This window comes from Leguminivora glycinivorella, chromosome 10 (genome assembly GCF_023078275.1).
Source record: "Leguminivora glycinivorella isolate SPB_JAAS2020 chromosome 10, LegGlyc_1.1, whole genome shotgun sequence".
In the NCBI taxonomy this organism is placed as follows: domain Eukaryota; kingdom Metazoa; phylum Arthropoda; class Insecta; order Lepidoptera; family Tortricidae; genus Leguminivora; species Leguminivora glycinivorella.
Window position 1 is genome coordinate 4,774,976 of NC_062980.1, and position 279,281 is coordinate 5,054,256.

The 279,281-nt window shown below is 38.2% G+C and overlaps 4 protein-coding genes across 4 annotated transcripts; 3 read left to right on the forward strand and 1 right to left on the reverse strand.

The window, feature by feature from the left end:
- The first annotated feature begins 1,906 nt into the window (after positions 1-1,906).
- Positions 1,907-64,854, forward strand: LOC125230337. The gene is made up of 21 exons (XM_048135468.1): positions 1,907-1,926; positions 2,359-2,507; positions 2,651-2,811; positions 2,891-3,076; positions 3,167-3,340; positions 3,431-3,604; positions 3,684-3,869; positions 21,238-21,335; positions 23,874-24,008; positions 33,051-33,179; positions 34,179-34,292; positions 37,101-37,226; positions 39,626-39,754; positions 43,663-43,792; positions 45,013-45,135; positions 45,645-45,734; positions 48,336-48,459; positions 58,572-58,660; positions 61,619-61,748; positions 62,697-62,788; positions 64,705-64,854. Exons 1-21 carry the CDS (start codon positions 1,907-1,909, stop codon positions 64,852-64,854), a joined length of 2,709 nt encoding a protein of 902 aa, XP_047991425.1.
- Positions 64,855-70,243: 5,389 nt separating this feature from the next.
- Positions 70,244-212,481, reverse strand: LOC125230338. The gene is made up of 12 exons (XM_048135470.1): positions 211,977-212,481; positions 199,138-199,324; positions 186,154-186,267; positions 185,598-185,651; positions 162,435-162,671; positions 142,531-142,671; positions 141,426-141,555; positions 77,196-77,437; positions 75,219-75,313; positions 73,712-73,930; positions 71,458-71,549; positions 70,244-70,856 (listed from the first exon to the last, which is right to left on the reverse strand). Exons 1-12 carry the CDS (start codon positions 212,479-212,481, stop codon positions 70,734-70,736), a joined length of 2,139 nt encoding a protein of 712 aa, XP_047991427.1. The 3' UTR covers positions 70,244-70,733.
- On the forward strand, positions 104,077-112,021 carry LOC125230153. Its single transcript, XM_048135196.1, has 2 exons — positions 104,077-104,555; positions 110,902-112,021. Exons 1-2 carry the CDS (start codon positions 104,194-104,196, stop codon positions 110,915-110,917), a joined length of 378 nt encoding a protein of 125 aa, XP_047991153.1. The 5' UTR covers positions 104,077-104,193; the 3' UTR covers positions 110,918-112,021.
- Positions 114,898-119,590, forward strand: LOC125230152. The gene is made up of 2 exons (XM_048135195.1): positions 114,898-115,374; positions 119,093-119,590. Exons 1-2 carry the CDS (start codon positions 114,920-114,922, stop codon positions 119,121-119,123), a joined length of 486 nt encoding a protein of 161 aa, XP_047991152.1. The 5' UTR covers positions 114,898-114,919; the 3' UTR covers positions 119,124-119,590.
- Positions 212,482-279,281: the final 66,800 nt, after the last annotated feature.

Genomic DNA, 279,281 nt, shown 5'->3' on the forward strand with positions numbered 1-279,281 from the left:
AAACTTTCATTTTTTTATTATATATATATAAATATAGATACAAAAACTATAAAATGATTTGTTTTGTATATTTTGTAGCTGCGCTCTCTCGGAAGGGTCTCCACGGAAGACCAGCGTCAGGGTCCTCCACGGTCCCTTGGCATGAAGCTGAGTGGAGACCTTTTCAGTTACGCTTTAATACAATAATATTTATTATGTTAGTGTTATTAGTTAAGTTTAAATTAAGCGTTTTTGAATAAAGTTTCTTCTATTCTATTCTATTTCCTTAGAAGTAAAATTTTTGAAAGTCGCTTATTACGTCAAGTATACAATATACACGTAGCTTAATGTAGAAAATTCAAGTTTTTAGCTTTTATAGACCCGGAATATTTCAATTCTACTAATGCTCATATCGAAACTTTAAGTCGGTCTGGCGGATGGTTGGGTCCATCCGATTGGTCTGGCTGCTTATAAACGGTCTAGTTATAGGTCCCTGCGTATCATATATCAAAATCAGGCTTGAGAAAATGAGGTAAGTTAGAGTCGTTTTTTGCCAACTTTGTCGCGTCTGGTAAAAGTTATGGCCGGCGGAAACGGTCTGGCATTGATGATAACCAATTTCTAACAACGTGCTCTAACACATATATAAAAATCAGCCTTGAGAATTTAAGGAAAGTAAGCACTTTTTTTTTCACCTTCATCACTTGATAGCAAAAAATTGGCCGATGGGCCGAACTAGAAAATATGCACACATTAAACGCCGATGTGAACTCTACATTGTCCCAAAGTTTCATCCTTGAGAATTTGAGGAAGGTCTGCTGGCGGGCCTGGGCTCTTGATCTATAAGAGAATATCATGAGAATATAATCGAAAAATAACCATGTTAGGCCGACCGAACACATCCGACGCATGTCTCTGAATTCTGAATTAATTATCAGAATGTTTTTCAATGTCCCAAGCACATCCTGATTATTATTTTTTTAATTCTGATTTCTGAGTTCAAGAAACAACAGTATATAATGTAATGAAAGGGAACTTGTTCCTGCCAACAAACTGTTCTACAGTTTGGCGGAAAGTGTACTAATATCAACTGATTCATTTCCTGAATAATGTTTTTCAATGTTTCCGTGAGGACCTGACTCTGGATACTTACTTACGTGTAAAACAAGTGTGACAGCAAAGCACAATGGGCACATTCAGTAGTGCTAGGCGCCTTCTACACAGAGTTTTTTTAACCTATTAACATTTTTGAAGAATTAAATAATAGGCACTGGTATTGATGTGAAAACAAAATGTAATTAAGTCAATCAATAAAAATAGACAAAAGGAATACAAAAAATCATAGACAAAAAAACTATAAAAAGGTAAAATAATATAAAAAGTTTGTGCAGTCTTGCACAAACATTATGAATTCTGACGAACCTCTTAATAATTTATACATAAATTCCAGTGACAGGTTGCCAGCCTGTCGCTTACGTCACAATTTAACCGATATCCCACAGTCGACTTCTACGACACCCACGGGAAGAAAGGGGGTGGTGAAATCGAAAGCACACGGGGTTTATAATTTATGTACGAATGAGTACACACACACCGGAACCGGATTATTAATTTCAATGGCAAATCCATGCGTGGGAGAATTGAGACAACTAATCAATACGCATTTTCAGAGGTGCGTACTTTCTGAATCAAAAATCTGATTTCTAAATTATAAATTCAGACAAGCACCCGAAAGTGTGTAGCCGACCTAACGTTGTCACCACAATTGTCGATATTTGTCAGAAAGCGGTCAGGGACTCATTTCGCTTCCTCGCGCCTCGTGTTCAAATTATATTTCATGATAAGTTTTCCGATATTTACCGTTTATAAATTGGACATTGAGGACATTTCGTCGAGTACTATTAACACACGCATTTCACGGTCAAAAATGTTCCAAGTTCACTTAGAGTAAGTGTATTTTAAAGCAGGCAATGTTTTGCATTATAAGATTTATAAGTATCAATTGAAAAGCTCATAATAAATAATAAGCGATCCCAGGAAGTCTCTGCAAATGTTATGAGTAACGCCCGTGTGGGTTTAGTAGATAGTGAGAAGAGCAATTTTCTTATATACCCCCAAATGGGTCCACTCTAGGTAAATTAAAAATTCCAAAGTCCTCGATTTAGTTGTGTGACTGGCAGTATTTTCTTAACGCTATTTTTTTCATCTCCCGTACGTGAGTTGTTTTTATGGTTCATAAAAGCCATTTTCTTGCTACTTTTACAATTTTTTCTTGTTTTTTAATCTATTCCCTAAGCCATGAGATAGTAGCACTGTTAGATAAATAATCTGTGTCTGTGTTCTAAAAGCAAGCGTTACAAATATTTCAACCTTCCACAGCTTCTCCCAGGTCGGGCAAGCCAGACCGCCGGTGCCGTCTCCGTCGCTGGTGCCGCAGCCGACGCTGCCAGCTGTGGCGTCTGCTGCTGCTGCCCTTCATCCCTATCCTCGCGCTAATCGTGCAGACTACGCTATCACTGAGGAACAGCGTCACTAATGGGAGGGAAGTTGCTGATGTTGAGGAGCAAGTAAGTTCTAACTAGCCAGGGTTCACCGCGAGCGAAGTGGACTCTTTAATGACTTCCTTTTCGAATGACAAAGAGCTAGTTTCTGCATAGTGTAAGGTTGCCAGGGTCACCAGCGGTGGAAGTGAAATGCCACAGCCGCCGCTGCCAGCTGTGGCGTCTGCTGCTGCTGCCCTTCATCCCGATCCTCGCGCTGATCGTGCAGACTACGCTATCACTGAGGAACAGCGTGACCAATGGGAGGGAAGTTGCTGATGTTGAGGAGCAAGTAAGTTCTAACTAGCCAGGGTTCACCGCGAGCGAAGTGAACTGTTTAATTACTTCCTTTTCGAATGACAAAGAGCTAGTTTCTGCATAGTGTAAGGTTGCCAGGGTTACCAGCGGTGGAAGTGAAATGCCACAGCCGCCGCTGCCAGCTGTGGCGTCTGCTGCTGCTGCCCTTCATCCCAATCCTCGCGCTGATCGTGCAGACTACGCTATCACTGAGGAACAGCGTCACTAATGGGAGGGAAGTTGCTGATGTTGAGGAGCAAGTAAGTTCTAACTAGCCAGGGTTCACCGCGAGCGAAGTGGACTCTTTAAGGACTTCCTTTTCGAATGACAAAGAGCTAGTTTCTGCATAGTGTAAGGTTTCCAGGGTCACCAGCCGTGAAGTGAAATGCCACAGCCGCCGCTGCCAGCTGTGGCGTCTGTTGCTGCTGCCCTTCATCCCGATCCTCGCGCTGATCGTGCAGACTACGCTATCACTGAGGAACAGCGTCACTAATGGGAGGGAAGTTTCTGATGTTGAGGAACAAGTAAGTTCTAACTAGCCAGGGTTCACCGCGAGCGAAGTGGACTCTTTAAGGACTTCCTTTTCGAATGACAAAGAGCTAGTTTCTGCATAGTGTAAGGTTTCCAGGGTCACCAGCCGTGAAGTAAAATGCCACAGCCGCCGCTGCCAGCTGTGGCGTCTGTTGCTGCTGCCCTTCATCCCGATCCTCGCGCTGATCGTGCAGACTACGCTATCACTGAGGAACAGCGTCACTAATGGGAGGGAAGTTTCTGATGTTGAGGAACAAGTAAGTTCTAACTAGCCAGGGTTCACCGCGAGCGAAGTGGACTCTTTAATGACTTCCTTTTCGAATGACAAAGAGCTAGTTTCTGCATAGTATAAGGTCGCCAGGGTCACCAGCGGTGGAAGTGAAATGCCACAGCCGCCGCTGCCAGCTGTGGCGTCTGCTGCTGCTGCCCTTCATCCCAATCCTCGCGCTGATCGTGCAGACTACGCTATCACTGAGGAACAGCGTTACTAATGGGAGGGAAGTTGCTAAAGTTGAGGAGCAAGTAAGTTCTTACTAGCCAGGTTTCCACCGCGAGTGAATGACGAAGTGCTAGTAAGCAATATTAGGTGTGACCCTGGCAACCTAATACTAATACTAAGCGGTGGAAGTTAAAGGCGGCCGCTTCGCTTCGCGGTGGAAACCATAGGTAACTAGACTGGTCGCCGGCAGGGTAACGGAGGTATGCACTACGCGTATAGTCACCGGCATAAATATGTAATGATTTTTGTACCTTGTCATATCAACGTCTTGTTTGAAATGTCATATGAAATTGTCAAACAATTAAAAGCGACAAGGTATAATAATCTTCACTTCTTTAAGCCGGTCAAGCCGGTGACTGTACTATGCAGCTACGTTTCCAAAATCCAGGCCAAATGCGTGCCCCCGGGTACCCAAGAGATATAGTGCGTGGATAAATTAGGTTTGCGTTTCCAGAAAAAGAAGTTTAGTTGCTTGCTATCCACCGCTAAAGAAATGTGAATGTAGAGGAACTAGCTTTTACCCGCCGCTTCGCTCGCGTTGAATTCGAAAATTGCGGAATGCTACATATAAACTCTCACCCCCCATGTTACAAAAGTGGGGGGTTATAAAGAGACAAAATATAGTCTATGTTATTTTCCATCCCTTCAACTATATCCATTTCAAAAATCATGGCAATTCGTCGCTCCGTTTTGCCGATAATATTAATATGGATGAGCAAAGAGTTCTGAACGGAGTGTTTTTCAAAAATCAGGGCAGATCTTGGCGTAGCGGACCTGACTAGTATTGACCTAGTTTTATTTGCTAAACCGCTTACTTCTTTTTTTATGTCAACTTTATCATTGCTAGTTAAAAGGACTCTGTTATGACACACCCATGGATATTTTTTCCAGCTTAGCCATTTTCGCTAGACTCGCTAATGTTGATGGTAATATTTAAGTGTGTATCCTCTTGCGAGTTAAACTAAGTCCTTAACGTGTCCTCTCCACTCGCGTTGGAATTCACAACCATGGCTCATTCTAATGTTAAGGATGTAATGCCAATACGGATAACTGTGGCATAATGAGAAGTGTGTCTGACCTTCACATTTGGCATTTTTAGGGTTCCGTCCGTAGTCAACTAGGAACCCTTATAGTTTCGCCATGTCTGTCTGTCCGTCCGTCCGCGGATAATCTCAGTAACCGTTAGCACTAGAAAGCTGCAATTTGGTACCAATATGTATATCAATCACGCCAACAAAGTGCAAAAATAAAAAAATGGAAAAAAATGTTTTATTAGGGTACCCCCCCTACATGTAAAGTGGGGGCTGATATTTTTTTTCATTCCAACCCCAACGTGTGATATATTGTTGGATAGGTATTTAAAAATGAATAAGGGTTTACTTAGATAGTTTTTTGATAATATTAATATTTTCGGAAATAATCGCTCCTAAAGGAAAAAAAAGTGCGTCCCCCATCCTCTAACTTTTGAACCATAAGTTTAAAAATATGAAAAAAATCACAAAAGTAGAACTTTATAAAGACTTTCTAGGAAAATTGTTTTGAACTTGATAGGTTCAGTAGTTTTTGAGAAAAATACGGAAAACTACGGAACCCTACACTGAGCGTGGCCCGACACGCTCTTGGCCGGTTTTTACTCTTTGTCCCAGGTGGTTTTGCGAGTTCACAATTTTGCTTCTTGCAACTCACGATTGAACTCTCAATAAACACTGATCATTGTTTGAACAGGCCAAATGTAAAGTACAGACACACCTTAAGATCCCCCCCCCCTCTTCCCTCTTTTCCCTTATGAAACACCTAATTCGTATTGACCTTATCTAAAATATTCAACTAAGTGACTCATTATCAAGTTACAACTTATTCTATTTTTGTTTAATACATTCTTACGTAACAAGCGATGACATTTAGAGACAAGATGCAGTCAAAATCGGTTTACTTAGAATCCGTAACATCGACGTGACCGCAATTTTAAAGCGATGATGTCATTTACTCCCTGCAACTCCCACGGTCTCACAGTTCACCGAGTATTGACACCTATTAAGTATTAACGTTCAGTTATGATATTTATTGACGCATAGTTATATTGGCACAATTGGGCCTGAATAATAATCGTGTTATATCACCATAAATACCGACTTGACTTGACTTGACGACCGGTCTGGCGCAGTCGGTAGTGTAAGAGAGTCGGCCTATCAGTGGAGAGCATCCAAACATTTAAACAACGCTTTGAATCAATATTTTTTTATATTTTAGGAGCTAAGTACAACCGTTCACTCTCAATCGCTGCTTCTATATGAATGCCCCATTGAAGTGTCTGTTTTCCTTGACGTTCTTATACTGTTCCAATTTTAAATCAGGGACTGCCAGTCAGCGACCATGACTGCTGTAAAAGGTTTCATTCTGAATGCGAAACCTCTTACATATCCCTCCCCCTTATGTTAGAAGCAGCCATTGTTCACAATACTACACCCTATCCTATCCTATTCTACCCTAACTACCGGTTGGCCCTACCTAAGCCAGGCCCCCCTACAAAAAAAAAATCTCCTAACACCCAATAGTGACAGCCTCATTCAAGGTAGCCAACATCTAACGCTCTTTGCGTGGTTGCCTAGTCCACGGTTGAGACCGCCATAATTTGGATAGTTGGACTATAGCCAAGGTCCTCGCAAATTAGTCAGATATGGACTATGGTTAGGAAAACCAATGGCAAAAACCTAACCCCTGCCCATCGACTAATCCCTTTTATTTTGAACTTTCTGACAGCTAATTGTCTGTGGCCATGACTAGATGACATTGACATGACAGCTGTTAGCAAATTCACCTAACTTCAAGTAAAAAAACAAGGCAAAACGTTTATTTCACATGAAAAAACATAATAAATTTTGAAGATGCCGATTCTTGTTGGCGGTGGCGTTGAAGTGGGGGCTTCTCATGGCCGCCAATCTTCCCGCCGCGCCGGTTGCGAAGTGAAGTGGAGCCCGAACGGCTCATGAAGATTGCTGCAGCTGCAGTGCGCTGCACGTTGGTGATGACGACGAAGTGGGGGTTGCATATGACCGCCAGCCATCTCGCCACACCGTGAACAGCTGGATCAACTGGTCATCTAGTCGGCCTTGTCTTGATACATGTAAAAGAAATGTGTATGAACATTGTTCTTTGTAGTCAGGAAATTATAAGGGTGTTGTGACGTATTACTCTATAACTTCAAACAATTATATCTATTTATTAAATATTTACAGTTTGGGGTGTGTTTTATTCCACAGTTTACATATTTTCATATAACTTAACCTTATTGGTAGCTATAGGAAAACATTATGGAATAAATAAGCCTATCAAATAGTTTTTATTCTAATATAAACATTGCATAAATAATATGTATAGTACTCTACATGTTATATATTGCGCCAAAATAATTAGTTCTATGTGGATATTTACAAATAATTATCCTTTTTAACATTAGGGATAGGCAAATGACATTTTCTGTCACAAGTCGTTTTTCCTTTGAAATAATGTACATTTTAGTTCACAAATCACAATTATTCCGTAAGTTCTACAATATAATGTATAATTAAAAGATTGAAACTAAATTTACATTGCCTATCTAATGTAACCTACATATCTAGGAAGATTTACTGCATATGTGTATGATTAAGTATATAGGTATGATGGAGCTGATGTTCACGCAATTTGCGTCGACGCCCATGGTCACCGAAGAGGAGTCGTAGAGTTTCTTGAACAACACAATCTTGAGCGCCCGTTGCTCTGTTGAATGTCTCGCATTCCATTTTTACGTCAATTCTGCACAGCTATATTTTAACTACGGAATGGGTGATAATGAGTATTAGATAATAAGAAATATATCACCCGGAATAGCTCTTCGTATTGGCGACGATGGTCACTTTGTTTTCCTTCTTCTTAAAGCGCGTTTGGCTTATCGCTTGGCATGCGCTTCCTCGCGCTGTGAGGTCGGGGTTCGTTGTCTGAAAACTCTGAAACCGAAACTAGGGAAACTTTCAGACGTTAGTGCCTCCACCATGTAAGAGAGTCGGCCTATCAGTGGAGAGCATCCAAACATTTAAACAACGCTTTGAATCAATATTTTTTTATATTTTTGGAGCTAAGTACAACCGTTCACTCTCAATCGCTGCTTCTATATGAATGCCCCATTGAAGTGTCTGTTTTCCTTGACGTTCTTATACTGTTCCAATTTTAAATCAGGGACTGCCAGTCAGCGACCATGACTGCTGTAAAAGGTTTCATTCTGAATGCGAAACCTCTTACAGTAGTGACCCTGCCACGCCGCGGTCCCGGGTTCGAATCCCGGTAAGATCATTTATTTGTGTGATGAGCTCAGATATTTGTTCCTGAGTCATGGATGTTTTCTATGTACATATATAAGTATTTATATATTATATATATCGTTGTCTGAGTACCCACAACACAAGCCTTCTTGAGCTTACCGTGGGCCTCAGTCAATCTGTGTAAGAATGTCCTATAATATTTATTTATTTATTTATTTATTTTATTTATCAGAATAACACCGCCCTCCTGACAATCCATACTTCCATACTAATGTTATAAATGGGAAAGTGTGTGTCTGTTTGTTTGTCCGTCTTTCACGCCAAAACGGAGCGGCGAATTGACTTGATTTTTTAAGTGGAGATAGTTGAAGGGATGGAGAGTGACATAGGCTACTTCTCGTCTCTTTCTAACCCCCCACTTCCCTAAAATGGTGAGTGGAAGTTTGTATGGAGCACTCCGCAATTTTTGAATTGAACGCGAGCAAAGCCGCGGGCAAAAGCTAGTAATCATATATTTCTGGTCAGGATTTAACAAAGTCCCTCGTCGCGTCAGTATCTTTGTATGTTTGTGATAAATCCTCGACTGATCTGCCCAAGGCACAATACCGCAGCATTTCGTGGCAGCTTTCGTTACGCTGCCACGAAATGCTGGAACAATCTTCCACCACCAATTTGGGAGAGCACTACAGTTAGTGGATTTAAGGCAGGCTTTTTTTTCATCTATTTGTATTGTTTTCTTCTTCTAGATTTTATAATTTTCTTTGTACTTTATTTGTTATTATGTAATACAATAATGTGTGTTGCCTGAATAAACATTTTTCTATTCTATTCTATTCTATAAACTCAGAAACTATTTTTTACATTTATCAATTCAATCTTAAGGATAGCTATGTGGAATCCATGCAAAATATTTATCATTCAGAATATATTAAACTTCAAATATTATGTTTGGTAATTATTTGTATGATTAATTTTTTTGTTTTTTGTTCTTTAAAATACAACAAATACCTATAACATACTATTGTTATTTTAAATGCAAATGTTTCAAAAATGGAGTCTAAAGTCTAATAATGCATATCCTAAAGGCCAATCATCTTGAGTACTGTTGTTACAGTAAGAGAACTTCTGCTTTTGGTACGTGTATACTCTATTTTAAATACGAAGGCCCGTGTTATGGCGAACTAGCCACTTTCCGTGTTTAGCAGTAACACAATGGTTTACTGCGACATAAGGACAACGAATTTTTTTTATACTACGTCGGTGGCAAACAAGCATACGGTCCGCCTGATGGAAAGATATTACTTGATATTGCTTGGTCAGCGACAAAAACACATGTATAAATAGCTATAGATAGGTACTTTAAATAAAGGTTGGTTACTTTCACACAATTTACTCCACCGTTGACCCTGTTTTATTATACTACCAGTTCCCGTGACTCTGCCCATCCTTATCTGTGATAACATAACTTGTTATCACATGGCGACCCTGCCATGATAACTTGTCAGGCCCTTTTTTGATGTGGCATGCTTTTTTTTACACACTTTCGCTCCAAATTAGATAACAAAAAGCAAACAAAAACATTAAAGGCCCTTTTGTTAAAGTTCAAGTACTACGAGTATAGGGCCTGTTTATTTGAAGTGAAGTAGGTATAAGTACTGTTTGGTATTTCCCAATTCAAAGATATGCCAATAAAACTTATTTATTGTAGACTCTACCCAATTACGCCACATCCGCACAAACAGTGTCTCTGATCTCATACAGGCAAGTTATTTGCAATCTATTGTCGAAATTCCTGTAATTGAGGCATATTGCTTCCTGTACCCATTAATTTAGATTCGTTCATGTTTAGTCACTAGCACGTGTTGAGACCACAATAGAAAATCGATCAGTATGTTGACTATGCTAAAAACGTAACCATTTCAAAATACATTTTCTAACTACTATATGTGGCAAATATAAGAGGTGTTCAGTGTGCGAATGCACAAACGCTCATGATAATATTTCTTTCGTAGCTATCTATCTCTATCGCTCTTTCGTATTGACGCGACAGAGCCAGACTACATTTCTGCGGCGTTTCGGTGGCGTTTCGCGTCGCAGAAATGCCATTCGGCTAACGGGGCCAGGCGGGCAAGCATGGCGCGAAAAGGGCACCGACGCGTTAAGCTACATATATCAGTTTAATAACTGTATAAAAATATAATAGCTAAGTATATCAGCTTATCGCGTTGGTGCGTCTTTTCGCAGGTTCTGTAAGTGCGATAGGGACGTTTCGACGTGATAGGCTATATCACACTAGTGTGCTAAGCCCGCAAGTCCAACGTTGTCGCCTACTATAAGCGTAGCGTCGGGCCAACTGTATGGCAAAGCCTGACGCCTCGCCGGCGCGACATTAACGCGGCAGGGTCTTTTTGCAGTTGGCCCGACGCTACGCTCGCGAGACGCTAAATGTGGGGGAGGGGGCTAAGGGAGAAAAATTACTTGTAATCAAAGCGTCCTTAAGGCAAGTGATAACGTCAGATTATTTCCTTTAAATGAAAATGAAAATGAAAATGAAAATTTATTGGTAACATTAGGTTACATGTCAATCGTTAAGTAAAATTTAACTTATTTAAAACATCAATAGTATTAGGCATATAAAATAACACGCTATATACCCCGTAAATAACACGATTTTAACGACATAAATAAAACGACATACTTATATTGTGTCTAATTATGCCGTCCCGTTCCCGTATACTTGAGTTTGAATGATCTGCCAGCCTAGCTGAATTGATAATCGTTGACGCTAGACGCTAATCAAAATGCAGTCTGGCTCTGCACACAGCTACGATAACGATATTATCGTAAACGCTTGTGTAATTGGCTACGTGTACGTACCTACCCTATTTTAAAAGTGCGGTCTCTATAGTTAGTTTACCAGGCCCCGTAGCCGAATGGCATTTCTCCGACGCCAAACGAAAGCGATACGCCGCTGGCTCTGTCGCGCCAATACGCAAGCGCGATAGAGATAGATATCTACTAGCGCTTCGTTTCGTGAGCGTTTCGTGAGCGATTGTGCCATTCGGCTAGCCACCCAGCTCTTGAAGATAGGTAAGCAAAATAAACATTGGAAACACTTCGAGACAAACTGTCCATCGTTTCAAAGATCCCTGTTCAATAACCTACCTAGTATTTAGCAAATCAAATATAAACCATGTCCATGAGTTGACCTCATTTTTTAGCGGTGTCACAAAGGTGCCGACTAGTAATAGAAATTCCGTTATTTTATTGAGGAGGATCAATTACTGACCATTTCAGTAGCTTATGTGATATGCATTGTTTTGGTTGCTTTCTTTAAGGGCCAAGTAAAAATCCTACTTATCGCAATAGGTAAATAAATAAAGAAATAATATAGGACATTCTTACACAGATTGACTGAGCCCCACGGTAAGCCCAAGAAGGCTTGTATTGTGGGTACACAGACTACTCTGCCAACGATATAAATAATATACAAATACTTATATACATATAAAACGTCCATGACAGGAAAAAATATCTGTGCTCGTCACACAAATAAATGCACTTACCGGGATTCGAACCCAGGACCGCGGCTCAGCAGGCAGGCTCACTACCGACTGCCAGACCGGTCGCCGGTACCTACATAATATTTATGTTTTGCGACTTATTAGTTCAGTGTGAAGAACAAAAATTAATAATAATAATTGAAACAATTTTACCATAACTAAAAATAAATATTACACGTGTATCGAAATCAAAGAGGATTAATTTTTTTTAACCTTTCCCCAAAGTATCATAAACGGTTTGGTTTCAAGTTCTCTTCAATCTATTGATTAAAAAAATATCCTTAAAAAATACCATTATCAATGTAAATTTTCTATAGGTAAAGGATTAATCGTAAACACAGGGATAAAGCGTTTATCCACGCCTTTAATGAGCTTATTGAGCTAAGGTATTATTTAAATATCCGGGAAGCTTTCAGTCCAGTAGAGTGGAACGAGATAAGGGTTGAGGGGAGTAAATACTAAAAGGTGCATACTGAAACCTCTTATGTTTCATCCCTTGTAGTGCGAAGTATACTAATAGTGACTATATCTGGCTTTCCAATGATTCATTTTCAAATAGAAAGTGTAGTCGAGTTTTATGGAAATTTTAGTTGAAAATGATCTAAGGTACAGCGGAGCAAATCTCGACTGGGGGCCAAATGTAACTGGTCCATTTTTTCCATGTTTTACAGTGTGTGCATTATTAAATAGTGTGTTCACCGGTTATAATATATTGTAGGCGTGTTCAGTAGATACATGTATTTATACATGTGTAATAATGGAAAAAATGGATCGTCGTTCCCAGTCGAGTTTTGCCCCGCTGCGCTGGACCTTAATTATTTTGGTATTGCGTAGCATTTTGTCACGGCTTGGCTTGTGAGAGCCTTGATTCGCTTTTGTTTCTTATTTTAGTATTAGGCATAGATCTACTAGTGCATGCCTACGTGATCTTCCTATCCAAAGGGTAGGTAGGTAAATTAGACCCTGTTGGGATTAATCCGGTTTCCTTGTAATGTTTTCCTACACTTAAAAGCGACTGGCCAATATCAAACGACATTTTTTTAAGTAAGTTCCAAAAACTCACGAGCCGGGATTCAACTCAAGACCGCCTACTAGGCTACTTGACCCTTTTTTAAAGTCTGTCTTATATGATTAAGTACTGTCCAATTAACCGAAATAAATTCTTACCATATTTTATTATGACTTAAAAACAGCAAAAAATATTTTTAAAGTATACTTTTACATAATCAGGCGAAAATAACACAGTCAACTTAATCTATAGATGATCTGTGCATCAGGTCATTCTACTCGAAAACAACATTTTCTGACTTTTTAAGTATGAAGGCATAAAGTTAAATATGTCAATGATTGTTTTGACATGCAGTAAGGTTTGAATTCGATGACGTCACTACATCGCTGACAGCGTTTTCGGTGGCCAAAATAAATAAATAAATACTCACATTTTTAATCGAAAATACGTAGTCATCATACACTTTTAATACCCAAAATCTATAAATATTGTTTTTTTATGTCAAATACTAAAGAAGACAATCATTTATTGTGCCGAATTCGATATGAGTCTAGTAGCCTATTAAAAAATTGCATGCCCTTACCACTAGGCCAACAGAGGCCCCTTTCTCGAAACGTACAAGCCTTGTATTACAAGTGTGTTTCCATGACAACCCATACGGTTTGACAGTTCGCGCACTTGTAATACAATACAAGGCTTGTACCTTTCGAGAAACGGGCCCCTGCACTTTCCTAACTATAGCAGCAAATCATTAACCTCACAACTTGATAAAAGGCCAATTTCGGATAAAGAACTCCGTAAGAAGACCTATGTAAAGCCTGACCAGAAATATATGACTACCCGCCATGTTGCGGAATTTCATTAGAAGTATTTTCTTCATACTAAACTGAACTGTACCCTATACATCAGAATTATGGAAATTGTAGGTAAGGAGCGAAAGCTTTAAGTATCAAAAGTGCACATATTATAGAAAAGATAGGTCGCGCTGCAATCGCAGGTACATAAGGGTTTGACAATCTCTTAGCCTTCTCGGTAGTAACTCCGCCTACGGAGCAAGAGGTCCAAGGCGCGAGAGGCAAGGGTTCAAATCCGGATGAGAGCTTTTTATTTTTTTCTACAGATATTTTTTCCTAAGTTATTATTTTTTTTAATATCCAAAAATATTTTGTTATAATATTGTTATATTATAGGTAGGTACGACTTTTCGAAATTTCATTCGAAAGACTTACAACATTACCTGAGATGGGACAAACAATGTAAAAGGGCTTAAGTTACGATGCAAATACATTTGTATAAATAAAACAATAACTAAACACAATTAATATATACAAAAAGAAAATTAAATTATTAAAAAAAAATCCAAAAGGATCACTGTCAGGATCGAACCTGAGAACATCTGCATACGAAGCCAGCGTATTGCCACGGGACTACGTCTTGACGTGCTCAATTTGACGAAACCTACACGTGCTCAATTTGACAGCCTACAGAAAACAACGTCTAATATCATGTCACGTCGCTGAGCATTGAGCAAGACATGCGCTCCTAGCGGAGAGATTTGTAACTTCAGCTTAACACTGACAGCCGGTCATTATTGCGACAGTTCTACTTCGACAGTTTGGTTTCCTTAAATTTCTACATTCCATAATCAGAATAATAGCGCCCTCCATGTACATAGTGAATCGTGTGTTTGGCATTTGAGGCTAGTCTGATAATTCATCAACTTTTATTTATATACAGAGTGTAACAAAAATGGTGGTGATCCGTTTAAGGGCGTACTCAGTATCGTATTCTTATCAGGAAAAAGTAGAAGAAAATTTTTTTTTCGCTAAAAAAATTTTCACTTTTGTATGAGCCGGGCCGCGCGAATCGGTCGAATCTCCATACAAAGATAAAAAAAAATTTTGCGAAAAAAAATTTTTATCCTACTTTTTCCTGATGAGAATACGATACTGAATACGCCCTTAAACGGATCACCACCATTTTTGTTACACCCTGTATGTGTGTGGCGGTCGAGAAGCTACTTATAATTGCTCGTTTTTTGTACGCTGACGCTGAATTAGTCTAGAGCCAATTTGGCCACAAGTCGTCTCCTTCACGATTTTCGTCGACATCTCTTCTAAATACCTAAAACAGGTATGGATATGTTCCTCGTTCTCTCCAGATTACGAATTGACCTGTTTTAGTTTAAGGAGGGGGGGACGGGTCGAGAAAAAGGGGGAAAGATGGCGACCGACCATCATAGATATTTATTCACATCTCGAGTCATATGGCACCAATCTGTTCGTGCGAAGTGTCATTTGAAAGCTTATTAAACCTACTTTAATTGTTTTCAAATAACTATGCTCATAAAAGTAACCGTTTAGGAAATATTTGAAAATATGTGTTTTTTTATCGCGCATGAATTGCACAAGTACTAGTAAAAAATGCGTCTAACTCAATAAACAATAACTTTACCGCAATTGATGTTATTATAAAATTTTTGCGTCTATTCATGCTCTTTCTAAAAATATAAGTTTCATTGGTATATGATAATATATAACCATGTAATTAAGAATTTTGTTTGGCAGGGGTTATCCTCCAGGTCGCATAAACGGGCGCTGACCGTAGTAAAGTATTCAATATTTTTGAGGTCTTATTTTACGGATCCATATGTGAGAGGTATCGTTTGAAAGATAATTAAACCTACTATAATTGTTTACACATAACTATAGTATTAAAGGTAGCTGTTTACATAATATTTGAAAATATTATGTAAACAGCTACCTTGTAAAAATTGTTTTTTATCGAGCATGAATCGCACAAGTACTGGTAAAAAATGCTTCTAAGTGAATAAACAATAACGTTACCGCAATTGATGTTATTATAAAATTTACGCGACTATTCATGAGCTTTCTAAAAATATAAGTTTTATTGGTAAGTGATAATATAACCATTAAATTACGAATTTTGTTTCGTAGTGGTCACTCCGCCGGTCGCATAAAAATGAGCGCTGACCGTAGTACCTAAAGTATTCAATATTTTTAAGTTCTTATTTTACGGATCCATATGTAAGAGGTATCATTTGAAAGCAAATTAAACCTACTATAATTATTTTTGAATAACTATAGTTATAAAGGTAGCTGTTTGCAAAATATTTGAAAACATGAGTTTTTTTTTCGAGCACGAGTTGCACATATACAGATAAAAAATGCTTCTAACTTAATAAACCATAACTTTACCGCAATTAATGTTATTATAAAATTTACGCGAAATTTCATGCGCTTTCTAAAAATATAAGTTTTATTGGTGTATGATAATATATGACCAAGTAATTACGAATTTGGTTTAGCAGAGGTCACTGCGCCCTGTCACGATATTGGGTGCTGACTGACCGTCGCCAAATTTTCTACGTTACTCAGATCCTATTTTACTGATAAATTTGTGAGAGGTATCATTTAAAGGATTTTATGCGTACTATCTTTATTTCTAATATCTCAAGTCAAAACTGTAGAAGTTTACAAAATATTTGATTAGTAATATGTGTATTTTACTGTGCATGAATAGCATTGGCATTGATAAGACACGCTTCTAGCTCAATAAATTATAGTTTTCCGCAATTGAAATAATAACAAAATAAACGGAAAATGTATGACTTACACAAAAAATAAGTTTGGTTTGTATTGCATAAACAATTAATTTGAATTTGTTCAGCTCACCTACTGCGCACCATCATATAAATGGATGTCCACCGTCGTTGCCTTTTTTCATGATTTTTCAGATTTTATTTCACTAATCGTATATTCATAATAAATATAATCTATCACGTATCGAATTTACTTATATACTTAATTGATCAGTAAAATAAAATCTGTAAAATGATGAAAAAATTAAGGCAACGGCGGTGGACATCCGTTTTTATGACGATTGACCGTGCGCAGTGGGTATAGTGGACAAATTAACATTAATTGTTTAAGCAAAACTAACAAAACTCATTTTTTGTAAAGGCCATACATTTTGCGGTTCATTTAGTTATTATATCAATTGCGGAAAAATATAATTTATTGAGCTAGAAGCATGTTTCACTCGTATCAGTGCGAATGCTATTCATATACAGTAAAAATACACATATTGTCAAATATTTTGTAAACTTCTACAATTACGACTAAAATTGTTAAAAAGTAACGATAGTACGCATAATATGCTTTCAAATGATACCTCTCACAAATTGATCGCTAAAATAGGATCTGAGAAATACATAAAATTAGGCGACGGTTAGCACCTATTTACGTCACGGGGGTGCAGTGACACCTGCTAACCCAAATTCGCAATTACTTGGTTATATAATATCATACATCAATAAAACTTATATTTTTAGAAAGCATATGAAATGTTCTGTAAATCTTATCATAACATTATTTGCGGTAAAGTTATTGTTTATTGGTCATGCACCAAGATACAATCTTAAAAATTATGAAAACGGCAACGAAAATGGTCATCCATGTATATGACGGTGCGCAGTGAGTATGATGGATAAATTAACATTAATTGTTTATGCAACACTGACAAAACTTATTACTTGAAAAGGTCATACATTTCGCCGTTTATTTTGTTATTATATCAATTGCGGAAAAAATATAATTCAATGAGCTAGAAGCATGTTTTACTCACATCGGTTCCAATGCATATTTTCAAATATTTTGTTAGCTACTACAGTTACAACTAAAATTATTGAGAACTAATGATAGTACGCATAATATGCTTTCAAAAGATTCCTGTTAAATAAAATAGGATCTGAAAAATATAGAAAATTTGGTGACGGTCAGCATCCATACGTGGCCGGGCGCTGTGGCCCCTACTTAACCATATTTGTAATTACTTGGTTATATAATATCATACACCAATAAAACTTATGTTATTAGAAAGCGCACGAAATTACGCGTAAATCTTATACTAACATCAATTCCGGAAAAGTTGTTGTTTATTGATTAAGAAGCATTTTTACCAGTAGGTACTTGTGCGACTCATGGTCTATAAAACACATATTTTCAAATATTTTCTAAACAGCTACCTTTAGGTATGATTATAGTTATTTATAAAAAAATATAGTAGGTTTAATTAGCTTTGAAACGATACCTCTCGCATATGGATCCGTAAAATAGGACCTCAAAAATATTGAATACTTTACTACGGTCAGGCGCCCATTTCTGCGACCGGGCAGAGTGACTCCTGCTAAACCAAATTCGTAATTACGTGGTTATATATTATTATATACCAATGAAACTTATATTTTTAGAAAGAGCATGAATAGACGCGAAAATTTTATAATAACATCAATTGCGGTAAAGTTATTGTTTATTGAGTTAGACGCATTTTTTCTAGTACTTGTGCAATTCATGCGCGATAAAAAAACATATATTTTCAAATATTTCGTAAACGGTTACTTTTATGAGTATAGTTATTTAAAAACAATTAAAGTAGGTTTAATAAGCTTTCAAACGACACCTTGCACGAACAGATTGGTGCCATAGGACTCGAGATGTGAATAAATATCTATGATGGTCGGCCGCCATCTTTCTCCCCCCTTTTTCTCAACCCGTCCCCCCCTCCTTAAACTAAAACAGGTCAATTCGTAATCTGGAGATAACGAGGAACACATCCATACCTGTTTTAGGTATTTAGAAGAGATGTCGACGACTTTTTGTAAAAGAGGTCGTTTGGTCCCTGACTAAATGTATTAATTACTGTTTTCATTGTAAGCCAAATTTTAAATAAAATAGAAATTACTACAATGGTAGGGACTTAGCTGGAACGAGGCCAAGGCGGTGGCCCAAGATAGAAAGGCGTGGAAGGATCTTGTGGAGGCCCTATGCACCTATGGGATGTCCTAGAACAATCAGCAACAACAACGGTAATGGTACATTTCTTGTTTTTCAGTAGTTTTTCAAGTATTATAAACATTGCCTTTTCCCACGAGTTACACTAATAATTTCATTTGATTCTTTGCGGCATTACTTGCCCTAAATTTAATGTGTCCTTTTTAGGGTTCCGTAGTCAACTAGGAACCCTTATAGTTTCGCCATGTCTGTCTGTCCGTCCGTCCGTCCCTCCGTCCCTCCGTCCCTCCGTCCGTCCGTCCGTCCGTCCGTCCGTCCGTCCGTCCGTCCGCGGATGTAACCGTTAGCACTAGAAAGCTGAAATTTGGTACCAATATGTATTTCAATCACGCCGACAAAGTGCAAAAATAAAAAATGGAAAAAATGTTTTATTAGGGTACCCCCCTACATGTAAAGTGGGGGCTGATATTTTTTTTCATTCCAACCCCAATGTGTGATATATTGTTGGATAGGTATTTAAAAATGAATAAGGGTTTACTATGATGGTTTTTTGATAATATTAGTATTTTCGGAAATAATCGCTCCTAAAGGAAAAAAAAGTGCGTCCCCCCCCTCTAACTTTTGAACCGTATGTTTAAAAAATATGAAAAAAATCACAAAAGTATAACTTTATAAAGACTTTCTAGGAAAATTGTTTTGAACTTGATAGGTTCAGTAGTTTTTGAGAAAAATACGGAAAACTACGGAACCCTACACTGAGCGTGGCCCGACACGCTCTTGGCCGGTTTTTTCTACGATGTCGCAGATGATTCCTCTGGTTCGTTGCATTATTTATCATAAACGTCTGGTTTAACTAGCACGTCAGGCCAGCGCGGCTTGACACAGAACAAATTGCTGCTGGGAAATGTTTTACATGAAATACTGAGGTCAGATCGCCTGTTGGCTTGTTGCTACTGTTGCTAGGCAGGTTTTTACTTTTATGTAATTTAAATCATCAGGTAAAGAGTTTTTTTTTGTGTTTCTCATACTCATTTTTTTAATGTGGTCCAAAATGCATGCCTTCATACTCAAGATTCTTGAAAATATGTTGACACAAAGTTCAACTATAGTAAGTTTATGTTAGTCGTCTATTTATTTTCTCTTCTTACATAATTATGTGTATCCATATTATAATGTATTCTTGTATAATAATTATGTGTATGTGTATCCAATTTGTGTGTTGAAAATGAGAAGGGTTACGATTTGCTTATTTTGTTAAGTATTTTTCTTATGTTTTTTATTTTCGCTAACCAGAGGTGGTGTGACACTCTTTAGCGATAAGGCCGTCTGTTGTCTGCCTATATTTATAACCATTTGTTTTGTCTCCACGGTATATTTATTATGTATCTTTTGCTGAGGTGTGCCAATAAATAGTATTATGTCTATCTATCTACCTATAATAATGTAAGCCAGTATGATGTGCGTGATAAATGCTACTAGTTGAGCACGTGTATGCCTTGAGTGCTTGAAGTATTATGATGGATGATAGACTAATGACTAACATAACGTATTCTTGTAAGTATTTGTTAAAATTTTGCTTTTCGGTGTACTGGTGAGAACTTAAATGTCGTTTTAACAAATGTGTCAATGAGTAAATAAAATATCTCCGCGAGGAAAAAACTCAAAAATGCGCGATTTTCTACAAATAAGACATTGCGTGACATAGCTACAGGTTACATCGATTTTTGCCTACAAAATCCTAATACCTATAGGATATTTTATAAAAGTTGATAGAGCCTTTTTCGAGATCCCCGATATACATAGTTAAATATTGTATCTTCACTAGATTTTGGGAAAACGGAAAATTAAGCACCAAAGTTTGGCCTATACTAACGCGAGATGACCTTCAAACGTTCAAGAAAAGAGCGTACATCCCATACTAAAATCTGGCAACACACCTCCAACCCTTCTGGGGGTTCGTATGTCTATGGGAGGCAGCAGTGATCGCTTACCATCAGGCAAACTTTCTGCTCGTTTGCCTCCGTCATCGTCATCATTCCCTTGCCCTTTTCCCATTATTTGTGGTCGGCGCAGCAGATCATCTTCCTCCATTTCTCTCTATCAGCCGTCATTTCCATACTACCTTTCACTCTCATATCGTTGTTCACACATTCCATCCATCTTTTCTTAGGCCTTCCACTACCATTGTATCCATCCACTTTCATATTTACCACTCGTTTTATAACATTGCTTTCATCCCTCCGCATTACATGCCCATACCATGCTAATCTACTTCCTCTCAATTTCTCTGTCACTGGCGCTACTTTCAGGCTTCCTCTTGTTTGCCTCCGTATCGTAATAAAAAACAAACGCGCATAATACAGAGCTTTTTCTACACATAGACAACTGAATGGACCATGTAGCGTCATTAAATAAAACCCTGGCAAACAGTAACAAAATCGTTTGCATATTTAATACTAGCTTTTTCCCGCGACTTCGCCCGCGTACTAAAAGTAATTTTAATCAAACGTTGAACTTTGGACCCCCATTTCAACCCCTTAGGATGTGAATTTTGAAAAATCCTTTCTTAGTGCTCCTCTACACCTTATATAAGGAACCTACGTGCCAAATTTGGAATCTCTAGGACCAGCGGTTTCGGCTGTGCGTTGATATGTCAGTCAGTCAGTTTCTTCTTTTTTATTTTAATATATTTCTTTGTGTTTGTGCAGGTAAGCAGAGCCACAGAACTGGGCAAGCTTGTGACGAGGCTGCAGCAGGAGCGGTCAGAAGTAGCCTTCTTTATTTTCACCAATGGCAGTACGTTAAGGTAACTTTGGTAATCGGACGTATTTTTCCAAAAGGAAACTAACTCTCCGATCACAAATATTGAAAATCGAACTTTTCTTCATGTAGTAATAATTCAATGAAGATCACATGTCAGTGGTTTGCTGTTTTATTAAATTAGGGCAATTTTTTTCAAAGTTTTTTATTTGGAAAATTTTATGTGGTTTCCACTTAGAATCGCGAGCTCTTTCAATCATAATAGGAGAAAAAAAGTGTCTCGAGGTTTTTTTCCATTCCGTTATCATTTTTTCATTCAAATTTGTATGGCGGTAACGGAATGGAAGGTTTGAAAAATGTATGGAAGTCTTGGGACATTTTTTTCCTACTATCAGGATCAAAACACTTCGCGATTCTGAGTATGAATCGCGTAAAAATACCCATGTTACAAAAAAAGTGAGGTGGACAACTTTGAAAAAAAATGGCCTATTTCCTAGTACCTAAGTTACATTTTGGGGGCGCTGTTCACTCTCTCAAGACAAAGAAATGTCATTTTGCGTGACATTCTCGATACCGAGTAACGTAATAAAAACTCGTAGTGCAAGGCACAAAATGCATCTCTTGTTCAAATGTGCTATCTTTAATTTAAAAATATGTATGTCTAACCCTCGGCATACGAGGTGGGGTATTCCAGACCCCAGGCTACATTTTGATTACTTGCAGAAAAATTATTGTTTTCTTCATACAAGGATTATTAAGAAAAAAAAAACGCCTTCCTTTGGGGTTCTGGTGATAAATACTTTCAAATGTTGGATTATGTTATCAATTCGTCTGTATATTTTTTAATGTTTGTTATTATCGATATCTCCGTCATTTCTGAACCAATTTTGAAATTTGGAAGATTCTGAAGTACTTACAGATGAGAATGATTATCAGAACGGAACTCTAACCAGGGGCGGCTCACTCTTCATCAGCAGTTCCACTGCACCAAATGTCACTGTTCTGGACGTAAGTGCATGCTGTTCTTATAAAAATACCAAAGTCACTATAAGTGTGCCGTTCAGATTTGAGGAGTTCCGTTCTGACCATCATTAGCAGTTCCACTGCACCAAATGTCACTGTTCTGGACATAAGTGCATGCTGTTCTTATAAAAATACCAAAGTCACTATAAGTGTGCCGTTCAGATTTGAGGAGTTCCATTCTGACCATCATAAGGAGTTCCACTGCACCAAATGTCACTGTTCCGTACGTAAATGCATGATGTTCCTTTAAAAACACAAAAATCACCATATGTATGCCTTTCAGATTTGAGAAGTTCCCTCGATTTCTCCAGGATCCCACCACCAGAACTGGGACCAATTTGTATGCATATACATTCAATCAAAAAAAATTTTTTTCAAAATCGGTCCAGTAACGACGGAGACATCGAGGAACAAACATTAAAAAAAAAATACAGACGAATTGAGAACCCCTTCCTTTGAGATTTGGAAGGCGGTTAAAAATAGAAATAAGTACATGATTAATTAATTATATAAAATTACGAAATGTGTCGTACAGTAAACGGCGATAAAGAATGTTAAGGTAGATTAACGTTACATACCTTAGCAAGAAAGAGACAACGCACGACGAAGACTAAAAACCGATGTGCAATCGCTATGGCCGAATACAATAAAAATATATTAAATATATTATTATAAGAGTATATTTCTCTACAATAATAAATTCATTCACAATACTGTTTTCAACCTGGGGCCCGTTTCTCGAAAGGTACAAGCCTTGTATTACAAGTGCGCGAACTGTCAAATCATATGGATGTCATGGAAACACACTTGTAATACAAGGCTTGTACCTTTCGGGAAACGGGCCACTGGTATGCCGAGGGATAAACATGTCTGGCCCCGTAGCCGAATGGCATTTCTACGACGCTAAACGCTACCGAAACGCCGCAGAAATGTAGTCTGGCACTGTCGCGTCAATACGCAAGAGATATTATCGTGAGCGTTTCGTGAGCGTTTGTGCATTCGGCTACGGACACTGGAGAGAACATATGTCCTTGGTAACTCAGATGGGCCTTCAAGTAGCTTGCTAATGCAACCCACTCTCTGTAATTGCTTGCAACATGCATTTCCCCATTAGGCTGATTGTGTGCTGTCCTCACCTTTACTTAGTCTGCAATTGAACTAACCAGTTGTTTCCCACTGGACTTGGACGCGCATTTCAAACTTAATAAATTCATTATCAAGGTTTTCACACTTTGTTTAACAAATTAGAGAAAAGTAATTACGAAAATAGAACCTACCGAGAACAGACAATAATATCACTATATAATTTACCACTCCACTCCGCCACAAAGATAATTTTATATAGGAATGTCACAACTTGTGCCAGAGATGCCAATATTTATAGACGGTACAAAGTTGGTTTTAGAATCAAGAAATTACAACAATTGGAACACTCGCAATATTGTTGAAAAATCTACATTATGTATACGTTCCCAAAGAGTAGAAGAATTTTTTTTGAAGTAAGTTTTGATCAATCATTAATATTTTTAGACATAAATCTAATTATATTTTGTTTTCACAGATCAAACTTATCAATGCGTTTCACTATGACTGATAACGCGCTGCTCCAGATGGGGGATCTCCCGCTGCTAGCTTTCAAAAACAGACGCAAACCAGTCGACGAGGAGACGTTTAGAACAGAACTGGGAGAGCTCAGGTAAGGTCCCTCTACTCGTGTTCCTGTTGGTGAGTAAGGTTGCCAGAACGCAATGAGGTGTGGTGTGTTATCCGTTGGTGACGTCCATGTCTCCTCTGTCATATTTGCAGATGTCCATAGTCTACGATGACTGCTTATCAATGTATTTAACTATGATGTCATCACTATGAGACCGTACCAGGCCTACGTCACTCTCTCGCGGTCGCGCGTTAAGTACCTACACACCAGTGTTGTCACATCTACCTATTTATAGGTAGATCTACCTATTTTGCCTCCCGTCTACCTGTCTACCTATTTCGGTCCTAAATCTACCTATTTTCTAAAATATTACTATTGTAGAAAATTCTCCATGCGTGTTACGAAATTAAGTTTTACCTGTCTTATAATTACAGCATTTTACTTAAATCGGAACGTGTTTAGTGAATAATCTGTGGATGTCAGCTTGAAAATCTTGATGTTTGACAGTTTTGACACTGACAGCCTGGTAGTGACAGTGACAGTGTCATTTGACAATGACATGACACTGACACTTCTGACAGCCTGACAGTGGCAGCTCTCGGAGACGCTAGCTTGTGTTTAAAATATTTTAACAAAAACATGTATAAACACCATAAAGAACTCACCAAGTAAACCAATAAATATATTTTTAATAGTTTAGAAGCATTTTTAATCATTAAAACTGGACTTACCTTAGATGGTATTAAAACAGGTAGATCTACCTATTTTTCGTTTCTAAGTCTACCAGTTTCTACCTATTTTTTCACCCTGGTCTACCATTTTGTTCAAATTGTATGTGACAACACTGCTACACACTAGCCGTTCATTCGAATGAACAAGTGGCCGAGGGGCGCCACGTGCCCGCCTGTGTAGTCGCGTGGCACGTACCTACTATTCTTCTAAGTTTTACGTAGTAACTTGTATTAGCAAAGAGGATCGAGTTCCTAGAGAGTTACTGCCAAAGAAAAATATGTAGTCGCAGTACATAGACTGCCATCTCTCGACACAGGCTTAAAACTTTTGAACCTCAGTTTTGACAATTTGGCCCATATTCTTAGCTTGATATGTGTTAAAATGTCAAATATTAATATTAGCGCCATCTAGTCGAGAGTGCCCTAAAGGTGTATCGCCATCTAGCCCGCCGTACCTTTTTCTCTATGGTTCCGAGGTACGTTTTTTCTTAGACTTTATCTATCTATACGGAGTTACATATGTCTTTGGTATTAGTTAAATAAAGTGTAGGTATTTGTCGTTTTGCGGGCAAGTGAAGGATCTGTTACGTTAGTAACTTATTAATAATCTGTGACCGTACCCAATAGACGCCTCCAACTACAGAGGTGTCCTACATTAAGACTTGAAGCAAACTGTTGAGCACTCGCCACCTAAGGGTTGATACAGACCAGACGGCCTGCCACCCAAGTGAAACTTGTATTAAAACTGCACGCTGAAGTAATTTTTGTTTAAAGTGAAGAAATTTTTGCGCTTTTAGGCACTGGTCCCACTGCGAGCTAGTAAGCTATGAGCTATCGGCTATAAAAAGGAACAAAAGATAATCACTCCCGTGTAAATAAATTAGACACGGCGATGTTTATAGTTACTCACCCGGCGGTGAGCTATTAAAATCGCCGTGTCTCTTTTATTTGCACGGGAGTGCTTATCTTTTGTTCTTTTTTTATAGCCGATAGCTCATAGCTTACTAGCTCACGGTGGGACCAGTGCCTTACTACTGACAACATAAGTGTTATTTTTGAAGTGAAACTTCTAATGCGACTTACAACTGACAGCGCGTAACACTCAGTCATTGTTACTTCACTCAGCGCGTAACATTCTGTCTCAACTTGACTCACTCATTCCACATTCCATTCATTTACTTATTCACTCAGTCAGTGACAGGCCCCGTAGCCGAATGGCATTTCTCCGACGCCAAACGAAAGCGATACGCCGCTGGCTCTGTCGCGCCAATACGCAAGCGCGATAGAGATAGATATCTACTAGCGCTTCGTTTCGTGAGCGTTTCGTGAGCGATTGTGCCATTCGGCTAGCCACCCAGGACAGAATGCCCAGAATGGTTTTGAATGGTGGAGTGGAATGTGTGCGTTTTATTAGATCAAGTGCAAAATTTAAGTCTAAAATACTATATTTGATCTCTCCATCTTTAAACCTTAAGTAACTATTTAATTAAAATTCACCTTCAAAAACTTGTTTCTGAGAGATTAAAGTAAAATTAAAGTAAGATTCAAGTTTATATTAGGTATTATAATTGGTGGTCCGTAGCTGTCTAAATCTTCATTAAAATGTTACCCTCGGGAAATATACAGACTACTAGGCATTTGGAAAGTATAAAAACTCTAATAATTTCTTATTCCCACATAGTTGATAGATGGTAAAAGCAGTTTTTTATACGGGTATACTTTTTTCCGATATTTCTCGACCTAATATTAATCGACCAGAATCAGCATTCGAAAGTGCTTCATATCAAAATCAGAGCTATCCATCTATCTCCAATATTGCATCACAGACAGAAAAAAAACAGTAACTAAGAAATAGGACTGAAATCCACAAACAATTTAATTGTAAAAACAAAGGACACTTAGGTTCAACGGCGGAATCAATTAAGCGAATAGCAATCAATCGTCATTTGTTTTTCATTAAATAGTAAATCTGTATCAGTGTTCAGGTGGGGAAAATACTGAGACAGTTGTTGAATTAATTGTTAGGTAGACTTTATTGCGTTTCGCTAAGATTTTAGAAGAGAAAGCGGATGATTGTGTGAGAAAACATTTTCGAGCACTCATGCATCATTTGTATGTCAATCAATAAACATAATTAAATATTTTAACCGACTTTTAAATATGAAAACTTCAAATTAACCGGATTGAATTTCAACAACCAAGGCGTCATCAACACTCACCAAGTGACTTCTAAGAACAACTAAGAATAGTATGTGTAATAGCACTAATAGCATAATTAAGAGATTCGTATTCGCAAATTGTTCTTAGGGCATCGCAAAGTGGCGCCGTTCGCACGAAGGAAAAATAGTATGAACACAGATATAGGAAGTAAAGTCCGATCTGGGGCCTATTGCATAACAATTTTATTTACAACTCATGTTACAAGCGGTGACCCCATCCAGTTACTTTTATAAAAAAGAGAATTCCACCTGGAATACAATATGTCAATTGTCATATATTTAATAGGCCCCTGGACATGATCAATGCAAGCCAGTCGCAAGTTCTTCAAACACACTTGTAGATGGATTAGGGTTACAAATAGAAAAAAAAGCAAATTTTTTTTTTAGAATTATGAAAAAACAGAACATGAAAAAAACCGAGCACCATTGTTTTTTTTTTCTAAATATGGTTTTTTTTTTTTTTTTTTTTTATTATAAACTGGCCAGTGATTGACCTTAGTCGCACCTGATGGAAAGTGACGACAAGGCCGAGGTTGTAGCTCACTGGTTCAGTAACAGCCTATTCACTCTTGACTTGAATTCACCCAGATTGTATTCGCCCGGGAATACAGATGAGGGGAGCATGTTCCATTCCTTAGCAGTTCGCATTAGGAAAGAAGAGGCAAACCTCTTCACCTTTCACTAACAAAAACGTACATTTATAACATTCAGTATACAAACGTTTATTGGGGAATCCCCGATACGGCGTGCAGCGTGGAGAGGCGTTGGTGTTGCTAACAGTAAATACTTAGTGATAACTACCAACTACAGATTTCGTAAATGTACTTTTATAGGACCAGAAATCAAAGTTGTTTGATTAAATTCGTTTAATAGTTAACATTAAGTCTAAAAAACCGAATAAAAGTTTTAACTACTTTGCAAATTTTGAGATTGAGTACTTTAGAAAAAAAAACATACTCCAGGAAAAAAACTGTTTTATTTTCATGTTTTTTTTTTTTTCAAGCCAGAAAAAAAACCGTTTATTTGCAACCCTAAGATGGATGCTCCTGGGCTATTGCGCAATACACGCGCCGACTGTACTTATACAATTACTTGAAAAGACAAGTTTTAAGGTTGGAATCTTGAGAAATTACTTAACTAATGAATGTTCAGTTTGCATCCATCATGTCCGTCTAAACTTTTCTGTCGTGGCATCTTCAATCAAAGTTAGAGAAGTACTTCAACTATAATCTACTTGAGTTTTCTAATTTTATTATTCTCCATAAGTGACGTGATTTTCCAGGGCTATTGAACTGTTTTTTTTTATTATGTTAGCAAATTAGAAACGAGTGGGTAAAATCAATGGTGCATTACAGTCAATAGTTTTAAAACCAATAGTCATTTGTTTTCTTCTTCTTTGTTGTATCCTCATGGCTGAGGGACGTGAAGAATATGGACACTCTTCACCAGTTGTATCCACGCCACTCGATCCTGGGCCCGGTGCATGCTAGCCTGCAAAGTGGTCTTTGTCACTAGGCTTGTGTCGTTCACGAACTATGAACTGTTAGGAATAAAATCCCATCAATGACCGAAATGAACTGAATCTTTCCAGGCTCTGAGATTCGGTCTTTGCTCATTTAGTTCAGTATAGGATCGGCGAGCGCGAGCGATTTGGATCGAGAACGAGCGTGTGACTGCGCCGACCGAGAGCGAGAGCTACTTAGCAGAGCAACAAAAAAAGTCAAGTTTTCATATTAGACTTCGGTTACTTGTGTTGTACCGACCCCACATAACGTGGGATAAGGGTAGGAGGAAGAAGAAGAAGACTTCGGTTACTTACAACCTTTCGGCCCGGAATGTTACTATCTGTGGACTATACGTATAATTTTGACACTATTCAGTCCCATTCGTTCTGATCTTTCCGACCGCAGTGGTCGCTGGTCTGGCTGAACTAAATGAGCAAAAGACCTGAAAGAGCGAACTAGTTCATGGGAGCGATTGAACGAGATCGGAGCGCTCCGATCAACGAACTAAACGGCACAAGCCTATTTGTCACAGACGTTATTCTGTCTACCCAAATACCTCTAGTGCCCATGCTTCCACTTCTGCGCTTCCTTGCCATGCGTACCGTGATTGTATTTGTTTTACAAGGGGGCAAACTTGTTTAACCGCTCGTGCCAATATTGGTACCCGAGCAATCGAAAGATTCCAATATTGAACTTTGAGCATAGCGAGGGTATCAAGTCACGTAGGTTAAATAAAATTTGCCACCGAGTGAAACACAATTTTTTTAAACACACCAGCACGAACAAAATACTGACTATAACAGATCAAACTAAATCAACTCCAACAACAATCTATTCAAAATAAATTATTTTTCGGTAAAGTCTACCAGCCAGCTCAAGGCATCAAGTTAAAATTTGTATGAAATTACTTTGCACTCTTGTGGATAAATTGCAATTTTGCTATCTGTTTTCGAGTAGCAAAGTCTTAAGCCTTTACCAGAATGGTGTGGTGAAAATATAATTTTGGTTTCATTTGAGGAGGAAGTTTGATTGGTAACCAGTTAATTTTGAAAGAATAGAACAATCCCAAAAAAAGGGCATTACATGTGCAATTCCCGAAAAGTTTGTACATTTGGATCACGTCTCCGATTTGGATAAAAATTGGTAGGATGATAGAGTCCATGATGCTGAGCAAGATCCACTAGGTTTCCCAAAATGTCCTAGGTTGATTGTATAAAACTTTCCTTTTTTGTTACCGAAAATGTATAGAAATCTGGTAACTAAAAAGGAAAGTTTCAAACAATCAACCTATGGACATTTTGGGAAACCTAGTTGATCTTGCTCAGCATCATGGACTCTATCATCCTACCAATTTTTATCCAAATCGGAGACGTGATCCAAATGTACCAGTTTTTCGGGAATGCGTCATCCTTACTTTTAAATTCTACTGTGTCCCGTCGACTGCACTTATGATAATACATACATAGTTATAATATGTACCATAATAAAATATACATTGTACCTACAACTACCATTCATCGTTTTCTTTCCACTATCATTTATGGTAACCACTCCCTCAAAGTGCAAGGTAAAGACCCAACCAAGGTTACCTGACGGGTTTTTAATACCCCTAATGGATATAATCTGTCACGCCCTGTCATATAATGGCATTTGTTATAGTTTTTATCACTTTTATAATCCCTTAAGAGTATCATCGCGGGAATGTGTATTTATAAACACCTACACATAACACAGTATAATAAAGAGTACTAACGTACAGTATGGCCACTCCCGCTCCCCGCTGAAAGTGTCGTCCACCCCCTCTTGGTTACCTCACAATTACCGCATGTCAAAAACGCGAACAAGTCGACCTGTCATATTTCACTCATACAAGCATAGTACGCGTTCACCTACACGAGCTTAGACTGTGTGCTAGGAACGCGCCTATTTCATGTATTTGATCGCCAGTGTCCGAGGTGTGACATAGTGTGGCCTGGTTGGAGCGGAGCGTTTAGTGGGGCATGTAACGGGGCCGGCGAGCGTACACCCAAGCGTCAACTCAGGACTCTTGTATTCTAAACAGATTGTTTTCATATTCAAAAGCATAACACGCTATTTTAAGTATTACAAAAAAAATATAGGGCATTCTTACACATATTGACTGAGTCCCACGGTAAGCTCAAGGTGGCTTGCGTTGCAGGTATTCAGACAACGATATAATATATAACAAATATCTGTGCTCATCACACAAATAAATGCCCTTACCGGAATTCGAACCCATTGACCGCGGCGTAGCAGGCACGGTCACTACGCGCTAGGCCATAGCCATATCGGTCGTCAAAAATGATTGTTGATGAGAACGTTTCATTAAGTATATAAAAAAAAGGATAAACAGACACACACACTTTCCCATTGATAATATTACTTAGTATGGATTATTTTTTTTATTATTAACTAGCTTTTTAACGCGGCTTCGCCCGCGTACTAATCTAATTTTATTTTCCCATACAAACTTCGACCCCCATTTCACCCTCTCATGGGGTGAATTTTGAAAAATCCTTTCTTAGTGCTCCTCTATACCTTATAAGGAACCTACGTGCCAAATTTGGAATCTCTAGGACCAGCGGTTTCGACTGTGCGTTGATATGTCAATCAGTCAGTCAGTTTCTTCTTTTATATATTTAGAAGATTGCTTCAAAATAAACCTAAAATAACAAACGTTCGTTTTTCTATTTCTGTCTACCTAAGTACAGTCATTTCAATCAAGTCTTAACACATTTGGAAAAAGAAAAGGCCTATTAAATATAAACGAGTCTTGCCTCTCATTCATGTTCGACAATACCTACTCCATAAAAGATACATAATAGATTTTATTGAGAATTTATTACTGCAACCGTAAAAACGAAACAGGTATATAATCTCCGGGCGTGTTATGAGGTCGGTAATTTTATGGAAATGTTGCTTTGTTTCTATCAGCGAGATTGAATCGTGAAAGGCGTCTATTTGTGCCTATATTTAGCAAAAGGTAAGTACCTGCCTAGTAATAGTCTCATATTTGTTGGGGTCTGTTGTTTAACCGCACGTGCCAATATTGTTACTTGAGCAAGCGAAAGATTCCAATATTGAACCGCGAGCATAGCGAGTTTATATTACAGTTGTTTAAAAACTGCCAAAGTAACCTCAGATTTTCCTGAAACAATCCCGTTTTATTACTGTTTCTTTATATGTAATAAACCCAACTCAAAGCATTAACACCTAACAGTCGAAAATGCGAAGGTCTAAGCTAGTTAAATAAATGTAATACAAACTTACCAAGTTACGACTCGTCTTTGCCGCGGATAAGACATATAATGTAGGAACCTAACGCTACAACATCTATTAATTAAATCTGTGAAAGTTCAGGACATAACATACATATGGCGATACTTTATCGTACTAGTGAGAGAACTGGTACTTTATGTGTCTATGTCGAAAACCGTGTGACGAAAACCGTCGCTTCGGTCTTCTTTGGTCGTGTTTTAATTTATGAGTGGCGACCAACGACGTTTATATTTCTAACTTCCTCTTTTCCGTATTTCTATCGTAATATTCTAGTATTCTGTGACAGTACCTAGGTACCTATAAATATAAAATTTGACACTGACGGATTCGCTAGGTAATTACTACGAAAACTACCTTACCTTACAATTTTATCTTCCTTCTACTGATATTAGTAAAAACATTGTATGTGCTGTATGTCGAGTACGAGAAAGATTGAAAACAAAAATACACATAAATACGGGGTGTCCGAAAATTACGTTGACAAAGAATAGGGAAATATTGAAGTAAACCAAAATATCGAAGTTACCGAAAATATTTTTTGAGCCTATATATATATATATATATATTGTACATTTCTACCTTCACCATGGATATTTCAACAGCATTCATGTCCATTTCGCAAGGTTTGCAATTTGGTCTACATTGTGTAAAGACATTTTTTTTCAGATTCATAAGCTCAATACGTTTCACCCTACTTACGTAAATTCACCTAACGGAAAACTATAAATTAAATAGATTTTAATCAATCTTAAAACCCTAGCCCGTTTATTGATTACAAAAATTAGGATATTTTACAAGCTATACGTGCAATAAGTTACACGAAAGTCATACTAGAGGTCATGCGCGGATCCAGGGGGGGGTCATGGGGGTCATGACCCCCCCCTGGAGCTTATTAAGTTGGCCATACAAATAGACCACGTGACCCCCCCTTGGGGCCCCGGGCCTTTACCACGTGACCCCCCCCCTGGGCACGAAGCTGGATCCGCGCCTGCTAGAGGTGCAGCGGCATATCGTTGATTTTTTGTTCTAATATTTGCGTTTGTACTTCAAAGCCAAATGAGGATATTTTGAAGACGATTCGACTTATTTGGTCAAAAATTATTAAGGTTTCCGATTTTAATTTGTAGGACAATCATTTGTGTAAGACAGAAAAATTATACAAACATTTGTTAACGTATTTTTGGGCCTCCCTGTATGTCTTAAAACAGTTAGGGATGTTGGGACCCTTATCATATAAATAGGTATTACCACACTCGTAACTCTATGTTTAGACTTTCGTTAGTATGTAGGTATAAGTATTTACTTTACGGTGTTATATTTACTCCACAGGGACAGCATATACACAGAGAAGTCCATGAATATGACGGACGTAGTGGAGTGGTACACAAACGCTAACGCAGCGCTGCTCAACCATCTCACTAAAGAAATTAAGGACACAGATAGCAGTACTATTTGGAGGTAAGGCATCTAACTGATGTGGCTCTATGGCCCAAAAATGTTCTTTGCCTTCGAAATAACACGCCACTTTTCCCAATCCTGCACCGATTCCCGCCAAGTGTTGACTAAAGTTGCGGTAGATAAATAAATAAATAAATATTGGGGACACCTTAGATCAACTTAGCCCAAACTAAGCAAAGCTTGTACTATGGGTGCTAAGCGACGATATACATACCTAAATAGATAAATATTATACATACTTACTTATATACATAGAAAACAAAAACATCCATGACTATCTGTCCTCATCACATGCACAAATAAATGCCCTTACCTACCGGGATTCAAACCCAGGACCGCGGCTTAGCAAGCAGGGTCACTACCGACTGAGCCAGACCAGTCGTCAAAGTCGTCAAATCCGACGCAATACTACTGTCTCCGCAACGGTATCTAGAGTGTCCATAGTTTTTTGGTGCGTATTGAACAAATGCGGCAATGGAATGTGGATTGCTGGCAATTGTGTTGCCTGTGTAACAGCACCGTAGGTCAGCACATCGGCATAGTATAATAAAGAGTACTATCGTACAGTATGGCCACTCCCGCTCCCCGCTGAAAGTGCCGCCCACCCCCTCTCGGTTACCTCACAGTTACCGCCTGTCAAAAACGCGAACAGTCGACCTGTCATATCTCACTCATACAAGCATAGTACGCGTTCACCTACACGAGCTTAGAATGTGTGCTAGGAACGCGCCTCTTTCATATATTTGATGGCCAGTGTCCGAGATGTGACATCGGACTGTCTTCGGTCTTCAGCGTCAACCCTCTTCAGTTCTTCAGCGTCATGCTCTTCTATTGTTACGTGGCAAAACCAACAAAAGTGAAATTTTGTTTTACCAATTTTGTTAGGCACCTAATAGATTCGATAATTATAAACCATACCTACTTAGTAAGATTTTTATGAAAATAAATGTTCCAGTATGTCAACTAAGATTATCTATTGACACAGTAATTTTGTTCTAGGTATCTTGTAGGCTTCAAGAACATCCTTCGGAGCATAGAATGCAAAGGCATCGCGTCCGTCCTTGGTATCAATTACTTTGGCCGCGGTACATTGCAACCGAGAGCACACGAAAGGTAAATAAATATTTAAGTAAAAATTTAAGCATAAAATTCAATTTTGGAAAAAAAAAACCCCGTCATAGTGGACGGATTTCCATCAAACGTGGCTAATAATACTCCCGACTAAAGCCGTTTTCACATTATCCGATCCGATATCGTATGTAGGAAGGATGTAAAATGTAAGATTTATGCGCTTTCAGGTCTTCATTTATGTATTTAATAGATCATTGTTACTAAAAATCGATATAAAACGCAAAAATTGCGGATTTAATGCCGATGGCACTCTCCTACAACAGTTTTTGTCCGAGGCACCATGGAACTGCCGATATCGACAGGACGCTTCCGACATTTTTTGGCATGCCGGACCCCCCGCCAGTTGTCGGCCGATAATATTTGTTTGTATGCGTATATAATGTATATATACGTTTGTAGTAGTGTGCGTGACAAAAATGGCGTCTATTTTTAAACAGCTGCTAATGATCGAAATTCAAATTAGTTGAAAATTCCCATTGAAAAAGAAAAGGTTGTAATGCATCGGTCCGAATTGCGGATACTAGTTTTTTCATCTTTTAGTAGATATAGTTGAATGTAAAATTATTTATTTTGCCTGACACTCTGAGTATTTTTTATGCTCGTTATCTTAATTATACAATATAATATTTAGGATATAGTGCTTATAATTATTAAATATAAACCATTTTTTAAATATTTTTTGATACAAAATCATACTTCATTGATTTGGAACAATGCGTTTTATCGGACCGACATCCGACACTATCGGAAGCGTTTATCGGATGTAGGATGTCGGTCCGACATCCGATATCGGATCGGATAATGTGAATAAACTTTTTAACAAAAAATAAAACCGCCTTCAAAAATAAGCGCGTTACAAAACACGGAGAAACTAAAAAGCCAAAAATAATAAACCTTTCAATTCAGATTTCTTATCGTATTGCAATAAGCTAAACATCCAAATTATAAACAAATCAATTATTTTTGTAGTCGGTACCAGACCTATTCGTCGCCTTGCTATTGCCTGTTTGCCCCACCCAACCATACACAGGCTGGTACCGACTCCAAAAATAATTGATTTGTTTATAATTTGGATGTTTAGCTTATTGCAATACGATAAGAAATCTGAATTGAAAGGTTTATTATTTTTGGCTTTTTAGTTTCTCCGTGTTTTGTAACGCGCTTATTTTTGAAGGCGGTTTTTTTTTTTTGTTAAAAAGTTTATTTATTTGTTGATTTTTAGTGGTTCCTAGTGATATTATATGTATCAGTCCAAATACATGTACAGTAGTGAAAGAATTATCCTTTAACTCCTAACTATTGAGGAGTTGACCTTCCATCATCAGCTCAGCCACATAAAATTATTACCATCAGACGTAAATACTGGTGTACCTTTGAAAAATAGACTAAAAACATTACATGTGCCTATAACATTTGAAGAGTTCCCTCGATTTCTCCAGGATCCCATCATCAGACCCTGACTTGGTGCCAATGGGACCATCTCGGGGTTATACCGGTTCGATCAAAAAAAAAAATTTTGAAAATCGCTCCACGATTCTCGGAGATATCGAGTAACATACATACAAAAAAAAAAATAAAAAAAAAATAAAAAAATAAAAAAACATTCAGTCGAATTGAGAACCTCCTCCTTTTTAGAAGTCGGTTAAAAACGGCCTAATTCAGCTTTCAAACAAAAAAAAAAAACCTAAATCGGTTCATCCGTTCGGGAGCTACGATGCCACACACAGACATACAAACAGACAGACAGAGACGTCAAACTAAACTTATAACACTTCGTCGTTTTTGCGTCGGGGGTTAAAAATGGAGAATAATAGACTCTTATTGTCAAAGTAAATTTTGCAGTATTATACTTGGGTACAGTTTTGCCTTACTTGAAATGAACTGCAACAGTGGTTAGAGGTTTAATTACATAAGCCACCAGCCAATGAAGTGAATTTAATTAATCTTAATAACCGTAGGCATAATATAAAACTACTAAATAAAACATGATATAAAAATATAAGTAATTATTTTATTCATGAAACAATATTATTCTCGTTAGGCATGCGTGTATAATAAATAGTCCTAATTTATGTAATATTATTTTTGTGAAACATGTATACTTGTATTTACAGTCCAAGCGTGCTGTTATAAATATGTTATTTTTATAAATATATATCTACCCCCCCCCCCGTGTGGTGACGGGTTCAGAACCCCCCCCCCTCTCCCCGTGTAGTGACGGGTTAAGAAACCACCCCCTCTCTTCCCGTGGGTGTCGTAGAAGTCGACTGTGGGAAATGGGTTAAATTGTGGCTGGCAACCTGTCACTGCAATGACACAATTTGGATTTCTTTCAACCCCTTTTTGCCAAGAGTGGCACTGAAACTTAGTATTTCATGTGCTCTGCCTACCCCGATATGGGATACAGGCGTGTAGGTATATTTGTAAATTAACAACTATATTTTGCACAGTTTTTTTTCTCAGAGTAAACAAAATTCGGATTAAAACCTATACCACTTTTTGGATTTCAGTTGTAGGTACTTAATTAAATTATCTTTAGAATAAGAATAAGAATAAGAATAAGAAAACATTTATTGACACACAAATAAAAATTGAACATTTACACAAAAATATTAAAAAATAAAATAGACAACTAGCATGCATGTCAAAAGGAAGGGGTTCAGCATGTTATGCTGCGCAGCCATTTTGATACAAATTGACGGCGCAACGCTGATTTTCAGTCCGTCCCCTTTTCTGAACCTCATTAACAACTATGCGGTGTAGGTATGTATTTATCGTCTTTTGGTGCAGATTCATAGCACACCTGGTCCTCGGAAGAGATTTGCTAGACAATACTTTGAACTACGTGCCTTCGCTCATTCCACTGCATGTGGACATCAAAGAAGATAGTCCGGAGTACAAGGAACTGGAAAAGAAGTAAGTATTGCAATACTTGTGTGATAAAGTACACCATAATTAAATATTACAGGACTGAAGACCATGCGCGGATCCAGGGGGGAGGTCATGGGGGTCATGACCCCCCCTGGAGCCTAAGTTGGCCATACAAATAGACCACGTGACCCCCTCCTGGGGCCCCGGGCCTTTACCACGTGACCCCCCCCTGGGCACGAAGCTGGATCCGCGCTTGCTGAAGACAATAAAATTCAATATTCAATATGATTGGGAAGTGCTGGTAGCCTAGCGGTAAGTGCGTGCGACTTTCGTTCCGAAGGTTGCGGGTTCGAACCTCGGCTCGCACCGGTTTCCTCACGATGTTTTCCTTCACCGAAAAGCGACTGGCAAATATCAAATGATATTTCGCACATAAGTTCCTAGAAACTCAAGAACTCATGTGCGAAATGTCATTTGATATTTGCCAGTCGCTTTTCGGTGAAGGAAAACATCGTGAGGAAACCGGACTAATTCCAATAAGGTCTAGTTACCCTTCGGGTTGGAAGGTCAGATGGCAGTCGCTTTCGTAAAAACTAGGTAGTGCTTACGCCAAATCTTGGGATTAGTTTTCAAAGCGGACCCCAGGCTCCCATGCCGGGATAACGCAAGGAGGATGATGATTAAATGTGATTGGAAAGACCTTTTTTTTTATTATAAAATAAAAATGGGCTTACTCTTGGCCACAGACTAGCCATGTTACTGTTATTTACTAGATTTTTACTATTTACGATATTTTTAGTTTTTGCTATTAGTTTTAGCACCAGCTGATGATTGTGTCGAACGACTGACGTCTTAAAAATATGTCAACAAAGGTAACATGGGTACAATAGTCGAAATGTGTTAAACCCATTTCAATCTCTACATAAATATTGGTAAAAAAGCGAGAATTGTAATTGTAATGTAAGTGTACCGTTCTATCAAAGTTATGGTTTGTGGAAGTATCTAAAATTTAGAAAGAAAGAAAGACAGAAAGAAAGAAAAATATTTTATTTGCAAACACACATCAAACAATTCGAAACAAATTTTAGAAGATTTGTGATACATGAATCTAAATCACCTTAGGTGGAATCCACAAGCTGCCGGCGGATGTGACGCAGGTTTTAGCTCATTGAGCATACAGTAGTTGGTGTGTGCGTGCGTGATGACACGACTCGCTGCGCTGGTCGATCGCATGTTCACAGATATCGAAGTGATGCGCGTGTATTGCGCAATAGCCACATATGTCATATATATTAGGGTGGAGCGAAAAAACACTGCTAAAGTTCGCCTAGTTTCACTACATTGGCCAAAATAGCCGCTAAAATACTGAAAATTGGCGATTTTTAACGCTATTTTCGCAACTTTTGGTAGTTTCTTGTAGTAATATGTATCAATAATGTATACTCATCAATAATGTATACCTAATGCGGAGGCTGAAGATGTTGATATAAAAAGCTGAAAATTTGCACAAAGGTTTCATAGACTAAGGGTCATTGATTGATAACTATTAGGTTTGCTAATTCTAGAAAAGTGTTTTTTCGCTCCACCCTAATATAATATACTGAGCATTTCTTTTTTTTTTGCCACTAATTTTTTTTTTATTGTTTTAGGGAATTTTAGGTCAATTGTACTCAGAATCACGAGTACTTTCGATCTCACTGGGAGACAAAAAGTGTCCCAGAATTTCCATACATTTTTGTTACTTTCCTCTTTTGTTACCCCATACAACATGTACGGAAAATGATAACAAAATAAGAAAAAATCGTATGGGACAATTTTTTTAACTACTAGGATTGAAAAAGCTATTAATTCTGAGTAGAAATAGCATTTTTTTTTTCAAAAATATCACAGTTCATAAATGTGGCAAAAAAAAAATGCTCTACTACGATCAACCAAACGAATCTACTTAGCGTGCCAAATGAACTCAGTAAAATCCACTGAGTTGTCCGTCTTTAATCGCAGCTTGCAGCTTTCAGGAGTCAATTTTTGTAAGTTAAAGTCAACAAAAACATTAAAAATGCCTTGTTACGTAATATTTAATTGCAACAACAAAAAATTATGAACACTCAAGGGCCTGAGACATATCTAAAATCAGGCAAAGAACAACTTCAGTACAAAATCTGGCACGCTCGGCCGCCATACAAATAGATAAACTTGTTTCTTCTATCTAAATCTAATTCTATGGCAATACGAGCGTCCATCTATAAGTGTGTGGGTTCAATAACTTGTAACAGGTGTATTCAATACGAATTACCCAACATGTCCGATCTTCTTTTATATATCTGTGGTGGAATCCGTTCCCAACAGTGCTGTGCTATTTGTACTTACCAATGCTGAATATTACACACATCCACGTAGTCTATCTCTGGTGAAAAACACCCTTAAATTGTTTTTTTTTTGCACAGAAACCAGAGGATAGTCGACAATAGTCATCAGACTGGGAACCTGACTGAAGCCATCTCTTACTTCGACCAAACGACTACACTGCTGGACAAACTCCGAGCTGTACAGAAACAACTACGAGGTTATATCAGGTACACAGACCAACCCCTATAGATATCCATTACAAGACGACTCGCGGTCGCCAGCCTTCCTAGTATTTGCACTGATATAAGCGCGGGCGCTCGCCGTGCCCGATCAGTAGCGACCAAGTAGACTCGAAAGCAGCGCGTGTTTTTCGCAGTAAAAAAATTGAAAAAGGGTATTTTGATGTCTTAAAGATGTCCACCTGTTGTGTGAAATGGTGTGGAAAGGTAACAAGAAGCTCAAATTTAAAAACAGACGTCATTACATTCCACATAAAAGTCATATTTATAATTTATTCAGAGCCGGCATAGGTCAACTTACATTGGCCACTTACGCGTCAGTAAAGGGACAGTCCCTTTCATCTGGCGCGACTGCCCGCCGTCCTTGAAACGGCCAATCACAGCGCGCTTAACACATTCCCCGCCCGCTCCTCGCACTCCTGGCACTGGTGACTCGTATCGCGAACAAAATATACAAGACTGCTACTCTATAGGAGGTTCTCTGTGATCAGGTAAGTTCATAAACTTTTGTACATGAACCAGCGAATTATAAATAAGTCATCAGTCTGTCAACTTTGAGTTGCGGCCTTATGGAGGAAATCAGCCCGCAAGCGCCCCGTACAGTCAACCAATTGGAACCCTAGACCACTCTACAACCATGTCAAAATGACAAGCAGTAAGAGATTTCTTTCAATCTGATTTATAACGTCGCTAATGTCACTATGACATAGTTCTACAGTGGCCTAAGGTTCCAATTGGTTGACTGTACATACCTGGAGGCGGAGCATAGAGAATGAGCTGCGGGAATATGGACTGAGCTGGAAGGAGGCTAAGGCGGTGGCTCAAGATAGAAAGGCGTGGAAGGATCTTGTGGAGGCCCTATGCACCTATAGGGTGCCTTAGGACATTCAACAACAACAGACTTCTTACTTTGATCAAACAATGACTAATAAAAAAATAGGATCAATAAATTTTGAAAACGAAATGCGAGAAAGATGTAGATATATATATAGATGATTTAGTTTTTTTTTTATTAAAGATCACTTATTGATAAGACAATAAGTCGCTAGTCAACAGAACATCGACATCAAGGGTACAGTCAAGTGTAAAAGCATGGGTGTATACTGTATACATCTTACTAAATTAAAAATATGTCCCATAGCATCTTAGTCCGGTGTAATAAGAGCGTAGTATCATATTTATGAGACGAATTTTTCTATACATATTTTGCACTTGACTGTACTATACCATACCAAATAATTTTACAAATAGTGCCTACCGTAAATGTAGTAGACTCTTTTAATCATGTCGCGTTAACCTTTATTTTTAACACGTGGATAAAGCCATATTATTACTCAGCAGGTGAAGGAAACCCAAGACCCCTATAAAACTTCATTAGAAGTTTATAGCCAAAGATAGCTGAACAGTCCACTGGTTCGAATAATACACCTCACCTCTCGGATAGATATGTAGCTAGATAGTCTAGATACACTACACGTGTACAGATTATAATGAAAAATGTTTTGTTCCATATAGAAAACGCTGGTAGCCTAGCGGTAAGTACGTGCGACTTTCGTTCCGGAAGTCGTGGGTTCGAACCCCGGCTCGCACCAATGAGTTTTTCGGAATTTATGTGCGAAATGACATTTGATATTTGCCAGTCGCTTTTCGGTGAAGGAAAACATCGTGAGGATACCGGACTAATTCCAATAAGGTCTAGTTTACCCTTCGGGTGGGAAGGTCAGTCGCTTGCGTAAAAACTAATGCCTACGCCAAATCTTGGGATTAGTTATCAAAGCGGACCCCAGGCTCCCATGATCCGTGGCAAATGCCGGGATAACCCAAGGAGGATGATGATGTTTTGTTTCGTGACCAAGATGGATTTAAACAAAATCGATATTTCTCAAGTCTAAGGCAGACAAATGTTTGTTTTACAGGATATTACGCAAAATTTTAGGCACAGGGCGCTGCTAACTCATTGATCCAATGTTCGGCATGTTGTCCCTTGGTGGCACTTATAAATTCGCACGTAATAGGCTACTAGACTCGTATCGAATTTAGCACATCAAGTTATTGTTTTCTGTAGTATTTGACTTAAGAAATCAATATTTATAGCTCGCGAGGATTAAAAGTGCGTGATGACTGCGTATTTTTAATTAAAGATGTGTGTATGTTTTTTTTTTTATTATGGACTATAAAAATGGTGTTGGCCAATGGAGTGACGTCACATAATTCAAATCAACTATGGAAATTAGAGGTACTAATCTAATCTCCATAGAAGGAACCTTTATTGTATTAAAATTCATTGTCGTTGCTCGGCTGTGACCACGGCTGTGACATTGTCAAATATTTTTTCTAAATCGACTTACGTCATGTCACATATATTCTATAGATTAATATGGCTGATGTTGTTTTTGCCTGATCACGTAAAAGTAAACTTTAATTTTTTTTTTTGCGGGTTTTGAGTGGTAAAAAATATGGTACTATTTTTTTTCGTTTAATTAGACAGTAATTAATAATATAACACATACTTTGAAAAAGGGTCAAGTAGCCTATTGTAACAAGAAAGCAACATGTCGAACGTGGCTCGCGATAGGCCTTCTACAGATGAAGCACTGCACTTTGATGCATAAAGTTTCAAGTATGCTTAAAATTTCTCTATGATTTAGTTACATGTGATAGTGCTAAATTTACATAGCATAATTGCCTTAATATTTCCTATTCTCGATGTTTTATTTTTAATTCAAAGTGCAACAATTTCCAATACCTAATATCAATCTAAGCGCTCCACGTTGCAATCGCATATAATTGAATACGTGACCCGACCACTCGTCCTAGCCGAAGTGACAATCGTTGAGGCTACGTGCCGATCGAAACGCTGTCTGTCTCTGTCACGCCAGTAAAGAAGAGCGATAGGGAGAGCTACCAACGAAGCGTAAGCGATTATAAAGTTGGCTAGCTACCCAGCCGAGCAATGCCATTTGAATCTCAGGCTTAGGTATATTAAAATAGAATAGATCTCAATTGAAATTGCCAGTCGTTGGGGTCGCCGATATTTGTTCAAAGGGTATAAACTTTTATTAGTCTAAGGCCAGGATTTGTTCTGTGGCTGTGACTTTGTGTTTATAACTTGTGGTCGCTTTCACTGTGAGTTTTTCAAGGAAGGTGTAATTGCGTGCTAAGGCATAATTCACTTAAAAATTGATGTTAATACATATATACCCACAATACAAATTTATGCAAAGACCTCCGACATAGTGGACCGTTTCATCAAACAGGGCTAAATGCTGAGACTAATTCAGCTTTAAAAAAAATACGAAATCTAAATTGGTTCATCCGTTCAAAAGCTACGAAGTCACAGACAGATACGTCAAACTTATAACTCCCCGTCGTTTTTGGGTCGGGGATTAAAAAACAATTCCTAAATGAGTCACACAGGTATACCTACACCTACAGTTATTAAGAAAATTATAATTGCAAAGTGACTGTAAAGTAGGTAAACTCCCCTTTTGGGAGCTGTTGGGGAATAGCTACCCCATATACCCGAGTGCTCCTGGGCAGTTATGATACCGGAAAATTGGTGGGTGGGACAGGACTCCCTATTTTCACTGCATTTAGGTTATACTCACTATCAAACCTTCAGACAGGGCATGATGCCGCATTATGCCGCGACACGCATTCTAGTGTTTCGGGTATCCACAGGCGACGGTGATCACTTATACAGCAACTTGTCTGCTCGTTGGTCTCCTGTCCTATAAAAAAAAATATTTGAAAATGTTAACTGAAGGTTTTTTTATGCGATCACTGCCGCCATGGACACCGAAAACATCAGAAATGTTGGAGGTACGTCGCCCTTAAGATGAATGTACGCTCATTTCTTGAAGGTTATATCTTAAAATCTTGATTTTCTCATGCAGGGACGGAGTAACAGAGAGTCTTCGGGAAGCCCGGCGCAGCGAAGCAGTGTGTGCTGGCATTCTGGTGCTGGTGTGTGTGGTGTCACCCATCATCATTGCTCTCGTCCGGACTGCAGTCAATACTATTCAGGTTTGAACAATCGGACTCTTAGACGCACAGCCGGTTTCCGTCCTTACTTGGTAGGTAGATATTCCGCGAATTCGCATGAAGCGATTTGCTTCTTCTTTTGCTTATACTCACTGCCAAGGAGTGGAATTCTGGAATTCCTTACCGGCGGTTATATTTCATCATCATCATACAATCATCATACAATCACGCCTGTTTCCCATAAAGGGGTAGGCAGAGCACATGAAACTACTAAAGTTACAGTGCCACTCTTGGCAAACAAGGGGTTGAATGAAAAACGAAACTGTGACATTGCAGTGACAGGTTGCCAGCCTCTCGCCTACGCCACAATTTACCCCATATCCCACAGTCGCCTTCTACGACACCCACGGGAAAAAAGGGGGTGGTGAAATTCTTAACCCGTCACCACACGGGGAATATATATTTCCAAGCTCATATAACCGAGCAACCTTCAAATCAAGAGTGAATAGGCATCTTCTGAGCGAGGTCACTCCATCGTAGGCCACGTCTTTGCCTTTGGCTAGTCTGTGGCCAAGAGTAAGCCCATTTTATAATATAAAAAAAAAGTTTTGGTGTCTCACTTTCTCTCATTATTAAACAGACATGGACTAACAGGTACTTTACTCTTAGTTCAATGGAAGACCGGCGCAGCAAAGCTGTAGTACACATAAAGCGTCCTACCATTACCTGTCACACATCATCATGTGTATGTAATTATCATGTGGTTGGGAATACCTCGTATTTGATATTATTTAGGAATTTAGGATCTACTTGATTGTTACGAGTGGATGAGCCTTTTTTTTTTTCAAAGTTGTCCACCCCACTTTTTATTGTAACATAGGTATTTTTTACGCAACTCATACTGAAAATCTCCTATCAGAATCGAAAGACCTTGTTTCGATTCTGATAGGAGAAAAAAAAATCTCCCAAGACTTTCATATATTTTTCAAACCTTACCGCCGCTCCGCCTTCCGTTACCGCCATACAAAATGTATGAAAAAAGGTATTTTTTTTTCTCCTATTAGGATTGAAAGAACTCGCGATTCTCAGTGGAAACCACATAAAAAATTCCAAGTCCTAAAAAAGTGGGGTGGACAACTTTGAGAAAAATGACTCAGATCAGTTTACCTTTAAATTACACTCTCACAGTAACATTGACAGCAAGCAAATTCTTCCTCCTCTTTTGCTTCATAAAATACTCATTTAACGGTTCATTCTTCCAGGTCTACGCCACAAACTTGGCTGAGAAGGCACGAGAACTTGAATATGAGAAGGAGCTCAGCGATTCCCTCCTCTATGAGATGCTGCCCGCCACTGTCGCCAAACAGCTGAAGCAAACCCAGCAGGTAATTAAAAATACACTAGATTCTGTAATCACTGAATCAACATCATCATTATAGCCTTCAAATATTGGGCACTGTTGTGCACACATAGGTTGACATAACCTGTGAGGTAGGCTATACTGAGGAGTAACGTCACGGTCAATTCATTTACTTTATATATTTCTCCTTGACTTATTAAATAGACATTATGTTTAAAAGTAACTGTCCATATTTTTCTTCTAATTATGTGGTGCCTTATTTCGTTCACTGAATAAAATATTTTATTTTAAGTATAGGAAACTAGCCTAATGCGTGCGATCAAAACCTCTCGTACTAAAACGTTTCTGAACTATTTGGACTAGTTACCTTCTTACCTTCTACAGACGTAGTGGACTATAACGTGGAAATGTCATAAAAACTTCACAAAGAATATTGCCCCAAAGCGTACTATTTGGCATTCTATACCGTCACAGGAAAACGGTTCCCTCCGTGACGAACCATAAAGTTTAAAATTTCCGTCACTTTGCTTTCAGGTCCCCGCGGAGTACTTCGCGTCGGTGACTGTCTACTTCAGCGATATAGTCGGGTTCACTGCCATTGCTGCCGTGTCTACTCCTTACCAAGTGAGTTTGCTAATAAGGAATTCCTGTATATAGGCAAAGACATATGTAACTCCGTATAAACAGATAAAGTCTAAGAAAAAAACGTACCTCAGAACTATAGAGAAAAAGATACGGTGGCCTAGATGGCGTTACACCTTTGGGGGACGCTCGGTTAGGTGGCGCTAATATTTATTGAATTGAATTGAATTTAATTTAATCATTTATTTCAGGTATTGTACCCATATTTGTATTAGTATTTTTTTTTTCTTAAAGACTAATGTTAGTGTAGGAACATATTAAATTAATTTAAAATTAAATAATAACAAATAAATTAAAAATGAATAATATTAATATTTGACATTTTAATACATATCGAGCTAAAAACAGACACAGTAACTATAATACTCGATCCTTTTGATATAGGTAACCTACGGTTTTCCTACGATTTTATGTTATATCTACCGACTTTTTGTATTACGCCGTGGCTTGCGTGGGCGACGGTCGCGCGATGGTCGCGCGACGGCGATGCGACGCATACGAAATCAAACCTTATCGATATGGAAGTATGAGACGCGACGGCGACGGTCGCGCGACGGTCGCGCGACCGTCGCCCACGCAAGACACGGCGTTAGATTTCCCTGATCATTGAGTGATTTTACATCGCCCGTAGAAACTTAAAAAATATGAGGATAATCCCGTTTTCTTTCAATTTTCCCCCGGAAAAGCGGCTTGGACCACAGATATTATTCATTTGAAACTACCGAATTTGAAACATACATTTTGACGTGTAATTTAATTAGCATAACATAATTATTTGTTTATTTATATGAGTCAGAAATAGTAAATCCAAAACTTATTCAACTAAACCATTGAACCGCAAACCGCAATATAAATGCAAATACTATTATCAATTTCAAACAAAGACCACAAACGTTTTAGTTTTCGCAAACTAATATTTAATAAATACATAGGTACAGTCAACCAATTGGAACCCTAGGCCACTGTAGAACTATGTCTTATTGACGTTATAAATGAGATTGTAAGAAATCTCTTACTGCTTGTCATTTTGACATGGTTGTAGAGTGGCCTAGGGTTCCAATTGGTTGACTGTACTTATATGTATTAGGCGCTGTTCAGTGAGTAACAAAGAGGATCGAGTATTATAGAGAGTTACTGTTGAAGTAAAACGTTTAATCACAGTGCCTAGACTGCCATCTCTTGACACAGGCTTAGAACTTTTAAACTTCAGTTTTGACAATCTGGCTCATATTCTTAGCTTGATATGTGTTAAAATGTCAAATATTAATATTAGCGCCATCTAGCTGAGCGTACCCCAAAGGTGTAATGCCATCTAGTCCAGCGTACCTTATTCTGTATGGTACTGAGGTACGTTTTTGTCTTACGCAGTGTCTTGCGTGGGCGACGGTCGCGCGACCGTCGCCGTCGCGTCTCATCGCGTCGTCTACTTCCATATCGATAAGGTTTGTTTTCGTATGCGTCGCATCGCCGTCGCGCGACCATCGCGCGACCGTTGCCCACGCAAGCCACGGCGTTAGACTTTATCTGTCTATACGGAGTTATATATGTCTTTGGTGAGTAAGTATGCCCGTTTTTTCTGTAGACCAACGTTATAGGCACTGATCACACCAAAAGCGAGTAAGCGATGAGCTATGGGCGATAGAAATGAATAAAAGAAAGACTCTCTCGTGTAAGGGTCAAACAGATTTTAATGTATGGGTAATTTTTTTTTTTTTTTTTATGGGATAGGAGGCAAACGAGCAGACAGGTCGCCTGATGGTAAGCGATCACCGCCGCCCATGGACACCCGAAACACCAGAGGTGTTGGAGGTGCGTTGCCGGCCTTTAAGATGGGTGTACGCTCTTTTCTTGAAGATTTGAAGGTCGTATCGGTCCGGAAATACCGCAGGCGACAATTCAATTGGTTATATCTCTCCTGTGGACATTACAAAAGTTAAGAAAATCTAGTGCTAATTTTTAGACGAAATTCTAATGACGGGAAACATTTTTTTAGTTCTTGACACTCAAATACGAAAAACGGTATACGAATGTACCAGTCGTTAACATTTATAATATTGTCCACAGAAGTGACGTTTTTACTAAATCTTTTTGACCCGTAAATAAAAGTGACGCGATATAGCGTGAGTGAGTTATAGTTTGTCGCCGAGCGAATGAACTATAAATCGCTCGCACTCTCTTTTATTTACATGGGACGATTATATTTTGTTCCGTTTCTATTGCCGATAGCTCATAGATTTGAATAGGATCAGTGCCTTACATAGACCAGTCGTCAAATATCCCGCATTATTCATACAATTTCGCGACCGGTCTGGCGTAGTTGGTAGTGACCCTGCTTGCTAAGCCGCGGTCCCGGGTTCGAATCCCGGTAAGGGCATTTATTTGTGTGATGAACACAGATATTTGTTTTTGTTCCTGAATCAATGGATGTTTTCTATGTATATAAGTATGTATATCGTCGCCTAGCACCCATAGTACAAACTTTGCTTAGTTTGGGGCTAGGTTGATCTGTGTAAGGTGTTCCCCAATATTAAATTATTAATTATATTACATTAATTTGTTCATATTTTCGCAATTTTATTACAGGTTATCAGTTTCCTGAACTCCGTTTACAAACTGTTCGACGATCGTATCGAGTGCTACGATGTTTACAAAATCGAAACCATCGGTGATTCGTACATGGTGGCCTCTGGATTGCCCGTAAGAAATGGTACTTAAGATTTGTATGGATGTCTAAATCACTAATAAAAAGATTACTTTACTATGTAAATATGCCGTAACGTAAGTATACTCTGTCGCACCCGCCTCAATAAATTCTACTTTTCGATGGGAGGTCGGAATCAAAAGCGCTTACATTTTGAGGCTTGTCGTCCTTGGGCTACATGTAAATTTTAAAACGTAGGAGGTAACTATTTGACTTTAAGGGCCGGTTGCATCAAACTGTCTAATGCTCTTCCGGTGCGAACGCCATCTTAGAGGTTTCGTGTCGTGAATCATTTATTTTTCTTTTACTCATTAATATTATTTAAAGTGTAATACCGATAGCTTATTATGCAGTAAACTAATGTTGTGGTGAGAAGCTGATGAAGAATTAATCTCGAAACGCATTTAGCCTCTTTTTGTCGTCAACGGCCGGTAGTCCACGTGCTCTTGTAGCTAGCTATCAATTTACAAGTGCTAACTCACCGTACATTGTCGTACTTACCGTACTAAAATTATTAATAATTAGCTCATATGACCTTGACACTGGCGAAATAGTCCCAATGGACTGAAGCCGTTTAATTTTAAAAACTGAACTGAAACCGTCTATCACCGTTAAGAGGGGGTCGTACAAAATCCTCGAAAAGTGCATTCGGCGTTTAACAAATGCTGCTCACATTTCTAAATTAAATGAAATAAAATAAATGTAGTTATTATCTTAAAGAGTGTGTCTACAACTTTTGACTATTCACAATCTCCAATTATTAACGGTGTAATAACTAAACCCACACAAAGTTGACCTAAAATGAGAAAAACGTATGTCGCCGTTTAGTAAACTTTGTTAAAAAAATTCAATACTTTAGTTATAACATTAAGTGATTCTAAAAGCCAGATAAATGGACTACAGGTTTTGAGGTTTTTTATATTTTTCCTCTCAAAGGCAACAAAGAAATTTTACCTTAAATTTAAACTATCGTAAGATTTCCATACATTCGCCATTGCTGTCAGAATTCTCCTTTCGATTAGACGCCCTGAGCGGCTCATCGGAGGCAGACGTGTCGCCGGTCGCTCCGCGTTGACGTTTAAATTTGACAAATATTTTGACAGAAAATAGTGTACGTACACGAAAAACCATACCAGTGTAAAACTGTGCTCAAAATAAATAGGGTAAATCAATAATGTCAGGTGGAGATCCAATCTCATTTAAAGTTTAAAGGTGCATGGCTTGTGCATAAAAAATAAATAAAAATATATCACATTATTAAAGAAAATAACGAACACAACCGAATGAGTATAAATGATTTCATTCTAGTTCGGTTAAATTGAAAAAAGTTTCATGTTTTCTTTTACTCATCGGAATACATTTTCATTACGCTGGTATTAACAGTACGTCATTTTAAAAATATATATGACAGCACCTACGTCAAATTTTGTCAACCAAACTTCACAGGTTGTATGTAAACAATTACAATTTAATTTATTCATACATATATTCAGATACTTATTAATTGATTCTTACTTAGAAAAGAAAAAAGGGGAATGCGAGCGGGTATAGGTTTAGTGCTTCTAGTTCAAATTTAATTGTATATATAAAAAAATGTCTCAATTTCATTAAAAATTTACTCTGTGCATACCACGAACACGTAACCGTAAGTTGAAAACAATAATAATTATAAAGTACCAGCGGACCGCAAGGCGGTATGGGAGAGCAAGCAGCTACACGGGCGGTTCTACAAGGCCCTCACGGGACCCGATGTAGACCTGCTCGCATCGGTGAACTGGTTACGATTCGGGGACCTCTTCGGAGAAACCGAGGGTTTTGCCTGTGCAATTGCCGACAAAGTTATGATGACGAACAACTACCGGAAATATATCCTGAAGGACGGTACGGTCGACATTTGTCGGGCATGCCGCCGTCCCGGAGAGTCACTCAGGCATATCATCTCCGGTTGTTCTCATCTAGCTAACGGTGAGTACTTGCACAGGCATAATCTCGTAGCCAGGATCATTCACCAGCAGCTTGCTCTTCAATACGGCCTTGTGGACCGCGAAGTACCGTACTACAAGTACATACCTGCGCCAGTTCTCGAAAATGGTCGTGCCACGCTCTATTGGGATCGATCTATTATCACTGACAGGACTATTGTAGCCAATAAGCCTGTCATTGTCATAATAGATCGATCGCAACGCCGGGCCGTGCTCGTCGACATCACCATCCCCCATGATGAGAATCTCGTGAAAGCCGAGAAGGACAAGTCCAGTAAGTACCTAGACTTGGCTTACGAGATAACCGCCATGTGGGATGTTGATTCGACGATCATTGTCCCGATAGTCGTTTCAGCGAACGGTCTCATAGCGAAGAGTCTCGACCAACATCTAGAGAGACTCTCGCTAGGTGGTTGGATCAAGGGTCAGATGCAGAAGGCCAGAGGCCAGGCCAAGGTCAGATGATCTTGGACACGGCGCGGATAGTCCGACGGTTCCTCTCTCTGCAGCCCTAACCACCGGGTGCTGGCGGCACCCTAGGTTAGGTTTTTTATAATGTATTTATATATTTTGTATTGTTTTGTAAGTGGTTTTGTATTTTACTTTTATAATCATATTATAAAATAGCCTAGCCTGAGATTTAAAATGAATAAAGAGAATTATAAAGTACCTAAATATATATTTAGAAAGTTAACGCTCGTTTTGAATGAATGGCACTTCTCCACTCAACTAGACTAGACCAAATATTCATGGAACAGTCACCAGCATATATGACTATGAACGGCCGTGCAAAAATATCTAATTTTCTATAGGGGACCATAAGTATATGACGACATATTCCCGGCGTAAATTTGTGATGCTCCGTGACCGGCAAAAACATCGTCTCTCTTTCTAGCGTCTCGCGAGCGTAGCGTCGGGCCAACTGTATGGAAAAAGACGCCGCGTAGGCGCGGCTTAGCCATACAGTTGGCCCGACGCTACGATTGCTAGACGGCAGATGTGGGGAGTGTCCTTATCCGCAGAAATATCTGATCGGGTAGCTTAAAAATATTTGATTCCTTATAAATAAAAATCTAAATTACCCTCTCACTCGCATAAATATCTATCCATTGTTAAAGCAAATATATATCTTACGGGCTAGAAATCATTAATATGTAATTAAAGTGCAATAACAAACCCTACCTTAGTTGCCTTAGAGCGGTAAATTGTATGAGGTGATTTGACATCAGACTCACGAAACACGTGCAGTATTGTCAGTGCATATGTCTGTCTCATCTGTTGTTAAACTATGACAAGTAAACTTATTACAAATCTGATATCAGAAGCCTTTTTACAAGCTTTTATTCAACTTGCCTTGTTAGTATATCTTAGTTTGGGCCAAAACGTAGAAGCTAAATTTGACCCGCTTTCCGATTTGCGATTGAGCTGAAATTTTGCACACTTATGTAAATCACGTGACAATGCAATATTCTGGTATCATGGAGGTGATCTGATGATGGAGCAGAAAGGTGGTCAGAGGAACTCTGTTATGAAACGTCGTATCCCCATTGAGTAAGGGGTATTTAGAAACATCTCGGAGAGCAATAGATGATTTTTGAAAGAAAGGTACAGTCGGCTAAGGTAAAGCCTGTGCCAAAAATGATTTTTTTGCAAAAAAACTTATTATAAATTGGGAGGTGAATTTTTATATTATCTCTTCATATCATTAAGAAGAAAAACCGGCCAAGAGCGCATCGGACCACGGTCAGTGTAGGGTTCCGTTCCGTAGTTTCCGACATTTTACATATTGACAATTTAATAAATACCGTAATTTGGGGTGAATAGGGTTCCCGGGGTATATAATGCTATTATATTTAAATAATATCTTTTATGATTTATGTAAATAATATATTTACAGACATGAAAATGTCTGTCAAAGTAGGCATTCAAATTTATTGGATTTTTTACTCATTTTAACTTCATTTTTGTGTGAAATTTTGCTAAGAATTTGTTCATTATCCTTTTGAATGTAGTGTATACCTACACTTCTAAAGTTTATGTTTAACAGAAAATCATAAGACATATTTTCATTTTTATAAAGGTTTTCATGAAGAAAGCGATGCAACTGTGTTGGGGAACTTTTACGGGATGAACAAATATCCGCGGCCTGAGGGGTGAATAGGATCAATAATGGGGGAAACGGGTCGCAAAGGGGGTGAATAGGTTTACGAAGGGGTGATTAGGGTCGGAAGAGGGGTGAATTGGGATGTGTAGTCAATGGTTGTCAAATTGTATAAAAGATATATAACTTACCTAAAGTGATGTTTTTATGAATGACCTCTCTGTATATGGACGCAATTTATACGTCAATGTATTGCTTCGTAGTTAGACTAGATACAATAAATTAACATTTAGAAATGTTAATCACACTTCTGTCAACCACAAGTCAACGTTTCTACTTAAGTCCACAAAAATCACCCATGGTTGCTATAATACAAACGGATTACTTTAAAATAAAAATCATAAGTATGAAACTATACATCTAGGGAAGAAATAAAATTATTTTATTGAATAATTTTTGATTTGTTATTTTCAAGTTTATATAAATTCTCAATTCGCTCAAAGGTTGGAAGAGATCCCTTATAGGTATAAGTTCGCCTTTGTACACCATAACTACATATACTGTATTTTTATGTCCTAACTTGTCTTATGTACAATAAAGTGTTCACATACATACAAACATAAATTGAAATAGATATCATACACGAAAGAAAAAACGACAAGGCCCACTGGTGGCCGAGCCGGGAATCGAACCCGGGTCTTCAGCTTACGCAGCTAACGTCATTACCACTAGGCCACCCGCCCGCCGTGTGGTACCCGACGAAATTTCTCTAGTGTATGTTATCTCTGATAGGCACATTTTGACCACCTCGTATATGAATCTTTAAGGCCCTTTTGCACCAACCACTTAACTCAGGGTTAGTGGGCTGTCAACTATCAAATTCCATGTAAAATGGTGGGTTAACCCTCAGGTTAACCCTCCATATTCGTTGGTGCAAGTGGCACTTAGAGGATTAGGGTATAGCGAGAGAGATGGCGGGTTCGATTCCCGGCTCAGCCACCAGGAGGCCTTGTCGTTCTTACTTTCGTGCGTGATATCTATTTCAATGCATAAGTATGAAAACGGTTATGACTTTATTTTCAAGTAAGTAATTTTTGCTGATAAACTTTTTTTTCGGCATTCAATTTTGTAAGGTATGCTCCCAGCCGAAGATCAGCGCTGATGAAGAGGCACCAAAGAAAACACGTCCGTTCCATACAAAATTTATTAGCAGAGAGCGAAAATATAACCTACCCACAATCAATCGGCGCCTAATTACTAAACTACCCACATTTGTCACAAAATTATTTCAAAAATACTTAAGTCATTATCAGTTTGCCGTTAATATTTGTGGGATATTAAATTGGACCAGGAGTGATATTTAAAAAAAACTATACATTTATAACCTTTTGAATTTTGGAATTCGGTTAAAAAATCCGGCCAAATGAGAATCTATTTTCGCACAATTGTAAAACTAAATTATCTTTACTAGTTACCTCCAAAATACTAAATGAAATGACATCTATTGCGACTTAAGTAGTTTGCATAAATTAGTAACCCAATTCACCTAGAGATGGCGCTGTACTTTGGGCTACTTAGTACATCGTTTTCTGAAGATTTTGGATTCATGGGGTCGGAACGGGTATGAACTAACTTAATTTGTGGTGAATAGGGCCAAAACCGACTTTTGAACGTCGATAGCAGTTTTTTTATATGTGCCATGCTAATTTTTGACACAAAAAATCTTCCAGCGGTGTGAACTTCGGGTTGTCTTTGAAAATATGTCGTTTTATTTAGTAATTTTCGCTCACCCTAACGTTGGGGTGAATAGGGTCGGGAAGGGGGTGAATAGAGAAAAGTGCTAGGGTTGATTTTTTTGGATTACGAACAAAACCTGACCTGTCACGAGCATATTATATTTATTTTATCAAAAAATAAGGAACTAATATGTTATGAGTAGTCGGTAATGTATTAATAAAATAAATTTATCGAAATCTAGACATATGATAACCCTAAACCAACCTTTATAGTTATATGGTGCTCTGACGCAGTGAACAAGTAAGTATGGTCGTGGGCAGTGCGGATAACGTGTCAAAATATAAGCATAGTTTGTTGCTATTTTTCATGTTTAAATAACTTCTTAACTAACGTAGTGGGTACGAGTATTAAAGTAAAAGGTTCTCAGTGAATATTAGCTTGCCAGACATGTGTTTAGCTATACCATTGTATTGAGTGTTGTATCATAAAGTCAAACTAGGCATTTATTACTAATCACTACATAGTATAAAACAAAGTCGCTTTCTCTGTCCCTATGTCCTTATGTCCCTATGTCCCTTTGTATGCTTAAATCTTTGAAACTACGCAAGGGATTTTGATGCGGTTTTTTTTAATAGATAGAGTGATTCAAGAGGAAGGTTTATATGTATAATAACATCCATTAAATAGTGGAGAAGTACTGTTATTTTTGAGGTTTCTAATGTGATGTCGTAAATAATTACATGCGGGTAGATTATATTTATTTGTCTACCCCGAACATTTATATAAATTAATATCGGGTAGTTTTGTGTTGTTTACATCTCCGGTGACATTTTGCTGGGACGTCAGTCTTCCGCGACCACGGCCAGTGCAACCTGGCCGAAACGTTGGGAAAAAAGGTAAAAGTGTTGTTTACATCTCCGGTGACATTTTGCTGGGACGTCAGTCTTCCGCGACCACGGCCAGTGCAACCTGGCCGAAACGTTGGGAAAAAAGGTAAAAATAATGTTAATTAATCGCATTCGACCTGTATGTGACTTTAAATATGTGTACAAAGCGCGAGAACTTAGTGTTATCTTGATAAGGGATAGGGATAGCGATAGGGAAAAAAGGTAAAAATAATGTTAATTAATCGCATTCGACCTGTATGTGACTTTAAATATGTGTACAAAGCGCGAGAACTTAGTGTTATCTTGATATAAGGGATAGGGATAGCGATAGGGATAGCGATAGGGATAGCGATAGGGATAGCGATAGGGATAGCGATAGGGATAGAGATAGGGATACGGATACGGATACGGATACGGATACGGATACGGATAAGGATACGGATAATATGGGTATCGTTAAGAGGGATACGAATAATCGGTCGGCGGTCTCTTACAATCAAAGTGCTCTAAGACGATCGTTGTTTGCTTGCTTGAAGATTACGTTTGCGATAAGTATAAGCAAAATGTAAAAAAATGTAAGGGATAATAGAAAAAAAGTACTTTTTACCCACCGATCATATAGTGTCGAAATACGGGCTATGTGGATGTTTATAAAGGTTTCCCCAGCGTATATAGAATTACCTACGCTGTGGTCGATGTGTAATATTTCTACAATCATTGCAAGCAAAAGTATTATGTGCAATCGTTCTAAATATCATACCAGAGAAACCTAAGGATCCAAATGAAAATCTTAATGAATACTTTTATTACGCGGGTGAAGCCGCGGGTAAAAGCTAGTTATTTACTATGTGGGGTGTCTTTGATCACTTGCATGGGGTAACATTGACCATAATGACACATAGTTGATTATTGTCTGATTATGTCACGGTACTTGTTGAGACTGATAATTTGATCTCTTCTTGTGATAAATATTGAAACAATTGCAAATAAAGGTGGTTTTTCGAAGATGGTAATTTTTATTTTTCATCAAAGTAACCCCAAAATAGCGTTAAAGAGTTGTAATATTTGACTCTGCGAACCGTTTTTTATCTTTTCTTGAGATAAAATACTTTTGTAAGGGATTACATTCGATTACCATTAAAAAAATACATAGGGTATCAAAGTAACCCCAATGTCAGTTTAAGTTTGATAACATCGTTTTTTTTTGCGTACATTATTTTGTTACCTTTCTAGATTTTTAGCAGGAAAAGACTAAAAAAGTTGATGGTCCCATTTTTTCTTTCTTTGTTACGTTACATTGACCAATTATGGAATTTATACTTCTCTAACTTCTACATTTAATGGGTAAAAATACCCATTAAATGTAGAAGCTAGAGAAGTTTAAATTCCCAAATTGGTCAATGTAACCCCAGTTTACGGCAGACACCGTGAACCTTTTCTAATAATTCTCTTTTTATTTGAAAGAAAAATCGTTACGATACTAAAATATGCAATCTGAGATAAAAATGCTTTTCATATAGTTACAAACTTAGTTCAGAATTTTTTTCTGTAAAACTTTTATAAATTGTTCTACCTATCAAGTTCAAAATAATTTTCCTAGAAAGTCTTAATAAAGTTCTGCTTTTGAGATTTTTTCATATTTGAGAAAACAGCCCTTATTGCCTGAAATACGGCGACATTGATATTTGCTTTTTCGTATTTTGATGGTATTTTGACTGCACTGTTGTATTTTTTGCCATGCTAATTTGAACCTTATCTCTGAGCGATGTTTTTTAATTTTCAGTCACGTCACAGATGTTTATGACATAACATCTAGGTATTTAGCCATTTAAAAGAAACTACAAGTGGCTTTACAGACGTGGCGACTGCAACTGGTACAGGGCCTAAGCCATAATTTAAAATTATATTGTGATTTTTATATGTATTTGTGTTTTATTTAATGCTAAGTATGAGTTTCAACATTTTCAACTCAAGAAACTGAAATTAAGAGAAGAGACTAGGAAATTGGGTAAGATCAAGAGTCTGATGCAGATAGCGATGGCGGTATTGGATATGATAAGATATGCGTCGATATTCCCTGTCTTCCTTTGGGTCTCTGACTTGACTGCTGCTAGCTGTACTCTTTTCATTAGGTTTTTATTTTATACACATGCTTTATTTTTGTATAAACTAAATGATAAAAAAACCTAACGACCAAAAAGAATAAAGAAAATATCTGATAGTCTTTAATACAACCCGCATATACGTAATGCACAGCTCAGGCCTCTGAAGACCTGCAGGGCAATCATGGTCGCGCGATAAATGATAAAACATCGGGCCGTCCCTATCGCACTTACAAATAAAGCGATAGGGCTGATGTTTTATCATTTAGCACGCGACCATAATTGTTTGCCTGGAGGTATCGACCTTCACACACGTCTTTGAAAAATGTTTGCGGGGATAGGCGGGCTGACGATTTTTAATCTAAGTATAGAAAAGTAACGCAAAATGAAGTGCAAAGTAATTTGAAATACACCTAGGTAAACAATCAACTGAGTAAGGAACGTTATCTACATATTTAGGTAAATTAAAGTCACATGAGACATGTACAGAGAAGGAAAGCTAGATGACGCGTATTTTTTCTCTGTCTTCTTGTATGCTACCTTTTTTACAGTTTTAATTTCTCAAAGGAGGTCAGTAGTTGACTACAAACTCAAAATAACACTCTTGAAAAAAATTAAGGGTCACTGACCTTTCACAGTAAATTGAGGTAGTGTGAGTGAAGGGTGTTTGTGTGTGTAATGGGGTAATTTGACAGATTCTGAAAATTCTCCCTGCTCTACCCCCTCTTAAAGCGTTCGTTAAATTTTATTGTATAGGAAGTTCCATAGACGTCTGCTGCGTAACGATGATGTGTCTGTCAAATGTGGTTGATGCAACTGGCCCTAAAACTATGTCATTTCTTAAAACATCAACTTGCCAACAATGGACCTCCTCACTCCTGAGCATTTCTTATTTTTTTTGCTATTTTTTTATTTTGATTTTGGTCAATTGTACTCAGAATCACGAGTACTTTCAATCTCACTGGGAGACAAAAAGTGTCCCAGAATTTCCGTACATTTTTGTTACTTTCCTCTTTTGTTACCCCACACAACATGTACTGGAAATGGTAACAAAATAAGAAAAAATCGTATAGGACATTTTTTTTACTACTAGGATTGAAAAAGCTAGTGATTCTGAGTAGAAATTACCATATTTTTTTTTTCAAAAATATCACATTTCATAAAAGTGGCGAAAAAAAAATGCTTCCTCAGGCCTCGGTCCGTCTGACCCGTAACGGGCGGCGTCCGACGGCCCAACTCTCGCAACGGGCTAAAACCAACGAGGCCTTATTGTTTTCATCGGGTACTTATTGACTTTTTGATATTACAGGCAACAAACATGCCACAGAAATAGCAAGTATGGCGCTTGAACTCTTAGCTGCAACGGCACACTGCAGGTTGCCGCACCGTCCCGATCAGGTACTTAGGTAATTGTCTCCGTGTACTTGTTTGCCTTTTGCTTGCATGCAGCTTTTACGCCGTGGCTTGCGTGGGCGACGCGATGGTCGCGCGACGGCGATGCGACGCATCATACGAAATCAAACCTTATCGATATGGAAGTAGACGATGCGATGAGAGCAAGTATGGCGCTTGAACTCTTAGCTGCAACGGCACACTGCAAGTTGCCGCACCGTCCCGATCAGGTACTTAGGTAATTGTCTCCGTGTACTTGTTTGCCTTTTGCTTGCATGCAGCTTTTACGCCGTGGCTTGCGTGGGCGACGGTCGCGCGACGGCGATGCGACGCATACGAAATCAAACCTTATCGATATGGAAGTAGACGATGCGATGAGACGCGACGACGACGGTCGCGCGACGGTCCTGCGACCGTCGCGTCGCCCACGCAAGACACGGCGTTATAGTTTTTTTGTGCTTACCTATTATTTACTCGCTTTTGCCCGCGGCTTTTCTCGCTGTAAATTCAAAAATTTCGTAATGCTCCATACAAACTTCCGCCGCTCATTTTAGGGAAGTTGGGGTTTAGAAAGAGAATAAAACTAGCCTATGTCACTTTCCATCCCTTCAACTATCTCCACTTAAAAAATCACGTCAATTCGTCGCTCCGTTTTGCCGTGAAAGACGGACAAACAAACAGACGCACACACTTTCCCATTTATAATATTAGTATGGACAAAGACATATATAACTCCGTATAGACAGATAAAATCTAAGAAAAAAACGTACCTCAGTACCATACAGAAAAAGGTACGGTGGCCTAGATGGCATTACACCTTTGGGGTACGCTCAGCTAGATGGCGCTAATATTAATTTTGACATTTTAACACATATCAAGCTAAAAATATGGGCCACATTTCCAAAACTGAAGTTCAAAAGTTTTAAGCCTGTGTCAAGAGATGGCAGTCAATGCACTGTGATTACACAGTTTACTTTGACAGTAACTCTCTATAATACGCTCGATCCTCTTTGGTATGGATAATAGCATGGTGGCCAATAAGTGAGTGGACTGATGTTAGCCAGCCTCCGCAGCCGATGGTGCATATAAATACTATACAAAGTCAGTCGCAACAAAATTGACTTGGAAATCGTATGGTAATCGTTTGACGGGTCTGCCCTAGTAGTGACCCCGCCTGTTACGCCGCGGTCCCAGGTTCGAATCCCGGTAAGGGCATTTATTTGTGCGATGAGCACAGATATTTGTTCCTGAGTCATGGATGTTTTATATGTAAGTATTTATATATTACTAGCTTTTGCCCGCGGCTTCGCTTGCGTTAGAAAGAGAAAATAAGTAGTCTATGTCACTCTCCATCCCTTCAACTATCTCCACTTAAAAAATCACGTCGATTCGTCGCTCCGTTTTGCCGTGAAAGCGGACAAGCAAACAGACACACACACTTTCCCATTTATAATATTAGTATGGATATATATCGTTGTCTGAGTACCCGCAACACAAGCCTTCTTGAGCTTACCGTGGGACTCAGTAAATCTGTGTAAGAATGTCCTATACTATTTATTATTTATTTCAATATGATACTAGAGTTGTTAGTGGGTACGGTACAGTTACACCGCCCTGAATAGTCTGCCGTGAAAGAAAAGAATCAAGGAAATACGGAACCATTAAATTTTCTATGCCTGCCAGTGAACTGGTTTGTTTTCTTGCCATGCATGAATTTAAGAAATAATTTACTTTTCAGTACAGATGGTGTTTTTTATACGCACTAGTGCGAGAAGTGGTTCATTATATGACAGGTCGAAACTTCGGAGGGTCATCTGTACTGAAAAACTTTGTACGATACACGTGCGAAAAAGAAATTCGAAACGAGTGGCGATAAATTAAAACACGACCGAAGGGAGTGTTTTAAATCGACACGAGTTTCGAGACTTCCTTTTTTACGCACTTGTATCGTAATGTACTATTTCATTCAAAGACGCTCAAATTATTGCCTTTGTGATGCTCTACCATAGGTATAACTAGGTATACTTATACAATTATGTTTTGAAATGTTTATTTCTTTGAGCCATAGATGTAGTAAAGCTTACATGCAACTTATGTTAAATTGCATTGGCAATACAGCCCCGAAGCATCTTGTACAGTCAACAACACAGCTGTGACTACAAAGTGTCAGAAATATGTATACACACAGGCAATAAAGTTCTGTATACACATATGTACATAGACATAGACATTTTTTTAATAATATTATAAATATTATACGTTCATCAATAAAATTATTTAACAGCAACTAAATTAAGATTAATACAATTTCAGTCTAGTTATAATTTCGAATATTTAATTGAAAGATGCATTCATTGATTATATTACATATGATATGTCATTTAGATTTGTTAATTTGATTTTATACATAATTATTATTTTATTCTAATATATCATATTATTGGCACTTTGTATTCACAGCTGTGTTGTTGACTGTACAAGGTAATCAAGGTCTATATCCCGGATCCCGGTCAATATAAGTCTAATGAAGCTAACCGTGAATCATTCAAAACACGCTTTTTGGTTTGGTCTTATAGATTTAGCTCCAGAGGTAGTCCCAAATATTAAAATTTTTACCTTCAAAACAAGGACCATATAATGCCGGGACAGACAAAGCCTTTTAGGTTTAAAACTAGATGGCGCTGTTTCGCAGCCTGGAAGTGGCCAAAATCATATTTTCCCCAAACATTTTTGCTTGTTTTTATTTTTAATTAGAACAAAATGACATGCTTCTTTATTTTAATATCATCATATCACGTCAATACACATTTTGAAAAAAAAAAATTGTATGCATCATCAGTATAGTTATGATAGTATTTAATAGATGGCGCTAAAAAATGGAGGTACGATTCTTAGTGTGAAGATTGTAAATCCTATATAAATAATACTTGCTTCAAAATGAACAATCCTTTAATTAATGTACAGACGTTATGCATGAGAAGCGGCATCCACACTGGGCCTTGCGTAGCCGGCATCGTTGGGAGCAAGATGCCGAGGTACTGCCTCTTTGGAGACACCATCAACACGGCTAGTCGCATGGAAAGTACTAGCGAGCGTAAGTAGCAGAGCTAGAATACCTATAATACTAATTACTTAAGTAAGTATGTAAGTAAACACTTTATTGTACAGGAAAAGAATACAGCACATAATATTTAAAATAAAAAGTTTCAGTACAAAGGCGAACTTATCCCTTTAAGATCCCTTAAAGGAATAAGTTCTCTTCCAGTTAACCTTTGAGCATTTGAGGGAGAGTTTGAGACGGTAGACATCCACATAATACAAACACTACAAAATAACAACAATACATTTTTCATTCCTTATTCTAACACGCAGTATATATTAATACATAAATATATAAATAATCAATAAATATTTAATACTAATTGTCTGGTAGCTACTAACCTTAACCTTTTAACGGGCAAACTCGAAGAAATCGAGAAAAACCTCATTGCCCTCCTCGAGTCCTAAAAATTCTGTGCAAATAAATACAAAAATATAATCATTTTTTAGACACATACGGGTCGAACGCGATAATAGTTATTTATTATACAAGGGGGCAAAGTTGTATTTTAACGCAGAGTGTGGAATTGAAAACGAGCAAGTGAAAGGATTCTATAGTTGAACTACGAGCGAAGCGAGTGGTTCGAGAATAGAATCCTGAACTTGCGGGTTTTTTAACACACGAGAAGTAAAATACATTTGCACCCGAGTGTAACACAAAACGTTTCCCCTCACTATAGCGAGGAAACTACAACGCAAAAAATGCGTTTATTACTGCTTCCAGTAGTTCCACAGGTAGTAAATCATCTTTATTGCTAGATTCACCTACTTTTATCAATTTTAAAGCAGTTAATTTGACTTTATTCAAGGTCAAATTACTTTACCCACTAGTGGATAAAATGCGTTTTTACCCGCTGGTATTAAAGGACAAAACACGTGTTTCCGAGCTAGTGAGGGGAAAAAGTTTTTTTCAAAGTAGTGACGATACGTGTTTTGCTTTCAGCAATGAAGATTCAAATATCTGACGACGTCAAGAGAGCTCTGGATCGGAACGGCAGGTTCATCACTTCCCCTCGAGGAGTAGTTGATGTCAAGGTACTTAAATGATTTCAAAATAGTATTTTAAACAATCGTGATATAATACAAAGCTTTTCAGTCTAGTACCATGTTTAGGCCACGAAGCTTGCTGAGTGGCCTAATAGTACGGTACTATAATAATAATAATATCACTGATCTTAGACACGGCGCGTATAGTCCGACGGTTCCTCTCTCTGCAGCCCTAACCACCGGGCCGGGAGCTTTGGGTCCTGCCCCGCTGCTGGCGGTACCCTAGGTTAGGTTTTTTATAATAATTATGTTTTATATATTTTTATTGTTTTGTAAGTGGTTTTGTATTTTACTTTTATATCCGTATTATAAATAGCCTAGCCTAAGATTTAAAAGAAATAAAGAGAATAATAATATCACTATATTGTATACAATACTTTTTCTATGAGTCATCATCTTCATCATCAATGGAGGAAAAATATCATCATTCAAGTTAAATTAATGTTAATAGCGACGTTCACAGTTGTATCAACATCGAATTACCCGGCAACCAATTTTTTGTAATAACCGTCTCTGATTGGTCGATAACGCGATAGATAAAAAAAATGTGTTTCAGATGCAAACTTTGCCAAATATAATATCGCAAATTAGTATGGAACTTGTATGAAGTACTTTTTTTTTCAGTTAACTAAAGTGAAGTGTAATGAAATATTATAGTTGACTAAGGGCCACTTGCACCAACGAAAATGGAGGGTTAACTCGAAGGTTAGCCCACCATTTTGTATGGAATTTGACAGTTGACAGCCCACTAACCCTGAGTTAAGTGGTTGGTGCAAGTGGGCCTAAGTGTCAAAGACTATCCAACACTGAAAAGTCAGCACGTATATTTTAGTCTGTGGTGTCCTAATTGACAGATTAAAATGGACGAGTAGAAAAACAAACTTTTTCCCTTACTAGCTCGGAAACACGTGTTTTGTCCTTTAATACCAGCGGGTAAAAACGCATTTTATCCACTAGTGGATAAAGTAATTTGACCTTGAATAAAGTCAAATTAACTGCATTAAAATTCATAATAGTATGTGAGTCTAGTAATAAAGATGATTTACCACCTGTGGAACTACTGGAAGCAGTGATAAACGCATTTTTTGCGTTGTAGTTTCCTCGCTGTAGTGAGGAGAAAAGTTTTGTGTTACACTCGGGTGCAAATGTATTTTACTTCTCGTGTGTTAAAAAACTCGCAAGTTCAGGATTCTATTCTCGAACCACTCGCTTCGCTCGTGGTTCAACTATGGAACCCTTTCACTTGCTCGTTTTTCAATTCCACACTCGGCATTAAAATACAACTTTGCCCCCTTGTATAACAAATAACTATTTCACAGTCATATCTGCCATTTCTTGAGCCATTCGTCCTTAAGTAGCTTCTACTCCTGGTTGAAAAGCCAAGTCGAGTATAAGTACTCGTAAATTGCATCGTTTATTTCCATTTAATATAAGATGCTCAATAATTTCAAATTATAATTTCCTATGGAACGGTCCATCACGGATGATTCCCAGACATATATTTTTATCATAAAAAAGTCTAAATATTAAGATAGCGTTCACCGGTTGTCTGGTAGAATGCAAAGCAAGGCTGCCGTTTGACGGATAAGATTGAGCGTAGAAAAATCAGTATAACCAGGTTAACCTAGTAAATCCATACTAATATTATAAATGGCAAAGTGTGTGTGTCTGTTTGTTTGTCCGTCTTTCACGGCAAAACGGAGCGACGAATTGACGTGATTTTTTAAGTGGAGATAGTTGAAGGGATGGAGAGTGACATAGGCTACTTTTGGTCTCTTTTTAACCCCCCGCATCCCTAAAATGGGGGGTGGAAGTTTGTATGGAGCATTCCGCAATCTTCGAACTTAACGTGAGGGAAGCCGCGGGCGAAAGAGTCAGCTATAATTGTGTCCCTTTGTTTTCAGGGTAAGGGTGAGATGGTGACGCATTGGCTGGAGGGTCGTTCGGGCCCGTCGCCCGTCCGTCTTTCCTCTAGCATCGACTGCAGCGGCACCGCTCCTAGTTTTCTCGCGCGTATCCATTCGCAGCGCGGGCGGGAGAATAGACCACATTAATACCCCCTTAATAAACGTTCACTAAAGTTATCAAGCCGATAAAAATCGTTTGTCCCTTTCCGGCGTATTGATGTGATAGAACAGGACAAACGATTTTTATCGGCTTGTTAACTTTAATGAACGTTTATGAATAAGCGGGTTAGTATTTCTTCTTCTTCAGTCGTTCCCTCAATGATGAGGATCTTGACATTCGTGACACCATGACATTCTGTTGAAGAACCTAGTTTTCAATTAGATGCTTTTGGTCCCTCCCTTCATAGGCATCTAATTGAAGGGATTTTATGTTCAAATATTTAATAAACGGTTGTACTCACGTTATTATATAGCAACAGTCGCGATAGAATAACGTAAGTGACTGTTCATTAAATATTTGATGATGTCTCACGAAAGTTCAACATGTAGCTAGAGATTTTATGTTTACACCAATGATATTGTATATGTTAGAAGTATCAATTGTAAGGCAGCTGATGTGTATACATCGCACTGCTTCTATACAAATCATTATATGATACACGGAGTAATTCAAAGCTGTACTATGGTATGACTTCGTGCATCATACGACAGTAGTTACGTGGTGTTTTAAAAAACATTGATTTTAGGCCACGATTTTTTTATTAATATTTTATGACTAATCACAGACAAATTAATGATTACAATTGAGACTAATTCAGGATCGGGACAAGTGGCGTACTAGAAGAGAGGCCTATGCTCAGCAATGGGCGATAGAAGGTTGATATGATGATGATTATTTTAATTTTCAGCTCGATATTATGTGTCGTGTTCAGAAAGCTTTTGGTAAAATATATTATTTCTTTAAATCTTTAAGTTTTCGCTTATTGTCAAAACTAGGATATTTTTATTGTCATTTAAGAATACCATAGAGAGCGTGATGCTATTTCTTATTGTATATACTTTTATGTGTTAAAAATATGTTAGAGATATTAGGTAGCCTAAGACATACCTAGTCAATCGCGTTATTCAAAAATGTCAAGATTTTTGTAGCTATGTAACGTACTAACCAATTGTACCAAATAAATGTTTATATAATAAGTAAAGGCGGAAAACGGAAAACGATGTAAAATCAAGAAAGGAGAATGCATTAAAATAAGGAATTAAGGATACATTTTATACGCGAACGAGAGCAAAGTTATAATGAAATATAAGTATGTATTTATAGTTGCGGTTTTATTTATTAAATACCTATACTTAGTATATGTACCCGTTTAGTTAGAAACACATAACATTTTATTGTGAGTGTGGCCACGTGTTGGTTATAATTAATATTGTCCATTCCTTTTTTGTAAAGTTCTTAAATTCGACGTAGGTATTTTGTTTTCGTCTTAGTGCTATGCTACAGATGTAGTGCTAAAAGGTTTTCCTTCGAATTTTTCCAGAACGTTCGAATTTGTCATGTTAGTTCAGACAGTGCCTGTACGTTTTCTACTGACACTTGACTGTAATAGCATGACACGTTCGTTCGTTTCCGTAAGAATATGAAGGAAAATCTTTTCAAACTACATCTGTAATTCTGTATATTGCTATGCTAGTTTGTTTTTTTCTCATTTTGGCTATTTTTTATTCGGTTTATTTGTCAAATATATAACTTCCTATAATAGGTTACTTGACCCTTTTTTAAAGTCTGTCTTATATGAGTACTGCTCAATTAACCGAAATAAAATATTACCATATTTTATTATAACTTAAAAAAAGCAAAAATTATTTTTAAAATATACTTTTAAGTAATCAGGCGAAAACAACACAGTCATGTTAATCTATAGATTATCTGGGCATCAGGTCATTCTATTAGAAAACAACATTTTCTGACTTTTTAAGTATGAAGGCATAAAGTTCAATATGTCGGTGATTGTTTTGTCATGCAGTAAGGTTTGAATTGGATGACGTCACTACATCGCTGACAGCGTTTTCGGTGGCCAAAATAAATAAAAGATTACACTCATTTTTAATCGAAAATACGTCATACTTTTAAAACCCAAAATCTATAAATATTGTTGTTTTATGTCAAATGCTGCAGAAGACAATCAATTATTGTGCCCAATTCGATATGAGTCTAGTAGCCTATTCTTACTCGTAATCTAAAAAATATCACTAAAATCTTATGACGATAGTATAAGCAGGACGCACTGAAATCAAAATGAAACAATTCTACATAATGAGGAGTTACAAATCAAAACAATTCATAAACATTTATAATAACATTTAATTGACACTTCGTTAATACAGAAAGATTGGCCTTGAAGTCTCTTATGTGTAAATAATTTATATCTTACAACGACATGATCGTTAATAATGATCATTACCCAAATGTCCGAAAAACTTAACGATATTTACAATAGGCAAATAAGGCAGACAGAATATATTTCTTCCCCTTCTTGAAAAATATTTCATTGTAGTATGGTCCAGTTTAACTTTATGTGTATGCACTGGAGTCCATGTTTCTGTGTGGTCTGTGCTGAATTAATGCGTCTTAGTCCGTTTTCACATTATTTCGGACCGATATCCCATACATTACAGGCGCCATCTTGGTTTTTTCCATTGCAATCCATCCGATATCGGATCGGATAATGTGAAAGCGCACTTAGGTGTTGGACCTGCATCTGCAGTGTATAGTATACGTCCTTAGCGTGAAACAAAACCGGCCAAGAGCGTGTCGGGCCACGCTCAGTGTAGGGTTCCGTAGTTTTCCGTATTTTTCTCGAAAACTACTAAACCTATCAAGTTCAAATCAATTTTCCTAGAAAGTCTTAATAAAGTTCTAGTTTTGTGATTTTTTCATATTTTTTAAACGTCTGGTTAGAGGGGGGGACACACTTTTTTTTCCTTCAGCAGCGATTATTTCCGAAAATATATTGATATTATCAAAAAACGATTTTAGTAAACCCGTATTCATTTTTAAATACCTATCCAACAATATATCACACGTTGGGGTTGGAATGAAAAAAAAAATCAGTCCCCACTTTAAATGTACCCTAACAAAGCATTTTTTTCCACTTTTTATTTTGTCGGCGTGATTGATATACATATTGGTACCAAATTTCAGTTTTCTAGTGCTAACGGTCACTGAGATTATCCGCGGACGGACGGACGGACGGACAGACAGACATGGCGAAACTACAAGGGTTCCTAGTTGACTACGGAACCCTAAAAATGCGAAATATAGGATTTATAAAGTTATTATTTATTTTCCAGATTCTAATAGAGATTATTTACAATCATTTTACTACTTACTGACAAAACTAAGACTATGTTATAGGTATGTACAGCTGCTACAGCTATATAAATAAGTATATGCAAATACATAGTAGGTACATTAGACATTTCCTTTCGATACCTGTCTACCACCAATAATCTACAATTACCTACTTGGTCCAATACCTTGAGGGGCTAGTTGGAACATATTCAAAAATACTTTTGATCTTTTCAACGTTATATTAAGATAGGGTACAGCGGGACAAAACTCGACTGGGGGGCAAATGTAACTGGTCCATTTTTCTATATGTTTTACAATGTTTGCATTATTAAGGCGTGTGTGCCCACCGGTTATATATGGTAGGCGTGTTCAGTAGAGACCTACATGCAGAACTCAATATCATAGTGTAATAATAGAAAAAATGGATCAGTTACAATTGCCCCCCCGTCGAGATTTGTCCCGCTGTACCTTACATTTTTGAAATTTATTACTGACTCAGTGGAATAGTTTTATGATATAATATAAGTAGTGGTAGTTTTGAGGTACACCTACTAATATAATAACTAATATAATTTAGGCCGCGTACTCGTGACTTGCTAGCAGTTCCCAAAGCGCGCACTGTAGCGTACAGGAACTCACCCTTAGTTCGCGTTTTGAAGTACCTTAATGCGCTTCTCAAATCAGCACCTGACTGTGACGTTTTTGCCAGTAGATGGAAGGTCTTATGTGATGAATGTCTGAGTCTGAGGTTATGCGAAGCGATGGATGATCGGGTGTCTTCAGTTAGTTATTAAGTTTATTATGTTAACGTTATTACACTAAGTATTAACAATATAGTATGATGTTTTATGGATTGCACAGTGCCTTAGTGTCTCACTGTAATACTGTGTAATTTGTTTTGAAATAAAAATAAAAATAAATAAAATAAAAATAGGGATTAGCTACCATGAGGATAGTTTCCTCCTCATAATTAATTCAAATACCAACCGTTCAAGTCTGTGATCACGTTCAGGTACCAAATAGCTTATATTTTTATATTCTGTTGTTTTAGCAAAGACGTATATACTCGATCCTCTTTGGTTTATAATGAGAATATTCTCATGACATTTCTACAACTAGAATATGTCTGTGGTTGCATTTTTTTTTATACTACGTCGGTGGCAAACAAGTATACGGCCCGCCTGATGTAAAGCGGTCACCGTAACCTATGGACGCCTGCAACTCAAACAGTGTCACATGCGCGTTGCCACCCCATTAGAAACTTGTACATTCCCTTTTGCTGTGTTAAGTACACAGCGAAAAGGAGTGTACAAGTTCCATGGAGGGTTCGAGTTGCCGACGACTCAAAGGACAATAAACGGAACAAGTTAGTTCCGTAAGTCCTCCCGTCATCAGCACACCGCACCCTCGTTGAGCTCTGGCAACCTTACTCACCGACAGGAACACAACACTATGAGTAGGGTCTAGTGCTATTTGGCTGCGGTCTTCTGTAAGGCGGAGGTACTACCCCAGTTGGGCTCTGCTCTAGATTCGAACGAGACGATATCCGCTGTGCTGTGCCCTACCACACAAAGCGGAATATCATTAAAACACTTATTAAAAACGAAAAAACTTAATTATGTATAAATAAAATAAAGAACAATTCATATGTAACTAGACTCCTTAACTCAAATAATCTTTTCAATTTAAGATTAGCAGTTAAGTATATTATAAATGCATGCACGTTTCTTAGAAATAAACAGATTAATTTTTTTTTTTTTTTTTTAATTCGCTATGCCCTACCTACCTCCTACTAACTTGCATTTAATTGTCACGACTCATTTCATAAATTTTGCGGTCATTATACCGCAGACATATTAAAAAAAAAATACCACGATCAATGCCGAATAAAAAGTAGGTATTTGTTACATAATTCACTTTCATTGTATCTATTTCGACTAGCCCCTTTACTGAAATTACATTCCATACATTCGTATACCACTTGAAGCTTGCTGAAATATTACTATTATATTATAATACATACATACAATTACATTTAGGTATTATTACAATTTGGATAGCTTTTAAACACATAAAATTTCATGAGCTGAAAACTCTTGATAACGATGTTAACTTTTAAGAATTATACGAACACAAAATGTTAGTTCTTTTCGTAAAGCCTCTTCGAAACAGTGCACATTTTGAATCTAGGAATCTATATGTATAAATAATATAATCATTTTCATGTACTATGTACAATATGTACATGGTTACCACATTTCTCCTCTAGTTAACGATACCATCTGCTTCAAACATGCACATTTTTACCATGACACTTATGATTACGGCTCTTAACAACGGCACTTTGTTCTGGGGTTACTTTTAATCTCGGGGCAAGAATGATCATTGACAAAGTAACCCCATGTTACTTTTAATCACCAGTAGGTGTGATGTAAATGACACCTCAACAAGACATAGTCACTAATTGCACAAACAATTTCCATCGGTTTCGTAGAAGTCAATTATAGGATATGGCTTCAATTGTAGTATGGGCGATGGGCTGGCAACCCCTTAATTGATAAAAGTGGCACTGACACTTGGGCAGTTCCATCTGCCCAGGAATACGGGACTTGATTTTTTGTAAAGTACAGAGGGGCACTTGCGACTGCAACTACAATTTCTATGTAAATATCTACGATATGAGCATTTCTATGAATTCCTGGTCGTAATCCTTTAGCCGAGGACCACTGGGGCTCTCAAGTTGGAGCCCCGCCAACTTACCGACGAGCCAGAATGTTTCCATCTGGCCTTTACCCTGTAAATATAATAAATAGGTTACTACTTAGGCTACAAGCAAAACAAGTTAATAACCTCAACAATACAACGCTGAACAAACTCATATCAAAACATTTCTCATTAGATTAATTAGTAATTTGACTACAGTATTCTTTAACACTTTGCCGCGGTCAACACCGAGTACACCGACCACATATTTTTTGTTATGCCAGGAGCCCGTTTCTCGAAGCTATTACCAAGTTACAATTTACAAGTGGTTGTCAATGTCTAATATGACAAGTTGGAAAGATACATACTTACGCTTGTAACTTGTAACTTTCGGTTGAGAAATGGGCCGCTGGTGTAGTGTCCACCATAAGTGGCTACACCTACTACTTATTATGAAAATTTTAAGATGTTATTAGCTGTAATTATCTAGCTTATTTTAATTTATTTGAACATTTTAAATATATTTTTCCATAAATCCATAGTGTTTAGAGTAGGTTCCAATTCGATTGAAACGATACGCTCTAGATAGCATATTTTTTCAAGTAACGCATTTTTGACACCTTCAATTACACCCATAATCCACAAAGTTTAAATTGAACAGTAAGAATGTATTATACTTATTTCACACTTACAGGAATTTCTGTAATCCCCCTAGACTCCACCTCGTACCCGCCGATGTCGTCTAGCGCCCTCTTCGTCGTGTCTGATATGTGGATTTTCATAGCTGCAACAATTTTTATCGTCTTTAAGAAAATTTAAATTTCGCGCTCTTTAAAAAGTATTTAGTGTTGTGTGCAATCCTGCTTTTTAACCCCCGACGCAAAAACGACGGGGTGTTATAAGTTTCACCACCCCTTTCTTCCCGTGGGTGTCGTAGAAGTCGACTGTGGGATATGGGTTAAATTGTGGCGTAGGCGAGAGGCTGGCAACCTGTCACTGCAATGTCACAATTTGGATTTCTTTCAACCCCTTTTTGCCAAGAGTGGCACTGAAACTTAGTAGTTCATATGCTCTGCCTACCCCTTTAAGGGATACAGGCGTGATTATATGTATGTATGTATGTATGTATGTTATAAGTTTGACGTGTCTGTCTGTCTGTGTGTGTGTCTGTCTGTGACATCGTAGCTCCCGAACGGATGAACTGATTTGGATTTAGTTTTTTTTTTTGTCTGAAAGCTGAGTAAGTCGGCAGTGTTCTTAGCCATGTTTCATGAAAATCGGTCTACTATGTCGCGGTCGGGGGTTTTTTCAAAATTTTAATTTTGTGGTTAGGTTATGACAAAAGTAACATAGTGGGTAACTCCGATCCCGCCACGGTGACGTCGCCCGCACCGCCAACCCCCCCTCCGCCCACCAGCAGCCGCACAGAGCTTATTATAGCGCCCGCAGTATGCGCCGCGCTCTCAACGTGTAGAGGCGGGGTCGTTATTCTTGATAAAGCTCCTCGGAAATGGAGCGAAACATGTCGAGCGTTATATCCACTTAATACGTGAATAATCCACTTAAAATATTTTTTAAAATAATATGTTTAGTCTCACACAGGGAGTTTTATAGTAAAAATTCACGCTCTCTTTTAGTGACAAAATTTGCTTGGCGGGCAGTGTCCCTATAGTGACATCTCTGTCTTAGTATCTCACCATCTCCCGTTTTTCCATACGACTCGCCGTGGCCATGTTAATATTACCAAACAGGCATGAGCGTGGCATACAGGTCCCGACAACCCCCGCGACGCAAGGCCCCGTGTTCACCCCAGCGCGTATTTTCAGCGCCGAACAGGGACAATGGGGACTCTGGCCGCGTACATTAGTGCTACGAGACCAGTGTCCTACAGCGATATCTGTCTTAGGGCCAGTTGCATCATTTAGTCATTTATTTAATATTGCATTGTCATGTACATAATAAGGTGTTAGTTTACATTTGATTCCAGTTCATGACACCCTGTAAGGGCACACAATATATAACTTAATTTAGGTTATACATTACATAAGTCAATATCATTTCATTTCATTTCATTTCATTTCATTTATTTGCCATAAATGATTAATTATCAATGATTAATTTAGGAATTTAGGCATTGTCATGTACATAATAAGGTGTTAGTTTACATTTGATTCCAGTTCATGACACCCTGTAAGGGCACACAATATATAACTTAATTTAGGTTATACATTACATAAGTCAATATCATTTCATTTCATTTCATTTCATTTCATTTATTTGCCATAAATGATTAATTATCAATGATTAATTTAGGAATTTTAACAGTATGTTGTTTTAGAAAATCGCTGTATTAATTAATTGGTCAAGTTATTAATATAGATATTAATTTAATTTAATAAATGTCATTTTATAATAGTATGATTGTAGAAATATAAAAGATTATAGTTAAAAGTCCTAAACCAATTCGATGTCACATTAAACTAGTGTATTATCTTTAAGGAATGATTCGACTGTGTAATAGCATTTTTCTAATAGTAGGCATTTCAGTTTAGAGTTGAACAATTTATCAGTGGGTTCGAATTTAATAGCATCAACCACATTTGACAGACATTCATCGTCACGCGGCAGACGTCTGTGGAAATTCCCATATAATAAAATTTAACGAACGCTTTAACTATGACAGATGGTTTGGTGCAACCGACCCTTATAGACGCATGAATACCTTCGCCTGTACTCTCCATACGACTAGCAGTATTAATAGTATCATCAAACAGGCAATAACGCGGCATACAGGTCCCGACAACCCCCACGATGCATGGCCCCGTGTTCACTCCAGCGCGTATTTTTAGAGCTGAATCGGGGCAGTGGTGACTCTGGCCCCGTGCATTAGTGCTACAAGACTAGTGTCCTACAGTGATATCTGTCATATAGACGCGAATAGCTTACCTTCGCCTGTACTCTCCATACGACTCGCCGTGTTAATAGTATCACCAAACAGGCAGTAACGCGGCATACAGGTCCCGACAACCCCCGCGACGCAGGGCCCCGTGTTCACCCCAGCGCGTATTTTCAGCGCCGAGTCGGGGCAATGGGGGACTGTGGCTCCATCCAGGCTCCGCATTAGGGAGAGGGACATGTCCGCTATTTCTGATGCGTGCTTGTTCCCTGAAAATATTACATAATGTTAGAAGAGAGCAAAATTGCATATCATTGAATCCTAAACGAAGCAATTAGTATAATCCTGAGCGTAGCGAGATATTTTAAAACGGAGCGTAGTGGGGGAGGAAAGTGTTAACGCCCAAGGTGATAATTATTTTGCTACCAACACGGGAAGCATGGTCGCGCGATAGACGATAAAATATCAGGCCGTCCCTATCGCACTTACAAATAGTGCGATAGGGACGGCCTGCTATTTTATCGTCTATCTCGCGACCATGCTTCCCGTGCAAGAACGATATAGAGGTAATACGGGACTGACAAAGCCCATACATAAAGCGTACCCCTGAAATGAATGGGCTTTTAGGATTAAAACTAGATGGCGCTGTTTCGCAGCCTGGAAGTGTCCGAAATTATATTTTCCCCAAATATGTTTGCGTGTTTTTATTTTTTATAAGCACAAATGACATATTTATTTATTTTAATATCATGATATCACGTCAAGACACAAATTGAAAAAAAAATTTTTTTTTTTTTTTTTTATACTACGTCGGTGGCAAACAAGTATACAGCCCGCCTGATGTAAAGCGGTCACCGTAACCTATGGACGCCTGCAACTCAAACAGTGTCACATGCGCGTTGCCACCCCATTAGAAACTTGTACATTCCCTTGTAAATTGTAGGTACCATCAGTGTACTTATGATATTTTGCCACGGCTCATGGGAGCCTGGTTGACATATTACTGTAATGTCATGTAAACATGTTTTTACTAATAAATAAATACATATTGTCCATAAAAGAAAATTGACACGTTGATCTTTCATAAGAGAGGAAAAGGACCACTTTGTTCCTTCGTAGCGGGGAAGACAAAGTGTCTTTCCGAATTAGTGTTGCGTTAAAACAGTGGATTTAGGCAACTACGGACTCTACTAAATAACAATATTAAATTGATATACAAAATTCGATGACATATAAAATAAGTTGACGACTGGTGCACGGTGGTGGATTATGAGTTGTGACTGATGTGGTTTCCTGTGAAAAGTTTGTTGCGGATGATATTTTGTACCTACGCGTTTGACGTGGCATGCGCTGTGGATTTGAATGATGGTTTGTATCTTTTAAATATGAATCATTGATATAAGTTACTTACTTTATCAAGTTATCATTTGATATAAGGTACAGTACAATACTGAGCAAGACACAAGTATTTATTATGTTATGTTATGTAGGTGTAACTAAATGTCTTAGAATCAGACTCGTGATAAGGTTACAGATATTCGAATTAGGTATACAAACCATTTCTTTGAGGCAAGCCAGAAACAGCCATATATGCATCGCCTATAGTTTCTACTTTGTAGACATTATACTGCGTTATTTTTTCATCAAATAACCTGAAAAAAGAGTAAAAACATTAAATGAATAGATGATGGTATAATTTGTATGAATAAAGTAGAGAGCACTTATGTAGATAACTCTTCATAATCCTCATTGCGTTATATCCAGGCATTTGCCACGCTTTGACAACTAGTCCCAAGATTTGGCGTATTAGGTAGGTTAGTTTTACCACAGTATAATAAAGAGTACTATCGTACAGTATGGCCACTCCCGCTCCCCGCTGAAAGTGCCACCCATCCCCTCTCGGTTACCTCACAGTTACCGCCTGTCAAAAATGCGAACAATCGACCTGTCATATTTCACTCATACAAGCTTAGTACGCGTTCACCTACACGAGCTTAGACTGTGTGCTAGGAACGCACCTCTTTCATATATTTGATGGCCAGTGTCCGAGGTGTGGTTTTACGAAAGCGAATGCCGTCTGACCTTCCAATCCGAAGGTAACTATACCTATTTATGAATAATATTTTGGTTTTAAAGTATTTAGTCAAAGCGAAGATTTAAAACAATCACTAGACGGAATGTTCTGACCGCAGTGTTTTGCCATTGTAATATCGGAAACTACTATTAAAAATTTCAGCAGAAATCATGTTCAGTAACATGGAAAACTATTATAACGCCTGACTAATGTGTGGTTGCTGGTTGTGGTTTAATCACAGATACCGCATTCTGAACCGCTTACAAATATGGGTCACCACAAATATTATATAGGCCCCAATTAAATTTTGACTCTGTCAAAACAGAGAACCAGCACGGTTAGCACATAATTGCCGCGAGATAGATCACACGCCTTCTTACAATTGTATTAATGACATAAGGACGGGTAGTCTATTTCGCGGCGACATACATACTAACCGTGCAGGACGGTTACCTATTTAGTCGCGAAAAAAAAAAGAGTCGTAGGTATCATAGAGGAATAAGTACCTAAGGAAAGAGTTGTAGCTCCATACATCAGTAAATACGAGTTATTACATACATACATACATACAATCACGCCTGTATCCCATAAAGGAGTAGGCAGAGCACATGAACTACTCAATTTTCAGTGCCACTCTTGGCAAAAAGGGGTTGAAAGAAAACGAAATTGTGACATTGCAGTGACAGGTTGCCAGCCTCTCGCCTACGCCACAATTTAACCCATATCCCACAGTCGACTTCTACGACACCCACGGGAAAAAAGGGTGTGGTGAAATTCTTAACCCGTCACCACACGGGCAACGACGAGTTATTGTAGTGACATCTAGCATCAAATAGCGTAAATTATTGGTACTGCTACTTGTCAATAGATGTCGCGACGAACGAAAAGTCTAATGTTCAACAATTTTTAGCTAATATTACAATAATATTGATCTGTATTCTGTTTTCAATTCCTTCTGCTTGTAATAGGTAAAGTTGTAAACTGTTTTAATATTACATTTTTGGCAGACACGACACTGTTTACACCTAGTGTCAAGTAGAGGTACTGATAATTAACGCTATTTGACGCGTGATTGACGGTAGATGTCACTGAAAATAATTCGCATTTACTGATGTATGGAGTGATAACTATTTCCTTACTTATTCCTGTATGGTAGGTACTAAATTAAAACATACATACATACATACACACAATCACGCCTGTATCCCATGAAGGGGTAGGCAGAGCACATGAAACTACTCAAGTTTCAGTGCCACTTTTGGCAAATAAGGGGTTGAAAGAAAACGAAATTGTGACATTGCAGTGACAGGTTGCCAGCCTCTCGCCTACGCTACAATTTAACCCATATCCCACAGTCGCTTTCTACGACACCCACGGGAAGAAAGGGGGTGGTGAAATTCTTAACCCGTCACCACACGGGTAAATTAAAAACTAAGTAAAATTAGTCATTTGAACCTTACCGATATAGCATGTTAAGCATATTGATAATCTCCATAGGCGTGCTATTAGCCGATATGGCCGTAAACCCCACAATATCACTGAAGAATATCGTGACTGCGTCAAAGGCCTCTGCTGGGACGGTCTTTTGTGCTCGTAGCCGTTGCAGCACTGGCATTGGGAGCATCTTTGAGAGAAGCAGATCGCTTTTCTGTTTTTCGGCCATCAGCCGCTGGGTTGTGGTTACTATGGAGGTGGAGAAACCCTGGAAAAGAAATATTTTAGTCAATAGATGTAGAAGTATTATCATAGAGTAATTGGGCCATTTCTTTTCAAAGTCCACCCGACTGTTTTTTGGATTTGAAAATTTTTATGTGATTTTCACTCGGAATCGCGAGCTCTTTTAATCCTAATAGGAGAAAAAAAGTGTCCCAAGGTTTTTTTTCCCATTTCGTTACCATTTTTTCATACATTTTGTATGTCGGTAACGGAATGGAAGACCTAAATAATTTTTTCTCATATCAGGATCGAAAGACCTCGTGATTCTTAGTATGAATCGCGTAAAAAATACCCATGTAACTAAAAAGTGGGCTAGACAACTTTGAAAATAAAAGGCCCAATTACACCTAGATCGCCAATCTCTGTGACCAGCGCGTAACTCGGTCCGAAGCTTAACTTATAGTCGCCATCTAACGGTAAGTAGCAAAATTGTCATTAGAGATTGGCGGTAAGAAATCGACTGTGTGACCGGACGCACAAGATTAATAATGAAATCAATGTCAAGTGAATCAGATGATACGCCACTAACCGGAACGTCGTAACGAGACTTGAATGTAAAAAATGAGGTAAAAAGGAAAATGCTACACCTCTCGCGTCAATTCCTATCCTATACTTATAATTTGTATGTAACCTTTATAAACGTATCCCATAATCGTGCAATATATGTACTATCAGCTGCAAAAGTGCATAGAGAAATTATGAATGAATTCATTGATAAATTCGCCATCCACTTTTGCAGCTGATAGTACATATTATCGACGGTGGAAATGGGAAACCTTTTAAGCGACAATTTGGCAACAAATGAAATGAGTTACAATATTTCGGCTGGATTAAAAAGTCGTATTTTTATTATGTATTATATTTTCCTGTATATTCTCATATTTGTTCCGAGCAAAGTCCGGTCACCCAAATCGTTCCTATCAAAGCAACCTTGGGGTTGCTTTAGGGTGGTGTTTCAACAAAATCATCAATACTTATTATTTTTTGTACCTACACTACCTTTGGCACAGTGACCCTGCCCTAACCTTGTAATGTATTGATTTCAGTGTCAATGATTATGATACTAATCTCAACCCATCAGTTTGAAAAGTTATATTTCTTTAAAACGTTTCGTTGACCGAGTGTCTGTCTATCAGTACGAATGTGTATCATATCAGAAAGAGATCAAATAACTCAAACCGGACTACAAATTAGTTTTTTTGCAAAAATTTCATTTTTGGCACAAGCTTTTATCGCCAACTGTACCTTTCTTTCAACAGTTATCTACTGCTCTCCTAGACGTTTCTAAAAACCCCTTATACTCGATGGGGATACGACGTTTCATAACAGAGTTCCTATGACCACCTTTCTGCTCCATCATCAGATCATCTCCATGATACCATAATATTGCATTGTCACGTGATTTACATATGTGTGCAAAATTTCAGTTCAATCGGAAACCGGGAAGTGGGTCAAATTTAGCTTCTAACTACGTTTTGACGCACACTAACATACTATAACAAGGCAAGTTGAATAAAAGCTTGTAACAAAATAGACCTAAGTAATATATATTTTCCACTGCAGCTGTGGTGTTAAAATATGGTGTTCAAATTTTTGGAATTCCCCTCAAACCAGATCTTGTCAAGGATAAGAAATACCCAATCAAACACTAGGTAATCACCCATCATACTACCTATTGAAGTTTTGGGATGTCCCGCCAATATTGTATTTACTTCCTGAATATACTTAAGATCCAATTTAAAGAATCGACGAGATTCTTTAAATTGGATCGAGATTTTTTTTTCACCAGGGGATCAATTTTTGTATTTTATTCTGTGCAATAAAGTGTTTACTACTACTACTACTACTAATATCTTATAATTAATTATGCAGACAATAAACGTCGATACTAACTCTGCATTATGCCGTTTGTTTTTGTCCTTGAGAAATTTAGAAAGATCTGGCAGGCATCGCACTTACAAATAGTGCGAAAGGGACGGCTTGATGTTATATTATTTATCGCGCGACCATGCTATCGGTGCTGGCGGCTTTGAGCTCTTAGTCCATTTTTGATACGAGGGATATCTGGTGCTGACCAAAGGAACGCCTACGAATTCATGTAAATCATGTAGATGGCTCCACGCCCAAGAGATATGAGTACCTGAGAAGGTCCAAGGTGCGATAAGTCACTCATCTCACCGCCTAAAAGTTTTCATCCGATGCGACGTCACTGCCTAAGCAAGTCATCAATCAGTCTCAACGCCCGACCAGTATTGTCTTAGCTGCGCTCCAAGCAAGACGTTACTTGTGCTACAAAATGAAGCTATCCCACGTGTTTCTTCTAATACTCGCTTTAGGATTATGTATCAATGCATATCCACATAGAAACTATAGATCGTCATTAACAAAATGCCCAACAGAACATTATAAAATAAATAAAAATGGAATCGATATGTGCGTTAAGTGTTCAAAAATTAGGAATCATCCGTGTGGTAAGTGGTGTTTTCTATTATTAATTTCATCGAATGTTTTTCCTATGAGCATGTAACTAAAGGAGGAAATTCTTATCCAGTAAAATTATTCTTTGATACACTAATAACATAGGTTTTAAAAATGATATGAAAGCTGCAAAAAATATTATTTGATTCTGTAGGTAAATACTTTCGGAGACAATCACTCTTAGTGTCGAAAAACTTGTATCCCTTCTAACTTTTAGACCACGCAATGAAAGATATGAAATAATAATTTAGAACATAAATATTGTTAAATATTTCTTACGAAAATTGTTTTGAAGTCTATCAGCAAATAAGTAAAAAGAAATAACTTCGTATAAAGTAGGTCTAACTGTGCTAGACTCATCATCATCCTCCTTGCGATATCCCGGCATTTGATCTAACTGTGCTAGACTGCTAATACATAAATACTTATTTATGTCAACAGCTACTAAATAAAATGTATACATATACCATAAATTGTGGCTGATCCGACGCGCACTTGGCCGATATTTTTATTTTATTTAAAACGCTACACGAGCGAACATGCTTAAATGGAAAGGAACCCCCCTTTCAATTAGGGAATTTTAGTTATTAGTTATTTTAGATGAAAAACTGGTATACCTTCGGAGGTGTAAGAAGTGATAGATATACAGAGTGGGGCCTGTAACAAAGGCGAAGAATTGAACTGTAGGCTATTCTCCTTATACTGATCAACATTTGTTCAGTGAATTTTAAAAATTATGAAGTCTTTAATTTTTTTAATTTTTCATGCAAAATAAATATTAGCTTCAATGTACGCCATTATTGTTGTCATTGACGTTGTCTGTCACACGTTAGACTTAACAGAATTCGCAATACATTACCTCTTAGAAAAAACTTTCAAGGGTAATAAAAATCAAAATACAAGTTATTTTTAAAAGTCGCCGAACAAATGTTGATCAGTATAAGGAGAATAGCCTAGAGTTCAATTCTTCGCCTTTGTTACAGGCCCCACTCTGTATAAATACAAAAGTTATATTCAGTAGATGGTCTTTCCGGGTAGATGGTCTTGCCCACAATGACCTTAACTAGATTTATCGAAAAAAAAATATCCATTCAGAACAACTCAGTTAATGATATTGCGTTCCGCTCTCGACTGTTTCCTCCTTCAAAAGTCAATCAATCGCAAAGAAATTTGAGAATCTGAATTACAATAAAATAATCTATGTTGGACTGTTTAGTTTTTTTGGCTATTTGTTACCAATTTTGAATGCCACAATAAGAATATCAGAAAAATCAAAACGGTCCGACATAGATAAAAATAATAACAATATGTGTTGAAAAAAAACTCTATCTTCAAAAACCAGAGAGGAAATAGTCGAGAGCGTTTGTATGAAGAATTGACCCCCCCCTGTATCGTCTTAATCAATGTAGAATTGAAACAAAAGTTTTCAAGTCGGAATATAATTCCAGATTGAATATGATCTCAGGCACATTGTTGCAATGGTGACTAATTGGCTTGTGTCTAAACTTAATTCTACTGTAACTCTTTTTCTAGGAAAATACAATGGATAAAATGTATGTTCATCTGATACGTTTTTCCTCAAATCTAAAATTGATCAAGATCATTTAGCTGCTGAGACCCTAGTAGTGTCAAACATTATGTTACGTTCTTGAATTAATTAGTTTAGATAATCTGTGTTTGTTCGAAATCTTATACAATAGTTATTTGTTATACAAGGGGGCAAAGCTGTATTTTAACGCCGAGTGTGGAATTGAAAAACGAGCAAGTGTAAGGATTCTATAGTTGAACCACGAGCGAAGCGAGTGGTTCGAGAATAGAATCCTGAACTTGCGAGCTTTTTAACACACGAGAAGTAAAATACATTTGCGCCCGAGTGTAACACAAAACTTTTCCCCTCACTATAGCGAGGAAAGTAAAACGCAAAAAAACGCGTTTATCACGGCTTCCAGTAGTTCTATAGGTGGTAAATCATCTTAATCACTAGATTCACCCAGTTTTATCAATTTTAAAGCAGAAAATTTGACTATATTCAAGGTCAAATTTTTACCCGCTGGTATTAAAGGACAAAACACGTGTTTCCGAGCTAGTGAGGGGAAAAACTATTTTTTTCCTGCGGCTTCTCCCGCGTACTAAAAATAATCTTATTAGAACGTTGAACTTTTTGCCCCCATTTCACCCCCGGATGTGAATTTTGAAAACTCTTTTCTTAGAGCTTTCCAACACCTTATAAGGAAACTAGGTGCCCAATTTGGAGTCTCTAGGACTGGCGGTTTCGGCTGTGCGTTGATATGTCAATCAGTCAGTCAGTTTTTTTTTATAAATTTAGATTAGGAACCAAAGTTAGTCTAGATAGTTAGTCTTATTAGCACGGTTAAAATACAAGTATATCATAATTTATTTAATACTTGAATCAAAGATAACTCAAAAACTGCTGTTTTCTCTCCGTGGCTTCACATTAAAATTAGTCTTAACTTTGACTCCATTAAGTTAATTTACTGTGTCACAACTTACAGATATTTTGCGAAAAGATTTCTGACACTGTCTGTACTAACATGACAAACACGAACGTTTCCGTAAAAATACGAAGAAAAAGCTTTTCTCATTACGTCTGTACCTAAGTGATGTGCCAAAAGCTTTTCAAAGTGGCGTAATTTTCTACAATGTGTTCCCATTTCAAAAACTGAAACTTGTACGATTTTTTTTCAGGTCATTTCAAGAATCGCATGTATCCTCGTCGCAACTCTAATGACATTAGAAAAAAATAAGTATTAGATAATGTGGTAAGGAAGAAGTTTATTAAAGGTAGACAATAGACATTTCAGAACTAAGTTCATAATTAAATCTAACGAGAATAAAATCCAAAATAACTACTTATTATACAGTAGCCAATTTTGATTTGGGGTCTGATTTTTTCTGACCTTCAAACGTGGAACGCGTCATAATTATAATTGTGTCGCTTAACATCAAACCCGGGTAAAACCATTCTGCTATAAGGTTGATTATTCAAATGAATATTATATTTTTTATATATTCAACCTTATAGCAGAATGGATTTACCCAAGTTTGAAGTTAAGCGACACAATTTTACTCGTATTACTCTCATTAATGACTCTTCATTCTACAAATGTTCTGTTCTATTCAGCAATCATGAAATGTTTGATTACTTAGTTTTGACGCAAATACGCTTTTTCGATTATTGGCACTAGTGGCGCAGAAGATATAAAAATAAGTACTTATTTTAATGCCTAATATCCAAGTAACTACAGTTATTTATTTCTTTTCAGGTTCAACTTATTCAATTCATATATCGCAGCCAGTTCAACACCATTCAGTTTTGACCGCAAGATGTGGTATTTCAAACGTGACGGTCGCGTGGCGCGGTCGTTCGGCGTTTTCCCGCGCTACTTAAAATATGTGGCCAATGGATGTGTTTTATTAATTATTATGCCTGTGCAAGTATGAAGAGGTTTAACGCGTCACCGTCGCTGAACACATATTCATTTCAAAAGCGTAGGGTACCTAGCAAATGTCACTATCGCTTACGATTCCTAAGCGTATCGTAACAAGCTCTAATAATAATTGTCGTTTATCTGTAGTGGCGCGACAGAGCAAGCCTGCGTTTCAGTCGCAACAGCCGCTACGCCGGATCTGACGACGCAACGGAAACGCTGTTGCAGTCATAGAAGTAGGATGACAAAGAACAACTGTCGAATATCAAAAGTGAGACCAAAACTGGACCAATGTCAAGTGTCATTGGGAGTATTAAATTCAGAAATTATGTATGATATCGTGAATAATTTGCTCTTCTAACTGTTTTATCGAAACGGAAATTACCCACTGTAAATACTCTAAATCATGGGGTCTCATCCGGAACATCGTATAATTAATATCAAACCAAAATCATAGATGGCGCTACGTGCCACGATTAGCCATTATGACTTATTTATTCAATAAATTTAAAGGTCTCAAAGGTATTATTTTAGTCCCTTGCATTAAGAATATCATTAATTTAATACACAAATCCACAAAAACACGAATTCAATGCAAAATTTTCAAAATTCGAATCTAAAATTTATTACACGACTGAATACAACATCAGCAAAGCGGCATTGAACGTTATTGAGTCGTCTAAGTATTATTACCTCTCGTCACTAGATGGAGTGACTGTGCATAACGTACGTGATATAATTAGAATAGCCACTTGAGTGCGGGCTAGTCATACGCTCAAAAAACCAGTGTAAGGGCGCTCTCCGGAACCATGATCTTCTTACGCGTCTGGACGGCACATTTTAGACTGGTTACGTAGCCGTATTCAACTCGTGTGCACTCCGTAACCACATGGTATCGTTAATGAAACTTATGAATGAATGGCGTTGTTGGTAAAACGAAAAGCAATATGTGAATATGTGTGTGTATTATGCAATAAAAACAAGGTGAGACAAAATTGGGGTTTTTAACACACTGTGCCGCACGGGTGCCGGCCGGCGCTGCGGCGGTGCGGACACGAGTACACCGGACGCGTCTGTGTGCGTTAGCAGGCGCACAAATAAAGTGGCTTTCTGCGGGCAGCCGAGCGGCACCGCCCCCGACTGCGCGATGGCAATAAACACAAAAATCACAAATTTGAATTCGTGCTTGCCTACCTTATCGTGTTAGTTCTTCATTATTAATAAATAATTTTAATTATTGAATGTTGATTAGAACTGTTATCTGGGACATTTTTATTTTTGTCAAAGTTGTACGTCCACCCGACTTTTTTTTAATTTGGAAATTTTTATGTGGTTTCCACTCCACGTGAGCTCTTTCACTCCTAATAGGAGAAAAAAGTCTCCCAAGTTTTTTCCCATTCCGTTACCATTTTTTCATACATTTTGTATGGCAGTAACGGAATGGAAGGTTTGAAAAATGTATGGATATCTTAAGACATTTTTTTTACTTCCTATCAGGCAGGATCGAAAGACCTTGAGATTCTGAGTATAAATCGCGTAAAAAACACCCATGTTACAAAAAAAGAGGGGTGAACAACTTTGAAAAAAAAATGGCTCATCTGGCCGGCAGCCATAAGGCCATAACAGATAATAGTAATTATGTGTTGAAATGAAATGAAAATGAAATATTTATTTTTCAAGTAGGCATATTACAAATTACAATGAACATATGAACGTCAAGTTTTAGTAAATAACTAATTTCGGTGTTTTTCTCAATTTCATGAGTAAAAATTACTCTAGAAAATGAAATAAAACTATGGAAACGGATTAAATCGCGTATAATGAATTTAAAATACTATATTTACTACTATTTGTTTTTATTTCTATACTGTATTTTAAATTCATTATACGCGATTTAATCCGTTTCCATAATTTTATTTCATGAGTAGAGTAACTATCGCGGTAACCGAAGACAATATTACTCTAGAAAATGTTTTGTCAAATACCTAGCTACATTACCTTTTATTTTTTATATTAAGTACATGTATTTGTTTACTTAATAATATACATTTCCATATTTATAAATTGAAATAGATATCATACACGAAATGAAAAACGACACCGACGACGCGACGGTTTTTTTCCCACATTTCTAATTAACTACGCGCCTGCTTTCGAGTGCTTTAAATTTTAATAAACCAACGCATTCTTTGATTGGGGGCTCGGGCCTCTCAAGGTCAGTGCAAATGTGATGCGTAGAATAGGACTAGTATAGGTAGGTAGGGGCGCGGGGCGCGGGGCCGCGACTAAATCTTGTTCATTCACATCCGCTGCATGTGTCGCGGATAGAGCGAGTACGTAAGGGCCCGCGCACACGGGCAACTGTTGCTGGCGACTTTTTTGTCACGGCCATGGCTTAGTATGAAAGTGCGCACACGAGGCGACGCAACTTTTCATACAAATACGAAAGTCGCCGAGCAACTGTTGCCTCCGTGTGCGCGGGGCCTAAGCGGCGAGCACACATACAAGCCGCGCGGAGGCCACCCTGTAGGCCTAGCACATGATGGCCGCGGGAGTATGTCGCCGCGAGATAGACTACCCGTCCTTATGTCATTAATACAGTTAGAAGAAGACGTGGCATCTATCTCGCGGCGACATACTCCCGCGGCCATCATGTGCTAGGCCTACTGATGTATACCTCTTTTAATTAAATCCGCAAAAAATATTTTTCATCATTTTCATACATAACAAATGAATTTATTAGTGTGAGAGACCCTTACGAATAACATTCAAGTTAGTGTCAAGTGATTGACTGCACATGTCAAAACAAAAAAACATTAGGAATTGGTCACACACGTGTTCAGTAATTATCTTTGGTAAAGGCAGTCATATACATGTTCAGTAGTTATCTTTATTTTTTTAATAACTCGATAACCGTAAGAGACTTAACTCTTCTTAGAGACATTAAATTCATTTGACCTTCCCTTAAAGTTAACGGAATTCAATAAAAACAGTGTGTATAACAAATAACAATTTTATTTACATGATTTATTTTAACTTGCATTAATATGCTGTTCTCGAACTTATTGTATCGATAAACTACCTCTCTCTAGTCGATCTGTGTCGATACTAACCCAACGAAGTAACTTTTCTAAGACGTCACCAGGTCACCACGCGTCCTTTTCTTTAGGGTGCTATAGAAAAGGATACCTATAGTTTTCTTTGTTCTTATTTACTGACAGACTTGTTTGACAGATTATATCAATTTATAGAGCAATCAATTTGATTAGTGAAACTAAATAATTTGTTATTCATGTTACCTACTTAAAACTGGAGTTTTAACATTTGGTTTAACAAGACGTCCTTACGAGGTTATATAAACAACAATGTGCCACAGGACTCATAATAAAACGGCTCAACAAAATAATACCAATAATAATAGGTGCGTGTTATATTTTACTCAGCAGCCGGCGTAGCCGAATGGCAATTGTCGACACCATATGCCGACAGAAATGTAGTCTAGCTCTGTCGCGCAAGTATGCAAGAGCTATAATTAGAGGTAGATAGATACAACGAAACAAATATTATCGTGAGCACGTGTGCATTCGACTACGCACACTGATGAGGGGACCCAGCGCGTACGTACATTGCGCACCACCTGCACGCACACATACAAACCGCGCGGCATACAATCCACTGGTAGGCTATGTCTACAACGCCATCTAGTAATGGCTGACTTTAAACGTGCACATGACGTTGTATGTTTAGTGCGTGAAAGCTAAAACAGATGTCGCAAGATGTTGCAGTTTGATGACTATTTCGACGTAGGATACTGATAAGAGTTTTGTTGGCCACGCGTGGCTACTGGCGCCATCTAGCTCTTTGAGTGTGGATTAAATTTAGTACACAGGTCTAGAATACTTAGGACGGCGCCCATTTTTAGTATGGGGTTAGGTATCTGTACTAGTATTATTTGATCTGTGCTCTAAATACAACTTTTTGTACTGAAAAGTCCGATTAATCCGTTAACTTAAATTGAGTAGGCCGCTAGCGGCCGCTGCCTGTCATCAAAAATGGTCACGTTTTTTCATTTGTAGTCAGCCTCTTTTGCACTCATAGGATGATCATTATACGTGACAGCTTCTCTTTTGCACACTTCAGCAGTCTTTAAGCGTAAGCGAAATGATAGGTCTGTGGTTGCAGTTACATCATCGCTCAAATCAAGTGTTATGTAAGGCCTCAGAGCACGCTTATATTAGGCGTGCAGCGGGGCGGGGCGCGCGGCGTGCATATCAAACAATGAAAGTTCATACAAGTGTCCTGAGTCGACGCTGAATTTTTTTTTTTTTAATTTATTAAAGTACTAAATCTTAAGTTATGCGCAGAGTTTCGTGTTACTTAACTGCTAAGCCAGAAATGGCTTGTTTACAGCTAGAGTTCGGACTTATCTATTTAATTTAAGTATAATTAGTCTTACAGTATTTATTTTACACATTTCACATTTTACAAAATATATTCATACTTTAAACATTAAATAAATGTCATATACAAAGAAAAAGTGACCAAGGCCTCCAAGTGTTCGCTAGCTCGTAATCACATGTGTTGATTCAGTTAGGAGGTCGAACTAGTTTCGGTTCTACCTCAGAGATGGCGGGGGGCGCCAAGCCTTCGGTAATTGTGTCATATACTTGGAAATTTCGACCCTTGCTTTCGTGATCCGATGGCCGAGTGGTTTTACAGGCATCCGTCCGGTTAACGGAGTACGCTGGTTCGATTCCAGCTCGGAACACTTGGAGGCCTTGGTCACTTTTTCTTTGTATATGACATTTATTTAATGTTTATAGTATAATAGTAGTGTTACTACTTAAAAATACAAATTAAAATATTTTCAAATGAGAATAATTTAATTTGTTCTAAGATATTCATACTTATTCGAAGATAAGAGGTATTTTTTTATATCGTTAATAGATGTAGGATTGGTTAGGTATTTATCTTGTATATGTTTCGGAAGACTGTTTAATAGATAAATGCACACTCGCCCGCCACGTCGAACGCTCCGCACCGAACGTGCACTGAGCCCTGTGGGCCGATTTTTGAGTCTCACGCGTTCGAATTCAGAAAATTGTCACTGAAAATAATAAGCAAGTCACCGTTTTCAACCGGTATTTTAGTGACAAAATCCCGTATACGAGATTCAAAAATCGCCCTCACGGGTGTACGTAGCCGAATGGCATAAACGCTCACGAAACGAAACGCTCGTAGATATCTACCTCTATCGCTCTTTCGTATTGGCGCAACAGAGCCAGACTACCTTTCGCGGCGTTTCGTTTCGCGTCGCAGAAATGCCATTCGGCTACGGCACCTGACACCAAAGTTTTAAATTTGTATGTGAATATTGTGAATCTATTTGTACGTTTATTTGTTCTTTTATTGTTTGTAATTTTTCTCAAACATGGTATGAAATATTGATGTTATGTGCCTTATAATTGGCAGCGAAGTATGACGTTGCAGGTGCGGCTAGGACGATTGATAGATAATGGAATTTCATACAAACCTTGCAGGCCAAGGCCGGCAGTCTTCTTTTTTAATTTCCAAACACAGATAATTGTGACATAAGATCCAGGTATTTAGCCAATTAAAAAAAACTATAAGGGGCTTTATAGACGTGCCGACTGCAACTGGTACGGGCCCTAGACAACATTTGATTTTGGGGTGCGTTTTCATACAAAAAAAAAATTTTCGTTTTTTTTTAATTTTTTTTTAATTTTTCGTTTTTTTATAGGTGTATACGGGGTACTAAAGGGGAACGAAAATTCGATCGCTATATGTCTTCGGCCGGCAACCCCATTTGTCCCGGTCTCTGTAGTAATTGTACTATTATTTTAATTTATTTTGTAGTTTCTCAGTGCCTTCGGCCCGCCAGCATCAATTTCCCTTACAAAAGGAGCTTTCCTCTTATTTCAAACCTACGTGTTGATTAGGCGAGACGAATAAAAAACTAATTAGTCTGTCAGTTAGATTATCAAAGAATTATAGACACGTATTTTTTCTTTTTTTCTCGTAAACGAAAAATGACGACGGTACAGTGCGTTGAAGTTTCGCGTGACGTCACGCCTAGGTACAATTTTTACTTAGAAGTGACGCACAAGCCCTCCCTCCGGAACTTTGATGCTCTATATCTTTGTATTTTTTCATTAATTAGAAAAAGAGAAAAATATGTGTTCAGTATTTTTGGACGATCTAACGGACGGACTGAACATAATGCCATTTTTTTATGTAGTTGTCATCCCTTTTGCAATGAAACTTTGCACATACTCTTTGAAATATAAAATAAACAAAATACTGAAAAAACATGCATACATGCAACTTTAATTCGATGTACATTTGGACTATTAATTAAAATAAAGAGCGTAACGATCTTTAAAAAAGTGTTGAAAACTTGTATTGAATGAATAAACTTGCATTTTGTACATCAGAAATATTGTTACCTATCAATAACTAAGATTAAGAAAAAACCTAGTAGCCTAGAGAATGAAAATAAATACTGAGAATAGTAATAAATAACTTACACATAGATAAATATAAAAAATAACAATTGATTGATTCTTAAATTACTTAAGTATAACAAGTTGCATGAGAACGAGCTGCATATAGGTACCTATTAATATATATATAATGAGCAAGGTAATATTGCGGTTTATCATTTATGTAGTATTTATTGTTAAAGTTAATCACGTGGTATGTTTAGCCAGAGCCTATTGAAGATTAACGAAATTGTATAAGTCTAGTTTGAGCAACAAAATATGTTAGTCTTTATAAGTGGTAACTGTTTGGCTTATGTTTAGTCTATTTTTGTTTATACATTTGTATAGTTTTTCGCTGTTTGTTTCTCAACAATAAATAAATTAATAAATTTATAGAAATAGAAATAAAATATTTTGTGTTTTAACCTAATATAAAATATTACATCATAATCACTCTCCTAGTGTTATCCCGGCAATTGCCACGGCTTATGAGAGCTTGGGGTTCGCTTTTGACTACGAATCCCAAGATTTGGCATAGACACTAGTTTTACGAGAGCACCTGCCATGTGATGTGAACTTCCGAACCAGAAGGGTAACTAAGTAGGCCTTGGGATTAGTCCGGGTTCCTCACGATGTTTTCCTTGGTGGAAAACTTAATCTATTACATCTTAGAAAAAATGTATTGTGTCCGTATATGCGCCTTGTAATATTCACGCAATGATTCCCACTAAAGTTCTAAAGAGCATACACAATTCTACAGGCGTTTAATGATTCAAGGAGTAACCGCAATATAACTACATATAACGTGGTGTTCCAATAGAGAAGGGTCTTTATGTCCTGATCCTGGAATTTCAGAGAAAAGCCATACTAGCTTTTGTCCGCGACTTTGCAAGCGTGTAATTCGAATGAATGCTCCAACCAAACTTCCACCCCCAATTTTAGGGAGGGGGGTGTTCAAAAGAGACCAAAAGTAGCCTATATCACTCTCCATCCCTTACACTATCTCCACTTAAAAAAGTTTTACCGTGAAAGACAGACATACAAACAGACACACACACTCCCATTTATAATCGAGTTAACCCTCCATCTTATATGGAATTTGACAGATGTCAGCCCACTAACTCCGAGTTAAGTGGTTGTTGCAAGTGGGCCTTATAGTCATAAAGTTTATTGATGTTCAAGAATTTTGCTCCTATTATATTCATGGGGACTGAAAACATACCGAAGATGAGTCACTCACTCATGAGATGACTCATACCACTGAATGAAATATAATTTTGTGAATGAATTATATCAGCGTCATAGATTAGGTGTACGTTGGAATTGGCCTTCTAATGTTACTCCTACAGAACTAAATTGTAACAGATCTGCATACCTAGCGTTCATTTATGACTGTTACGCTGGTTTTAGTGATCCGCGCGACCAATTTGTATGAAGTTGTCGTCCGCGCGGACCCGTCCGCGCCACTCTAAAACGCTCCCTGAAGTAAAAGGATACGGTAGCGAAAATTCTAAAATGGAATGGAGCCCCCCTTCCAACTTGGGAATTTTAGTTAAATATACAAGTGTTATTAACTAGATTTATCGAAAAAAAATTGTCAATTAAGAACAACTCAGTCAAAAGATATTTCAAAAAAATCTTTAAAATCGAGGTTCCGCTCTCGACTCTTTCATCCTTCAAAACTTAATTAATCGGAACGAAATTTGTTTAGCTTTTTTGGTTAATTGTTACCAATCTTGAGTATCACACCTTTTTTTGCGCCACAATGAAAAAGGCCGTTTTTGGAAATTTTTGATTGGCTCTAGTCTTTAAAAAGAAGAATATCAAAAAAATCAACACGGTCCGACACAGATAACTACGAATAAATTTATTACGAATAAATATTTTGATTGATTGATTGATTGATTGAGATAAAAATAATAACAATCTGTGTTGAAAAAATCATTGCTCTATCTTCAAAAACCAGGGAGGAAATAGTCGAGAGCGTTTGTATGGAGAATTGACCCCTACCGTATCGTCTTAATCGGGTGCGGATCGCTTCGCGCGGTCGGTCCGCGTGACACTAAAACCAGCCTAACGGCTCAGCCACGACATTGGTCTAAGCGCGACAGCGGTGAGCGGCGGCCATACATTGGAGCGAGACACAGCGATGGGACTTTTCATTCGCACGTATGGCTGCCGCTCACCGCTGTCCGCTTAGACCAATGTCGTGGCTGAGCCGTTAGTTACGCAATCTCGTCTCACAGAAGAGGGCTTCCCCGTATTGCCCTATAATTATTCTATGTATTTCTACGGAGATGTAACTGCATGTTTTGCATACTAATGTGATGCTATGCAATATTATTTATAGAATATCTTATACTATTAAACGAGCAATTCTTGTATATTTATTTATTTATTTATTTATTTATTTATTTATATATACCGACGATCTCGGAAACCGCTCTAACGATTTCGCTGAAATTTGTTTTGTGAGGGTTTTCGGGGGTGAAAAATCGATCTAGCGTAGCCTTAGATCCCGGAAAACGCGAATTTTCGAGTTTTCATGAGTTTTTCTTTCGCATTTGTAAACGTAAAATATGGTCCTTAATTTCGCCGCGCGCGCATCGATTCCGCTTAGCTCAGTCGTACGAGGTCGGTCTAATGTACGCAGATAGATCGTAGGTGTCAGGGTTTCGAATCCCGGCCAGAAATAAAGTTTTTGTTTTTTGTCTTTTTTTTGTTTTTGTATTTATAAGAGTTTTTTTTTATCTAAAGACGTGATATATTAAAATAGAACCGAGCGAAGCTCGGTCGCCCAGATATTGTATAATAAACGAAGAATTATTGTATATTTATTTATATATACCGACGATATAGAAAACACAATTTCGCTGAAATTTGTTACGTGGTTTTCAGGGGTGAAAAATCGATATAACTAAGTGCTGCACCAAATTATGATAATTATATGTGCAATCACCAAGTAGGTACCTACAAAAAGTGTAACAAAAAAAACCTTGATCTCTCTTTACCCCTACGAGGAACATGTGTGACATTTATTTACTTACTTTAATACTGCTTTAATAATATTTTGATGAGATCATAATTATTCAATATTGCGTTATTACATTTTACTGAATGAATATAAGCCGCAATGTTACTCAATGAAATGCCTAGACTGCTACGCATTAGCGCATTACCAGTGTGCGTAGCCAAATGCACAAACACTCACGACACGCTCACGATAATATCTCTTACGTAGCTATCTCTATCGCTCCTGCGTATTGGCGCGACAGAGCCAGTTTGCGTAGCCGAATGCACAAACGCTCACGATAATATCTTTTTCGTAGCTATCTATCTCTATCGCTCTTGCGTATTGGCGCGACAGAGCTAGACTGCATTTCTGTCGGCGTCTGGCGTCGCAGCCGAATGGCATTTCTGCGACGCGAAACGAAAACGAAACGCCGCGAAAGGTAGCCTGGCTTTGTCGTGCCAAAACGTAAGAGCGATAGAGATAGATATCTACGAGCGTTTCATTTAGTGAGCGTTTCGTGAGCGTCTGTGCCATTCGGCTACGTACCCAGACTACAATTCTGCGGCATTTCGGTGGCGTTTTGCGTCGCAGAAATGCCATTCGGCTACGGGGCCGGGTTCATCGAACTCGTCACACACCACCTTGACCTGAAGACATAATATTATATATACCTGTATATTTATAAGTGTGGCCAAATATTTGTGTAACACGTCATCGTGCTGTAATAAACCCACAAAGCTTACAAAAGATACAATGTATGCAAATATAGTGTCAATCATAGAACTCAAGATGGCGTTTCACTTTTGAGGAAAAAACTGTGGAAAAACGTGCAACTTAAATAAGCACGCCGCGCCGCTCTTGTTTAAACTTGTTTTGAGAGATCAGCTTACTTTATATTTCATCATTTTGACCTAACGTTGCCGCACAGTGTTTTTCCGCTCAAATTATGAGCAAAATAGTGATAAAAAAAACCGAATAATTCTAGGTTGATGCAAGCTCTTAACGATCATATGCTCACGGTTTTAGAGAAACACACAGTTGAGGACTCCACCCTTCGAGGTGATCCAGATGGAAATGTTGTTACGTTGGGCGATGGTGGAAAGAAGCGGCACGGATTAATCTCAACAATTGACAACGTTTCAAAATTTTCAATGTCCCTAAATCGGAAACCATTTCGAGATATAGGTACGCCTGTAGATCACAAAAATATATTTTATGATATTTTTTCCATATTTTTCATTAAGTTGAGTCTTGACGTTTGTAACTTACGCTCTTTCTGCTCGAAGTAATAATAAAAAAACCGGCCAAGAGCGTGTCGGGCCACGCTCAGTGTAGGGTTCCGTAGTTTTCCGTATTTTTCTCAAAAACTACTGAACCTATCAAGTTCAAAACAATTTTCCTAGAAAGTCTTTATAAAGTTCTACTTTTGCGATTTTTTTCATATTTTTTAAACATATGGTTCAAAAGTTAGAGAGGGGACGCACTTTTTTTCCTTTAGGAACGATTATTTCCGAAAATATTTATATTATCAAAAAACGATCTTAGTAAACCCTTATTCATTTTTAAATACCTATCCAACAATATATCACATGTTGGGGTTGAAATGAAAAAAAATATCAGCCCCCACTTTACATGTAGGGGGGGTACCCTAATAAAACATCTTTTTCCATTTTTTATTTTTGCACTTTGTTGGCGTGATTGATATACATATTGGTACCAAATTTCAGCTTTCTAGTGCTTACAGTTACTGAGATTATCCGCGGACGGACGGACGGACGGACGGACAGACAGACATGGCGAAACTATAAGGGTTCCTAGTTGACTACGGAACCCTAAAAAGGGATTTTAGCATTGAAATAGCAGATATGAAATTTTTTCAATTCCTGCCCGGTTATTATGCTTCCAATTTTATCACTTATCGTGGATAAAGCATCCGTCACGTTTTGGCAAGTACCTATGTCAGGGTGAGAGTGTCTTATGAACATTGATAAGTGATAAAATTACAAGCATGATAGCCCCGGTGGGAGCATTATACATTATGTCATGACCATAGGAGGTGGTTTGGCCTGTAGTTCGTTACACTATCATCAAGGTCTTTGCAACATACAAAATGTTGCACGACATAAGGATGCCTTCGAGTCATTTCACCCGGGTTTCCCAAAGTTACGCCATTACCAACCTCAATGTCATCGGCCGCACTGACGTAGCTGACCCTTTTGTTAAGGCTGGTTCTGTCAGTTAAAACCGCAAGAAACGTCTACTGATGTCACTAGAACTGGCGCAACATCGCTGATGCATCGGACAAAGGTTATTTGAATAGGGTATTTCTATAAGGTCGTTACGTATAACGTAATTTTAATATTTTCTCTCAATTTCAAATTTCGATACCTGGTATTGTCAAGATTATATGAGCAATTCCCGTTAAGTTTGTACATTTGGATCACGTCTCCGATTTGGATAAAAGTTGGTAGGCTGATAGAGTCCATGATGCTAAGCAAGATCCACTAGGTTTCCCAAAATGTCCTAGGTTGATTGTAGGACACTTTCCTTTTTTGTTACCGGAAAGGTATAGAAATCTGGTAACAAAAAAGGAACACAATTCAACAACAGATGCCCCATACAGAGCGTGCATAGAAGTAGAGTAAACAACAAATATTTTATCCCAGACTGCAAATAGACATAAGTACACAAAGTCTTAAGAACTCCGTGCAAACTAAAAGTGGCAGTTAGCATAGAAGTATACAAACATTACAAACTCCTAGGGATTCCCGCGCTCATCGCGTGTAATGCAAATGTGCAACTTAAGACATTATTAGTCGAATCGGTTTTATACAAATTCGTTAAATCACATAGCTGAATAATGTAGTACGTAGACTAAACGATTACACTGCTCAAAGGTTGCAGACCTGTATTATAAATTATATGGACGCCGTTCTGCTGGTCACCCAAAATATCGTTGGGCGGATAGAGTGGAGGTAGACCTCCGTGAGCTCGGCGTCGGCGAAAGCTGGCGCAATACCGCTCAAGACCGAGCATAACACCCCATCGTTTTTGCGTCGGGGGTCAAAAATGGCCTGGGGGCGATTTTTGAATCTCGCATACGGGATTTTGTCACTAAAATACCGGTTGAAAACGGTGACTTGCTTATTATTTTCAGTGACAATTTTCTGAATTCGAACGCGTGAGACTCAAAAATCGGCCCGCTGCTCTTGTGTTGGATGCCAAAACTCATTTTGGGTTATCGCGTCAGCCAAGTAAGTAAGTATTATAAATTATAAGATTTATTAGCGATTGGGAAGAAGAGTGATGCGGCTCTTCGTGAAGAGTACGGTACAAGTAGGTACGAACTACATATAGCGACATTGCTAGATTTCGTGGAGGCGCTGAGTTTGACCAGCTCAAACTGCGTCTTTTCGAAAAATAGTTCGATGTGCGAGAAATGCCCAACTAATCAACTGACGAGTGATAGACCAATATATTTAAAACAAATAATCACTTTCGAGTCTATGATATCTCTCTTTGAGCGGTTTGGAAATTTTATGCAAAATAAAAAAATATTTATTCAGAAAATAGGCCACGGGGGCACTTTTACATGTCAACATTACAAAGTATTCATTAAAATTAAACAAATTAAATCAATAGAAATATTAACAATTAAAAATATTAACACTTTCGAAACCGGGCTCTACGCGGCGCTACGACATTTTCGCTACATACGGGGAAACCCATGTAATCGGCTACGCTTCTACGAGCGGTGTGCCCGACAGTCGGGTTCTTGGTAGCGAAAGTGTTAATAAGCAAAGTAGCTACACACTGATATAGAGTTAGAGATGTATGAAGTCTCTAAATGTCATATAATTACTAACTATAATTAATACATAAAGAAAGCACAAACAGATACAAAGAAAAAAGAAATCTATAATAATTTCAGAGTTGTAAAATACTCTGAATGTTAGAAGTAAAGATATTATACTTAATCTAATAATCCATGGAGATGTATAGGGTATCCAAGAGTCAAATTTTATAAAATTAAAATATTTAAAAAGTAAAAAAAATATACTTAATCAAATATGCTCAAGCGAATGGTATAAAAGATTATGTGACCTGAAATTGCAGGGACTTTTTAAACCTGGTAGATACCTATAGGTACTAGGAACTACATTTAACTTAAAATAGCAGGGATGCCCCTTACAACCTTTTATATGTTTAGGGATGTCCCATAGGACCTAGAGGTTATATTTAGTATTGTATGAGTCATACAAGTCTGATACGATTATTTTGTGTGATTCACACGTATAATTGTAGTTATAGACACCGTTTAATTAGGCTTTGTTTAGACTCGTAAGCTCATAACCATATATGGCAACCAAACTAACACATTTTTTAAATACTACGTTGGTGGCAAACAAGCATACATCCCACCGTTTCCGTAACCTGTATAGGTAGTAACCAGCAACTCCAGAAATGTTACAATAGGTACCTTGCTGACCCTAATACATCCTACACCCTCGTTGAGCTCTGGCTGCCTTAGTCGCCGACAGAAATAAAATACCTATTAGTAGTCTAGTCTTTTTTAACCTCGGAGCTTTGAAATCTTCTTAAGTTTTAGTAAATTCAATAAAGGAATACACCCGTTTCTCATTATTTTGGATACCCAATCTAACTTAACCCGGCAACCTTCAAATCAAGAGTGAACAGGCATCTTCTGGGCGAGCTCACTCCATCGTAGGCCACGTCTTTGCCTTTGGCTAGTCTGTGGTCAAGAGTAAGCCCATTTATAATAAAAAAAAAAAAAAAAAAAAAAAAAAACTGAGTGACAAAATATAAAGTTTTTTTTTTCAACTTAGTCGACATCCCTAATGCCTAGGGACTCTTTGACTGTGTCGTTAGCCTGTGAGTAAGTGTTGCCTGTTACGTCATGCGCACACGCCGTTGAGTCAGCCAGGTCAGCCTAATGATCCTGCGGTCAACAGACTGATTCCTAGAGATCCCTATCATCTAACACAGATTGAAATACATAAGATATTTTAAGGTTGAGAGCCCGTTGAGGTGTCAAAATGGAAAAACAGAATCCTTACAGGATCATTCGTGAGTCTGTCTGTCCCTCTGTCACAGCCTATTTCTTTAAAGAATAATATAATTGTTTATGGACCGTGTTGTAATTGGTTAAGAATTTCACCACCTCCTTTCGTCCCGCGGGGGTCGTAGAAGTCGACTGTGGGATATAGGGTAAATTGTGGCGAGAGGCTGGCCACCTGTCACTGCAATGTCACAATTTCGATTTCTTTCAACCCCTTTTTAGGGTTCCGTAGTCAACTAGGAACCCTTATAGTTTCGCCATGTCTGTCTGTCCGTCCGTCCGTCCGTCCGTCCGTCCGTCCGTCCGTCCGTCCGCGGATAATCTCAATAACCGTAAGCACTAGAAAGCTGAAATTTGGTACCAATATGTATATCAATCACGCCAACAAAGTGCAAAAATAAAAAATTGAAAAAAATGGTACCGTACCGGTACCATCATCTACCCTTGACTACTCAGCGACAAAAGCTCCCAGTGTTTCAGTATAGAAACCATATATTGTATTTGCTGGAGAAATATCAGACTTTGATACTTATCGGAGAGACTGGGTGTGGGAAGTCGACACAAGTGCCGCAGGTATGCTTATTTATTTATTTCTTCTTTATTCTGATTTTTGTTTAGTTGGTTGTGGACATTGGAGAATAGAATCTATAAGTTGGTAAGATCAGTTTAAGAAGTTAATGTTAAGCCTGACCAGAAATATAATGACTATTGTCAGGAATAGAGTTGTGCCATTCCCGAGAATGTTCTCCCGTTTGTATGGGAAATGTTCTCTCAGGAGAATATTCTCCATAGTAAAGTGGGGGCTGATATTTTTTTTCATTCCAACCCCAACGTGTGATATACTGTTGGATAGGTATTTAAAAATGAATAAGGGTTTACTAAGATCGGTTTTTGATAATATTAATATTTTCGGAAATAATCGCTCGTAAAGGAAAAAAAAGTGCGTCCCCCCCCCTCTAACTTTTGAACCATATGTTTAAAAAATATGAAAAAAATCACAAAAGTAGAACATTATAAAGACTTTCTAGGAAAATTGTTTTGAACTTGATAGGTTCAGTAGTTTTTGAGAAAAATACGGAAAACTACGGAACCCTACACTGAGCGTGGCCCGACACGCTCTTGGCCGGTTTTTACAAAGAGTGGCACTGAAACTTGAGTAGTTCATGTGCTCTGCCTACTCATTTAGGGGATATATACAGGATAGATATAGGCGTGATTATATGTAGGGTCAATCCGTGGCAAGAGTAACATGAGTAACGATTTCATGGCATGTCGGCCTTGTCGTCACTTTCCATCAGGTGGGACTAAGGTCATTCACTGGCCAGTTTATAATTAAAAAAAAATGTTCAAATTTTAATCACCACGCAAGTTCAAGTGATAATCTATCTCTAAATAAGTGTTACTTTGCCGATACATGAATACATACATACAAACATACAATCACGCCTGTTTCCCAGAGGGGTAGGCAGAGATCACGGATTTCCATTTACTACGATCCTGACAAACCACTTTTGCTTCACACTCTTTCATAACGTTTCTCATACACGCTCGCCGGTTTCGATTACTTTTGACCTGGCCTTTTTGCAATATTTCCCCGATTTGAACAAGAAAAGTTCGCCTAGGTCTTCCACTTCCAACTGACCCTTCCACTCTTTTTTCATATACTTTCTTCGTTACTCTCCTCTCATCCATTCTCTACATTTCTACACTACACTTTCATTTGCAGCTTTAGTTCAAATAAACACTCAATGAAGTCGTGACACGTTACTTTTACGTGGATTCACCCTGTATGTAAGTATGTATGTATGTATTTAATAATATGTTACTTTGTATCGTAAATCGTAACCGTCACAGAAAATCTACTTAATTTTTGATTCTAGTAACTGTATGACGACACTGTTCACTATCTCCATACACACACTATTTTCCGTGACATTTATAAGTATAATAAAGTCATCATCCTCTTCGCGTTATCCCAGCATTTGCCACGGCTTAGGAACAACATATGCTAAAACGTCGAAATACAGAAAAGTAAAAGTACTCGTAAAAGCACAGACATCTTAGTATTTCGTTTAATCGCTAATATCTGGGCAACCGAGCTTCGCTCGGTTCTGTTTCGTATCCTTGACATGTGTCGCCATCTAGTTCAAAAATGAATAGTACCTACATCGAGCGAAAGAATTCTCAGCCGTAACAACACAACTACTCCACACGAGATGGCGCGCATTTCGCCACAAAAACTCAAATAGTGTATTTTCTATTCGTTTTAGCCTTGACCTGTGTCGCCATCTAGTGTTTGCAATAAATAGTACTTACATCGACCGAAAGAATTCTGTCTTAACAGTACAACTACTGCACACGAGATGGCGCGCGAAGGAAAACGCATGAAAACTCGAAAATTCGCGTTTTCCGGGACCTAAGGCTAAGTTAGACCGATTTTTCACCCCCAAAAACCCCCACATAACAAATTTCTGCGAAATCGTTAGAGCGGTTTCCGAGATCGTCAGTGTAAATAAATATATATATAAATAAATAAATAAATAAATATACAAGAATTGCTCGTTTAAAAGTATAAGATTTCAAAATCTCATGCAATATAAGGCTTACGGAATATTTTACATTTTAAAATGAAATTTACTGTACACGTAATAAAATTACAAATGTTTTGAGTAAACTTAAATGGCGCTTTCCATGACGTGAAATGGTGAGGCATTCGAGAGATAAGGTTTTTTTTTAATTTTAAGTCAGGGCCTAGGTTTTCCCCACAGCAATGCTGCTGTATTTAGATCAATTTAACTACATAATTAGCAACCTAACTATAAAGTAAATTTTTATGAGTAGCCCTTTCTTTTCTATATGGAAAGAGAAGTAAAAAAGCAAAAGTGGGCGAAAAGGTTGAAACCGAACTTGTGAAAGTTTTTGTATTTACTAAATTCAAAGCTCTTACTTGTAAATATTACATAGGTATTTAAGTTATATAATATAATGTATCTCATTAGTCCACCTACTAAACCTGTTATGAGTTACCTGTAAAACTGGATGATTGATAATATATGCCAAGGACGATTATAAAGGACCAGCAGAGTCCATACTAAATACCGTACCCCGTTGGCAGCCGTAAATCTATGTCGCTAGATGTCACTAAGAGTGTCATTTGAATACAAATGTTGTTTTTTTTTTAAAATACGCACGCGGTAGTTCAACGGCATTACAAGTGATGCAGTGAAAAGTATATAGATGACGCTAGGGGCCCGTGTCATGTTTCAGTCCCTGTTTACAACGCAAGCCATCGTTCTTATTTTGAATTATGACAATCATGCAAAAGAGTACCATACTGTCAAATTTTCTATCTCTTTCATTTTGAGCGTGACGTCAATGATTAGTAATATTACTTTCAATATATTTAAAATTTAGATTTTAATGAGGCCATTTCGAACGGTGTTTATGATAGATATCATGTTGACAATCAATCTCCTGACCGTCTCGCTCACACCAATATATATTCCCCTATATGTGAACGAGTGCGACCGAAACAGTTGAGTATTATTGAAGATTTTTGAATGTCTAAAATCTTATTGATAGTTGTCGAAAACCCGCTTTTTCCATAAAGTGTTGGCGCGACGTCAAGTGGGTGATAGGCGTACGAGCAAGTACGCGTTGGATGGTCGACTACTATGCGCGGCGGTTTTTACGCGTACTTACGGTGACACACAATCGAAAAAGGTCGTCGAGCTTTAAGTACGCATACTTGCTCGTATCGTACGTCTATCACCCACTTCAGACTGCGTTTCGATCGGCGTTTAGCGTCAATAATTATCAGCTTGGCTTCATGGCTTTACGAACCTTAGCTCGGACCATCGAATATGAAACTTATAAACTTGTTTATACACAAGGGTATAAAGAAGTTTATAACCAGGTGCTCCATGACACCATTGCACCAATCTGTCGCCAGCACCACTACACTTCAACGGCCAAGTCACACAACATCCATACTAATATCATAAATGGGAAAATGTGTGTGTCTGTTTGTTTGTCCATCTTTCACGGCAAAACGGAGCGACGTATTGACGTAATTTTTTAAGTGGAGATAGTTGAAGGGATGGAAAGTGACATAGGCTACTTTTTGTCTCTTTTTATATCCCCCACTTCCTTAGAATGGAGGATGGAAGTTTGTGGAAAGATTTTCGAATTTAACGCGAGCGAAGCCGCAGCAAAGGCTAGTTAACTATAATAACAAAGAAATCGCAGTAAGGAACTTTATGTAGATTTCATTACTTTTTAGAGATAAACAAGCAGTTCCATCGAGACGGCTATTTTTTACAGAATGTTTTTGGTGGGATATACATAGGCATATATAACACTAACAAGGTATCTATTGTGTTAGTCCGTTTTCACATTATCCGATCCGATATCGGATGTCGGAAGGATTTAAATGGAAAAAATCCAAGATAGCGCCTGTAATGTATGGGGTATTAGTCCTACATCCGATATCGGATCGGATAATGTGAAAACGCATTTAGTCTCATTAATTATTACTTATGTCAGAGTTTCACTAATTATTTCTTTTTATTCATTTATTATCTCAGTTTAGGTTTATACGAGTATAATACTTATAAAAATATATTACCAAAACAATACAAACTATCATTAATTTATTATAAAAACGTAATTCAAAGTGCCACACCTAGTCGGCCAGAGCATGGCCTACGCTGCCGATGGTTAGGGTGCTCGGAGTGACATACAAGAAACGCTGAACTATCCACGTTGTGTCCAAGACGAAGCCTGACCGACGAAGCTAGCAAGTCTCTCTACATGTTAGCTGAAATACTGTCAAACCGTTCACTGTGATTACTCAGATTATTATAAGCAAAATGATCTTCGAATGAACTTTCTGGACAATTGAGATGCATGGGCGCAGTCGAAACCAGCTCGCCCCTTCAGCCGTGTCCCGTTGAAAATCGGAAAGATTCTTTTCCTTAGCACATTTAATGTTTACAAATTGGATTCGCCTTCTGTCACCTAAACTGGTAAATTTATGTATGTTCATACAATTATTAATTTATACAGTTATTAATTCTGTATCTCTACTCGCATTGCTGCTGCGATTCTAAAATATTTAATATCCATATTATGAATATTCAATAATTTCAGTAAATCATACAATGACATTTGTGATGTGACATGGATGTTACATCTGTTGGCACAATGATTGCGTTTTGTTGAACGTATTTGAGCTCAACATATAGGTTTATTATCACTAAGTATATTATATTAATGAACAACGAAACGGATGTGACATTTTCCTAGTCCACCAACGTCATCTAGTCATTTTATTTGGCAATAATTACACAACATGCGAACAAACTTAGCCAGCGAAGCGATCATAACTACGTCGAGGCCGACCAAAAAATATAATTTGTAAAAATTGTGTTTTGAGCCAATATTTTGATATTAAAATAAAGTTTTTTGATAGTTATTCATAGTATAATATAAAAACAAGTAAAAATATGGGTGAAAATATGTTTTTTTCCACTCCCGGGTTACGAAACAACGCCATCTAGTTTTAAAGCAAAAACTAAGTTTTTTTCAGGGGTACGCTTTTTTGTATGGGTTATATCAGTCTAGTATTAAATGGTCCTTGATATATGCTATGTATCTCTGATTCTCTTATTTTATTTATTTAGTAAGAGATACTTGTTCTTTGAATTACCTAATTAAATGTTGATTTCTAAAGTGATCTTTGTTAATTTTATAGTTAATAGTAATAGTAATTAAGCAATATCAATTATAAACTCATAAAATATACCACTCATATCATTATGCTCGATCACTAAAATATAAATTTAGCTTGCTCACCATTTCGTTCGACCTTTTTACCTTTATTTCAAAATCATTATGCAATTTGTTCATCTATGTTATCCATTAACGCCATTATCATCTTAAAATGCAAACGATCCAACGATACAAATAATTTCCCAAAGGGCTCGGGAAATCCGTTTCTCACTGAATTCGTCACATCACAAGGAAGGCCGGCGCCCGCGCACGCGTCTCTTTTGCATAAAAGTAGTAGGAAGGCTCTGCGTTGACACATTCTCGTCTCAGCACGCGACCAGCGCAGACGTTCTCTAAAGTTGACCTTGCAAAACTTGGTCCAAATCCGATTTTGAATTTGGAACTTCTTTTATTTAAAACTCGAATATAATTGGTACAAGTACAACCATGTGGCCTTCAAGTGTTTTTCTGTGCCTATGCGCGGCTGCACTCATTGTAGCCAAACCAATATTAGATAAATCGATCGTGAGTGAAACTGGTGTATCTCCTCACCCTAAATTTGAAATTCAAATGTCCGAAGAAAAAGAAACTCTTCAGCCTATAGAGTTGATCGCGAGTGAAACTGGTGCATCTCCCGATAGGGATAAATTTGAATTACGAATACCCGAAGATGAAAAAGGAATGCTTTCTATGGAGTTGATGGCAGTGCCTAGTGGGTTGAGGGTGAAACGCAGCGTGATGCCGCGAATGTGTCCGAAAGGGAAGATCAGAATTGGTGGCATTTGCATGCAACGGGAGACCTGTGAAGAGTAAGTTTCTTTTAAACTTTTTACCATTTTGAATAAGTCATAGTATTTTATTGTTTACATATTTATATCGTTTACTTGCTCACGAGGTGGCCCGAAGGTGGCAAACAAACACTTGCTTACTTTATAGTGCGTAGTACTCATAGAATTGACTATTTTAATTTTATTCAACCTTATAATATTATTATTGTCACATTAACTACTCTTTAATTTTCTTTTTATAACAATAGGTATATTTTATATTATCATTTCCACTGAATAAAAATATGAGTGGGTATTTTATAAATTTTATTCAAATTTGTAGTCTCCATTAAAAAATGTAGAAGTTGATATACTTAGTTATTTATAAGGTCAATCAGTTGGAACTACAAAATTAAATTAATACTACTATAAAATTAACTTACACATGTAATTCAAGAATTTCATGATGCAGAGTCCATTCTCAAATATTATGAATGTACGTAACTTCATTCATGTCATATTTTATAATTATATAATTAAACAGAATTACAAACGGTTTCCATATTTAGTTAGGTACTATAACTGAACATTAAATAACTGTGGTTAGTAAATTAATTGCTTAATTTGATGTATAGATGCCTTAAGGAAAACCATTATTCTGTTTAAACATAGGTAATATTTCTCTAAACTTGTATGTATATTTTTCCTTTTAATCAATTTAATCGAGTTAACTCAAAAGCCGTTAACTTAAAAGCCGTTAAAAGATACTTTAAAAGTTATACAGGGTGGGGCCTGTAACAAAAGCAAAAAATTAAACTGTAGGCTGTATCCTTAAACTTTTAAAAATTATGAAGTCTTTAATTTTCTTATTTTTCATACAAAATAAATATTAGCTTCAATGGACGCCATTATTGTTGTCATTGACGTTGTCAGTCACACTTTAGACTTAACAGAATTCGCAATACATTACCTCTTAGGAAAAACTTTCAAGGGTGATAAATAACAAAATACAAGTCTGTTACGTATATTACTGTTTAAAGTGTGTAAACTTGTAATAATACGTAATAATCTGTGCATAAATTCCTGTGTGATTGCTATCATTTAAAATTTCCTGAAATTTATTTTATTTGATAAAACAATTCAATCAATTTTATTTAAAACATTCGAATGAAAAGGTGGCAACATTCTTACCTTGCACAACATGAAGTCATCAACCTTAGTGCGCTGTTTCCGTCAGTCAGCTGGTTGGGATAGGTCGGGACGGACGGGACACACCCGTATGATAGTGTTGCCAGGTGTTCAAAAAAGCCACATTTTCCCTGACTTTTGACCCTATACTGTATAACTTTAGATTTATTCGATTGCACTGGTTTTATTTCATTTTAATACTTATATACAGTCTTTCAATCCGGAGGTCGCGGGTTCGAACCCCGGCTCGTAGGTACCAATGAGTTCTTCGGAACTTATGTGCGAAATGTCATTTGATATTTGCCAGTCGCTTTTCGGTGAAGGAAAACATCGTGAGGAAACCGGACTAATTCCAATAAGCCTTGTTACCCCTTGGGTTGAAAGGTCAGATAGCAGTCGCTTTCGTAAAACTAGTGCCTACGCCAAATCTTGGGATTCGTTGTCACAGCGGACCCCAGGCTTCCATGAGCCGCGGCCAAATGCCGGGATAACGCAAGGCGGATGATGACTTATATACAGTCTGACCAAAAAGAGTAGAAATTGATAAGTGGCAACATCGTAGCGTCGTCCCGTTTTCTCACACACATTTATTTGAAAGGGATGACACTAGAATGTTGCCACTTTTTAATTTGTACTTTTTTTTGGTAAGACTGTAATCTAGCAAAATTAATATGGCCTTTGAAGTAACGCTGTGACTTATCACACTTGCAAAGTAGACGTTGTTTCGAGTCAAAATACAATCGGCGATCGAAACATATGAAAACGAAAATATTTACCAAAAACGTACATACATACATATAATCACGCCTGTATCCCATAAAAGGGTAGGCAGAGCACATGAACTACTAAGTTTCAGTGCCATACTTGGCAAAAAGGGGTTGAAAGAAATCCAAATTGTGACATTGCAGTGACAGGTTGCCAGCCTCTCGCCTACGCCCATTAACCCATATCCCACAGTCGACTTCTACGACACCCACGGGGAGAAAGGAGGTGGTGAAATTCTTAAACCGTCACCACACGGGGCAAAAACGTTTTGATGATGAACATATTTACATAATTATAAGAAACCACAAATTGTAAAGCGTCGCGGTAGACCTCGCCAGAGATGGGGTGACCAACTTGACGAAGACTGGTGGGAGACTTCAGGGGATAGGGATGCGTGGAAGAATTTGAGTAAGGCCGTTGCCCAACAGTGGGACAATATGGGCTCTTAATAAATAAATATAATATAAAGTATAAGAAACTAAGACTAAACAGGACAGCGAATAAGTTTGGCCATTCAAAAAGACAACGCTGCCAGCCTACTGGGCACCATCACCTCCGAGGATGATCTGGGGAGCATTTGTAAATATATATTAATTTGTGTAGACTAAACTTTAAAGCTAGCTAATGTCTAAAATAGGCCCTTGAGGCATTGACGATAAATATTTAGTCTTTTTATGTGCTTAATCGTTATAAATATAATATTTCTCAAGGAAAAACATACAACGTAGACATTAGATGAAGTTGATTTTTCCTCATGTGTTAGTAATTGAAATCGACACGCTCGCGTCGCGTGGCCGCAGCAAAATGTTGTACTTATGCTATAACAACAACATTTAGAAGCTATTCAGTGTTAAAGTTAATAGGTAGGTACCTAAGGCACTGGTTCCACCGCGAGCTAATAGTAAACTATGCGAGCTAGTAAGCTAAATATAAGCACTCCCGTTCAAATAAAAGAGACACGGCGATATTAATAGCTCACCGCTGGGCGAGTAGCTATACACATCGCCGTGTCTCTTTTGTTTACACGGGAGTGCTTATCTTTTGTTCGTTTTTATAGCCTCACAGTTTACTAGCTCGGGGTGGGACCAGTGCCTAAGATATACACGGTTTCATGGCTAAGGCGCTGGTCGCACCAAAAGCTATCGGCAATATGTAATTAAAACAGCGAACTAGCGATTTAAAGTTCATCGCTCGGCTACGAACTCGCCCGCGCTATTATCGCGTCTCTTTTATTTACACAGGAAGCGCTTATCTTATGTTCGTTTCTATCGCCGATAGCTCATCGTTTTCTCGCTTTTGGTGGGACTAGTGCCGCGAGCTAGTAAATATAGGCTATATATAGGCTATAAAAACGAGCAAAAGATGAGCACCCCCGTGCAAATAAAAGAGACACGCCGATTTTGATAGCTCACCGCTGGGCCAGTAACTATGAACATCGCCGTGTCTCTTTTATTTACACGGGAGTGATTATCTTGTGTTCGTTTTTATAGCCGATAGCTCATAGCTTACTGGCTCGCGGTAGGACCAGTGTCTAAAGGGTTCTAATTTTTGGTGAAATTCGGCTTAGCAAACAGGGTCACCACCGACTAGGACAGACCGGTTATAAATTACTACGGGAGGACACATGTCATGTGCGTGACTTAGAGTTGGCTTGAATGCTTCGTCTAGTTCGTTTTATTTAAAGGAATAAACGTGCCGTACATAAACAAATATGTTTATTTCTTTATCGTCCATCTTTTTCCTTCCTTATTTCATGAACTATTGATCCCAGATAAAAAGTGTAATAACCTTTTTTGTAGAGAATTTTATGAAGATTACTTGCATCTCAGAACATTTTTTTTTTATGTGCCACAGTTTAAGAGCTATTCGCAAAAAACTAAAAAAAGGGACTTTAACGGCCCCTTCAACCCGTTAGCTTCACCCTCACCCCCCAGTACTTTAAGTATGTGGATTGAAACATCATTCCCTACAACTATGCCAAAATTCGCTTCTACACGAGTTATTTCCCCTGATAGGCAGTTAAAAGTGTTCGTTAGGCCATAAATTAAATATAACAAGATCATACCATCCCATACATTAAAATGCGACCGCCTACGAACGCGCTTACACTCCACCACACATAGATGGCGCCACAAAGAAAATGTCTTGTAGCTTTCGATTATACTTGTAGATGGCGTTAAGTGTCACTTTTGACATATATTTACGGCTCGGAATTGACACTTAATGCCAATCTACAAATAATCGGTGGCAACAAGGCATTTTTTTGTGGCGCCATCTATGTGTGGTGGAGTGTAAGCGCGTTCGTAGCAGTCGAGGTGGTCTGTGGGAGAGCCACATATAAATAACAATAAGATGACGGCGCCGCACTTCTAGACGTTAATCATTGTTGATTGGTGTAATTAGTGATCGTAAATAATGTATTTACAATGTTACGCTTTTCCTTATAGACTGCAAATAGCAATATTTGATAGGTAGCAATTTTTAATACAGCAGGTATGGCAATTACACAAGTACAGTCAGCATCAATAGTAGCGGATGAATTAACAAAACTTTTCTAAATACAAGTAGTAATCGTATCAAAAGCATGAAACATTTTAAAATTCTAATCGCCTTCCTGTGCTCAAATAGTTTAATGTAAATTTACAGTAGGTATCATAAATAAATATAATCTTGACGAAAGCAATCTAGATTTGATTTAAACGGGCCTATGAGCCGCTGCTATCGTTTTTTTTTTGACATTGAGTGAGATGACGTTAATTATATTATATTATATCAAACTAAACAAATATATTCATCGAGATAAAATGCAATGCAGTACATACGTATTGCATGCCTACATATAAAATAAAATAAAAGTACCTAACTGTATTTTGGACATTTTTCCAATGTGGGTAGTTTCAAGGCTTTTATACGCAGCATAATATATCCTGCATAACACTGTTCACAGATCATTCAAAGAAACCGGTATGACTACTGCATGGCAACTGATTTTTAAAGATTTTCTTTCGCAAACGTGAAGAGATTAAAATCAAATATTGCAAGCATGTGACACTTCCGAAACTTAATTGTATTTTATACAATCGTGATATAATACAAAGCTTTTCAGTCGAGTACCATGTTTAGGCCACGAAGCTTGCTGAGTGGCCTAATAGTACGGTACGAGAGTGAAAAGCTTAATTATATCACTATTGTATACAATACTTTTTCTACGAGTCATCATCTTCATCAAGAATGGACGGAAATATCATCATTCATGCAAGTTAAAATTAATGTTAATAGAGTCGTTCACCGTTGTATCAACATCGAATTACCTAGCAACCAGATGTTTGTAATAACCGTCTCTGATTGGCCGATAACGCGACAGATAAAAAAAATGTGTTTCAGATGCAGGAAAATTTGCCAGGTATCGCAAATTAGTATAGAAATTGTATGAAGTTCTATTTTTGAAATTATTACAGTTAACTAAAGTCAACTATAATGAGCTTATTATAATTGAGTCGAAACTGCCATAGAGTATCCAACACTGAAAAGTTAGCACTTATAGTTTAGTCTGTGGTGTCCTAATTGACAGATTACAGTCGACAAGTAGAAAAAAATATTTATAAGTTATGAATGAATGAATGAAAGAATGTTGATTGGAATTTTATCTTTCTATACTGTAAGCGTGTGTCACCGAACCGATCAAAATCATGAATCAGGTCATCGGTGACAAATATTTCAAAGAAACATTACCTCAGTAATTTTGCTAATAGTTATTACATACATGAGACATTTATGCCATTGACTTCTGCAACTTAAACCGCTATTAATATTTCTATTTCTGGTATCTCTTCATGCTTAATCAGTTTGATCACGGATTAAAATGGTATAAAATTATGAGATGTACATACATACCACGGAAGTCTTGGGTGTCTGAAGATTTTATCCCGCAATAATATTAAAGTTTCCTTAATAATAGCACAAGCGCCAATTGACACAAAGTTCCTTTTACTCAACGTCACACAGTTCAGATTAATCATCATCAAGGACGACCGGTCTGGCTCAGTCGGTAGTGACCCTGCCTGCTAAGCCGCGGTCCTGGGTTCGAATCCCGGTAAGGGCATTTATTTGTGTGATGAGCACAGATAAATATCTGTGTTCCTGAGTCATGGATGTATTCTATGTATATAAGTATGTATTTATCTATTTAAGTATGTATATCATCGCTTAGCACCCATAGTACAAGCTTTGCTTAGTTTGGGGCTAAGTTGATTTGTGTAAGGTGTCCCCCCAAAAAAAAAATTAGGTACTAAGACGATCAGAAATTTTGGAGCGTCTTAAATATTTTACAGAGGCGATCTCCTTTAAATAAACGATACATGTCAGCATTTACTTCTATTCTGTACCTATTTAGTTAAAATAATCATATATTGAACTTATTTTTTGTTTGTTTCAGAACGGGAGAGTGTTAACAATGAAACAAAAGTGACTCATCATACCAGTATTTTACTGCCTACTGCTGCTGAGCTTAGACCTTTCGAGTACGCTACTCATCCCGGTCCTAAGCCAGCCTCATCCTGAAGACCTGCAAATCCTGCAATCATCTGAATGTCGTCCACCCAACGAGCCAGGCCCCCTACACCCAACGAGCCAGGCCGCCTGCACCCAACGAGCCAGGCCGCCTGCACCCAACGAGCCAGGCCGCCTGCACCCAACGAGTCAGGCCGCCTGCCAGGGCGACTGGCCTTTTTTACCATTCCGTCCGTTCCGTCTTGGTGCGGCGTCGGATCTCGACATTCATATGACGTCACTTTTCACAATGATAGATCAGTTACATCTTAGTAGCACCACGATAGTACTGTTTATTATACAGTGGTAGCACCCTAGAAACATTGTGCAAATACGGCCTTATACATATAAGTAGGTAATTTTATTAGCTTGGATTGAAAACACTTAACATTAGATATAAATAAATAGCTCTCTACAATTTACTTATTGACCTAGTCAAGCAGCCAGTGATGTATTTAATACCAAAACTAAGTATAAAGTGTATGCTGATTGTGTGAATGCTTAGTACAAAAACTATGTATGTTTTGTGTATGTATATAAATGTTACATAGGCTAGTAAATATAGCTCATAAGTGATCTCGTGTGCCATATTTATTATGATTGTTGGTTTGCTAGATTATGCATCAATCAATAGATTATGCATTAGTCCATTTGTGTAATAATGTACTATTAGTCTCGAGTAGTAATATTTATGTCCATTCCTTATTTATTTATAAGACATAATAGGTCTACAGTTTAACTAAGGGAGTTGATAATAAGTTATTATAATTATTAGTGAATGGTTGAAAACTTGAATAGATAAATTATCTCGTTAAGTAAATGGAAAGGTAATATGTATGTAATTGTAGACCTATTGCTATTTAATTAGTATTAAGAGAAATGGTATTTCTTAGTGTTTCGCCGTGTCTCTCAATTTTCCCACTGATTAATGCCTTGAGACAGCTGAATAAATGCTCGTAGGTAATAATTATTTTTTATTTAATACAATTTGTACAGGGCATTCTTGCGTAGGAAGTAAATACCTCTGTATTAATGTGACGGGGTGGCCTAGGGGTTCATGGCGTTAACCCGGATTGCTAAAGACGGTTCGAATCCGGCCTTCGCCACTGGTGGTGTCCGTCATTTTTTTCTTTAATATATGGCATATTATTTCTATTTTTACCTATGTATTAAATTTGTAAATATTCATTTATAGATGCGTTAGGAACGCAAGCATTTTGTCTTTTCAACTATAGTCATTATTAGCCCTTTCGTTACGATTAGCTTAAGTATTTATTCTCCTTTTACTGTGTTATTATTTATTATAATTAGTTTTTATAACGGCAGCACACGTTGTATAAAATTTGTATAATGTTTAGTATTATCAACTTAATTTTCTTGTTACCTGTGAGATTAATTCACCTATAAAATTAGTCTAATTAATTTAGTATTAATAGCCTATAGAATTACTTAAATAAAAATATAGTTAATGGGTACTTTAAACATCGGTTAACTTTATTTTTATACCGATATGCTTTTAAACATTTGTGATATTCTTGGGTGATTACTTAATCGCTGGCATTGACATAGTATGAACGTAATTTAGAAATTATTTGTTCTCTGTAAATTATGACAAATAGTATGTTAAACAAATGTTTCCTATTCTATTCAAAAACGTTACGTTTGCGAACAATATTAACAGTTTACAATTCCTAATTTATAAAGGTATAAATGTTGAATTGTTGTTGTACTAGTACACAATACATAACAATGTAATATAAGTTATTACTTATAGATAGTTGTGTTCTGTAGCCATAATATACAGTGGCTATTTAATATTATGTCTGTTTAGTTACGTCCAGATGAAATGTAAAACAACTTTATTTTGTTGTAAAAAATACACATTTTGTTAACGGTGAAATTGTTTTTCTGCATTTATTTCGTCCACCCAAAAATAATATATGGAAACGATTTTTTTTATTTACAAGAGATATTACCAGTTAGCTTCTGTTAATCAGTGTAATGTCCTATCGAATTTAACAAAAAAAAAACTGTGAATTTATTATACTTTGCATAGGTGGAGTTATCAAAATCGTCGTCAACTTAGCCAGACCTTGCTCTATTCTAATAATTATTTAACTTTCTACAAGCGATTTCGAAAATACTCGTTTTCTTTGAAAGTTTTAACTTTCGAAGGAAGAACTTTCAAGTTCATTGTGGCTATCAATTCTCTTATTAGCCGGGTCCACACAGAGCGAGGCAATGTGCTTGCGCGGCAAACGTCCAATATAGTCGTCCCTGCCTCGGCCGAGGCATGTTTACGGCTTTAGGCAACTAGACTATAGATAGATAGATAGATAGAAAGCCACTTTATTTCCTTAACAACTACTTTCACTATGATACAAGTAACATTTATTTCATATTTTTTACTTCAGTTTTAAAGGTAACTATTGTTTTATACATAATAATAATATATTTGTTTGTTAGTTTAAACTTAATTTTTATGTTTATATATATATATATATGTTGTTGTTAGGAACCCCATTTTATTGGGTAAAGGCCTCCTCCAATTTGTTCCATTCGTCCCTGTCTTTTGCCTTGTTCATCCATGTTGGATGAACATGGATGAACTAGACTATATTAAAATAAAATATTTTATACCATGCACGAAATGAAGCACCAGATAGTTATAAGAAAAACAGAGACAGAAGTTATTTTTAACTCCAATTTATATTTTATAAATCAAATAGAAATATATAAAGTAAATCAGTTGACCGTGACGTCACTCAATTCGATTTCATATTAATTCCATATTAGCAAGTCGTTCAAAATCGTTTTGACAGTTTTTAAAAAGAAGCTGATTTGACTAGGAGGAAAGTAGCCTATTAACATGCCCACTCGAGCATATTACAGAATATGCTCTTGAACTAAGAGGTTATGTTTTAGGATCATCATTGCCAGTTTCCGCTTCTACTTACACCGGATACAGATGTGCCGTCAATAAATTTCAAAACTTATTCAATTTAAGACGAAGTTATTAATTTAGTATACGTGGACACGCCATAAATGTAACTACACCGAGTTGGTTACTAAGTTCTCTAACTAACTCTCTAAAAGGTACCAGTAAGATTATTTCATTGTACACATGTATCCTGAAAATTTGTTATTTTTTAACCAACTTGCATAACAATCATTTAGAAATGTTTGTAATAGTTAAAATTCTCACCATCATCTGTAGTTCCACCTTCATTAATGCCACTGATTTTAATGTAAATCCTTGATTATTTAATGGAAATGCACTACAAGTATGCCGTTAAGATTTGAGGAGTTCCCTCGTTCCTTCATGGATCCCATCATCAGAGCTCAAGCTTGACAAAAATGTGGCACTCCTACCTTAAAGGACTCTCCAACCCTTCTAGTGTATCGAATGTCTAAGGGGCGGTGATCGCTAACCATCAGGTGACCTGCCTGCTCGTTTGCCTTGTATCTCATTAAAAATTTGTCCAAATTTGTAAGAAGAATTGACTGTCCAGTATAATTAAAACTCATATAGATTTTTCTTATTGTGGCTATAGTACATGCAGAATCGTTCGACCAAATGATATTTTTTACCTACTTTAAAACTAAGAGTCCAAGGGAAAACGGTGATAGACCATTTTACCGTACTGATACCATATTTTACTTCATATTTAATCAAAAAATATTCGGGAAATTTGTCATAAATTATCATATTTTCTAAACGGCAAGGATAATAAATAGTTATATGATAAACTCTATATTCAATTATACATATAGGCAAAGGCAGCAGACAAATTAAAAAATGACACTATGACACGTTGTTTTTACCGGTGAGTTTTCATATAAAGCCGTGATCGCTCGAAGCAGGACCAGTTACATTATAGCCGTACAGCTGATCACATACAATCATGACGTCGACACTTGTTTGTGCCTTCTGCGTTGCTGCCTTTGCGCACCTCATCACAAGCCAGCCAGTAAACAAAATTCATAAAAGTAAACTCGCGAGTGAAGAAATAAATGAAGAGTTTAAATCCACTGTGACAAGTGGCGAGTATAATCGTATCGATGAAGAGTTTGATAAAAATGTAATAAACTCGAATGAACCAGACAAAATGGTGTTTAAAACTGATGTGACTAATCAGAACGAAGAGTTTGATAAATATGCAATATTATTAAAAGCGATTGAACCAGACAAAATAAACAGTGATTTTGAAACAGTTTTGACAAGTGGAAACATAGTGCCTAAACAAATAACTGTTAATAAACCATACTTAAACAGGCAAAGAGTTCGAAGACATATTTTTACATCAAAATGCCCTTCAAATAAGATAGCGATTGGATCGGAGTGTTTTACGTGTAAAGAGTACGTATGTTTACTTTCTATTTTAGGAATTATTATTTAGATACTAAGGCGATTGCTTCAAAAGCTATCAATATTTTAATTTTACTATTATTTTTCGTACCGCATTACGTATGCAATACACATAACCTTCATTTAATGAACTGGTGTTACAACATTAGGAAGGTACCTACCTATAATATTTTTGCCATTTAAGTGTTGCTGTATCATTATACATATATCCCTAAGTATAATTAAGTAGTACCTATACTCGTATTTTAGTCTTCTTATTGAATCCAAGCTCATTTATTTATAACATAGGAATTTTAATTTGAAATTCAGATTCAGAGAAATTCAGAGTCCATGATATATTACAAAATACAGTAGTTTTACCAACCAAATACCATTGTATTCATTTTCGTATATTCAATAAATTGTTTTATTTATTTCATATTTTTTAGTTGTTCTCTTTCTACAAACAATAACACTTATTAATTTAAACTTTGTTTTCCAAAAGCTTGACATATCATTTGCAAACATATGCGATAAGGCATTCTCCACCAGTCAATTTAAGGCAAGACAGAAACTATAGTCACCTACTGTGTCTGTCATCAAAGCAGCCCGATGATACTATAGTACTGCACTATTACATCTCGGGCCCATTTTTACGAAGCTACAAATTACAATTTACAAGTGGTATTCAATGTCTCATATGACAACTTGGAAAGAGACAACCGCTTTTAACTTGTAACTTTCAGTTTTGAGAAATGGGCCACTGACTGTACATATTACAAACATAAAATGATACATAGAAGCTAGTAGTAAAAGTTTGTACAGTAGACTATTACAAAGAGATATACACTGTACCCAATTTTTAGGGTTCCGTAGTCAGTTGACTACGGAACCCTAAAAAGGTTCCTAGTTAGAACCCTTATAGTTTCGCCATGTCTGTCTGTCCGTCCGTCCGTCCGCGGATAATCTCAGTAACCGTCAGCACTAGAAAGCTGAAATTTGGTACCAATATGTATATCAATCACGCCAACAAAGTGCAAAAATAAAAAATGGAAAAAAATGTTTTATTAGGGTACCCCCCCTACATGTAAAGTGGGGGCTGTTGTTTTTTTTTCATTCCAACCCCAACGTGTGATATATTGTTGGATAGGTATTTAAAAATGAATAAGGGTTAATTAAGATCGTTTTTTGATAATATTAATATTTTCGGAAATAATCGCTCCTAAAGGAAAAAAAAGTGCGTCCCCCCCCCTCTATCTTTTGAACCATATGTTTAAAAAATATGAAAAAAAATCACAAAGGTAGAAATTTATAAATACTTTCTAGGAAAATTGTTCTGAACTTGATAGGTTCAGGAGTTTTTGAGAAAAATACGGAAAACTACGGAACCCTACACTGAGCGTGGCCCGACACGCTCTTGGCCGGTTTTCACCTTATTGCAATACGGTAAAATTAATACAAATACCTTTGTCTACTCGTCGACTTTAATCTGTCAATTAGGACACCACAGACTAAACTACAAGTGCTGACTTTTCAGTGTTGGATAGTCTTTGACGCTTGTCAACTATAATATTTCATTACAGTTCACGTTAGTTAACTGTCACCATTTCAATAATAGAACTTCATACAAGTTCTATATATACTGATTTGCGATACTCTGCAAATTTTTCTGCATCTGTAATACATTTTTTTATCGCTATTAACATTAATTTTAACTTGAATGATGATATTCTTCGTCCATTGATGATGAAGATGATGACTCATAGAACAAGTATTGTATACAATAGTGATATAATTAAGCTTTTCATTCTCGTACCGTACTATTAGGCCACTCAGCAAGCTCCGTGGCCTAAACATGGTACTCGACTGAAAAGCTCTGTATTATATCACGATTGTATAAAATACTATTGCAGTCGACTGTACTCATAACAAGCTCAAAAGTTTCGAGTGGCATATTATGCGCACGTCCATCTCTTGGTGTAATTTTGGGCAGCGCATTAAATTTATGACCGCTTGTATCCGGTGCATTATCAATCTATCCTTTTGATAGAGAGTGTAGAGACCAACAACTTTTATCTCACACTTTTCAAGATCCTTTAAAAATAAAGAAAGCAATACTGAACTAAGAGCTGAAGCAATTATTCTTGGTCTTAACATGATAACGCTATGAATATTTTACGGTAATCCCAAAAGTGCAATTTTGAAGTAGATCGAAACGTAAAAGCTTTTCCCACTGATTGACTCAGTTATTATGAAACCGTTCTGATATAAATAAGAGTTTTACGATATTGCATGTTTCCTACTGAATATTACATATTTACGTCAAAAATTAACCCATTCATAAGGCTCAGCGTCAGCCAAAGCCACAACCATTGACGATATCCTTTTACGTACATAAATTTCGCCATAAGTCGGTGCTACGCCTGCAGTCTTGTGGCAACAGTAGCTGTGACCACACGTAACAATGGATTCGATCCTTCTGCTGTGCGTCATAGCGATCTCATCCGTCGCGTGTGATCCGTTATATCGAAATGTCAAACATACAAGTACAGCGCCCACAAGGATGAGTGATTCAAAAAACCCTATACCTGCAATCACGATAAATGAAAGTGAACCAAAAGTTAATTACAAAAAAGTTAGAAGGCTAAAGAGAAGCATAACAGCGATAATAATAAATGGAAAGAAAGTGTGTGCTCATGGCCGGTTATTACTTCAAAACGAGTGTTTCACGTGCGAAGAGTGAGTTCATCATTTGACATTTACAAATACCTAATGCAAAATAAAAACGACATGACGAAAAACAAGTTTTGACCCAAATATTCTTAAATCGATATAAGTAAACAAAATTATTTTTGGTCCATTAACATTGATGTTTTTGTCATAAAATAACTAATGATGCTCAACAATTTTTTTTATCTGTAATTCCTAACTAAAGATAGAGTTTTCTCAATATTTGTATATCCTGAGACTAGTTGCCATGGCAGGTGTCCGATAGTCTCCCCCCATAGACCATTATCCAGTCCATCCAACTTGCACAACAATAGCGTATGACATTATTATTAGCATAATATTGAGAAAAACTCCTCTAAACTCTAAAACAGGTTCATATTTAAGGAACCTCTTACAAAAAAATACATACCTAATTACAATAAACATACGTTTGTTGACCTGATGTCAACGAAATATTAAATACATATATTTTACATAGCCTCTGAAACATTTGTTCAAGATTTGCTCGTCTAAGTGTAAAATATAGCTGAACTGTTAGACAAAATTTTAATGAAAAAAGAAATTAACTAAATTATATCTGACGTCTAAGATTGAACCATTATCTGAAATAGTTAAAAGAGACACAAACCCGTCCGGTTTACAAATAGGTAATTAATTTTATTGCTACTTGCAAGTAATCAGCGTACTTACTGTGAAGATGTAAAGATCCGCTGACCATTTTAACAAAAAGTAGTATATTTATAGGTGTATGTTAATAAGCTGCTATTTCTGATGTGAACTAAGTACACAAACATACTTGTCTATATTAGGAATATTATCTACTGTAGCAGATGGTACTTTTGGCGTATAATTTCAACCGATATTTTTTGTAATATTTCTCATTCTTGTGTTATAAAATTTAGAAAATATTTTGTACAATATCCGAATTAGGCATTTATATGTACCTATTTTACTGGAAACGTGTCAATCATATCTAACAAGCTTATTTTCTTCTTTACAGAATAAACTACGAAGATGATCGATGTACTTGAACCCCACGGGATCCAACGACGGGTTCTCGATATTGTATACTCAGAAGGGTCAACGATGACTATCGGAGGAAGCCAAATGTATTTATTTACTGAATAAGATTGCTCAATAGTTCTGAATAGTTCATAAGCAGCTCCAGTTTCAATGGGCTTACTGACCGAGTCAAGGCGAAACTGTTTATGTATGACTGTAGGTATGTTTACGAGTAGATAGAATCTATTAGATTCGTATGCCCTATTGAGGTACAGGTCGATTCATGAGAGCTAGCATGAATGGGTTGAACACAACTTTTGATTGTATGAGTGGCACCTATATTGATATACAGTCGTAACCATCAAGAGCTACCATTTTATTTTCCCCTCACTAGCTCGGAAACACGTGTTTTGTCCTTTAATACCAGCGGGTAAAAACGCATTTTATCCACTAGTGGGTAAAGTTATTTGACCTTGAATAAAGTCAAATTAACTGTTTTAAAATTGCTAAACGTAGGTGAATCTAGTAATAAATATGATTTACCACCTGTGGAACTACTGGAAGCAGTGATAAACGCATTTTTTGCGTTGTAGTTTCCTCGCTATAGTGAGGGGAAAAGTTTTGTGTTACACTCGGGTGCAAATGTATTTTACTTCTCGTGTGTTAAAAAACTCGCAAGTTCAGAACGAATTAATTAATGAAAATTATGCATGTGTGGGACAGATTAACAATAGTTATTTGTTATACAAGGGGGCAAAGTTGTATTTTACTTCTCGTGTGTTAAAAAACTCGCACGTTCAGGATTCTATTCTCGAACCTATATAATCCTATATAATCCTTGCACTTGCTCGTTTTTCAATTCCACACTCGGCGTTAAAATACAACTGTGCCCCCTTGTATAACAAATAACTATTGTTAATCTGTCCCACACATGCATAATTTTCATTAATTCGTTCTATTCGTGCCAGCTCTTGTAAATGGAGCTGTAGCAAGCGGGCGGGTATAGAAGACTACGGTGTTTTCTCGATTGTTCTGAAAGACCGAAGACTAAGTCTGGTTTACACTCTAAAGGCCGATTTAGACGGCGTGCGAACTCGCATGCGATTTTACTTACATTGTGGGCTGTTGTGGGTACATACAATTTTGCACAGCCATCAAATGCCGCAATGTAATAAAACTCGTATGCGAGTTCTCGAACCGTCTAAATGGGCCCTAATTGTTATATAATTAAAATATGGTCTAGGTGAAGTTGTATAAGTGTCATATTTTTTATAATGCTTTAATAGTAAATGATTGTTTCCTATTGAATTAATGTACAGTGATTTAGACTGAAATATAAATATATTTATTGATAAGGTTGTGTATAAAAATAAATAGAAGATTTTTTTTGACATTATTTTAACTTATTTTTCAGTACAGATGGTCGTTTTTTTACGCACTAGTGCGAGAAATGCATTATATAACAGGTCGAAACTTCGGAAGCTCATCTGTACTGAAAAACGTCGTACGATACACGTGCGAAAAGGAAATTCGCAACTCGTGTCGATTTAAAACACTCCCTTGGGTCGTGTTTTAATTTATCGCTACTCGTTTCGAACTTCCTTTTTTACGCACTTGTATCGTAATGTACTATTACAAGTCTATCATAATAATATGCCTAATTATGTGGTCAAACTGCTACCGTGCCATTACCATGCCATTATTGTGTAATTTCTTGTATTATCCAATTATTCTTTTCGTTTTAATTTTTTCTTAAAGTCATCTCTTAATGTCCTATTTAAGCATTAGAATATGATTTGTCCATGACATTATTTATAGTTTTACTAAATTTGATTTACTACGGCTGTTTAAATAATAACTATAATAAGAATAAGTACCTATTTATCTTGTTGACTTTTTTTGTAAAGAATGCCCCCACTGGCCATATTTATTCCAATGTAATAGAACTTAATTACCCTGTAGAGTACTTTTTAAGATTTTTAATACAGAACGGAAAATTAAATATGCAAGAGTATGATTTTTTTTTAATTTGAAAATTCTTTAATTTTCGCACTTTATTTTTTTTTAGTAATAATTTAATAAATTCGTAGAACATTACTTACAAGCAAGTATACGCTAAATCTGTACTGTTGTAAATTTAGTCTGGTTTTTATTTTAGTATGGTAACTTTTTCTACCTCTATTTTTATTTAATAATATGAACAAATGAGATAATAAATGTTTTTGAACTGTTTATTTGTATATTATTGAATACCCACCTACAAAGTATAATATTTTGTAAAGTATTTGTAAAAAAATGCATTCCATAATAATTCCTGCTTCTCTGTTTTACGTCGTTGTAAATATCTACTCGTAGTAGGTACAGTCAACCAATTGGAACCCTAGGCCACTTTACAACCATGTCGAAATAACAAGCAGTAAGAGATTTCTTACAATCTGATTTATAACGTCACTATGACATAGTTCTACAGTGAAAATGAAATGAAAATGAAAATGAAAATGATTTATTTTATAAAAAATCAACATTGCTAAATACATAGTTGTCGAGTCCTCCTAGTGGGTACGAAGTACCTGTATCAGGAGACCTCGCTCTTCCAGAATTACAGTTTATGATCTTTTACTATATGGTACATTTTTTATTTCTAATATACTATTGAGATGAACAGGTAAGTGGTAAGTGCTTTATTTGTTTATACAATACAATTTTCTTATAATAAGTAGCATGCAGTTGTGTGTTCGCGCGTATGCAAGTGTGTGTGTGTGTGTGTGTGTGTGTGTGTGTGTGTGTGTGTGTGTGTGTGTGTGTGTGTGTGTGTGTGTGTGTGTGTGTGTGTGTGTGTGTGTGTGTGTGTGTGTGTGTGTGTGTGTGTGTGTGTGTGTGTGTGTGTGTGTGTGTGTGTGTGTGTGTGTGTGTGTGTGTGTGTGTGTGTGTGTGTGTGTGTGTGTGTGTGTGTGTGTGTGTGTGTGTGTGTGTGTGTGTGTGTGTGTGTGTGTGTGTGTGTGTGTGTGTGTGTGTGTGTGTGTGTGTGTGTGTGTGTGTGTGTGTGTGTGTGTGTGTGTGTGTGTGTGTGTGTGTGTGTGTGTGTGTGTGTGTGTGTGTGTGTGTGTGTGTGTGTGTGTGTGTGTGTGTGTGTGTGTGTGTGTGTGTGTGTGTGTGTGTGTGTGTGTGTGTGTGTGTGTGTGTGTGTGTGTGTGTGTGTGTGTGTGTGTGTGTGTGTGTGTGTGTGTGTGTGTGTGTGTGTGTGTGTGTGTGTGTGTGTGTGTGTGTGTGTGTGTGTGTGTGTGTGTGTGTGTGTGTGTGTGTGTGTGTGTGTGTGTGTGTGTGTGTGTGTGTGTGTGTGTGTGTGTGTGTGTGTGTGTGTGTGTGTGTGTGTGTGTGTGTGTGTGTGTGTGTGTGTGTGTGTGTGTGTGTGTGTGTGTGTGTGTGTGTGTGTGTGTGTGTGTGTGTGTGTGTGTGTGTGTGTGTGTGTGTGTGTGTGTGTGTGTGTGTGTGTGTGTGTGTGTGTGTGTGTGTGTGTGTGTGTGTGTGTGTGTGTGTGTGTGTGTGTGTGTGTGTGTGTGTGTGTGTGTGTGTGTGTGTGTGTGTGTGTGTGTGTGTGTGTGTGTGTGTGTGTGTGTGTGTGTGTGTGTGTGTGTGTGTGTGTGTGTGTGTGTGTGTGTGTGTGTGTGTGTGTGTGTGTGTGTGTGTGTGTGTGTGTGTGTGTGTGTGTGTGTGTGTGTGTGTGTGTGTGTGTGTGTGTGTGTGTGTGTGTGTGTGTGTGTGTGTGTGTGTGTGTGTGTGTGTGTGTGTGTGTGTGTGTGTGTGTGTGTGTGTGTGTGTGTGTGTGTGTGTGTGTGTGTGTGTGTGTGTGTGTGTGCGTGTGCGTGCGTGCGTGCGTGCGTGCGTGCGTGCGTGCGTGCGTGCGTGCGTGCGTGCGTGCGTGCGTGCGTGCGTGCGTGCGTGCGTGCGTGCGTGCGTGCGTGCGTGCGTGCGTGCGTGCGTGCGTGCGTGCGTGCGTGCGTGCGTGCGTGCGTGCGTGCGTGCGTGCGTGCGTGCGTGCGTGCGTGCGTGCGTGCGTGCGTGCGTGCGTGCGTGCGTGCGTGCGTGCGTGCGTGCGTGCGTGCGTGCGTGCGTGCGTGCGTGCGTGCGTGCGTGCGTGCGTGCGTGCGTGCGTGCGTGCGTGCGTGCGTGCGTGCGTGCGTGCGTGCGTGCGTGCGTGCGTGCGTGCGTGCGTGCGTGCGTGCGTGCGTGCGTGCGTGCGTGCGTGCGTGCGTGCGTGCGTGCGTGCGTGCGTGCGTGCGTGCGTGCGTGCGTGCGTGCGTGCGTGCGTGCGTGCGTGCGTGCGTGCGTGCGTGCGTGCGTGCGTGCGTGCGTGCGTGCGTGTGTGTGTGTGTGTGTGTGTGTGTGTGTGTGTGTGTGTGTGTGTGTGTGTGTGTTTAATTTTATTGGTTATTTACTAATCAAATCCTCAGTAGCTTTGTAGTCAAGCTCACCTAGCCAATTAGTTATTGTTTTTTTGCAATCGTATCTATTTAGGGGGTATATATTAATTTCCTTATTTATCTTATTGTATATAATTGCAGACTGTACCTCAAATTGCCTTCTCTGAAATGCTGAATTGCATCTAGGTAGGGATATAACTCTGTGATTCCTTCTTTGTGTTAGCAAATTAGGATTAAATGGTGTAGACCTATGGAGTTTTAATATTGCAGAGGTAATGTACAATTTGCGCATACTTAAAGCTTTACTATGAGCATACAGTTCTTTAGTGGGGTACCTTTGTGGTTTAAAATACATTGTTTTTAGTAAGTACCTCTGCCCTCTCTCTACAGTGGCCTAGGGTTCCAATTGGTTGACTGTACAGTCACCGGTATAAATAAGTGATGATTTCTGGACCTTGTCACTTTGACGTCGTGTTTGAAATATCATACGAAATTTTCAAACGATTAAAAGCGACAAGGTACATAAATCATCACTTATTTATGACGGTGACTGTACAAATATACACTGATGCCATGTTTAAAAATATTTAATATTGTTTTCACCACACCATTCTGGTAAAGGCTCTCTTTCCTATTCGAAAACAGATAACAAAATTGCATTTTATCCACAAGAGTGCAAAGTAATTTCATACAAATTTTATCTTGATGTCTTAAGCTGGCTGATAAATTTTATATATAAATGGTGATTTTGAATCATAAATATTGAATAAATTGAATAATTTGATTTTTAGTTTGATTTGTTAAAGTCAGTATTTTGTTCGTGTTGGTGTGGTGAAAAATTTTGTGTTTCACTCGGTGGCAAATCTTGAAACCCTCGCAACGCTCAAGATTTCACTTTTTGAATATTGGAATTTTTCGCTTGCTCGGGTATCCCTTGTAAAACAAATAAGTATTACTATGCTAGCAACCTACCACTACAATATAAGGTTTAAGAACTTTATTCTCAAAATCAATATCACAATGTTGATTTCTTTCAACCACTTAATTTCTAAGAGTGGTACTAAAAATTGAGGGGTTCCAAGCTCTGCCTACCCTGTTTTGGAATGCAGATTTAGTTTATGTATGTATGTATATTAACAGAGAAAATGGAATGGGGGTCGATTGAGATTTGAGATATCGTTTCACCGAGGTAGATCGTGATGCCAATGAATGAGTGAATCATTAACGAGTTTTTCCCTTCCAAGAAAAGTGGATACGTCAACATTTTCCTAGGATGCGTAACTACTTAGTTATTCAGTTTAGCCCATTATAGCCCATAGCGGTGCCATATGGTACCCAAGTTTGTATAGACAAGTAAAAATATGACGAAGCTTCAAATGAACTAAAATTCCTTCAAGAACAATATGCTTGATTCTTTTCCAAATCCGAGACCTAAAAAAAGAGTTACTATCGGTTAGAATAAATAAATCCGTGAGTGAGAGAGAATTATCAAAAAGGCACAGGGGAGCCATTTCAACTAGCGGGTAATTTTTACTAATTTATTTTTTTCCATGTTCAACAGTATTAATTTGAATGTCATATGTGTCAACTGAACTAACGTGCGATGTATGACACACTGTTAAATATTGAAAAATATGTGAAACGTGGAAAAAAAATTGTTGAAATGACCTGCCAGTCGAAATTGGCTCTATTTTATACTGCAATTCGACAATGTATATAATAATATTATACATTGTCGAATTGCAGTATAAATTACAAAAGTATAAAATAGAGCCAATATATAATAATATTATACATTGTCGAATTGCAGTATAAATTACTATACTTTTGTAATTTATACTGCAATTCGACAATGTATAATAATATTATAATTATAATAATATTATAATATTATAATTGCAGTATAAATTACAAAAGTATAAAATAGAGCCAATTTCGACTGGCAGGTCATAACATATTATGTATATTTTAGCAACAAGTGTCACATGTATTGGTACGATAGCACTAATTGGTACAATAGAAGTCATGTAGATGTCAAAGTCAAATGCATGGAATGACTAAAAAGTCAAGAAACGAACCAACGTATTCAATTCTGTGGGCCTAGTGAAAAAGGGTATAACTCAAATTGACTCGGTGAAAAAGGTCACAAGTCCGAGGTGGGACTTGTGCCCTTTTTCACCGAGTCAATTTGAGTTATACCCTTTTTTCACTAGGCCCACAGAATTATTCATGTAACGTGTATGAAAGTCTCTTACGTAGTTTTCACATAATAGTGACTCACTCACGACTCACTCAAGGATTGACCGATAATCACATCCAGTCAAGAATGACTGATTGGGATGGCTATTCATGCATTCACCTAAGATTAGGTTTAATGGCGAATCACACTTAAGGCTCATTTAGTCGGCAAGCTAAATAACTCGCATGTGATTTTAGTTACAGTTTAGACTCTTGGGAGCCAATGCCTCTTTTCTCTCTTTAAGGAAACGTAAGGGGTATACAATATACATATGTAGAATAGGGATCATCCACATATTACGTCACAACAAATTTCAGGTTTTTGGACCCCTCCTCCCCCCTATGTCACGCTTTTTTGAATCCCTTTAACAGGGATTGTCACATTTAGTATGACCCCCCCCCCCCCTTACACTGTGACGTAATATATGGATGACGCCATATAACAGAATCACATAACACACAGCACAGTGAACACAAGCGACAAACTATAAATTATAACAGTATATTACTTGTATGCTGCCCTCGCCTGTGTCATAGGACACACACCGAGGCAGTACCCGCCTTATTATTGAATTTTATTAGTCATACAGTTGCTCATCGGGAAAATGAAAAAAAGAGTCATTGACCTTATTGTTTTGTTATTATTAGCTAGTACATAGCCTGTCAGCGTTTCATTTGTTAATACCTACAGTATCTACGCTGGGTTCTGTCGTCAGTACCTATCAGTAAACTAAACTTTGGTCACCATTTAAAATATATTTTCCACCTACTTGTATCTACATTCTCAGCTGCGTCTCAGCTCGATAAAAATGGGTGCGTCCCACGAGATATAACGTTAATATATATAATTTCATGTTACTAACGTTCAGCAGCAATAATGAACGTTAGATATAACACCAACATCAATACTTTTGTAAGAAATAACGCTGAATTGCCATAATATTAGTTTTACATAACGTTTTTTAATATAACGTTTACGTTACTTAATTTCAGTTTATATACCATACACTACGTATACCGTTCACCATGCATAACATTTCTTCATATAATGTTTAAATTAGCTAATTTCAGTTTATATACCATACACTAAGTATACCGTCCACCATAAATAACATTACTTAATATAACGATTATATTAGCTTAATATCAGTTTATATATACCATACCGTTCTCCATATATAATATTTAACTGTTGCTAAGAAAGTAGGTTTAGGTTAGGTTAAAACTGCAACCCCCACACAAAACTGTTGCTCAGAAAGTAGGTTTAGGTTAGGTTAGAACTGCGACCCCCATACAAAACTGTTGCTAAGAGAGTAGGTTTAGGTTAGGTTAGAACTGCAACCCCCACACAAAACTGTTGCTAAGAAAGTAGGTTTAGGTTAGGTTAGAACTGCGACCCCCACACAAAACTGTTGCTAAGAAAGTAGGTTTAGGTTAGGTTAGAACTGCGACCCCCACACAAAACTGTTGCTAAGAAAGTAGGTTTAGGTTAGGTTAGGTTAGGTTAGGCTCCTCGTGGTGCACCCTGGGAGGGGGAGGATAGCCGCTCAGTTGCGCGTTCGCTATTCTCCCTCTGCGAACTACCAATCACAGGACGTTGTAGCAGTTGAGTTTACTCCTGCGTGGGCTTTACGCCATGTGTGTGGGTTGGTTGTGGGGCAGGGGTATTTGCCCTCCTACAACCCGTGGAGTAAATTGAAGGGCGGTCTGTTTTCAGACGGTGTGGTTACTTTTATTCTTTTTATCTTTGTCTTTTATTTTTGTTGTGTTTTATATATTTTTACTTATTTATTATATTTAAAAAATTAAAAAATTAAAAAAATATAAAAAACTATAAAATACTCGGTTCTGACCGGGGCCGTACCTAACTGGTCTGCACCGCCTCACGGGTCCTCCTTCTGGAGTCGGCCGGTTTTATCAGTCCCTTTAGTGGGCATAAACCAACTCCAGCATGGGGATAACCACCCCCCCATGGCAACAAAGAGTTGACTTGTGATGTGGTGTGGGCTAGATCTACGGTGTATAAAAATGTTAACTGTGTGTGTCGTCTTTAGGTTAAGGCAAGGCATCAGTGCATCCTCGATGTGTATGAGTAACCACGGAAGTGCTAAGAGGTTCGGCAGCAAAGACCATGTGCCCCGTCTAACGTCACCCATACGTCTCTGACCTATGGTGCGTGTCGATTCGGGGATCTTGGTGTAATTCGTCGCTGACCTCGACCCCAAGTACGTGGCGAAAATCACCGCTCAGGTGTTACTGGATGTGTCGCCGGTTTGGTTTCCCGCGTTATTTTAACGACGGGAAATTGAACAGGCATAAACGGCGTTTGCCTATGTGCAAATCCCCGAACGCGTGACGGAGCCACGGGTATCGGGAATATTCCAGCGAACGAAGTCCAGTAGTCGCAATGGAATGCGCCGTCTCTGCTGTCCCCTACAGTTCTGGGCCCGCGTAGGAAGAGGCGAACCCTGTTCCTTTTTTCTTGTCTTTTATGTGGTACAATTCAGCTGATTCTCCTTGGCTCAGATATGGCAGACGAAACAACTCCCATCATGAGTGAAGAGAAGACCGCATCTGTATCCAATGAAAATCGAAGGGTCACCCGATCAGGGGCTGGCCTCAATAATGTTGCAGGAGTGGGTGGTGAAGACCACGAGAAGGAAAGCGAAGGTAAGGGTGGCTTTACCCTAAAGGTGCCGATTTATGCGGGAACATCTGGCATGAGAAAGGCCACAGAGTCGGATGCAGCCCCTAACAAAAAGAATAGGAGGGGAGGGAAAAAAAAGAGGGTGGCTAAAACGAAGAGTCCTGCTGATGACGGAGCCAAGTTTGGGTTCAACAATTTGTCCTCCTCTGAGAATGAGGAGGACAACATTGGAGGCCCTGCTGAGGATGTGGAGGGGGTGGAGGTAGCAGACAGAGCCCCCAGCGGCAAGTTCTGGACCTCTGACTCTGAGGACGAGAGTGTTGTCGAGGTGCGGACGGAGGCAGACGTTGAGCCGATGGAGATCACTGCAGCCTCCCTCAAAAGGGCCCACGAAAAACAGGCTAGTGATGAGGATCGCGACTTTGTCCCTAGCCGCAAAGCCACAAAAACCACACACCCTCTAGGCGCATTTGTTGGACTGAGTGCGGCCAAGGCCCGGCTCCAGGGTATGGCTGAGGCTGAGTGGTCCGATTTCGAAAGAGAAGCGGACTTGGCATCAAATTACACGACGGCCAGGAGGAGTACTCGTCAATCTGACGTACAGCCGCAGCTGGAGAAAGATATGGAATCTGCTCCCCCAAAGGCGTTTGAGACTCCTTGCGACCGCATCAAGCATTATGCTCGGTCGATTAAGAATGATGCGGCCAAAAGTAAGAACCTTAAGGGCGACATATGGGGGAATATAAACAACGCGTGCAAAGAGCTGATTGAGCTTGCTGACATGCTCGGGGAGTCAGACGTTGTCCGCTCACTCAAAGCGGACAACCTAAGGATGCGGCAAGAACTCGACCTTCTCCGCAAGGAGACTAAAGCGCTGCGTACGGCTTTCTCGGAACGCAACCAAGTGGCGGCGCCAACGAAGGAGCAGAGTGACAACACGTCTCTCCTTCAGGAAATGAAGAGACTAATGGACGTTCGCCTAGGGAAATTCAGCCGCGAAATCTTTGTTTCCATAGGCAATATGGTAAATACTCGCTTGGAGAATGTGGAGGGTCGTTTACCGCCTGAACCCGTACTCCGGCCACCTTTAGCTGCTGATAGAAGGGTGCCCGCAGCTCGGGAAGTGATGGATCACACTGGTGAGGAGCCTAGCGCCCCCAGGATGAAAAATAAAAATGTGAGGCCATCCCAGTCGGTTTCCCAAATGGAGTCTAGCCAAACAGCTGCATCTCGGGTGGTTAAACCGGCGATCCCTGCGTCCAGTGCAAGGCGAGTGGCTCGTCCAAATGTGCCGCCGCCTGCGCCTCCACAGGAAAAGTGGACAACGGTGGTCAATAAGAAGAAGGCTAAGGGTACGGGCCCTAATGCTTCCCAGCCCCAACAGAAGCAGGATCCAAATAGGGGAACATCCCCAAAAAGACGTCGGCCCCGAAACTTGTGGTCCCAACCATGGCGGCGGTCGTGGTGGCTCTTAAGCCTGACGCCCAAACGGACTATAGATCGGTGATGGAAAAGGCCACCACGCTAAAGTTGGCAGAACTGGGCGTTGACCACCTCAAGGTGCGTAAATCGGTCGCAGGGGCACGTATAATTGAGGTTCCAGGAGAACAGAGTAGCCAGGCGGCTGACAACCTAGCAGATAGACTCCGTGTGCTCATAGGTGATGTGGCTGAAGTTTATAGGCCAGTGAAAAAGGCCGAAATTAGGATTTCTGGTTTTGATGAATCTGTCACACCAGAAATCCTAAAAGCGGAAGTGGCCATACGAGGAAAATGCCAAGAGGATCAAGTTTCCGTCGGGGCCATAAGAATGGCAGCTAATGGGTCCGGGTCGGTCATTATACGCTGCCCACTCACAGCGGCCAAAGTTGTCGTCACGGCAGGACGTATCATGCTGGGTTGGTCAGCGGCACGGGTGGAGGCCATGGAACAGCTGCCCTTACGGTGCTACCGCTGCATGGGGACGGGACACACGAGACCTTTGTGCCCGTCCCTGGTGGACAGAGGTGACTGGTGCTATAGATGCAGCAAGCCGGGTCACATGAGCAGGGAATGCACAGCCTTGGCGCCCTGGTGTGCTGTATGCCATCATGCTGGTCTCAAGGCAGGACATGTTATGGGCGGACAGGCTTGCTCCCCACCACCAGTAAGAGGGAAAGAGGCCTATAGAGTAGGCCCTGCAACCATTCAGAACGCAGAAAGTAGGGCGGAGCAACAACCCATGGCACTTTAATGCCTCTAATGAAAAATTTAGAGTTGTTGCAATGCAACATAAACCACTCCCCTCGAGCACAAGATCTTATGATCCAGTGTATGGCGGAGTGGGAGATTGCTGCGTGTGTTGTTGCAGAGCCGTACTTTGTCCCTCCACAGTCGAACTGGGTAGGTGACAAAAGCGGACGAGATGGCTCGGTAGCCATTGTGGTACCGGCAATAGGTGGACTGCCACTCTCTAAAATCTCTTGCGGCGCGGGATATGTAGTGGCCAAAATGGGGGAGATTATAATAATCGGCGTTTACTTCTCCCCTAATAGGCCACTACGTGAGTTTGAGGCTTACCTGGAGAGACTCGGGCGGGCTGTAGCTGGGGTGACTCCTTCCCCCATTATAGTCATGGGGGACTTAAACGCCAAATGCACTGCGTGGGGTTCCCCTAGGACTGATCTTAGAGGAGAGGCTCTCCTGGACTGGCTTGTAGGGATTGGTCTTGAGGTGGTCAACCGTGGAGCAGCTGACACTTGTGTGCGTGCACAAGGGGGGTCAATTGTTGATATCACATTGGCCTCCCCAACAGTGTCAGCATGCATTACAAATTGGCGTGTCTTAGAAGACACGGAGACCCTCTCCGATCATCTATACATCAGAATGAGGGTCTCCAGAGCTCGGTCCCAACTAGAGTTTGCATTATCCGACGGATTTTTAGTATTCGAATAATTCGGATAATACAATTTTTATTATTCGAATATTCGAATAATTCGGATAATTTCGGATAATTTATTAAATGGAACAAAATTAATGTTACAGGTGCGTATAAGCGTGGAATTGATAAGGGCTGAGATAGATGAGCGCTATAATGCGAAATTTACCTACATTTTTATTTATTTTTTGCGTAAATCAGCAAACTGTAGAAATTAAAACACACCTAGCTCTCTATCTTTAGTTCTATGACTAGAATCTTGCAATCAGATAGTGAGCTGTCGATATAACACAGTTAGTAGTAGTGATTAGTTAGGTGTTAGGTATAACGAGAAGTTTTTCTGACAACACCTTTACCTTGGAAATGGATGGTAGAGAGGATGGCTTGTGTAGAGTGGAACGTGAGACAACATCATTGGATATGATGATGGTTATAGGCGATACAGCGTTGTCATATTATCCGTTCCGATATCGGATATAGGAAGGATGTCAAAGGCAAAAATCAAAGATGGCGCCTTGAATGATTTCGAGAATGTATAGGAGTCGGTCCTTCGCTCGATCGGATCGGATACTCATCTTATCTTAAATCTGCGGGGCCCTTCCGGATACACTTCGACCCATCGGGATCTTTTGTGCAATTACCCCCTTAGATCTTAAGATCCTTCAGCTATTCAGGAGCTTCTCGACCATCTCCAGTATCTCCACGTATCGGATGATGAGGCTCATGGGTAGCTCTCTGATGTCCTTTGGTACTAGGTAGCCTGCTCCAAAGTTCTTCATTCTTTGTCTGGCGAGGGCCTTGACATTCACACATTAGATGTCTGGCGGTCTCTTCCTCTTCGCCGCACATGCGACAATCTGTGTAGTCAGCGTGTCCCATCTCTTTTTGGCGATTAGCCTTTGTATGGTCCTTCATAGCCGTTTTAATGGTTCCTTGTGACGTTGTCTTCAGACCTGGCCTTGGCAAGTTCATCAGCATTTTCATTGCCAATGAAGCCTTCGTGCCCCGGTATCCATACCAGTTGCATCTTGTTTGCCTTCCAAGCTTGTTAAGAGCTTGGATGCCGTTTAATACCAGTCAAGAGTCACCTCTGGGCGATGTGAAGGCTTTGAGTGCCGCCTGACTGTCGCTGAGTATATAGATATTCTTTCCTTGGGTTTGTCTAACTATATTCTTATGTACACAGGTAATTATTGCGTATGTCTCGGCTTAAAAGACAGTGGCATAATTGCCCATGCTGATACTACCACTGTAGTCACTAGTCATTTGCATAAATGCCTACGCCCGTACCAGATGCCATCTTGGACCGGATCGGATACTTAATATAAAAAGTTGAAAACTCTTTTCGTAGGCTCTAAACAAAAGCGTCCTGGTTAGGGTCTTAGAACAGGAATGAGCAACTGAGCATAGGTACTCGTTCAGATTCAGATTTATTTATTTCTCAAAATCCATACATATTTTTAATTAAAAACTAACAAAAACATGCACACATAAAGAGATCGTCAAGGCAGGTACACTAGGTACGCATTAAAAGCTAACAATCTTACAAGTAGGTATATAACTTTTTTTTTTTAGTTAGGTTCACATTTACTAAGAATTATAACTTACTAATATAGACATTTAATATACATATATAATTTACTAATAATTAATTGGAAGTCACGAACATGGCTAGGCACATTAATAGGTATTATTTAGGTATTCTTTTATGCTATAAAGTGTCTTGTCAAGTAGTAGCTGTTTTACTTTGCGACGGAAAGTGTTGAAGTTGGTCTCAGTTTTTATTACTTTTGGCAGTTTGTTGTAAAGTTCAAAACAGAATAACCAAAAAAAGAGAAGACCAATTAGTCAAAGACACTTCCTATCCAGGTGTGGATCATTTTAGACCTTAGTTGCACAGTGGCTGGTACCAAAGTACCAATGGAAGGGGAGAGGCGATAAATAAGTATTGTACCACCAACATAAAATATACAAGACATAAAATTTAAAAAAATGAAGAAGGAGGAGGTACAAAGGCGAACTTATTTAAATATTCAAATCCAAAACGCCTCAAATTGCTCGGCAGCAATTTGATGGGTTTTAGTTTCCAAGCTGATCAGTAGATCGACTAAGATTTCAAAGTATAAGTAATAATTAGACCGATTTTTGTGTATGAATGTAACTAAGGACTTAAAAGGAAAATGCCTTATATTTCTAAGTGAAGTGGAGGGAATTCTGGCGTACTAAATTGCCATGGAACTGATAACAGCTAAATTCGGAGTGAGGCGCTAAATTTCAATTTCAAAAAAACAAGGGACCAGGAAATCTAGGTATAAATCTCCCTTATTAAGTACGGTTTTACAGATAACTTCACGTTAGCTATTAGCAGTAATGAAAGTAGGTTGGGGTAACGTTTCATATTAAAAAATAATACTTGAACGTTTTTCTGTTTTTTTAAATCATCAAATTAATCGAATATTTGATAAGAACTGAGTGCGTGGGGTGAGGCATTCTGCTTACTTCTTGTCCACGAATGCTTTCTTTGTTTTGTAAATATTAGTTTGATTTTGAAGATAAATAGGTGTTAACTTGTTAGCAATAACATTGTCCGTATTAAGAATTGATCGAAATTGGTTTCAGTGACGTCTATCTATTAAATATATTACTTATAAATAAAAAATAATGTTTATAGAAATTATCCGTTTATCCGGATAATTTCACTTGGATTATTCGAATATTTTCGGATAAAAATATTGGCGGATATTCGAATAATTCGGATATTCGAATATCCGGATTGCAAACCCTAGTCCCAACAGCCCATACCAGCAAGGAGAACTGGGAGACTACCGAGATGGAGCCTGGCCTCATTGGACCGTGATGCGGCCAGAGAGGCAGCCATGGTGGAGGCCAGATGGGGTCGGCAAACACCCGAGGTCGACAGCGCAGACAACATGGCCCTCGGCTTCCGAGCTTCTCTCACGAGGACCTGTGATGCCTCAATGAGAAGAGTGGGGCCTCCCAAAAGGAAAAAGGCCGCGTATTGGTGGTGTCCAGAAGTAGCTGCTCTCTGGGTTACAAGCAATGCGGCGCGACGGCAATTTTCGCGCTGCCGGAGGAGGAGGCACACGCAGGAGGAACTGGATACCCATTACGTAGCGCTAGGCGAGGCCAAGAAGGCCTTGAATCTTGCCATTGCCAAAGCAAAAGATTCGGCGTACACGGCCTTTTTGGCCTCACTAGATGAGAACCCATGGGGGCGGCCCTACAAACTTGTAAGGAAAAAGCTACGCCGGGCTGCTCCCATGGATACGATGGAAATGGGGACACTCCAAAATATCCTAGAAGGATTGTTTCCTGCAGCCCCAGCTTTTAACCCGCCTGCAATGGTGGTTCCCCGAGAGGAGCTTCCAATTGATCCTGACACGGTACCCCTCGTAACAGAAGGCGAGATGGCCTACGTGGCCCATAAAATAAAGGCCTGTAGAAAAGCCCCTGGTCCGGATGGGATCCACGGCAAAATAATCCCAATTGCGATGGAGTTCCTCGGAGATCGCCTCAAGTCCATCTTTGACCAGTGCCTCAAGGAGGGACAGTTTCCAAGGTGCTGGAAGGAGGGAACAGTGTGCCTCCTTCGGAAGGAGACAAGGCCGGCGGATTCCCCATCCGGATGGAGGCCCCTGGTGCTGCTGGATGAGTCCGGGAAGATGCTGGAGCGCATCATAGCTTCCCGGATTAATCGGCACATGAATGAGACGGGACCAAATCTGTCGGACCGCCAGTATGGCTTTCGCAATGGCAGATCAACAATGGATGCATTGGGGGCACTGAGGGCCTTCTGTGAGGATGCTCAGAAGAGAGGGGAGGGAGCCATTGCGGTGTCCTTGGACATTGCCAATGCGTTTGGTACCCTCCCGTACTCGGTGATTCGTGAGGCTCTCAAGTACCATGAGATGCCCCCATACCTGAGGCGGGTCATAGACCATTACCTGACAGACAGGGTTGTGGTCTGCGACACCCCTAATGGACGGCTAGAGAGGCGGATGGCCTGCGGTGTTCCCCAGGGGTCGGTGCTTGGACCCCTGTTGTGGAACATCGGTTTTGACTGGGCCATTCGAGCAGAGTTGCTCCCCCGGATGGCCCTTATGTGTTATGCAGATGACACAATGGTGGCCATTCGGGGCAAAGAATTAAGAGAGGCACTGCGGAGGGCTGAAGTGGCGGCGGACCTGATAGTCCTCAGAATCCGCCTCCTGGGACTGAAGGTCGCGCTTTCGAAAACTGAGGGAATAGTCTTCGGGAAGAGAGGATGGAGGGTGCCTGCGGGTACCTCCCTCAAAGTGTGCAATGAGAGGATACAGGTGGCGCCCTATATAAAATACCTTGGCCTCGTACTGGACGGGAAATGGAAGTTTGGGGAGCACTTCCGTCAAATTGCTCCCCGAATAGTGGCTGCAGCTTCGGAGATGGGTCGATTGTTGCCGAATGTGGGAGGTCCCTCCCACGCATGTCGACGCCTATACGCTGGAGTGGCTCGATCCATGGCGCTCCATGGGGCCCCGATTTGGGCCGATAAGCTGAATGGTGAAAATAAGGCCCTATTACGGAGGCCCCAAAGAGTCATAGCCATACGCGTATGCAGAGCGTACGTGACAGTGGGATGGGCGGCGGCATGTGTATTGGCGGGCACCTCCCCCTGGGAACTAGATGCTGGGGTACTAGCAGAAATGCATATGAGAAGGATCAGGAGCAGGGAGACAGGAGTTTTCCTGCTCCTGAGGAAGTCAGAAACGAGCGCAGACTCGCGCTGGAAAGGCTTAGGGAGCGGTGGAAAGTAGACCTGGAGAGCTGCCTCTATGGGACCTGGACAATAGGGGCGGTTCTCCCGTCATTTGACGGATGGTTGGACCGCACTCATGGCAGAGTGGGGTTCAGACTAGTGCAGGTGTTGACCGGACACGGGTGTTTCGGTCATTACCTACACATGATTGGTCGGGAGCCCACCCCGGTCTGTCATCAGTGCGGTGAGGCGGACGACACGGCCCAGCATACATTGATGAACTGTAACCGCTGGGTCGTGGAGAGGAATGCGTTGGTGGCTATTATTGGGACGAATGATCTCTCGCTGCACAGTGTCGTGGCGGCCATGCTGAGCAGCGAGAGATCCTGGGATGCAGTGGACCTCTTCTGCAATACAGTTATGTTGCAGAAAGAGGCTGATGAGCGAGAGCGTGAGGAAGACCCCAATGCGCTTCCAAACCGCCGCAGAAGAATAGGCAGAAGGCGCAGGCGGTTTGCTAACGTAAACCGTGTCATGCCCCAGTAGAGCCGCGGGTAGAGGACCCGCATAACAAGGCCTACTTGGGAAGGGGGAGAGTCCAGTTATGCGTTTGCTGACTCTCCCTACACAAATGGTGTGAAGTCCCGGTTCCCTAACCGGGCCAGGACTGCCGGGGGGTGCCGTGATGACGTGCTAGCGAGCTCATTGCACCCCCAATAACGGCTTGGACGGAAACGCCGCAGGGGTTTAGTGGGTATTCTCCTCCCCCTCCCTCTGACTAGCAGAGGGGGGACATGGGAGGAGGGAGTCCCACATACCACCCCCTAATGGGCCTCCTCAGCCCGGGGTGAGATGCGTAAATGCATTCCCCTGCGTCAAAAAAAAAAAAAAAAAAAAAAAAAAAAAAAAAAAAAGGTTAGAACTGCGACCCCCATACAAAACTGTTGCTAAGAGAGTAGGTTTAGGTTAGGTTAGAACTGCGACCCCCACACAAAACTGTTGCTAAGAAAGTAGGTTTAGGTTAGGTTAGAACTGCGACCCCCATACAAAACTGTTGCTAAGAGAGTAGGTTTAGGTTAGGTTAGAACTGGGACCCCCACATAAAACTGTTGCTAAGAAAGTAGGTTTAGTTTAGGTTAGGTTAGAACTGCGACCCCCATACAAAACTGTTGCTAAGAGAGTAGGTTTAGGTTAGGTTAGAACTGCGACCCCCACACAAAACTGTTGCTAAGAAAGTAGGTTTAAGTTAGGTTAGATCTGCGACCCCCATACAAAACTGTTGCTAAGAAAGTGGGTTAGGTTAGGTTATTATGCATTTAAAATCTTACACACAGAATGAACATTACGCCTTTTGATGTTAGATTAATTGAAAAATATATGTTATTAATAATAGGTATCCCAAACGTTATAAACATAGATCTTAGATATTATGAACATTACTCCTTTTGATGTTAGAATAATTGATTAATATATGTTATAAATATTAGGTATCCTTAACGTTATATACATTAATCTTTATATACACTGATATTATAGAGAATAAGCATTATCCACTTCGAAATTAGATGATTTGCTATTATCGATTTTGAGCATTATAACCAGTGAACGTTATGCTGAACAAGCTTATACAAAGTGAGCGTATATTTTATAAGTAATATACGATACGTTCTTATATCTCGTATTACTTACCCGATAAAAATAGTCGTAAAAATATAAATCCTAGAAATTTGCCATGGAGTGACTTAATAAGCAATAACCATAAAAGTAATTGAAAAATTGTAATTTCGTATAAAAGTAAAATTAATTATTGCCCTTTTATTAACGTCACTACAAACGTCATAAAGATTTGACATGAAAACTAATTATAGACTACTTGCCTCCTAGTCAAATCAGCTTCTTTTTAAGAACTGTCAAAACGAATTTCAACGTCTTGCTAAATATGAAATTAATATGAAATCGAATTGAGTGACGTCACGGTCAACTCAGTTACTTTTTATACATAATACAAGCGACAAATATATTATATTTCTACCTGACTTATAAAATAGAAATTGGATTTAAAAAAAACTTCTATCCACGTTTTTCTTATATTTATCTGATGCTTATTTAACGGCCTGATGGGATGACGCTGGTGCCTTGGAGTATGGGTCAGAAGCTCGTCTGGGATGCTACATGTGTAGATACCCTAGCTCCGTCCCATATTCCATCCACGTTTTTCTTATATTTATCTGATGCTTATTTAGCGGCCTGATGGAATGACGCTGGTGCCTTGGAGTATGGGTCGGCCGCTCGTCTGGGATGTTACATGTGTAGACACCCTAGCTCCGTCCCATATTCCAAGCACTGAAGTTGGTGCTGGTGCGGCTGCATCCTCGGCTGAAGACCTCAAACGTCGCAAGTATGCCAACCTCGGCAGTAGCTACATATTTGCGGCGTTTGGGGTTGAAACCTTGGGGCCTTGGGGGCCTAGTGCGCGTCGCCTCTATGAGGAGCTGTCCAAGCGCCTCATAGACGCATCTGGTGACCAGAGGGCTGGCCAGTATTTCGCTCAGCGGATAAGTATAGCTATCCAGCGGGGCAATGCGGCCAGCCTTCTGGCACCTTACCCACTGGCGACGATTTGAGCCAATTTTTTTATTTGTAGATAAGTAGTAGGTATAAGTTTTTATTTGTAAGATTTTTAGTATCAGTGTTTAGTTGTAAGTTTTTATTATGTTGTAATTAATTAATTAGTTTTGAATAAATTACTTATACTCTGATGCTTTATTTCGTGCATGGTATAAAATATTTTTCCCCTCACTAGCTCGGAAACGTAACGTAACGTAAAAACGCATTTTATCCACTAGTGTGTAAAGTAATTTGACCTTGAATAAAGTCAAATTAACTGCTTTAAAATAGATAAAAGTAGGTGAATCTAGTAATAAAGATGATTTACCACCTGTGGAACTACTGGAAGCAGTGATAAACGCATGTTTTGCTTTGTAGTTTCCTCGCTATAGTGAGGGGAAAAGAAAAGTTTTGTGTTACACTCGGGTGCAAATGTATTTTACTTCTCGTGTGTTAAAAAAACTCGCAAGTTCAGGATTCTATTCTCGAACCACTCGCTTCGCTTGTGGTTCCACTATAGAATCCTTTCGCTTGCTCATTTTTCAATTTCACACTCGGCGTTAAAATACAACTTTGCCCCCTTGTATAACAAATAACTATTATTTTAAGTACAGTCAAGTTCCCTATTAATCTATAGTTATAAGTTATAAGTTTATGATATACCAGCATATAATTATTTGTATCAAAACCCGCTTTTATTCATTCTATCATTTTACTACGTTTAATGCCAAATAAGGAAAACCAACGAATCAGTTTTTACATTATGATAATTTCCATAAAACTGTTACAAGGAATACTAGTGTGTAAATGCGTATTACAGCCAAGTAATAAAAATAGGTACTTGCGTCATTACAACTACGAAGATTTTATTTAAGTATTTCGAAATTGTACATAGGTACTGAATATTACGAAATTATGAACTAAAGGGCACACATATAAGTGTCAATGCTAAATCAAATAAGGAATAATCGTTTTCTCTACGTCAAACGACCTCAAAGAAAATGAATGATGTAACAGATTTTAACTGATTTTCAAGCCCGTAAATTGATAAAATAAAAAATATCGCTGGTTTAATAGTACATTACGATACAAGTGCGTAAAAAAGGAAGTTCGAAACGAGCGGTGATAGATTAAAACACGACTGAAGGGAGTGTTTTAAATCGACACGAGTTACGAATATCCTTTTCGCACGTGTATCGTACGACGTTTTTCAGTACAGATGAGCCTCCGAAGTATCGACCTGGCATATAATGAACCACTTCTCGCACTAGTGCGTAAAAAAAACACCATCTCTACTGAAAAAAATATTTTTTGTACTCAAAAGCATGCTTTGATCACGTCTCTGACTAGGTATAGTCGCCATCAGATATATCGGAAATACCAAAGCTCTCACAAACATCGGAACACACACTAACATCTTGACAATGTGCGTGCTCCGATATTTATGAGCGCTTTGGCAGCTAGGAAAGGCCAACATCACTCGCTCGCGGTCGCTCGTTAAGTACCTACCCGCTAGCAGTTGCCTCGAGGTAACAGTGGCCGAAGGGCGCCACGCGCCCGCCTAGATAGTCGCGTGGCACGTACCTACTATTCTTCTGAATTTTATTATTATTCTCAGTATTTATTTTCTCTCTTAGGTTAGGTGTTTTACAATATGTATATAAAAATTAAATATAAAAACATTTACAAAACAATATAAAAACATATAAACATATTATAAAAAACCTAACCTAGGGTGCCGCCAGCAGCGGGGCAGGGCCCAAGCTGCCGGTGGTTAGGGCCGCAGAGAGAGGAACCGTCGGACTATCCGCGCCGTGTCCAAGGTCACCGCCTTCTGCATCTGGCCCTTGATCCAGCCACCTAGCGAGAGTCTCTTAACTTCTTAAGATGTTGGTCGAGACTCTTATTATTATTTATTTAATACACTAGCAGCTCTTCGAGCTGATACGTGTAAGTATATCACTGCACTTGTGTTTATTTTGCACTTTTCAAAGTTCTGATATAATTGTCCAGTCTATTTTTGAAACAGTATTTTTTGATGTAGTAACTTATTAGTTATCGTCGTTTTACGGGCAAGTGAAGGATCTGTGTGCGTAGCCGAATGCACAAACGCTCACGAAACGCTCACGATAGTATATCTTTCGTAGCTATCTATCTCTATCGCTCTTGCATATTGGCGTGACAGAGCCAAACTACCTTTCTGCGGCATTTCGATTTCGTTTCGCGTCGCAGAAATGCGATTCGACTACGAGGCCTGTTAACTTATTATTTATTAATAATCTGTGGCTAGGCAGGCTCCTTGGTTTAAAATAGTTATTTGTTTTACAAGGGGGCAAAGTTGTTGTTTAACCGCACGTGCCAATATTGAAGCCCGAGCAAGCGAAAGATTCCAATATTGAACCGCGAGCATAGCGAGGGGTTCAAAAAGTGGAATCTTGAGCGTTGCGAGGGTTTCAAGGCACGAAGGTTAAACAAACTTTGCCGCCGAGTGAAACACAACATTTTTCACCACACCAACACGAACAAAATACTGACTATAAAACATCAAAACTAAATCAAATCTATCAATTTGTTCAATATTTATAATTCAAAATCTTCCTTTATAGGTAATTTCTACCAGCCAGCTCAAGAGATCAAGTTAAAATTTGTATGAAATTACTTTGCACTCTTGTGGATAAAATACAATTTTGCTATTTGTTTTCAGTAAGCCTTTATCAGTTGGTGTGGTGAAAAACAATTGACATACCTGCATGGTGGTGATAGTGTTCCGTAGCAGCAGTATAAGCACAGGCGTCGCGATCAGCAGCGCCACGAATATCCCGACGCCGACGCCGAGGGTGCGACGGGCTGTCCACACTTCGTGCTGCACTGATGTCCTTAAAAAAAAAAAGAATTAACCGTTTTTTTTTAACCACTTGATCTGAAACTTTGCACATATGTGTAAATCACGTGACAATGCAATATTATGGTATCATGGAGCTTATATGATGATCGAGCAGAAAGTTGGCCATAGGAACTCGTAATGAAATGTCGTATCCCCATCGAGTAAGGGGTTTTTAGAAATGTCTCGGAGAACAGTAGATGACTGTTGAAAGAAAAATACAGTCGGTGATAAAAGCTTGTGCCAATAAAGACATCTTTGCTAAAAAAACTTTTTTAGTTTATTAGATTCGGATGTTTAATAATTTTGGATTGGTTTTAGAATGACATTGGTGTGGACCTCACGCGCTACTTTTACTTTCGCGAGTACAATTCAATGTCAGAGATGTTTAAGGTCGTATCAAAACCATTAAGAGTCATATTTTTAAATTAAAGAAAAAATGGAAAAATTCACTCCTCCGGCAGGACTCGAACCTGCGACCTCTGGCCTTGCCAGTCCATCCCGCTTCCAACTGCGCCACGGAGGCCTGCTGGATGTGTGCGAATTTATCCATGCCTTTCCTCAATTCTTAACCGCCTTAGGGTGGCGTTATAGCAAACATCTACCCGTAAGAATAGATCTTAACAGAAGATTAACCATCATTAAGAGTCGTTAAATCTGAACAGCATTGGTGACTAAATGCACAAACGATCATTATCGCTTTCGTAGCTAGCTACCTCTATCGCTCTTGCGTATTGGCACAACAGATGCCGTAGCCGAATGGCATTTCTGCGACGCGAAACGAAAACGCTGCCGCGGAAGGTAGTCTGGCTACGGCACCAGGCCCCGTAGCCGAATGGCATTTCTACGACGCAAAACGAAAACGAAACGCCGCGAAAGGCAGTCTGGCTCTGTCACGCCAATATGCAAGAGCGATAGATATAGATATCTACTAGCGTTTCGTTTCGTGAGCAAAGGTGCCAGTACTTACCTTATTACACTCCTGAAGCCATACTGAAATCGCCTCAGCTTGTCCAAACAGGTTTTCCAATCCTTTGCATAGTTTGGTCCATCGTTGCTCTTGATGTCCGGAATTTTCACTGTTCCGTTTATAAAGAACGTTGTCTTATAACTGAAACAAGGTAACCATTTTCATTTAAATATTATAAAAAACAAGGGCAAGTGGGTTAGCTGTATCTCATAACACTAGTTGGGATTTTTGTTCTATACTGGGTAATAAATTTAAATATTTTATTATCATCCTCCATGTGAGCCTGGGGTCCGCTTTGACAACTAATCCCAAAATTTAAATATTTTACATTATGGACCAAATCTGTGACCTGCCACCGTCAAGTAAGTATAGCCAAGTCCAACTTTCAGAGCATACGAAACCCTTCTTTGCAATTCACAGTAAATTTAAATTCTGGGCACAATCTACAGACAATAACAATAGTCAAATCAATATATCTTAAAACTACCAGTAGTCATATTAATTCCGGTTACAAACTGGCTGTTAAAGTAACTGTTTATCGGTTATTTTTGCATGATAAGTAACAAATATCGAAATGCAAACTTTTACACATTTATGTTCTTATTTTAAACGCCTACACATAGAATCCGGCGCACGATTCTTTTAAGACATAGGTATTTATATTTAGGCAATGACATTAAAGCAAGTTTCCTACGCAAAATCTTGAGGTCACGTTTTGTCCGGTAATAACATTTAGAATACCTATTAGACATATTGATTGGGATATGCACACCGTTTTTTTTTTTTTTTTTTTAGTATGAATAGGTAGACGTTTGACCACGATCGCACCTGATGGTAAGTGATGATGCGGTCTACGGTGGAGCACGCTTACCTATGATTATTATTTACCTATGATTATGCTTATTATTTGTTTTTTGTTGAGCTCTCATTCCATTACGACCACGGGCAACTGACCATACTATGATTAAATCATAGTACTGTAATGCCATCGATCAGCTTTTCACCCTGCCAGTACTTTTAAGTTTGAATCTAAAAAGTACTGGCAGGTACAGAATACCTATTAGACATATTGATTGGGATATATACCTACACCATGTTTTTATTACTTTATTTGTTTTTTGTCGAGCTCTCATTCCATTACGACCACGGGAAACTGACCATACTATGATTAAATAATAGTACTGTAATGCCATCGATCAGCTTTTGGCCCTGCCAGTACTTTTTAGTTGGAACCTAAAAAGTACTGGCAGGTACTGTATCAGCATTAGGAAATACCGGGAGTATTCGTTGAACTTAACTTACTTTACTTACTTAATAGTAACGAAACCTAACTCTCCCAGGTGCAAGAATAAGGAAGAGAGATAAATAAATACAAAACGGTATCAACATTTTTTGTGTGCATTGTATTAAATCTCTATAGGCAAAACTGGTTTAATAAATTTACATTGAAACCGGGTAATTTTAATTTTGGGAATCCCGCGAAGTATTTTGGACGCTGCAGGGCTTTGAATAAAATTACATATCATTATTTTTAAAATCGGGACTTAATCGCGTATAACTACATATTAAACTGACCTCCAACGTTTCAAGGACGGCGTTGTCCCCGTGGTCTCGGAGAAGACTGGCTTGAAATGACATCAACACCTTCTGACAGCCGCGCGAGTTTTTCGAACTACCCGCACTTGGTTTTGATTATCAACTTGAACTGTTTGCGCACTAGGGATGTTACTCTGTCGACATACAACACTGACGATATTTGATTTAACGACTGTCGATATTATTTTCGGCTTACACTTATTAATGACAGGATTCCATGTGGATGAGATCCTAAAACCTTCGTCCCGATTGAAATTGCGATGTTTTTTGATTTCAATGGCTTCACGCACTTTTCTACTGTAGAAATGGCGTTCCGTGGAAAGGACTTTAGGGTCATGTAGTTCGATCCAGTGGTTTGGCCCTGACTCTAACAAATGTTCAGCCACGGCAGACTTGTTGACCTGACGATTTTTCACAGCCGCGATGTGCTCCTAATAATGATGTGTAATAATCGTGAAAGTTTAAATCAGTGTTTTAAAATTACATATTTGCTGTAACACTATACTGGTAATTACTAAAATTACATGTCATTTTACAACTCCAATCAGAGGGAAGTCGGGTTTTCTTTACTAACAATCATAAAGCTCATTGCAAGGTTCAATATCTCCGTTTCTGCCTACAAATTTAAACTGCACAACCCATTATAAATAATTTTTATATTTTGTGTTGATAAAATATATGGAATTTTAAAGAGGATTTTCAAACCTTTCTTTTCCAAAAATAGCTCTGTAAATATAACTAAAACGAATGAATGTAAGATAAGAAACTATCATTTAGGTAATTTATTACAGACTCGTAACACTAATGTTACACACACTGTGGGTATGCACATTCCACGTTCTTAAAACATATACATTATGTACCTCCAGTCTAAATACCCCAACAAAAAGTTGAAATAGTTTATACCTCTAAACAGTTTTTATTTAGCAAAGTACAACTAATTGGTTAATTTATTTTCCCCTCACTAGCTCAGAAACACGTGTTTTGTCCTTTAATACCAGCGGGTAAAAACGCATTTTATCCACTAGTGGGTAAAGTAATTTGACCTTGAATAAAGTCAAATTAACTGTTTTAAAATTGATAAAAGTAGGTTAATCTAGTAATAAAGATGATTTACCACCTGTGGAGCTACTGGAAGCAGTGATAAACGCATTTTTTGCGTTGTAGTTTCCTCGCTATAGTGAGGGAAAAGTTTTGTGTTACACTCGGGTGCAAATGTATTTTACTCCTCGTGTGTTAAAAAACTCGCAAGTTCAGGATTCTATTCTTGAACCACTCGCTTCGCTCGTGGTTCAACTATAGAATCCTTTCACTTGCTCGTTTTTCAATTCCACACTCGGCGTTAAAATACAACTTTGCCCCCTTGTATAACAAATAACTATTATACTACACCTTCCATAAACAATCTTATAAATCAAGATCTATTTATAGGTGACTAAACATACGCTAGACGGGCAAATTGTATACATTTGCATATCGTCGGCACCATGATACAGATTGCCTTGTGTTTCCCACGCCGGAATGAAGACATACATTTCTTCCGCTACATTTTCAACAACGTCAGTGACAAACTAGTTATTCCCAGATTTATAGTAAGTAGCCTCCGTAGCCGAATTTGCATTCTCCAATACATCAGTAAATTCAAGGTCTTTGTGGTGACATCTAGCGTGATCCATGCATCAATAACGCGTCAACTAGGGTAAGTTATCAGTACCACTACTCGACACTAGGTATCAACAGTGTCGCGTCTGACAAAAATGAAATATTAAAACAGTTTACAACTTATATTACAAGCACTGTCGGCACGGCTGGTCGACACCACAGGGGACCCCAGGGTCCATGCCGCAGGCCGACTTATTGGAAGGGGTTTTCTCGTTATAATTGGGACCTTTTTGTAGGTAAGTTTTAGTTTGTTATTTAGTTTTATTTATAAGTTTAATTTTATTTATAGGTTTAATTTTAGTTTTCATGTTATTGTTTTAGTTCTTACTAGTTTAAATGATATTACAAGCAGCTACTACGGACGCACTACGGATTACGGAGCAGTAAAACCGGTCTATTAACACAAGAATACCGAACATATTTAAGAAAAACCCTTCACACTTCCTCCACATACCTGCAGCACTTACAAGTTTACTCACGAGAAGCAATAATATCTTAAGTGCGGGATTCCCGTATTAAATTGAGCACGCGTGCCGACAGAAGTGGTTTTGGCATGCGACCGGTGATTACGATCTGTGCTGTGAGTAAATCCTACGAGACTGTGATTCATTATTACCTACATATATCGCTGCAAGTCATCCAGTATAACTGCTGTGCAACCCCTGGGTACTTCGATTACTGGCACGACTAATTAGTCAGAAAAACCGGCCAAGAGCGTGTCGGGTTACGCTCAGTGTAGGGTTCCGTAGTTTCCCGTATTTTTCTCAAAAACTACTGAACCTATCAAGTTCAAAATAATTTTCCTAGAAAGTTTTTATATATTTCTACTTTTATGATTTTTTTCATATTTTTTAAACATATGGTTCAAAAGTTAGAGGGGGGGGGGACACTCTTTTTTTCCTTCAGGAGGGATTATTTCCGAAAATATTAATATAATCAAAAAACGATTTTAGTAAACCCCTATTCAAATACCTATCAAACAATATCACACGTATGGGTTCTAATAAAAAAAAAATCGTCCCCACTTTACATGTAGGTACCCTAACAAAACATTTTTTTCCACTTTTTATTTTACCACTTTGTCGGCGTGATTGATATTCATATTGGTACCAAATTTCAGCTTTCTAGTGCATGGTCGCTGAGATTATCCACGGACGGACGGATGGACGGACGGACGGACAGACAGACATGGTGAAACTATAAGGGTTCCTAGTTGACTACGGAACCCTAAAAAGATGAGCAAAATTCAAAATGTTCTCATCACCGTCATCAATTTACCCCTTTATTCATAAACGTTCTCTAAAGTTATCAAGCCAATAAAGCTCGTTTGTCCTTTTCTATCACACAAATACCCACGTCGGAAAGAGACAAACGAACTTTATCGGCTTGATAACTTTAGAGTACGTTTATAAATAAGGGGGTCAGTCTTTAATTGCCCACTGATGAGTATATTCCCTTTATTCGTATTATCCCAGTCCTAAGGTTAGTCTCATCCAGAAGTACTATTTCGAATATTCTGTGAAAAGACAACCCTTCGCATTTCCCGCCTTTCTCAACGGACACACTGTTTATGCCAGAGATCATCATCAAAAATTAGAATATAACCCTCATAATCCCCCTAACTCTAATAAAAAAAATTTTTAGCGCGATGTAAAAATCAGCGCTCTCATTACAACGCCATCTTTTGTCAAATTTGATAAACTTTTCTTTATGCTAGTACTCTTCAAAGGGCACCTTATACTGGCAAGCTAGAGGCGAATAGCTTCGGATAAGAACTGGTTCATCAAGTTTATTAATGATTCCATCTTAAGTAAGGTTGATGAAATTCTCACGGGTCTAGCCAACGCAAACTTAATAAGTAGATTATGAATCAATCATTTCACACCTCGTCATGAGGTATTCCCCGAGTATTTATTTACGGAATCTCCTTTGCGTTTGCAGAGAGTTGAAGACATTTTACATATAGATACACGTAGGTAAGTTTACTAACTTATGTATTAGTATGAAATAAAACTATGGAAACGGATTAAATTGCGTATAATGAAACGTGCGGATGAATTGTAAATGCATTATATGCGATTTAATCCGTTTCCATAGTTTTATTTCATGATTCAATATTAATATGTATAAGTCTTCTTACCGCTACCTATAGAATAAAAGGTACCTGACTGTTTAACTGGGGATTGAAAAATCGGCCCTTAAGCATGCACGACTAAGGGCCAGTTGCATCAACCACATTTGACAGACACATCATCGTCACGCAGCAGACGTCTATGGAACTTCCCATACTATAAAATTTTACGAACGCTTTAACGGTCACAGACGGTTTGATGCAACCGACCCTAAGCATGTCGTCGTAATATACACTACTAGCATTAGCCCGCGGCTTCGCTCGCGTTTAATTCGAAAATGGCGGAATTCTCCATACAAACTTCGTTCTCCTATTTTAGGAAAATAACGGGTTAGACACATAAAAAGTAGCCTATGTTACTCTACATTCCTTCAACTATCACCACTTCAAAATCACATAAATTCGTCGCTCCGTTTTGCCGTGAAAGACGGACAAACAAACAGACACACACACTTTCCCATTTATAATATTAAGTATGGATATATTTCCTAGAAGAAAAATGTTATGCTGATACATGATTGAGTAAGGAAGCTTATACAGAAAGCAGATATACACCATTACTATAAAACTATAAAATAAGTAATGAAGGCATACCATGCAGACATAGGTACGTCAATTTGAAGCTAAAAGGCACACAGAACTCGACGCTAAGCGCGACGAGCTAAAAGCCAGACCACCTGTGGCCATTACCTACAATTATGTCGAAGGGGTCTTGACCTGCCGCGAGTGTGGTCGCACATTCGTACCAAAAATTGGCTACGTCAGTCACCTGAGAGTACACCAGCGACGCTCTCATCCCTAAAACGCAGTCGCCGTAGCCGAAAACGGCTAGGAGGAGATGATGATAAAATAAAGCATAGACAAGTAACGTCATGAAATCTAGTGGGTAAGCCTGAAAAAACCTGACCTCGTAGCGGATCTCCTAACTAATGAATCACATTATTAATCGTAGCATACTTATTGCAAGCCATTCACACCATATTAAATCTTATTTATTTGCAATAAATATTCTATGACTGATTTAAGTTTGACAAATAAGCTCATACAAATAATACAAACAGTAGGATAAAGGAATACACTAGGCGGATGCGTCCACGGACGCGGCTGGTGACCTCGACCGATAACTGTGCAGTCATAAAACTTCCAAGTTCCAGCTCGCCAGATGACGTCGGGACACTGCGCTCAAGGCCACGTCCACGACCTGCGTCCGGTAGTTTACACAGTTCTGTGTATTTGCATTGTCTAGATCGCGGCAGTGGAGGCGCGTCCACGAACGCGACCCATAATTTATTCCTAGCTTAATTCGGAGTAGCACCCACTCAAACACATATCCGCTAGGCCTACGTACATTACGATCAATTGAATCATTTTACTGGACACTTATTGACACATAACATACTGAATTCTGACGGGGTATGTCCGAGAAGACATGAGATAGCCTATGTCACGAAGAGTAAGCTCAAATCTCCAGCAATGTCAATAATTTTGGAGTTTAGACGGCCCATTTAGACGGCGGCGCGTGAACTCATAACATACAATTTTAGTTACATTGCGGACTGTTGAAGTTACATAATAAATATATCTACTGTTTTACTCACGTAACTGTCCGAGCAAGCAAAGGATTCCAAATTTTAATCTCCAGAACAGTAATAGGTACATGGCCTACATGGGGGCGAGAAGCGGAGCTAAGTTAGATTTAGTTTCATGATTTGAACTAGGTGACATTATTAGTTTCCAAAATTTACTTTTTAAAGCATTGTGAAAGTGAAATTTTGTGTCAATCACCCTTATTAATTATGCATGTAAATTACAGCTTGGACCTCTCGCTGCACAGCGTCATAGCGGCGATGCTGAGCAGCGAGAGAAGATGGGATGCGGTGGCCTCCTTCTGTGAAGACGTCATGTCACAGAAGGAGGCGGCGGAGAGAGAGCGCGAAGCTGCGGCTGACGCGCTGCCTCTCCGACGAAGACGGCAGGGTCGAAGGCGACGAGCGTTCTTGCGCCACGACCCTTAGTGGGGCCAGCGGGTACGGGACCCGCATTGCACCGGCCCCACTAACCCCGTCGAGGGAGGGATCAAGCGTTTCTGATCCCTCCCTCCCTTGTGCGGATGCCCTGAAACAATTTGGGGCTGCCGGAGGGCGCCATGGTGGACAGAGGAGAGCCGATGATCCCATGACGCCCTATCGAACGGCACAGAGGGCGAAACGCCGGAGTGGGGTTTAGTGGGTAAACCTCTTTCCCTCCCTCTCGACAAGAGAGGGGGGCCGAAGGAGGGAGTCCCACCCCATCAAGGCCTTCCCGCGGCTGGGGGGACGGTGCGTAACGCATTCCCCACTCCGACAAAAAAAAAGCTAGGATTACTCAAATTACATAAAAATTTAGTCATAAGTGTTATAATAACGGTAGTAATCAAATACAACGAGCACATATCCTTATAAACAAATATTTATGATCACATATTGACCAGACGAACCGGTAGTGAATGAGTCAGGTCCAGACACAAAATACTACTTGAGCTCTGGTGATAGTAAAAGAATTTACTAAAAACTTGTTTCAAAATCTATATTTTTGATTGAAATTTGGTTTATTTGAGGCCAAACAAGGTTCACTATGATAACCATCAAATTTTCGTCTATTTTTCAACCCGTAGAACATTTTTATATTTCGCAAATATAAGAGTATTGACAGACAGCACTGCAGGTCTATCTAAAATGGCTAGTTGGGAGAAACGTGATGACTCAAGGCCGCGGAATTAAAACGAAAGAGGAGGATCCGTGTGGAAAATTGCTTTTTCATACAAAACGTACTTATTACCAGTTTCTCCCTGGGTAGTAATCAATCAATCAATCAATCATTTTATTTGTTGAACATAGGTACAGTAGAATAGAATCGTTTATTGCATGTCACAAACCAGATATAAAGGTGTTACATATAATGTGTGGTTAGTTTTGTGTGACGTCCTGTAAGGACATAGCAAATCTAATACTTACATCTAACTTAAATATAATGTTTAACAATATATTTATATCTTAACAATAGTAGGAACTCTGATACATTACTTAATCATATGTCTCGTTAAAGTAATCTTTAATACTGTAGTAACATTTATTAATTAGGAATATTTTTAACTTATTTTTAAAGGACTTGAGGTTTTTTAAGCTTTTTATAGAATTCGGAAGGTGATTATAAATTTTTATGCACATAAAATGAGGACTAGATGTAACAAGCTTTAATGATGAGAAAGGCAATTCTAGTTTGTTTAGGTTGCGATTGTTTCTTCTATTATTAATGAGTGGTGAATAAAGATCGAAATGTTTTCTGACAAATTTGCTGGTTTCAAAGATGTACATCGAGGCAAGAGTGAGTATCTGGTGTTTAATGAAATATGGTTTGCAGGAGTCGAGTTGGTCTATATTTACTAGTATTCTGATGCATTTCTTTTGTAGAAGGAAAATATTTTCAATTTCACAACTATTTCCCCACAATACGAGACCGTAGGATAACCTAGAGTATGCATATGCGTAGTATGCAGTAAGGGCAGTTTCGAAGTCCGTGGCTCGTTTCAGATGGTGAAGTGCATAAATAAAAGAAGACAACTTTTTCGATAGTTTCTGAATGTGAGATTTCCAGGTCATATTACTGTCTAAGTCTAATCCTAATAAAGTAGCTGTATTTACATGTTCTATCTGTATGTTCTGATAATTTATATTTAATGGCAAAGCAGTTTTTTGACTAGGTTTGAATTGAATTGCTTTTGTTTTGTTTAAATTAAGTTGAAGATTATGTACATGTAACCAATTTGTAATTGAATTTAATACTGACTCTAATTTAGTTGTGCAATCATGACTATCACTACACGGTATTATAACTGAGACGTCGTCGGCAAACAGCGTACAATGATCGTCTATTATGTCAGGAAGGTCATTTATATATATAAGAAATAACAAACACCCTAAGACACTTCCCTGGGGTATAGAGCCTGTTACAGGTACTCTATCAGATCTGACATATTCGATTTTCCCTGTCTCGAAGTTTACATTTTGTACGTCTACATATTGAAAGCGATTTGAAAAATATGTCTTAAACCATTGCAGGGCTATTCCTCTGACTCCTGTATTGTAAAGTTTGTCTAACAAAATTTGGTGGCAGACACGATTGTATGCTTTACTCATATCTAGTAAGAGGCCGACTGCATAGTTTTTACTATTTATGATATTTATAACTTGTTTAATGTACTTGTAGACTGCGAAAGTAGTAGAGCGGTTTTTTCTAAAACCGTTTTGATTTTCGTTTAAAATGTTAAATTTTTCATAGAAGGAATAAAGACGTGATATCATGGCAGTTTCATATATTTTTGCTGATGTAGGTAACAGAGCTATTGGTCGGTAGTTATTCAAGTCTGTACTGTCACCTTTTTTATGAACAGGTTTTATTCCTTTTTATCCCTTCCGCAAACGCCCTCTTATACTTATTGTAGTTATTCACGTAGATTTGACTGTTGTTTGTATGTAATATTCTTCGTTTTAAGGTTCGGAAAACGTGAACTGCGGCCATGTCTTGTTATTAATTACTGCTCCATCAGCTAAAAGCGTCAAATGTTATTCCCGCTATATTGTATAGATGGCGCTAATCGCTGACGTCAGATTTGGTTGCGTTCACGACTAAAAATTTTGTCAACGTTCCGTTTTTCCGATTTTATTATAGATTTTAATGTTTTAAAAATGTTTATTTATTTATACTGTTGCATTTTGTTAACGTATTCTAAATTTTATTTTCCTTTGTAATGTGTATACTTTCCGTGGTATCATTCGTTATGGCCCTGACGGAAGATCAGCGTTGGCCACCCAGGCTAACACCATGCTGAGTCGGGACCATATTCATGGCAACTATGTGTACTTACTTACCTTTTGTGATGTTATGTGTGTAAATAATTCTCTGTTGTTGATCTGTATTTGTGTGTGTCTTTTATGTATTATTTTGCCATGAATAAAAATATTTCTATTTCTATTTCTATTATTGAGATTTTTAGAGCGTCTGGAAAGGTGCCTTCAGAAAATGATTGATTTATTAATATAGTAAACGGTATAGTCAGGATCTCTGCACAATATTTTATCAATGTGGGAGGAATCTCGTCTATACCACACGATGATTTGTTTTTAAGATTTTTTAATATTTTATACATTTCTGGTGGCTCTACTTGGCTAAGGAAAAATGAGTTTATATTAGCATTTTTCAGTGGAAGTTTTGTTGCCGATGTCTGATTTGAATTTCCGATAGAGGAAAAGTACTTGTTAAATATATTCGCCACCTCTTTAGGGTTAATGAGCAGATCGTTGTGTTTGGTTTTTATATGAACATTATTTTTATTTCTTGGTTTGTATTTATTTGTCTCTGTATTTATTATTTGCCACATGGATTTAGTTTTATTGTCGGAGCTTAGGAATTTTTGTTTATTATTTAATTTTTTTGACGTGTGTACTGCCTTTTTTAGAACTTTACTGTATTGTTTATAATAATTTTGTACATTTTTATTTTGTGATTGTGATGCGAGTAGTTTTAATGCCCTTTTATTACGGCAAGATATTTTTAATCCAGGTGTTAAACGAGATTTTTGAGGTTGTAGTTTAATCGTTACTTTTGGAATACATTTATTCAGAGTTTGTTTTAATATTTCATCAAATGAGTTATAATTTTCGTTTGCACATTTATTTGTTGAGAGTATATTATACCAGTTTATTAATGCGAGTTCGGTTTTAAAGTACTGCATATTTTTCATACTATAAATTCTTTTATGGGTTGTCCAGTTTTTTACTATTGGTGTAATTATAGGGGTTTTAAACAATATACCTCTATGGTCTGAAAATCCTAGATCTTCAATATTAAGTTCAGAGTCATTTATTTTAAAATTAGTAAACATTAAATCGATACATGAGGACCTATCGCGTGTGACGCGTGTAGGCCCATTTACTCTTTGATGGAAATTATGTGCGAGCATGACGTTGGATAGTCTAAACTTGTTGTTATTATTGAGAAGAAAGTCTATGTTAAAATCACCTCCGATTACAATGTTTTTGTTCTTATCTTTTACTGAGATTAATTTAAGGAGTTCATTTACACATGAATAGAAAACTTCAATTTCTCTTTTACTATTTGGGTAGTAAACATTTATAATCAACAAGTCTGATTTCGGTATTTCTACTGCGCAAACTTCAAAAATGAGTTCTCTTGATATAGAAGAGATATCAAGGCGTTCACGAGATTCTAACGAGTTATGCGTTAGGATCAAAACGCCTCCTCCTTCGTGCTGTTCACGACAGAAAGACGAACTTACATTAAAATTTGGTATATTTATTAATTGTTTCTTTTCTTTATTAAGCCAGGACTCTGTAATACATATTACTTGTAAATTTGTGTCTTTTTCTGTATGCGCTTGTAGGAGGTGGGTTTTGTTCCAAAGGCTTTGCATGTTTTGGAAAAAAATATGAGATTTATTAGGCTCGAAAGGAAGAATTAGTCGTGCAGGTGTTATTCAAGTCGTCGCTGCTATGATGGTCGTTCGTATCTCGGGAGTGATACGCGGTGGCCGCGGCGGGGGTATTACATGACGTGCGGTTCTGTATGTCTTGGCCGGTGTGGTGAGGGTTGCTTTGATAATGTTTCTTCTCCACGTCCTTGAAGGTCTCAACATTAGTAGGCTGCCGGTTATCAGGGCTTCCGTGTTCTGGGTTCATCTGGGTATGTTCAGGTTGTTTAGTCGGAGATGGTAAATATTCGCAGCCACTTATAAATATTTTATCCTGTCTTACTATGGGGCGCAGACCACGTTTGCGCGCTTCCCTGATGGTATTCCTGATTTCTTGTCTTTTTTTCAGTTCTGCGGTGTCCAGAAAATCGGAGATAGCCAGACCTGTGTTCTTAAAAATGTGTTTGTTGTGTAAAATGTAGTTCTTCATACGTTTACTTATCAGTTCTATCTCGATAGGCCTTCGGTACCCTCGCTTTCCTATTCTTTTTATGTCCTCAATAAAGGCATTTATATCTGTGCCCAGGAATTCACGAAACACATTGGTTACACGTTGTATAAGTACTTGCCAATTTTCTTCAGGGTATTCATCCAAACCGTATAGTACTATTGTTTTGTTCACGTAACTTGCATTAGTAGTTTTCTGTCCTGTCTCTTCAATCTTGCTTTTAAGTGCATTTAACTCGTTTCGTAATTTAAAATGCTTGTTTTCTAATTCTTTTATAAGTTCACTATTTGCATTTAAGCTTTCTTGCAGTCGTCCTTGTTCCTGGGTTAACGTAGTCGAGTTATGAGATATGTCATGTTTAAGATCATTTATTTTCAAGTTAAACTCGGCAATGAGGGTCTCCTTAATGTTATTCGTTATAGATTCTATTAGAGTTTCTTTCATTACTTCAAATTCTTTTTTAATCAGGTGGCTAAATCTGTCAAAAGTTATGTTATCTGCGCTGGTCGCCTCTGCTTCCCGAGAAGTTTTAGCATGGCGAGGTGCTGAGGGCGTGGAAAAAGGGGTGGTAATGTCTATGTGTGTGTCTTCCAGCATATTCAAAATTTCCGTATCATCACTGGTTTTATTTGCGTCTTTTATACCTCTGTCCATTAGTCTCAGACCCGCCGGGGATGCGGGGGTCTCGTCGTCCCGCCGACGCGAGCGTCGTGTGACCTGTGTACAGGAAGGGCATATCCACTGTGCTCTTAACCTGGACTGTTTTTCTCTAAATATAGCTGACGTTATATTAACGCATGAATAGTGATAGCACGATTTGCATGTTGTGCAAAACAGACGATCTATTCTTTCTACATATAAATCACATCCTGGACAACTATACATTTTGACTGTTTTATTACGTATTCTGTTTGTCAACAAAATATTATTAAAATTGTGAGACGAAAAGTTCAACTAAACTTGGCGCGGCAATTCTTGAAATCACTCACTGTCACTAAGCAGCTCGCAACAGTCGCTTCTGCGTATACTGAAGGGCGTAAGTGCGGCCGGTTTTGAATACACTTACGCGTTTCACTGAATTGGTCCGGGTTTTTTGATGTTTTGTTTATATATTCTTTAATACACTTGTTTTAATTGAACCACTAAGTTGTTAGAGATGTTTTAGTATAAACTTCAAGTCACTTTTCACATTTTAAACCACTAAAATTAATTAATATTTGCGGAGCGTTTCGAAAACGCTCATAGTACATAGGTGTTACAAAATAATTTCTTAGTATCATCACTATGTTTTACCAACATTAGGTATACAAATTCATTGGTGGTTGTGAAGTACATTAAATACTTAATAAATATAAGTAACATGCAAACATTTTCTATTATTCTAGTTCAACATTATATAATTTTAAGAATTGTAATTAATAATAATACTCAAATACTCGTGTTGTCTCTTTTATATTCATCGATTAAATAGTATGCTAGCGTAGTAAGAAATCATCATCCTCCTTGCGTTATCCCGGCATTTGCCACGGCTCATGGGAGCCTGGGATCCGCTTTGACAACTGATCCCAAGATTTGGCGTAGGCACTAGTTTTACGAAAGCGACTGCCATCTGACCTTCCAACCCGAAGCGTAACTAGGCCTTATTGGAATTAGTCCGGTTTCCTCACGATGTTTTCCTTCACCGAAAAACGACTGGCAAAATATCAAATGACATTTTGCACGTATGTTCCGAAAGACTCATTGGTACGAGCCGGGGTTCGAACCCGCGACCTCCGGATCGAAAGTCGCACGCTCTTACCACTAGGCGACCAGCGCTTAGCAAGATAATTGAAAATATTATTATATTTCCCTCCTAATTTTAAACTAAGTAGGTAAGTAAATATTTATTGCGAACCATGGTACCTATGTACCTACCTACATGTACCATGGTGTTACATGGATAACACGTTTCACATGTCACGGTGGGGTGTAGCAATGTCTTTGTAACTAGGGCATATACTCTAGAACTTAACTAAGCAACACGTACGCACGTGACTTCGGTATTTTATCCAGACACGTGCTTCCAGTAGCTAGAACTACAAGCTTTCGTACCTTTAAGTTGCTTGCATTAGCTGAGGTTACGTAGAGAAGTTGTATTTAATTGTAATGTTTGATTAATTCTATGTTGTAGAAACTTGGTGCTCTTTTATGAAAATCCAAATCACAGTCTATGATTTCAAATGATGTAAAAATACTTGAAATGATGTAAAATGTTCACAGGGAGGAAAATGGCGACTACGATGCTATGGAGATTCGATTGTCCGAACAGTTTTTTATATAGATTATCAGTTTCGTTACAAAATTCATCAGTTTCGTTACTTCTCAGTTTCGTTACGAAATCCAAAGGGTACAAATTTTCTGCGATTGACCCATCTTCATAAGATGATTGGCTTCTGCGGTAACCAAACTGAGGGTCTACCGCGGACACCGAAGTGAGCAAATAACGGGCTCGTTTTCTGTCACTCTGATTCGCGAGCTTCGCAGTAGGCCCTCTTACCAAAATGTTGGATGCCATTATGGTACTTGTTACATAATACTTTATGATCTAAAATAGTATGCGTAGGCTGCGGAGAAAATTACTGTTATCTTTGTAATGTTTGTTGTTACATGCCCGATAAACAAGTGAATACAAATACACTTGTTTATCGGGCATGTTTATTCTTGTTTGTCAACTTTGACGCTGATGTATACGATACAATAGCATAAGTATTTACATTATTAATTCTAATCATGGTGATCATACAACTTATTTTTGTCTCTAAAACTTTGGAAAAAACATCCAAGCATCGGAAAAGTTCTAAATTCCTTAACTATCAATTACAGGCCCCATAGCCGAATGGCATTTGTACGACGGGAAACGAAAACGAAACGCCGCGAAAGGTAGTCAGGCTCTGTCGCGGCAATACGCAAGAGCGATAGAGATAGATATCTACGAGCGTTTTGTTTCGTGAGCGTTTGTGACTGATACAAAATCACGTGTCGATTGAAAATAAGTTCCGATTATCATTTTCCACAAATGATTGGCATCTTGGCCCATTGACTCACCATCTAAGATCGCGGGATGGCTAAAGGCTAAAAAGAAGATAGGATATTCTTAAGATGAGTCGCATCGCGTTGCAACTTTTAATGAAGCTAATTGATCAAATGTGACAATGACTCACAGTTTTTATCACTTTGGAAGAAAAGTGATAAATTTTACTTTTTGATGTGGGCTTGGTAGGTCTAGGCTGCGAGAAAGACAACTCTTACAGTTTTACCAAATCGAAGTAAATAACGGTGAAAAGGACATTTTTGTATTTATTGTGTAGGTAAGCTACATCTGTTTAGTTAATTATATGATAGTTAATTATATATATATTGCTTCCTCAATCACAACAGAGCTACAGAGCGAGGTATTGAAATAAATAAATATAAATAAATACATATTAGAGGACACCTTACACAGATCAACCTAGCCCCAAACTAAGCAAATCTTGTACTATGGGTGCTAGGACTGCTAGGCGGCGATATACTTACTTATATACATAGACAAATATATTATACTTCATCCATCAAAACATCCAAATGTTATAAATAAATATTTACTTCAATTCAGGTAAGCACTCCATCATAGTTAAGAATTCCTTGCAGACTAAATAGCCGGCCCAGAAAAAGAAAATACAAGAAAGAAAGAAAGTGCAAGAAAGAAAATAAATTTAAACCACGAACCGTGTTTTACTAAGAGAGCTCAAACAACTTGCTCCAGAAAATTTACTTGAGTTTAGGATAAAAAATTGCTACAAAACATGAAATTGTAGAAAGTTTTGAACTGGCATTTTTAAAAGTAGCTGTCATACAACGCTTCAGAAGTAACTACTATTCTGTAATCGCTAAACAAAAAGAGTTGTATGTCTCTGTCTAGTATATTATAATAGTTTATAATATATACATATTATGTATAATCGAGGACGTAAACGTCAAAAAATTAAAGAAGGTATACATCAGAAGGTGCAGGTAGAACTAAAAACTGCGCACATTTTTTTTGTGTCGTTTTTGCTATCCTGTAATCATTCCAGTAGCATTTTTTTTAAACACACGCGATTTTTTGCCTGAGGCATACTATGTGATAATCACTCAACAACATCGTGTTTATAATTTTAGAACAAAACGGGACTTAATCGCGTAAACACTTCCATTTATATTAGGCCCGACGTTTCGAACATCACATTATGTTCGTGGTCACGGGTAGACTGGCGAGGAATTGCATCAACATCTTCTAGCCGCGCGATTAAGTCCCGTTTTGTTCTAAAATTATGAGTGCAAATCGTGTTAGTCTAAATCAATATAACATCGTGTTTTCCTCTGGGATTTTTGTGACTTTGAATATAACGTAGTCTACTAGTATGTAGACTGTGTCATAGTCACATTCATTATCCATACTAATATTATAAATGGGAAAGTGTGTGTGTCTGTTTGTTTGTCCGTCTTTCACGGCAAAACGGAGCGAAGAATAGACGTGTTGAAGGGATGGAGAGTGACATAGGCTACTTTTTAGGGTTCCGTAGTCAACTAGGAACCCTTATAGTTTCGCCATGTCTGTCTGTCTGTCTGTCCGTCCGTCCGTCCGTCCGTCCGTCCGTCCGTCCGTCCGTCCGCGGATAATCTCAGTAACCGTAAGCACTAGAAAGCTGAAATTTGGTACTAATATGTATATCAATCACGCCAACAAAGTGCAAAAATAAAAAATGGAAAAAAAATGTTTTATTAGGGTACCCCCCCTACATGTAAAGTGGGGGTTGATATTTTTTTTCATTCCAACCCCAACGTGTGATATATTGTTGGATAGGTATTTAAAAATAAATAAGGGTTTACTGAGATCGTTTTTTAGGGTTCCGTAGTCAACTAGGAACCCTTATAGTTTCGCCATGTCTGTCTGTCCGTCCGTCCGTCCGTCCGTCCGTCCCTCCGTCCGTCCGCGGATAATCTCAGTAACCGTTAGCACTAGAAAGCTGAAATTTGGTACCAATATGTATATTAATCACGCCAACAAAGTGCAAAAATAAAAAATGGAAAAAAATGTTTTATTAGGGTACCCCCCCTACATGTAAAGTGGGGGCTGATATTTTTTTTCATTCTAACCCCAACATGTGATATATTTTTGGATAGATATTTAAAAATGAATAAGGGTTTACTAAGATCGTTTTTGATAATATTAATATTTTCGGAAATAATCGCTCCTAAAGGAAAAAAAAGTGCGTCCCCCCCCTCTAACTTTTGAACCATATGTTTAAAAAATGTGAAAAAAATCAGAAAAGTAGAACTTTATAAAGACTTTCTAGGAAAATTATTTTGAACTTGATATGTTCAGTAGTTTTTGAGAAAAATACGGAAAACTACGGAACCCTACACTGAGCGTGGCCCGACACGCTCTTGGCCGGTTTTTTGATAATATTAATATTTTCGGAAATAATCGCTCCTAAAGGAAAAAAAGTGCGTCCCCCCCCCCTCTAACTTTTGAACCATATGTTTAAAAAATATGAAAAAAATCACAAAAGTAGAACTTTATAAAGACTTTCTAGGAAAATTGTTTTGAACTTGATAGGTTCAGTAGTTTTTGAGAAAAATACGAAAAACTACGGAACCCTACACTGAGCGTGGCCCTACACGCTCTTGGGCGGTTTTTTGTCTCTTTTTAACGCGAGCGAAGCCGCAGGCAAAAACTAGTATTATATATATTATACATAAATAGAAAAGTGTGTGTTTCTGTTTGTTTGTCCGTCTTTCACAGCAAAACGGAGAGACGAATTGACGTGTTTTTTTAAGTGGAGATAGTTCAAGGTATGAAGAGTGACATAGGCTACTTTTTATCAATTTCTAACCCCCCACTTCGCTAAAGGGGCGGGGGGGGGGAGGCTGAAATTTAAAGCGAGTGAAGCCGCGGGCAAAGCTAGTTAACTATAAATACCTATTTATTGTTAGTACTCGGTATTCTATAATTAGTCATATTTTAAAATGCACTCTTATGCATCTTAGTAAAGTAGCAGGAAACGCATATCGACTATGTAAATATTAGTTACAAGTAAACGTAGTACCTAGTAGTAACTACGTCAAATAAGAGTTTATGATATATTTTCTATGTATATATGTATTTATCTATTTAAGTATGTATATCGTCGCTTAGCACTCATAGTACAAGCTTTGCTTAGTTTGGGGCTAATGTGTAAGGTGTCCCCAACATTTTTTTATGATTGTGTAATATGAATAAGTTAGATAGAATAAGTAATGATTAGTAGTGATTGTAATGAGTATAATCCATACTAATATTATAAATGGTGTGTGTTTGTTTGTTTGTCCGTCTTTCAAAGCAAAACGGATCGACAAATTGACGTGATTTTTTAAGTGGAGATAGTTGAAGGGATGGAGATGTCACATAGGCTACTTTTTGTCTCTTTCTAACGCGAGCATAGCCGCGGGCAACAGCTAGTAATAGAAAATAGTGATGATTTTTAATATCTGTGAAACGCTGCTCTGGTAGCCTAGCGGTAAGTACGAGCGACTTTCGTCCGGAGGTCACGGGTTTGAACCCCGGCTCGCACCAATGAGTTTTTCAGAGTTCATGTGCGAAATGTCATTTGATATTTGCCAGTCGCTTTCCGGTGAAGGAAAACATCGTGAGGAAACCGGACTAGTTCCAATAAGGTCTAGTTTACCCTTCGGGTTGGAAGGTCAGATGGCAGTCGATTTCGTATAAACTAGTGTCTACACCAAATCTTGGGATTAGTTGTCAAAGCGGACCCATGCTCCCATGACGAGCTGTGGCAAATGCTGGGATAACGCAAGGAGGATGATGATGATGATTTTTAATATTTTCCCAATGTTATAATCTTTGACACTATTTCATTAAAATCTTGCTCGCGTGTCGTCAATAGATTAATTTGTATCATATTTTGCATATATTTCTACTTCATCATACAAAATTCCTTTAAAAGTTTGATATCTTGCAGGATTTAATCCTAGCTGTTTTCCTTACCTTGTTTCTTGTTTGTTTTTGTTAGTAATAGTTATTTGTTATACAAGGGGGCAAAGTTGTATTTTAACGCCGAGTGTGAAATTGAAAAACGAGCAAGTGAAAGGATTCTATAGTTGAACCACGAGCGAAGCGAGTGGTTCGAGAATAGAATCCTGAACTTGCGAGTATTTTAACACACGAGAAGTAAAATACATTTGCACCCGAGTGTAACACAAAACTTTTCCCCTCACTATAGCGAGGAAACTACAACGCAAAAAATGCGTTTATCACTGCTTCCAGTAGTTCCACAGGTGGTAAATCATCTTTATTACTAGATTCACCTACTTTTATCAATTTTAAAACAGTTAATTTGACTTTATTCAAGGTCAAATTACTTTACCCACTAGTGGATAAAATGCGTTTTTACCCGCTGGTATTAAAGGACAAAACACGTGTTTCCGAGCTAGTAAGGGGAAAAATATATTATTAGCTCTCCTTCATCTTGTATACTTACTAATCAATAACAGCTTGCACTTCCTCAATCTCCAGACGATCTGCCTTCAGATACTGCACAAGCGCGTTCAAATGCTCAACGCCCGTCGCCAGATTACTGGCAACACGCACTGATGCGTCCTCCACCAGGTCTGAGTGACTCAGGTGTTGGTCTGAGTGACTCAGGTGCTGTAGATCTGAGTGGGCGCGGGAGAGCTTCTCGCGGGCCCTGACGAGCTCGTACGAAACTGACAGCTGCCTGGAATTGACATATGGTGAGGTTAATAGTGTACGATATGTCAAACATACAGACAGGGGTCACATCTTTTGAGAGCTATTATACCATTGTAAAATTGCCTGCGTTCCTTCTTATTTTGAATTATTATTCGTTATATATTAAGAATTTCAACGGAATTTAACGGAACGGACGGGAATTTTACGGGTTAAGAATTTCACCATCCCCTTTCTTCCCGTGGGTGTCGTAGAAGGCGACTATAGGATATGGGTTCAATTGTGGCGTAGGCGAGAGGCTGGCAACCTGTCACTGCAATGCCACAGTTTCGTTTTCTTTTAACCCCTTATTTGCCAAGAGTGGCCCTGAAGCTTTAGTAGTTTCATGTGCTCTGCCTACCCCTTTATGGGATACAGGCGTGATTGTATGTATGTATGTATGTATATATTAAAATTTTGAAAAAAACCCCGACCGCGACCTAGTGGACCGATTTTCATGAAACATGGCTAAGAACACTCCCGACTAACTTAGCTTTCAGATAAAAAAAACTAAATCAAAATCGGTTCATCCGTTCGAGAGCTACGATGCCACAGACAGACACACAAACAGACAGACAAACAGACAAATAGACAGACAGACAGACATACACACACACAGACAGACACGTCAAACTTATAACACCCCTTCGTTTTTGCGTCGGGGGTTAAAAACTATCAGAAGCATATGTAATTGTATCGCTGTCAACATTACTGATAAAGTATTTTATGCAACAGGCGTTTAAAGGAGGTCAAAAAAGACGAGTGGCGTAGGTAACAATTTGAGGCGAAGCCGAAAATTGTTATTAAGGCGCCACGAGTATTTTTTGACTCAGTTAAACACCGTTGCATACAATACTTTTTCTACGACCATGCACTTACTTTTGAATAGTTTTCTAGAATAACTTTCGTGAAATTCGCACTGTTTCCTATAAGTATTTTCACTTGTCCTCTGCAATATTTCTGCACTCACCCTGTCGCTCGCACTCCCCCGCGCCGCCGCCCGCCCCCGGCCGGCGCCCCGCGGCCCGCTATATCCCTTAAAACAATGCTTTAAGAGCTATATCGTATGCGTGGGTGCGCGGGGCGCCGGGCGGGGGCGGGCATCTTTTATGTAGGGTTTTAACGATCTATGCACGACACGGTAAATGACGAATAACAACACGGGAGTAGAAAAAAATAATGACAAGATTAAACGAACTTACCTGAAGTGAAGTTCAATCTTGATTATATGAAGTATTTTGTCCTGGATATAATAACATTGTAGTTATCCCGCGCCAGCGCTACAAACCTCGCGAATCGTTTATAGATGCCAAAAAGAAAAGAATTGACACGAACTGTCACCCTGACGTTTCATATAGTTTAGAGTAATCACGCACTAAATGGGAAGTGACCATGGACTCATGGTTACTCGAGGAGGGTGGGACTATCCCTATCCAGGACAAAATACTTCATATAATCAAGATTGAACTTCACTTCAGGTAAGTTCGTTTAATCTTGTCATTATATTTGTATTTTGTCCTGGATATAATAACATTGTAGATGTTTAGAGGTAATGAAATAATTTACAAAACAATTTATCTCAGACATCCACTCAAAAAGCCCTACAATCTTGTATTCCTGACAGGCATTATGGTTGTATATAATATATATACATATATCATGGATCAAATTGTATCGAAAGTAAACTAAAAAGCAATAGCATTACTTGCTATGTGAAATATTTCAGGTAGAATTGACTCGAGGAAAACAGTCTGCAGGGTCTATCCTGCTATTGTAATAGGTCCTTACTAGGAGCAACCTGTGTGTGCAACCCATCTACTGAGTTAAATATCTTAACCTGTATAACAAATATTGATATCTAATATAATATATTGGTAAATTCCAGTTATCTGAAGCATCCCATGCGTTACCAAACCTTTTATTCACTGTTAAGCAGTGTCTTCATGACTTTTACCTTAGGTGTTTAATGTGAGACATGATAATTATAATTTGTAAAATGAAAAGACATAATAGAGATAAATTAATACCTAATCATTTAGTATTAAATAGTCTATAAAACATACATAAAAAGAAAACACGGGCATTGTGTGCTTGTTACCCTTGTCAATTATTTAATATGTTCGACATAAATGATATTATGAAGTCATAGTTATACCTTGTGTATTTATATTCCATACAAACATAGCCTCTGGGTATCACCCATTGACCTAAGAATATGAAAGGTTTTATTATTACTCTTTACATATAAACTTCAGAGGATATCACTGTCCTCGATAAACTTATTTTACCCTACCTACCTACCTATACCTACTAGCCATATATATGAATAAATAAATAAATATTATAGGACATATAATAATAATTCGAGACTATAAGTTTCAAAGTCTTGATTTAATTGTCAATAAGTAGACTGACCTTGTATCTGCTGTATGCAGGTACTAATCGTTGATTGTATATAATATTAATATTCTAAGATGGGAGCAAAAATATTTTCCCAGTCCTGGTGCATCCTGAGGCATGTTTGGAACTGAAAGTCCATTACCTAAACCTCTGTTTAAAACCTTTGTCGCTATACGGTGACTTGAGTATTTAGACCAGATAGCCTCTGTTTGGTTTTAAAAAGCATTATTTAAAAGTCGTTAATTAATCACTTAACCAAGCAAAATAGTCCCTTACTTACAAACTATACCAAGTAGTTAGTCCGTTACTTCCCAATTAATCAATTAACTTGCTAGCTTGCTACCCTAGCTAAACCTAATTCCATTGTGTTGTATTTTAATAATTTATGTAATGTTTATATATATAGGTATATTTAAAAATATGACGTTTTAGGTATTAATCACTATTTTACTTATTTGTTCTAGTATTTCTCACAAAAAAGAAATTTATAACACAATACTAAACGAGGTGGTAATCACTAGCAGGACAGCATTATATATAGAACATATAATGTAATTATTTAGGGGCTGTGATAACTTTAACCACACTCTTATGTTGATGTTTTATGCTTATGTCTGCAGTAAGATTAATAAAGATCATAATTAGACAACAAAATGTGCATAAGCTCCTTGAGATTAGCAAATCCTATACAGATATTGTGGAAAACAGCAAATGACAATTCTCATTAAAATTAATAATTACAACTGTATACAATCCCTTCTGTTTCCAATATATTGTCATGTCTGTAAATATGTTCTACTTGAACAGACTAATAAGCTTAGGTTGGACCTTTAATCGATGACTAATAGAAAAGTATCTTAATTAGATAAACAAAATGATCCCTTATGGATCTTATTAGGTCTAAAATTCAATTATTATTGAGATATAATAATAAGATAATTAAATTGATTGAAGTAATCAATAAATGAAAGTAGTATATAACAATATATTGCTCATTATGACAAAAACATTTATAGGTATTAACAAAATCAAATCCTCTTTCCTGGTCTACTATAGATAATTGGGTGGTCACTGGTCACCTCACCCAAGAACTGATCTCGCCCGACAATGCTATTTTGTGATAATCCACGTGCAGTGGGTGTTATCTTATCATCATATCAACTTTATCCCCCAACCGTTTAAAGTCGGTATGGTATGGAGTAGTTTCTAAAATAAATTTTGAAGTACATACCAGTTACAGTGCTATTTAATCAAAGACCTCAGGATAGTTAAGACTCTAATAATTAAAATCTAATGATTTCTGCTATATTTGGAAAACAAGTCTGTGTTTGAACCAAGATCTCCATATATATACCTATTTCATACCAACTCAATAGAGATGACTTAGCTAAATCTTTCTAATTATCAACCTACATACTTTACTTGATCCATTGACCCATTTCTAACTTTATATGACAGCTGAATACAAAATGGTCACTATTGGCATGAGCTTGTGCTGAATCGCACCCTATGATAGCTAAAAACCATTGTGATAGGGCTCTAAACCATTGCAGGGTAGATTGTACCCTTGCCATATGAAGACATACAAGTCTAACATTTAAATGAGAGTTTGAAGCCTTGGGATTGCTAGGTATTTATAATAATTAAATATAATTTTGTATTAATATGAACATCTCACTTAACCAATTTTTGTATGCTTATTCCAATGACTGATTCTGGTTGATCCCAATTCCAGTGTACCTTCTTTACCTATCCTTTTATATTTAAAACAACATATTGAATAATAATTCAAAATTTGAAAACAATAATAAAGTTTTAATCACATTTTATTGACACTTTTTTTTTTTTTTTTTTTTTTTTTTTTTTTTTCTTTTGAAGTAAAAATAAATAAATTAGTAACATTTCATTAACTTCACCAAAGCCAGTTGAGCTATAAGATCATAAAATTCCAATGGTCAACTGAGTCATCCATTCTAACAATTTTTATCAAAAATTGACATTTAAATATGAATCATGATACATATACTTATGTTAAAGTTAAAATATATGGAGCGAGCAGCTCCTAAGCATATTATGGGGTTAAGTTATGATTGTGACATTTATACTCTTTATGAGGGTGCCAAAATGATTTTGCAGCACTTAGAGAATTTATTTTACCTTATGACATAACACTAACAGTGTATGTCCTCATATAAATATATATCAATTTGTCAAATTGTACAAAGGGATAAATATGAATAATCATCATTGTAATATGTTATGAACTAGCACAGAATTTTCCAGAAATTACCTTTTTACGGTAGTATTTTATTCATTTTATTGTATTACGAAACGAAATTTTGGTTGTAGAGGAGTTATAAAAATTACCTATACTTATACTATAATTTTCTGACTTAACTGAGCCCAATCTATACATAGATTATAGATGTTCAACATAGACCTTACTGCAGAGACCATTTTAATTGCAACTAGAATACTGTTTTATATGTAAACAGTAAGTATATGAGTATGTACTTAATTAGAATACAATAATGTTTAATGTAGCATGCTTGCCTGAGGACAAAATCTTGATCAGATTGTGCTCTAGTCTAGACATCTATAGATCTAGTACATGTTCTACCTGTACATGTAAAAAAATTCTGCAACTAAACATCACTGGCTATAAGAAATTCGTTAGGTATAACTATACCATAACTGTCAGTCATCCCACGGATGAGGACCATTTCTTGTTCCTTATTATTAGATTTCATTATTGAAAAGTTGGCCACTTGGTTGCCGAACGGGAAAGGCTACACTTGCTAAAACATTTATCCCGTGAATGAGAGTTTACATTTGCTAGCCCCACGGGCTAACAGGAACATTCTTAACTACTCATCGGTAGACTTTATGCCCTTGTAATAAGGATTACAAATGATCAGTTAACAGTCGCCAATAGTACTCTTGCAGCATTGTTGAATATTTGGTAGGCACAGCAGTAGCATGCCTAATACATTCAGTAGCCTCACAGGCATTAGCCTCACAGGCATTAGCATGTCTTAACACATTCATCCCACGGATGAGAATTTATTATTGAATATTTAGCATATCTGTTTGCCCCACGGGCTAAAGTTACAATAAGAATTTTATTGGGATCCAAATATCTTCATTCCACGAATGAAGCACAATCCGCACGCGAATTGTGATGTCAGATGCGTATACAGAACTCCTTTATTATATTTGTCCAACGACAATTGACGATGAATGTATAAAAAACCACCTTACCAAATCTCCGTAGAGGTTAGAATGTGAGGTTAAATATAGGTACTAATTAATATATTATACCTCTATGTTTCCCCACGGGAACACTTTTAGTGAATTTGATAAGTTCATAATTCATAACTAAGGAATGTTCTAGTTAAAAATCCAATTGACAAATGTTGTAACTTACGTTCATCACTCTCATTCCAATATTTATTACATTTCGGTTGCCAGGTAAACACCGTACACCACACACATGCTGCACCGTATTTTGCACTGAATAATACCGTTTTAAACATAATTGTATTTATTAAAACTACGAAAAACTTAATAAAAACTAGAAAGCTATTAGTTTGCATCCATCCGCGTGGAGCGCGCGCGAAAATATGAAACGTCAGGGTGACAGTTCGTGTCAATTCTTTTCTTTTTGGCATCTATAAACGATTCGCGAGGTTTGTAGCGCTGGCGCGGGATAACTACAATGTTATTATATCCAGGACAAAATACAAATATAATTAAGATTTAAGGTCCCAAATTCGAGTTCACTTAAGAAGTAATTCAAATACAACATTTGACTTGGTTATTTAGTGCGGCGCGGGCACGTGCTTCGTATTTTTAACCCCCGACCCGACGCAAAAACGACGGGGTGTTATAAGTTTGACGTGTCTGTCTGTGTGTGTGTCTGTGGCAACGTAGCTCCCGAACGGATGAACCGATTTCGATTTAGTTTTTTTGTTTGAAAGCTGAGTTAGTCGGGAGTGTTCTTAGCCATGTTTTATGAAAATCGGTCCACTATGTCGCGGTCGGGGGTTTTTTCAAAATTTTAATTTTGTGGTTTTTAACCCCCGACGCAAAAACGAAGGGGTGTTATAAGTTTGACGTGTCTGTCTGTGTGTATGTCTGTCTGTCTGTCTGTCTATCTGTCTGTTTGTCTGTCTGTCTGTCTGTCTGTGTGTGTGTCTGTCTGTGGCAACATAGCTCCCGAACGGATGATCCGATTTCGATTTAGTTTTTTTGTTTGAAAGCTGAGTTAGTCGGGAGTGTTCTTAGCCATGTTTTATGAAAATCGGTCCACTATGTCGCGGTCGGGGGTTTTTTCAAAATTTTAATTTTGTGGTTTTATACCCACTATTGTCACCCGCGTGCGTGCTACATGCTCGCCTTATATTTGCTAGCTTAAGTCAGAGACATTTTCTGGTGTTAAAGAAGCGATGGCGATGGCGTTAAAGAGGTTATTGTTTTCGTGTGAATGACAAAAAGTATTAAAGTGTTATTACAGCATTTGAAAACATATATAAAACAGTGACCACAAGTTATAATCAGACAGGAAAAAACACTTATAAGGAAATCTAACCACAGGTAAAGGTCACCTAATCATTCAATTAGCACCTCCTATAAGATATTGATAACAGGACACTGAGTCACGCATGATTCACACGGCACGAGTCACAGAAGATTCGTACAACGGTAGCTAAGGATGTAAGGATGCTGTGCGCTTACTCATTGTCAGCAATTGAGATGTACCTCAATGGGAATTAGAGTTGTGATTGAGCTGTCTGTGTTTGTTTAGTTGTTATTGTAGAGTGTAAGTTTCTTATTAAAAAGAATTTGAGGGAAATTTCACGCAGATTTAGATATCCAAACTATTATACCTAGAAAACAACCAAGACTCTTATAAAAATAAATATCTGCGTAGGAGTTCAACGCAAAAATAAATGTCCTCAGCGGGACTCGAACCTAGCATCATTGGATGAGCACACTGGCGACACTGGCGATCAAATATATGAAAGAGGCGCGTTCCTAGCAGACAGTCTAAGCTCGTGTAGGTAAACGCGTACCATGATTGTATGAGTTAAATATGACAGGTCGACTGTTCACGTATTTGACAGGTGGTAACTGTGAGGTAACCGAGAGGGGGTGGGCGGCACTTTCAGCAGGGAGCGGGAGTGGCCATACTGTACGATAGTACTCTTTATTATACTGTTTTGAAGGGTCACTACCGACTAGGCATACCGGTCGTCAAATTAAAAACATAAAGTGATTTAAGAAATGTCAGGAAATTTTGAAAATAGCTTGTCAGAAAAATATTTGAGACTCCAGGTAAATATCATCACGGCGGCGGCGATATCTTTAGAGCTCTCGCTGCGCGACATATCTTAATTTCCTTCTAATTTCCTGATGCCAGTCATAATAAAATCAAAAATGCTTTAAACCTTTAGGTACAGTGTACTTATATACCAATGTAAGCGAAGCTCTTTATATCCATACTTAATTACTATAGGTATGAGTATGAGTACTATAATCCATACTAATATTATCTCGTCTTATAGCCCTCACGCCGTGTCTTGCGTGGGCGACGGTCGCGCGACCGTCGCCGTCGCGTCTCATCGCATCGTCTACTTCCATATCGATAAGGTTTGATTTCGTATGCGTCGCATCGCCGTCGCGCGACCATCGCGCGACCGTCGCCCACGCAAGCCACGGCGTAAGACGGCAGTCGAGGAGTTTTAGTGGGTAAACCATCGGTCACACGTAATGCACGTAAGTGCATGCTGTTCTTATAAAAATACTAAAGTCACTATAACTGTGCCGTTCAGATTTGAGGAGTTCCATTCTGACCATCATAAGAAGTTCCACTGCACCAAATGTCACTGTTCTGAAAGTAAACGCAAGCTGTTCTTATAAAAATACCAAAGTCATTATAAGCGTGCCACCCAGATTTGAGGAGTTCCATTCTGATCTTTATTCGTAGACCACGTCTTTGCCTTAGACTAGTCTGTGGCCAAGAGTAAGCCCATTTATAATAAATAAAAAAAAACAGCAGTTCCACTGCACCAAATGTCACTGTTCTGGACGTAAGTGCATGCTGTTCTTATAAAAAATACCAAAGTCACTATAAGAATGCTGTTTAGATTTAAGGAGTTCCGTTCTGACCATCATCAGCAGTTCCACTGCACCAAATGTCACTGTAACGTACGTTAATGCATGCTTTTCTTATAAAAACACAAAAATCACCATATGTATGCCTTTCAGATTTTTTTTTATTGCACAGGGAATCAAACAGCATATAATTACACATACAACTTGTAGTTAACACAACGGCCAGAACAGTTTCCACTTGTAGTTAACACAATAAACTTATGCTCTGAGAGAAACATTCAGCATGCACAAATAGGAAAAAAAAAGATATTTATTTACCAACACAGCACGAGATGGAAATATAAGAATTGAAAGATAGAGATTATACAGTCAGTCTTTTATACAAATTGGAATTGTATAATATGGCTATAAATGATAATTGTACTCCGATTGCGACCCATCCATTGCGAAGTGAAAATTGACACTAATCGGATTATATGAAGGCCTTTTGTTCGAACCTTTTATTTGTATCTTATTTGCTCAAATTGGCGGTATTCAGGGCGTGTTGACAATATATTTGGCTTTATTTTGATTATTATCGATACTTCAGGAGTAATCTTTTTTTTTTATCATTCTAATATAACTCATAGTGACCACGCTTGCCAGATGTATGTGTTTGACTATTTTATTAATTTTATAGACACCTATCTAATGTGCGTTCCCATTGAGGGTCCACGTTAGAATTTCGAGCTTTTGAATGTGTCAGTCTTTAGTAAAAGTTCTCAAACGATTGTAAATTCAACCAATAATTTGTAAAAGTAGGCACTCAAAAGTTACATTCGGTTAAAGGTGGACCCTCAGTCGTGCATGTCAGGTATCCATATTTCCTGACATGCACGACTGAGGGTCCACCTTTAACCGAATGTAACTTTTGAGTGCCTACTTTTACAAATTACACACATACATACATACATACATACAATCACGCCTGTGTCCCATGAAGGGGTAGGCAGAGCACATGAAACTAACTCACTACTACTACTCTTTTTTACAAATTATTGGTTGAATTTACAATCGTTTGAGAACTTTTACTAAAGACTGACACATTCAAAAGCTCGAAATTCTAACGTGGACCCTCAATGGGAACGCACATACCTATCTACATAGACACAGACACAGATCGTAAGTTATTAATGCTTAAATTATATCATTATTGATTTGCCACTCCCAGATATAAAATAATATAGAATTTAGTAATAAGTTTATTTAACTAGGTAATTTAGATAGTAAGCTAGCTTTAAGAATATAAACATGCAGTGCCCTTACAGGGTTCATAGCTGTTCACAGACAAAATGTAATAACTTTATCTACCTATGAATAATGCAATAAATTACTGATTACTGAGAATATCTGCAAAAGACACGTTTCGTACTCATATTTGACAAACTAAACGTGCTGTTTTTTTTTAATACCCTCTGTCGTAACCTTTTTACCTTATTTGCTGAAATATAATATTATTTCAAACATTTTTCCCTAAGCCGCCAAAAGCCGGAACACACGTATCTGACACAGTGCGATCTAAAAGGCAAACAGAGCAAATAAAATCAAAGCAGCTTTATTTTGTGTTCCCGGATACAATAAAGGAAACACAATTAGTCTAATTTTATACAGTGAAAAAGAATTAAAAAAGAATATGTTGTCTACAAATATTTTAATTCATATGTACTCGTTATGTCATAGGGCCCAACATTCGACGCGTGAATCGAACATTTAAGGACACATTTAAGTGATCGATGATGACATTTATTAAAAAACTACGATCTACATTACAGGGTGTTCCAATGAACGTAATACAAAATAAGTAGGGATGTACCGACTAGTCGCCGACTAGTCGGGAAAGCCGACTATCCGGCCACATTTGTAGTCCGCGATTAGTCGGCGACTAGTCGGCAAAAAGGGCCGATTAGTCGGCACTTCATTAGTGATAGAAAAACAGTACAAAATTAAATTACCATCTGAAAATTATGGTTGTATTATGTAACTATTCGTAATTCCTATTTTTTTTGTCTAAATAACAAATATCTGTATTTATCACAGAAATAAATATCCCACCTAGGATTATCGACTTCATAGGCAGGATCACTACCCACTAAGCCAAGCCGGTTGTCAAAAATGGAAAATGTATATAAACATTGTCATGAACCTTTGAACTTGCAAAAAATCATGAAAAGTGCGTTCGAAGGACCAAAAATGACATTCAAAATGTGAATTTAGTCGAAAATTTAGTTTTGGCCGACTAGCCGACTAGTCGGTAGTCGGCCTAGTCGGCCATAGTCGGTACATCCCTAAAAATAAGTGATTCCGGCTCTATTAACGACGAAGAATATATTGCACCTACTCAGATCTTAAAATTCTACGTAATTAAATTTTGCTAATTTTCTAACAAAATAAATAAATCCAATTCTGGAAATTTGGTCACTCATTGTGACGTCATGGCATCTCTTGCTATACGTCAGTTGTAGGTGTCTCAGTTATCAAGGTGTTGATTATTGTGACAGGTAACATGTCAGAATGCATTTTATTCATAAGATGTCAATTTAGATAACCAAAAAGGTGAGTTTATACTTCAAAATTAGGTTCTAACTATTTTCTCTTAACAACCTAGGTAGGGTAGCCATGTTGTGACCAAAATAACAGGATTTAGAAAACAATTAAACTAATGATTATTAATTCGTTTAACAACACGCGACCTAACATAGCAACCTGCCAAATCCCACACCGGGGCAAACGACGCAACGGAGCCACGCTGTGACGTCATCGCCCAAATCAATTGTTTAATTTTATTTTCATTATTGTTCTCTTTATTTTCTCTCTTTTTAGGGTTCCGTACCTCAAAGAGGAAAAACGGAACCCTTATAGGATCACTCGCGTGTCTGTCTGTCCCTCTGTCACAGCCGATTTCTCCGAAACTACTAGACCGATTTACTTGAAATTTGGCACACGTATGTAAACAAGTGGCCCAAAGACGGACATGTAATATAATTAAATGAAATTAAACGAAATTTAAACATAGGGGCCACTTTTGGGGGGTAAAATTGAAAATTAAAAATCAAAGTTATTATAACTATATTGTGCTACATATCAAATGAAAGAGCATTTTATAAGCATCTCAAATATATTTTTTTTATAGTTTTTATTTTGGTAATTTAGAAGTAATTTAAGAAAATAAGCAAAAAATGACCATTCCCCCCCCTTATCTCCGAAACTACTTAGCGTAAAATTTTGAAAAAAATACACGAGATAGCCCTCTACCTGTAGATTACAGGAAAACCTATTAGAAATCTACAGTCAAGCGTAGGTCGGACTTAAGAGAAAAAAACTCAAATTGAGATTTTTCACTCACTGCCGCTGCAAGTACTTACTAAATGTTTTGAAATTTTGTGAGCGCCATGGACAGGTAGAAAGAAATTCATTTTTGTTTAGAAATTGTTAAAAATTTTAAGCATTTGCCAAAATGACTTAAGTTCCTACTAAAAAAGAGGCGCTTACGACTGTTTAGAACTGCACTGACCATAATATTGCCCTAATAGGTCCAAAAAATGGTGTATATATACGAAAACAAAAAAATTGTGCCACCGACAACCAAAATCGGAAGTCTATTTGCTCTATCTCTTATAGTTTCCAAAATATACGCAAAATCTTTAAAGTACAAATCTAGTGTATGTCGTCAGGCGCTCATGACCTTTTTGTATGGAAATGTCGAAATCCGACTCGCACTTTACCGATTTTCATAGAAAGTTGTGTTTTATTATAGTTTTGAAGGAGGTTTCTTGTTTTTAACCACCAACGCAAACATATTATAATAATAATAGGTTTGACGCTTGACATGTCTGTCTGGCATCATAGCTCCCGAACGAATCAATCGATTTTGATTTAGTTTTTAATGTTTAAGGTGAATTCGTCGAGAGTTTTTTTTTGTACCACGTAGGTGGCAAACATGCATACGGTCCGCCTGATGGAAAGCGGTGACTGTTACATATGGACGCCTGCCACTCAAGGAGTGGCACATGTGCGTTGCCGACTCGACTCATTAGAAACTTGTACAAACCTGTACTTAGAAGGGGCCTGGGTGCCGACGACTCAAAGGACCGAAGGAAGGAGGGGGAAGGAAGGAAGGAGTACCGCACCCTCGTTGAGCTCTGGCTGCCTTACTCACCGGCAGGAACACAACAATGAGTAAAGTCTAGTGCTACTTGATTGCGGTCTTTTGTAAAGCGGAGGTATTAGACTCTGCTCTACCTTAGAGTATATTCAATTTAGTATTAGAGTTATCAGTCAAGAAATTTAAATGCAGCGCTATCTATTATTAGTTTCGACAACTTTTCATGTGACTTTCCATGCCTAAAGGTTCGCACAAGTCTCAAGTCGCGTAAATTACTTAGTAAATTTTGCCGAGAGACGGCGCTAAATACAATAATACTCATTAGAGTACCTATACTTCTAGTCAAAGACATATATAACTCCGTATAGACAGATAAAGTCTAAGAATAAAACGTACTTACCTCAGTACCACACAGAAGAAGGGCTCAGCTAGATGGCGCTAATATTAATATTAACACGCTTTTATTAGGTCGTCGTGTATGTAACTAACTATGTAATGGAATCTACGGAGGCTAATTTAACCATCTTCCAAGGATCGTAGCGTAATGATAATTGGCAGCTGTATGTAGTTCTGATGACAGTACAATAATATGGTACTGTTGAACTGATCGGATGATGGAGCCGGAAGATATGAACTGGAACTACATGATGGAACATCGTATCATAGCTGTTTTTGGGTTTCTTAGAAAAGTCTTGTAATGAACTTTGACTACGATTAGGTTTCAAGGTCTGATGATGGAGCCGGAAGATATGAACTGGAACTACATGATGGAACATCGTATCATAGCTGTTTTTGGGTTTCTTAGAAAAGTCTTGTAATGAACTTTGACTACGATTAGGTTTCAAGGTCTGATGATGGAGCCGGAAGATATGAACTGGAACTACATGATGGAACATCGTATCATAGCAGTTTTTGGGTTTCTTAGAAAAGTCTTGAAATGAACTTTGTCTACGATAAGGTTTCAAGGTCTGATGATGAAGCCGGAAGATATGAACTGGAACTACATGATGTAACATCGTATCATAGCTGTTTTTGCGTTTCTTAGAAAAGTCTTGTAATGAACTTTGACTACGATTAGGTTTCAAGGTCTGATGATGGAGCCGGAAGATATGAACTGGAACTACATGATAGAACATCGTATCATAGTAGTTTTTGGGTTTCTTAGAAAAGTCTTGTAATGAACTTTGACTACGATTAGGTTTCAAGGTCTGATGATGGAGCCGGAAGATATGAACTGGAACTACATGATAGAACATCGTATCATAGTAGTTTTTGGGTTTCTTAGAAAAGTCTTGTAATGAACTTTGACTACGATTAGGTTTCAAGGTCTGATGATGGAGCCGGAAGATATGAACTGGAACTACTAAAAAGATCAACGTAGTATTTAAAATAAGTTGGGATAGGGTTTTCTTGAGACCCTTAAGAGCAAGTAAAGGGGGCTCAGGGGCGATCGAAGCCCCCCACAAAAAAGACAGATCAACGTAGTATTTAAAATAAGTTGGGTTAAGATTTTCTTGTGACCGTTCAGAGCAAATAAAGGGGGGGGGGCTTGGGGGGCGAAGCCCCCGCAAAAAAGAAAGATCAACGTAGTATTTAAAATAAGTTGGGATAGGGTTTTCTTGTGACCCTTCAGAGCAAGTAAAGAGGGGCTCGGGGGCGAAGCTCCCCACAAAAAAAAGATCAACATAGTATTTAAAATAAGTTGGGATAGGGTTTTCTTGAGACCCTTAAGAGGAAATAAAGGGGGCTCGGGGGCGAAGCCCTCCGCATAAAATAAACATCAACGTAGTATTTAAAGTAAGTTGGGATAGGGTTTTCTTGTGGCCCTGAAGAGCATGAATAAGGGGCTCGGGGCGAAGCCCCCGCATAAAAGAAAGATCAACGTAGTATTTAAAATAAGTTGGGATAGGGTTTTCTTGAGACCCTTAAGAGCATATAAAGGAGGGCTCGGGGGGCGAAGCCCCCCGCATAAAAGAAAGATCAACATAGTAGAGAATGCCTTAAAGCATGAGTCCGCCTTTTGTACTGCAAGATTTTCTTTTATCACTACTTCCAGTAGTTCCACAGGTGGTAAATGATCTTTATTACTAGATTCACCTACTTTTATCAATTTTAAAGCACTAGTGGATAAAATGCATTTTTACCCGCTGGTATTAAAGGACAAAACACGTGTTTCCGAGCTAGTGAGGGGAAAAATTCAATGTCGGCTGCTCGCGTGCGGTCCGTTTGTTAATGTAGGTAAGAATTTAGAATAGCGTCATTTTGTGAACATCAAAGGAGTGAGCCTTCTGTACTTGTACTTAGTACTATTATACATATATTCTGTGACAAAACTAACAACATGTGTTCCAAGTACAACATTCGAAATGCCGGAAAGTTAGTAGGTATCGACCGTAAATTGGCGAAATCCAATTTACGGTCAAATTAACACATGTGATGGACCCTGTCGTCTATAATAAATTGCCGCAATATGTGGTTGAAGCGCCTAGTGTGTCGAACTTTAAGTACCTATCGCTTAAAAAATTGGCTGGTCGAGCACCCGTTCTACACTTATGACAATTTTTTTATTACCTAATTAGAAAAATATTTTTGTGCATTTTTTATGTGAATATTGCCTAACTTTTTGTAATTTCAATCTTCTGTCTATTTATTCTCTAAGTATTATTGTTGTATGAATATTATTTTTTTAAATCAAATCTTGACGTGTAAAATGGCGTTGAATGAATAAATGAATATGAGTATGAGTAGTATGGTTATTGTTATCTAAGTTTCGTGACGCATTAGTTTTACTGTAATGTCATGTAAACATGTTTTTACAAATAAATAAATAGTGCTTTAGCAACAGGTAGACGAGTTTGAATAACATGTTTTGTATTACGTTAATTGAAGCACCCTGTATATGGCTCACTGATACAGTTAAGTAGTAGGAGTCCTCCGTGGAGTTTACAAAATACATAGGACTTATTTATTTAAACAGGAACAGGAGCAGGTAAACACCTTTGTTAACTAAACACAAACAGTCTCATAGTATATTTCTGTTGTCTCATATAACACCAACACGAATACAAAAGGCTATTTACGGACCTTCACGTATACTTACATCATTATGCCTATACAAATATTAAGGAAAAGCTTCTCCCGCGGCTTCGCTCGCGCGTTAAGAGGATACCACAGAACTAAATCAAGATAGAAGGAAAAAGTGTATCTACTTCGCGTGCGGAAAAGTTAAATAGCGAGCAACATTGTTCGCCGCGCAAGTCAGTCTGCTCCCGACCGCTGCCCGCGAGTGACATACAGTGAAAAATACAAAATGGGTCGGTATTCGATAATTAACTGTTCAAACACCACCAATAAAAGCAAGAGTGTTAAACAAAGTGTTTCCTATCATCGGTAAGTACCATTTGTCCTAAAATATTTTTTATTAAATAAAAAACACGATTTTCCTATTTTTATCATCAAAACATTAGCTGACGTACGGCCGTCAAACTAGTTTTCCATTGCGGCTTTAATTTGACGAGTCCGACTTGGCGTGCGTTTAAAACAAGCGATATAAAAATAGGCTATTCAAACTGTCGAGACAAAGTGAAGGTAGATTTGTTATTTTGTCCGTCGAACTCACGTTGAACTTAAGAATAGTGGTGCACCACGGAACTATATCGTCATGTATGCTGCGATTTCCTTATTCGATTTAAATCGATTTTGCGAAGCAGTGGAAATTATAATTATGTTTTTATATTGTTATGAAACTATACATATAAAGTACGAGTGAAAAGTAAATTTAACTTTAAAATAGGTTACAGTTACGGTATTAACGTAGAATTTGTGGTCGGCAGAAAAACAAATACAAACATAATACGCTCTATATTTATTATGAATAAAAATAACTCTAAAAATGTGTTAATGGTTAATTATATTTATATACATATTACTAAAAGTTGTAACAAATAACATGAGGATAATGAAGTGAGTACATGGTCGATTTTCTTAAAAATATTACGAAATATTAACTAGTATTAATATCTACCTACTAAAATCTTTGTTCCTGGCCTTAGGCAAATTATATACCTACTAGTGAATTGTTTGTCATCACACGAATATAGGTATATACTTACTTCATTTCACAACGAAGATGAACATCCGATATTTTTAACTTCGGCGGGCATCCCGCAAGCAACCTCCACAATCGATCGAATAGGTTACGCGGCGACAACGTTCCCATCACTAAAGTACACTCGTGACGTCATAGGCTCGACACAAAACGTTACACGCTCGGTTTCGCTGTTAATCGCCGAGCATTTTCCTTCTATCTTGATTTAGTTCTGTGGAGGATACGGTAGCGAAAATGCTAAAATGGAAAGGAGCCCCCCTTTCAACTTGGGAATTTTAGTTAAATATACAAGTGTTATTAACTAGATTTATCGAAAAAATATTGTCCATTAAGAACAACTCAGTCAAAAGATATTTCAAAAAAAAATCTTTAAAATCGAGGTTCCGCTCTCGACTCTTTCCTCCTTCAAAACTTAATCAATCGGAACGAAATTTGAGAATCTGAATAACAATGAAATAATCTATGTCGGACCGTTTAGCTTTTTTGGTTAATTGTTACCAATCTGGAGTATCACACCTTTTTTGCGCCACAATGAAAAAAACCGGAAATGGAAATTTTTGATTGGCTCTAGAGTCTTTGAAAAGCAGAATATCAAAAAAATCAAAACGGTTCGACACAGATAAAAATAATAACAATCTGTGTTGAAAAAATCATTGCTCTATCTTCAAAAACCAGGGAGGAAATAGTCGAGAGCGTTTGTATGGAGAATTGACCCCTACCGTATCGTCTTAAAATTAAACTTCCTTTTCCCGCTTTAGGGAAGTGGGGGGCTGGAAAGAGACAAAAAGTAGGCTATGTCACTCTCCATCCTTTTAACTAAAGGCTGACCAGAATTATATGACTACGCGTCATGTTGCGGAATTTTATTAACTTTTTTTTTAACTATTTTCTCCATACTAAACTAAACTGTCACCCCATATATCAGAATATCAGCGCCCTCCTGACAATCCAGACTAATATTATAAATGGAAAAGTGTGTGTGTCTGTTTGTTTGTCCGTCTTTCACGGCAAAACGGAGCGACGAATTGACGTGATTTTTTAAGTGCACATAGTTGAAGGGATGAAGAGTGACATAGGCTACTTTTTGCCTCTTTCTAACGCGAGCGAAGCCGCGGGCAAAATCATATTTTTCTGGTCAGGCTTTAAGTATTTCCGTTTTGCCGTGAAAGGCGTACAAACAAACAGACACAAACACTTTCCTATTTATAATATTAAGTATCAATAATACTTTCTACAATAGAAATAACCTAATTTAACCTTTCACTCATTTACTCATAAATCATCGTGTTTCAAAAATAAGTGAAATTTAATAAAAGACATCAAAGGGCCTTAATTTCTTGTTACAAGAATACACCTTTGTATTAGATTCATATTTGGACTGCGCAAATTTGACCACATTTCCAACTTTCGCGCCCAGCTCAAGTGGCTCCCTATTCGTCTCCGCCGTAATTCTCATATTTTAGCTCTTCTCTATAATATTCTTTTCAACCCCTCTACTCCTTCCTATCTTAAAGAGCGTTTTAATTATCTGTCCTCCGTCAGACCTTCACGGAAATATCAACTTGCTCCTCCTCCTTCCTCTACAAAGTTTTACAATGACTCCTTCACGTTTCGAGCGGTTCGGCTGTGGAACGGCCTGCCGTTAGAGATTAGATGTGCTAAATCACTTGAAAGCTTCAAAACTTTACTAAAGAATCATTACCTATCTCTGCCTTAATTTGCTGCTGTGTATGTTATGTTATGTATGTATGTATGTGTGTATGCATTTGTGTATGTATTAATACTTATATGTGTATGTTTGTGTACATGATATTTTATTTTTATTTATTTATTTTTATATTTATTTTTAATATTGGTGTATATAATTATTTAACTTAGTGTATGTGTAATTTTCCTATTCCTTTAATTATTTCTTGCACTACCATTTTCAAAATGTCTATTCTTTTTCCTGCTACCCTAAGGTTGTCTGGTAGAGATCGCTTACAGCGATAAGACCGCCTGTTGCTACCTATGTTTAATGTCTGCTATTTGTAATCTGTTATCCTTGTGGTGCAATAAAGAATATTTACTTACTTACTTACTTACTTACCGTATTTTTTTTTTGTTTTCCGTTAAATTCGACACGTAGGTTCATTATCAGGAACCACCCTGTATATCACTTTTAGTTAAATTCTCAAATAAAATTTTTTCTTCATTTTCATACACAATAAATGAATTTATTTGTGTGAAAGACCCTTAAGAATAACATACAAGTTAGTGTCAAGTGATTGAGGGCACATGTCAAAACAAATAACATTAGGAATTGGTAAAGGCTGTCACACACGTGTTCAGTAATTATCTTTTCATCACATTTGCTGTTTAAAGGTATCATTGCGTCTACGTGTACTGAAGCATAATGTATTATTTTATTCCCAAGGGAATACTGGATTTAGTTTTAAAAATTAATACAATCCGTACAATACTTCAGGCCAATGATGTTTCAATCTGCCAAGGATTTTTATTGCACAACCAAAATTTTACTATTAAGGTATGTATAATAAGTACATTACGATACAAGTGCGTAAAAACACGACCGAAGGGAGTGTTTTAAATCGACACGAGTTACGAATTTCCTTTTCGCACGTGTATCGTACGACGTTTTTCAGTAGGTACAGATGAGCCTCCGAAGTTTCGACCTGGCATATAATGAACCACTTCTCGCACTAGTGCGTAAAAAAAACAACATCTGTACTGAAAAATATATTATACGGTATGAAAAATGCATTTTATTTATGTTTTACAATTATTTCAGTGTGTTTTGCATTTATTTCGTAAATTTAACTCAGATAAATTGTTATAATTTACAATCTGACAATATGCTCTCTACTCGCGCTTGACCGCGTGCATACACGAGGCACCCACCGTTGCCTAGCAACGGAGAGTACAACAGATCAAAATATTTAAATAAATGAAAAATAAGTAAAATTTTAGTTCAATTATATGATTTATATGCCTTTTTGAACGTTGCATTTAATTTATATGCAGTATTTTCGTGTTTGTTTTCGTTCAAAAAGTGTTTGTTATCAAAAACAATGGATTTAATATGAATAATCTGATGTAGATCAAGATACACTACTGGTAGCAACGCCGCCGGTTGAAGGTTTTGCCTTATATGACTGTTTCCTCTGTATTTTTCTCTCGAATGTGATGAAAAACATTGTGTGTAACTCAGGAGGTAAGGACATTAAAGACTTGTGCCTATTATTCACTCCTGCCTGCGGCAGTCGTGAATAATAACACGCATCTATAATGTCCCCCTTACCTCCCTTGTTGCACAATGTACTACTATTTAATAATAAATAAATAAATATTGGGGACACCTTACACGGATCAACTTAGCCCCAAACTAAGGAAAGCTTGTACTATGGGTGCTAAGCGACGATATACATACTTAAATACATAGAAAACATCCATGACTCAGGAACAAATATCTGTGTTCATCGCACAAATAAATGCCCTTACCGGGATTCGAACCCAGGACCGCGGCTTAGCAGGCAGGGTAACTACCGACTGAGCCAGACCGGTCGTCAAAATTTTTTTAATAACTCCATAACCGTAAGAGTTAAGACGCCAGTTTCTTAGAGAAATTAACCTTCCCTTAAAGTTAACGGAATTCAATAAAAACAGGGTATGGAATATCTTTTCATTTTGGCCCATGTCTGAAGGATGATTCATGATAAAACGAAACGGGATGTACTGATGTGTTAATTTTTATTGAAGCAGTCATATGATAGTCTGAGCGCTGGTACCCTAGCGGTAAACGCGTGCGACTTTCGATCCGGAGGTCGCGGGTTCGGCTCACCGTACCAATGAGTTCTTCGGAACTTGTGTGAAATGTCATTTGATATTTGCCAGTCTCTTTTCGGTGAAGGAAAACACCGTGAGGAAACCGGACTAATTCCAATAAGGCTTAGTTACCCTTCGGGTTGGAAGGGCAGTCGCTTTCGTAAACCTAGTGCCTACGCCAAACCTTGGAGTTGTCAAAGCGGACCCCAGGCTCCCATGAGCCGTGGCAAATGCCGGGATAACGCAAGGAGGAGGATGATGAGTCATATGATTGAAGATCTCTTCTTTCTATACGTATCTATTGACACATAGTTCCTTCTAAATGAAAAATAAGTAAAATTTTAGTTCAATTATATGATTTATATGCCTTTTTGAACGTTGCATTTAATTTATATGCAGTATTTTCGTGTTTGTTTTCGTTCAAAAAGTGTTTGTTATCAAAAACAATGGATTTAATATGAATAATCTGATGTAGATCAAGATACACTACTGGTAGCAACGCCGCCGGTTGAAGGTTTTGCCTTATATGACTGTTTCCTCTGTATTTTTCTCTCGAATGTGATGAAAAACATTGTGTGTAACTCAGGAGGTAAGGACATTAAAGACTTGTGCCTATTATTCACTCCTGCCTGCGGCAGTCGTGTCCCTACCTATCCCGTCATATCATTCGTTCTAGCGTGTCATCCTTTAGGCAACATAATTTCTAAGAAGGAGCATCATCAGATACTAGATTTTATTAAAACGGTTACTAGTCAACCTTCATATTCACACTCATCTAACTATTCCTTGACGGTCAACATCAATACGTGCTTTTTATTTCCTTACATTTTTACCTGTGTGTTTGAGTCATTATCCATACTAATATAATAAATGGGAAAGTGTGTGTGTCTGTTTGTCTGTCTTTCACGGCAAAACGGTGCGACGAATTGACGTGATTTTTTAAGTGGAGATAGTTGAAGGGATGGAGAGTGACATAGGCTACTTTTTGTCTCTTTCTAACGCGAGGGAAGTCGCGGGCAAAAGCTAGTATTATTATATTTTCCTAGCTTTAAATCCCACATTAATAGATGACGACCGGTCTGGCCTAACCCGTAGTGACCTTGCCTGCTAAGCCGCGGTCCCGGGTTCGAATCCCGGTAAGGGCATTCATTTGTGTGATGAACACAGATATTTGTTCCTGAGCCATGGATGTTTTTTATTTATAAGTATGTATTTATCTATATAAGTAATGATAGCGTCGCCTAGCACCTAATAGTATGTACAAGCTTTGCTTAGTTTGGGGCTAGGCTGATCTGTGTAAGGTATCCCCCAATATTTATTTATATTTATTTTATTAAATTAAAACGGGACTTAATCGCGTAAAGCTTACGTTTTATATTTAACCCGACGTTTCGGACATGACATTACGTCCGTGGTCACGGGTAGACTGGCTGGGAGTTGTATCAACATCTTCTAGCTGTACGAGTTTTTCGAACTACCCGCACTTGATTGTCATCAGTCACTTTTACACTAGGGTTGCCACTCTGCCTACATACAACACTCACGACATCCGATGGTATGGGACGGGAAGTTTTTTCACGTTTACACTTGCTAATCACTGGATTCCACGAAGATTTAATAATATTAATAAGATATTTAATAAGATTTAATAATATGAGTGAAGATCGTGTTAGTTTAAATCAATATATATTTATTTTATTTATTTAATGTCGTGTTTGTCTTTACTCCAAAGACAGCAAGAATTTAGACAGTCCTCCCGTAGTTGAAATTCATAGACTTCCATCTATTTGTACATAATTATAACCCTAGTCCCCTTTATTTAAGAGTCTGAAATCTTTAGTGCGAGGCCAGAGTGGACGATAGAAGCGGAGCGTTACGGTTACGGCCCAGCCACGACATTGGTCTAAGCGCGTCAGTGGTGAGCGGCATCCATACGTGCGAATGAAAAGTCCCATCGCTGTGTCTCGCCCCAATATATGGCCGCCGCTCACCGCTGTCGCGCTTAGCCCAATGTCGTGGCTGAGCCGTTAGGCGGTCCGTGCAGCGGGGCGGGCTCACCTGCGTGCACGCTATGCAGCCTCGACTCAGGGCACTTGTATGATGTTGTATGAGCTTCAATTGTTTGACATGCACGCCGCACGCCGCGCCCCCACAGGCGTTACACTTATTCGGGACAGATGGCTGAGTCTCACCTCCATATGGAAGAGTCCAGCCCCCTCCCCCCCCCCCCCTTCCAGCAGTAAGCTGTAAACGATGTCGTTATACACCATCTGCTCTTCCACTGGACCAAGACTCTCAATAAGTGACCTTTGGTTTTGACTTACCTCCACATGGAAGACCTGGTGGTTTTGACCTGCGACTCCAAATACAGCAGCAAGCTGGAACCGATGTCTTCATAAACTTGCATCTGTTTTTATAAGTCCAGCCCCCCCTTCCCCTTCCAGCAGTAAGCTGTAAACGATGTCGTTATACACCATCTGCTCTTCCACTGGACCAAGACTCTCAATAAGTGACCTTTGGTTTTGACTTACCTCCACATGGAAGACCTGGGGGGTTACCATAACGTACTAAAGACGTTCAGTTTAGGTTGAGAGAAAGGGACACAGCTATAGCAGTTACATAGCTCCGTCCCCCTCTCTCAACCTAAACTGAACGGCTTTAGCACGTCATGGTAAGCCCCCAGGTGGTTTTGACTTGCGACTCTAAGTACAGCAATAAACTGGAACCGATGTCGTCATATACTTGCATCTGTTTTTATAAGTCCAGCCCCCCCCCCTCCCCCTCCTTCCAGCAGTAAGCTGTAATCGATGACGTTATACACCATCTGCTCTTTCTCTGGACCTAAAGACTCTCAATAAGTGACCTTTGGGTTTGACTTACCTCCATATGGAAGAGCTAGTGGTTTTGACCTGCGACTCCAAGTACATCAGCAAGCTGGAGCCGATGTCGTCATAGATTTCCATCCGCTTGTACGAGTCGCGTCCCCTCGCGTACCTGGAATGGTAATACGTACTTATGTCTTCTTAATCAATGGTGACCTCTAGTGTACAGTCCGATAGTAAATAAAATTGTAAATTGGAAACATTGTAGTGTCGTAACTTTTAAGTTAATATAGAATAGGATAGAGCAGAATAGAATAGAACAGAACAGAATACATAGAATAGAACAGAACAGAACATTACAAGCATAGATGACGACCGGTCTGGCTCAGTCGGTAGTGACCCTGCCTGCTGATACGCGGTCCTGGGTTCGAATCCCGGTAAGGGCAATTAAGGTGAAATACCCCATAATGGACAATTGGACAGTGATGGCATTATGGACAAAAAAACACAAATCCTTAAAAATAAGTATCTAAAATTAGTTTCTAAAAACTGACGGCTATGTACCATAAACTAGAGTTGTAGAGCTGTTTCATTTTGAAGTTTCAATTAATTCGGTTATTTATGAAGGATTTGATTCATCAGTTTACTGAAAAAAATATCAAGACGAATTCTTAGTAATGTTGCTAAGAGAGTTGAGTTCATGTATAAAATAATAAAAAAATAATACTCGCTGTAAACTTGAATGCGTTTTACTTACTGCATTAAGCATGAGATGAGGTATAAAACATATTAGTTTGTTGCTCCAAAGATATAAAGAAATGGCGTTATTTTGCGAGTGTCCATTACTGGAACCGAAAAACTGCCTACCTCCTATGATGGACAAGGAACAATTAACAAAACCAAAATTTACAAGAAACAATCCTATGTTAAAATAACTCAAACTAATTGTATTTATTGTATATAAAATTGACTCATTGAGTATCAGTTGGCTTTAAAAGTAAAATTTTAAACTTATTTCACTGTCCCTAACCACTCAATTGCTCTAAAATTTTCAATGGCCTCTATTGTCAAGTAAAATAAAGGTGACAGCTGGTAACTAGAGCTACCAAAAGCAACTGAGTGGATAATGGGGGATCCATTACTGGAGAACTGCCGTCCATAATTGGAGAAAAAACACCTAGTTTTAATTTGTTAAGTTTGAAGAAACTAATAGGAGTATCCATTCTGCAATACGCTTGAAATGTAAAAGAAGGATAGGACGTTCAAGATTTAACACGTTTAGCTGTAGAATTTTTACATTTATGAGTGAAATATCAAAAACAGGCAAAAATTTTTCTTTAACTGTCCATGATTGGGTTCGTTACCTTATTTGTGTAATGAGCAGTTGAGCACAGATATTTTTTCCTGTCATGGATGTTTTCTATGTATATAAGTATGTATTTATCTATTTAAGTATGTATATCGTCGCTTAGCACCCATAGTACAAGCTTTGCTTAGTTTGGGGCTAAGTTGATCTGTGTAAGGTGTCCCCAATAATTATTTGTTTATTATTTTATTTATTTATAGACTGCGCTCTAAGACTCAGATAATGGACGTAGCTCGGAAAGCTGCTAAGTTGAAATGGGACTGGGCTGGTCATGTCTGTCGAATGCCGGACGACTTGTGGGCTAAGATAACCACGAAGTGGGAGCCCCACGAGTCAAACCGGGGATCCGGCAGACCACATCGGCGATGGCGGGATAACCTCGACTCATATGGCCAGACATAGCACTTAACAGAGACGAATGGAAAAAGAGGGGGGAGGCCTTTGCCCAACAGTGGGACACAACAGGCTCCTAATAATATAGACGGAATAGAACGTAAAGGTATACATGTGTATATGTGAAATCCTGTAAGACATATGTAAGACGCCGGGACGATACTAGAGCGGACAACACTACCTAAGTATTTATTTTAAGTGGCCTCATTATTTGTTATTCAAGTATGTGGTGTTTTATAGCATTGTAGGTATAATCAATAGAATTAGAATACAAGAAGAACCTCAACAAATAGGTACATACGTCAATTTCTTCAAAGCTAAGGCCCACTTGCACCAACCACTTAACTCAGGGCACGGGTTAGTGGGCTGTCATCTGTCAAATTCCATATAAAATGGTGGGTTAACCCTAACTGGGTTAACACTAACATTTATGACGTTTTACAGAACATAATAATATGGTCATTTAAATAAATAAATAAAAATACGTTTATTACCATAACACAAAAAGAGTAAAGCAATGGAAAAAATAAAAATAAAAAAGTAATATTCAAATTCACTTGAGCTAAGCATAGAATACAAAGTATATTTTTACTAAGTAATTTTTTTTGAAGATTCATTGTTCAGTGATTGACTACTTTTTGAACTGATAATGATGTGATTCTATAACTGGAGTATTTTTGTAGGTAAGTTTTAGTTTGTTAGTTAGTTTTATTTATAGGCTTAATTTTAGTTTTCATGTTATTTAGTTCTTACTAGTTTATATATGGTTTTGTGTTAAATAAATTTGCTCCATATTTCGACCTCTGAAAAAAAAATGTACTGACAAAGCTCTGCTGTCCATTGATATCCCATTTCCTTTTTTTACCAAATATTGCAACATTTTCTACGTCGATCAACAATTTGCATTCCTGCAAGTTAATAAGCAATCCTAACAAGAAAGTTCTAGAAGTTTTATAAGATTGTCCTCATAATGGAGGCAGTTTAAAGAGTTCAGTGCGGTGCAGAGTTGGACCTCTTAGTTAACTACTTAGTTTGTTACAAATTAGTTGAGCGTAGTTTATTTTGTTTAATTGTCATTACAGTACCGATATCATTAGTCAATAAAGATTCTGAGTTCACGGGAGTTTTTGATTCCCTTGCGAGTGTCTAAAATTTTGCGGGAAATTGCGGCATAAACAGCTGTTTTTTTGATTGCGTTGGCTTAGAAAGTAGACATTTTTCACAGCTCGAAGTGACAGTGGACCTAAGTATTGTGTGTGTGTGGATTGAGTGAGCACCTTCCGAAAATTAAAATAAAAATTCTGATCATTTAGTAAAAGTTCTAAAACAATTGTAAAACGAATCTCTGAATTTGTAAAAAGATAAATCAAAAGATACAGCCATTAACATGTGCTCACTCAGTTCTCACAAACTACCAACGAAAACAGTGAATATATTCATTTAACATATAATATTTATATACTAACATTTAGTAAAAAATAGGCCAACCTACCTCTATAAATATTAGATCACCTAGTGACGTATTAAATTTTTTACAAATAGTTTCTTATGCTCACTCAATCCACACACTTTTGAAAAGCCGAATTTTGATGAAAAACATAAGATTTAGACCGCTATTATATGTGTATAGTTTAGTAAAAGTGAAATGGGAATTTGTAAAATACAAAACGAACCACTAACGTGTCAGGTTTTTTTATAATAAATTTTTGTAAGTGCTCACTCAGTCCACACGTTTTGAGAAAGTTAAAAATGTAAATATCTTACGATTTGTAGCACCTAAGACACTCGAAAGTACTTCAACATTTAGTAAAAATTTTTACTAAATATCCACCATCTAATATTTTATATTCGTTGTCTGGTTTTAAAGATATTCAGACATAACTTTTCTCATACAAATGTATCAAGTAGGGTGACTACACTATGTCGGCTCCTGATTTTCCCCACCTTCCCATTGTCATATTGAGATTGGGGAGTTTCGTTCGTTCAATTTTGATAATATTAAACTAATACCATATTAATTATCCATCTGCAAACTGTTTTTAGGTTATGTTCTTGGCCTAGTGATGATGTGTATTGTGTAATTTTTATCGACGTCAGGATAATAACCATATCGACATGCATGCATTAAAAAGGATATGAATGATAATTGGTAAGAAACAAAGAATATAATACTTCACTAGTAAGAAACCAGAACCTGGTAATCTAATCGCGCTAACAGATGAGCGTACCGGATTTGTAAGTGGGAGCGAGAAATAGTTATTCTTTTCTCGCTCCCACTTACAAATCCGGTGAACTATTATCAAAATTGAACGAAACTCCCCAATCTCAATATGACAATGGGAAGGTGGGGAAAATCAGGAGCCGACATAGTGTGGTCACCCTACTTGATACATTTGTATGAGAAAAGTTATGTCTGAATATCTTTAAAACCAGACAACGAATATAAAATATTAGATGGTGGATATTTAGTAAAAATTTTTACTAAATGTTGAAGTACTTTCGAGTGTCTTAGGTGCTACAAATCGTAAGATATTTACATTTTTAACTTTCTCAAAACGTGTGGACTGAGTGAGCACTTACAAAAATTTATTATAAAAAAACCTAACACGTTAGTGGTTCGTTTTGTATTTTACAAATTCCCATTTCACTTTTACTAAACTATACACATATAATAGCGGTCTAAATCTTATGTTTTTCATCAAAATTCGGCTTTTCAAAAGTGTGTGGATTGAGTGAGCATAAGAAACTATTTGTAAAAAATTTAATACGTCACTAGGTGATCTAATATTTATAGAGGTAGGTTGGCCTATTTTTTACTAAATGTTAGTATATAAATATTATATGTTAAATGAATATATTCACTGTTTTCGTTGGTAGTTTGTGAGAACTGAGTGAGCACATGTTAATGGCTGTATCTTTTGATTTATCTTTTTACAAATTCAGAGATTCGTTTTACAATTGTTTTAGAACTTTTACTAAATGATCAGCATATTTTTTTTTATTTTCGGAAGGTGCTCACTCAATCCACACACACACTAAGTATTTGGTATTAATCCCAGCTTGATACCTCCAAGCGTGTCTGAGAAAAATGGTCTTGACAAACGGATGGACGAACGGACGGACAACAAAGTGATTCTATAAGGGCTCCATTTCTTTCGAGGTACGGAGCCTTAAAAAAAGTAAACTAACAACAAATTAAGTTTTTCTTTAGACTCAAATAAATTCATACTCGATGCAAAAAGCACTAAAAATGCAAGTATTTAATAACCCTCTCAACATTGTCTTGAACCAGTCGAACACCAGATTACTCATCGCTGTTTAGTGGCAGTTTTCATGCCACCTCAGTGAATCACAACTCTCATCTCCACCACATTCCGATATAATCCGGTGATTGGTCACTTAGTCAGTTGCATAGGTGACCGCAATGTTGTCATATCGTTGGAACTTTTACTACATTTATTTTACTTTGAGATTGGCCGATGAATTAGTCACTAGCGAGGAACTAGGGCCTAGGATTTGTCCCCATCATTTACAGCGTGGGGAGCGATTTTTGAATCTCGCATACGGGATTTTGTCACTAAAATACCGGTTTAAAACGGTGACTTGCTTATTATTTTCAGTGACAATTTTCAAAAATCGGCCCGCTGGTCTCACCCAGCGAAACGAACAAAAGATAGTCGGTCACGTGTAATTAAAAGAGACGCGATGATAGCGCGAGCGAGTTCATCGCTCGGTTATTGTTCGTCGCCGAGCGATGAACTATAAATCTATCGCTCTCTCTTTTATTTACACGGAAGCGACTATCTTTTGTTCATTTTTATCACCGATAGCTCATCGATTACTTGCTTTTTGTGGGACCAGTGCCTACGACTGCCTTGAGTTTTAGTCGTTACTCGATAGCAGATATGTCGCATTAAAAGGCATTAGGTATATGGTGAAAGTGAACTGCGCCCAAATAGTTACTAGAGTAAAAAAAAACGTCGTAAAACGTCAATAACACATGGTAAAGACCAAAGTAAAACCTGATAAAATCTGTATCTAAATTAGACTTATATTGACCGGGATATAGACCGTGATTACCTTTTTGATTTTTGTCGAGCTCCCGATATTTCATGCATGCATCATGATCACGGAAAACTGACGAAGGCGGGTGGATGTTAAAGTTGCATAGGTCAATATAAGTCTAATGAAAATAACCGTGAATCATTCAAAACTCTTATTGTATCTAAATTATTTTAAAAAATTCTCACAAAGTTTTTTTTGTGAGTAGATGTAGATAGACTGCACTAATTTAAGACACTGTTGGGTCTAATTGAGTTGGACTTAGAAGTCTAACTCAATTATAAATTTGTTAAACTTACTTTGCTTGCTTTTCAGACAACATCGCAAGGAAATCTGATTCTCTGAATTGCCCTCCAACTTGAAAGTAAGGTCCAACCGAGATTCTCGGCCGCGAATAAATTATATGAAGTCTCAGCCGACAATTTATTCGCGGCCGAGAATCTCGGTCGGACCTTACTTGAAAGGTCTGTTGGCAGGAGCTTTCTTAAAACTAAGGTCTGCTAAACGGAATAAGTTGCTAACCAGACCTCAAGCTCTTACATATAAGCCGTGGCTAAAATGTTATCCAGGCAAGAAAGAAGAACACTAAATTCTATCGGTCATGGAGATTTAGTTCCTAAACAAAGCAATAAATTATTAAAGTACGTAGCAAACATTGCAAAGTAGATAATCTATGAGCTTTAAATCGAGAGCACGGTCACAAATAAAGTTAGTAGTAAGTTAGTTTAAAACTATTTAAAGGTTAACCCCGTTATTCATAAACGTACACTAAAGTTATCAAGCCGATAAAGTTCGTTTGTCCCTTTCCGACGTACTGGTGTGATAGAAAGGGACAAACAAACTTTATCGGCTTGATAACTTTAGTGAAAGTTTATGAATAAGGGGGTAAGACTCAGTCACATCAAGCTCAATAGTTAGGCACTGGTCCCACCGCGAGCTAGTAAGCTATGAGCTATCGGCTATAAAAACGAACAAAAGATAAGCACTCCCGTGCAAATAAAAGAGATACGGCGATGTTTATAGCTACTCGCCCAGCGGTGAGCTATCAAAATCGCCGTGTCTCTTTTATTTGCACGGGAGTGCTTATCTTTTGTTCGTTTTTATAGCCAATAGCTCATAGCTTACTAGCTCGCGATGGGACCAGTGCCTTATGCTTATGTTATTTTCAAGGTGATATATATTAAGGTGGTGGTATATTAAGGGCTATATTAAGGGTTTTTAAAATACTGGTTTAAGTCCCTAAATACGATCCAATTCACGATTCAGGCATAGTGCGAAATGTTTTCACAACTTTCGAATGTGTCATGCTATACATATTGGGTTGGCACAAAAGTAATGAGACACTTGGTTTTACGTTTTATATTTTTTTATTATTATTACAATACAAAAAGCTTAGTCGATAATGTAATAACCATTAGCATCTATGACTTCTTGCCAACGATCCGGCAAAGTTTGGATGCCTTTCGCCCAGAAATCTGATGGCTGTGCCTCGAAAAAGTTGTTCAACTCCACCTGTACATCATGGAAATCATTGAATTGTTTACCCCGCAAATGTCGTTTCAGGGCTCTAAACAAATGAAAGTCTGATGGTGCGAGGTCTGGAGAATAAGGTGGGTGGGGTATCGTCTCCCAGCCCAAGTTCTGCAGCTGTTGGCGAACGGTAGATGCGACATGAGGTCGAGCGTTATCATGTAGTAAAATTACAGTGGCTCGTTTTCGTCGTTTTTTATTGATAGCAGAAGATAGTTCGGTGAGCTGTGTTGAATATTTGTTAGCGTTTACAGTTTCATTGTGTAATAGTTCATGAAACAGCATGCCTTGCGAGTCCCAGAAACAACAAAGCAAAACTTTTAAGCGGTTCTTTTGACTCAGCTTCGGTTGAGTTGGTGGCGTTTCTTCTCGAGGCAGCCAAAAAGCACGACGTGTATCGTTCTCATAATAAATCCATGATTCATCTCCCGTAACCAGATCAGTCAAAAACTCTTTACGTCGGGGTCGCAGCAAAAGTGATTGACAGATGGCGACACGGACTGCACGACTGGCGTCGGTAAGGATGTGCGGTACCCATCGAGCCAAAACTTTTCGATTCCCAAGCTTATGCAGATGATATTCCACAGCGTGGTGACTGCAGTTAAGTGCTTCCGCTAATTCACGAGTAGTAGCATCAGGATTCGACTGTAGTTCACGGCGTAAATCGTCATCATTGAATGCAGGTGGTCGCCCTGAGCGTGACTGACTTTCAAGGCTCCTGTCTCCTGATTTAAAACGGTCAAACCATCTGGACACCGTGGCATGGCATGTACTTCCAGCGCCCAATGCAGTGTTGATATTGTCAGCCGCAGCCCGCGCACTGTGGCCTAACAAGTACTCGTATAAGTAAAGTGTTCGAACTTGTCGCTCGTCCATTTTATTTCAATCTAACTAAACCAATCACGAGGGCGGCTTTATATACCCTCACATTAGAAGTACCTAGAATGTTCTACAACATACTAGAATATTATCGAAAACAATTAACTTAAGAAAGGAAATGTATAGAGTTTTGTAGAGTGTGTCATTACTTTTGTGCCAACCCAATACATATGTATAAGTCAGTCTCAGTAGGTAGAAGAAGTACTGACGTTGACCAAATAAGCAAAACATTTTTTTTTCATTGGGGACACCTTACACAGATCAACCAAGCCCCAAACTAAGCAAAGCTAGTACAGTCAGCTGCAGAGAAAATTATATATTTCTCTGCAGCTGACTGTACTATGGGTGCTAGGCGACGATATACATACTTATATAGATAAATACATATAAAACATCCATGACTCAGGAGCAAATCGTCACTACTTTGAAAAAATCTCGTATCTCACGCTGCTCCTCAAAGTTAAAACGCAGTAAGCCTATATGCATTCCATACATTCTTACTAAAATTTTCTTTTCATTGACAGACGAAGATACAAGTTTTTTTTAAAGTAGTGACGAAATATCTATGTTCATCACACAAATAAATGCCCTTACCGGGATTCGAACCCGGGACCGTGGCTTAGCAGGCAAGGTCACTACCAGTACCAACTACGCCAAACCGGTCGCCAAAGACTAAGGTTTTCGAGAAAAATTTTCGATTTTCTGGACTTATCCATATTATTTAATAATATGGATAAGTCCAGAAAATTGTTTATTTGGGATCCATGGGATTCTTCATGTTTTGTAACAACTTTTCACCATGGTGCAATAAACGATATTATAATATTATGATTATGATTATGAAACTATTATGCAATACATCTGTACCAACTGTACCTACCGAGGACCAAGCGAAATCATTCAAGCATATTTTTACGTCAGCGCACTTTCGAATTACCCCAGGCCCCGTAGCCGAATGGCATTTCTCCGACGCCAAACGAAAGCGATACGCCGCTGGCTCTGTCGCGCCAATACGCAAGCGCGATAGAGATAGATATCTACTAGCGCTTCGTTTCGTGAGCGTTTCGTGAGCGGTTGTGCCATTCGGCTAGCCACCCTGGATATCTCACGAAACTTTACTATCGCCAAATATTGACCCCATTTCGTGTGACCCAATGTCATTCTGGATTGTGAGACGCCCTATCTATTACAGTATCGCCGCCGTTATCATTTCCGCCTGTCAACAGATGTCGACCCCCAGTCGCGTCGTCAATATTACATACCTAATTCTGCCTATAGAAAAAACGGAAAAAATGTCGGAGTCAGATCGTCTAATCCGGCAGGTCATGAAATACTTCAGACCAATAATATAACAGGTGATCATTATTGTTTCATTCAATAAGTAGATCAAATCCTGTAATGCGGGGCTCATATTTCTGAACAGTTTGATGTTTAGGCATCTGAAGCAGTGTAACAAATATATTCTTCCTATTTAGACGGTGGCAAGGTGTTAACTGCACTTTAAATGACATATCGAAAAGGATATCGGTCGAAAGGGGTAATTTACGTTGACTGGAAGGATTCAGGTTTAAGTTCGCCTTTGTACACCATAACTATACTGTATTTCTATGTCCTAACTTGTCTTATGTACAATAAAGTGTTCTTTCATGGGTGTCCTATCGACACGGCTGATAGACGCATCCGGCGACGCGTCACAAGGGCTGGCGCTTACCTCTCCCAGCGTATTTCTCTGGCAATTCAGAGAGGTAATGCGGCCAGCGTCTTGGACGGGGTTTTCTTTTTATGATGGTTTTTTTCCCTCTCTTCTATTTAGTACCTATTATTTAACTTTTAGTATTATTTTTATTTATTATAATTTTATTTTTAAGTTAGTTAGTTTAATCTTATACTTTTAAACGAGCAATTCTTGTATATTTATTTATTTATTTATTTATTTATTTATTTATTTATTTATTTATATACACCGACGATCTCGGAAACCGCTCTAACGATTTCGCTGAAATTTGTTATGTGGGGGTTTTCGGGGGTGAAAAGTCGATCTTACTTGTCCTTAGGTCCCGGAAAACGCGAATTTTCGAGTTTTCATGAGTTTTTCTTCGCGCGCCATCTCGTGTGGAGTAGTTGCATTATTAAGACAGAATTCTTTCGCTCGATGTAGGTACTATTTATTGCAAAAACTAGATGGCGACACAGGTCAAGGCCCCGTATACGAAGCAACAAACATTGAGTAACTTATGAATCGCGGGCGAGGTGTAATAATTTTTTCAAGTCATTTCATATTACTGAAAAAAATACTTACCACGAATAGAAAATTACACAATTTTTTGAATGACATTTTTTGTGGCGGAAGCGCGCCATCTCGTGTGGAGTAGTTGTATTGTTAAGACTGAGAATTCTTTCGATCGATGTAGGTACTATTTATTATCAAACTAGATGGCGACACAGGTCAAGGATACGAAACAACAAACATTGACTAACTTATGATTCGCGGATGACAAAACTTGCGTATTCATTAAGTGCTTTAATTATTATTACGAATTTTAAGCTTCTTCCGTTATCTCAGTAGTATTTTTAAAATTAAATACTTCAAACAGACTTCTGTTTGAAGTATTTAATTTACATATTATATACGCATATTGTTTATGGATGGATAAATGGAAAACGTAATGCAGTATAAATTCCCAACACTGAGCCCTAGAATGGAGTTTAAAGTATAAAAACATACCGGTAAAATTCTGATGCCGGAACTGATGCACTATTTTGCTATTTTACACATATTTCGTAGCCATATGGCCCTGCAACTTTAAGATATACTTCACTTGTAATCCACCACACAGCTTTAATCTCATTTGGTTTAGTATTCACTCACTTTTCGTAATAAATTCACTTTGTTTTGGAGACCCTGCGTGGGTTAGATGTGTTCTGTCACTTCTGACAGTTTGACGTTTATAAACTGGTTGGGGAAGATTTGAGTCACATAAATACCCGTTCAATGAAAGTTTTTTTTTCTTGTCGGAGAAAATCTGATTTCATTTTCATTAAGATAAATTAACATTATAACATGTAAAGTAATTCTAGGATATTGGTTTGCAATAAAATTTAGCTAATAGTTTGGTTTTGTTTTTCTTCTGCGGCGTTAGTCGTGTTCTCATTTGTCTATGATATGGTCATTAGCAAAGGTGACTATTTGCATTACGGGGTTGAAGATTCGTTTAATGTAAGTTAATTTCTTCTTTCCATACAAAAATACTTAGAATTTTAAAATGAGGTGTATGTTGTTATTTGTCTTAATTTTTGGTGAAAGTTTTCACAATCTAATATTTCCTTTTCTTTGGTTGGATACGTGGCTAAGGTCTCGGGCCACCATTGAAATATTGTGATTGCCTGAAGTGAATCGTAGCTGACAGCATGTGAAATTTTGAGATAGTTAATATCCCAGGCAATCTATTCATTCCGGGCCTAGCCCGTTAAACTCGATTAACCTAAAAATGTAAGCCGCCCTTACAAAGAAAAGTAAACAGCCAGTTTATTTCGCCTTCAATCTTCCCATCGCTGCCACGTGAGAACGTGACGGTGACATCCAGAGGAAAATAAGGAAAACACCCAGCCTTTCTGGGTGTTTTTATCCGGGTATATGTTCCCCATACTATCCTGCTACTATCCTGGTATTATGTCCTGAACTGGAGTTAGCAGTTTGCTGCCAAAACTACTCGTGAGAGAAACCGCCCAAGTTTGTGAAACGGATTAATACCTAGGATATTTTACATTTATAACATAGCATTTTTAATTAAGGATATCCATCCAGGAATAAGACCAATATAATTTTGTGGAGCGATATAAATATATATATTTCCTGTAATAAAACTTAAATTAAATACTTCCACCTCCGTTAGACTGTACGATGGTGATAGAAAATAAGAACTTAGTGAAGGTTGTTCTTACAATAAATTAATTAAATTAGTTATAGTTGTTTCTTTCAATTGCGATCATTCGTTAGCTAAAAGAGTGAGGAAAGGGGCGCTCTAAAAACTTAAATTTGTTCTTTAGTACTTTCGTCAACAAGTTTCAATATAAATACCTACCTCATTCTTTGCTCCCAGGCGAACGATATCCCATGACCCTGCTCGAGTTCTTTAAATTAGCTGAGGCATAAATAAAACGGGTGTCCGAACTTATCCACATAGAAATAAAGTTATTATCCGAACTTACCCCAACCTATGTGCATAGGTGAAAGACACTGTTACATGTTTCTAGGGACCCCTCTGTGGTGCCGAACATTATAAGTGGCACGCATTCTAGAATTATCCGGAAATAATAGGCACATACCGCCATCTGTTAACTGTAATCCGTACTAGCAAGTACTGTTAATTTAGAACTATGAACAAGTAAAAACGAGCAATTCTTGTATATTCCTTTATTTATTTATATAGACGTTCGCGGAAACCGCTCTAACGATTTCGCTGAAATTTGTTATGTGGGGGTTTTTGGGGGTGAAAAATCGATCTAGCGTAGCCTTATCGCCATCTCGTGTGGAGTAGTTGTATTGTTAAGAGAGAATTCTCGGGCGGCGAAATTAACGACCATATAGCTGCGCTTAGCTCAGCGATGAGGTCGATCTAATAATGTTCACAGACAGATCGCATGTGTCAGGGTTTCGAATTTCGGCCAGAAATTAAGTTTTTGTTTTTATTTTTTTTACAACAGTTTTTTTTTTATATAAAGACGTGATATAATAAAATAGAACCGAGCGAAGCTCGGTCACCCAGATATTTAGTAGTAATACGCGAAAAATATTCGTGCTTGGGGGGTTACTTGTTTGTTCCGCTCGCGGTGGAGACCACTGGGTGTTGGTGCTCGGAGGCTCGGGCCTTCTTTTTGGAGCTCGGGAGTCGCCTGAGGGAGAGGGGGCTCGATCCCCGCTCCGGGTCATTCCTGGTGCAGAGGTTATCGATCGCGGTCCAGCGCGGAAATGCAGCTAGCGTCTTGGGAACCTTTGCACCTGGAATGACTCGTGGGGGGTTGTTTGACTGATTGTTGTTGTGTTTTTTTTTTGTGTATTGGTGTTTGATCATAAAGTATATGTATGTTAATTTAAGATGATGTGTTATAGAATTATATATTGAAGTCTGTGTTAGTATTTAAGTTAGTTAAATAATATTGAACAAATGTATCTTGAATTCTTACGGTTATCGAATTTTTGCTCAGATTTATTTGTGAATTTTATGTACATTTTATTTATGACTACGCGATTAAATTACAGGTTCGACATATGTTTAATTAGTTATATTTTAGTTTTGTATATTTATTTTTAAGTTTTTGGTTATTATTAAGTTTTATATTTTATATAATATGTATTGTTGTTAAAAATAAATAATATAACTAGTACATAAAGTGTTTACATTCATACATTTACGAGAGGGCGGTGAGAGACACACGTAGTTATGTGACCTGAACGGAAAATATTATGAGCATCAGTGACTAGTGCGTTAGGTAAAATCTTCATGAGGTCTATCACATCTTGCGCTCTCGCCTGCGAGTCCATACTTGAAGCAACTAATACGTATTCTGTGCTTGAAGTCGCGTTTGACTTGCACGCGAGAACGCAAGTTGTGCTATTGTATGTAACTATAGTTGACGTCCAAAAAAGTATCAAATTGAATTTAGATCAAAAGAGTACTTAGTCACACTGTGTCGGTTTTCAGTAAGACGCTATTTCCATAATAGCTTCATTTTAAAATCGATCAACAGCAGTCAACCAACAGTGCACCTTTTGGTTGTAAAAGTCAGAGATATTTAAAACTTACGTTATGCTCCTGGCGTCCTCTCGCAAATGGCTGCATGTAATAGAAATTGGAAATAATAATAGGTCGCTCTTGGTCATTTTTAAGACAAAATAGTGAATTTTTACATTAAATAAATAAAGAAAGGATATTTTTACACAAAACCAAGCAAATGGATGAGCTAGCTCAAGAAATGTTGTAAGTGATGTAGTAGTGTTTTGGAAATACGTAACTCGTGTCGATTTAAAACACTCCCTTTAGTCATGTTTTAGTTTACCGCCACTCGTTTCGATTTTCCTCTTTTCCGCTCTTGTATCGAAATTGATTATTATTTACTTATTAAACAGATATTAATAATAACTCCTACCGAAATCAGTAGACATTCGATATTTTATTTGTAGGCCATTATGTGAATGGCTGAATCAACCTTTACCTGTCACTCAATGCCATAGTTACATCTTGTTACTTTATATACTTCAACCTATTCATAACATTAATTTTGTCTGCCATATAAGTAGGTGTCCTTGTACATAGAATCGAGTTAATTAACATCTTGCAAGCCAATGTTCCACGTGGGTAAAATGTAAGTTTCTCATCAGTACCCGCAGCCAAAACAAAAGTACAATCGTTGAATCGCTCTCAGGTTGTGTATTGTTCGCCACGACGACCGGCAGATCGATTGTAATATTGGCTACAGGCCTTCTTTTCTAACAGTCAAAAGAGTAAACAAGAAGGTATTCATTCACGAACTCCACCGTCCATACATAAAACAAGTAGCTTATATAGATTTACTCCTAACGCTACGTCTTAATTGAATTGCAGAAATAGACTTTTCTACGAAAATACGTCTTTGCCTGCATCTTATTGCCAGAACCTATCACATGTAATTGAAAATACACAGTCGTCGTAGTAATCAGACTGCAAATATAATTTCTGCAGATATCATTGCTACAAAATAAGTGGTGGTCTCGACGGAGTATAATTTGCTTTCGGTAACATTTTCTAGGGATCTAAAATAAACTGAAGCAATAACTTTATTTACATTGCTTCTGAAGAAGATGTTTGTAAATATTTCTTATATTTAGTTCTTTCATGAAAAAAGCTTACTGCAAGCATCCCACTGTCATTTTTCCTTACGTCTGTGTCTATATTTAGCACGATCCACAAGGCTGTCACTTAGACAGATCTAACAACTAAATAAAGGATCTTCTGTTCTTTTGTTAAATGTGAAGATAATGAGGGTGTTGAAGATCGTTTCGCGAAAATGATCATGAGGTGCACGCCTTCAAGACAGTTGTCACTGTACTTTTTAGGGTTCCGTAGTCAACTAGGAACCCTTATAGTTTCGCCATGTCTGTCTGTCCGTCCGTCCGTCCGCGGATAATCTCAGTAACCGTTAGCACTAGAATACTGAAATTTGGTACCAATATGTATATCAATCACGCCAACAAAGTGCAAAAATAAAAAATGGTAAAAAATGTTTTATTAGGGTACCCCCCCTACATGTAAAGTGGGGGCTGATATTTTTTTTTCATTCCAACCCCAACGTGTGATATATTTTTATATTAAAGGAAAAAATGGAAAAATTTACGCTTCCGGCGGGACTTGAACCCGCATCATTTGCAATCCGTGCAAGGCTCTTAACCAATTGAGCTACGGAAGCCGCGCCAGACATCGCAAATCTTTCCATGCCTTTCCTTATGTACACACGTCTTGGGGTGACGTCTAGCGCCATCTACCGACAGACTATTACATCTTGTAACGGCACTGGAGTCTCAAGTTATATTGAGAATTCACCAGTAACAATGTGCTAACCCATACTAAATTTATTTTTAACAAGCAGAAACGTCTGCTAACGATTCTAAACATTTTTATATTAAAGGAATTTTTTTCCTTTAATATAAAAATGTTTAGAATCGTTAGCAGACGTTTCTGCTTGTTAAAAATAAATTTAGTGTGATATATTGTTGGATAGGTATTTAAAAATGAATAAGGGTTTACTAAGATCGTTTTTTGATAATATTAATATTTTCGGAAATAATCGCTCCTCAAGGAAAAAAAAGTGCGTCCCCCCCCTCTAACTTTTGAACCATAAGTTTAAAAAATATGAAAAAAATCAAAAAAGTAGAACATTATAAAAACTTTCTAGGAAAATTGTTTTGAACTTGATAGGTTCAGTAGTTTTTGAGTAAAATACGGAAAACTACGGAACCCTACACTGAGCGTGGCCCGACACGCTCTTGGCCGGTTTTTTTTTAATACTCTGCCACTGGCTGACTCTTGGTCACAGACTAGCCAAAGGCAAAGACGTGGCCTATGATGAAGTGAGCTCGCCCAGAAAATGCATGTTCACCCTAGATTTTAAGGTTGCCGGGTTATATGAGCTCGGAAATATTCGCCGGCAAGGAATTCCACTCCTTGGCAGTGCGCATAAGAAAAGAGGAAGTAAAGCGCTTCGTGCGAATTTGCGGAATGTCTACCAAGTAAGGATGGAAACCGGCCGTGCGTCTCAGAGTCCGATCGTAGAATGAGGACGGTGGAATAATCTCGTGTAGCTCTTGACCTCACTCCCCGATGTGGAACCTGTAAAACATCGACAGACTGGCGACTTTCCGCCGATTTTTCGCCGATTTTCCGCCGACTTTCCGCCTTTCCTTTATCAAAACACTTCAGAACAATTTCAAATAGCGAACTCAGAATCCGTCCCTTAGATATGAAAATAAATACACTGAAAATTCTGGTGTTACAATAGCTGCAGGCTGGTGCGGTGGCTGCTGGTGTCCATCGGATAAAATGACAACAGATCTGATAAGAGACCAGGCTCGCCCACAGTAACGGAACTATCGCGACGTTCCTGAATTCAGATAGGAATTTCACAGCTGAATTGTAACCTAAATGTGGCCGAATTGTACAGAAGTATTTGTTTATTGTATTTTAAAATAAAATATTATTGTATAAATAAAATATTATTGTATATGAAGTGCAATGACGATTTATGGTGCAATGTCCGAGAGACATCGCTTTCGGTGGCTAAACAGACCTATGCAAGAGCGACATACTTTAGTAAGTGCAATTTTATTACATTTTATTCGGGTGATGACTTTACATTTGATTTTATTTTTAACCCCCGACGCAAAAACGACGGGGTGTTATAAGTTTGACGTGTCTGTCTGTGTGTGTGTCTGTCTGTCTGTCTGTCTGTGTGTGTGTCTGTCTGTGGCATCGTAGCTCCCGAACGGATGAACCGATTTAGATTTAGTTTTTTTTGTCTGAAAGCTGAGTTAGTCGGGAGTGTTCTTATTCAAGAATACATTTGCAATATGAAAGTTTAATCTTAGAGATTTGATCAAATCTCTGTTTTGATCATTTCTATTCAACGTACCTACACATATAAATTAGGTAATCTAAAGAAATCCTACATCGAAATATGAAAATGTATTACGTGATTTTTCGTCGATCAAATTAAATTACCAAATATTAAACGAACCACTATAAGTATAGGGGAAGGTTGCGATCATTGGACCAGCGCTTTGATTGGACCACTTCAATATTTCAAAATCTAATCGTGCTAGATGGAATCCAGTAAGGTACAAGGTGACCTTAGGCCTCACCTTGGGCCACCCCGTAACCTCAGTCGCGCCTCGCTTCCTGGAAAAGAGTGACGCGTCCAAGTGTGTTTCGAGCGCTGTTGAAGTTAAAATTACGCGAAGGAATAAAATCACGAAAGTATAAATACATTGTCAATTGAATTTGCGTATTGACGTATAATGCTTAAATATTGATTAATGAGCAAATTTAAAACATGAGTTTCCAGGCATTTGTTTTCTCTATCTAAATATATAAAAGAAGAAGCTGACTGACTGACTGACTGACATATCAACGCACAGCCGAAACCGCTGGTCCTAGAGATTTCAAATTTGGCACGTAGGTTCCTTATATAGTGTAGAGGAGCACTAAGAAAGGAATTTTCAAAATTCACCTCCTAAGGGGGTCAAATGGGGGTTCAAAGTTTGTATGGGGAAACAAGATTAGTTTGCCTATTTTATTCGAAACTTCACAGGAAGATTCCTTAAGACATATGACTGAATACGTGTTTCAGGTTTTTTGAAAATTTAACCCCTAAAATGGTGAAAAGGGGGTGATAAAGTGAAAAAATCAATATGGGTATCGTTTTTATGGTTTATCGGGTCGCTGATCACGATAAATACAACGTTTTTAAAATCTAACGAGGCGGAAGTGAAATACCTTCTCCCCTGTTGTGGTGCAATGGGGTTTAAATATCAAAAAAATATATAAAAGAAGATATTGACTGACTGACTGACATATCAACGCACAGCCGAAACCGCTGGTCCTAGAGATGTCAAATTTGGCACGTAGGTTCCTTATATAGTGTAGAGGAGCACTAAGAAAGGGTTTTTCAAAACTCGCCTCCTAAGGGGGTCAAATGGGGGATCAAAGTTTGTATGGGGAAACAATGTTAGTTTCACTGTTTTATTCGAAACTTCACAGGAGGGATCCTAAAAACATATGACTAAAGACGTGTTTCAGGTTTTTTGAAAATTTAACCCCTAAAAGGGTGAAAAGGGGGTGATAAAGTCAAAAAAGTAATATGGGTATCGTTTTTACGGTTTATTGGGTCGCTGATCACGATAAATACAACGTTTTTAAAATCTAACGAGGTGGAAGTGAAATACCTTCTCCCCTGTTGTAGTGCAATGGGGTTTAAATATCGAAAAATATATAAAAGAAGAAACTGACTGACTGACTAACTGACATAATATATCAACACACAGCCGAAACCGCTGGTCCTAGAGATTTCAAATTTGGCACATAGGTTCCTTATATGGTGTAGAGGAGCACTAAGAAAGGATTTTTCAAAATTCTCCTCTTAAAAGGGTGAAATGGGGGTTCAAAGTTTGTATGGGGAAACAAGATTAGTTTGACTATTTTATTCGAAACTTCACAGGAGGATTCCTAAAGACATATGACTAAATACATGTTTCAGGTTTTTTGAAAATTTGACCCCTAAAGAGGTGCAAAGGGGGTAAAGTCAAAAACACAATATGGGTATCGTTTTTATGGTTTATCAGGTCGCTGATCACGATAAATACAACGATTTTAAAATCTAATGACGTGGAAAAGATATTTTCTCCCCTGTTGTTGTGCAATGGGGTTAAAATATCCAAAATAGCCATAAGTATAGCTTTAGTTTTCATCTTTACTTCTGGTTCAAGAGATTTCAAATTGACACGGAAGTTCCTTAGAGGAGCACTAAGAAAGGATTTTTCAAAGTTCACCTCCTAGCATGATAATTTGACAGGGGCAAGGACAGGGACAGGGACAGGAACGGGATAGGGTTAGGGATAGGGATAGGGATAATAGGGATAGGGATAATAGGGATAGGGATAGGGTTAGGGATAGAAATAGGGATAGGAATAGGGGACGGGGATAGGGATAGGGGAGGGACAGGCACGGGACGGGACGGGGACAGGGACGGGGACGGGGACAAGGATAGAGATAGGGACGGGGATAAGAATAGGGATTGGGGTCGGAATAATCGGTCGGCAATCGATATCTAGGCAGTGTAAAATGCAGGTGGCTCAGTGGGAAGGGATTAGTAAGTAGGCATCGGCGAGTATCCTGCATCCGTAATAACTATTACATTCAATGTGCTGTAAGAAGATCGTTGTTTGCTTGCCTTTTATATGTTTACGTTTGCAATAAGTATAAGCAAAATGGAAAAAATTGTAAGCGATAATGCAAGGAAGTACTTTTTACCCTACCGACCATAGCGTCGAGATACTGGCTATGTGGGTTGTATGAAGTTTCCCCAGTATAAATATTTATATAGGTAAAATACATACATATTCGTACCTACTACCTACGCTGTGGTCGCTGTGTAACAATTCTACAATCATTGCAAGAATTTCTTTTAAAACAATAGTAATATGTGTAAGGTACAGTCAGCCAAAAAAGTGGTTTACCACTTTTCGATCAATAGAGTCGAAAAGTGGGAAACCACTTTCTTGGCTGACCGTACAGCAAATAGATCAGTTACAATGGCCCCCCAGTCGAGAATTGGCCCGCTTTACCTTAATCGAAATAATCGCGGACAGATGTACCTACAAAGAAACCTACGGATCCAAATGAAAATCTTATTTTTTGTAAACGTTTCAATAAGAATACTTTTATTACGCGGGCGAAGCTGCGGGTAAAAGCTAGTTTTTTAATATTTTTATTTGTGATTTGATACCTAGTTGCTATCAATGGACCACCTGTGGGTTCTATCATTGGACCGGTCCACTCATGGCAACTTTTTTTTTAGTATTATTCACCCGTGCGCAAATAGACAATATGTAAGAAAAAACTAGTACATATGAAAAGAATATATATATATATATATTTATTATAAAATTTGTATAAAAAATATTTCATTAAAATAATATTTTTTGTCGATTTCCATAAGTTTCCTTGATTGGAACTTAAGAAATTTAGACCAATGGTTGGTCTAAATTTCTTAAGTTCCAATCAAGGAAACTTGTGGAACCAATGGTTGGTCTAAATTTCTTAAGTTCATTGGTGGCGACTTTGTGGTCCAATGAAGGCGACTCTGGTCCAAAGAAGGCAACAGCTTATGAAAACCTTTTCACGAATTTTCTCTAAATTTATTATTATTTTTTTATTGTGAATGAGGTAATTTATAAATAGATGTCAAGAATTAAAACTTCTCAAACAAGTTTTATTTTTTGACATAAAATCTATGAATTATAGAGCAGTGAAGTTAAGTGGTCCAATGATAGCAACCTTCCCCTATGCTCTGCAATACCGCTCAATATGGGGGTGTCATGTTTTTCCATCGAATTTTGATACCTACTCATACTCATTTCATTTATAATATCAATTACAGGTCAGGCTTACAATATGTTAATTATAAGTACAGAACAATTTATAAATGTACACTCAGTTCAACCTTACTTGTCCAATCATGTAAACAAACACTGCTGGAAAACATTATCTCACTTTTCTCTGGAATTGCACATTAACCATTACTAAAAATGTTATTATACACCTAAATAAACTCGCAAAGTATTGAAATCAATCAGAAAACCACTGAAAAATATCATTTCTAAAACGATTTTCATCAATAGTTATAATTACGAACGGGTGACATCAAAAAGTCCTGACATTACGAAGTCTAGATTGTCTATGAGTCGTAATGTTGGGATGACAACTTATCGTTAGGAACGATCGATATTAATCATCGATCATATTTGACGTTTCGTTTGTTTACATGATAGGACAAGTAAAGATGAACCGACTGTATATTCTTCTTCTCCAGTCCTTTCTCCTCGCCACTTCCCGCTACTCGGGGTCGGCTTGCTTAATCTTGAGGTGCCACTTGCTCCGCTGTTAAGCGTCGTCGTGGGCTAGGCCGAGCATAAATTCATAAATTTATATTATATATAATATCGTCTTCGGTTACCGCGATAGTTACTCATGAATTAAAACTATGGAAACGGATTAATTCGCGTATAATGAATTTAAAATTCATCCCGACGTTTCGAACTCTTTACAGCGTTCGTGGTCAACGGGTGACTGAGGAAAAAATTACAATGTGCAAAAGCTACCCACATGATCTGTGTAAGGTGTCCCCAATATTTATTTATTTATTTATTTATTTATTATTTATTTACATACAAGAAATATCAACGAACCATGACCACAAATAATATAGATTTTTAAGGCAGGTTCACACACTATTAATAAAGCTAGTTATACAATATTCAAAAAATAATTAAGAGGATACGATACCGAAGCACGAATTCAAATTTGAGATTTTTAGGTCTTTATCGCCGTCGCGCTGACGGGGGTGGAACCCACAGAGAGGCCCTGTGTGCGTGCGCGTGCAATTAATCTACACAAAATTGACAAAAAACAAACTGCAAATGTCCAACACCATAGAACACAAATGCCTCACAGCCTTCGTCGTGCTTGTTCCATTATCAGATGTACTACTGGATCCCAAGCCGGTGGTAAAGTAAAGCCATCTTCTCTATTATATTATATACAATACAGGGTGTAAACCTAATACGGGCGAACCTCTTAACGGTGGTGAGTATAGGACATAAAAAATGGAATTAGATAACTTTTACTTAAAATTGAAATATTTTTTTTATCCATACAAAATAATTCGACCCGCAACGTAATGCAAACACACTCGCGTTAACCGCTCGTTGACAGTTGTCATTGATTGTCATCGCAACCACGTTTACAGTACATTGCTGCTGGGAAATTTTTCAAAAATTCATTATGGGGTGAAAATTAAAAGTAACTCAAAAACACCTCTTAATTAATGATAACAATATTGAATTATATGCCTGGTTTCATTTATCGCCCTTATTAGGTTTACGCGCTGTATATACATTAATTAATTATTTTATTAATTAACCGGTCAAGTATTCATCGGCATTATATTTTTCACGGACTACAGATGGAGTGCGGAAAGACTTGCCTTCGTATTGTTACGGAAACGTACGAACGTGTCATGCTATTTCAGTCAGTCTCAGTACACTGACTCAGGAGACTGACTGAACTAGCATGATAAATACGAACGTTTCCGAAGGAAAGCCTTTTCGGACTACATCTGTACCTAACAATTACTTGTTTTATCGCGTATTGTAAATATTGTTCCAACCATTCCGCTTCGTGTTTACCTACCCAAAAATACTTCCAAATTCATACAAATCCAGTGGACCACGAAAAAAGTTATATTAATGGAAAAACTTGTAGACTGCGCTGTTTATACAGTTGGAGTTAACTTTTATTAACCCCCGACGCAAAAACGAAGGGGTGTTATAAGTTTGACGTGTCTGTCTGTCTGTCTGTCAGTCTGTCTGTCTGTCTGTCTGTTTGTCTGTCTGTGGCATCGTAGCTCCCGAACGGATGAACAGATTTAGATTTAGTTTTTTTTGTCTGAAAGCTGAGTTAGTCGGGAGTGTTCTTAGCCATGTTTCATGAAAATCGGTCCACTATGTCGGGGTCGGGGGTTTTTTCAAAATTTTAATTTTTTCGTTGGCAATTTGTTTCTGAACCATGTTTTTTTTTTCAAAAGATAAGCGAATAAGTTTATGTGGGACTTGTGCCCTTTTGAGGGGTTTGGTACTTTTTTTTATATACTACGTCGGTGGCAAGCAAGCATACGGTCCACCTGATGGAAAGCGGTCACCGTAACCTATGGACGCCTGCAACTCAAGAAGTGTCACATGCGCGTTGCCAACCCGTTAGAAACTTGTACACTCCTTTTTGCTGTGTTGAGTAGGTACAAGCAAGAAGGAGTGTACAAGTTCCAAGGAGGGTTCGGGTTCCGACGAATCAGAAGACAACAGACGGAACAAATTAGTTCCGTAGATCCTTCCGTCACCAGTACACCGCACCCCCGTTGAGCTCCTATCTTTCTTACGCTCCGCGCACACGGATGCAACAGGTTGCACGGCGACATTTTTTGTCTCTGTCGTGCGTCTAAGGAGTGACGACAGAGACAAAAAATGTCGCCGTGCAACTGTTGCATCCGTGTGCGCGGGCCCTTATTCACCGACAGGAACACAGACACTTTTCTTATTTTTGCCCGTTTTAATGCTTCGTAGAGAACTTTGTTCATGAATCACGAAGTTCATATCGGATCAAAGCCTCTATTATGAGTTTTTTGACGTTTTCCAATATGTTACTTGATAGTGTAAACGTCACAGAAATAACGTTAATTGTATGGGGAGAGAGAACAGCGCCACGGAACCATCATCATCCTCCTTGCGTTATCCCGGCATTTGCCGCGGCTCATGGGAGCCTGGGGTCCGCAGTGACAACTAATCCCAAGATTTGGCGTAGGCACTAGTTTTACGAAAGCGACTGCCATCTGACCTTCCAACCCAAAGGATAACTAGGCCTTGGAATTAGTCCGGTTTCCTCACGATGTTTTCCTTTACCGAAAAGCGACTGGCAAATATCAAATGACATTTCGCACATAAGTTCCGAAAAACTCATTGGTACGAGCCGGGTTTCGAACCCGCGACCTCCGGATTGAAAGTCGCACGCTCTTACCGCTAGGCCACCAGTGCCACGGAACGGTTATTTACAAGAACAAAATATTAGGTACATGCATTTTTTTACATCTGCATGGGAAGCATGGTCGCGCGATAAATGATAAAACATCTGGCCGTCCCTATCGCACTTACTAATAGTGGTCGCGGTCGGGGGTTTTTTCAAAATTTCAATTTTGTGGTTAGGTTATTCACCGTGTATTCATATGGATAAATTTGTACAGTAGAGAGAATATTAAACAGCAATATACTGTTCGTTCCGTTCGTTATGGGTTTTGTGGTCCAATTGCTTCGAATTCCGGACGAGGATATTAATATTGTACCATGTTGTGCGCAGATAAATAATATACAGAGATGAATTGTAGATATGTTGGAGTTATGAGCTACGCTACGATTAAGGAGACAAGTAGACGTATTCGGTACGCTGCTGTGTTGTTACCGGCAATATTTCCAAGGCAAGTATTTTCCCAGTAGTAATACTACTCAATAACAACTTTATGTACCAACGTAAAATAGTTATTTGTTTTACAAGGGGGCAAAGTTGTTCCTAAAACCTTGAAAAACCTTCGTGCCTTGAAACCCTCGCAACGCTCAAGATTCCACTCGCTACGCTCGCGGTTCAATACATACTTCATACTTATTTATTCATAAAGCCAATTTACATGTCAACATTATAATATAAACTTAAAATTAGAAACAAAACTTACAGTTCCATGTACCTAGTTTAAATAAAGTTAGTTAATTAAGTACAACATATATTCATTAAGTTATTAATTAGATTTTTTTTACATTTTTTACATGCCACATTAAACAGACACTGACTTTGTAAGCACCAGGAATTCCCCGTAGGTGTAGAGCGGGTGTTCGACAAGCCACTTTTTTAATCGGTACTTAAAGTTGCACAAACTTGGCGCTTCTGTTATATTTGTTGGGAGGCTATTGTATACGGTAGGTCCCATTATATGCGTCAGTTTATTTGATTTTTTTAATTTCCTACTAATACCTACAAGTTTTGTGGCGTTACGTGTATTATAACTAGAACCTGACCCTTTAGTTTTAAAAGAGTCTAAGTTTCCTCTTACGTATATAGCTACTTGCATGATAATAATTGCCGGCAGTGTAAGGATATTGAGTTTTTTGAAGAGGTCTTTTGCCGGGGTATCGGTAGGCACTCGCGCAATGATCCTGACGGCGCGTTTCTGCATTCTAAATACTCTTTCCCATTGTGCACAGCGCCCCCAAAGCGCCACGCCATACTGTATCAACGCGTGTACCGTGGCAAAATAACAGGACCGGGATACCTCTGGAGTTACTGTTTTCGCGACACGAGCTAAGGCAAAGCAAGCACTTCCCAACTTGCTACATAACCTGTCGACGTGCAGGTCCCATTTTAAGCCCTGATCAATTTGGAATCCTAGAAAGGTGGTGCAGGTTGTTTGTTGGAGTATATTTACATCAATCTGGACTCTAAGTGGCCTCATAATTCTGCCAGTCAAATTGAAGTGCAAGAAGTGAGTCTTTTTTAAATTCAGGGCAAGCCCGTTACAAACAAACCACCGCGATAGCTGTGCTACTGTTGTGTTCAGTTCGCACTCTATACCATTAAGAGTAGGCGCTGTAACAATAGCAGCTATGTCATCAGCGTACATTAGAATTTCGGCTGCATGAATTGACTCTGGTAGGTCATTGAGAAGTAGGGAAAAGAGAATATTAGATACGGACGAGCCTTGCGCGACACCCATTGTTACTTCTAAGGGATCCGATCTTATTTTCCCACCGTCACTAACTGTTATTTGGGACCTTTCTTTGAGTAGGCTAGTAAACAGAGCCAGCGATGAGCCACTAATGCCGTAGTGCTGCAGCTTCGCTTCTAGTAGAGCATGGTCGGCCACATCGAAGGCCTTGGAGAGGTCACAGCACACAATTGCTACTTGCAGTTGACTCTCCTTGGCGACCATGATACGCCGGATTAGTTCTCGAGTTAGAGAAGTCGTCGAGTGTCCAGGGCGGTACGCATATTGTCTTTCAGACAGCGCACTCGTATCGACCAAGAAGTTGGAGAGACGGCTACTCAGGCCACTCTCGAGAACTTTTGATGCTGCAGGGATGATAGAAATAGGCCGGTATCCATCTATGTCCGCTCTCTTTCCTTTACCCTTAAAGATCGGAGCAACTTTGCTGGTTTTTAACAAGGAGGGCATAACGCCTTCCTCTATGCAGCGGTTGAAGAGTTCCGACATAGCAAACGCGAGCGGTATTGGGGCTAGTCGTAAAAGCTTCATGCTTATGCCAAACACATCAGTCGAGGCTTTTGGTGGTATTTTTGAGGATATAAGACGATGAACCTCATCTGCAGTAAATGGCTGAAGAACTAGGGTCTCTTTCGTAGCAGGCCGAGCAGCACGCAGTTCGCGTATAGAGATGGGTAACTACCCAGATAAATACCCGACGGTGGGTATTTACCGGGTAAATACCCGATATTTACCTACTCGCGGGTAAATACGCGGGTATTTTCATTTTTATTCCAAATTTGACGTTTTTAAATGGTGTTTGGGCTAAAATAGATTAATTTAAGTCAGTCTTTGTAATTGTACACATAATGTTTATTCAAATTGGGAACGAATAAGTTGCTATGAGATAAAATGTGATTTTAGTGTATCACTCCAACTATAAAAATCGTATAATATCATTCTCTGACATACGGAAATAATTTCAAATGCTTTTAATATAAATTATAAGTTTGATAAATTAAAACTGTAAATAAAAATATATGAATAAAAATATTTAAAAAAAATCTTTTTCAAGCTCATAACTCATACATAGTATGTTTTATGACAAAAATGCATATAAACTTTTTTGTAGGAAATTGTGTCTACTTTAGTTCGTACATACAATACTTTTCGATATTAATGATAGTTTCCATGAAATATGAAAAAAATAGATTTTACCCCCCCCCCCCCCCCCCCCCCTAACCCCACCATAACCCCCTGCAACCAGTATTAGGAACTTTATCTTTATCGTATAAATACGACTAATTAATACAATCTAAAAAGCACACATAAAACATATTTTTTTAATTATTTTTAAAAATATACATTAAAACTTCTGTAAACTTAATTGTTTATTTGACTAATTTGACTGAACAGTTTTGTTTTAAATTGTGTGTAAAAATTACAACCACTAACTTAGTATTTATCTCCATTTTAACACAAATCAGCATGTCCAACATGAAATGAATCTACCCGTCAATTTGGGTAGATACGGGTAAATACCGGGTAGATAGGTATTTACCGGGTAAATACCTGGGTGGGTAGATTGGGTATTTACCCACGACCCATCTCTATTCGCGTATCGCACGAGCAACATCCGCACGCGGAGCCCCGCACGCCATTGCAGCACTCAGAAACCTACAGTTAATCGCATTCATGGCGTGTTTTTTGCTAGGAAATGCTACCCCGTTATCATCTAAAATAACATCAGCGACATCCAACACGGGGCTGTTATTTTTACCGCGTTCCTTGTTTATTACTGACCACAAGGCTTTCGATACATTATCACTTGATTTGATTATTTTATTGTAGTGACTTGATTTGCAGTTTTTCATTAAACTACTACCTATAGTGTAGTTGCATGTTCGATATAATGCCATCAAGAAGCTCACCATTGGGCTGCCTATTTCTTAATGCTATGATATCAAATAATAATGATTTGTACTGTTTCACTTCGGCTGTAATCCACGTTTGCTCTACCTTGTTCTTAATTATTCGTTTTTTAAGGGGGAAACAAATTTCATATTTATTCACTACTAGCTTTTACCCGCGGCTTCGCCCGCGTAATAAAAGTATTCATTAAGATTTTCATTTGGATCCTTAGGTTTCTCTGGTATATTTATCTGCGATTATTTCGATTGCACATAATACTTTTGCTTACAATGATTGTAGAAATATTACACATCGACCACAGCGTAGGTAATTCTATATACGCTGGGGAAACCTTTATAAACATCCCACATAGCCCGTATTTCGACACTATATGATCGGTGGGTAAAAAGTACTTTTTTCTATTATCCCTTACAATTTTTTACATTTTGCTTATACTTATCGCAAACGTAATCTTCAAGCAAGCAAACAACGATCGTCTTAGAGCACTTTGATTGTAAGAGACCGCCGACCGATTATCCGTATCCCTCTAACGATACCCATATTATCCGTATCCGTATCCGTTTCCGTATCCGTATCCGTATCCGTATCCCTATCTCTATCCCTATCGTTATCGCTATCGCTAACGCTATGGCTATCGCTATCCCTATCGCTATCCCTATCGCTATCCCTATCCCTTATCAAGATAACACTAAGTTCTCGCGCTTTGTACACATATTTAAAGTCACATACAGGTCGAAAGCGATTAATTAACATTATTTTTACCTTTTTTCCCAACGTTTCGGCCAGGTTGCACTGGCCGTGGTCGCGGAAGACTGACGTCCCAGCAAAATGTCACCGGAGATGTAAACAACACAAAACTACCCGATATTAATTTATATAAATGTTCGGGGTATACAAATAAATATAATCTACCCGCATGTAATTATTTACGACATCACATTAGAAACCTCAAAAATAACAGTACTTCTCCACTATTTAATGGATGTTATTATACATATAAACCTTCCTCTTGAATCACTCTATCTATTAAAAAAAACCGCATCAAAATCCGTTGCGTAGTTTCAAAGATTTAAGCATACAAAGGGACATAGGGACAGAGAAAGCGACTTTGTTTTATACTATGTAGTGATATCGCTATCCCTATCGCTATCCCTATCGCTATCCCTATCGCTATCCCTATCCCTTATCAAGATAACACTAAGTTCTCGCGCTTTGTACACATATTTAAAGTCACATACAGGTCGAATGCGATTAATTAACATTATTTTTACCTTTTTTCCCAACGTTTCGGCCAGGTTGCACTGGCCGTGGTCGCGGAAGACTGACGTCCCAGCAAAATGTCACCGGAGATGTAAACAACACAAAACTACCCGATATTAATTTATATAAATGTTCGGGGTAGACAAATAAATATAATCTACCCGCATGTAATTATTTACGACATCACATTAGAAACCTCAAACATAACAGTACTTCTCCACCATTTAATGGATGTTATTATACATATAAACCTTCCTCTTGAATCACTCTATCTATTAAAAAAAAAACCGCATCAAAATCCGTTGCGTAGTTTCAAAGATTTAAGCATAAAAAGGGACATAGGGACAGAGAAAGCGACTTTGTTTTATACTATGTAGTGATATCGCTATCCCTATCGCTATCCCTATCGCTATCCCTATCGCTATCCCTATCGCTATCCCTATCGCTATCCCTATCCCTTATCAAGATAACACTAAGTTCTCGCGCTTTGTACACATATTTAAAGTCACATACAGGTCGAATGCGATTAATTAACATTATTTTTACCTTTTTTCCCAACGTTTCGGCCAGGTTGCACTGGCCGTGGTCGCGGAAGACTGACGTCCCAGCAAAATGTCACCGGAGATGTATACAACACAAAACTACCCGATATTAATTTATATAAATGTTCGGGGTAGACAAATAAATATAATCTACCCGCATGTAATTATTTACGACATCACATTAGAAACCTCAAAAATAACAGTACTTCTCCACTATTTAATGGATGTTATTATACATATAAACCTTCCTCCTGAATCACTCTATCTATTAAAAAAAACCGCATCAAAATCCGTTGCGTAGTTTCAAAGATTTAAGCATACAAAGGGACATAGGGACATAGGGACAGAAAAAGTGACTTTGTTTTATACTATGTAGTGATAATATTTAGAATAGCTGTCGTCAGTCTATCGGCGTTAACGTTTTTTGTAACAATTTCCATCCAATCGACACTGTTAATGGCTTCAGCAAAGCGTGCCTGGTTGCATACAGAGAAATGTCTACAATATGTATGAAATTCATTTACCATTTTTGTGCTTCGTAATCGCAGCTCAGCTTTGATTGCGAGGTGATCACTTAAATTAGTTACGACTGCACTAGCATTTACTGAGCCTGTCGATAAGTTTGAATATAAATGGTCTAAACAAGTTGCGGTATTACTAGTTATGCGTGTATAAAAATTTACTTCATTTATGAATCCATGCGTACAGAGCAAGTCAGACCATTTTTTAAGATTCATATTGTTCTCGCCTAGGCAATTTATATTAAAATCGCCTATAAATATGCAATGTAGCTCTAGGTCATTTATTTTGTCTAGAACCCGCTCGAACACCACAAGAAAGTCAGTTATGCTCACAAGATTAGTTCTATAAATGCAGATTACCGTTATGCCATAATCAATAAGATCCAAAGCCGAAATTTCGCAAAACTGCTCTATGGATAATTGAGTCAAGTCGGAATTTTCAACGCATTTAACACCTTCGCGTGCATATAAACACGACCCACCGTGTAATACATTCGTCCTACAATAACATGATATTAATTTGTAACCTTCTAAATGTACACAACTTAGTTTCGGTAACGTAAGCCAGTGTTCGGTGACCCCCAAGATGTCGCACTTCAGGTCGCTTTGCAATAACACTTCCAGGCGTAATGTTTTATTCTGGAGAGCTGCTATATTTTGGTGACATACAGTTATTATGTGAGGTCTAGTACAATTGGGTTATTCTTTATCAAAGCGTGGCTGTTGCTGCTCGTTGTTCCTTGTGGTACTGGTTGCAGCCTGTTTGCCTTTACGCTGGTGTCTACGGGGACCGCTAGGCGAGCGGTGCTGGTGTTGCTGGTGGGAGGGGGCGCGCCCGGCGCGCCCACCGCTGGCTCGAAACCACTCACTTACCACTGTTCCAGTCGGCCAGATATCTGGGGACATGATTTCGTCAAACTTGCTACAGGACACAGTTATTGCAAACGATGCGTAGTGATCGTGTTTCAGATGTAGTTTGTTAACTGTGCTACTAGTATAACCGGTTTTGCGCGCAATGTAGGAACGAATAGCATCCGGTGTTGTGCTGGTCTTAAAAAAACAGGCATGTATTTTTTTAACGCGTTCAGTTGTTTGTACTTCTACGTCCATAGGGCCAGTTCCTGTGACGGCGATCCGTTTCGGTTTCTGTGTCATACGACCATTTTTATATAGAACAGTCCGAAATTCGTCGTTTGTATCTGTATTGTTGCTCTCGAGGGTTGAGACGTCAGGCTCTCGTGATCTGTTTTCGCTGGTAGCGCTTGATTTAACTCTACCTCCGCTGAGCGCCGCAGTTGAGCTAATATTTGGGTCCGGATTAATACTAGTGTCTGGATTAAAACCTGCCGTTCGGCTCGCCTCGGGAGTCATGACGTGCGTTAGTAATCCATTTGCGCTTGCAGCGCTTGATTCAATTCCAACTCCGCTGAGCGCGGCGGTTGAGAAAATGTTTGGGTCCAGATTAATACCTGCCGTTCGGCTAGCCTCGGCCTCGGGAGTTGTGACGTCATGCATTGGTATTGGTATTTCGTCTGCGCTTGCGCCGCTCGATGTCGTTGGGTCTGGAATAATACTTGAAGGTCGGCTCACCTCGGGCGTCTTCGCGGCTTTTGGTGTACGTAATCCGCTAGCAGTTTTAGCGCTTGATTTTGTCGTGGCGCTTTTGCTGTGCGCAGTGGTACCAGCTTTTAAACGTGCTTGACGCATTGGACGCTGGCGCTGCAGCGCTGCCGGGGCTGGTGGAGTAGTATAGGCGGTGATAGACTTACGGTTTTTCGCTGAGATACCCTCCAAACTCGATTTCTGGCTATTTATTGTTTCTGTTTGCTTCAGAATTATGTCATTTTGCTCGCTTATTTTCATTTCTAGTGCACTTAAACGATTTGTCACTGAGTTTAGTGTTTGTCTCAGCTCTAGCATAGAGCTTTCAAGGGCCTTAAAAGGCATTATAATATGGTTAATTTAATTATTTTGCCGAGAGGCGATCCGACGTGCGAGGGAATCAAGTACCCACCCAATATTGGAATCTTTCGCTTGCTCGGGTATCAATATTGGCACGTGCGGTTAAACAAACTTTGCCACCGAGTGAAACTTGGTGAAACACAAAAATTTTCACCACACCAACACGAACAAAATAGGTACTGACTATAAAACATCAAACTAAATCAAATCTTATGATGTAGGGAACAAATCAAATTAATTTTATTATTTTATTAAATATTTTAATTTGATTTTATATTTTATTTTGATTTGTTCCCTACATCGATAGATGGCAGCACCATCTCTCTCGCTATATCATAATATTCATAATCCTGCAAAAGGATTCATATAGGAGGTGCAAGCACAAATTGCTCGCCCAAGGCTCCAGTACACAATGGCCTGTGATGGGCCACGCTTTGCAATGCACAATTGTAGGCCACGATCACTTGGTGTTCACACAGTGGCGCATGTCTCATTGCTGGCTGGCAAACCACTTGCGATGGACATAGAAGTAATTACGGCTGCGGCTATTTATTTATAAACTGTTTACAAGTATTACAGGCTCAGATTGATATAAATCAATAAACTTTAAAAGTTTCTTCATTGCTCCACGGTACTGATATTTTGGGCGATCAAAAATTCTAGTTCTAGCAACAAAAAAGTGCACTATCCCGGTCAGGCGGTCGGTGACAAACTAAACAATGGCCGATTGTGTGAACACCACAGGCCACGCTACGCCACGATTCCTTTGAAGTGTGCCCAAAAAACCGACAACTCCCCGATTGCGCACCACGATTGACAATTGTCCGCCATCATACACCATTAGCCCCTGTACACAATGGCGATGGCCTGTTGTAGTGGGTCAGCATGGGCCATTGTGTACTGGAGCCTTTAGAGTTGGTCAAAGGCGCCTAGGCTTCAGAGATAACATACACTAGAGAAATTTCAACAGGTACCACGGCGGTCGGGGTGGTGTACCGGTTTATCATGTCAGCCGCGTTAGCTGGAGACCCGGGTTCGATTCCCGGCTTCGCCACCAGTGGGCTGATCTTTTTTTCTTTAGTGTATGGTATCTATTTCAGTTTACAAATCGTATGATTCAAAATTATCATTTACAGGTAAATTCTGCCAGCAAGCTCAAGACAATTAAAATTTGTATGAAATTACTTTGCACTCCTGTGGATAAAATGCAATTTTGCTATCTGTTTTCGAATAGCAAAGTAAGCCTTTACCAGTTGGTGTGGTGAAAAGATAATTAATCGCGGTTCAGCAATATCTTTCGGCCCGTGCTTTAGCAGGTTAAACAAGTGACGGGGGCGCGTCAGCATTTTTATTTCACCTGAGACTACCCATCTCACTCAAACGAATACATTTAGATAAAGACACGTAATCTATATGAGTGAGATACTGACGCCGGACGCCATGAAGACGCCAAGAAGAAAACATAAAATGCTCACTATAACGTGATGCGCAGGCCATCCGCGAGAAGGGAAGGCGGGACGCTCTCCAGGTGGCCGTTCGTTGATGTGAACACTTGAAGCAGTTTGTTTCTGAAACAAAGTTGATTTTAAATATAAATACATTTGACATTATTCGACTAAGAGTCTGTTCGGAAATAGTAGTAGAATGTAGGTGTAGGATGAGTGCACGCTCATATTGGGCGTGCAGCGGGCCGGGGCGTGCAGCGTGCATGGGCCATTTTTTCAAAGCTGTCCACCCCACTTTTTTTTGGATTTGGAAATTTTTATGTGTTTTCCACTCAGAATCGCGAGCTCTTTCAATCCTAATAGGAGAAAAAAAGTGTCCCGAGGTTTTTTCCCATTCCGTTACCATTTTTTCATACATTTTGTATGGCGGTAACGGGATAGAAGGTTCGAAAAAATGTATGAAAATCTTGGGATATTTTTTTACTCCTATCAGGATCGAAAGAGCTCTCGATTCTGAGTATGAATCGAGTAAAAAATACCCATGTTACAAAAAAGTGGGGTGGACAATTTTGAAAAAAAAATGGCCGCATGTCAAACAATTGAAGCTCATACAAGTGTTCTGAGTCGACGCTGCGTAGGGTGGACGCTCGCTCGCCCGCACCGCTGCACGTTTGCCGAACGCTCCACTCAGGCCTCACGAAATGAAATGAAACAACATGAATTTATTTGCGGAATAATATGACAAGTTCTCCATATTCTACTTAAACAAGCATGCACATTTTATGTATTTGGGCCTGGCCACATGGGCGCGTTGCGGCGACGCAACGCAAAAAATCTGCGGCGCGGCACCGCAACGCAAGAACCTGCGTTGCGTTGCGGCACCGCAAAAATCTCGCGGCGCGGCGACGCACCGCAAAAACCTGCGGTGCCGCAACGCAACGCAGGTTCTTGCGTTGCGGTGCCGCGTCGCAGATTTTTTGCGTTGCGTCGCCGCTAAAATTCAACCTGGTGGATTGATAATTAATCCGTCCAAATACAGACACTTAGCCTATTCACAAGTTTAAATTAAACATGCATATTATTATTAATTACATTGAAGATTTAAAAATTCATTAATTGAATAAATATTGTGATCGCATAACCAGTTATAGGTACTAGCTCGCGGTGGGACCAGTGCCATACAGAGCAGTTTTGAACTGATTCAGATGTAGATTTTTTATGTTTATAGGAAACTTATTATATATTTTTACACACATAAAATATGGACTATGCATTGTTTGTTTCAAGCGGGCCTTAGGTACACACAATAGTAAATATTATTTTTGTCTGGATATCCGGTCGTTGTAGGTTATAACCTCATAGTTTTTATTAAAATAATTTTGATTGCTATGCACAAACAAGCTGTTTCGTATATAACGAAGGCAAAGACAAAAGTTTGTGATGTTTAAATATGGGTTTACAAGAGTCACGAGCAAACGTACACTTATTACACTAAACGCACGGCACAGACATTAACAACTACAACAGCTAGAAGTCTTATTCTGAGCAATTCTGTTTATGAGTCACAATACATGATAATTGGACTTGATTAGTCGTTTAATGAAATATCAAGAACCAATTGAAGAAAACAGACAGACGTCTGTCTTTATTTAATATAAAAAGAAAGTAAACTGTCTCTGAAAAGCCGTCAAACACGATTTCACATGAACAATATTATCCTATCAAAGGGTTTCATTAGCGCAGTAACGAAGAACTCATTTAAATTCACCATTCGTCACTCAAGCAAAGTTAATTATTATTTACTACCCTCAGATTTGTTCAATGTTCATTAACTCATATGAAGGTGACAAATTTGGAAAGTGAACAGTTTTCGTAGGTCTACAAAATACCTACTTGAGGTAGGTATACAGAAAACCAGTATTTAATAAAAATTTTATATTTAAGTACGAAATTTGCGCTACCAGACTTGCTTATTCAGAAAGAAAATCTTATCCACTCACATGCTTACACACCTCTGAATTGCTTGCAGAAGCTGTGGCTACATAGCGGAGTATTGAAATGTTTGACTAATTTTATGTCGAAGCAATTTAGAGCGCCTTTTATGCTTCTTTCCCCCATCGCGCTACGCGACAACATTTCCATCGCCATCATTTAGATGGCTGGCAGTCCTCAACTGTGCGTTTCTCCAGAAACTTCCTGCCCCGCACAGCTAAACTGTGGAATAAATTGTCGCCTGCGGTATTTCCGGACCGATACGACCTTCAAATCTTCAAGAAAAGAGCGTACACGCATCTTAAAGGCCGGCAACGCACCTCCAACACCTCTGGTGTTTCGGGTGTCCATGGGCGGCGGTGATCGCTTACCATCAGGCGACCTGTCTGCTCGTTTGCCTCCTATCCCATAAAAAAAATCCAAATCACGTGAGTATAAAATTAGGTCTAAAGAAGTACACACGGCAAAAATCTAATTTTGTTGAAATAAATAAAAGTGGCCATTTTGGATTACGCTGATGTGGCCTCTCGATCTCACTGAGGAGCAACTTAGTAAGCTTGAGCGTATCCAAAACGTCTGCGTTCGGTTTATATTTGGGTTACGCAAATATGACCATGTATCTCACTTCCGTTTGCAGCTCAAGTGGTTCCCTACCCGTCTTCGTCGTAACTTTCACATTTTGTCTCTTCTCTATTCTATCCTACTTATATTTAACCCTGCTACTCCGCTCTATCTTAAAAATCGCTTTAGTTATCTCTGTTCTACTAAGTGCGCCCAGAATTTAATTCTTTCTATCCCCTCCTCTACTTCAAAATTCTATAATCATTATTTTACTTTTCAAGCTGTGCGACTTTGAAATTCCCTACCTCATGACATAAGACGTGCTCAGTCTTCTAACTCTTTCAAGGGACTACTTAAACTCCATTTTTTATCTCTTCCGTAATATTTTTGTCTGATTACTCCTTCCAAATACCTGGTACTGTTATATGTGTATTTATTTATACATTCATGCATATAGTTATTTATCTTTATGTATGTATGTTTGTGTATTTTATATTTTTAGTCTGTATTGTGCGATAAGTTCTTCGAATTTTCTGACACAGCTACTGACATAATGTAAATTTATCAATTTCCTCTACCTTAAGGTTGTCTGGAAGAAATCGCTCTTTAGGGATAAGACCGCCTGTTGTTTACCTTTGTTCGTGTTGCTTCCTTGTTTTGTATTGTTGTGTTTTGTCACGTTTTGTCAAGGTGTGCAATAAAGAGTATTTGTATTGTATTGTGGCTCCAATGTGAAACAGAAACATGAAATTGACATATATATATACCTACATAGGTACATTAACTATATCGTATCATCCCTCCACACTAAAAGAGCAGCAGTAAGAAAGCAGTACGTTTGAAATATTTTTATTGAAGACAAAACGAAGGACCTTCGCTTTGCAATGATTGAAAAAAATCAAGCCTTTCATTAAGTAGATGTATGCTCAATAAAGGTAAAACAAAAGAGCCGCTTCCAAAGTATGTTTAGCAATTAGAAGCCGCAAAACTGCCGCTTGGAGTTGACTTAATTAATTGAAAATGTGACTGCACAACATAGACTTATATATTACTTCGTAAAGATATGACATACGTGAAACCAAAGCACATCGGCTCCTTTGGCTTAGCCACCTCGAAGGCACTGGTCCGACCGCGAGCTAGTAAGCTATGAGCTATCGGCTATAAAAACGAACAAAAGATAATCACTCCCGTGTAAATAAAAGAGACACGGCGATGTTTATAGTTACTCGCCCAGCGGTGAGCTGGAACCGAAAGGATGGGTGAAGATCGGGCAGTCAAAAGGGCGACGGGTCGACCAAATGGACGCCGTCTTGTTGGTCACCAAAAATATCGTTGGTGATATATAGTGAAGGTTATACCTATATAGTGAAGGTTATATAGAGTGCAGACCTCCGTAAGCTAGGCTTCGGTGAAAGCTGGTGCAAAATGGCGTGCTCTTGTATTGGAGGCCAAAACTTATTTTGGGTTATCGCGCCAGCCACGTAAGTAAGGACTTGGCAAATGAACACCGAAAATGGTGCCAGCACGGTCATGTCAAACAAACAAACGCGAACCCATCGAGCGGCAATTGCGCCCGTGATGTGAACTCATCACCAGGGCCCGTAACTTTCATGCCGATGACATCAATTTGACGTCACGCTACATATAGGATGGTTCAAATAGTTCTATTGTAATAATTAATCATTATTCATTAATCAATTTAATCGATTACAAATGACTTCAAAAGTAACCTATTCATACGTGGAATAATTAATACCTACTCGATACGTGAAACAAAAAGGAAACAATTTGATTTGTTTTTATAATTTATTGAAATATGGTAACAAAACTGTTTAATAGAATGTATGTATAAAAAATAGTAGTAGTAGTAGTAGTAGTAGTAGTAACTCTTTATTGTACAAAAACACATTAAAAATAACATACATTGAGATGCGAAGTACAAAGGCGAACTTATCCCATAGAGGGATTTCTTCCAGTTAACCTTTGAGTAAATGATAGTAAAGAGTTAAAGATGGTAACAAAATCTAGCAATTTGTACAACAAGGTACCATAAAGACAATGGATAAAAATCTATATATATAGTTATAGGATAAACATAACTATATCACACAAAAAGGAATGAGAAAAATACACTAAGTTGAAAAGAAACACAAAATACATTTACATATAAAGCAACAAAGGCAATTTAGTCAGATAACCACAGCTTCTTTAGCCTCTCCTTGAGCGACGCAACCGATTGTGCCTGTCTAAGCGAAACGGGCAGCTCATAATAAAATAAACAAATTATTTAATTTACTTTTCAAGTATCAAGTAGGTATTAATTATTTCACATATGAATAGATTAGTTTTGAAGTCATGATTAAAATTAGTTATGAATAATTATTAATTATGAAATAAAACTCTTGAATCATCCTATATGCAGCGTGACGTCAAATTTATGTCATCGGCATGAAAGTTACGGGCCCTGGTCATCACCAATCACATTGTAACGTTTCACCAAGCAGCCTCAAACGAGAATGTTCAGTCGAAATTATGTAAATTGTTTTATCCTTACTTTTAAATTATTTTCCGGAGAGGAAATTATATTACCACGAATAAAGAGGCTAATTGGGTGTAGACTTGTGTACCGGAACAGATGGCAGTGAATATTAAAACTAATAAAGTAACCTTTTGCACCGAACTATTACGTAGGTATGGTAAAATTATAAATGAATTACATTAATTAATTCGCCATGCACTTTTGCAGCTCATTGTACAGTTTTTTACTGTTCAATAAAGTGTCTGCCTCATGCCTGATGATGAGTCTCAGATATTTACGTGGGTGCAACCGTATATTAAAATATTTGAATATACATATCTCACGAGTGTATATATTTTAATCAATGCAAGAGGCAAATTTAAAAGAATATTTGACGAAATTGACAGTGATGGATCAGTAGCGGTATCTGGGCCGCTATCTTATAAATATTATTCGAGTTGAGCTAGTAGTGTATCGGTGTGATATGTATGAATTGAACGGGTGCAGTGTTGATTGCAATTACTCGTATAGGTAGCCAATTAGTCAAGTCTAGGCTAGATTCAAAGGAAACAAGTCAAAGGGCGTGTGGGGAACCCGCGCGTGACGTCACAACGTGTTAATTAATTGGCGTGCTATTCTGTGCACTCGATGCCCTGTTATTAACGTACCTGTGTGCGTAGCCGAATGCACAAACGCTCACGATAATATCTCTTTCGTAGCTATCTATCTCTATCGCTCTTGTGTATTGGAGCGACAGACCCAGACTACAACTCTGCGGCGTTTGGCGTCGCAGAAATGCCATTCGGCTACGGGACCTGCTGGCAATCGTTGATGCTAAACGCCGACAGAAATGCAGTCTAGCCCTGTCCCGCCAATACGCAAGAGCGAACGAAACAGATATTATAGTGAGCGTTTGTGCATTTGGACAATGATTTGGCTACGTACCCTGTACTGGTATCCGTATCCTATCATAATTAGTAGTTAAATATGAATGTTATTATAGCGACCATTCGCGAAATTGGTAACGCGTTGGACCGGCAATGCAAAAATGTGGGTTTCAGTTTCATGTTGGCATATCGGATAATTTGCGAGTAGTTACATACGAGCTTGATTTAAAATTGTGAGAAATCCCACTTTGTAACAAGATTGTAGGTACGTTTGTTTCCTAATAATAATAATAACTATTGTATGACTCTCGCTGCGTGGTTGGGTCAAGAGTAGACTTGTGCCGTTTCGTTCGTTGATCGGAGCGCTCCGATCTCGTTCAATCGCTCCCACGAACTAGTTCGCTCTTTTAGGTCTTTTGCTCATTTATTTAGTTCAGTCAGACCAGCGACCACCACGGTCGGAAAGATCAAAACGAATGGGAACGAATAGTGTCAAAATGATACGAATAGTCCTCAGATAATAACATTCCGGGCCAAAAGGTTGTAAGTAACCGAAGCCTAATATGAAAACTTGACGTTTTTGTATTGCTCTGCTAAGTAGCTCTCGCTCTCGCTCGGTGCAGTCACACACTCGTTCTCGTTCCGAACCGCTCGCGCTCGCCGATCCTATACTGAACTAAATGAGCAAAGACCGATTTACAGAGCACGGAAAGATTCAGTTCATTTCGGTCATTGATGAGATTTTATTCCTAACAGTTCATAGTTCGTGAACGACACAAGCCTAGTCAAGAGTCTGACTCTGCAGAAGGCGGTCTTGAACACGACGTAGGTAGATAGTCCAACCGTTCGTCTCTCTGCGGCCCTGACCACCGGCAGCTTGAGTTTGCCCCGCTGCTTTTTTTATTTTTAAGTGGTTTTCTATTTTATTTTTATATTGATATTAAAATTTACCTAACATATAAAATGAGTAGATATGGTAAATAGGACGGTATAGTCGATCAGATATGCCACACACCCTCCTAACCTATATTCTTCCATCATTTGCCCTTTATGCCACGTAACGATGCAACCCGCAAACTGGTTGCTATGGTGCTCACGTTCGCGCCGCATTGCCGTCTGAATGGTGCCTATACAACGACTTATTCGTCGTGGTGTATCTCTTTCTAGACAATCCATACTATACTATATATAATATTATAAATGGGAAAGTGTGTGTCTGTTTGTTTCTTCGTCTTTCACGGCAAAACGGAGCGACGAATTGACGTGATTTTTTAAGTGGAAATAGTCGAAGGGATGAAGAATGACATAGGCTACGCCCCCACTTTCCTAACATGGGGGGGGGGGGGGGCAAACTCTAGTACACAATAAATAGGACACTTCTTACACAGATTGACAGAGTCCCACGTTGAGCTCAAGAAGGTTTGTGTTGTGGGTGTACTCGGTCAACGATCTATATAATAAACAAATACTTTATTTAAGTACCTACAGAAAAAACATCCATAACTCAGGAAAAATGATCTGTGTTTATCACAAAAATAAATTCCCTTTTCCGGGATTCGAACCCAGGATCGCGTCTAAGCAGGCAGGGTCACTACCGACTAGGCTATTCGTCAGGTCGGTTTTTTGCGCACGAGTTTAAAAAGAATATGACATAAAAATTAAGAACATAAGTTATGTTCTATAAGTTATCTTTCACCTTTACTTACCTAACTGTGTTTGAACAAAAGCATTAAACTAGTTCCAGTGGCCCGTTTCTCGAAAGGTACAAGCCTTGTATTACAAGTGTGTTTCCATAACAACCCATACGATTTGACAGTTCGCACACGTGTTATACAAGGCTTGTACCTTTCGAGAAACGGGCCCCTCCTGGGTTGTTATCAGGTCAAAGAAAATTATCTCAAAGCAGTTTGTACCATCTCTATAAAAGAAAAGAAATTCTAAAAAACAATTGAATGTAGCAACAAATGTCATTATCTAAGGGCCACTTGCACCAACGAAAACTGAGGGTTAACCCTCGGGTTAAGACGATACGGTAGGGGTCAATTCTCCATACAAACGCTCTCGACTATTTCCTCCCTGGTTTTTGAAGATAGAGCAATGATTTTTTCAACACAGATTGTTATTATTTTTATCTGTGTCGGACCGTTTTGATTTTTTTGATATTCTGCTTTTTAAAGACTCTAGAGCCAATCAAAAATTTCCAAAAACGGCCTTTTTCGTTGTGGCGCAAAAAAAGGTGTGATACTCAAGATTGGTAACAATTAACCAAAAAAACTAAACGGTCCGACATAGATTATTTCATTGTTACTCAGATTCTCAAATTTCGTTCCGATTGATTAAGTTTTGAAGGAGGAAAGAGTCGAGAGCGGAACCTCGATTTTAAAGATTTTTTAAAAATATCTTTTGACTGAGTTGTTCTTAATGGACAATTTTTTTTCGATAAATCTAGTTAATAACACTAGTATATTTAACTAAAATTCCCAAGTTCAAAGGGAGGCTTATTTCCATTTTAGCATTTTCGCTACCGTATCCTCTTAACCCACCATTTTATATGGAATTTGACAGTTGACAGCCCACTAACCCTGAGTTAAGTGGTCGGTGCAAGTGGGCCTAAGTAATGTTATAACGATTCCTCCAAAAGATGCCCTACCGGCGTAACCAATCGGCAATCGTCGACGCTAGACGCCGACAGAAATGCAGCCTGGCTCTGTCGCGCCAATACGCAAGAGCAATAGAGATAGATAGCTACGAAACAGATATTATCGTGAGCGTTTGTGCATTTAGCTAGGTAGCCTGCGCCTAAAAAAAGTCCTTTGAGGGTCTTCTTACAAAGTTAAAATGATGAAATTTCAGGAAACCCGCGAAGGGACGTCCCAGATCGTTTGAATACTCAAATTGGGTATGTTTGTTATTTGTTCTGTGCTAGAATATTATTTTTCTCAAACATTTCTTATTTTGTCATTATGTTCGTTAAAAAGAATTGAAAGTATCAATTTGCAGGCGACGCAACTCAAGAGAGGTACTGTAAAATAATTTCATACAATATTGCAGGCCAGAGTGGAAAGCAGTTTATTTCCAGACACAGATATTTGTGACATAACATCTAGGTATTAAACAATTAAAAAAAAAACTATAAGGGGCCTTACAGACGTGCCAACTGCAACTTTTTCAGACTTAGTGGTACATATTAACATTAAATTTATCTCTTTCACTTTAATAATAGGCGTAGTTATCTAGACACAAGTAGTTGTCAAGCCAAGTTCAAGTAACAGAACTCGCGAGCAGCACCGTGTGCTTTACACGAACCATTTGGAGCCACTTTTGATCCCCTCATAACTCAAAAACTATTTTACATAAACGTGTCAAATTTGGTTCATACATTAAGACATGCGAGATAGACATGTGCGCCAAATTTCATAAACACATCTTAAACGGTTATTTAGATAATAACGTCCAAAAATCATTTTTATCATATATATATATACCTATAGACATAAATTCTAACCCAGTTCCAGATGACCTAGAAAGTTCAAATTTAGCATGCAGACAGGTAATTAGGTAAAAACACAGGAAAAAATCTGAACATGGTAAATTTTGATATATATTTTTTAACCCTAATATTCCCGCGTTAGTGCTTACAACTAAGAGTATAGTCGACTTTCGTATTTATTACGTTATTAACTGGGATTTAGGATTTATTATTGTTTCAATATTTAGCGCACATAATTTATCTACAAAAAGTAATAATATCCCATCAAAAACATAAATGTGAAATGAGAACCAAGTTCAATATATGATCTTCAACAAAAAAAAGAAGTGAAATCTAAATGGGTGCCAAGTTCAATGGTCCGTCCTGATATTTATTTATAACAACATAAAATATCATTTTTTCTTATTACTTAGGACAATATTGTAGCCTGAGGTCTGACTCGGCTAGTTTTCATATACAAATTATATTACAGCCCTCGTAAGTTCTAAACTTGTTACTTCTTAGTTTATTATTCCGAAATTTGGCTTGCTGGTAGAAACTAGCCATCGAACATAATTCGCATAATGAGAACTCGCCAAGTCAGACCTCACAGGCTACAATATATTGTCCTAAATAATAAGAAAAAATGCTATTTTATGTTGTTATAAATAAATTTTAGGACGGACCATTAGCACTCATTTAGATTTCACTTCTTTTTTTTTTCGTTGAAGATCATATATTGAACTTGGCTCTCATTTCACATTTATGTTTTTGATGGGATAAAAAAATATACGACGATACCCAAGATGGTAATAAAAAGTGGAATTTAATAATGAAAAGACTCGCTCGTGCGAAAATGTCCCAAGCATGTACACACTATTAAATAATTCATTGAGTGAACATTTACTATTATCGACATTATCGTCTACCTATCCTACTTTTTCACAGCAACACGAGCAAATAAAAACTTAAACTGTAGCAGAGTCTAAAATCAAGTGAATGAGTTTTTAACGATTGGGCTTGGTCAGGACCAAGGACGTTATACAACGTGTTTTGGAACGTGGAAGACCAGCGCTGACCCTTGGGTTAGCATTTTATGCTGAGTCGGGACCATTTCGTGGTAACTTATATGTTTAATTTCTTTTATTTGCTGTTTCTGTTTTCTTACTTGTGTATTTTGTAGTTATCACGAATAAATAATTGATTGATTGATTGATTGATTGTTTTTATTGAATTCCGTTAACTTTAAGGGAAGATTCTTTAGTTCAAATACAATCAATTTTTCTAAGAAACTAGCGTCTTAACTCTTACGGTTATCGAATTATTAAAGAATAAACTTAATTACTGAACACGTGTGTGGCATCGCTTACAAACCACTTTCTAATGTTATTTTGTTTTGACATGTGCCGTCACACTAATTAATCCATTCTTATGTATGGAAAAGAAAAAAAAATTTTTTTCGAATTTAACAAAAAGCGATAATTATACAGGGTGGTTCCTGGTGATGAACCTAACATGCGTGTCGAATTTAACGGAAAACAAAAAAAAAACACGGTGTATACCGGACTGACTAAGCCGGTACAAAAAAGTGTACCTACCCTTGAAATGTATGGGCCTTTTAGGGATAAAACTAGATGGCGCTGTTTCGCAACCTGAAAGTGGCAAAAAGTGGGCAAGAATCATATTTTCCCCAAATATTTTTGCTTGTTTTTATTTTTTATAAGACCAAACGACATATTTCTTTATTATACTATTTATTCTCTCACACTTATTAACTCTGTGTACGAAAATGAAAAAAAAATCAGGTAGCAGGTGAATGTATTTAAGGGCCTATTTTAGACATTAGCTAGCTTTTAAGTTTAGTCTTAGTTTCTTATATATTTATGTAAATATGTTCATATAAATAAAGATATTAGTATTTAACGACGTGTCGATTTTAACGAAAAAAAAACCGGCCAAGAGCGTGTCGGGCCACGCTCAGTGTAGGGTTCCGTAGTTTTCCGTATTTTTCTCAAAAACCACTGAACCTATCAAGTTCAAAACAATTTTCCTAGAAAGTCTTTATAAAGTTCTACTTTTGTGATTTTTTTCATATTTTTTAAATATATGGTTCAAAAGTTAGAGGGGGGGGGGACGCACTTTTTTTCCTTTAGGAGCGATTATTTCCGAAAATATTAATATTATCAAAAAACGATCTTAGTAAACCCTTATTCATTTTTAAATACCTATCCAACAATATATCACACGTTGGAGTTGGAATGAAAAAAAATATCAGCCCCCACTTTACATGTAGGGGGGGTACCCTAATAAAACATTTTTTACCATTTTTTATTTTTGCACTTTGTTGGCGTGATTGATATACATATTGGTACCAAATTTCAGCTTTCTAGTGCTTACGGTTACTGAGATTATCCGCGGACGGACGGACGGACGGACGGACGGACGGACGGACGGACGGACGGACAGACAGACATGGCGAAACTATAAGGGTTCCTAGTTGACTACGGAACCCTAATAAAAAAAGCCAACAACTGGACGGATGCTGCACTTAATCGGGAGGATTGGAAATCTAGGGGGGAGGCCTTTGCCCAGCAGTGGGACACTATGTAGGCTACTGAAAAAAAAAAAAAAAAAACCTGTTGTATATTTTGTGCACTGCTAACTCTAACACGTGACCCTCGATGACCTCTGTCAATCTTAGGCCGTTTTCACATTATCCGATCCGATATCGGGTGTCGAACCGATATCCCATACATCAAGTCGCCATCTTGGATTTTTTCCATTGAAATCCTTCCGACATCCGATATCGGGTCGGATAATAGGCTACTTGACCGTTTTTTAAAGTCTGTCTTATATTATTAATTACTGTCCAATGAACCGAAAAAAAAAATACCATATTTTATTACAACTTGAAAACCGAAAAAAACATTTTTAAAGTAAACAACATTAGCCATGTTAATCTGTAGATTGTCTGTGCATATAACGTCAATCGAATTGAACGAAAAAAATTCTGACATTTAAGTATGAGGCATAAAGTTCATCATGTCAGTGATTGACTCGATATAAAGTTAAATTAGGTTCTATGACGTCATCACATCGCTGACAGCGTTTTCGGTAGCCAAAATTAAAAAAAAATATTACACACATTTTCAATCCAAAATACGTAGTCATTATACACTTTTAATACCCAAAATTTATAAACATTGGTTTCTTATGTCAAATACTACAGGAAACATCCATTTTTTGTGCCAAATTCGATATTAGTAGCCTATTTGAAAAGGGACTTATTCACTATTTACACGTGTCACGCAAAAGTAATTCTGTTTATCAGAACTCCATTCCCAATTCCATATTCGCACAATCAAAACCACGAAGTTAATTTGCAACGTTGTACGTTCCACTGGGTATTGTAGTTGGATATGTGTATCCAGGTAAAACGTAACGAAGGGGTTTATCCAAAATAACAAACAAAATATCCGCTCCGGCTGTGGAATGAGCTCCCTGTCGAGGTATTCCCGATGAACTACAGTATGGGGTTCTTCAAAAAAGGAGTGTACTAAGTTTCTAATGGGTCGGCAACGCGCACGTGACACCCCTTGAGTTGCGGGCGTCCATAGGTTACGGTGACCGCTTTCCATCAGGCGGGCCGTATACCTGTTTGCCACTGACGTGGTATAAAAAAAAAATATTCAGACATGTACAAAAATGTACAAATAAACAATAAAATAATAAAAATGTCGCCTGACACCAACCTGACACTCGCTATTGAAAAATGTTGGTCGGACAAAATAAACATAAACGAATGTATTCCCAAAAGTAGTACTTACATGAAAGTGCTCAAGTTTTTGTACCACTGTTAACAATTAAGGGGTTGAAAGAAAACAAAATCGTGATATTATCTATAGTGACAGATTGCTAGCGCATCGCCAGCACCACAATTGAACCCATATCCCACAGTGTATATCTACGACGGCGGGATGAAAGTGGATGGTAGTCACTAATATTATCTGTGCCAAGAAAATGACACCGCCCCATCTCATCCCCTCGTACAACTAAGACACCCGTGTGATGACGGGTTAAGAATTTCACCACCCCGTTACTTTCCGTGGGTGTCGTAGAAGTCGACTATGGGAACGAGTTAAATTGTGTCGCAGGCGAGAGCCTGGAAACCTGTCACTGAAATGTCATAATTTTCGTTTTCTTGCAACCCCTTATTTGCCAATAGTGGCACTTTTTGTTTTTTATTCGTATGGCATACATGTTCAGAAAATAGAAACATAGAACGTGAAATTTTACTTAAATATCTAGACTAAGAGCAGTCAGCCATTTTGTGGCTTCGTCGCACAGGGTGATCAGATCTTCGGGAGGGCCGGCATAGCGTGTTATAGGACAGTCTTGAATTATTTGCTGGATGGTTTGGGCTTCCGCACCGGTAGTGAGTAGTTTCATGTGCTCTGCATACACCTTTATAGGATACAGGCGAGATTGTATGTACTTATGTATGTATGTAAGCGACTGGCGGAAGACCGACCCACGTGGCGTCGTGTTGTCCATGACGATCAATCCAAGCACGACAATGCCTGGTTCTTCTCTTTAAATGGGTTAGGTGTATGCTCGCCCACCTGGGAGAACTACGGCTGGTTTTAGTGTCACGCGGACCAACCGCGCGGAGCGATCCGCACTGGACTAACGCCGTGTTGGCCTTGTCTTGGGCGACGGTCGCGCGACGGTCGCCGTCGCGTCTCATACTTCCATATCGATAAGGTTTGATTTCGTATGCGTCGCATCGCCGTCGCGCGACCATCGCGCGACCGTCGCCAGTGGACGCAAGCCACGGCGTAATATGTGTTAACTTCCGGGAGTGTTTCAGAGTGGCGCGGATGACAACATCAACTTCATACTAATTGGTCGCGCGGATCGCTCCGCGCGGACGGTCCGCGTGACACTAAACCCAGCCATACACTTGCCGTGTGTGTGGACACAGTGTGGACAAGGGATCCTCTCTCGCATTGGGCTATACAGCCACGAGCGCAAGTGTCGTAAGGATGCTGCTTAAATCATCTGTCATAGATGCAAAGACCTATATTTATTATACTTACACATCGCCGTCCCCTGATCGATTGCTGTCGGTGAAGAAGTGGCTCATCTCTTGCCGTTCGTCTTGTACCGCCATGATGGCCTCTGCTAACGTCAGAATTTCAGTCACCTACAAGACAAAATATTAACATTAATGTTCAATCTAGCTTTAAGTTATATTTATTAAATTAAAGTTTTTTGGTTGGAGGCTGAAAATCAACTGTCTCGCTGAGTCACGTTATCTTACGACACAAAATTCTGATAATTCAACATGTTATCATTTACTCGTATTGTTTTTGCTTTGCGTGAGTGAGTACCTATTTTATTTTTGCCAGGACATAAAACTACTTTTGACCAACTAAGAAATCCGACTTCTTTACTAAATTATGTAGGTACGAGTATGTTTAATTGTTCACCTATTTCTCCGTGACCCGTCCGTGGTCCGACTTGAATAATACTTTTTTTCTGTTTGAAAGGAGCTACCTCCAAGGTGGTCCCATATTAATCTGGTTCTATTCTGAAAAATTTGCAATTTTCAACCGTGCTTTTAGTATACTAACACAAGCTTTAAATGCAACAGTGTATTTAACAGATGTATCTATGCAGCTTGTTGCAACAGCTGCCACACGCGTCACGTCCTCGGCAATAAAGTCCTCGTGTATAGGGATTGCAATCCGGTCCGGAAGATCCGGTTATCCGGCTGGATCCGGCAATTTTTAGGAGCTATCGGATCATATTAAAGTCATTAGATCTGTTTACCGGATCCGCTTAGTCAGTGGATACTGGTCCCATAATTATACGTAAAAATAAAAATACGTGTAAACACTGCACGTGTTTTAGATGACATATAATATAAAGGCGTAAACAGTTTTTTTTTTCATTGTGATACGTAATGTAATAAACAAATTAAGTACTTAATAGACCTCATCTTTTTTTCACAGTGAAATCACACACTAAACTAGAGAAATCTGTCATTTCATTATCTATGATATAATTAATATTATATAGACATCCGGATCTATTCCGGATTTGGCCGGTTTGAAAACTAATCCGGTTTGCAATCCCTAATACCCCTACTCGCATCACGTCCACGTTTTTGCATAGAAAGCGCGCTTGAACATCGTCCCACAAAGAGCAAAGCCTTTTGCAAATGCTCGTTGATTTATATTTGCCATGTCTGATCACACTTTACTTTACAGACTTTGATATAATACTTATTTGGTCCATATAACTGAATGTTTCCAATGGGGACACTCAAGGTTTGGTATCTGCTCATCTCAGAGTCTGTACGGAGGAATCAACGCTGCAGCAGTAGGCCTAGCACATGATGGCCGCGGGAGTATGTCGCCGCGAGATAGACTACCCGTCCTTATGTCATTAATACAGTTAGAAGAAGACGTGGCATCTATCTCGCGGCGACATACTCCCGCGGCCATCATGTGCTAGGCCTACTGGGGCGGCTCACTCGGCGATTCTATCGCCGCGCTACAAGTACATGCGGGCGGCCGCGAGTTCGCGGCCTAATCAGGGGTGGCGCGCGTTCTCACGCAACGCACGTTCGCACTTTCTAACGTTACTTTACGGCGCGAGTTTTTTTTAAGGTTCATATGGGATGTCCGCGTGTGGAATGGCTAGTAATGCTTAGGTAAATAGATATCATGAAGAAAATAAATACCATAGGACACTTTACACAGATCTACTATTGATTAAGTTCCTCGAAAAGATTCAATAAGGCTTGTGATGTTAGAACTTAAACAAAAATATATAAATACTATAAATATACCTAGAAATTATCCAAGACTTGAATATAATATTGTAACATTTTATCTGAGTATTAATTCGTTTTAAGGCATAGGCAACCCTATCGCCGGGCGCCGCGCACGTGCGGCTCGTTTCTTTGTTAGAATTTTGTAGGTATTTAAAAAGGCGGCATGTCGTGAACATCAAAGCAGTGGGCCTTCTGTACTTGTACTATTATATATTCTGTGGCTGCAGTGAACTGTGCCATGATGGTACGGTTTTTCCTGGGGGGGCTAGAGGATGCACACTACAAACGCTTGCTTGTAATCTTGTATATGTCGGCGGCAGATCTAAGAATCCGGCAGAACACGAGATTCCTAGGCATATCGTGAAACGCCGCCAAATCATGAATTGCCTAAAAGTTGGCCAGGCGTATCACGATATGCCTGATAAACAATACGGCAGATCGATTAGAGCAACGCATTCGTCGATATTCCTAGCTATATAGCGGGCACTTCGTAGAATAGTTTCTTTCTTGGCTATTGGTGGCGCTGCGTATGCAGCGCATGCTATGGCGGCGTTTGTTTACCGAGTGAAAGATGTCGGCGCCTCAACAAAACGATTTTAGCACCGAAAATAGTGTCATCATGGAAAATAGAAGTGCAAAAGAAGCTTTTGAGCCTCAGCTCCATTTATTTTATGTGAGTCACAAGGATTCTGTGTACAATGTCAAAAAACAGTAAGTCTCGTTACATTTCATTTGTATAATACAAATTATTTAATTAAATATAGTACTTATTATGTTTATTGCATTTTTACTTTAATTTTGGACACCCTACTTAAGTATTGAATGATATGGCGGCGTATCATGATGTGCCTACGAATCACATGATCTACTTAAATGCCACTTGCGGGCTTTACTTGGTGAAATCATGAAATGGCGGCGTTTCATGATATGTCTAGGAATTTCACGATCTGTTTAAACGTCACTGGGCAAATCGTTAAACGGTGAGTTTTGAACGATATTTTTTTTTTATGGGATAGGAGGCAAACGAGCAGACAGGTCGCCTGATGGTAAGCGATCACCGCCGCCCATGGACACCCGAAACACCAGAGGTGTTGGAGGTGCGTTGCCGGCCTTTAAGATGGGTGTACGCTCTTTTCTTGAAGATTTGAAGGTCGTATCGGTCCGGAAATACCGCAGGCGACAATTCATTCCACAGTTTAGCTGTGCGGGGCAGGAAGTTTCTGGAGAAACGCACAGTTGAGGACTGCCAGCCATCTAGATGATGACGATGGAAATGTTGTGACGATATGGCGAATGTTACTAAGCCAAATCATGATTTGGCGGCGTTTCACGATATGCCTAGGAATCTCGTGTGCTGCCGGATTCTTCGATCTGCCGCCGACATATACACTGACCTCCATGTAAAGGTACCTAAGTACCTCCTAGTGCCTACTAGGAGGACTTCAACGCTGCCCAGAACTGTGAGGGTTCAGGATCGCGAGATAAAAACGGACGCTCGAAGCGGAGCGTTCGGTGGTGCGTGCGGCGGGGCGGGCAAGCGTGAATACATCCTATCAGGGGCGGCTCACTCCGCGATTCTATCGCCGCGCTACAAGTACATGCTGGCGGCCGCGAGTTCGCGGCCTAATCAGGGGTGGCGCGCGTTCTCACGGAACGCACGTTCGCACTTTCTATTGATAGTTAACGTCGCGAGTTTTTTTTTAAGGTTCATATGCGATGTCCACGTGTGGAATGGCTAATAATGCTTAGTTAAATAGACATCATGAATAAAATAGGACAATCTTACACAGATCTTATTGATTAAGTCCCACGTAAATGTTCAATAAGGCTTGTGATGCTGAAGGCTTAAACAAAAATATATAAATACTGTATATATACCTAGAAAGTAGTCAAGACGAATAAATAGTATAACATTTTATCTGAGAATTAATTCGTTTTAATCCATAGGCAACCCTATCATCCGACGCTGCGCACGTGCGGCTCGTTCTTTGTTAGAATTTTGTAGGCATTTAAAAAGGCGGCATTTCGTGAACATCAAAGCAGTGGGCCTTCTGTACTTGTACTATTATATATTCTGTGATCCTATGCAGCGTCAACTCAGAACACTTGTATTGTAAGAGCTTCAATTGTTTGACATGTACGTCGCACGCCCCGCCCCGAGCGTGCGCTCCTTACACTTACAGATACTTTAAGACGCTACGGGAGCGAAAATGCTAAAATGGAAAGGAGTCCCCCTTTCAATTTGGGAATTTCAGTTAAATATACTAGTGTTATTAACTAGATTTATCGAAAAAAAATGTCCATTAAGAACAACTCAGTTAAAAGATATTGCGAAAAAATCTTTAAAATCGAGTTTCCGCTCTCGACTGTTTCCTCCTTCAAAACTTATTTAAACGGAACGAAATTTGAGAATCGGAATAACAATGAAATAATCTGTGTCGGAGCGTTTAGATTTTTTGGCTAATTGTTACCGATCTTGAGTATCACACCTTTTTTTGAGCCATATTGAAAAAGACCGTTTTTAGAAATTTTTGATTGGCTCTAGCGTCTTTCAAAATAAAAATAGCAAAAAAATCGAAACGGTCCGACACAGATAAAAATAATAATAATCTGTGTTGAAAAAATCATTGCTCTATCTTCAAAAACTAGAGAGGAAATAGTCGAGAGCGTTTGTATGGATAATTGACCTGTATCGTATCGTATTAATTGTGTAGGTACTTACTCACCTCAGAATACAAGTACCAGGAGGAATCCAACGCTGCAGATAGCTGCGCCATGATAGTCAGGTTCTGCGCGACGAGGGCCGCGTGAGGAATGAAGCATAGCAACAGCATCTGTGCGATGTACAGTCGGCGGCCGCGTCTGTAGAATGGACAGTAGGTGAGAAATTTCCAATTGGTGCGGTATGTACGAAATCGGTGGAAATATAACCGTTGTGGTAGAAAAGGAAATAGATATTTTTAACTGTACATGTAAATACAGAGAAATACTTTACACATATTTATTTATTTAACCTTTATTGCGCAACATAAAGTACAAATGGAGAACTTAATGCCTTAAGGCATTCTCTACCAGTCAACTATTGGACCAAACAGAAACTTACAATTGGTGCGGAAAATAAAACAGAATTTAAATAGATATAAGTCACTATCTAAATACTATATGCATCATAAATATTCATTCATAAATAAGTACAATCATATACATAAATGTAATTTGTACTGTAATCATGTTGTGAAATAAATATATCTAATCTAATCTAATCTACATAAACTAACTAAAAATATATACATACATATATAGCACCCATTTAACCATTACTGTCTAACAACGTTGGTATACCTGCGAGAAGTGTTTATATAATTGAACCATATCTAAATGTACAGACAGAAGCTTTTTAATTTTAATATGAACACAAAGTTCGTTTCTCAGCTTTAAATATTAGATACATGGAGCCGAAAAAAGAGGTCAGCGGAAAAATTACTTTACACAAGATTTTATCCACCCTCGCTCAACTTATGCAGTATAACTATAACGTACTCTCCGCCCTTTTAACTGAAACACAGCTGAGCACATGAAACATGTTTGTGTGTGTGTGTGTGTGTGTGTGTGAAAACGATAATAAACTTAAATTCATTTTCATTTCCATTTTTCCTCCATTTTCAAACTGTATTAGGTACATATAATGACAAAACTACAACGAAAGGTTTAAAATGAGTTACAGCATCTCTTATTCCGAAGTAAAGCCCCTTATATGATCATATTATTCTTGACGACTCCTTTTCGCGTTTTATTTGCAGGCAAGGCACACTGTGTCTTGCTATTTTTGCGTTGATGCGTGGTAAAATTCTGCCGAAAACACAACTGCTGGATTCCGTATTCGATAGCTACCTTTCTGTAGCAATATGTAAGATTTAGACACTATACATCTCTAATTAATTACAGTAGCTTTTAACTTTAATAGAATTCATATTATTTATTGTAATGTTGACACAAAGTGCCCCTGTGGCCTACTTGCTGAATAAATGTTTTTTTTTTTTTAAGAGAGGTATATGGGCACCGGCAGGGCTTGCATTCCGGAATTCCGGAATCTCGAAATTCCGGAATTTCGGACAATTTTTCCGATATTACAGTTCCGGAATTGAAACACATAATCTCGAAAATTCCGGAATCGAAAAAATATACATTTTTAGATGTAAACGTGTAATATCAGCCCGGTTATTTTACAAAATTACCACAGAATATATAAGAAATATGTAAATTCATAAGTTAGACACCGCTCGGACTCAGGTAGTACCCTATTTTATGGCCAAAGGGGCTAGTTAGAGCGAGATAGTGTAATTTAAAATGTTAACCCGCTAATATTAACCATTGTCACTTTCTGGTTTTGCGAACTTAAATTCAGATGCAAATCGTAATATTTGGTATTACATTCATTCACAAGCATAACGTCGTAGTTACTTATACACTTTTAACAAGGACGTGTGCATATTTTACTAAACTGGTGGACTTTACTGCAATGTATGGAAAATGGTGGATATGAAAAGTATACTATAAGTATAAGTATATATTGACAAAAATTCAAGGTGTACATGTACATGTACCTCTAGGTATAAATCAGGAAGTCTGACTTTTTGGGCCTCGAGTCTGATACAGGTAATTCAATATTTATTTTATTACATTTATGTGAATAAGACGTTGTGCCATTATTGTAAATTATTACTTTTACATTATTTCGGTGGACAATCGATGCATATGCATTTAAAACCTTTGTTTTTATTAGATTAATTGTCCTCGTCCATATTGCTGTAAATCCTCAAATATGAAATAAGTTCAGAAGGAAAACACTGTATTTGGGGTAGTTTTATTTAGTTTTCTCTAAAATATGTAGTTTTTATTACTGAACGACGTGTCAAATACTATTAAATAATAATGCTAAATATATTTACTTTAATGTTAACTACTATCACAAATCTGGCACTAAAACCTCGTTTGTATCGTTTGCTGTTGTGCGAAATACTTCGCAAGACCGATTTTGATACAAGATGGCCTCTCCTGTAAAATTGCTAAAATGAAAATTGCAGTGTTATATGCCTTTCAGGTACGGAGTTATTGTCTTAAACGTCGATTAATAATAAATTTCAATTTAAAATTGTATTATTTCATCAGAAATCCACTAGAAAACAAAACAAAAAAAAATTGTTCAATTGCGGAACTAGTTCCGGAATTCCGGAACTGAAGTCCAATCTCGAAAAAAAGTTCCGGAATTGAAAATCGACCGATATTGCAAGCCCTAGGCACCGCGGATGTCATTCCACGTCTAGAGCAGAGTCCAACTACTAAAGTGATGAAACTACTAATAAATTTAATCTTCTTAATTTATTTCATCAAAACTTCCGTCTGATTAACCGTCGGACATCGTTAAAAATCACAGTGGAGAATTTTCCTGTAACAAATATTTAGGACAACTTTTGAAAACAAGAACTCCAAATGTACCTCCATCTTTTTAATCTTCTTAATTTATTTCATCAAAACTTCCGTCTGATTAACCGTCGGACATCGTTAAAATTGTTCACATCAAACAAAGGATGATTTATATAAGACTAGCTTTTGCCCGCGGCTTCGCTCGCGTTAGAAAGAGACAAAAATTAGCCTATGTCACTCTCCATCCCTTCAACTATCTCCACTTAAAAAATCACGTCAATTCGTCGCTCCGTTTTGCCGTGAAAGACGGACAAACAAACAGACACACACACTTTCTCATTTATAATATTAGTATGGATTTACAATTTTCATACTACGCATCGTACCTCAAATTTTTAGCGCCACCTATTAATTATTTTTTTTTTTTTCAAAATGTTTAGGTATTGATGTGATATGATATTAAAATAAAGTAGCATGTCATTTGTTCTTATAAAAAATAAAAACCGGCCAAGAGCGTGTCGGGCCACGCTCAGTGTAGGGTTCCGTAGTTTTCCGTATTTTTCTCAAAAACTACTGAACCTATCAAGTTCAAAACAATTTTCCTAGAAAGTCTTTGTAAAGTTCTAGTTTTGTGATTTTTTTCATATTTTTTAAACTTATGGTTCACAAGTTAGAGGGGGGGGGGGGGGCGCACTTTTTCTTTCTTTAGGAGCGGTTATTTCCGAAAATATTAATATTATCAAAAAACTATCTTAGTAAACCCTTATTCATTTTTAAATACCTATCCAACAATATATCACACGTTGGGGTTGGAATGAAAAAAAAATGTCAGCCCCCACTTGACATGTAGGGGGGGGTACCCTAATAAAACATTTTTTTCCATTTTTTATTTTTGCACTTTGTTGGCGTGATTGATATACATATTGGTACCAAATTTCAGCTTTCTAGTGCTAACGGTTACTGAGATTATCCGCGGACGGACGGACGGACGGACGGACGGACGGACGGACGGACAGACAGACAGACATGGCGAAACTATAAGGGTTCCTAGTTGACTACGGAACCCTAAAAACACGCAAAAATATTTGGGGGAAATATGATTTGGGCCACGTCCAGGCTGCGAAATATCGCCATCTGGTTTTAAGCCTAAAAGGCCCCTACATTTCAGGGTGGCTAGCCGAATGGCACAATCGCTCACGAAACGCTCACGAAACGAAGCGCTAGTAGATATCTATCTCTATCGCGCTTGCGTATTGGCGCGACAGAGCCAGCGGCGTATTGCTTTCGTTTGGCGTCGGAGAAATGCCATTCGGCTACGGGGCCAGGTGTACCTACGCTTTTATGTACAGCCTTTGACTGTCCCGGTATTATATATCGTCCTTACATCAAAGTAACCAAAAGAGGAGGCTTAAAAAATCTCATTTCCATGTAATTACTTCTCTAGTTATATGGTCAGACTAAATGTTACCACCATTAATAAAATTTCTTTACAAATTTTTTTACATTTCTCATTGTACAATGCTTTCATTTCAGAAACACTACGAGTGTTTCGCTACAGTATTTAGTTACAAAAATTATTTGCGTTTGCGCTTAAATAGGAAAAGTTTCCACTGAGCGAGTATATTATGGACTAAGAGCCCAGAGCCCCCAGACCTTCCTCATTTTCTCAAGGATGAAACTTTGGGATAATGTACACTGAGAGAAAATACAACCAGTTTTCATGTTCGTTCAACAAGTTTTTTGGTTAAAATAGCGCCTACGTGCTCTTTGGTTCAAACAACAAGCTACTTGTCATTTGAATCGGCAATATATTTGAATCAACAAGTCGATTATATAAAAATAACCTGACACATATTGTTTTAAACATACGTTTGGCTGATTCAAACGGATAAACTGCAACAAGTCGAACTTGTTAAATTCACAATGCAAATTTCTCTCAGTGTAGAGTTCGTATCGACGTTTAATGTCTGCATATTACCTACTTCGACCCGTCAGCCATTTTTATTTATACTACCTACGTCGGTGGCAAACAAGCATACGGTCCACCTGATGGAAAGCGGATGATTTTTTGCTATAAGGTTTTTGTTTTTAAATACACTTACTTTCCTTACACTCTCAAGGCTAATTTTTATGTATGTGTTAGAAAATACTGTTAGGAATCGATAATCATCATTTCCTAACCATTTGCGCCTGCCGTAGCTTGAGAAATTAGGGTAAGTTAGAGAGACTTTCAAGCGTCTGGTAAAAGTTACGGCCGGCGGAAATAGTCTGGAAATGAGGATCACCAAATCCTTACAATCTTTTCTATTACATATATAAAAATCAGCCTTGATAATTTAAGGAAAATTAGTGTTTTTTAAAAAACCTTATAGCAAAAAAATGGCCGACGGGCCGTACTAGGTAATATGCAGACATTTAAGACGATACGGTAGGGGTCAATTCCCCATACAAACGCTCTCGACTATTTCCTCTCTGGTTTTTGAAGATAGAACAATGATTTTTTCAACACAGATTGTTATTATTTTTATCTGTGTCGGACCGTTTTAACTTTTTTGATATTCTGCTTTTTAAAGACTCTAGAGCCAATTAAATATTTCCAAAAACGACCTTTTTCATTGTGGCGCAAAAAAAGGTGTGATACTCAAGATTGGTAACAATTAACCAAAAAAGCTAAACGGTCCGACATATATTATTTCATTGTTATTCAGATTCTCAAATTTAGTTCCTATTGATTAAGCTTTGAAGGAGGAAAGAGTCGAGAGCGGAACCTCGATTTTAAAGATTTTTTTGAAATATCTTTTGACTGAGTTGTTCTTAATGGACAATTTTGTTTCGATAAATCTAGTTAATAACACTTGTATATTTAACTAAAATTCCCAAGTTGAAAGGGGGGCTCCTTTCCATTTTAGCATTTTTGCTACCGTATCCTCTTAACGTCGATACGAACTCTACATTGTCCCAAAGTTTTATCCTTGAGAAAATGAGGAAGGTCTGGCGGCTCTGCGTGCGTAGCCGAATGGCATTTCTCCGACGCCAAACGAAAACGAAACGCCGCGCCAGTTAGTCTGGCTCTGTCGCGCCAATACGCACGAGCGATAGAGATAGATATCTACTAGCGTTTCGTTTCGTGAGCGTTTGTGCCATTCGGCTACGCACCCGGGCTCTTAGTCCATTATGACTAATATTATATTATAATTTTAGAACAAAACGGGACTTAATCGCGTAAACACTTACATTTATATTAGGTCCCGTTTTGTTCTAAAATTATGAGTGCAAATCGTGTTAGTCTAAATCAATATATTATATTATAAGTTTCCGTACAGTCAACCAATCTGAATCCTAGGCCACTGTAGATCCGTTTCACAGTAAAAGTCAAACTGACTCCTATAGCAAATAAAGCACGGTGTCAATACGACAGGGTTCTAGAGTGGCCTAGGATTCTAATTGGTTGACTGTACACATAGTGTTTTGTCATCCGTTAATTGCAGTGAAATTTCAGTATTAATAAATTCCTAGAAAATTTCTATAATATCGTGGCTATTATATGAGTAATTTTAACTTCTGATTATCAGAAACGTCTGCAATCGATGCCACTAGGCTTAGAATAAATTTAAAAGTGGAAAATGTCTGCCTTGGGTGAGACGAACTCACGGCCTCTGGATCGATACTCCAGCGCTCTGCCAACTGAGCCACCAAGACTTCACCAAGCCAGCGAAATCTTCCACCACTAAGGTCAATGGTAATTATATGAGTAGTTTGGAAATAATAAATAATATTATTTACAGATTGACTGTCCCACGGTAAGCTGACTCAGGAACAAATATAAAATATGTGCTCAACACAACTCATGACTCAGGAACAAATATATGTGCTCATCACAAATAATTGACCTTACCAGGATTCGAACCCGGGACCGCGGATTAGCAGGGCGCGCGCTAGGCCAGACCGATCGTCGTGCCTAAAAAAAATACCTAGCGACGACATAAATACCTAGCGATCTACAAGCACCTGAAAACCTCCCTCGCCGATTCCATCGTCGATTAACCTGAATATTAATATACTCATCAATCAGTACCCAAATAACCGCATTTCAGGCTTCACAGAAATTTACCCCCGCGTTCAAATTTATTGTGACGTAATTTGCGGGTCATTTGTATTTCACGCGTTCGAACAATTGTTTGTAGCTCGGGAGACCAATATACGATTTTTGTAGTTACAACGGCGCTTGATCAATATGTGTGGTATCTCGCTACCTTGTGGAGTCTGACTTTAAATACTTTGCCATCTATATTGAGCTGTTGGTCGGGGGGCTGCTTGGGGATCCAAAAATTGTTAAGATAGATTATTATTAAATAGTCTGATAGGCATTTTTTTTATCTGACGATTTTAATTTTGGAAGTTTTTTTTGTGGTTATAACAAAGTATATTTATTTATAAACAACATCCATACTAATATTATAAATGTGAAAGTGTGTGTGTTTGTTTGCTTGTCTGTCTTTCACGACAAAACGGAGCGACAAATTGACGTGATTTTTAAAGTAGAGATAGCTGAAGGAATGGAGAGTGACATAGGCTACGTTTTGTATCTTTCTAACGCGAGCGAAGCCGCGGGCAAAAGCTAGTATAAAATAATACAGTAAACACTTACATTAAAACTTACAATAAAACTTATAAATAGAATATTTGGCCCAGGTCTTGCTCGTTGAGTAAGGTGCCCAGAAGGCTGGCCGCGTTGCTCCGCTGGATAGCAATGTTGATCCGCTGAGCAAAGTATTGGCCAGCCCTCTGGTCACCAGAAGCGTCTATAAGGCGCTTAGATAGGTCCTTGTAGAGGCAACGCGCACTTGGCCCCCACGGCCCCAGGGTTTCGACCCCAAACGCCGCAAATATGTAACTACTGCCGAGGGTGACATACTTGTGACGCTTGAGGACTTCAGTCAAGTCTTTATTTCGGATGTAAGTATAATAATAAAATCTGATGTCAAAGTTAGTTACTGTTAACAAAATGCTTACAACTTCTTAGCTGCGCTACTTGTCAGCAGATGATGTAGAAAAATAATAAGTATAGTATTAATGTTAACTAAAGTAGTAAAAAAGTCTAAAACCACAATATACTTAAGGAGACTTTGAACCCTCCACCGACCTCTCGAATAAAAAAAATAGAAGTTCCCGGGCACCCGGAACTTATTTTCCTTCTATCATCCTATCTTTCAACTCCAAAATCTATATACGACGTTCGAGTAACTACCCATTTAGCATCGTCGGCCCCCCAGCTATTAGCTCTGAAAAATATATTAATATTAAATTTAATACAGATTGACACTCATCTTGACATGACAAATTGTAACTCGATATCGGCGTGAAAAATTACACTTATTTCTTTTTGAATAGGTACTTAAGTCACCTTAAGTGTTAGCTGTCACGTCTTACCCTAATTGATTTTTATTTAGATTTTTGGGGAATCGCGACGGGGCGAGACAGTCTCGTCTGAATTTGTCGACGTGGCGAGGCGTGAATTGATATTTGTCTGGCAAATAATGTTCAATCTACGAAAGAGTGACAGGGAGACATAATATAGTAGGTATAGGGGTACACGAATTACGTGCACTCGGTAGCAAAAATCGACAATCATATTGATTGCGTGTCATATACAATATGATACTAAAATAAGCTAGTAACTTATATATATATATAAATTATTCACTAACGGCTCGTAAGCTGTAGTACTCACGATAGTTACAGCGATATATAGCGAGTCACGATAGTCACCACTATGTTGATGCTCTGTAAGCTGTAGTACTCACGATAGTTTAGTCATTTTGTGAAATTTCTCTACTAGGGTATGAAACCAGTGTTGACTCAAAGTCAGGTACTATCAGCTGCAAAAGTGCATGGCGTACCTATAAGGATCCTTTATCTAACGATCTTTAGGTCAAGTGTATTTTAATCAATCTGGTAATCAATCTGTATAAGAATGTCCTATACTATTTATTTGTTTAATATGGAAAAGTGAAAAGGCCGGGACAAGAGAATAAATCGTTTCGTTATCGTAGCGCGAACAATCGTCGCCCTGGCTAGCCCGGCAGCTTTGAATTTTCGGCGTGAAGCTATTAAAAGTCCGATTAACGATAATGAAGGGACCCTTTATGTCATCAATATATTTAGCTCGGGCTTATTAAGGAACAAGAGATGAGGATAAGATAAGATTAGGAAGGAATACGTGAGAACTGCCGAGATTATACGATGGATTAGAAAAAAGTCATCATATTAGCTGAAGGGCGACCTTCCTCTGACCTTAAAACGGAGACTCGTCGACATGTGCATCCTGCCTGTCCTAACCTATGGTGCTCAAACGTGGTCACTTACCGAGGCGCAAAAGACCAAATTGAAGGTTTGCCAAAGAGCCATGGAGCGCAGTATGCTAGGAGTAAAACGGATTGACAGAATCCGTAACTCTACGCTGCGCTCTAAAACAGGCATTACTGATCAACATCAGTAATAAAATAACTCCAACGAGTTAAGACCGCCAAGCTAAAATGGGACTGGGCCGGCCATGTCTGTCGCATGCATCCGCAGAGGTGGGCAAAAATTGCCACGGTCTGGGTGCCGCAAGACGGGCGAGGATCTGGCAGACCTAGGCGGAGATAGCGGGATGACCTGGACGCATATCTTAGCGACTGGCCGGAGATTGCTCAAGACCGTGACGGATGGAGATCCATGGCGGAGGCCTTTGCCCAGCAGTGGGACACCATGTAGGCTATTAATATAATATATATATTAATATAATATAATATATTAGCTACATATCTTATAAATCATTTTGTAAGGACAAATACGAGGTTATTTTTAACCCCCGACGCAAAAACGACGGGGTGTTATAAGTTTGACGTGTCTGTCTGTTTGTCTGTTTGTCTGTCTGTCTGTCTGTCTGTTTGTCTGTCTGTGTGTGTGTCTGTCTGTAGCATCATAGCGCCCGAACGGATGAACCGATTTAGATAGTTTTTTTGTTTGAAAGCTGAGTTAGTCGGGAGTGTTCTTAGCCATGTTTCATGAAAATCGGTCTAGGTACTAAGTCGCGGTCGGGTAGGGGGTTTTTTCAAAATTTTAATTTTGTGGTTAGGTTATCTTTCAAGGTTTTACTTTTTGTGCCAAAGGATGTTAAATATGAAAAAGTTGTACACAAACATCTATCTATCTATAGAATCCTTTAAAGCGCCCGTCTTCGGACATAGAGGCCTTCCACGCTTGTCGGTCTATTGCCATCCGCATCCAGTTATCGCCAGTTAGTACACAAACATACATAGGTACTTATATTTTCACGCCTGTATTCCCAAACGGCGTAGGCATAGCACATGAAGCAGTAAGTTTTAGTGCCATTCTTGGCACTGGAAGTTCAAATCAAGGGGTTAAAAGAAAACAACAATTGTGATACCTACAGTGACAGATTGCCAGCCATTTGCCTACACCACTATAAAGTATAATAAAGAGTACTATCGTACAGTATAGCCACTCCCGCTCCCCGCTGAAAGTGCCGCCCACACGCTCTCGGTTACCTCACAGTTACCGCCTGTCAAAAACGCGAACAGTCGAACTGTCATATTTCACCCATACAAGCATGGTATATTCACCTACACACCAGCTTAGAATGTGTCTCGCCTCTTTCATATATTTGATCGCCAGTGTCCGAGATGTGACGACACCCATAGACACCTGCAGTCACCACATGGGGATAGCCCCCCCCCACCCCTTCCTTATTAAATTTTTATTTTTATTTTATTTTATTTTATTATGGCAACAAACAGTCATTACATCAAAAGATACAATAGATGGAATACATAAAAGACAAACAGTGCCGAAAATTTAACAAATAGGTATTGTTCAATAATTATAAAAGTTGATACTGAGCGGTAGAAATAGATTTTGCGAGCAACCCAACCGGCAGCGTTACATTTTAACCGATAATCTTGTACCATGTGCAAATAATAAATAAATTATAAACGCTGTCAGTTAAGCTGCCTACGGGATCCAGTAACACAGACAATATTAAATGATAATTAATTAATAACTTCAGTTATAAGTAGTAATTTGTTCTTATACCTTACGATCGATAAGTTCATTATAATTATACCTACATATATCGGTATATTACTTAGTTACTGAGTTATAGTTATTACGTTAGTGGAGATCTAGCCATTATGACTTATTGATTGGCATAATTTTACAGGCAGTTAGATATATCATTTTTAAACTTTGAAATAGATACATTAAAAGGGTTTATATGCATAAAGACATTATTATACATTTCAGGCGCGCGGGAGAGGAAACAATTTTTTGTATATTTTTTCTTCTTTTTTTCTTTTTTTTTTTCAAATTTTTTTTTAAATTTATTCTAATACCTATTTATTTTACATCAACGACTTATATTACCCGTAAACTGGGGTTACTTTGATGCTGTACCTACTATAGGCTGCCAGAGCTCAACGAGGGTGCGGTGTGCTGATGACGGGAGGACTTACGGAACTAACTTGTTCCGTCTATTGTCCTTTGAGTCGTCGGCAACCCGAACCCTCCTTAGAACTTGTGCACTCCTTTTTGCTGCGTACTTAACACAGCAAAAGGGAATGTACAAGTTTCTAATAGAGTGGCAACGCGCATGTGACACTGTTTGAGTTGCAGGCGTCCATAGGTTACGGTGACCGCTTTACATCAGGCGGGCCGTATGCTTGTTTGCCACCGACGTAGTATAAAAATGTATATAGTGAGTTTACTTAATTGTACGTATCCTTGAATAAAAAACCTTTCTGCATACAAAATTACAAATTCCTATTTTGCTATTATTATTCCGTCGAAAGGGTAAAAGCAATATTATTCCTCAGCTATCATTTTCCCATCAACAATATTGCTGCAAGCAGTACGTTAGATGTTAGAAAATGAAACTAGCACTAGTTTCCCCAGACGCAGCAAAAACAAAAGGAATGTTGTTTTCTAGCAATCTGAAGCTGAAACTGTAATTTAGCTCCATATAAATGGAATATTCTCTCGGGTATTTCGTTGTTCATAAGTATTAACCTCGGATAGACAGGACACTCAAAATTGAATAGTGAAATGTATCATCTCCTCGTGACTTTGACATTTTTTTTCTACAGGGTGTAATTTATATAACAGGCAATATTTTATGGACACAACACGGCTATGAAAAAAATATAAAACAGGAAATGGTTTGGCGTAGTTGGTAGTGACTCTGCCTGCTAAGCCGCGGTCCCGGGTTCGAATCCCGGTAAGGGCATTTATTTGTGTGATGGCCACAGATGTTTGTTCCTGAGTCACGGATGTTTTCTATGTAAGATAAGTATGTATTTATCTATATAAGTATGTATATCGTCGCCTAGCACATATAGTATAAGCTTTGCTTAGTTTGGGGCTAGGTTGATCTGTGTAAGGTGTCCCCCAAATAAAATAAAATAAAATTATCAAATATCATATTGCATTCTGTTTCACATAGACTTTATTCTTTCATTCTGTCTCAAAAATACACTCGCACAGCACACGCGTAGGGCGAGTTTATCGGCCGATCCATGATTTATGGATATTTAGGAAGATTTTAGGTGAAATTAAGGTATTTTTTGAATGTTTTGGATTCTGTATCAGCTACAGAATCACAATTCACATCTTCAAATATTGTCTGTTATAAAATGTATAACCTAAATATGCGTTATGCTATACTAAATATGTGTGGCTACCATGCATTTTAATACGTTACTCGATATCTCACGATATCGCTATTAAGCGATAAGACCGCCTGTTGTTACCTTTGTTTAATTTGTTTTTGTTTCTTGTGCATTACTTGTAAACTATGTGAGGTGTGCAATAAAGAGTATTGTATTGTATTGTATTCATTGTATGGAGAAAGCCTACAGGAAAATCAGTTGAGAAAGTGACAACAAAACTGTTACGAAATATAAACAAAAATTACAAACATTTTCGTTGATGATCTCGTTATCGAGTTACATTATTAAAAACTCGTGCTAGCAATGCCGTAATTCCTACAATCGCGTTAATCCTCGAGTCGGTTTCCAACAACGCCATATTTTCTCAATAACAACCTTTTAATTACTAATAAAAACTGGAATTTCAGCGAAAATCGGACCGTACCGGAATTTAAGTTAATCCAATTATACAGATATATATTCGTTTCGAAATGGTTATGCAAATGAATAACTTTTCCTAGATAATATTTGATAATAGAAATTTTTACTTGTACCAAAACGAAGGATTATTTAAAGGAATAAAAAATAGAGCGTGGAGTCCCTCTTGTTGAATATTCGTTAAAATAATCAAATTATGCCCGACATAAATATCAAATGGTATACACTAATATACAAGAATACGCGATAAAATGAAAGGCAAATGCATTCTATGCATTATTCATTTGCTCTAGGGGTACATCTACATCTCAGCCGTGCATAATTGCATATTAATAGAAAAATATTGATACAGACAAGGGAATAGCAGAGTCGTCACTCGATTATTAATATTAATACCGTTTACAGTCTTTAAAATAACATCTCGGGGAAATAATTTTATGCATAAAGATTACCAATATCAAAGAGGGTCGAGTATTATAGAGAGTTACTGTCAAAGTAAAATGTGTAATCACAGTGAATAGACTGCCATCTCTCGACACCGGCTTAAAACTTTTGAACCTCAGATTTGACAATTTGGCCTATAAGTATTCTTAGCTTGATAAGTGTTAAAATGTCAAATATCAAGCGCCATCTAGCCGAGCGTCCCCCAAAGGTGTAACGCTATCTAGGCCACCGTACCTTTTTCTCTATGGCTTTGAGGTACGGTTTTTTCTTAGACTTTATCCGTCTATGTGGAGTTACATATGTCTCTGCCAATATTAATTTGTAACTAATAAACCGTTCATCTGGATAATAGATCCCGAGCCACGATCAAAATCGCCTCTCGGGCGCTTCTTCGTATAATTGAACCTGGCAGGCAATATTTTATCGTCTATCGCGCGACCAGCCGACCATGCTACCCGTGCTGGCCCCGTAGCCGAATGGCATTTCTCCGACGCCAAACGAAAACGAAACGCCGCGCCAGTTTGTCGGGCTCTGTCGCGCCAATATGCAAGAGCGATAGAGATAGATATCTACTAGCGTTTCGTTTCGTGAGCGTTTCGTGAGCGTTTGTGCCATTCGGCTACGCACCCTGGTCACGATGGCGATTATGGACGAAATCTTCGCCAAGCTTGCAGTCTATAAATATTTATGACTGATATGTTTGTATTATTAGATAGAGTGTCCACCGGTTATATATGGTAGGCTTGTTATACATGTAGAACTCAACATCATAGTGTAATAATGGAATAACCTAACCACAAAATTAAAATTTTGAAAAAACCTCCGAACGCGACATAGTAGACCGATTTTCACGAAACATGGCTAAGAACACTCCCGACTAACTCAGCTTTCAGACAAAAAAAAACTAAATCTAAATCGATTCATCTGTTCGGGAGCTACGATTCCACAGACAGACACACACACAGACAGACAGAGACACACACACACAGACAGACACGTCAAACTTATAACACCCCGTCGTTTTTGCGTCGGGGGTTAAAAAATGGATTAGTTACAATTGCCCCCCAGTCTAGATTTTCCCTGTACCTTATGTAATTTACCTGATGATTTTATTAGGAAATACTTGGTAGGTACATTAGTGCAGGTTTTTCAAGAAATTGTTAGGTGCACGACTTGTCGGCTTTGCCCCTATTCATATTCATTCACCGCCAGACAGCCTTATTCGGCACCGTATTTTATGATGCAAAAGTATGATAAATGATAACAAACACAAAAACACAAAAGTATGGTACAAAAGTATGGTAGTGTGTTTAATCCATACTCGCACCACTATGTTGATGTTCAAGAACTAGGATTTCACTTTACAAAAACCATATAAAATTAGCATCAATCAACAACCTAGTAAACATGGATAAACTGTTTCGTACATACATACACAAACTCGGGGTTAGTTCCTCAAGTTCCAGTACAGTCACCGTTATAAAGAAGTGATGATTTCTGTACCGTGTCGCTTTAAATCGTTTGACAATTTCGTATGACATGTAAAATAAGACGTTAATATGACAAGGTATAGAAATCATCACTTATATGTCGGAAAATGTGATATTGCAGTAAGGTGAATCAACTTTTTCTTGCCTGTTATTACCATGGTTACGGTCCCCTGAGTCACGCTGGTTTTATGCCAAATTATGCTACTGAAATTATGCAAGCATGCATGTAGTCCATGTTTGCAGGTGACAAATTAAGGAAAGGGCTTGTTAACACCAGAAAAATGCATGTTTGCATAGTTCAGGTAGCATAATTTTGCATAAAACCAGCGTGACTCAGGGGACCGTAACCATGGCAATAACAGGCAAGAAAAAGTTTATTCACCCAACAAGTTAACCCACGCCACAAATGAGTAAACATAAGTATATAAATATTTGTGAATACTAACGAAGGTTACAAAATGGAATACATTCTCACGCCGAAGAATAGTTCATATATATATTATATATGTATAAAAGCATCCGATTTAGTAAAGTATACTCAACTTGTTGTGAACCGTATCTTTATAAAAATACGGCTGAAAACTGTATTCATGCGGTTGAAGGCTTGCGAAGGTTGAAGGGCTCTAATCTAATCCCTTAGAAGTATGTACTCGTAGGTACTTATTTATATACTGTATTTTCTTGAAGTGCCCCTTATTATACCGCTTGACAACCTCTAATCCCTAGAATTTGCGACTGCTATCCGAGTTTAAAGTCCTATTTATTAGAGATACAAGGTACGAGAATAAATTGCAAGCGGAAGTCTCTTTTGTCATATTAGCAGCGATTATTTATAATAATAATTGAGAATGAATAAATGAGCCAAAGATAGATTTTTCGTTAGGGACCTACATCATAAATTATCAAACGTTGAATATAGTACTCACGCGGACGCAGGGTTGATGTGAAGACAACCAACTTTGACAGTCGTTGCGTGGTGTGGCAGCTCCGTCGTTGGCGTTGTGCAGTGTGGCGCAGATATTTCAACGCGAAGTTTGTTTGAGGTCATACTGCGAACAAATTATAAGCTTCTTTACGGCTTAGCCACGACATTGGTCTAAGCGCGACAGCGGTGAGCGACGGCCATACATTGGAGCGAGACAGCGATGGGACTTTTCATTCGCACGTATGGCTGCTGCTCACCGCTGTCACGTTTAGACCAATGTCATTCATCAATCATCATCCTCCTTTCGTTATCCCGGCATTCGTCACGGCTCGTGAGAGCCTGGGGTCCACTTGCCATGCTCTGTATCAAGATTCAAGATCGATTGAGGAATGCCGAGATCCGTCGTCGCACCAAGGTGCAGTCACCGGCACAAATAGGTGATGATTTCTGTACCTTGTCGCTTTAATCGTTTGACAATTTTGTATGACATTTCAAACCAGACATTCATGTGACAAGGTATAGAAATAATCACACATTTATGCCGGTGACTGTGCAAGACGTGGGTTTCGTCATTACCAAACTAAGATGGAGTTGGGCGGGACATGTTGCTAGGCAGAATGATGGGAGATGGACTAAAATGTTAACAGAATGGTGGCCGCTCACATATGTACGAAGCGCTTGGCATCCGTTACCTCGTTAGACGACATCTGGAAAATTGGGGGTCACTGTATGAGACTAGCTCAGGACCGGGACAAGTGGCGTACTAGAAGAGAGGCCTATGCTCAGCAGTGGGCGATAAAGAGCTGATACGATGATGATGATGATTAATATAATTTTTACTGTAAGGAGTTTGTCACGTAGCGACACCTGGTGAGTAGTGTTACTAACGTGGTATGTATTTTTTTACTTTTATGATTTTACAATATTTTTTCTAATAAATAAATAATATGTTCTAGTTAAATTAATAAAATTACATTCCTATACTTTCAGTCCATTTTATAGTTTCAGCATAAAGGTTTTGTTCATCTAGTTTATTCAGGACTTTTTGGCTAGATGAGGGAGCGCGAAGCGGCGGCTGACGCGCTGCCTCTCAGACGCAGACGGCAAGGGCGAAGGCGACGAGCGTTCGTACGCCAAGACCCTTAGAGGGGCCGGCGGGTACGGGACCCGCATTGCACAAAAGGCCTCACTAGCGACGTAGGGGGAGGGATCAAGCGTTTCTCCCTCCCTTCCTTGCGCGGGTGCCCTGGCACTTAGCCGGGGCTGCCGGAGGGCGCCACGGTGGAAAGAGGAAATCCGATGATCCCGTGGCACCTTCATGAACGGCACAGGGGGCGAAACGCCGGAGTGGGGTTTAGTGGGTAGTCCGCTTCCCTCCCTCTCAATAGGAGAGGGGGCCGAAAGTGGGAGTCCCACACACCCCCCCATTAAGGCCTAAACGGGACGGTGCGTAAACGCATTCCCCACTCCGACAAAAAAAAAAAAGGACTTTTTGGCTAGTTACCTCTATGGTGGGGAATTTGAATTTGGATAGAGAAAGAACAAATGAATGGGAGATGGAAAATTCTGGACGTGAAGAAAAGGCGTTTTCTGACTAAATATGTACAGAAATTAATTTTGTAAGATAATAATGATGTTTATTGGCATGGAATGTACACATGCATCTCGAGGAACTTTATAGATGCATAATAAGGAAAGGTTTTAATTTGGTGTTTTGGAAATGCATAGTTCCATCATCGAGGACAGGAGCAATAGGTCCTCAGACTACCGGCACTGCAGCTGTTGCTGATATGCGTTGGCGTTTCGGTGGTTGTGCTGAGACCTAATAATTTTATGCTTGTCTGCTGAAGTATTTTCCGGTAAGTGTTACCATAGTTCAATCTTAAAAGGAGTAGGAAAATTCTTTAGTTTATAAACGTGGTTCTTATTATTCTATTTCTATTGTAGGGGAGGAGAATGTTTATACTTCACTAATGAATCCGGAGCCGGGAACGGAGTGTTTCTTCGGGGACTTCAGCGATAGCAGGTACCTATTGTGTTGGTTTTTTATTTGGTTTGTTTCTTTTTACAGTTAAAATCTTAATTTAAAACCTTTCTATTCAAAAGTTAATAACCATTAAATGGATACTTGAAAGCCTATTTCATGATTGCAACATTTGCCAGATCCAGTTTTAGTTTCAGTTCTAGTTATAGCATTAAGAGTCACACATTTACTAAGTAATAATTTTTGTTTACAACATTTTGTTTCGTGGTGGTTTAATTTATATATTAGGTTTTTCTTAAAATTAGTTTGATCTATGGATGGTGTACACATAGGATCTGTGTTTTTCCTAGGTTTTATGATCGAACTGAACTTGATGTAAATAACAGTTTAACGAACCAAATCTTGCTCTACCAAGTTTCTGAGTTAGGTTTTATTTAGGGTGTATATAATAAAGAATTTTGTATAAAATACTGGTGTTTCTTTATTCTTTCCCGAACCCTAGGTATTATGTCAACAGCCGGGCATATCTCTTAGATAGGTTGGTGACAAGTTTAATCATAAAATTTCGACGTCTAGTGTCAACGATGACGACTTTCATTTCTGCTAATCCGGCAGGGCGACACAGACAGTTGCGTATCTTTCGCCACGGTTGACCACTTATCTACGCGTCTTTTCTCAATTGTTTGTTACAACTCGCCCTAAAATGTCTATGGAATAAATACTTAAATATAAATAAAATAAAGAAACATCATATTTCCATACAGTACAAAAGCAGACGCGAACAATGAGCATCATCGTTACACAACAATCCCTACAAAACAATTAGGTCAACGTTATTAGGCCAAAAATCCTCGTGAAACTGTTTCACTTTCTACCGCCACTTTTCGTCAGCTCGCATCTCCCTTCCCAGATAAAATATACAGTCAAGGTATAAAATATAGACACGGAAAAGACGACTTAATAGGTATTTTTTTAATTGCAAGTTTTTAGTAGGGTGCATTAGGGTAATTCCGGAAGTCGTTTAATTTCGAAAGTCACATAAAATGAATCACCATTATTTTTATCATATCAAGATTTCTCTTTCGAAATTACGAGTAGGTACCCTAGCATTTCTGTGCTTCGAAATTACCCCAATGCACCTATGAGTTTTTATTAGTAAGTTTTTAGTATTAAGACGCTACGATACCCCTCATTTCTCCATACAAACGCTCTCGCCTGTTTCCTCTCTGGTTTTTGAAGCTAGATCAATGGTTTTTTCAACACAGACTTTTATTATCAATATCTGTGTCGGACCGTTTTGCTTTTTTTGATATTTTTGTTTTAAAAGGAATTAGAGCCTCTCAAAGTTGGCTAAAACGGCTTAATTGAATTTGCCAGAAAGAAAGGCGTGGTATTCAAAACTGAGATCAATTATCCAAAAAAACGAAACGGTCCGACACAGATAATTTCCTTGTCATTCTGATTTCCAAATTTCGTAACGATTGGTTAAGTTTTGGAGGAGGAAACAGTCGAGAGCGGAACCTCGATTTTTGCAGTTTTTACGCGGGATTTCGCGCCTGAGCTGCAGTTGTCCCTATCGCACCAAATTTAGAGGCGGAGCTAAGTTTTTATATACGTACACTGAAATAAAGTGATGGGAAATACTCGACATCTAATGTCGATAATCTAGTGATGTGAAAAGTTATCGATATACTACGTCGAAATATCGACATACCGTGTTTGACGAAATTTTTAGTTAGAAATACGTACTATTATATGTTCATATTTAAAATTGGTGGTCCAAAAAAGACCAGTCTGCTCCGAGACCACGGGGACAATGCCGTCCTTGAAACGTCGGAGGTTAGTGTTTAAAACATAGTAAATACGCGATTAAGTCCCGTTTGCAATATTAAATATGTGTAAAAATTGTGAAAGTTTGAATCTGTATTATATATTCTGTGGAAATACTAAGTCCATATTTTTATAAGTATAGGTACGTAACAATTGCATACAGGTATAGGTTTATTTTATACATGCATAACTTTTCTCGTCATTGGTTTACTAGTAACAATTATAAAGTTATGCTGTGTTTTACGATAGATTCCACGAATATTAGGCAACTATTTGGTATTCGGTCTTTTCAGCCATTTTGCCGAAAATTTGGTATTCGGTCATCATTGTTTATTTATTACTATTCTGCCGAACACCAATTAGGTAAGTAGTTATATTAGTCGTATTATATGTACTTATTTACACACAATAAAAACAGACATAATATTAATAATTTAAGTCATGTTTAGTGGCCTTATTTAGTAATACATAGTTTGTTCAGGTTAGTACCAGTACCTGCCCTTAATAAGGCCCAGTGCTTATATTTCTTCTAAGTTTTGTCAATCATGCCGTTTTGTATATTTTCTTCGCAGACATAGAATCACCAAATGCCCTAAACTGCACTGTTCCTTGGTTTAACATTGGACAAAAATCTACAATGGAGTCCTCATATAAAGAAACTAGCAAGCAAATTAAGTTCAGCCGCATACGCCGTTAGGAGAATCAGGCAACTGACTAATGTTGAGACAGCTCGCCTAGTGTATCATAGTTATTTTCACAGTGTAATGTCATACGGTATTCTGGTTTGGGGCAAAGCAGCTGACATACAGACTATCTTTGTATTACAAAAGAGAGCCATTCGTTCTATTTACAACTTAGGAACACGTGAATCAGTAAGAGAACTCTTCAAAGAAATTAATATCTTAACTGTAGCTTCCCAATACATTTATGATAGTATAATTTATGTTGTTAAGAATTTAGACTGTTTCACTAAGAATTCTGATATCCATAATTATAACACTAGAAACAAAAATAAGCTTGCCATAAAGAAGTTTCGTGTCCGTAAAGTACAGAAGTCATTTGTTGGGCAATGCATTCATTTTTATAATAAGTTACCTGACACTGCTTTGAGATTACCCCTCCCAGCTCTTAAGAACTACTTAAAAAAACATTGATGTTAAAGGCTTATTACAGAGTCGAGGACTATTTGACAGACAAACATGCATGGCCCGAACCAGAAACTACAAAAAACGAATAGCAATTAAAATAATTGTATTATGTATAGAGGACACAGTTCAGATAAGAAAGCACATCAAATATTTTATATTTTATGTTGTGTAGGTAAATTACATATTTAATGATATTGAGATTCATATTATCTTTTTCTTCTGTGACAATTTGATATGTTTTCTCTGAAGAAGAACGACGTATTATTAAGCAATAATATAATTTATTGAAATTAATTTCCATAGAGTACCTAGTCTGTTCATATTCTTTGATGAATACTTTTGCATGTTAAATTGTATCTTGTTATTTAATGCATGTTAATTATAAGATGTAATGTTTTGAAAAGAAGTTGCCCGCCGAGTTTCTTGCCGGTCCCATAGTGGATACCCCCCACTGGAGGGGGGACTGAAATCTTCTCGAGGCTGAGGCGTAGGGTTAGAGCCGGCGTAGCTTTATTTGACGTTCATATGCGCATTGTAATATGCCTACTTGAAAAATAAATATTTCATTTTCATTTCATTTTCATTTTCATTTAAATAGTTACTTCTCTAAATAAGGCCCATCGCTCGCTTCTTAAGTTTTATAACTTTGTGTAAACATTGTGTTCATGAATTCAATCATCAATTTTTGTGATAAGTATTTATACTACGGTCTGTCGTCTAAAACACATTTATTCAGGACTATGCATTTAGGATATGGTACTCTAAATTAGAGGGGTTCAAGTCTTAACAAGCAGTGCGTCAAGGTCAATGTGGTCAAGATATGCAGACTTTATTTCATATTAAGTTTAAGGGACAAGATTAGGTACTTAATTAAAGTAGTGTTGGGTAGCCTGCTGTCCTACGGGGCAATATATATTATAATGTATTGTGTTTATGTGTATTGTGTATCATAAGTACTGGGCGTTTGCGGGGTCGCCTTCCACTCTGAGGCCACCACTCAAATACTGGCGCTGATGATAGCTCATCTTTGAAGATTATATCCGATCCATCTCTATTTTTTTTTTTATATACTACGTCGGTGGCAAACAAGTATACGGCCCGCCTGATGTAAAGCGGTCACCGTAACCTATGGACGCCTGCAACTCAAACAGTGTCACATGCGCGTTGCCACCCCATTAGAAACTTGTACATTCCCTTTTGCTGTGTTAAGTACACAGCAAAAAGGAGTGCACAAGTTCCAAGGAGGGTTCGGGTTGCCGACGACTCAAAGGACAATAAATGGAACAAGTTAGTTCCGTAAGTCCTCCCGTCATCAGCACACCGCACCCTCGTTGAGCTCTGGCAACCTTACTCACCGACAGGAACACAACACTATGAGTAGGGTCTAGTGCTATTTGGCTGCGGTCTTCTGTAAGGCGGAGGTACTACCCCAGTTGGGCTCTGCTCTAGATTCGAACGAGACGATATCCGCTGTGCTGTGCCCTACCACACAAAGCGGAATATCATTCGCTATGCCCTACCTCCTACTAAATTATCTCTTCTCTATTTCCGCAACGCTACTTCTTGGGTATCGAAGGTTGTGAACATGGAACATGTGGACACATGGGCGGCATGGGCCTTATTTCATACTTGCATCAAATAAGACCCATAGTTTTTCTGTTTAATAATACTTACTTTTTACTTTTTTACTTACTGCACGAAATTTTTGAACCATTTACACTTATCAAGTTATAAAATGTACATAACATTTCGAAACTTAATAGCCGGGCCTTGTTTGCACAAGCAACATTACATATGCCCTTAGTAGGTAGATGAAATGAGTATTACCAACGTTTTAATTCTGCGGTAACAAAAATGCTTTGCCGAAAAGTATAAATAAGATCTAAATAATAAAAGTATATAAAGTATCTATACGTTTAAATAGCCTATAGGTTTAAATTTAGCTGGCAAATTAGTTAAACATTTTTATGGTTGGTATGCATGTTGGTAACCACGAAAAAATGCACATTTTATTACATTATGATTATGGTAAGTAATTAAATAAATATTGGGGACACCTTACACAGATCAACTTAGCCCCAAACTAAGCAAAGCTTGTACTATGGGTGCTAGGAGATGATATAGCGCAGGACACCATCGAGAGCGCAGACTTCTGGCCGAAAGGTGTGGTTTTTCGGCGATTCCGGGGCAACTTGCCGAATCCTACACCGGGGCAAACGACGCAACGGAGCCACGCTGTTACGTCATCGCCCAAATAAATTGTTTAGTTTTAAACTTTATTGTTTGTTTTTTTTTCATGTTCTTACTTACTGATTTTTTTTCTTTTTTGTTATCTAAGTTTCGTGACGCATTGGTTTTACTGTAATGTCATGTAAACATGTTTTTACTAATAAATAAATAAATAATACATAACATACATACATACAATCACGCCTGTATTCCATAAAGGGGTAGGCAGAACACATGAAACTACTAAAGCTTCATTGCCACTCTTGGCAAATAAGGGGTTGAAAGAAAACGAAACTGTGACATTGCAGTAACAGGTTGCCAGCCTCTCGCATAAATACAAAACCATATTTAAATAGACAAATACATACTCAGGAACAAATATCTGTGCTCATCACACAAATAAATACCCTTACCGGGATTCGACGAATGACGAACGACGACGGGAACCGAAGACAACATTAAAATTAGGTAGTTAATTAAAGTACTTTGAAGTAACCTGGCTGTCCTACGGGATAAATATTATAATATATATAGGTATCCGTATATTTTTATTCTTTTCCTTCCGGCGACCGTCCTTTGTCACCCATGTTTCACAACTAAAGAGTAAGACGAAATTGACGAGTGAAGATGCTCTGACTGAAACAATTACTTTTCATATTATTAATGTTTACCATTATACACAGAGCACAATCTCATCGGTAAATATTGTATATTTTACTTTATTTCGACGTGCGTTTATCATAGCGCTCTTGAATAATACGATTTTGTAAAGAAAATATCTCCTAGATACATACTATCAATTGTGTCGCTTAGTTTCAAACTTGGGTACTTAAATCCATTCTGCTTTAAGATTGAATATATAAAGAAATATATATTAACCTTGTAGCAGAATGGATTTATCCAGGTTTGAAGTTAAGCGACACAATTACGCTTAATTCGGTATGTAAATACCTTATTTTTTGTTAAGTTACTGATGGGCCTTATTTCATACATGCAGCAATTTGGGAAAAGTGCACCTACTTAATGCACAATCAATTTTTTGACCCATTTACACTTATCTAATTATAAAATGTACATAACATTTCGAGACTTTTAACCGGGCCTTATTTGTATGTAGATTACAGATGCCCTTAGTTGGTAGATGAAATGAGTGTTATATACGTTTTAATTCTATGGTAACAGAAATGCTGATATGTAAGTATAAATAAGTTTTAAATAATAAAAATATCAAAAGTATCTATACGTTTAAGTACCGATACCTAGGTTTAAATTTAGCTGGCAAATTAGTTAAGCATTTTTATGGTTGGTCTTGTTCTGTGCTAAGCCTTGTATTTCTAATGCTAGGTAGGTAATATGTATACACAACCCTAGAAAATTAGAAATATAAGATGCATATGTAGCTTTCCATCTGAAAAAGGTCCTTATGCTTTGGCAGATTTATTGTTAGAATTCTGCTAAAAAGTTCTAATTACCTTGGAACATAATCCGGTGTCTGGTAAGTATAATAGGTACCAAATTGTTACCTAGTTAAATTTTCCTACGCAGTTACTTCTGTCAAACATGTGCAAAAAAAAAAGAATAAGATTCACATACATTTTTGGTAGGTAGATACTGTCAACCAATTATGTAGAATCCTAGGCCACTCTAGAACCCTGTCGTATTGACACCGTCCTTTATTTGCTACAGAAGTCAGTTTTACTTTTACTGTGAAAGGGTCTAGATTGGCCTATGACCTAGGATTCAGATTAATTGGTTGATTGTACGTACCTACTCCTATAATATGGCTTCTCTTTGAAATCGAAAAGGTTTTAGCTTTTTACATACCGAATAACTTTATTTCGCTAACAATGTGACTATCTTAAAAGAAATCTTCTTTTAAGATAATCACATTATGTATAAGATAAGGAATTGTTTCTACCATTCCTTAAAACATTACAAATTTGCATTTTAGTCAAATCAGTACACTTAATATCTTCACGGAGTCCAAAACATTTTGCATCAGAAGTCCGAAACTAGACAAATATAGAGAGCGCTTGAGCGCGAGTAAGTACTTGCGCCGGCCGCGGACGCGGGTGTGTGCGTGCGCCGCGCGCACGCACACAGGGCCCCTCTGTGGGTTCCACCCCCGTCAGCGCGACGGCGATAAAGACCTAAAAATCTCAAATTTGAATTCGTGCTTCGGTATCGTATCCTCTTAAGGTCAGTGCGGGCAAGACCGGCATACTTTATTTGAAATAAAGTTAGAGTGGATAAAACTAGACTATTAAAGTAGTCTGGAGTGATCCGTATGGTCCTATGGGCTATTAAATTTTATATTCTAGCTTTTATATTACTTTGGTGGATTAAAGTAAACTTATGTGATAAAAATCACTTTTTTTAAGGCTCGGCGGATAGACCGTCCCCACGCGCTGAGTACGGAAAAGGCCGTCTAGTGCTCGTTGTCGCGTAATTTCATATGGAAATAAGTATCAAAATCATGTTCATTGTTATATTCTGTAATAACAGGGAGTAATTTGATAGATATTAAAACAAATAACGTTGATATTTTTAACATATCAGCATTTTTCTATTTATAAGGCAAGGCCGTCATATGTCCCGTAAATGAGGTTGATAACCTTCTTTTTTCAGGTCCAGACAAAAGCAAAGCCGAAACTTATAATTAAAATTAACCTACAACACCCGTTTAAACTCGACTTATTTCCCATAAAGCCTAAAAAAGGTGCCTTACTCTTATATGCCGGTCTTTCCGACTAGGCACAATTTCGAAGTTACATATTTCAGGACATAAAACAATAAATTGAACGCGTTTTAAGAGCATTAATTGTACTGGACAGGAAGAACGATTATTAAATTAACACGTTACATACATAATGCCCAAATATTCATACTGGTTCTACTTTTTTTAATTTTTTTGCGTAACCTTGTTGAACTCCATGGTCGAGTTCGAAACACGAATCAAGTTTTTTGTTAACTAGCGTTCGTCCTAGGGATATCTATTGAAGACCAATGGATTAAGGATGAAAAACTGGTATACCTTCGGAGGTGTAAGAAGTGATAGATATACAAATACAAAAGTTATATTCAGTAGACGGTCTTCTCCACACTGACCTTAAGCGTTTATTTGTACGTTTTTGCTATGTTGTTGATTGTTTTATGAAATGAATTATCGGAAAAAAAAGGGTCAAAAAGATGTTTGCACTACCTTTGTCGTGTGGGCATATAAGGCCGGGTATACTTATTTTAGGCACTTTGTCCGTGTGCATATTTATTACTATCCATTCATTTTCTCAACCCTCCCTCATTTTCTAACCTCCTTTACTCCGCTGAAACGTGGACCGTTTATCGCCGCCATATTCGCATGCTGGATCGATTCCACCTCAGATGCCTACGTAAGATACTGAAGATCCGATGGTCTGATCGTGTTCGGAATACCGAAGTGCTGCGTAGAGCAAATGTGGGTGGTATTGAGATATACCTCATTGCGCCGTCAGCTTCGGTGGTGCGGACACGTTTCGCGTATGAACGACCAGCGTGTGGCTAAGCACATCTTTTATTCCGAACTTGAGGAAGGCAAGCGGAAGCAGGGCGGCCAATTCCACAGCTCAGCATGTGCTTAAGCGTCATATGAAAAAGTGTGACATAGAGCCATCGCGATGGGAACAGCAGGCGGCCATGCGCACGGAATGGCGATCTGCGATAAATGCCAAAGTAACCGACTTTGAATCTCGTCGGCGCTTAGAGCTTGACGCCAAGCGTGACACAATTAAAGCCAGACCACCAGCGGCAATAACATACAATTATGTTAATGGTGTGCTCACATGCCCGCAATGTTCGCGAACATTTACCGGCAAGATTGGTTTCGTCAGCCACTTGCGAGCACATCAGCGACAGCACCGGAGCTGACAGCAGTCGCCGTGGCCGAATTCGGCCGTGGAGTTATTATTATTATTCTCTTTATTCATTTAAATTCTCAGGCTAGGCTTTTTTATAATATGATTATAAAAGTAAAATACAAAACCACATACAAAACAATACAAAATATATAAACACATTATAAAAAACCTAACCTAGGGTGCCGCCAGCAGCGGGGCAGGGCCCAAGCTGCCGGTGGTTAGGGCTGCAGAGAGAAGAACCGTCGGACTATCCGCGCCATTTATTATTATTCTCTTTATTCATTTCAATTCTTAGGCTAGGTATTTTTATAATATGATTATAAAAGTAAAATACAAAACCACATACAAAACAATACAAAATATATAAACACATTATAAAAAACCTAACCTAGGGTGCCGCCAGCAGCGGGGCAGGGCCCAAGCTGCCGGTGGTTAGGGCTGCAGAGAGAGGAACCGTCGGACTATCCGCGCCGTGTCCAAGATCACCGCCTTCTGCATCTGACCCTTGATCCAACCACCTAGCGAGAGTCTCTCGAGATGTTGACCTATTATTATTTTGTATGTCTTTCCCATCACGGAACAATGGTATTCCGGACCTTTGGGAGGCGTGCGCGGGGCCGAAGCCAACACGTAGAGGCCCTTTCGACACTTTAATGAAATGTAAGGGGTACACCGAGCGGATGTTGCCCTTGCCCGTATCATGGGACACACGCAGAGGCAACACCCGCCAGGGTGTAAGGACTATTTGAGAGTTAATGGAATCTAAAATGAACTGGTCTATTTTGATGAAAGTGATGGACTAAATACTGGGCTATGGATAAGAAACCGGACGCCTGCCTAATAAAACGGTATCCAATTTTATTTCCGGCAGACGGTGACTCGTCCCCACAAGATGGGCCCCCACAAAAAGCGACATTCAAGATGGCTCAAGGGCAACACCGGTGTGGGAACTCAAGGGTGTTGAGAGGTGTACACCGCTTTCGCAGTGGCTTGACAGCCACTGTACCAACTCGCGTCTTATGCAAATTTTCACTTCCACCCCTGGAGCATATAGCCCTAACGACTCCACTCTGGACGGCCAGCCAAGGCAAGCCAGAGGTAGAGAGTACTGTCCCACCCACCCGCCTTACGGGTAACTGAACTCCCCAGGAGCACTCGGGTACGTGGGGTCGCTGTTCCCCAACAGCTCGCCACAAGCTGTCCTGCGTTGACTGAGTGCACTGGTTAAACCAATGGGCGATGGGGTCGTCACATCCCTACGCCATTATTATTATTACATTATTTCATCATTTTAGGCAGTACAGTCGAATTTTGTATGATTTAAATTGTGTAATTGCTAGGTAATGATTGTTATTATTTTAGGCAGCACAGTCGAATTTTGGATGATTTAAATTGGGAAGTTGCGAGGTAAGTAAGTAATGAAAATTTTCCGAAAACTAACACGCACTGCGGAGCATTGGTCCAAGGGTTGCGTCCATATGATTCGCGGATTTGATTAAATAAACGTTGGCATATCGAATTTACTGGTGAAACAGTGGAATTCTTTGAATCATCAATAATTTAATCAGTATTCAGTAATACAATATTATTGATGAGTATGTTGAGCAATAGTAAGCCTTTAGCCTAGTAGTTTTTAAGAACTGTCAAAAACGAATTTGAACTTGCTAATATGGAATTTATATGAAATCGAATTGAGTGACGTCACGGTCAACTCAGTTAGATACTTTATATATTTCTAACTGACTTATTAAATAGAAATTGGATTTAAAAATAACTTCTTTCCATATTTTTCTTATAATTATCTGATTCTTTGTTTTGTGCATGGTATAAAATATTTTATTTTAACTACAGTCAAGTTCCTTAGTACGTCCAAATGTCGATTTATTCTGAAAATGCCATTGGACTTAATTTATACTACAAGTTGTCAAGGTGTCAAGTGAGTAATCTTGATGATGGGTAATTTCAACTAAGTATTTTATATCTTCCATCTTTGATATTAATAATAATAACTAGGGTGGCATATATCTATCCACTGGGCACACATGTCAGTGGACTGGACACTATGTTGTTTGCACACCAATAATAGTTATTTGTTATACAAGGGGGCAAAATTGTATTTTAACGCCGAGTGCGGAATTGAAAAACGAGCAAGTGAAAGGATTCTATAGTTGAACCACGAGCGAAGCGAGTGGTTCGAGAATAGAATCCTGAACTTGCGAGTTTTTTAACACACGAGAAGTAAAATACATTTGCATCCGAGTGTAACACAAAACTTTTCCCCTCACTATAGCGAGGAAACTACAACGCAAAAAATGCGTTTATCACTGCTTCCAGTAGTTCCACAGGTAGTAAATCATCTTTATTACTAGATTCACCTACTTTTATCAATTTTAAAGCAGTTAATTTGAGTTTATTCAAGGTCAAATTACTTTAGAATAGAATAGAATAAACATTTATTCGTGAACACAGGCAAGACAAAATACACAATACCACTAGTGCATGAAATGCGTTTTTACCCGCTGGTATTAAAGGACAAAACACGTGTTTCCGAGCTAGTGAGGGGAAAAGTACTTATTAGGTAATACTCGTAGTTACTTATTTTTAGTACTAACTGGACAAGTCGGTTTATTATAGCCGAAAGAAAGAATTTGGCATACCTATGCATGACCTTTTTTAGCAGAATTTTCCAAATTCCAGCCCCCGAAATGCTAATGCACGCAAAAATGCCAAATTCCTCACAAGTTCAGTCCGCAAAAAAAACCCTGACCCTTCCTTCGACTCCCTCCTGTTTTCAACTGAGTGAACACTAAGGGGTATGTTTCAGCTTGAGAAAGAAATATTTACATATAGGTTTGGTCGCTTACACAACTTTTTACAACAGATTCAGGTAAGTTTCATAATTTTATTTATTCGCAGTCTGTTTTGTTACTTGCATAGGTGTATCAAGCCAAGAGTAACAGACCTTGCGAGCAGCACCGTGTGTAATATTACACGAACCATTTTGTGCCACTTTTGACCCCCTAACCCACTAACTCTTTCACTTAAACGTGTGAAATTTAGCTCAAAACTAGGTAAACAACTCGTTATTTAATTTGAAACAGGTTTACCTACTACCACTTCTATTGTAGTTTTTCATATTTTCTTTGTGTTTCAGTTATTTCCACGTCAGAAGTATTTTATGATTTCTACTAAATGGGCCATAAACTTAGTTTGAGTAAGCGTTATACCGTGTACCTACCGTGTTTTATTTTCCTTATAGGCTTCATAAAAATAATGGATTTATTTTCTCGCTGAAGTCTTACAGGAACTTTTAAATCTTCCACTACCTCCTTATAAGGCTGAAATCCACCGTCTTAGTTAGACCGTCTAACAAATGGCGGTAATATTATGTTAACCCTAAATTGTTATCTGTTTTGACTATCCCGTCTTTGACGAACTATGAAAATAGGGCAGCAGAAAGGTCCACTCTCCAAAACATTGACCAATTTGGACGGGCCAATCCGCAGGGACTTGAACGCGGGGTAATTATTCATTGGGATCAACATATTTGCAATGTAGGTAATCATAAAATATATGGATTTGACGCTGAGACCATATATTCTAGAGAACGGACATGCCGCCGGCGGATGTGTCGCTGTTGTTGGCTTATTGAGCACACAGTCACCAGTTGTCATTGTGTGCGTGCGTGATGACACGAGTCATACGAGTGACCGGACTCGCTGGTCGTTTGTAAGTACACAGACATGGAAATGATGTGCGTAAGGAGCGTCCATCTACAAGTACGTGTGCTTTGTGTGGGTGCAAGAACTTGCAACAGGCGTACTCAATACAAATCGCCCAGCATAGGTACCCGATCTCTTTCCTTCCTATATCTGTAATAGGCTAGTTTCCTATACTTAAAATAATAGTTATTTGTTATACAAGGGGGCAAAGTTGTATTTTAACGCTGTGTGGAATTGAAAAACGAGCAAGGGAAAGGATTCTATAGTTGAACCACGAGCGTAGCGAGTGGTTCGAGAATAGAATCCTGAACTTGCGAGTTTTTTAACACACGAGAAGTAAAATACATTTGCAGTTTGCACCCGTGTGTAACACAAAACGATTTCAGAAATAGGTACAAAAGGTATAATTTGGCAAAATCTCCTATTAAGCATTCATGAATATTCTGTTTCTCTAACATATTTCATATATATTACTCCTTTGGTACGACAATAGATGTTAAACGATTCGATGCACGATTTCAGGTACACAGAGAGAACTAAATTGTGCACATTGTGTTGCTAAATTTTAGTTGGTATTTACTTAAAATTTAAATCGTACTATCAACTGTATGTCGTTGAAAATAGAGTAACTGTCTGAACTGTACCGTGTTGTAACGAAATTAAGACTTTAGTAGACTTTAGGGCGAAGCTACCTACTCTATTATTAATTTAACTATGGCACCTATGAGTATATAGTCCGCCAAATATATCTTAACACACCTTTGTGACCATAAAAATAAAGATGTATTTCACCAAATTTGGCGCTTTGGATGCGGACTATATAAACTGATGCTTTTAACGTCGTATAACAATATCTTGCCCCAAAGAGCCTTTTACAGCAAAAACTAAACAAACCGCGTATAACATTAAGCCCTTGTTCAGACACAGCGGAAACTGCGCGGATGCTAACCGCGCGGATCTTATTTTAATAACATAGTACTAGACCGTTCACTCTACACCGCGCGGTTGTAGTATGAACGTTCCGATCCGCGCGGTTTGCATCCGCGCGGTTTCCGCTGTGTCTGAACTAGCACTAAAAGCCAAGCTAACATGCTAACTTTTTAACATTTTTTTCTACTCCCGTACTGTTATTCGTGAGTTACAAGGTTGTGCATAGAACTTTAAAACCCTACATAAAAGATGTTAGGACAAGTCTATCTAGTCTATACCCTGAAAACATTTAGTAGCAGTAGCACGATATATAATAATAGCTGTTAAAGTTCAGTAAATACATTGCTACCAACTTAACAAACCAATTAATTCGCAGAGTCAAGACTCCTTCGTTTTCTGCTGCGTTCATTGGCGACGCGTCGAATCGCATTCAAATGTATGAGAACTCGATTCAACTCGGCTCGATTCGTCTTAGTGGCCAGGCTTCAAAGAACCATACCATAGACAGTTTTATTTTCATGTTTGCACTCAAACCTGCATATTCAAAATGGTAGGCGGTCCACTAGATAACTAAGATGACTGAAGTGGGTATTTGTTGAATTTATAATTTTCTTTCAAAGTAAGTGCTGGGTCGTAGAAAAAGTATTGTATGCAACGGTGTTTAACTGAGTCAAAAAATGCTCGTGGCGTCTTTATTAACAATTTTCGGCTTCGCCTCAAATTGTTACCCACGCCACTCACCTTTTTTGACCTCTTTTAACCACCAGTTGCATAAAATACCTACTATTAAACGACACACACATATAACGAAACCAATCTTAATGCAAGGGGCCCCAAATAGGTCTATGTATTTTTTAGTTTTTGCCAGCCCTAGAAAAAAGTCCAGCTACATGGAATAGTGACAGAATTCCAATCTCAAACGTCCTATCAGCAACTAGAGGTATAAAACTTTTTCAATATACTAGTTCCTGTCCTTGCCAATTAAATAAACTGTGAACTGTGCAAAATGGGGTTAGTTTTGAATTTTTGAATACGTTTCCGGAAAAAACTAGAATCGTTCGTTGAAAAATCGTTTGGATTATTACTGGGCTGGGCGTACATGTCAGTCACTTTTTAGGCATGTGCATTTTTCGGTGCATTTGGTTTTATTTCAGCAGAATTTTCTTTACCGTACCTACATGAAATATTTTACCCATTAATAAGTCAAAATCAAAAGCGCGCTGCTACACTATTCGTACCTCTTTATATGTAGAGGTACATATTAGTAGAGCGGCGAGAGGGTCTCGGAAAAAGTTGATGTGACTGGAGAGTATACTGCTGACAAGTGGTATCGTTGTGATCGGTAGACTTTACTAAGTACGAAATAATGACTTGTCGCATTCTCAGACTGTGGGGGGGTTAACTATGACGTCACAAAGATCGCGGTCCCGGGTTTCAATTTTTTGCCAATTTGTCTAGAACCCCTTATCCAATTTTGAAAAATGAGGTGTCGATTGAAAGCGTATAACATGCTGATTAAGATTTATTATATGTGAAAAGTATAGTTTTGTTAGTTATTTTTTAATTAACAATAATGCAAAAAATACTTTTTTTTTACTCTCTTTTTTTATTTTTGGGATTAAAAAAGGCAATGAAAACGGCCACTTAGCTAAAAAATATGTTATATAAATCATTTAACTACATTATTAAGCTATCTGTTGCGTTTTGAATTTCTACGATCGGATAATAAATGAGCAAACTACAACCACATACCTGTAGGCGGGGAGTACCGCTTGACACGCGTTCCCATACATTCGGCGTCTACCAAATTACACCTCGCGCAAAATTCGTTTCAAGCAGATATACCTCTAATCTTATTCATCGTAACCTATCAATATTGATATCATTTGAAAGCACAATTAAAGTACTTTAAAAAACAATGTCAATCATTTTTTTTAAATCAATAATCGCCAGTCTGTGGTGGTTACAAAGGAAAAAAGTGGGTATGCAATTTGACTGGTTTCCTAGGTTTGATACCCTAGACGAGTTTAAAAGGGGAGGTAAAGGTGACATATGGGTTTTTCTCTGGCCTAAAAGCTACACAGAGGGTCAGGGGAGAAAAAACTAGGGTTTAAGTTTAGTTTTAAGTTATTTTTTTTCGTTATTTGTTGATTTTATTGTGTTTAATTTTTTTGTAATTTTATCAAGGATACACGTTGGTTTCTTTTGCTAAAAGTTGCCTTTTTTATGAGAAATGTTATGAATTTTATGGCTTTTTCCGATAGAGACTAAAATTAACTTTCAAATAAGGCCACATAGTCATACTTTAACTTATATAATATTAAGGGTATGACTATGTATCAGTATGACTATGTGGCCTTATTTGAAAGTTAATTTTAGTCTATCGGAAAATGCCATGAAATTCATAACATTTCTCATAAAAAAGGGAATTTTCAGCAAAAGAAACCAACGTGTATCCTTGATAAAATTACAAAAAAATTAAACACAATAAAATCAACAAATAAAAGAAAAAATAACTTAAAACTAAACTTAAACCCTAGTTTTTTTCTCCTCTAACCCTCTGTATAGCTTTTAGGCCAGAGAACAACCCATATGTCACCTTTACCTCCCTTTTAAACTCGTCTAGGTATCAAACCTAGGAAACCAGTCATATTGCATACCCACTTTTTTCCTTTGTAACCACCGCAGACTGGCGATTATTGATTTAAAAAAAATGATTGACATTGTTTTTTAAAGTACTTTAATTGTGCTTTCAAATGATATCAATATTGATAGGTTACGATGAATAAGATTAGAGGTATATCTGCTTGAAACGAATTTTGCGCGAGGTGTAATTTGGTAGACGCCGAATGTATGGGAACGCGTGTCAAGCGGTACTCCCGCCTACAGGTATGTGGTTGTAGTTTGCTCATTTATTATCCGATCGTAGAAATTCAAAACGCAACAGATAGCTTAATAATGTAGTTAAATGATTTATATAACATATTTTTTAGCTAAGTGGCCGTTTTCATTGCCTTTTTTAATCCCAAAAATCAAAAAAGAGAGTAAAAAAAAAGTATTTCTTGCATTATTGTTAATTAAAAAATAACTAACAAAACTATACTTTTCACATATAATAAATCTTAATCAGCATGTTATACGCTTTCAATCGACACCTCATTTTTCAAAATTGGATAAGGGGTTCTAGACAAATTGGCAAAAAATTGAAACCCGGGACCGCGATCTTTGTGACGTCATAGTTAACCCCCCCACAGTCTGAGAATGCGACAAGTCATTATTTCGTACTCAGTAAAGTCTACCGATCACAACGATACCACTTGTCAGCAGTATACTCTCCAGTCACATCAACTTAAAAACTAGACGACTTTTTTCAATTCCGCCGCCTTACTATATAATCTGCGAGCCTTTTCATTGGTTGACATTTTTAGAAGGAAAAATGTATCCATTTTGAAATAATATTAGAGGGCTTGAGAATTAATTGGACCTTAAAAACAGCCAGTTAGAAACTTTTTAATGAATACCTTCCAATTTGAAATAATTGACTTTATTTTACTTTACAGAATTAAAAAAAAAAACATATCCATTAATTGTATTTATTTATTTATTTGGTTATGAAACAAACGGTCATACAAAAATATTTTTACAGTTTCTTTTCTTAATCTAGACCAATAGTTTCCATTTTTCTTTAACAAATATTTTTAAAAAGCACAAATTGTGTAACTTTCATTTCATTTCACGAACGATATTCACGAAATCGAATGATCGACATTCAAAAATCGGCCTCCACACTTGAATTGGTTAGTCGCAGAGATCGGAGGAGCATGAGGAGGGGGGATGGAATCCCTAGTGCTTGATATTACAGTACTCAAACCGAGCGCTCGGTTTGAGTACTGTAATATCAAGTTGAAATCAAATTTTCAAAGTTCTATACCATTTCAGCCAGGGATTTTGAGCCGGTGTAACCGACAAGCCTCTATAGTGTTCCTGTTAACTTCTTTAGAGGCGAACAAAAGCTAAAATCCTTTCAATTCTCTGTTCAATCTTTGTTTAGTAATTCTCAGAAGAACCCATGTTACATTATCAAAAAGGATTCTAAATACTTACTCGTATATCTGATGATTACTCTGAGACTATAATACTCGTAGCTTTATAAATACATATATATAGTCAAACTTGCGATAAGATGGACGTCCAACAAAGATGCAGTTAATTTTATTGCAATGAGATTTTTTATTTTTTTACTCTTGGCCACAGACTAGCCAAAAGCAAAGATGTGGCCTACGATGGAGTGAGCTCGCCCAGAAGATGCCTGTTTACTCTTGATTTGAAGGTAACTAAGATAAGGTATAAAATTTTAATCTCTAGTCGACTATAACTGGTGACCAAAAGGCTGGCAACTTCCTCACATAAAGTATCAGAAAATGATACAAAGAAGAAATGCCGCCAGCATCCTAAGTATAAATTATCAGGAGTGTGCCTAGATATACGAGTAACTATTCTAAGAATTTTGAATGATTCACGGTTATTTTCATTAGACTTACTTCGAGTGTGAATGCGACCAGTGGTAACGCTGAAAGTGAACGCAGCCAACGCGCGCGAAGGAGGGTAGATCGCGCGCTGTCTACGCAACTTTGACATCCACCCGCCGTCTTCAATTTTCCGTGATCATTAATGCATGTAACTGCGTCGAAATATTGGGAGCTCGACAAAAATCAAAAAGGTAATCACGGTCTATATCCCGGTCAAAACTCTACGAGCTGTTAATTTAGTTTTATATTTGTACAGTGATCGGTTTGGTGATGAGTTGAAGCATTTCAGCAGACCCTTTCCTCCCGTGGGTATCGTAGAAGCCGACTGTGGGATATGGGTTCAATTGTGGTGTGGGCGATGATCGGTTAAAACACGTTAAAAATAACATTTTCCCCTCACTACCTCGGAAACACGTGTTTTGTCCTTTAATACCAGCGGGTAAAAACGCATTTTATCCACTAGTGGGTAAAGTAATTTGACCTTGAATAAAGTCAAATTAACTGCTTTAAAATTGATAAAAGTTGGTGAATCTAGTAATAAAGATGATTTACCACCTGTGAAACTACTGGAAGCAGTGATAAACGCATTTTTTGCGTTGTAGTTTCCTCGCTATAGTGAGGGGAAAAGTTTTGTGTTACACTCGGGTGCAAATGTATTTTACTTCTCGTGTGTTAAAATACAATTTTGCTGCCTTGTATAACAAATAACTATTTCCTGCATTGTCACTATTTCATTTTCTTTTAACCCCTTAATTGTTAAGAGTGACGCTGAAACTTGAGCAGTTTCATGTACTATCAGCTGCAAAAGTGCATGGTGAAATTATGAATGGATTCATTGATAAATTCGCCACGCACTTTTGCAGCTGATAGTACTCTTTTGGGAATAAACGCGCGTGTTTATGTATGTGTGTGAGTGTAAATATATGCAAAGTTACTGTAACGCTTCACTTAATATACATTACCTGGGTGATCGAGCTTCACTCGGAATTTGAAAAGTCGGAAATTCGCGCTTTCCGGGTTCTAAGACTAAACTAGATCGATTTTTGACCCCCCGAAAAGGTCCACAAAACTAATTTCAGCGAAACCGTTAGAGCGGTTTCCGAGATCGCCGGTATATATAAATAAATAAATATACAAGAAAAGCTCGTTTAAAGATATAATATAATAAAATAAAATCTAAATGATACGTCTTGTCAGTTGACTTCTTTATGCAAAATGTATCGTAAAAGTAGATTGCTCCTTCCGAGAATTAATAAGCTGAGCGTTGAAAGCTAAGTTCAAAGTTACTGAATAGCGCTATGTGTATATTGAAAATTCTATTTTCAACTTCGTGTAGGTACCTACCTACGAGTAAATATATTAAGGTGCATTAGGGTAATTCCGAAAGTCGTTTAATTCTGAAAGTCGCACAAAAATCACCATTTCATCACAAGATTCCCCTTTCAGAATTACCAGAGCATTTTTGTCATTCAGAATTACCCGAATGCACCCATTATAAATATATATATATATTGAGTGTTTTATATCAAAGGAAAAATTAAAATTTTGCGCTTCCGTTGTCAGTTTATTTGGATTTGGTTTATTTTTGTTTCTTGTGCATTACTTGTAAACCATGTGAAGTGTGCAATAAAGACTATTGTATTGTATTTTTCTATTAGTGTATAAAATGTTAAATATCACTTGTTGACAAAACTTGTGTCACCTTCGTACTGTGAAACCCTCGAAACGATTAAGATTCCTATTTTTAAAGGGAAGCTGTTTAATCGCACGGTTAAACATCAACTTTCCTCATTGTTAAATAAACCATTATCCTCTCCCTTTAATTGTGCCACATCAGAAGCACTCACTCTTCACGAAATTATGAATTCAACTCCATGTACACTGAGAGAAAAAATAACCAGTTTTCATATTCGTTCAACAAGTTTTTTGGTTAAAATAGCGCCTACGTGCTCTTTGTTTCAAACAACAAGTTTAGTTAGATTTTGTTAAATGTAACTAGTACATTCTACAAGTTACTCGTCATTTGAATCAACAATATAGTTATTGGAATCAACAAGTCGATTTTATAAAAGCAACATGACACATTGTTTTAAACATATGTTTGGCTGATTCAATCAAATATTATTTTACAAGTTTGACCTTGTTGTTCGAACAAATTCAACTTGTATCATCAATATTGTGATTTATTCCGTTTACTAAAATACTCTTGTTTCAAACGGATAAACCCGCAACAAGTCGAACTTGTTAAATTCACAATGCAAATTTCTCTCAGTGTACAGTCACGGACTTTAATTGTTGATCCACTTCTAGCTCATTTTATACTGGACAAGTCATAGCTTTACTATGCTTAACTATGAAATGTCCATTATAAAATGAGCTAGAAGGGATCAACAATTGAAGTTCGTGACCGTACCTATACACAATATGCACTTAATGTAATTTAAGCAAGTAAATTGACTAGGTATCCGAAAGGCTTCCTCAGTATTGTAATTACGTGTGAAACCCAATGCACTAGGTGCATAATAGGGCGTTATAGAGGTGCCATTACAGATTCCTTTAGTGCTAATTAACTACAAATTATGTAATTAAAATACAATATTATAGCTCAAACGGTTTGGGCAGCGTTATCGATTAAAGCTCTCAGTAAGCGGGATTTTTTCCGACTCGATTAACAAATATCGTCATATTAATTAAAACCGAAATAAATTACACATATGAAAGAAAAAGTGACCAAGACCTCCACAAGCACAAGCACAAGTACTAGCACAAGTTGATATATTTTCAATAGAATATAATTTGACTTGTGTTAATTAGAATCGTCATATTACAACTAATTCAAACAAAATCTCTACAAATTATATACCTAAATCTTCCTCAAGAATCACTCTATTCATTAATTAAAACCTCATAAAAATCCGTTCAGTAGTTTTTGAGTTTATCGCGAACACAACCAGATGCGGATTTTGTTTATAAGGTGTAGGATAGGATATCAAATGAGGTAGTTACATTCAATCTTACCTCTGTAAACGATTTCTTCCAGGCAACCTTAATTAGAGTGGTTGTAATTGCGAAACATATGTGGGAAGCATTGCACTTGTGTAAATGAAAATAATTCTGTTTAACTTCATTGTTTTCGCAAACTAATGTTATTGTTCCTAAATTGCCTTTGGGACTAAAGGAGCTTACTGACTATCATATCGGACGGACGTAGTGATTATATTCTCTTTGTGGGACGGTCACGGCTTGTCAGTTATTCGCTGTCACTTTTTACTTCTAAATGTAATGACACGCCGTTATTGTCCGGCGACTTTTTGTTGTTTTTGACCGAACATTAGCGAAGTGCGTTCAACTTGGAAAAAAGGAGTAAGTATGTGATCCCCTGTACAATCATTGCAATTATTTGATATTAGGTTCTTCATTTATACAGACTTGCGTAATAAATATGAAGCCAACCACAAATTAAACACCAATCGACGTGAGTTCCTAGTACCGATGAAGGCTGCACATACATTACATAAGTACCTACCTACCAGTTCTGCTAGGCAACACCAAAGCAAAAAGAAACCTGCCTTAACATTAGGTACTTTACTAGTAATCAATTTTAGGCAAGCCGGTGGGAATCGGCTTGTATGGACCAGCCGCAGCTGCTACCTACATACAGGTAAGTTACAGAGGGCAATCCTGACTCAGAAGTAATTTCAACCTATCGAAATATTTTCTCAGTTAAGATTGTACCCTTTGTATCTTACCACAGCAAAGACCAAATCCAATCTTGCCACAAATATCTGTTCGTATTATTTTCCTGTGTCGCTACTTGGAAGTATTGGAACAGCCTAATCCAATAAAGGTTTCCCCAAAACTAGCGTCGCGGTATCGACTTTAGCCGACTAATCGCTCGTTACGGCCTAGCCACGACAATGGTCTAACGCTCCGTCTTGCGTGAGCGACGGGCGACGCGACGCGACGCGACGCGATGCGACGCGATGCGACGGCGATGGCTCAAGGTCATCGCGTATCCATCGCACGAAACTTCGGCACTAGCATTTTGGTGATTAGAATCACAAGATTCGCCGTCTTTCACAATGTGCAAATGGTCTAGCGGGTTTGACTTCTAGGTGGAATCGTTTGCGCCATGAGTGTCGTGAGTTCGAATCTCGGCTCACACAATCTTTTTGCATTTTTATTTACTTTTTTCTTTTATGTTCTACTAGCTTTTGCCCGCGGCTTCTCTTGAAAGACGGACAAACAAACAGACACACACACACTTTCCAGTTTAATCAGTATGGATTATTTGATTTTGTTTACCTGCTTATTTCTTTCTCTAAGATTCTACTTTCTTATTTTTTTTAAGAACTTTGGGTTTTATACTAACAAGGAAAGTTTTAAGTAGCACACAATAATACTGCATTTTGTTTTTATTAACTTAATGTTTATTTTAATCCATACTAATATAATAAACGGGAAAGTGTGTGTGTGTCTATTTATTTGTCCGTCCTTCACGGCAAAACTGAGCGACGAATTAACGTATACTATTTACTTATAACGAATGCTATTTACTTAATGTTGAAATGAAAAAATGTCATACAGTGTAACCCAGTGTTTTTTAATGCTGCCATCTAGTGTCGACTGGCATAACCACTACACTAAGAGCCCTTATTCCTTAGAGCGTTCATCAATTTCGTGAAATAGCCATTGATAGATGGCGTTGGCGCTCGGTACGCGAGCC

What these genes read in the sequence shown, in the direction of transcription:
- LOC125230153 (XM_048135196.1), top strand. Translation starts at nt 104,194, where the DNA reads ATGTGGCCTTCAAGTGTTTTTCTGTGCCTATGCGCGGCTGCACTCATT.
- LOC125230338 (XM_048135470.1), bottom strand. Translation starts at nt 212,481, where the DNA reads ATGAAGCTTTTACGACTAGCCCCAATACCGCTCGCGTTTGCTATGTCG. An exon ending in ACCGCGAGCGGAACAAACAA is followed by an intron (nt 186,268 to 199,137) that starts GTAACCCCCCAA and finishes TTACCATTCCAG; the next exon opens with GTACGCGAGGGGACGCGACT. An exon ending in GTGCAAGCTGTTATTGATTA is followed by an intron (nt 142,672 to 162,434) that starts GTAAGTATACAA and finishes ACCTTGTTTCAG; the next exon opens with TTATAAGACAACGTTCTTTA.
- LOC125230337 (XM_048135468.1), top strand. Translation starts at nt 1,907, where the DNA reads ATGTTCCAAGTTCACTTAGA. An exon ending in TGGATTGCCCGTAAGAAATG is followed by an intron (nt 48,460 to 58,571) that starts GTACTTAAGATT and finishes TTGATATTACAG; the next exon opens with GCAACAAACATGCCACAGAA. An exon ending in TGCCGCACCGTCCCGATCAG is followed by an intron (nt 58,661 to 61,618) that starts GTACTTAGGTAA and finishes ATTAATGTACAG; the next exon opens with ACGTTATGCATGAGAAGCGG.
- LOC125230152 (XM_048135195.1), top strand. Translation starts at nt 114,920, where the DNA reads ATGACGTCGACACTTGTTTGTGCCTTCTGCGTTGCTGCCTTTGCGCAC. An exon ending in GAGTGTTTTACGTGTAAAGA is followed by an intron (nt 115,375 to 119,092) that starts GTACGTATGTTT and finishes TCTTCTTTACAG; the next exon opens with AATAAACTACGAAGATGATC.